We start from the raw sequence: 241,710 nt of genomic DNA on the forward strand, positions 1-241,710 counted from the left end.
GGGGGGGGGGGGGGTGGGAAGGCTTGGGAAAATAGTGCGACCACCTCTCCTTCGGCGTCCTTACATCCTGGAGATATTATACCTCAACATAACTGCTGAACATAAAGAGGAACTTATAATGTTGCCGAAGCACATACGAGAAAGAAAGCGTTTGCGTTCTTATTCAATATAATGTCGGTCTTATTATAATGGTATCTGGAAGGAGAGCTCCTCTGCAACAAACGACATTATGATTACAGCAGGTTTGAATTTTGTCAGGATTTCAGTCACGTAAATTCTTCCAGCGTGAGAGATCTGACCGGCGCCTTATAGTCATACATGCTAGACAGGGTCATAGACGACAGGTGTTAGCAGTGTTGCCAAGGATGATGTTCATTACTCCGAACGAATTCGTTAAACCGAAATGAAATAAGGTTGTATTTTTTTTTTATACCGAAGAATCATTATTTCGGAACACACAAATTCCACAAATCATTTTCTTGTGTTAGTACAAAAATGAACTAGTAATAGTGGTCATTATTCCGACATTAAATTTTGTGGCAATATTTCGCGAAGGTTCGTTTTTCCGAATGTTCGTCAATCCGAAAATGAAAAAAGGTGAGTACAACTAACGAACCTTCGGAACTACGAACCCTATTTCCTTTTTGGATTAACGAACCTTCGGAACAACGAGCCTTATGTTTGGACTAGAACTTTGGCATAAACCGTTGAACGTAACCGTTGCGAAAGGGGAGTTTCCATCTCATTGCCTGGTTGCGCTATTCTCCTCGTTACACTATTATAGTTTGCTCCGAGACACAAAATGACACGTCGTAATCGTGTCATTCGTGGCGCTTTCTGCAATAATACCTGAGCAACTGCATGACAGAAAAGAATATATTCGTATAAGAGGATATGTCATTTTGGATATAGATTAGTACTAGTACATAAAGAATAATCTTATAATAAAGATAATGTGAAAGGCGAATGTAAACATGGCTACATTTCGAACTTTTAAGGTCAAGTGAAGGGTAACCTTTTGTGTGCTAGTGATTTTGGGCTGTGTTTACAACGCTATGGCATTTTCTGTGTCAATCGGCACTCTATAGAACACAAAGGGTTAAACAAATCTACTACGGATCAACGAAAGGAGAACATCAATCATGCTAATGCAAGTGGCTGTACTTCTTGATCAAACTCGCGGTAAATGTGCGTATGGATTTCTTTGACTTAAAGAAATGACATTACCAGAGAGATGGAAAAAACTCTATAAGATATATTATCTTACTTCTGCGTATATAACAATGGTGTATATAATTACAGCCACTCAGCAATGTGATGGAGATGGAAAAATGAATGAATGAATGAATGAATGAATGAATGAATGAATAAATAAATAAAATTAATATGTGTGTCCTTAATACACCTACTCAGGCGTCCATCGCTCTGGGTACATTATGAAACGCACAAGTACTAGTCTATTCATCTACTATTTCATTTTCATCTTTCTATCCACATTAATTCTATCTAACAAGCTTTCTATTCATCAATTACTTTCCATTACAGCGATTCATTCATCTACTATCTATCTATCTATCTATCTATCTATCCATCCATCCATCTCTAGATCAGTCTATCTAATGCGCTTCCATCCATTTATCTATCAGCCTGTCTCTTTTTGTATCTGTATCTATATTTCTCTGAGGTATTCTTTTTGTCTGTCATTTCGTTAATCGATACTATCGCTTCATCAAATTCCGCATTCCATTCGCATCTCTCGTCGCCGCGGTAATTTCCTAATTCTCGTCTGTCTTCTCAGTTCTCACTTGCAGTCGCTATCATCAGGACCTGTCTCTTTCGCGGACATCGTTCGCTTCATCCAAGATCGATGGAGCCGGTAGCGCGAGGGTGAGGTTTATTGAGATACCCTTGGCGGGTTCTCGGAAATGCGAGGTGAATGCTGAAACAGGGGTTGTGCAAAAGACTGAAAAATAATAACAAATAAAAATATAAAAAGCGTTCGGCGCTGCATAAACAAGAAAAACCGTCGCATTCTTCGTTGTGTGAGAGAAAGGTCCTTTCTATTTGATTTGTATGTCGAATCTCTCGCTCAGATAAATTGGGTAAAAACAGAGAGGAGCAGACCTTCATAATAATATAACAAGATGCACGCTCTTCGCAAGTTCCGGAAATTATATGATATACATGTAATGAATTGATCGCTATGAGCAAGATAAGGTGTGCTGTTAATGGCGAGAGCGTTTCGAGTTCTTGCATGCGGTGTAGCTCTGTAATCACCTCAGAGTAGCGATTGTAACTATATGCCCAGAATGTAGAAGAGTATCAATAAACGATTGCCATAGCAACTGTCGGCTGATGGATGAAAGAGACAAACGTGATGAGGTGACACACGATAATTATGTGTAATAACAGCCGCTGCTGCTGCGCTGGCACGAACCCACGCCCTTGTTATACCCGGGATGAGCTAATGCTTTCTAATAGCAGAGAGAGATACAATGCGTCAACAAGATTGGGTGTGTGTTTGTGTGTGTGTGCGCGCGCGTGCGTGCGTGGCTTCGTGTGTGTCAACAACTTGTGATGATGATGATAATGATGATGATATGATGTTGATGTGAGTGTGTGTGTGTGTGTGTGTGTGTGTGTGTGGGGTGTGTGTTTTAGAGGTGGTCAAACTTTAACCGCGTTCTGTTTTGGTACAAAACCTAGATGAAATGCATTTCCTGTTTATTTGGTTTCAATAAATCAACAATCAGACTGAGAGGTTTCCTCAAAATAAAAAGGAATGAATAAATTAGGCCTATATGGAATTGGTTTACAGTTTCCACGAAGCAGTATAGCAGCCACATCATGCCAGTAAGTTTATAGATAATATCGCAGATGACGTCATAGTCTTAAAAGTCTCCCTTCGACCTGCAAATAATATTCTACTAATATTCCATATTTCATCACTTAGAGAAACTTGTATCATTTACACCAGATTTAATTATTTCGTGTGTTGAAACATATGATGGATTGTAGAGGAAAAACCCGTTGTACAATTAAAGTTAGATAATCGATGGCTGCATAACCGACAAAAATATGTTTTTGAAGATGTTTCCGAGCACAAAACATTGGGAGGTTTGTTGCTTGTTGACATCGTCACCTCATCGCGTGTGAAATTTTGCAAATTCCATGATTTGGAAGTCTGCTTGAGGATAGGTATTTATCGAAGGCAAATTGAGCGTGCATGGTATAGTGGGATTGCACCTAAGCGAAGATTTTCATCGATAATGTGGGCTGCACCATCAACTAATCATTTGCATATAGAGCATTTTGATGCCGGATGTAAAAACGTTTCCAACATGAGTCGGGCTTCAGGTTGTTGGACGAAAACATTCCTTACCCCTAACAATGATAAACAAGTATATATATGTATATATATATATATATATATATATATATATATATATATATATATATTCCTTCCCCTACACTTACCCCTCCCCCTTTCTCTCTCTCTCTCTCTCTCTCTCTTTTTCTGTTCTAATCTCTTCATACACCCTCTCTCTATACTTATTTTGGTATTCCCTCGAATACACCAAGTACCTTAGCTCGGAACTGACGAGTAGAATGCGGCAAACCCAATATTCAGTAGTAATTCAGCCTCGAGTTATAAAAATCAATATAACGTCGCTCTGCCTACGCGTCAATACTGTTTATACGATGGATCGGTTGAAAAGAAAAATCTCTACAGATATGTCCAATCGCCGGTAAGTGAAAATGTTTGGTTTCTCGAATTGTAGGCGCGTGGGAGGCGTATAACCTCATTGGTTGGCTGAGGAAAACACGGCCTTCATTGCCCCATAAATATCGAAGATAATTTGATTACGTAAAGCACGAAAAACCCAACCTTAGGGTAAAGACTACATGCATGTAAGCATGATATTTTTTTTCCAACAATTTTGTGCATTTTGAAGTGTTTTCGTTTTCCTATTCCATTTGCAGATGTCAAATGTCGATGTCGATTTGTGCCTTCCTTGTCAATCATCATCATAAGATTTACAGAAATTTCTTTGATTTGTCAGTTCAAGTGGGCGGACTGATGAATGATACAACAGTAACTGGACTTTTCCGGAAGGTTGATACAACTCAGGATAATCGCAGCCTCGTTCGAGTTTTATTTTTATTTTTTCAGGGGGTGCATTTAATTTGCGTGTCATCTTACAGGCCAACACTCACAGAACCAACGGCTTTACCAGCAATAACGCGCCTTGCCAAAGGGCACAACCGCTTCCCCATAACTGACTTGAACCCGGGACCGCGGGACTGCGAGTCTGTGGTCGTATCCACGAAACTACCAGCTCCTCGTTCCTTTCTTCTCGATGTCAACAAACTAAATGGCTCGCTATGATAATAATGATGAAGAAGCTAGAAAACAGACATTGAAGAGAAGGCAGAAGGATTACAGATTGTCGCTCACAGAATACGGTATAGCTATGAATGATATACCTTTATGTGAATATTCTATAGAGGCCTTGCCATTTCTCGCGCTTGAAAATGGATTCTTTTTTTTTTAATTCATGAGGGATTTCCCAAAACCTATAGTCAAACATCTCTCATCTGTAATTAAAGTAGATCCTAAAATGTATTATAGCAGTAAAGAATATCTCACCTCAACAAGACTAGGTTGGATTTTTAAAAAAGTCAGCCGTTGCAGCAGGTAAGTGGACGATTCCATTGAAATAAGGTAATGGCCAAAGAGACCGCACTTGATGAGGTTAAATTATCGTGACGTCACCAAATAAATTCTCATGGAGTTTTTGTTTTGTTTTGTTCTGTTCTGTTCTGTTTGAACCAATTCCTATTCGAGATGTTTGTTACATATTTGATATTATATTTCTGTACATATTCCATGCAAAGATAGACAGTATTAGACATCATGTTCGAAACAAGTGAGGTGAACATGGCCTCCAATAATAATTGCGCACAAGGCCGTCATATTCAAAAGAATTCATCTTTTTATGCAACACTGATATCAACTCTGTTAACGTTCTAATTTCTCTGAATTAGCTTTGAGTTTCATCAAAATACCACTTATATCATGACTGATTACATTCAAAACAACCCACACTTGGTTTCATTCATCCCAAATTCAGGCATATGACATTATAGGCCTATATTCATACGGATCAAAAACTTATCCTCTATTACAGTGATTGGCTGAGAGCTTTACACAATCTGTTTGTATTTTTAATTATTTCAGAATATTGGCCTGTTTGATACTCCATAGCAAACTATAGAAAATGACGTCACATTTTCCAAACTTTATACAGTACACTATTATTTGTGAAATGATGTCACAAAGCATCTGTGACATCGCGCTGTGCTTCGTATAAGTCACTGTAGAATCTCTCCACAAAGTCCCATTTGACCTATATATATATATATATATATATATATATATATATATATATATATATATATATATATAAAGAGCTTTCAACCAAAGGCGCTAAATCCATTTAAAAATGATGGATTTAGCGCCTTTTGGAAGCAAGCTCTTCATATATTATAATATACGCTGTCTAAATCTGGGTTTCTGGTTAAAACTATGGGCCTCGGTACTACCAGAAGTATATGTATATTCACGTCGCGGGGCTCCGCCCTCAGTGATACAAGTGTTTTGGAGTCACCTCTGCCCATAGTTTTAACCAGAAGCTCTATAGAGGCAAGGTATATTGTATTGTACTAAGTGTATTGTTAATGCATCTTTACAGGCGAGCTCCAAAATGAAAGAGTAATGGAGGGAGAATTTATTAATATAGGACAAGAAATATGGGATGTTTGCCATAATCAGTCCAAACTGAAAAGGTATCTGGTAGAATTTGCAGTTTTTTTATTTATTTGTTGATTTTGTTTTGTTTGCTTTGTTTTGTTGTTGTTTGTTTGATTGATTTGGGTGTTTGTTTGGATGTTTGTTTGTTTGTTTTTTTTGTTCAGAACACCCCGGTGTTTCCTCCAAGTAGCATAAAAATATATAAATCAGCTGCTGATATTTCACATCTATTGTACTTCATGTGGCCATGGGGAAAAAACAGATCTGTACGATAATGGTTTCCTATCGTATGGCTGCTGAGAGTAATCCGGAAGGTAAAAAGAGAAATTCATGATTACGAATAAATTTCGTTCCGTTAATGTCATGATAACCACGTGCTGACGTCAAACTCAAGGCAAGCAAAACTGAATGTTGTTGACAGCAATTTCTTAGAATGAGTATTAAAGGGATGATACAGCTTCTGTTGAGATGGGGTTTGAGGTTTTCAACGGTTTTTTTTTTTTTTTTTTTTTTTAGATGAGAAACCTCTTATGAAATATGAAAGAGAATATTATTCTAATTCTAATGTTTATATGATGAAAATTGGTTTTCAAATGGCTAGATATCCAAAACAAAGCAAGCAAAGGTGCGTCTCACCTTTAATTAGGATCACTTTGTTCTACTTTGTTTTTGGATATCTCAGCCATTTCAAAACCGATTTTCATCAAATAAACTTTGAATTCCTCATAGAATTGCATGTCTATTAATATTTCCTAAAGTGGTTTCTAAATATCTCGCGAAGAGTCAAAAGCTGAATTCTCACCTCAACCAATGCTATACTATCCCTTTAAAGCCAAATGTGAATGAAATCAGACCCCCCCCCCCCCTCACACACACACACACACTCAGACAAATAAGAATACACGTCATGCATAATTATATTCATTCACAGATACGGACAAACACATGGCCGGCGCGTGACGTTTTCAAAAGTTTTTTTTTTTTTTTGGGGGGGGGGGGGGGACGGGTCCATTTCAGACTTCTGGTGCCACTTCCGAGTTTCATCAGCTAACAAGCAAAAAAACAAACAAACAAACAAACAAACAATTAAAAAAGGTCTTCAGCGCAAAAACAAAGCCTTACCGCACTCACACTTGGTTTCTATCTATTTCTTTCTTTCTTTCTTTCTTTACGCACTTCCGGGGAAAAAAATAGGGGGGGGGGGCAAAGTGGTAGCACCTTATGTATTCCTTTGTATGGTGCAAAAAAAAAAAGTGGTGGTGGGTGGGGGGGGGGGGGTCACCCCCCCCCCCCCAACCCCCATCCCGTTCCACCGGCCTTGTTATAGTAATACACATGAACATTCACGCATTCCATAAGCACTCTCCTGTCCTTTAAAAAAAAAAAAATCTGATATCGATTTCATTCGTTGCTGATGTACATTCCATTTAAAACGTATAAATACATAAAATGACTATACAAAACATAATACCTAATTGATAATAAGAATTTCTTTTAATAACACAAAAAGCCCAAAACACAACTTCCCATAGCACACACAAATACACCTCTTCCTTATCATTAATTTCTTAAACACATCAGCGCGCAGACATATCGACACACACATGTACGCACGCACACACACACATTCCTTGTTTAGGCCTTTACGCTTATTGTTGTTAAGGACTACTCATAATTATTATTTGCTTTCTTTTGCTTTGCTTGATTTTATCTCTAATGGATATATTTCCTGTACATTTTCAAAGTACAATTGTAGATCATAAAAGCAACATTCAACATCATCCTGGTATAGAGCAGGGAGGTGCGGGAGGTGGGCAACTTTTAGAAAGATGGCTGTAGAGAAGTCCAAAAATCCCTGCGCGGAGTCCAATAGATGGCGCATTTCCAGTTTGATTCGTGAGGAAATGTTGATGCAGGATGAATGCAAGATGCAACCCCAAGCAATCAGGATGCATGCCCTACTTACAGTGTGCACATGTCATGTGTGATCTTCATTACGTGATTGTGAAATGTCGCAACTTCAGCATGTTTATCTGTTTATTTTTCGAAGTCCCATTGCGATGGACAAGGTATAGAAGAAGGTGAACGACAGTCTTTCCGATGTAATCCTTTCGTATACTATAACGAAATCTGGTTACTGCAGTATGTGTTTCTGAATTCAGCTCGTTCTATCGAATGAGATGTGCCACATAGCTAAAAACAGATAGACAAGTCAGCAAACAAACAATTTATCAGTCAAAAAACGTATACCGGGAAAAATCGCGCATTACTGAAAGATCGTTGTATCCGTGCCCGTTATACTAGAAACTGGTTTCACCTGAAAATGGGAAATGCACATGCACTACGTCCACTTGACCAAGATGTTAACTTTAGAGGTGAGGTGCTAATTGAATCCGAGGTAAAAAATCATCCCCTGGCATTGAAACAAATATGAATTACTATATCCGCATGCGCCCAAATTTGTTTATTTTTCACGGGACCATTGCTTCTGTTTCACTGCTAGCCTTCAAAATCCTTTTCGGATGATAGAGCATTATCCTCTGAGACCATTTAACTCATGTATAACAGCTGCATGTAAATAACAAAATAGGACGGACGGACAGCCAGAGACTCCCCCCCCCCCCCCCCCCCCGAAACCTTAGTGAGATGAATTTAAGGGAAATTTACCCAATATACAATATGTCACTATATATGCGGGAAAAATGAGCAAAGAGAACGGGATTCCATCCCAGTTTGATTCTATTCTCATTGTTCACTTACAGGGGCGGATCCAGGAATTCTGTAAAGGGTAAAGGGGGGCACAACTATTATTTCTTGTGCCACTTTCGGGTTTCATTTCATTTTTTTCCTTTTTATTTCTTTTGCTTTTATCGAAAAATAAAGGGGGGGGGGGGGGGCGTGCACCGGTTGCCCCCCCCCCCCCTCGATCCGCCACTGACTTATACAATGTATTATTGAATTACACTTTTGCTCATTTTCCCTTTGATTTTATTTCGAAGATCCCATTAGTACATTTGCCTTTATAAATAGTGAGTGCAGAAATATTAGCGGTACACATCAGCAATGTTCAAAAAAATATATATACATCTAATGATCCATTCAGAAGTTATGCATTTCTTAAGTTTTGCTTAAAACCATGTGCCGTCATCTGATATCGGGCTATAAAGAGCTACAAAAACTATCGTGGTTGCCACGGTAGGGAACGATATAAAGAAAATTTTAATATCAAGATAATTCCATGTACAATATATTTCTATTTCGTTTAGCATAATGACAGAGCTTCTGACTAAGCTTCAGAGGGTAGTGGGAATACAATGATCTCTAATAAATGTCAGTATCAGGTCGAAAAAATGATTTTCCCCCATGAATTTTGTGGAATTTCCTTCATATATTATTTATATCGTTCCACTACTGTGACATCACAAATTGATGAAGCTTTCGTATCCAGCGATGACGGCACGTGTATTTAAACAAAACTTTAAAAAAAAATACATTAAAAAAAATCATAATTTCTAAAACAGACTTTTGGCTTTTCCTCAAACTAGATTTTTGCACTTTTGTTGTTGTTGTTGTAAATCACATTATTCTCTTCTTGCTTTTTTTGTGATACACATATCTATATATATGTAAGTATAGAAATATATATATATATATTATATATAGTTCAACATATATATCTTCTCGCACTATATATATATATATATATATATATATATATATATATATATATATATATGATATACACACACACACGATTTACCACTGTAAACTGTTATTACACGTATTCCCATTGTTTTTAAATATTGTGAGTAGCAGCAACAGTGATAGTGGTGTGGTGTAAGTGATTGTAACCAGTGTAATCTAGTAGACTCACCATTGATTATAATTTTTGTCATCAACGATTATCATGTGATTTATATGGATGCCTATGGTTGGCTCTTGCAGTACATTTTGCACCGTGGTTTCCAGAGGGTTTTGCAGTGTATTATTTACCCTAGCACTGTCAAATACAGGCAACTCAAGTGACCAGGATCGGCAGTGTTCTTTCACTACATCAAAATTTCATTACAGCCGAACAAAAGAGCATATAAAGATATATACAGCTGTAGATGATAAATTTGAGACCTGAATTTTTACTTCAATGTATCCAAAATTGTGTTCGTTATAACGGGAGTGCACTGTACCAATTTTTCACCTTGATCAGGAAGGACATCTTGGCTAAAATTCATGCTCCAGATATGGAGTATGCAAGCTATAAGACAGAAACTCGGGACTTCCACTTAAGAGTCCATAGATAGCCTCATTCAAGATGCTACGGTGCTCAAAGCCTTGTACACACATTTATTTTTAAAATTACATAGGATTCACGATCGCCGAAACACAGATAGCTTAAATGAACACACCAAGAACAAGACAGCAACATTTGCCATGTCCTACTTTTGGCACAAAATGCTTTCTCGTGTGCAGCATACACACACACCTATATATATATACACACACACACACACACACACACACACACCTATACACTTTTTTTTTTTACACATGCACATACACAATACACTCACACACACACACACACATACACACACACACACCAAGATAACACTCCCTGAACTTCAGAGCCTCTCTCTGATGGTGAATGCGAAGAATAGGCAGAAAGAAATGGATCTGGCCGTAACTAGAGTCAAGCAATGCTATCAACATGTACTATCAAGAGTTTTGAAAACGAATGGAACTCTGGGAACCCTTATTTGGCTTGTGTGTAGAGCTACATTGCTGTCATTTTTTTCTTCTTCTTCTTCTTCCATGAGACAAGTCGATACAGTGCACTCCCGTTATAATAAACACGGTAATAATGAAATTCCGGTTACAACGAATTAAAAATTCAGGTCCAACAACACCTGCTTTATATCTTTTATTGTTTATTTGTTCAGTTATAACAAAATATAACAGAAACAAAAAACAAAATCAAAACTACCGGTACCAAGGAATTTGTTATAACGGGAATCGACTGCACAAGTTTGAATGGGGATTCTTTTGACCATTCTCGTTGGACATACAATCATGAACTACAAGTGTACTGAGTGCCAAACATAAAACAAATTTATGCACCATTTTTGCAGTACATCGTTTTCCTGTTAAAAAGGTAACACTGGACCAGATGCTACCTTCAAACAAATGAATGCAATGTGAAAGAGGATACTGTATTTCTTCTTTTTTTTTTAAAGGAAGATAATATCACTTAGGGAAGCAATTTGATCCACCAGGCAAGTAATATATTACCGAGTGCTTTGTAGGATACAAGCATTAAAACAAGTGTAGGAGTTGATAGAGGAGGAGAACCAGAATATAGCAATGCTCGCTCTACCATGGCATGCAGACTCTGCATCACTTACTCTTCCACCATCCGGCACGACAGGCAGACATCCATAACACAATAAACACAGCTGTGGGATTCTACGCATGCGAAGGTAAGATTGCTGATAACTTTATTCACATTTTGTCACAGTCAATCTGGCCCACGTCCTCCCCCCATCCCTGTGCTCCTGTCCGCTGCATCCGACAAGAATCACTGTGGCATGAGTGCCATTGTCCCCGAGTCCATAAAGTCTCTCTGCACAAGATGTCTTTATTCCGCGGGCTTGGGGTGGCGTTTGTTGTGCTTCTTGGCAAACCTCATGTTCTTCAGGTATTTGGCATCCATCTGAAATGATATGTGAGGGACAAGCATGCATTCAATTAAAATCTGCTGCTCCTTGGACAAATGCAGGCAGAGATTACAGTTCGTTGTGCAGATGTGTCATGTCGGCACAACTGTAAAAGTCCTAAAACACATTGTCAATTCCTGATACCGGTGTGCTGAGTTCTGCTGGAACTAAAGGAAAATGTTTTACCTGCCCAACATATGACTTACACAGTAACCAAGTCTATGTAGTACTTTTGCAAGCTCACCAAGAAATTTTCATTCTGTTCAGTAATGATTTACTGGAGGTTACCATACCCAAAGTGCAGTACATTGCATAGGAATGCCACTTGTCACTTTGTGAGCACATTTTGCAAACTGGGACTGTTCAGATGATTTCACAAGTTGCTAACTTTGCAACCCACAACCACAGTGACAGACCAAAAAAAGATAAGCACTTTCCCTTTTCAAGATGCGAAGTCAGCAGAGATTTCACACCCTGGAAATGATATACACTACATTTGTGTTAACAGTCATTTATAGCCATACCACTGCAGTGTAAATGACTCATTCAGTATACACAATTCACTACACGATGAACACTACACAATTCACAATAAGAGCCATCTCCTGAAAATTTGTGAAGTGTGAAAATTGTGACGTATGTAGTCATTGTGCTTTTCTCCACTTTAGACAGGTCATCCTCAAATGAATAATTTTTTTTTTTTTTTTAAAACTGAATACATGTGACTCCCAGTATAACAAAGTCCTTGGAACGGGCAGTTTTCTTTTGTTAAAATATTGAAATTTCATCATAGCCGAACAATAAAGTATACAAAGATATATAGATGATAATTCGGGGTCCTGTATTGTTACTTTGTTGTAATGAAAGTTTCGTGTTAACCATGTTCCGCTACAACTGGAGTGCAGAGTACGTCACGTCGTTTTCAGTTCAGGAAATAGCATTTAACTGTGATAATGCTGCCTTTTCCATAGAAAGCTCCTGCATCAATGCTTGATAATGGTCTCTATTTCTATATTCTAACTGACATAATGATTCAACCCCCCCCCCCCAAAAAAAATAAATAAATAAATAAATAAATAAATAAACTAGATATATCGCTACGGCTACTGATATGCCTCCGCCATAATGCATGGTTCTCCTAATAGGTCTATAGTACAATGTCTTGACAATGTGTGATGACAGTTTCACACAAGTGGCAAAATATTAAAATGACAGGTTTGACACAAATGTGCTGAATGTTCACTTTCCTAGAACTAGGTTCAATTGGATGAATGATTAAAATGTCAGAGTGCAGGTATTTGGGGAACTGATGATTTTTACTTGACTTTTGACCCTTTTATAAGTTTATGCATTGAGTAATTTTCAAGGTATTGAGAAAAAGTATAATTTCAGTATCAAATGGGAAAATAGCATTATCTAAACCTGGCCTTTGACCTTTGACCTCACAGTTCCAAAGAGAATCACTGTTAGGTTGAACATGCATAAATATGTAAGTTTCATGATGATACCTAGAGTTACTTTCGAGATATGGAGGAAAAAGTGCAATTTAGCACTTTCACTTGATCTTTTACCTTTTGACCTTTGACCTTTTGGCTTCCCCAAAAATATATATTGGGTAATACATGCCATACATCAAGTTAAAAAAAAAAAAACCCTTCAGGCATATTGCATTTTAAGGAAAGTAGTGATATTTTGAGGAGTTGACCTTGACCTTTGACCCCCCTGACCTTTGACCCATGACCCCCAACTTCCCTAGATAATCACTGCCCATCGGTACAAGCATATATACTAAGTTCCATGAAGATACCTTGAACCATTTGCGAGATATGGAGAAAAACATGAAATTTCAATTTTTTTTCACAAAATAACCTGTGACCTTTGACCTTTGACCCAGTGACCCTAAAATCCACACAAAGTATTATCCCCCAAGGATATACCCTCATACCAAGTTTGATGTAAAACCACCGCACGGTTCTTGAGATATCGACAAAAACAAAACGGGACGGACGGACGTACGGACGTACAGACGTACGGACGTACGGACGGACAGACGTACGGACGTACGGACGGACAGACGGACGGACGGACGGACGGACGACCCGAAAGCATAATGCCTCCGGCCACTTCGTTGCGGAGGCAAAAAATAGTGGAGCCTATCAGGTACATTCTATAAACGTATCTAACTTCTGAGGTGTTCACTCACAAAAAGTGTTCCAGAAAGCCAGAAATTTAACCTTTCTCAAAAGTGGGGCTATAAAACCATATTTCTGTGTGATAATAATACAAGCTACTATGCCCACGTAAGTTCAGCTGGGAACAAATTAATAAGTTCTTGTTTGAGGTACATTGCACTTAAGCTTATGTACAGTGAAACACAGGGCAGTCCGTGACTTGGGGATGTAGGTTTACTCCATTTTAATATTAATCTGTAAAATGCAGCAGTTTTTATAACAGTCATTTCTTTCATAAATCAGGTAATTAATCACAATCTTTTGGTGTAATTTGAACAGCTATGTTAATATGAAGTGGGGGGGGGGGAAGAAGGAAGAGCGCTTGGCAGCTAGGGAGAAAGGAGCAATATGAACATGAAAACTTACCCCCTTGAGAGATGTGTAGCGATATTTCTTAGGCTTTTTGATCCCATTGCGGTGGGCTTTGAAGCCTGTGAAGACAGACATGAAGACACACATAAAAAGGTGTATCAGGTGCATGGTTTGAGATTTACATCTTACAACGAACTCTTGATACAAAGAGAAGATCAGGACAATGTCACTCTCTTTCTTTCCTCCTTGTCATAGCTATAACAGTAAAAACAATTGTGCACAGAGGGATACATGTGGGAATTCATGTTACTGAACTTTGAGGAATACCTTGAAGTCACTGAAAAATATTTGTAATGTATTTCCGAGGTTAACTCGCTATATCAATTGACATACACATGCCTGATTGCAGTAGTATATTTCGAATGTACTGAGAAAACTTCTTGTAACAATGAAATCTTATTTGTTCTAACACAGTTTGCCTGTACATGTATTTCATTGTGGAATAAAAGAATAGACTGGGTTATATAAACAAAAACAGGTGTACGAAGTTTTTATCATTACGAGACATTTTTACCAGTACATTGAAATATGTCTATCAGGCATGTCTAATGGCACAAATAAATTGACATAGCGAGTTAAATTTGGAAATGCATGGCATAAATTTGTTAGTATGAGGGAATTTTACTGCCAAAACTGTCATTACATCCTAGGTTTGTTTTTGTAGATTCTCTTTGGCACTGGCAGTATCTCACTGTATCTGTTCTCATTGTACATATGAGTGCTAACTGCTATAAATGTGAAAAATTTCATACAAAACCATACCAATCTTATTTTATAAATCACTTTGGATACATCTGCCAGAACAGTTTCTAAAGTAAAAAAAACATATATTTCTTTCTTCAGCTTCTCTAACTTGAAATAAACAATTGTCCCCGGGACATGTAATTTTTTGTGATGTGTCTCATTTGTTTGTATAATGAAGAGAGAGAGAGAGAGAATATATGTACTCACTCTGATTGTGACTGGTGTGGTTCTTTGACTTGGCCATGACTGTCTCCGTTTGACTGCTGCTCAACTAGCACTGGAAGAACAAATGGGAGTTGTGGAAATAGTGCAGCTACATTGGCATGCATTACATACAAAATCTCACCCGTATCATTATACAGCTAGCATATTTATGGGTAAACTCGGCCCCTAGTGTTCTCATTACAAGTTGCCGAGTTTACACATAACCAAGGTATCTAATAAAAGTTGTCATTCATTCACTCAGTTCTTCAGTCTTTCGAACTTTTAACCCTTTTGCCAATACAAAGATACAGAATGATAACTCTTGCAGCGACTGTATGCCAATGGATGGTTGAGAGACTGACAACACACATTTGGGGCATAATATATAGTTGGACCTACTACTTATCGACCACTTTTTGATTAAATACCTTTTATCTTAGAAAATATCCCCCAGTTTCACCTTTATTTCATTCCACTCAAGGCAGAAAATACCGCAGATTCATATACCGGGCTCAGATTGTTGACTCGTACCGTACGCACAAAATTATCGGTAACAAACACAAGTGAAATTTTTTACTTTACACCGGTGCAAGCTCATTATTTTAATTGACCGCCCGTTTTCCCATTCAAAAGCACATAAATCCAGTGAATGGGCAAATATGTGTTAACAATGATTACGTGTATTACTAATGAGGATTTTCTTCATTTTTTTTTCCCCTCCTGTTTCCTTAGGTTATTTACCTGTATCCCCCTAATTTCTCCTGATTTGTATTCCTGTTCGAATGTTCCAGCATACTGCGCCCCGTCCCACGCATACTTTTGATTTTATATGTGAGAAAGTCATAGCGCGAGTGTAGTTGATCTAAAAATAGGTGGTCGATGAGTAGAAGACTTACTATACACCCTAACATACCGGTACACATAAAATTTGTATTATTAGATACACAAGCATTTCTGCGAATCAAGTACAACTAAAGGAGCAAATAGTTGTGTTTTTTTTTAAGAGAGAAGGGGGGAAAAAGACCGACTGACATGCACGCATGACCATCTATTCTCAATCAATCCATTCTCAATTCATCTATTCTCGATCAATTGCGTGCGTGCGCTCTTCGGTAGCAGCATGGTCGACAGCGTGACATTTAAAAGTGCATGCAGATCGCAGATGTACCGTTCGCACATGCTGCATAAATCTTCATTTTCGGTAAGTTGTGAAATGTGTATGTCAATATCGATAACCTAGATAATATGTAGTGTCATTAATGAAGATTACATTTGAGTTTGAGGTGACAAAAAATGATGTCAAGTATTAAAACTCAAAAGCGATCGTAAAGCGATCGCTGAGCTCTCTTTGTGTTGTGGGCCGTGCCGGTACAGCCCTGTCGCTATTTATACAGCGACTGGGCTGTGTATAGTTAGACTGTAGACAAAGTCTAGAGGTTCTAATACAGTTCAACCTCGATTATCCGGCCATGTCGGGACCGGCGCTTATCTGGATAAGCGAATTGGTCGGATATGGGAGACACAATGTTAATGTATATATCTGCCGTCCCAGTGCACTGGCAGTTAGGCAGGTAGCGTACCCCACAACGGTGGTGTAATCTATGCTAGCCTGCGCAAAATTGTAGTCTCTTCTTCACAAAAATAAAGTAGATCTTTCTGTGAAAATCATACATGTTTTACCTCATTAGATATTGAGAAACCTATCATGCACATCTTATGAAATTAGTGAAATAGATCCATGAAAAGATGTTAAAGTCACTGTTTTTTCTCAATTTTTGGATGAAAAAAAAAAGGTCCTTCACTGCGTGAACGCGTCCAGATAATAGAGACTTCCGGATAAAAGGAGGCCGGATAATTGAGGTCGAATTGTACTGTAAAACATGATATATTCACAGCACGAAATTTTCGCGAATTGGAACCGACGGCCTTTTTCGTGGCATGGAATTTTCCCAAATTGCCACTGGCGTTCAATGCATATAGTGTAGACAAGAAATTTATAATTTCGCGTGCATTTTAATTTCGCGAATCTTGGCACTCGCGAAATCATAATGCACGCGAACATTCCTCGTTTTACAGTATCTAGGCCTAGATCTACAAAAATATCAAATTAAAGAAAACCCTGCATCAAGGTTCGACCTCCCATGCCAAAATCCGACCGCGCACAAAAGCATCTAGACAATAAAACAATAGACCTAACAGTAACACTTTAAACACTGAACTGATCTTGCTCTCTATAATATTCTACAGAACAGTAACACTTATAGACCTAGACCATTTAGCCAGTGGTCAAATCAGATGGTATCATGGTTGAATTATGCCTATGGGCAGCTTGTTTTTATAGTTTAAGTTCGATCAAATGCACAACAGTTAGGGCTATCCCGAGTTTTAGGGGGGTAATCATTTCAGGCTTCTAAACTTCAGCACAGCCCCTAAACGTGCGCGTGCTAACCTAACATTTTACTAACCCTAAACTTTAAAGAGTGTGTACAGTTCTGGTCAAGGTGAAGATTTAGCTGTTAACATTTTGGGGTAATCATTTCAGGCTTCTAAACTTCAGCACAGCCCCTAAACGTGCGCGTGCTAACCTAACATTTTACTAACCCTAAACTTTAAACTAACCCTAAACTCAAGTTAACCCTACTAACCTTCACAAGCCACCTAACTGTTAACTGTAACAGTCAACACTAACAGTTCCATCTAATCATGCATATTGGAAATCTACTTTGATACATCACTTATTTTTGTTTTCAATACTACTACGGTAACGCAATAGTACTACTGTACTACTACTACTACAGAGCCTACATGTAACAGTTAGTACTAACGTTAGCAGGGGTAAATTACATTATTATGGCTGTGCTGAAGTTGGAAGCCTATATTCAGCCACCTAAAACGGCGTAAAACCCAAGAATGCAGGATTGCCCAATGACAATCTCGAACATCATCAGGGGGGCATTTCATGAAGGAACTTGTCGGATAAAATTATGTCCGACAAGTCAATTATATCCGACAAGTTCAGAGAAATCAGCCAATCAGACTAAAGAATTTCTCAAAACTTGTCAGATATTTTATCCTTCATGAAATGCCTCCCTGGCCTAACCGTGTCTTAAAGGGACTGTACAGTACTGGTTGAGGTAGGGATTCATGTTTTGAACATTCTTAAGTGAGATAATGAAAAGCCTCTTATGAAATATGAAAGAGCATGTAATTTTAAGAAGGATTCAACATTTATTTGATGAAAATTGGTTTTCAAATGGATGAGATATCCAAAAAAGTGTGGTAATCATGTAGAAATGCACACCATGCACACCTACCATTTCCTCGTCAATAGTTTGTCAATGAAAACTTCTTGTGGCTATCAGAAATGTCAAGATGGACCATATCTGACGGTTTCATGAAATTTCATAGCCAATTGATTCATTGACTCAAAAGTACGCCGATCGACGGCTGTGTCAGCGTAGCATGATGGATGATCGATTATGTGGAAGAGCGATAAAACGATGATAATCGATTATTGCAGTCTGTGATACAGCCGCTTGTTTGGTGTTTAATCACAAAAATTACGTCGGCTTGACAGTAAAAAGTGGAAGAAAGAAAGTGATCTTGATGCATCTGTTTTTTTATCAGTTTTAGTTAATTTTCTCCTTTGTGTGCATATGACTGTATATCTACCGCCATTTTTTGCTGACTAAATGATCGAAGGATAATATGTGTACAAAACAGTAAAAGATATATGAAAAAAAAAAAGAAAATGATATCTATCATTAATATTGCACAATAAAATGGACCTTTACTACAAAACAAAAGCAAATATTGGGGTTGCAGTTTTTGAATACATAATTAAAAAAATGAAATGGAAAAATGAATACAGTCTGTACTATCATAAAAACAATTATTTATACAATGTACTATAATTCGAACTTATAGATTAAAAACATATTGCCATGTCAATTTCAATATTCTGTTTCCACAGTGCCATGACTAGTATCTTTTTAGGTGAAATGAGCACTTTATAACTATGAAGTCCACTATATTACTACATGATTGTACACTATTTCCAACACTATTCTCATTAATTTATTATTATTGGGCCTATATGAAGACTACTAGAAACAAATCCCCTTTGAATTCAACTTCCTTCTCATCTTCTTTTCTCTCTCTTTCTCTCTCTCCCTCCTAATAGCCTTACCTTATTCTTCCACTTTTCCTTCAACTTCATTCTATTCCCTTCAACACTATTCAAATTATAAAATTATCAACTTTTGGCAAGATGAAATCAATACTTGCCACAATTTTTAAAGAAAGGATGTCCAAATCCTGATATGAATAATCTGTATCAATAATTTGAATAGTATTAGTATGAATAGTAATAGTGATAAGATCGTGAAGATTGTAGCAATGGAAACAATGAGAAAAAAATAAGAAAAAGAAAGTAGGCCCTACACATATTGCATGAATCGTGTTCGATATTGTAAATAGAATCTAGTAAACGGCTAATTAGAGACTACCAGAATCGATTATAATCGTTGACATCGTTCTCTGCGAAATCGATGCACTACTTACTACTTCGGAGATTATGTTCGCGATCATGTACTTTTCAGCTTCGATTTCTCATTTTTCTTCCATTTCAGCTTTCTATTATTCTAATTCCATGAAAATCTCAATATGGTTCAATTTAGCATCTCCAGTAGCTGCACAAAATTTGATTGACAAACGGCGAAGCGAACGGTAGGTGTGCATTTCTAACGTTACATGATTACCAAAAGTGCTAATAATAAAAGGCGACATGCCACAACTTTATTAGGATATTTTTGTTTCTCATTGTTTTTGGATATCTCAGTCCTTTCAAAACCGATTTTCATCGAATAAACTTTTGATACCCCTTAGAATTGCATGCTCTTTGACATCTCATAACGTTAGAGTAGTTTCTGAATATCTCGCAAAACGTTAAAAGCTAAATCTTCACCTCGACCAGAACTGTATGGTAGCCCTACTAGTACTACATATCGACCACCGTCTTTTAAACCGACCGTGCATAATTCGCGTACCGAACACTTAGTGCGCACTTCTCTGCGCTCAAAGCACATAAAAATGGATTGGCTTTGAATGGTAGATGAGGATGGTGTGGGAAAACGCGATAATTCACTGTTCATTAATGGTTTTAATCAAGGACAAAATTTCGAATGAATATTTTCACTGTATCGTAATAACAGCACAATGTAATGTCTATGGAAGTTTCTAAAAAAGCTTCGTAGACGTTTTCTACAATTCGGTGTTCAATACAACTTGGTTTGCGTGCATTGTCAATGCAAAAACAGTGGTAGATCCTAATAACGCGATTTACCACGGGGAGCTGAAACGAGGCCACGCAAGTTTGTCGGCGATATTTTTGCACTGAAACTTCGAATCGAAAAGGAACAACGGCATTTGATAGAGCTGGATTTTCTCAATCACGTAGGTCAAGTTTTTTACGTGAATTTCAGTGTCAAATATTCTTATCAAGCAAATAAACATTAGGCGGTCGACGAGTAGTAGGTCCAACCCTACACACCCTGTGCACCCTGTGTACCCGATTCTGTGCATAATTTACCGCATTATGGCACATATACACTGAATCCACACCGAGTTAGAATCTTAGACTTAGATCCAATGACGTGTAGTAAGTTTCTAGTTGTTCTTATCTAAACATTTAACGTTCAAGTCCACAATAAATGGGCATGTTTCCACGAACGAGAACACAGCCCTTCCCTATTCTCTGCCACACCATTTACTTAGGCCTAGAAATCTACAGCTATAGATAGACGTTCATCGACATGGACAGTGGCAAATACGACTAGAATCTACGTGCGTGCACGGATAACACTTCATTTGCACAGTACACTGTGTACAGTATTCCCAGCTGATTCCCATCCCGAAACATGAACGAACGAATGGGACTACACTTTTCCAGCGGAAGAATTGTATAGGTCTACTTAAAACTTTTAATATCTGTTGTATGGTGTATCCTAATATCCACCTGCACATTGTATATTTAACAAAAAATATCAACATACATAAACGTTACAACATATGACAAAATATTGCACAGAAGTGAAGATTGGGAAGGATTTTGGATTGACTTGACGTTTCACTCACACTGTATTGGCAAACGGATAATGAAAAAGATCGATCGAGAGAGGGCGTCAGAATAAAGAAATATTTCTGTAACTAAAATTAGAGGCTAAATTTTGCGTCAAGGGTTGTTGAGTGGGGTAGTGTTTGGTTGCACAGAGTCGCATCACCCAGGGGATGGTTGATGGTAGGCAACGTGGTGAAAGTCCGAGCAAGTTACTGCAAATCACTGCTGTTCAAAGGCAGTCCCTGAAGGGGTGTAAATACAAATTTCATCAACAGACTAAACAACAAAACACGATGTTATTTTTCTGTTGCAAGAACGGAAAGCAAGACTGCATACCCATTCATGTCACTGTAGCTTTTACCACTCGGCGTCTTGTTCATTGAAAATTGGAGTACAGTGAACTTGCCAGTACAGCGCACGCACTCAGACGCCGAAGTGCTCACTATTCAGACCTTTATACTTCATCCACCATACCATTTTCTTCTAGCGTGTTCAAGCAAGGATACACAGTGTTTACTAGAAGAAGAAAAAAAAACCAACCCACAAACAAATATGAGAATATTCAAGTTTGGGTGATGCATTTTTTTTCTTCGAAGAATGTTTATAATTTCTTACTTGGAAGAACTTAAGAGTGATATGTATTGGGTCAAGTTGATCAAGTTAGTTACTTCAATTCTATCATAGTTTCTCGGTTTCTTTTAGGCCGCTCACACAAATTTTATGTAACAAAGAAGCATTTTCTTATCCAGAAAGGTAGGGCCTACATAAATATTATGATTATGAGTAGTAGCTAGTAGTACCGTGTAGTAGTAGTAGCAGTAGCCAGCAGCAGTAGTGTAGTAGTAGTAGTACTGTGTAGTAGTAGTAGTAGTAGTAGTAGTAGTAGTAGTAGTAGTCAAGTAGTAGTAGTAGTATCATCATCATCATATCGTTTATTATTGTTATCATTATTAGTATTATTATTATTATTATTATCATTATCATCCTTCTCCGCATCAACAACAACAACAACAATATTAGGCGTCTATACTAGAGTGTTCCTGATATGATTTTTTTTTCTTTTTTTTTAGTTGTAGCCTCTTTGCATTTGGTTTATTTTTCATGAAGAACTTCGACATATCTTCAAAACGGTTTTCTGGACTTTGCTGTGTATTTCTTTCCCAATATCCACTTTCGTATTCATTCGTTCCACTAAAATTGTGCATTTTAAAATGAAATGCGAATGCGGGAACAGATGACAGATAAACTCATAACATCTTGTACTTGTATTATACTATTGTACTAGGAAGGAAGCAGCGCGTGGACGTATTGGTTATTTGATTCCTAGAGATACCATAGACATCATGCGGCCCAATAAGCTCTCTGAATTCAGCCTGTATTAGCATATGTGTACTGCTCTTTGGCGTCAGCACGCTGTCCGATATGTGCATTTGGCGCCATATGCATGCATTGTACTGAGTTGTACTGCCGTGCATTTATACTGCATGCACAAACGGACCTCACGTGCAGAAACTCCATAGAAAGCGTGTGCACATTATCTACACAGCGTCTCTTGCACTCAACACGTTGTGTTCATGTACACCGCATGAACTACCTACCTAGACACCCTCAAACACCCTCTTAAGTGGACTCAAATTGAACTTTAAAAGTACTACGATCGACTGGAAAGTCAGTGCTCTATTTCTTCGAGTAAGTAAACGCAATCTCGACAAAAATGGGAAAGAAGAGGGATGCCAACCGGCCCCGTGGTCGCATGTCTGCCTACGCTTACTTTGTGCAGGATAGGAGGAGCCAGTTAGATTCGAAACAGCAAGTGGTTTTCACCGAGTTTTCCAAGGATTGTGCCGAGAGATGGAGAAATATGAGCGAAAGTGATAAGCGGCCATTCAATGACAAGTCAGCTGCAGATAAGCTCCGATATGATCGTGAGATGGCAAGTTACGTCCCTCCAAAGGGTGACAAGAAGAAAGGCAGACGAAGGCAGAAGAAGGACCCAGATGCACCCAAGAGGAATCTCTCGGCCTTCTTTCTCTTCAGCCGAGACGAGAGGGCTGCCATCAAGAAGGCCAACCCAGATTTCTCTGTTGGGCAAGTGGCTCAACAGCTTGCTGGCATGTGGAAGGTCGTCACCCCAGCCACGAAGCAGCGGTATGAGGCTGAGGCTGCCCAGGAGAAGCAGCGCTACCTGCGAGAGATGGCCCAGTTCAAAGCATCAAAGCCCAAAGTGACGAAGAAGCAGCAGAGGAAAGAATCGTCCAGCTCCAGTTCTTCTGACGACTCCAGCTCTGACGACTCGAGTTCTGACTCCGACAGCGATGAGGAGTGAGGAGTGTTTCGGACTGCGCTGAGACCCTAATGCATCACCGTGAATGTCTGAGTGAAGAAAGGCAAACCAATGTCAATGGAAGTGATTGCCTATTTCTCAACCACTGCAAAAGCTTCGCAGGCAACAGAGCTCCAACAAGTTTAAGACTCTGATCAAACAATTCTGATTCACTGTAATTCTCTTTCTTTTTTTAATAGTGTGTAGAATCTATGTACTGATGTGATTGATGCTTGTCTTGTAGAGTTGACTTCAAGTATTTATTTGTTTGACGAACATCTGTATTGTGCTGCAGTGTACACCAACTTTGGTAAAATGAGACAAACTGTCTAACGTTAGTCACTTGCATTTCAAGTTAATGTCCAGAAGGATAAAAAAATGTGTTAAGTTAGGATAATGACTCTTGGACCAGTAATTGCAAGACAAAACTGCAAGGCAAAATTTTGGAGTTGCATTCTGGGTCTTGATTTCATTGCCTGCACACAAAAAAAGAAAAAAAAAACAACTTACAGGTCCATGGTTGTTGTTTTTGATCATTTGAAGTCACTTTGTATAGTTTTTCTCAATCCGCCAAAATGAAAAGTAAGTCCAGTGCTGGTGCAGAGAAGAAATGGTATACAAATTTGAACCCTAGCTCACATTTTGACCTATTAACTTTTTTTTTAATGTCTTTATTCAACTGATAAGTATGACTTGACAGTGAGAATATCAAACTGACAGTAGACCCTTGTTGCTGTTCTGGTGCTACGTACTGGTGTAGAATCTAGTCCCTTTTCCCTCATGACAGTTGGATTTATTGGTTGTATTGTAAATCTCACCATAGATATGATGCATTAGCGCCTTTTAAAATAATCTGTGAATGTTAACTACCATAGGTTGCATTCTGTATAAAGTATTCTGTAAATATTCCAGCTTTTTTTTTCCTTTTCTTGCAGCAGAAACCATGCATATTTACTTCTGTCAGGTGTTACAATTTAAGACTTTTCAAAGATGTGTTGTAATTGTTTCTCCTGGAATGTATGGCTCCAAGTAGAATGCAAATGTCATTTTAACTTTTTTTAAGTCACATGTATATTTTTTAGAGTAGTAGCCATGCTCTCTGTACAGATCTTCAAGTCAGATGTAACAATCAACATAAAAGAAATGCACTTTTTTGCTCAACACTGTTAGGATGATTGGCTTCTGTGTCTCTGGTATATGAGTACGGGTATCAGCATTTGAATCTGTCACCTCACTCGACAGTAAAAATTTAAAAATTGACAGAGTTTTTTTTTTTTAATACGCCAGCATGAATTGGATACAATGCAAATAATTACCCAGCTGCATTTGATGAATGGACACTTAGAAGAGTAATGTTGCTTCACATAGTGCTCGGTGAGCATTGTTATTTTGAACTGAATTTGCGTAGTCTTCCTGGCTTTTCATTTTATTCTGTGGTTTTCTGTGTAGTTATCTTGTAGTCTCTGTATCTATCTTTCTCACAGGTTTTGATGGAAAACAAAAGAAAACCATAAAACCTGTGCTTGTGAGAGTCAAGAATCATTTGTTGCATCACAGGCAGAAAGCTATTAATGTAGAAATGTCAGTACAGTGAACAGACAGATACCATCTTCCAAGTTCACATCTTTATTTATACCAGAAATTGTGCCTCATCTGTATGCTGGATGGACGACCATTGAGAAGAGCGTTGAAATATTCTGCAAAGATGTATATTTTGCTAACAGTTGAAGTGACTTGCATTCTATTGTGTTGGCTGGCTCGGTTATTTCGTCTGTAATCTTAGAAGAGAGATGTTCATGCATTGTTTCCATTCCACACAATTGATGACAAGTTCAATGAATTTGTAACAATTTCAAAAGACATATGTTCAGAGTTTTGTACAAACCATATTAAAGTGTTGACATTAACTTTGTTACTGTATATTGTATATGACTGTATCTAACTTTTTTTTTTAGTCTTGTGTAGTTTGACCATCCTCTTAATTTGTGTCTATGCACGCACTGTACATGTGAAGAGACATTTTAATCTAGCCCTTTCATTGTTGTGAGTTTGCAAAAGAAATGAATTCAATGTACATTTGTTCATCATCAGTCAATTTGTTTAGGGGCTTCACAAATAAACATTTTTAATTCAACTTGACATGCTCACCAGAATATTGCCTGTGTTTCTCCTATCCATAATGTATTTTCATCTGGGTCATTACTTCTTCATCTAGATACTCTAGTCCAGAAAGCTTCTGACATGATATCACTTTGGTTAAAAATGTTTGCAAAAATACTCGTACGCTGCATTCAGTGCACTAGTGATTTTCTGGGTGCCTGTGTTTAATGCAAGGCATTTTCCCTAGCTCCACACATTAAGAATGATGTGGTGTGTACAACTGCTTTGCCAGTAATGTTTCTAGGACTACAGGAAGTGTTTTTGTTTTTTATTTATCATTTATTTGGTCATTTTTATATTTCTCTTTGAATTCATTTATTCATTTTTTTTTAAAACTAGACATGTACTGAAAATATTTAAGAGACAATTTATCTTTTTTTGTAAATTGAGTTAGGCAATAATGATTTGCTACTTCATTACATTGTGTCCAGACAAAGCACCCTGTGTATGGTGTGTGTGTGTGTGTGTGTGTGTGTTATATTTTGTGGTAATGAGTGTTTGAACATGTGCTTGTGTGTGTGTGTGTGTGTGGGGGGGGGGGATTTATGAAGTGAGTGCATAGAAAAGGAGCATGTGTGTGTCTGTGTCTGCCTGTCTGTCTGTATACGTGTTCTCCTTTGTGCTCATGTGTAATGGCCTGTGTATCTTTTTTTAGTTACCAGTGGCAGAGACAGTTGTAATTTTGAATCATTCAAGTAATTAGATGTTGGAGACAGACATGTTGTAAATGCAGGAATACATGTGTAGGCCTATGCGGTAGTTAATTTTCTCCTCACAAATATTACTGGTACATGTAGTAGTAGTATCATACTGAGAACTAAAGACTATGGATAGTTACTAGTAAAAGGCAAGTTCAACCAAATATTGTATTTGTGGGTTAATTGAAAGTAGCAATTTTAGAGCACATCCAGGAAAGTTTGAGGGAAATCAGACTATTTGTTCAAAAGTTGTGAATTTCAGTGCCGCCATTCCTAGATGAGAAGACAACAGTTTGTGATGTCACAAATATATATAGGGCCTATATATATAATTCAGCATGTTTTCATATTTCTAGCAAAGTGATAAAGCACTCGCATAACTCTTTAGAAAGCAGAGGGAACAAACTTACCCTTTCCTGTAACATGAACAACTCGAGGGAATGTGTGCCTTTCATAAAAAAATAAAATTTTGAGGAATTCTCTGTTTTCTTTATATTGTCAACGAATGTCACAAGCTGTTGTAGTCTCCTTGCCCAGCAATAGCAGGAGAGAAATGTTTATAAATTCATAACTTTTGAAGGGATTGTAAGATTCGAACTTCACTGATATGTTCTACCAAGATCGCTAAACATATTGGCATTATTGCTGCATTCACTCAATCCACATACATTGTATATTTGGGTGAACTTTGTCTGTGAACAAGATACAGGTGCCATTGCCTACTTATCAAATGTGTTATGATTGCAGTTTTCATAAAGTAAAGTTGACTGTGTATGTAGGCCCTACTTGTTTTCAGTAATGCCATTTACTGAGCATACCACCGGTGGTGATAAGTTGCATATTTTAATGATCCCTTTATACTAAATATACAATGCAATTGTGTAGGCCCATATATAATACATACATACATATTGTACATACATACATATAACATACATACATACATACAGTGTACATACTTGTACATTCATACCTGTATTGTATAGCAATAGGCAATGTCTTATGAAAATTTGTACTGTACAAAGTATTTCCTTTTTTCCATGTGATCATTAGGAACAGTTAGCTTTCTATTCCATTTTGGCAATCTTGAACTAAAGTGAGAAATGTTTGAAGTACATGAACGTGCAAGTGGCATTTCAAGATCACTTATCATGCTCAACAAAGCCCAGTCAGTTGCTAGGGTCGTCTAGCCGATTTTCCCGCCATCTGCTGAGAATCGATGGCACCCCATTGTGTGTAAGCAAGCGTCGGTCTGCGCACACACTGCCAGCTCTCCACTCGCGTTCGTTGTTCGCGGGGTACGCTGTGTTACGTGTACGGCTCGTGCAATCGTGCTGTTTGCATTGTGCGCCAATGCGGCGAGATGGGTGACAAAATAGTGTCCGTATTGAAATAACGTCCCAGTGCCTAACCAACTGATAAAAAAGAAGGGTCATTTGTACCAATGTGCACGTGAATTCGCTTATTTTAAGTAGGGTGATGCAGAAATGCCGGGATAGGAAGTGGTTCTCTTTCCACCTCCCTGGAAATACTGGTGTAAAGGGAGAAATCTATACAAACGATCGCTCTGCCTCTGCGGCAAATTTTAACACCAAATTTTGATATTCGCAAACACCTGCAACATTATGCATAGCCTGCAAATGAGTTAGAGTAAAGGAACCTCGGAATGTAGAAATCTGAAATCCTTCCCAAATTTCGCTGATTTAGCTTGACATGAGTTTACTGGTACTAGTCAACAGCCCGGACTCTCATAACTGCCCTGCACAATATTGTGTACGACATCCCCCAGTTCCCTTTCTGGCTTTCAGGGTTACAAAGTTGACCTGAAAAAATGTGCCTGCCACCACAATAAGGAGGTTATTGTCCGTGACCAGCGGTGTAGCGTGTTTTGTCAAGCCAAGTTAGTCTTCCCTCCAGCTCGACGCTTTCACCTGTATCAGTTTATTCAAATATCATTTTTGAAAGCTAAAAGGAAGATGGAATCGTGTCGATATGTCATAGCGCCAAATGAAGATGGCTTTCAGTTGTTTTGGAAAGCATTTTTTAACGAGGTACCCCACTTGTATTAATTAGGTAAGGTTGTAAGTATTCTTGGCAAGGTTCAGAAGGTGTACTAAGTAGACTATCAGCGTGTACTCCAACCCTCTGTCCTTCCCTATCTCCTGTCCACCTCCCCCTCCTCTTTCTCTCCTTTCAAAAACCACCATGTATATCTATACATGAATGTACGTACATTGTATATGCATGTATGTATGTATATGTATGTATGTATGTATGTATGTATGTATGTATGTATGCATGTATGTATGTATGTAGGCCTATGTACGTACGTATGCGTGTAGACTGTATAACCTTACTTTTATGTAATGTATGTGTGTGTATGTATGTGTGTATGTATGTGTGTATGTACGTTTGTATATTGGCTATGAATGGATGGATAGATGGCTGGATGTGTGTATGTATGTGTGTATGTATGTCTTTCACCCATCCAGTCTCACCTCCATGCCACTACATTGTATCTGATGATTCAACCCTCTGTAATCTGGTACAAGCCATCTGCTTCACATCTTTACTTTGTGACCATGTATCTTATCAGGGACAAGGACGTGAAATTTGTGAGTTATATCACGTTTAGATATAATCATAGTGCTGATTGCTGTTAGAGTTCGTATTTTTGGAAAGAGATGGGTAGTGGGTTGTTTGCTGTAAAAACACTATATTTTCACTCCGGATGAGTCCGACATGAATGCAGACTACCTCCGGGGAAAAACAAAACCCGAAACGAAAACTGAACAAAACAAAACAAAAAGATTTCACCGGTGGTATGTGAAATGCCTGTGTCAACAAGATTTACTTGTCTAATAAGCCGGTATTTTAATGCTCTCGTTCTTCAACAGAACATGCCAATTTTGATGTCTATAAATGGCTTGACTTTTATGAATGACGTGAAATCACACAAATAATTGAGGTTTCATCAACAGTATTAAATCATTTGCAAGTCTCGGAATCTCGGAAGTTCAATAAGACAAGATCAAATGAAATAATAAAATGAAACAGGAGAAAGATATATATCATCAGTCGCACCAGATTGTTATCTATGGATTATTGATTATAAAACAGCATTAAATGAAGAGTTTAATCGCAAAACGAATTTACTCCATTCTTGTTAATTTGAGAAATTAACGTTTAAAGCTGCAAACCAAAGAAAATAAGAAAATACAATGAATGTGATTTTTTTCTTTAAATCATGACTTCAAGAATATTCCTTGATATGTAACAAGTGTGGTATCGCTGGTAAAGATTTATTTAGCTCTATATGATGTTTGACTTATGCCTTGAAATGTTTGAAACTGCATGGCTTTGCGATCAAGCTCTTTATATCCATGCCTCTTGAAGGGACGGGGCTGTATTTTCTAACAGTTAACCAAAAATAGGTGCCTCACAATATATGACTTCTATGATCAGTGGCGGATCCCGGGGGGGGGGGGGGGGGGGGGGACGTGCCGGGGTGCCCCCCTTTCTTTTATTTTTTTTTTCGTGTACTGAAAAGTATGCATGAAATTGCACGACGACCAACATAAATTAACAAAAATCTCCCTACCGTGGGAGGGGGACACCCCTTCCAACCCCCCCCCCCCCCGTGCTGCGCGCGCTGTGCACCCCGCCCCTTTATGGAATTCCGGGATCTGCCCCTGATGATTATTATTTTGCATGCTCAAAAAAGAAAAAAGAAGAAGAAAGGTTTGAGATGCGAGAGGATAATGGGTAATGATGTCACCCTGGATGTCACCTCATAGTTGAACACGTGGTTGCGGGGGATGTAAAGACACCCCAAGAGACATGATTTCACGTTACATTGATCTCATTTTATGTCTGGTTGTAATTCTATCTCCACTCTGAGTCCATTCTGATGTTCTTACAGTCAACTCGAACATGAAGTCACGTTTCCAGAATGGATTTAGTGTGCAGATTATATACATGTATTATATATATTTTATGTACAATCATCCAATATCAATAATGATTACTGTTTTGTTTTGTAGAGTTTTGCTTTTGTTTGCTTTGTTTGTTTTTCTTTCTTTCTTTTCTTTTTGGTTCACTGTGTCAACGAATGCGTGCGTATGTGTGTGCGTGGGGGTGGTGGGGGCTCATGATTGTTGCGCTTCAGACTGGGCCTCGACAGAACCATTGATCTCTATAGGGAATATCGATATTCCCTTCAGAGATCAGTGGACACAACAGAAGAAAAAAAAATAATGATTTGACCGTATGATTTGACTTTTGTACCGTAGAGGGCGAAATACAACTTTTGTCACTCAGACACACTGACGGCGCACTGCCAGCATTGATGTCGATTTTGTTCCCCCCTTAGAGTATAAAATAAATGTTAGGATATAAAACTTATCCTGTAGTGATTGGTTGAAAGAGCTTCACGTATAGGTATTTTCAGCTATGTCAGAATGTTGGCATGTTTGACACTCAATTGCGTACTATTTGCAAAATGACGTCACTTTTTATGACGACATTTTCCAAATTGTAGGCCTATGCTATTTGTGAAATGATGTAACCTTAAACAACGCAATTGTGTCACCATAAAGCAATTATGACATCGCGCACTGCTTCGTACCGTCACTGCACTTTTTAATGACTGTAACAATTTCTAACAAGACAATTGTGACATCACAAAGCAATTACTAGTATGACATCACGCATTACTTCGTACCGTCACTCTTTGAAATGTAACAATATACACATCACACACCAATTATGACATCGCGCACTGCTTCGTACCGTTATACGGTCACTCTTCGAAAACAATTTCTTTAAAAAAAAACAATTGTGACATCACAACACAATTATGACATCGCGCACTGCTTCGTACCAGTCCGTCACTCTGTGAAATGTAAAGATTACGAACAAAAAACAATTGTGACATCACAAAGAAATTCTGACATCGCGCGCTGCTTTGTGCTGTCAGTGTATAGGATCCTTCCACAACATCGCATCCACCACAAGACTTCTCGCCTCACATTTCCCAAATCTTTTGTTTACGTTTTTGATCCAAAATGTAAAAAAAAAAGACTCTGCCTAATTTCGAGTTTCTGGTTAAAACTATAGGCTTCGGTGTCACCTCCACCCATAATTTTAACCAGAAACTCTCAAGGCAAAAGGCAAAGTATATTTGTATACTATTATCAATTATGGAGGTACACGACTGTAGTTTTTTTTTCTTACCTTGTGTGATAGCAACCTCCATTGGCATACCAAAGTCGATGTAGCTAGCCAGAAATAGTTCGCTACATAGTCTGAAAAGAACAATTTGCTGTAGCATCTGAACCCTTGCTTTGCTTCTTTTTCTTGGGGGATATCTTTCTTTATAAATATCTGAAATATGGATTTGCTCTGGAAGTACTTTGAATGACTGCGTGCTATAAAAAGACTTTATGGAGGTAATGAAAAGGATATACTTACAGTTCTCCTCCTCCTTCTTCTTTTTTTTCCCGATTCCGATATGTTTTCAACTCTCTAATTAATGAATTTTGGTTTTGTTTTGAATTGCCCAGCTAAAAGCAAGAAGCCTTCAGAGCTCTTTCTTTTTCCTTCGTGATGCCACTCTAAAGCCAACTCAACACTGGAAGTTATCGCAGAAAACTTCGGTTTTTTTTTTCCAAAATCATCTGAAAATAATGTAGATCACAATCACTACTGAGTGCAGCATTGTACAATTATTGTGTGTTAGAACTTTTACTTCGATTACTATACGAGCTGTAGCCAAAGAGTATGGGTTCACTACCTTTATTGATGAGCTGCCCTGCAAAATTAGTTGCTACCTTTGATACTGCCTATTTCAATATAGACTCAATGGGTTTTCTGTGCTTCGTGATGATGATGCTTCCACGTTAATATAAGAAGTAAAAACAAAAACAAAAAACGGAGCATTGATAAGTATGATTGGTCGATTAATAGCAACAATACAGTTAAAGGTTTTGAATTATGAAATTTGTACTCGCAAAAGATTCTGCATTCTCTGTACTCGAACTCGTGGGCCTTGTTTACCTATAGTGTCTCTTCCCACCACCTGATTATTTGCCTAATGTCGAATTCCTTGGCTGTATGACTCGTGGGTTGTATGACTCATGGACCTTTATTCAATGTCGAATTCGTAGCCCGTATGACTCGTGGGTGTCGGTCTCGTGGGATGACCCCGCGCGTTGCGTCTCAATTGATCTAAACGTTTAAATTCTAAAAAATAGTGCTCCTCTCTTCTAGGGTACGTTGAAGTGGAATGTCCCCACCGAAGTTGGTCTAAAACTGCTTTCCGGGGGGGGGGGGGGGGGGGGGGGTGGGGGGGGGAGGGGGGATGCAGACAATCCCTTCAGAGGATGACCTTTCACTTCTACGTCCCAGAGATGGATGGAAGGTTGGTGATTTTGCCGCTATCACAAATCCTATCACTTGATTGGAGGAGAAGGAGATCGAGGAAGGTATGACGTTGATAGACCGGGGGCCCAGAAGATTTATTCAGCTGAAAAGGGTCACACTTTTTAATGGTCTCATCGTATAAGGGTGTGTTCAAGGGTCAATAAAATGAATTGCTGGCAAGTCACATCCTGTACCGTAAGCCTAGGGACCACAAAAAGGGACCCCCGAAAAATCGATTTATTCAGCCGAAGGGGGTCACGGACAAAAGTTGGTGGATATTGTTCCTTTGGGTGTACTTATCATGAAAACAGCAATGCCAGCTATTTTATCCTGTACGGGGCCCCAGACAGTAGCCCCAAAGGGCCCCACAAATATGGTGTTATTCAGCTGAAAAGGGTCACGGCTAATTTCTTTTGCAATGGAAGTAGTTCCCATCAGAGATATCCAAAACACCAATGCCAGCTATTTTATCCTGTACGGGGCCCCAGACAGTAGCCCCAAAGGGCCCCACCCTCCATAGGCCTACGTACAAACACACACAAACATTGATTTTATTCAGTTGAAAAGTGTCACGGCTAATTTCTTTTGCAATATTGAAGTAGTTCTCATCAGAGATATCCAAAACACCAATACCAGCTATTTTATCCTGTACGGGGCCCCAGACAGTAGCCCCAAAGTGCCCCACCCCCATAGGCCATACGTACAAACACACACAAACATTGATTTTATTCGTGCAGTTGAGAAGAGTCACGGCTAATTTCATTTACAATGGAAGGAGTACCCATCAGAGATATCAAAAACACCAAAGCCAGCTATCTTATCCAGTACGGGGCCCTGGACAGTAGCCCCAAAGGAGCTTCCCCCCCCCCTCCCCGGCACACACACACACGCAAACACACACACATTAGTTTCATTCAGCTAAAAAGGGTCACGGCTAATTTCTTTTGCAATGGAAGTAGTACCCGTCAGAGATATCCAACATACCAAAGCCAGCTATTCTATCCTGCACGGGGCCCCAGTCAGTAGCCCCAAATTGCTCCCTCCCCCCCCCCCCCCCCCCCCCCACGCACACACATTGATTTTATTCAGCTGAAAAGGGTCATGGCTACTTTCTTTTGCAATTGGAAGTAGTAGGCATACTCATCAGAGATATCCAAAACACTAAAGCCAGTTATTTTATCCTGTACGGGGTCCCAGACAGTAGTCCCAAAGTGCACCCCCCCCCCCCCCCCCACACACACACATTAGTTTCATTCAGCCAAAAAGGGTCACGGCTAATTTCTTGTGCAATGGAAGTATATACCCATCAGCAGGCGCGCCGGAAGCAGTTTTGGATTGGGGGGGCAAACATTGGAGGGGGGCTCAAGATTAGACCATGCATATGTTACACAATATACACATACACACACACACACACACACATACACACACACACACACACACACATCTATTATATATATATGTATATATGTATATATATATATATATATATATATATATATATATTTATATATATAATATATATATATATATATATATATATATATATATGTGTGTGTAAAGTGGCGTACGGTGGGTCGAAACATGGGGGGAACCATAAAGTAATTTTGACGGTCTATGCTTGTGCGTGTGTGCGTGAGCAATAATGGGACTACAATATACATTACGGAATGTGATACATTCAACAACGCAGTCATTGAGGAACATTGTAAGTTTTCCTTACATGCATGGATTATGGAATGACGGTGTGAAACGATCGACAAATTATATACTGTCAGCAACATAAGGTGAATGGCATAACAATAAAATGCGAGCGAGCGAAAATTTTGATATTCTACAGTTCCAAAACTGGAGTTTTAATTGTAGCTATATATTTCGCTTTGGAAATAAATGGGGGCGCATCGGGCGCAACTGCCGGCAATTATTGGCAGCAACATTAGAAGAATGGCATAACGATTCAATGCGAGCGAGCAAAGCGAGCGAGCTTGAGAATTTTGACATTTTACAGTCCAAAAACTCCCGTTTGTAGCTATATCTTTCGCTTTGGAAATTAAGGGGGGGGGGGGCATCGGGCGCAACTGCTGGCGATTACTGGCAGCAACATTAGGAGAGTGGCATAACGATTCAATGCGAGCGAGCGAAGCGAGCGAGCTTGAAAATTTTGACATTTTACAGTCCCAAAACTCCCGTTTGTAGCTATATTTATCTTTCGCTTTGGAAATTAAGGGGTGGGGACATCGGGCGCAACTACTGGCAATTGCTGTCAGCAACATTAGGAGAATGGCATAACGATTCAATGCGAGCGAGCGAAGCGAGCGAGCTTGAAAATTTTGACATTCTAGAGTCCAACAACTGCCGTCGTATAGCTATGTTTTTCGCTTTAGAAATTAAGGGGGAGACGCACCCGGCTCAACTGCTGGATGCGAGCAGGCGAGCTTGAAAATTTTGACATTTTACAGTCCAAAAGCTGCCGTTTGTAGCCATATTTTTCCCTTGTATTCATGTATTTATTTTATTTTCTTTGTTTATTCATTTATTTTTATTATTATTATTATTATTACTATTATGATTATGATTATATTTTTTTTTTTTTTGGGGGGGGGCTTTTTGGGGGGGCAAAAATGCGCTTTGCCCCCCCCACTTTTTGGATTGGGGGGGCGGCCGCCCCCCCTGCCCCCCCACTTCCGGCGCCTATGGCCCATCAGAGATATCCAAAGCACCAAAGCCAGTTATTTTATCCTGTACGGGGCCCTAGACAGTAGCCCCAAAGTGCCCCCCCCCTCTCCACATACACACACATACACACACACACACACACACACGCACGCACACACACACACAAACACACACACACACACACACACACACACACACACTAGTTTCATTCAGCTGAAAAGGGTCACGGCTAATTTCTTAAACGAATACGAAAACATGAAATGCTATGATGCTTACAAAACAATAACTACGATGAAAGAAAATAAGGAAAGAGGCCAAGTATGAACATATCTGTTTAATTGACTGCAGAACATGTTAAATTAGATGGCCAGAAATCAATTTGAATGAACGAGCGCAGCATGTAATCACGTGGCTATATCATTATGAATTTATGAATGAACGGATAGTGGAATGGTGCTTGTCTTAAAATTATGGATTTCAGTTGAAAAGTGTTATTTAGAATAAAGTTAGAGGTAATGTGAATGTTTCAAAATAAATTTGAATGAAGAGATTATGACATTGAACTACCATGTCATCTAGGCGAAATTGTTGCTAAATTTAATTCAACATTAAAGAATTCGATTAAAAGAGGTGCGAAATTGGCCCAGATGCAGGGCCCTTGACAAATATAGCCCCAAGGTATTCCCACCCCATATGAATTAAGTGTTTTTAGGTGAAAAGAGTCATGTATGCCTATTTTCCTTGGCAGTGTGGAATTAACAGCTGAGATACGTAAAACACAAGCCCATCCAGTTAAAGGGCCCCCAGCCAGTAGCTGGAAAGGGCTCCCGTATTATTTTATTCTAAGTGAAAAGAATCACTGCTATAATTTCTTTTGCAATTGAAGTAGTACTCAACGAGGTATCAAAAACACCGAAACCAGTTATATAGCTGTACGGAGCCCCAAGTGTCCCCACGTGTAATTCCACTATCAAAATCTGCATCCCGATCTATTAAATCTGTCAGATCGGGAGAGAGCGGCAAAAGTGTACGGGAACCGAGAGCATCGTAGCAGCAGCGTTTGGGTGATGGGGTTGGATCTGGCAATTTTACAGATCGGGAAGAAATTTTGAACTGGTTCAAAATTTCTTCCCCATCTCCCCATCAAGATTGACCTATTTTGAATCGTAGCTCAAACGGGGAGAGAGCAGTGACAGTGTAAATACCGCTTGATGAGCGTAACAATTCCAGGTTTTTCTGACCGTAGTAACAGCGGCACAAGAACGGGAAGTATAGTCTAAACTAGACACCGACGACATGGTCCCGCTGCTGCGCCGCTTTCTTGATCAAAGCACGACCTTCCCGCTTTAACGACGCTCTCACTATAAGTTCTCTATTCCCGTATAAAATCAAGGCCTGTTCCTACGACGCTTCATTCCTGCTTCGATAACGCTGTTGGCCGCTTTGGCTACGCTGTTCCTACGCTTTCCCAGACTCAATTATGCATGTCTTCCGCTCTCGCCGCTCTAAAATCGAACGTAGCCGATACGCTGGAAAATGTTTGCCAGAACAGCAAAACTGATGATGATGAGGAGGACGTTGTCGTTGTCGCGAAAATGAAGACGAAGGAGCGCATATTTAAGAAGAAGAAGAGATGCAAACAATAAAGAAAATAAAGCAAAACACTTTGGAGCTACTGTGTGGGGCCCCGTGCAGGATAAAATATCTGATTTTGGTGTTTTGATATCCGATGGATACTACTTCCATTGCAAAAGAAATTAGCCGTGACCCTTTTCGGCTGAATGAAACCAATATATGTGTTTGTATGTATGTATGTGTGTGTGTGTGTGTGTGTGTGTGTGTGTGTGTGTAGGGGGGACTTTGGGGCTACTGTCTGGGGCCCCGTACAGGATAAAATAACTGGTTTTAGTGCGTTGGATATCTCTGATGAGTACTACTTCCGATTGCAAAAGAAAGTAGCCGTGACCCTTTTCAGCTGAATAAAATCAATGTGTGTGTGTGTGTGTGGGGGGGGGGAGGGGGAGGGGGTAAGGGGGCAATTTGGGGCTACTGTCTGGGGCGTGCAGGATAAAATAACTGGCTTTGGTATTTTGGATTTCTCTGATAGGTACTAATTCCATCGCAAAAGAAATTAGCCGGGACCCTTTTCAGCTGAATGAAACTATTGTGTGAGTATGTGTGTGTGTGTGTGTGGGGGGGGGGGGGGGGTGGGGCCCTTTGGGGCTACTGTCCAGAGCCCCGTAATGGATAAGATAGCTGGATTTGGTGTTTTGGATATCTCAGATGAGTACTACTAAAATTGCAAAAGAAATTAGCCGTGACCCTTTTCATCTGAATGAAATCAATGTGTGTGTGTGTGGGGGGGGGGGGGAGGGGGAGGGGGCATTTTGGGCTACTGTCTGGGGCCCCGTGCAGGATAAAATAACTGGCTTTGGTATTTTGGATATCTCTGATGGGAACTACTTCAATTGCAAAAGAAATTAGCCGTGACTCTTTTCAACTGAATAAAATCAATGTTTGTGTGTGTTTGTACGTAGGCCTATGGAGGGTGGGGCCCTTTGGGGCTACTGTCTGGGGCCCCGTACAGGATAAAATAGCTGGCATTGGTGTTTTGGATATCTCTGATGGGAACTACTTCCATTGCAAAAGAAATTAGCCGTGACCCTTTTCAGCTGAATAACACCATATTTGTGGGGCCCTTTGGGGCTACTGTCTGGGGCCCCGTACAGGATAAAATAGCTGGCATTGCTGTTTTCATGATAAGTACACCCAAAGGAACAATATCCACCAACTTTTGTCCGTGACCCCCTTCGGCTGAATAAATCGATTTTTCGGGGTCCCTTTTTGTGGCCCCTAGGCTTACGGTACAGGATGTGACATGCCAGCAATTCATTTTATTGACCCTTGGCCACATCCTTATATGATGAGACCATCAAAAAGTGTGACCCTTTTCAGCTGAATAAATGCTCTGGGCCCCCGGTCTATGACGGCGCTATTTCACTCTGGACAATGATCCTTATCCACACAATGTTACGAGTGAAGTCTATTTCAGGGACATCCCCACTGATCTCTTTAGTATATTTATTATAGAAAGATACACATGATTCCTCCTGTACATATTCGCGATCGTCGTAGAATTGTGGGTACTGAATTACTGCACTCTCAAATAAGGAAATTATTTAGTGTATACGCTCTTAATCAATCTTCATGATGATCATTAATGGGATGGTACAGTATTGGTGGAGATGAGAAGGGCATTGAACTTTTTGCGAGATACCAAGAAAACACTTATGATATAGTACAGAGCATACCATTTTAAGAGGAGTTCAAAGTTTATTTGATGAAAATCGGGTTTGGAATGACCGAAACATCCAAAAACAAAGTAATACAAAGCGATCGTAATAAAGTGTGGGTCCCACACTTATTAGAATCGCTCTGTTTTAGATATCTCAGCCATTTCAAAACCAATTTTCATCAAATAAACGTTGAATTCCTCATGGAATTACATGCTCTTTCATACTTCATAAGAGGTTTCTCATTATCTCTCCAAAAAATGTTAGAAACCTGAAATTAGGTCTCAACCAAAACTACTAGTATACGATCCCTTTAAAGGACAAGTTCACCTTCATAATATGTAAGGATTGAGTGAATGCAGCAAAACACATCAGTGAAAGTTTGAGGAAAATTGGACAATCCGTTCAAAAGTTGTGAATTGTTAAAGTTTCTGCACTGTCACTGCTGTATGAGAAGACTGCTACAGTGTATGGTGTCACAATGTGTAGAACGATACAAGAAAAATACAAAGAGAATTCCACAAAATTTCATTTTTTGGAAAAAAAAGTGCATACAAGGGTAAAATCATTCTCCCTGCCTTCTGAAAGAGGCAAGTCAGGTGCTCTATAATTATGCTAGAAAATTGATTTTTTTTTCACACTTTCCTTGTATCGCTCGACGCTCGTGACATTGCCCGCTGTAGTAGTCTTCTCATCCATGATGGCGGCAATGAAACTTCAACAATTCATAACTTTTGAATGGATTGTCCAATTTTCCTCAAACTTTAACTGATGTGTTCTACTGATATTGCTGCATTCTCTCAATCCTTCTGTATATGAAGGCGGACTTGTTCTATAAACAGCAACTCTTTTGCTTTGTATACGTCGCTGGGGCTAGAGGAAGACAACCAACCATTTCATGATTGACATCACTATATAATTTCTCGATATGTTCAGTTTATTCTGTGTGTGTGTTTTTCTTTTTAACAAGCATTGTCATTCAAAGCTAAATCATTGACATGTCATCTTGTCCGATGATCCCGTCGTATTCCTTCGGGCCTAATCGACAGAGAAAGAGTTTATCATCTCAGCTAGAGTTTATAGTTGAGAACATCTCCGGCTATTGGTCCTCGAATAATGGTTTCGAGTATCGTATCATACTATAGTAGAGCAGATAAGCCGAAGAATTGTGCAAAATTTGACTAAGGCATGAAACTTTCACCATTGTTAGTACATGCTATAAGATTAATTTTAAGATCGGGAGGTAAGTCTGAATTGACCTCTGATGACCTCTAGAGGTCAATGACCTCAAAATCTAAGAAAATTGATATTTTGCGTCATTGGTTAATGATAAACACAGTAATGATGTACTAAAACTTAATTTTTGTCACAGTGAAATTGTCTTTATGTTCCACAGAGCCCTGACAGGTTTCTACCTTTGACCTCTGATGACCTCCAGAGGTCAATGACCTCAAAATGTCAGAAAATTGATATTTTGCATCATTGGTTAATGATAAAACACAGTAATGATGTACTAAAACTTGATTTTTGTCACAGTGAAATTGTCTTTATATTCCACAGAGCCCTGTCAGGTTTCTATCTTTGACCTCTGATGACCTCCAGAGGTCAATGACCTCAAAATGTCAGAAAATTGATATTTTAATGCGTCACTCATAACTGAAACACGATAATTATCTACTAAAAACTAATTTTTGTAAGAGGAATTGCCTCAATGTTCAACTGAGCCTTTCGAGTCAGATTTCTACCTTTGACCTCTGATGACCTCAGATGACCTATGATGAGGCCAATGACCTCAAAATGTCAGAACATTGATATTTGGTGCAATTGGTTGATGACAAACATGATTTAGATGTTATATTCATTTGTATTACAATTGAATTGTTTTCCTATTCCACAGAGCAAGAGAAATTACTCACGTGTCTCTACCTTTGACCTCTGAGGAAGGTGACAGGTCAATGACCTCAAAATATCAGAATATTGATATTCTATGTATAGTCAATGGTCAACTTTGTAATACCCGATGTACAATCATTTATGCTATAATAGAAGAATCTTGTCATTCCATGGAACATTGGTCATTAGCCTGTGCATTATATCCAACTTTGACCTCTCAGGACAATGAGAGGTCACTGAGGTCACATGTGTAGGCTTACCTGTATTGATGTTTGGCTTCATTGGTGTAATCGTAAATGCTTAATCATGTACAAATCACGCATTGACGTTTTGATCAAAGTATGTATGCATATTCCACAGAGCATTGGTTTATAGTAACAGGTCTCTGAAATGTGAGAGGTCAATTACTTCAGAAATAAAGCTTAAGTTTCTTGAGTGATGGCAGTGACCTCAAATATAACTGTTATGTTTGGGTTAGTTATGTAGACTAGCAAATATAGGCAAATATGGCCATTATCTCGACACTCGAGGAAAACAAGGCCCACGAGACTGATATACAGAGTGTTTAATCTATTCAGTGTAAGTCTCATAGATCTTTTCCCCCATTTGTCGGACTCATTATGGGACTGGTTTGCCTAAGTGTCAAGCTCATGGGCAATATTTGCATAGTTTCCAGCTGGTGGGCCTTTATTGGCCAGTGTAAAGCTGGTGGGTTGTTACAGTATGACTGCGATGAATGACTCATGGTCCTGGAGTATACAGTCCACAGCTGCGACATCATGGACCATCTTGAAAACTTCGACATACTGTGAGGCCCAACATGCATTCCACATGAAGCTATCCTGTGTATTGCAACTAGCTATTGCCATCCGAGACCTACCCAGGGAATGGATAAGCATTCATGGCAAACCATGGAGAAAGCGGATTGTGCAAAATATTTTGGAGTTCCAATATAGGAGGCTCAGCTGGAATCAAATCGCCACAGCAGTTTAAAAAGGTTATACTTCAACCAAAGACTCTCTCCAGACAAAGATACGAGTATCATAAAGTTCAGGTGTTTTGCTACTCCATGCCGCTCAGGACTGTCCTAGAATATGCATGCATCATCTGGGATCCATTCACCCAGGTGAAACATCATGAAGTTTGGAATGATCCAGAGAAGATATGCACTCTTTAGCTGCAATGACCATCATATGCAAAACAAGCAGTGTTACAGCCACACTTGAAAAACAAAACAAAGCAAACCAAAACAAAACTACAATGGCAATCCCTGTAAGAAAGTACAGCACAGGCAAATTCAGCGATAATGTTCTGCATCAAGAACCCCACAATATCCACTCCGCAGGAAGTTGTGGCTCTATTGCTGCATTCTTCAAAAAGGGCAAATGACCAAAAATGTCAGGCATCATTTGCAAGAACACAAAGTAGGCCTACTCCCAAAAAAGGTGACGGCTACTCTCGGCCACTGTCTCTTGTATCTCTTTGAAACACTTCAGGAGAGAGATACTCAATATTCAGCTCTGTTATTAAAGATACATATGTCTCTCTTTTTGTTTTTGCATTTGTTTGTTGTTTTTTGCTTCATATAGCTCTTTGGATACCTTCTTTAACCAATTAAGAAAAGGCTCCATGGCAGAATATTACAAGATTACACAGTATAATGAAGAAGAAGAAGAAGAAGAAGAAGAAGAAGAAGGAGAATAGGAAACGAGATCTGCTGTCAATGATGCAGAGCCAATACCAATCAGTTCCATGGCAGATCTTAGTCGGCACTGCAAAGGTTTGGATGTCTCTCTCTGTTGACAAAGGATATTCTAAAGCTCCAAGTAAGTCCATGGGGTGGTTTACATTGTCTGGGCATAGAGGGTTGTGTTGGGTATATGAGGATATGATGCTTTGTTATGACAATTAGGTCTGAGATATCTGTTTTTTATGTTTGTTTTGACCATCCCGCATGGATCTCCAACGAAAAGGAATGATAATGTGTTAGACCCAGCCGCCACCGTGTTTTTTCAATAGATTTTGATATTACAGTGTTGTTGAGAAAAAAGTAACCGCTCATTGTCCTAGATCGAAGTCAAAATTGAACTGTGTGTTGAATACTCTGCATACAATTTTGGACACACACACACACACTCACAAAATGCATTTTTTTTAAAATATAATTATTATTTCATAAGCAGCTGGCCATTACAAACCAATGAGACCAGACATCAATATTCTTACATTTTGATGCATATCTTTCAATATCCTCCAGAGGTCAGAGGATCATCGCTAATGTTCATGTGAAATGAGTACACACTACACGCCTTTTGAATTGCTCACTTTTATTGCTATAGAAATACACAATATGTGCATCATGTCAATCATTAAATATTGTATCAGTTTCATTTTCAGTCTTGGATTATTTTTTCTATGTACAAATAAAATCGTGGCAAAGTAAACAACTTTCACATCAAAATATAAACGAGAATACTAAAAAAGAAATAGATGTAATAACGTGCAAGGCAAATACCAGGACTACATCATCTTAAGGTATACAGGTGAAGGAAATCACCTTATTGATAAACAATTTACTTGACTGGGATAGCGACCACTGAACAATATTGTTTCTTAAAACTCTCTCTTCTTTTCAACAAATGGAATAAAACACATGCACATGCCGGGGCATCAGTTTGGAGGAGGGGTGGGGTGGTGGCAGGGATAGTTGACCCCCACCCCATTAAATTCTGAGATGTGGACTATGTTTTGTTGTTGTTTTTTGTGTGTTTTTTTTGTTGCTTTTTAGACAGAAAACTGCCCAAGTTTTTCACTTTAAGTGTGCATCGGATTGTTAAAATTTAATTCTGAAATGCAAAATCTCCCTTCTGTGAGAGGGGATATCTCCTTTCGATAGACTCCTTCCCCCTGCTTGGTTCCTTCTCCACAGATATAACATACTTTGGGGAATGATAATTTCCCTTATTCTATGAAAAATGTTTTTAAGATATATTTTTATTTGAATTCCAAAGATGAAAAGACTTTCCTATATATGCACGATTGTTCATTTTGGAGGGCAAGAGGCATTTGCCCCGCCTCCCGAGAAAATATGGGAGGGGGAATGGTGGGGACGTAAAACTTTGCCTCCAAGTATTTCCTGAGATGGAGATTTTTTTTCTTCACTTTTTTGACAGAAAATGAATTGTCACTGAACATTTTCCTCACAAGGCTTCTGAAGCTTTCCTCCAAGTTCTCTTTTTTTCATTTCACACTTTAGTTAACCAAAGGCTGTATTCCTCAGTTAAATATCTAAGTGCGTTATTCTGTTAATTTGTTATATATTTATTGTGTTATACATTCTAATCTATTATTGTATGCTTTGTATTTATGTATGTATGCATTGCATGTTTGTTTGTTTTTTATCGTAGAAATGAATAAACGAATTGAACTGAAAAAAAAAAATTCAGCTATAGTATGCACCAGATTAAAAGGCAGAATCTCCTTTGCATACCCTCTCCCCCACACTATCTTTGTTATGTCCCCTTCCATATACGCTCAGTGCTTTTGTCCCATTTTTGTTCTATATCATCACAAAGTATGTACTAGATCTTTAATTTCAGTTCCGACATATTAAAGAAAATCCCTCTTGTTGGAGGGGGTAGTGTATCTTTCAATTAACAATCCCTCCTCGGTTTCTACCCTTAGACCGTTAGATTTGGTACACTCCTTTTACTGATAATTTCCCAAATATTCCATCATAAATGTGTATACTAGATTTTTTTTTTTTTACATTTCTATTCTTACTGCAAAGGCTCCCTCGCATGGGAAGGATTGGGGGACAGCCCCTTTCATACCCTCCTCTCGCTGTATCAACCTCTCCTCCATGCATTGATTATGGCTACACATTTGGGTATGGACTTTTTTTTTTTCAAAATGGTAGTTCAACCAAGAGTGGCACGAGATCATTGAATTGCAAACAAAAGAATGCCAAAGCTCCATTATGTGGGAGGGGGATACCTCCACCCACATCCTTCTGTCGATTGGTCTCCCTCCATAAATGGCTGACTTACTACACCTTTTTGATACAAATTTCGAGGTATTCCTTCAAAAGTGCCTGTGTGCCAGGTCGTTGAATCTCATTTCTCAAAATACAAGAGCTCTCTCGAATGGGAGTGGAATACCCTACCCTCGCCAACGCTGCGCTTGCTGGGTTCCCATCCATATAGACTTGGTACACCTTGGTGATCCATAATTTTCCAAATATTCCCCAAAATGTATGCATCAGATTCTTAAAAAAAAAAAAAAACAAAAAAAACAAAAAACTTTGTCTTTGGGAGGAGGGTAGGTGAGATGCGCCCACACCCCATCAACTTCCGTATAAGTGATGACGCACACATTAAAGAGAGCTACACTGAATCACTGATTTCAGGTCTAAACCTGCAAAAATCCAATCCCCCACCCACATCCTCCCCCTCCCCCCTCCGCTTCATTCCTTTACACCATGAACTTATGCTTTTACATATTTTCCAAGTCCCCCCCCCCCCCACGTGAAAACAGATCGACACCCCTTGCTCTGTGCACATACCCGACTTAGATAATTACCTGAAAAGTTCTGCGGAATGAGTAGCCACTTTTTTGGTAACAGAAATGCATGGTTTGTAAGCCCTACATCATAAACAATTATTAACTATTAACTATTGCAATATCAATATTAACATCCTCACATTTCATTCGAGGTGTTTGACATTGTGTGATTTTCATAGGTGAACGGTAATGGCTCGTTAATAAACAGGGCCTACAAGTGCTCTCTAGAACATACAGGGCGGTGAGTTGGCTCAGTCGGTAGCGCGTCTGCCTCACGATCACGCGGCCCGGGTTCGAACCCGAGTCTGGACTGAGCAATGTTGTGTGTAAACATACCGTCCCCTCTAGCAAGAGGCAAAACACTCTGTCCCTCGGATAGGACATAAAATGGAGGTCCCGTGTATGAGAGAGTCACAGCTCATGCACGTAAAAGATCCCGCTTCATTCATTCATCGAAAAGAGCAGGGTGTCTAACCCGGTGAAGTGGTCCCACCCCACATCCAACTGGACCCCATGGAAGACCAGCTTAGTGTAGCTGAATATGGGCTATCCAGCCATCTTCACAGATGGAAATGAACAACAACAACAACATCATCATGTTTACCATTGATGATGCCAAACTATTCTGATACTTTGAGGTCATTGACCTCTCGAGATCATCAGAGGTCAAAGGCAGAAACTCGTCTGTGTGCCTTGGAATATAAAGACGATGTCATTGTACACAGATATGCTTGTTTTGTACATCTTTACCATGTTTGACCTTTCACCAATGATGTCATACTTCAATATTCTGATATTCTGAGGTCATTGACCTCTCAAGGTCATCAGAGGTCAAAGGTAGAAACCTGTCTGCTCTTTAGAATATGAAGACAATTTCATTGTAAGACAGATATGCTTGTTTTGTACATCTTAACAATGGTTACCATTAACCAATGACATGACAGATCAATATAATATTTTGAGGTCATTGACCTCCAAAGGTCATCGAGGTCAAAGATTAAACCTGTCAATGCTCTGTGGAATCAGAAAATGGTTTCCCTGAAGTATAGATGCATGTTTAGTGAATCTTAACCACATATATCATTCACAAATGTCTAAAAACATCGATATTTTGATATTTAAAGTTCATTGACCTCTGGAGGTCATCAGAGGTCAAAGGTAAAAACCTGTCAGTGCTCTGTTGAATCTGGAAATGATTTCTCTGTGGTATAAATGCATGTTTAGTGCAACATAACCACATATATCATTCGCAAATGTCTAAAAACATCGATTTTCTGATATCTAAAGTACATTGACCTCTGGAGGTCATCAGAGGTCAAATCAGACTTACCTCCCGATCTTAAAATAAATCTTATGGTATGTACTAACACTGGTGAAAGTTTCATGCTTTAGTCAAATTTTGCACAATTCACGTGATTTTGAGGGCTTATCTGCTCTACTACTACGTTTGTTTGTGAGTTTGTGAATGTGTAAGTGTGTGTGTGTGCGTGCGCGCGCGTGTGTGTTATCATCATGTGTGTGAGTGAATAGATTAGATCCACGAATGTAGTGCCTATAATGATCACACACCTATCCAAGCTACATTCTCGTAGCTCTATATTATTCTTGGTTTTCTTGAATAAGAGGTAGATTTCCCGTTGTGTACGATTGATGCTCAAACTTTACTTTACAGAATAACACTTAGTGCTTGACGACATGTAAATGTTCGGGTTTGATTGATAGAAACCCTACGCGATTACAATTTGTTTACTAGACTATACACCGAGAGACTATTTGTATTTCCGAACAGAGCATCGCACTTTGCTTGACATGACATCGACAACGCCCAGCTAGAGGTCAAAAGTCAATGACCCGAACACCGCTGCTGTTCTGATCGTGTCCTCCCATCTCGTATTTAGTCTGATATTCAGGTGGTATCAAATCGATGTAGTGCACTCAAACTGTCCATAAGATTTTTCTGAAACGCTAAAACTGTCAAAATGTTGTCCATCCTCATCGAACAACTACAGAAGGTTGAATCTTATCCCTCAAACCCCCCCCCCAAAAAAAAAAAGAAAAAAGAAAAAGACGATATACGATTCTTGTCATATTAGTATCGTCATCCTTGGGCTAAAAGTATAGGACTAAATATAGGGTCTCCATACCGTCAAGCCTTGGCTTATTTTGGAGACCCTTCTGTTTACGTTCCCTAAGCTGTTTGTACTTGTTTTGTTTTGTACTAAAAACTATGTGTCGATAAAGCGTTTGTCATAAATGACTTGTACACAATCATATCTGATGTAACGGATTTAAGCAGAAATAAATCAGATCAAATCAAATCAAGAGTACGTGAGCACTGAAAATTTCGAAAATAATAAAATGTCCTTGTGGTCGATTGTGTTGTGTTACGTGCATGTGTGGTTACGTTTTATACTGCGATGATTCTTTAAGTGCTGTATGACATGTATACAGATAAGATTTGAAGGCAAGATTGACTAAAACCAGAAAACCTGCCATCGATCTGCGACGTTTCCTTCTCTGAGCAAGGAAAAGGAGGAAACATGTGCCCTCTTTGGCATGTCGCCCTCATGTGGCAAACGGTGACCAAATTTTCCAAAGAATCGCAATGCGCTCATGCATGGTTATACACCACTCAACGAGGTCCAGACGTGGAAGAAGACAAAGTCTTTATAAGCAGCACAAATGAAGAGGAGGAGGAGGAGGAGGAGTAGGAGGAGGAGGTGGTGGAGGAAGAGTAGGAAGAGGAGGAGGAGGGGAGGGGAGGAAAAGGAGAAGGAGGAGGAGGAGGAGGAGGAGGAGGAGGAGGTGGAGGAGGAGTATAGGAAGAGGAGGAGGAGGGGGAGGGGAGGAGGAGGAGGAAGAGGAGGAGGGGAGGAGCTACGGGGACGGGAGGAAAATAATGGGAAGGAGGGTAAGGGAGGAGGAAGCAGCTAAAGCAACAAATATAACGTTATTGTTGTTTGTAATGTAAAACTATAAGGACAATTGTAATGGTGATGTATATATATATATAGTGTAAAATGAAGATAATCAGCTGATAATGTGACGCTGTTCTTGCTTCTTGGTCGGCGCTGATATCTCTATTGTTATCAAACATGACAGCCTGATTGTGGAAGGAAAACCAGTGTAACGCCCGACATGATGGACTGCCGGTTGTGCTGACCCCCATCAAGATGCCACCAGTGACCCAATTCGTTGTTGCCGGTTTTTTGTTCCTCCTCAAGTGGTTGGGCTATAAAATAGGGTGTGGTACATTCAAGACGAAGCCACGTTCGTGGAACATCATGTTTCTAAGGTCAGGTCGCACAATGGTTTGATGAAAATGGTGAGAGAGAATGTGACAGTTTGTAAAATGAGTCAAGTAACAAACGCACAAAAATGCATACACATAATTATACCAAGAGAGGCAAACAAACTATCCCATAAATATAGATATTGGCACCATTAATAATAATTAATATTTAGTAGTTGTATTTACTTATATGAGCTAACTCGTGGAGCCTGTATGAGCTCCTTTGCGGAGACGCCTCTTATGATCTCCCTCGTGGAGACGATATGAGCTCCCTTGTGGAAATATCATGATATATATTCTCGTTTAATATCTCTAAGATTTATTTGTTTTATATTAGTACTGCATGTCTGGGGCAAATTATTTGATGTATAAGGCCCCAATTTTTCTCTCTTTCTCTTCTTTCTTTAAAACAACAACAACATATAGGCACCAAAGAGGAAGCCTTTTTGGCTAAGTGACGTCACTTCGACTAATCTTTATTCTCAGTTTGTCGTCTGGTTCCTAACGGGTTTTTCATGAAAATTTCAGATTCTCTCTGACGAGACAGTAATAAGGGTTGTATTTGTCCTTCAAGACAAATGATATAGATCGATCTTCTTTCTCAAACTATTTAAAGAAATTGAAGACTCTGATACACTTGGTTTCTTCGTGTTTAGATAATATTAATACTGATCTAAAGAGACCTGACAAACCCATTAACTAACTAATCAAAGCAGTTGTTTGAAATGTCTGCAAGATGCCACAAACATCAACAGACTTTAATAATCTACAGATTTAGGAACATCTGAGGTTTTAGACTTAACGAATTAAAGTGTATCATCGTATCTCCTTGTTTCTTTATTCATACTAGCGAATTAAAGTGTATCATCGTATCTCCTTGTTTGTTTATTCATACTATGCCAATGTGCTACTTGTATATCATCGCCCACATGCGCAATAATGATTCACATAACCGATGCCAGCGCCCTCTGCATTGCATTATTACTATACCCTATAACAACAGGTAGCTGTATGTATACTCTTGCTATTTGATATCAATGATTCTAATCTATCAAGGGAGTGGGGTAGAAGGAGCACTCAGTCTGTAACTCTCGTGGTGTGACAAGACATGTCTGCTATGTAGAGCCTGGTCGTATTTTTCCATCCTTCTTCAACTATTCCACCAATTTCCTTCCCTCGCTCTCAGCGTCTTAGCTCTGGAATGCACCGAGTTCACCCCGTTTTACGACTGAGGTCAACACGGCTCAGTTGTCATGGCAATCCCAGTGTCTAGGCGCGAAGCGCACGGTCGACACAGACACGACTCTCTTGTTTCTGATGTCATGGTTCTTGGCTGTATGTGGCACATTAATGATTGGTCATCCAGTGAGAATGTGTGTAAGGGGATACAGGTTACCGTTGGTTATTCAGAAAGCATGTCTTGTTTCTTGCTCGTGCTCTGAGAGATAGGGTAGGCCTACATGACAACATGGTGGACACGAGACGGCTCCAGGTTGAAAAAAAAAATGACTGACTCGGTTGACTCTCCTACCTTTCTTTGTTTATTTACAAACAATAATGTTATTTTCCATAACGGCCAAAGTGGGTTATTCTGTCAATATAAAGTGTCATTGACATTAACGTCTTACATTATATCATGATATTCAACGTCTTGGATGTGTATTAAAAGGAAGATTGTTTCTGTTCACAACTTGACGTCATAAAGAACATGCTATAGGTCCAATCTATAATGGGTGATTTTAATTCATGTAGTATTCGATTTCTTTTGGCGAAAGAAGATCGAGAAGCACTACCCGAGAAGAGTACCAGCTGAGGGCTCTGAATATAGCCTTGGTTACCTTGAAGGCCACACCTCGCGTGTGTTAACGTGACATGTCTTTCTGTTCGGTGTCTAATAAAAGGCAAAATCAGGATGAATGTAGTCGGATAAAATGTAGGATAGATAGGATATTAGTGGAAAATTGAGCAAAGAAAATGGGATTCCAACGATGTTTTCTTTGCTGAATTTTCCACTAATATCCTATCTATCCTACATCTTATATAGGACGCATATTACATTCTTCATTCTTTCACCATTCTTTTAGCTTACATTTACAAACATGGAGATGGATCGTTCCCACCTCCCTCGTTGAAGTGTGGAGAGAGTAAGAAAGGATGAAATTGAGAAAGAAAGAAAGAAAAAGAAGGGCGGAAGGAAGGGGAGAATAGTACTACTTAATTCCTACATCAACGTGGACATTTTTATCTTTGTTTTGACTCCAAACTTACTCCCAAGCTCTCACTAAGGCGTAATCATGACGTGAACGACGTCGCGTTACACACCAAGCACTCTGGTAAGGTGTCAAGGTAATGTCACGCAATAGCTCGTAAATAGCCTCTGGGTCAAAGCAGAGGCCCTGGTTTCAGATGCCTGACATTTCCTGAGTGCAAGTCATCTCAATCGTGACTGGTTGCAGTCCTGATAATAAAAACTGCGACAAGCAACAAAACCGGATCAAACCAAACAAAACAAAATGAGGAAGGGGAAAAATCTCGCGCCTTTTTATCGTTAGTTTTCAAACTTTAGCACATGTAATTTTCGGAGCAAACACAGAGTTGGATTATAAGCTGCAAGGCGGCAGATTAACATCGACCCCAAACCACATGACTCCATTTGTTATCGAAGAACAACTTGACCGTGCTTGTATGAGGGCTCATTATACTCGGTGCAATTACAATATAAACGAATGATTTATGATAAACACTTTTCGTTTACCCACTGATATAGTTGACATAAACTGCGAGTATATAGGATATGTTCTGATGTAGTGAATGAATGCAAATTGAAAGGTTAAGAAACTGAGCAGCGATCGGATCACGGCGATATCGAAATTTGCGACAATATTTAATACCCATCCCGGAAGCGTGAACTGAAGGAGTGTAAACAAAGCAGTTAAGCTGCTTCAGCTCCAATTGTGTTTCTTCCACATGAGTAGATGGATTTTTTTTCTTCTCCAAAGCAGCATCTTTCCGTCAGTCGACAAGTTCCAGACTTCACTGCTCCCACCTCCTACGCATCCTGAAGACGACAGCCTGGTAAAATGGTGCGCATCCAGGACGACACACCCATCCGATCCCTTGAACCTTGGAGGTCATGACCTCGTTCGCCGCGTCATAAAAATGCCACCGTCCTGGATCTCCTGATTACAAATCGTCTTCGCCCAATGAAAGGTCGCAGGAGGTCAGGTCAACCCGACAGCAATTTATACAGTAACCATGTAACTTCTCGATGGGAACGTCTGCCGCAAATTTCGGCTAATTCTTGGCTGCATCTGCTGCACTTCTACATCTGGAGCTTTAGAGGTTGGACCAGGAGAAAGAAGTAACGAGGCTGATTGGAAGAGGATATTTTCAATATCTAACTTCAAATTGTAACCCGAACTTCAGCAAAGTCAAATCCAGCGTCTTTCATGGAACAGTTTTCGCGTGTATATGTCTCTTTTAGTTGTGCCTATTTTACTGGTGTTTATAGTTTTAGTGTCCTCTCAAAAGTTTTTCATCTGCAATCTCCTTGCCACTCCCTTTCTTAATGTACTGTACTGTTTATTTCAGTTGTTCATGAATCCTTCTTGCTTTCATTAATATCTTTCTCTTGCTTCCGCTCTTACTTCTCGTTATTTTTACCTATCATTTCCGTGATCATCATGATCATCATTGATGTAAATATCTTTATCTGAATTTTCTCTCGCGCTTATTTTAAATGCGTACAATTTTCACTCGTGGTCGTATTTGCTAATCACCTATCACAAGAAGAAGGAGTTGTAAAAGCATTTTGTTGAATTACAAATTTCAAAGGCATTAATATTATTCCAACGATTTGCTTTTTTCCCCTCTATGTTGCGAGTCAATTGAAGTTCGAAGTGACCCGAAACAGTAGCAAACTATTGCAATTCAATTCACTCCCAATACCCTTGAGAGAGCCACTGTCTTAAAAATTTGACCTTTGGCTACATTTCTTGGGGTTATGCCATGTTCCCTCTACTGATTTAGCACACCCACTTGTCCCCTATTGATTATCCAAATCCCCTGTCAAGACTGTACAACTGTTGCTATGGTTTCGCAAATACACCAATCCCACGCAGTGTGCGTAGGCACAACATGCCCTAATTCATTCTGGACAGCAAAATACAAACAGAAAAACAAAACTCGGTAAAATTTTCCACCAATCTATAACATACATGTACTTTTATTCTTCTATTTCGCGTGAGTATTTCATTCCTTTGGTTTATAAAGTTGCGTGTGTGTGTGTGTGTGTGTGTGTGTGTGTGTATGTGTGTTTGCTGTTCTAAATCGCTTGGTTCTTTTCATTATTCTAAAATACCACAGTCTGTGGAGTTATCTGAAATTCTGATGGAGTACAGTTACAGCCATGACCGAAACTAGAATAATATGCTGAAATCATATATAAACTTTAAAGGACAAGTTCACCTTCACAAACATAAGGATTGAGAAAATGCAACAATATTAGTAGAACACATCAGTGAAAGTTTGAGGAAAATTGGACAATCGATGCAAAAGTTATGAATTTTTTAAATTTTTGTGTTGGAACCGCTGGATGAGGAGACTACTACAGCTTGTGAGTCATATGCGTACAACAGTATAAAGAAAATGTAAAAGAAAATTCAACATATTTTCACTTTTTTCGCATAATAAAAGAGCACTTGACTTGCCTCTTTCTAAAGGAAGGGGGAATAATATTCCCCATAACATTTGTCGGTAACGAGTCAGGGGAATGGGTACTTTTTTCAAAAGATGGAATTTTGTGAAATTTTCTTTATATTTTCCTTGAATTGTTGTACGCATGTGACATCTAAGTTATTCATACACTGCAGTAGTCTTCTCATCCAGCGGGTACTGCACAAAAACTTCAAAAATTCAAAACTTTTGAACGGATTGTCTGATTTTCCTCAAACTTTCAATGATGTGTTCTACTAATATTGCTACATTCTCTCAATCCTTATGTTTATGAAGGTGAACTTGTCCTTTAACTCACTTGGGCAATCTGTCCTTGCCTTCTAACAGACACAAAATTATAAGTTGGGGGTGATTTTACTGAACGTCTTCCTGTGCATTGAGTGTGATGGAATAGAGCAGCAGTTATACCAGCAACACACAGCTTAGAGAAAATCTGTCAAAATGACCATTCTGTTATCATGAAATCTACACAGAGAAAATAATCAGAGAAAGTCTATAGTGCTATTTACATGTTGAGATATTATTTGAAAAAAAATATAAATAAAAATTTTCATTATATCTTTTTCTCTATCTATCTATCCATATATATATATATATATATATATATATATATATATATGTATGTATATATATATATATATATATATATATATACAGTATACATATATGTATGTATATATATATATATATATATATATATATATATATATATATATATATATATATATATATATATATATACATATACAGTATATAAGTGTGAAGAGTTTGTGAAGGATTCAGGAAAAAGTGCTCTATACTAATATATATAGCAGAGCATTATAGTCATGACTATATGTATGTATATCAGCTCTTCCCCCTTTTTTCTGCTTTAATGATGTCGGCCCGTTTAGGAATCTCAGGTGTTGCAGATTTGTATAATATGACGCCTGTGACATTAAGGAGGAATAAAACCGATTTATGGCATCAGTCGGCATGGAAGACACAAAGAAGACAATCATTCTCGCATGACAAGTTGTCTTGACGTTGGGATGAAACGATTCGTGTGATATAACCAGGACTGTGAGAAGTAATAACACTGGCCAAACGTGGAAAGGGCAAGACACTCGGTATAGTGGCGGATCTAGAGGGGGGCGCACCGGGCCCACTCCCCCTCTTTGTTGTTAAAACAAAAGAAATAAAAAGAAAAAAATGATATGAAACCTGGAAGTAGCACCAGAAACATTGTTTGCGTCCCCCCCCCCCCCTTACAGAATTCCTGGATCCTCCCCTGCTATGGTCTAGAAATACAGCTATATATTACATCTCATGCGCAAAGAGTGTTGTGCTATATTAATGTCATAAAGGGCCATTTCTCAAGCTCAGCACATCTCGTGGAACGATTACGAGGGCAGTCACATTCTACCTTCAAATATTGTATTTGGTCTTTGATCTATTTTGAGGTTACACAATGTATTTTTCACTAGCTACAACGTTATTACATTTGCGCATTATTGAAGTAAACAAATAGGACAATTGAAACACAATATATATTCTTGCCAATTACACCATGAATTTCACTGCAAGGAAGAGTTTCCCCCAAAACATCTATTAATCATAATTATGGGTACATGATATACATGTATCACCTTCCATCTTTGCAAAATGAAATAGTGTACATGAGTGACCTGTTACTCCTCTCTTCCTTTCTATCTATATATTTTTCTTATTCCATCAACATGATCTTTCTATGCCTCTGATTTCCTTTACACACATCTCTCCCTCTCTGTCTATATCCTATCTATTTATCTAGCTATCTATCTATCCATATATCTATCTACATTGTACATTGTATATATTTCTCTCATTCTATCAACATTATCCTTCTTCTCTGGTTTCCTTTAAACTCTCCTCTGTTGGTCTGTCCATCTGTCTGTCTACACCTCTCTTCCCCTCTCTCTTTATCCTTCCATCTATACATTTCTCTCAGTCTACCTAGTTTTCTCTCTCCCTCCCTATCTCTCTCTCTCTATCTATTTATATATTTCTCTAAGTCTATCTACTGTAAAACCCAAATTTTTGCGTTCATGTAACTTTCGAGAATTTCAAAAGGAACTGAGGTCGTGAAAGCAAAATGCATGCAAAAGTTTCATGCCCCGAAAAAGGCTTTCTGATGCGATTTGCGAAAGTTTCATGCCGCAAATGTTTCTGGTTTTACAGTATACAGTATATTATCTTTCTATTCCTCTGGTTTCCTTTAAACACAAGACAAGAAAAAAAGAAGATAAAGCAAGATAACATAAAAATCATATGACAAATTCTCACAATTATGCTAATTTTCATTTAATTAACGACTTAATACAAAAAATTGTACATGTAATAAAAATTGGCAAGTACTTCAGCTTTACTAGTACAAAGTTTGAGATATGCGACACACAATCTGGAACAAGTCATAGAATGAATGTGCAAAGATGTAACTTTGGCAACCTGCGATTTCAGCCAATTAAGAAGAAATGGTATAAAAACATGATGTGCACCCAAGAGTTGTTAACCAGTTTACATATCAACACCATTTTGTCTTCAAGATACAACCGTTTTTGTTACAATGAAATTTCTGATGGAACCAAAGAAATATCCTTTTCCTACAACAACAAATAAAGTCCTTTTCCAGAAATAGCTTAACAGGACATTATGTGCAAGCAAAGGCAAGATGTGTACATTTTCAACCATGGCATGGGGAAGCTGTTTTTTTTTTTCAATCACTTTTCATGTCTCACATATATACATCCATCCCATTCTATATGCAAGCTATTTCACAGGGAGTTTCACTGGGAATGCCATCATATCACATTTTATCATCATCTGCATCAAAATTGTCCCTCTTACACACACAAATTATGCTACACACACCTTGTTCCTAGGTCGGTAACCCTGCCATGATACTGCAAAATGGGGAATGATTGCATGCATTTTTAACCCGTTGAAGACGACTCGCGAGTATACTCGAACAAGTGTTGATGGGAAATGCATATTGTGGAAAAATCAGTCCATTCTCAACAGATTAATTTCTTGAATTTTGCAAGAGCTAAGATTCATGAAATCTAACTGCACACGAAAGTTTTTTCTACACTATATGCACTAATGTCAGTGGCAATTTGTGAAATTTTCATGCTGTGATATCTTGCTTTACAATACTGGTAAGTCACCTTCCTCACTAATTCCAGGCATCTGAAGGGTTTCTTTCCTGATCTAAAGGTATTTTACCAACTCTAAACCATCAGATCCTGATCCAAGAAATGCTATTGCCCTACTTAAAAAATCATCAAATCGCATGCAACCACCTTTACTTGTGTGTGTGTGAAAGTAAACGTATGCCAGTTCATACTACATTGTATCCTGTACATGCGTATCACCCTAATCTGCAAAGCAAATTCATGTAAGCAATCGCTTTGACCAAATTCATGGAAAATTGTGGGATTTTTACTGCTTCTTTCAGTGAGCAGAGTTTGACATTGTGAAAAACCTCTAGGCATTACTGTAAAACGAGGAATGTTCGTGTGCATTTTAATTTTGCTAATTTCGAGAGTGGCGACATTCACGAAATTAAAATGCATGCGAAAGTTCTTGCCTACACAATATGCACGGGATGTCAGTGGCAAGTCGCGAAAATTTCACGCTGCGAGAAAGGCCAACAGCTCCAATTCGCGAAATTTTCATGCCGCGAATATACTGTGTTTTACAGTAACCCCTTCTGTGCCAGGAACATTGGAAAGCGAGTAAAAGACTACAGGGATTTCTAAGCCAATAAGCACTCAAAGCACAAAAAGGGCTAATTGGTGAACTGTGCTCTAGTTGGTAACTATTGTGGTACAGTATTATAATGTGAAACCTTTGGTCTTGAACCTAAATACCAATCTCACATATCATACAGACACAGTCCATCTTTTGGCAAGGAAGCATTGGAGATAAGTCTGCCAGATATTACTCTGTCCAAAAAACAATGAAAAATGTCACAAAAATATATCTTTTCTTCTGTTCCCCTGTTATATCAATATCACCATATTGATCATCTTGAAGCCCTCACTGTTACCAAATATCTTGTGTTGGCAAGTAGCATTAATCTACACAAACCTACTTGCTGGAAGCTCAGATATTCTTTTCATGTTCACCGAAATAATCTGCAGTGTGCACATAACACTGATCTACAGCAAAAATTATAGGTCCAGGTCACGACTATTCACAATTACCTGTTGTACTCTATGACAAACAAACACATATAGCTGCCTACAATATTTTTTTTTCTGCTCCGTGACCACAAAGCTCTGCTTGAAAAAATATTCAAAATTCCCAATTTTCTAGTGCCTGGTGGCTGTGATACTGTGATACGAAATATCATACAACATACATTGTAGGTTACTTGTGTAATTAATCTCAAGCCATGCAACATAATAATGAAGAGTCTGTGTTAAACATGTTATATGACATTTACAAGAATTTGGCTCATTGTGTGTAAAGACACATAACTCAACCTCACAGCAAGAAGAGCATGTACAGTAAGCAGGGAGTGATATGAAGACTTAATATGTGTATTTCCCCATCACCATTTAGTTGTCTTCTTCTTTTTTTTTTTGGGGGGGGGGGGGGGGGTGGGGCTGGGATGTTACCAAACTGTGGGTGCAAACATCTTTGCTCACGATATAGTCATTACTACATCAAAGATAGCACCACTGAGAAAGATGAAAATTATCATTTCCTGGACTATTCACGATTTTTACTGATTGCCATTGCATGTATACATCACACCTACACTAGTGCAGGAAATTGGTATGCAAATCTGTTTGTATAATCTGGTGGGTCATATCAGTCAAAGGTATGGTTCAAACAATTCTGGTAAGCTATTGCTATGCGAAACATCAGTCTACACAAAAAAGTTCATGTCTTCAGTAGCAAGGATGACAAAATCTGCACTCCAACTTCACACATTTTTTTTTTTCCCGCCACGGACAGCTGTTATCCAATATGAAAGCGAAGTTCATTTAAAGCCAAACTCTTTGCAAAGGATTAGAAACACACATGGTAGATATTTATACTTTCCTTCATCACCTTGACTTCTATAATTCAATGTCTATTTCAGATGGCTAGATCATATCCAGCCAAAAAAATGTTATTAAGGAAGAGTAAATTATAGTGGCACACAGCTACCATTAAGATTAATACATCATTCTATTCAAATTCTACTCACAGCACATCATTTCATCACATTCCATAAGTTGACTCAGAACTTAAGAATTCCAGTGTGGTATACAATTTGTATTTCTATCTTAAAAAAAGAAGAAAAAAATGTTTGCACATCTCCAAACAGCTGGCAATTATACAAGCATCAAGAGAAAATGTTTTAGGAATACAAAAATAAATACATCAAAGATCAAAGGTATCCTCCCTCCTTTCAGAATACCTGTACAGGTAAAGACAAACATGCAGGCAAGGAACAAATGGTCTGTCCAAAGCTCCATAACTGATTTTTAGTTATGGACAACAATCCATTGTGGAGAGGTGGTCGAAAAACCATGGTTCTGCATTTTGTACTGAAGTCAAGTTAGTACTGGTATTCTATACTGGTATTCTAGAGATGATGGCTACACAAGGATAAGTATGAGGTTTTACAGCAAGGTGTGAAATTTCAAGGTTTGCACTCTATTTACCACATCACAATACAATACATTCCACACTTCTCAATTATGTTTGTTTTTGTTTTGTTTTGTTTTTTGCTTTTTGGGGCTAAGACAGGGAAAACTACTCAATAACATCCATTCTGCGTGAAGCACACAATATACGCAACAATTCCATTTTCCTTCATGGCTGTATAATATTAATAAAAGTAGAGGAGTGGTAGAATTTTCCCCCCTTAATACCTCACACATTCATAGAGAACCTAAGTACCAGGAAACTCGTTATAACGAGGTTGCCGGGAACGCCACCTTCACCTCATTATACAGGGTACCTCGATATAAAAATACATGTACTAAAAAAGAGACCAGCCCATATAGTCATGGAAAAGCGGGACTGCAGAATTCACCTCATTATTAGTGGTACCCTCATCGTCAGCGAGCTTGTTTTTCTGGGGTTTCTCTGTATACTAACAGACTGTAAGTACTCTTTCCGCTTGGCACTTGTTCCTTCAGCATTTCATTTCAACACACAAGACTCTTCTTGAAAAGTATCAACACACAAGACTCTTCTTGAAAAGTTTGAAATACTATGTACAGCATATTCACTGTAATGACAAAAATTGGCATAAACATTATTTGCATAACTATCAGCAGTTTACATGAAGCAATCCCTTTCATTCATCAACATACACATTCATTCTTCTGTAAACTCCTGGATATACTTGCACATGTTGTTCACATTAATGAGATGACCACTCAGTGGAAAAAGAAAATTACAATACCCTACACACTTCAGCAAATCAGTCCCAAGTATTCTATCTGTGAAAAGGTATTTGCAATTTTATCACGACAGGAGATATAAGGTGGAGATATATGATTAAAAAACAAATAAAATACTGACAAGATCAGGCACTTCTTGGTCTTTTGTTAGGAAAAAAAAGATAGGATCAATTCTATTTATTATGTTCGTTCAAAGTTGGAAGTAATTTAAAGCAAGTAGATATTATCGTGATAGATATAGCTTGTTCTACAACTCACGTTTACACTCCTATACTTGATACCTTTTTGCACTGCACTCACTGAAAATGTCCATATAAGCTCCTGAGGGGAGGAGAAATGGCAAGAATTTGTACATTCTGAGACATGCCAGATGTCAAGAGAACTATCCCATTCTCATATTCTAGTTTGAGTGAAAAGTACACATGCATACCAGATAAAATAGATGATAATCTCTCTTGTAAATTTGGTTTAAGTCAGAAAAAAAAAACTGGCATAAAGGCCACAATGATATAAATGATTAGACACTAAATGTCAATCAAATACTTGATTAAATAAAATATAATCCTTGTTACTAGTACATCACTTTCACTTCATTAATTATCAAAGTCTGATTCCCCCCCCCCCCATCTTTTTGTTGAACACTAATTCAAGGCTGTCAACATTCAACCATCAAAATCAAGGAGAGTCTGAAAAGCAATCAAATTTTTATATTCACTTAGCTAGAAATGAAGAGATTTTGAATTTTTCAGTAAATCTCCTGCAGAATCACTGAGACATAGTAGCTCTGCTAATGCAAAGTGTATGGTCATAGCTCATGTGTTCATATCATGCCAGCTTCTATAGCAAATGTCTCTAAAACTGGGAGAGTAACTTGGTCGATCAGAGCACGGGAGGTTATCATCAAACATTCGTGGGGAGTGCATAGTTGGTGGACACACCCCGTTCAATGGCTTCACTGCGATTCCCTACAAGCCACTCACCTCATTTCTTCCAAACAGGGAGGAATGTTTGGGGTGTGTTTACATTATCACTCTTCCTCAGCTTGTCACATGAAGGTCTCCTGTTTGATACCCTCCACTTGTGGGTGGTCAGTCCAGACCTCTTAAGGTCTGAAGGCCCAAGACAAGAGGAAGCAAACACCTACAAATTGACAACCAAAGACGTATCTTCCACTGGTCATTATAGCTCAGAGCTTAAACACCACGGAAGGGAAGAGTATGTAGGGCTCATACTTGCACATAGCACCATAGACCTGGCTAAAGTGATGTGCAGCAGTTAGATCTTGATAGCGCAAAGCTCTGTAGCTCAAGGCAGCTATCCCTTACGCAAACTGGGTCCCATGTGAAACAGAGATAAAAGACCTGTTTATCGAATTACAATGTTGTTACGGTGGCATAACAAGTAAACAACAGAATTATATGCCTATTTGATGCATCACCCTTTTAAGGGTCAGAGTACCCAACACACCTTTACCAATATAGAATCATTCCGCATGTTTGGAGTTGCTGTTTGCTGTTTTTTATATCAATTGTGCAAGGAAAGTGATTAGTTTGCATATAAAGATATCTAAGACCCAGCAAGAAATACCTTTAATTGCAAAATGAATACTATAACTTCTACAGATGGCTTTGATATCAACCTATATAAAAATCCATTTAGACAAACCTTCCAAATAAAGCCACGCTTAAATTTATGTTCACAAGGTATCTGCAATAGTGAACCTTAGACGATGAATATCAGTCACCATTTTCCCCCTTACTATTAGGCAATATTTGACTTGAATAAAACGTACAAAAACTTATTTTGGTTGAATTATTATATATCAGACAATGGGAACTTCTTGCAAAAAATCAGCCTCATCATTATCATTAACAGAAACCCTACAAACTAAGTGCCATTACCACTCACCTTCTCTGCATAATATTGTTGACTTCATCTGCCACATTGAAAATGAATACACATCAAAGAATATACGAGAACATGTCATAGCAGGATAAAATAGATGACTTGATCATACATATGAATAAATACAAACAAAGTGCAATGCTCATCAAAAAGGATCTTTAAAGGAATGCTACAGTGTCATAACATAGTAATGAATAATTGATTGATGAACTACAGCTAGATATTGAAACTACAGAAAATTCAAATATCTACATCTGATGAAAAGGCTAGTTATGCTTTTTTTTTTTGAAAGTGACAATATTGCCAACAACATTCAGTTAGCTTATTCGATGGTAATGACAATAATAACAAAAAGCTATCTGCCACTAGCCCGAACAAATCCAAGAGGACTACTCCGAGTTCTGACAGGTAACTTTTTTCAAAGAGTAAGTATGATTCTTTGATATATGACCAAAATATGCAACTACTTTTTAAAACAACCAACTTTATACAAGTGGTCCTAGTTCATACTACATACAGTTGTGTATTATATACAACAGCAATTCACTATGCTTACTCAACATGTTCCAGCAAAGAAAGCTTGGACCACACTGGTCCCTTATTATACATTTAAGTGAAATTAATTGCAACTTTTTCAAAAAAGCATTAGGCATCAAAAAGGTGGTAAATACTAATTTCACAATCAACTGCAACTCAATATATTACAAGGTGTAGGTTTGAGCTGTATGAATACCTGGAAAACAGCCCAATTGTAAGCATTTCTGCTCTACACAAACATCCCAATCAACAATGAATTATTGGAAAGTGAATACACATGGGAAGCAAGCATTGGAAGATTTAGCACAACAGAATTTTCAAAAGAATACAACCATTAAATACTGGAGTACCAGTTTGCCCTCTTGTATACTACAAATTGCATCAAATTCAAATGTGCATCTGTCCATCACAGGCATCATCAATGTCTTGTTTGGCAACAATTTCAGATGTTTGGGTAAGTCATCATGCTATGCTGGCTGTTGATATAACAAGCGCAATTTCAAGGTTTGAATTGTAATACCTACGATCAATATACTCTATACATCATTACCTCAACTTCCTTCCAATCCAAGTGAATACCAAGCAACACATTTGATGAAAGAAACAGAAAAAAAAGGAACAATTCCATCTACAAATGCGTATCTTCAACCTCATAGTTCATCAGTTCCTCTTGGGTAAAGTTGTCGTAGGGTACAATCATGTCCGAATCCAAGTCTGCTTTGACGCTGAGTAGATGCGCCCCGTTGCCGTTGGGAACGGCTTTATCGTTCTCTGCCATGACAGGGTTGTCGAAGCCCAACTCCAGGTCACTGTTTCGTGGGCTGTGGTTGGTGATGTACTCCCCACTGCGGCCTCGCCTCCTATCACACAGGAGGTAGATGAGGCCAACAATGATAATGATGATGCTGATGGTGGCAATGACAACCAGAGATATAAAGAGGCCAGGGTTGCTGAAGAAGTTAAAGACGTCCGGCTTGCGGGTCGTGGTGGTTGAAATTACGGCAGTTTCAGTATTGGTGGTTGCCACAACACTGGTGGTCATTTTTGGGGCGGCCATGCCGGTAGCTGCCCCGGTGGCTGCCACAGTGGTTGCCACATTGGTAGTTGCTGAGTTGGTAGTTGCCCTGTCGGTGGTTGCCCTCTTGGTGGTAACCACATTGATTGTTGCAGCATCGGTTGTTACCGCATCAGTAGTTGCCACATTGGTGGCTACCACATTGGTGGCTGCCATTTCTGTGGTTGTAATATCTATGCTCGCTACATTGGTGATACTCTCAGTGGTTGATTGCTCCAGCCCTGGTATCAGTTGCGCAATGGCACTGGGAAACCCATCAGTGACAGTTATCGATCTCCCATTTGACTGTAAGATAGAGGAGGGAAAGAGACACGAGGTTTATTTCTACAACCACCTTGTTTAATCATACCATGCAGGCAATGAATAGATGACAACGGTGCACATGAAAAATCTGCAGGTTGAAGTGAAGGGGAGGGAGAGGATGCTACCAAGGAAGGTTATCGAGCCAGGAAGACTTGCAATGAATGAATTCCTACCAGTCTTATCTGCCAGAGATTAAAGCATGCCTCATTATTCTTAAGCCAAGTGTATTCCGACACAGAAGGGTTCCATTACAGGCTTGTCCAATTTCAAACCTTGGCAAGGGTTGAACATGGGCTGCACCTCCATATAACAGTCTCTACAGATAAAATATTTGATATTTGATGATATTTTACCCTCAGGGTTAAAATCATGTAATTGGTTACAAATTCTTAGGACTAAAATATGTCCTCCATTATTTGAAAGAATCTATGGTAGATGTGAGACCCTAGCAGACAGAAGGAATCTGTGATAAGGCACACATTAAGTATCATGGTACTTGGATTTTCTTTCAGAATCAAATGTACGTAACATTTTCACAGTCTGCAGGAATGATTAACAAGAGGGTTTAGTTCAGAATAAAGTGCAAAGACAATGTTTCAACCGAGAGAAAAATCTTTAATGACCAATTCATTAGCAATCATTCAAATATGACCAACACAAATAAGATTATCTTACCAATGCTGTGAAATCGCCAAGGTTATCCTGTATGGCACTCTTTAATTTAGTTACTGCCACCAAGGATGAGTTTGCTGCAAAAGACAATTAAATATAAACAGAAGCTTTCATCAGGCCATATTCTCTACAAAGGAGGAGGAGTGTACTTGCTCAATAATGTGTCCATTTACACCTCAGTAAGATTTGATGATTTACTCCAACTTGTCCTACAAGTGTTCTTGGTTTATGTATTTCGATATTCACATGTACACTGCAGATGGCATTTTTGGTGACATAAAAATTTGGGAGAAGTCACCAGCAAGAGAAGGAATAGCATGCTAGTATTCATACAATGGAACTAAAATTAAGTACAACAAAGTAGATTACTTCGTAGAGACTGGAATTACTTCATTTTCTCATGTGATCACTACATCTGCAAGAAGTACGTACGTGGCTCTCCCATTATACGCTGATAGAATTCATTGATCATTTCACTCAACTACTGCATATGCCAATATTTTCGTGAATCACGGTATCGGTGGCATTTTCGTGTGTTGTTAAATTCGCGATTGATACTAGTAGTAGTAGGGTCTACTGCCAAGCCCGAGAAAGACGTTCAAACACTTGCCAACGTACTTGTAACGTTTTTCCATTTGCATTGTGACTTCCCAAACATGACAATAGAAAAGACACAGTAGAAGATTTATAAAATGAAACAATAATTACGGGAACTTGCAGTGAGACACTCACACACGGCATTCACAAGTACCTACCAAATGTTGCAACAAATAGATGTAGACTACAAAGTTGCAGAGCTGCGCTAGCGAAAGTTTTTACATGCATCAGGCCTCACCCGACCATGTCGAGCCGGTGTTCGTTCGCGTGGGGTAACGTAGCATGTGTGGAGATTGCACATTTTAATGCATGCTTATCATCGTACTGCACTTCCAGAATTGGTCGCACCGTAGCGTACTAGTAATAGTATGTGTACATACTGGCCGGTGTAACAGCCGTGTTTAACAGCCGCGTTCTGGTCTGGCCAGCGTTGGATACATTTTGTCATCAATTTGTACAAAATGTATGACAGGATAATATTTTCGCGTGTCTTTAATTTCGCGATCCGCCGAAAGCTCGCGAAATTCGCGAAAATAACAGTGTATACAGTACTTGTTTACTGACTTCTATCTGTTTTACCAGACAATATTACCATTAAACATTCATAGTAAAGGATATGACCAGAAAATGTTCTTAAAAACCACACTGCAGTGACCTGACCTCTGATCATGATGATAAACGTATTACCACTGTTATCTTCATGCAAGATACTGTCTTATCACTTCTACTCTTCCTGCCAAAGTACCAATGGATGAAGACTGGCAAGGACATTCTTTTTTCTTCTTTTTTTTTTGAGGGGCAAAAGTACAATGACCATTGACCGGTGATCGTGACTTTGACCATCACCAGTTATCACCACAAGTACCAAATTGCCTGTTTCTTTGTACCAATACTACTGTAAGGATATTACCATTAAATACTTGTAAATGAAACTGAGAAAAGTCATTTCCGGCCAAAATTCAGTGACCTTTGACTTCAAAAGATTTTGCCAAAAATCTTCAGTGTCAGCACATCTGTACCTCACATACAGCTAAAGTGCAACTGAGTCAGGCACAATGAAAATCCTCTTGCAGTTTATCGTAAATCACAATTAAGAAGATATGAAACAGACAGACAACTCAAAGGCATTGTGCCTCTTGCACCCTTCAGTGTGGTGGCATAAAAACTCGGAAAGTCAAAAAGTCAGAATCTTTACAGCACAAAAAATTCTTCCTGTTGTATTCTGTAATGTTATCAAATATGAAATTGTGCAAACTCTCAAGTGATGGAAAAAAAATTATAATTCCTATTAATGCATTATCAAATATATAGACAAATGTGAAGTCCTGTTGTTTAAATGTTATCATGGAGCTATCGTAGCATGGCAGAAGATCTCCCATAGCTTTTTATCTCATCAAATAAGTCAATTATCTTCAAGCATGTTGAAACATTTCATAATTTTAATTGACAGGTTGACATTACAAAGAGTTAAGCATGCACATGTAACAATAGTGCACTGCTCTTGATTAATAATTATACATTCTTGATATCAGGCCAGACAGCAATTGCTTTTCTTGTGGTAACATTGCTGCTTCACCCATCACAGAAAAGGACACTGCCTGCGCAATTCAAGACCCATTTCACATTATAATGTCATTTCAACATGAACGTTCCTCTTTGCTCTTTGAAATGTGCGTGTAAACCACTGTAGCATAAAGAACCTTGATTTGTTGTACTGTATACGCTGTTATTTCGGCTACAGATATTTTCGCGAATGACGAGGTCACAGACATTTTCGCGAGATGTTGTTTTCGCGAATTGACGCCAACGCTTTCATTAATGCTGTATCAACAAAGCACATGGAGGCATTTTCGTGTGTTGTTAAATTCACAATCCAACTGTGATTCGCGAAATTTACGAAAATTAAACCCTGGCAAAAATAACAGCTTATACAGTATGTCAAATGAAGTATTTTCTAGTTCTGAACTTGCTTCAGTGCATAAGAGCACTTCTCACACTTCATGGGTCTGAAAGCAGAGAGCCATTGCAAACTCATGTATGCTGACGTTTCATCATCTGTGATCCTGCTACAAACCTCGAGTACCTCACTAATGTGAATGGGTTCTGGTTCATCAGTGTCATTTTCAAAGGAGGGTCCTATCAATTCATGAGGTACAACTGCTCTACAGCAATGTGGAATGCACTGCTAAGATCAATGCCACTGGGAGAATGTTGTCTACCAAACACACTTCACATCAGCCACAACACACATCATTTGTGTCATCAACAGAGCCACTAGCAATATGGGAATGAGATCCATTCCCATCTGCAATCATCACATAATGATTACGATTGTTTACATCTGTCAGGATATATAAATTACTATTTTAAGTATATTTTTAATGGGGGGGGGGAGGGGGAGGGGGAAAGACCTCTTCTGTAATGAGACTTTCACATGTTCATGTGAAACCAAATATAATAGCATTAAAAAAAAAAAGTATCAAAACATCCTTCTGCAATTCTAGATTACTACAGATATGGGGTAAACGAGAGGGGCCAGGTTACCATGACACAAACTCTCTGTCTTTAAAGGGTGTGTACAGTTCTGGTTGAGGTGAGGATTTAGCTTTTAACGTTTTGCAAGATATTCAGAAACCACTCTATGAGATGACAAAGAGCATGCAATTCTAAGGGGTATCAAAAGTTTAATTGATGAAACAAGGTGAAACAAAGAGATCCTAATAAAAGCCGTGGCCTGTCGCCTTTTATTATTATCACTTTTTTGGATATCTCAGCCATTTGAAAACCAATTTTCATCAAATAAATGTTGAATCCTTCTTAAAATTACATGCTCTTTCATATTTCAGAAGTGGTTTCTCATTATCTCAGTTAGGAATGTTCAAAACATGAATCCCCACCTCACCCAGTACTGTACAGTCCCATTAAGGACAAGTTCACCTTCATGGACATGTGGATTGCGTGAATGCAGCAATACTGATAGAACACATCAGCAACAGTTTGAGGAAAATCGGACAATTCATTAAAAAAAGTTATGAATTTTTGACGTTTCTGCATAGTCACTTCTGGATGAGAAGACTACTACAGCTTGTGATGTCATATGTGTACCACCATTTAAAGAAAATATAAAGAAAATTCAAGATATTTTCACTTTTCTTGCATAATAAAAGGACACTTGACTTCCCTCTGTCAAAAGCCACGGGGGGGGGGGGGGGGGGAATGATATTACCCTCAACATACATCAGGGACGAGTCGAGGAAATGTGCACTTTTTTCAAAAAGTAACATTTTGTAAAATTCTCTTTATATTTTCCTTATATTGTTGTATGCATGTGACATCATACACTGCAGTAGTCTTCTCATTAAGTAGTGACTATGCAGATACGTTAAAAATTCATAACTTTTGACCGGAATGTCCGATTTTCCCCAAACTTTTACTGATGTGTTCTACTAATATTGCTGCATGCACTCAATCCACATGTATATGAAGGTGGACTTGTCTTTTGATATTTTGCTCACAACTTTTAGCTTGTTTAATAGCTGATTAAACAATCCAGTTGACACACCAGCTACCAAGGGATATTCAACACCATCCATTCCAACAATCAATCTTTTCATTTCTAGAACAATGAGCCCAGTTGACTTTTCCCTCAAAGTATCTTGGCTGTCCCTGGCTAAGTAGAAATATGCAATTTATGATTACACTTAACATCAAGATGTGTTAAAAGATGCTATCAGTTATCAGCTATTTTTCTATTTAATATTTGGTAATATCAGGAAGTACAAAATGCATTGCACAAACATATATGCCAATATGTGCAGGACTACCAGTGTAAATATATATTTATTATGATGTAAGTGCTGAAACTGCAGCGTTTCGGAGTAAAAATAATCTTAAATAAACAAATAAAATGCTGGATATTTTCATTTATGAAACAATTTCCCCCTCTTTGTTGTTTTTCTTGAATATAAGACTTTTCAAAATATGCAATGTTTCTCAGAGAGATGACCATATCATTATTCCTTCGGTTGGGTATGAACTGTACAAAGAAATGCACAAAGGTGTGCACAGTGAGCAGTTAGCATTGTCACAGTATTGCTGCAACTTTGGGCATACTAGGCACCACAGAATCACAGCTAATTCTGTGGTATGCATTGCACGGCAATAATCAATGCCTGAAGCAGTCCATGGTCTAACTTTGTATCTGGTCATGACATAGATCTTGACATGAGAGTTCAAGGAGTCATACATAGCATGCCATTGCATTGTACACAACACAAACAGGAATGTGAGCAAGGAGATAATGTGTTGAGCAGGTGGGCTCTTGGACATCTTCATCATTACAAGTAATACAGAGACAACACTAATAAGAAAATTGCTCTCGCCCACAAAGGTTCTATGAACTATGTTTTTCTTTGTTTGGAAGTTACTAGATTCAGCTAATTATTACAGTCGTTCTGTCTTAATTGAAATAATTCTAAGAACAGCAAAATGCATTCACTTGCATGGAAGGAAGAAAAAAAAATTAATTACACCCACTGCACAGTATATTGCCAGTATTCATTATATTGAGTTTTCCCAATACTAGTATAGCTATAATGCAATCAAATGAGTAGATATAAGTGACAGAAATGATGGGGGATTGGTTAAAACTCCTTTTAAGACAAGTTACAGTAATGCTCTGACAGTCAATCTGCCAAGCTTTGAAAAAAATGCAGTTTGCCTCCTGTGTGTCACCAAGTAAAAGTGATACTACAAAATCTCTACGTTGGTTTCCTTGTTCCTGGCCACAATCCTTTATTTTTAATAGTGCAAAAGCACAAGCGAAATCGCAAATGCATAAATAGTGCAATGACATGTGCATGCATAAAAAACATGATAAAATGTGAATGCATAATTGACCAAGTTCACATGGTTATCAACCAGTTGGAGCTAACAGTTTGAAAAAACAAGGCAAGTGCCAAATTGTGTCTTGCCCATTCACGTAGAAGAAATTAATGTTAATCTAATTCCCAGAAATTCATTGACCCGCCTATGACCTCTGACCTGGTGGTGACCTTCAACTCCCCAAGGGACATTTACCATCCAACTTTGGTCCCAAATAGACAAAGGGATAAAAAGTTAAGAGCCATAATTGAAATGCGCCGTAAAAACTTAACATTGGGCCCTAAAAGTTTGTTGACCCCTGTCTGTGACCTTTGAACTTGTGGTGACCTTCAACTCTCCAAGGGACATCTACCATTCAAGTTTGGTCACAAACGGACCTATGGATCAAAAGTTATGACCCATAATAGAAACGCGCCATAAGAACTTAACATTGGGATCTAAAAGTTTGTTGACCTCTGCTTGTGACCTTTGACCTTGTGGTGATCATCCACTCCCTACAGGACATCTACCATCCAAGTTTAGTCACAAACGGACCTATGGATCAAAAGTTATGACCCATAATAGAAACGCGCCATACAAACTTAACATTGGGCCCTAAAGTTCATTGACCCCTGCCTGTGAGCTTTGACCTTGAGGTGACCTTCACATATGGTAAAATGTGAAATATGTTTGTATGACCCCTCTTCCCTCAAAGTTTGATTGCAATTGAAGCTCAGAGTAAAGAGTTATTAAAGTTTTTGTAGCGTTACGGACAGACGACTGACGGACGCCACAGGCGATCCCTTAGTCTCCCCTCACCTCCGGTGGGCTTGACAAAAAATCCCAACTCTGACACATTCATCTGTTCTCATAATGAATATTGCGCAACATCTGGCACACATGAACTTCTACCACCATCAAAACTCTGCTGGTATAGCCATGTCACCGGTGCATGGCAAAAAACAAACAAACAAACATATTTTTCTGTGATGTGATGCAGAAAGAAATATTCCAGAGTGTTAGGCCAAAAAAAAAAAAATTGTTGCATTGGCGTAACCCGCCCGACCCTAAAAATTCCGCCGACCCCATGTTTTTTTATTATTTTTTTTTGCTATCGATATCAAATATCTTGTTGATTGCGATCGCGATCGCACAAACCCGGAAGTGGAAACGGCTCTGGGGATATCGGATGTACGAGGGAGAGATCTAGCGCCTCGCATAAGCCTTCCTTGATCAGTACGTCATCTGTTTCCAACACGGACACGTACTCTAACAAGATTTATTCAGTGTATACGTAGCATTCAGACTGCGATGTATTGTGCACAGTTTTGCCATAGGTTTCTTGTGTGGAGAACTTACACGAATCTGTATATGTGGGACTGTAATAGAGATCGCCGTGTGCGATGAAAAGATCGTACATATGGGTCAATTTGCATCTATCTTATCTAAGTCAAAATAGTAAAATATGAAGTGAAAACATTCAGGATAGGGATTTCAACATCTTTAAATTCTGTGAAGGGGTATAATTCCAGTAATATCGGCCTCATAAATGATTTGTAGAATAGATGAACACAGCACATTCGGTGCAGCAGTTGTAACTGTTTACTGAGCTGAGCACGAGTTTTACACGTAAAATGCAGGTAGCAAAAAAAAAAAAAAAAAAAAAAAAAAAAAATCCGCCCGACCGACCCTATTTGAAAATCTCATGTTACGCCAATGCAACAATTTTTTTTTTTGGCCTTATTTCCACTCTCAGAAAATGTATTGCTTCTACATCTACTTCATTCCATTTATTAATCATCATCATCATATGCATACACACACACGACCACACAAACTTACATATAAACATTCCAACATAACAAAATAGGCAAACCACCATCAATGACCTCATGACATAAGAATAACAGGCAATATAGCTTAAACGTGGCTCATTAAATATTGTCGGATTATGAATTCCACGTTTCATTAAACAAAACAACAACTGCAACAGCAATTCTTTACATACAATGACATTTTCTGGCAGTAATTTATTTTTCTCCCCTCAACCCCCCCCCCCCCCCCCCAATAAATCGTAAAAATTAGGAAAATACCTTGTAAATAATAATCCTGAAACCAAATCAGCCTATTTGGGTTAATGAGGTACTGCCTAGTAGACCCAGCTGACATCATCTCAGAGGATCAATCTCTAGTATCAATCACTTATCCTGCTCTAGTTTCTTTCCAGAAAGTATCCTGGCAAATCTACAGCTTCCAGTTTTCCTGCCTATACTAGCCTGAATGGAAACTTTAGTAGGGCTATGGTAATATGCAACAGATTCAATATCTGAGTGCATTGCAATTTTTTTTTAAAGAATTGTAAATAAAGTGCAAGTGATTTCGTTCCAATGTAAGACATTTATTATCTCTATGTGTGTTCCCCAGTGGTCAATTTTGAATAATCTCAGTGTGAGTGCGGAAACTACAAGTGTACTTCCCCCAAACCGAAACAGTAAAGTGAGGACTGCGCTGCACTCCTGCATGGCAACATAACCCCAACATACCATCTCCAGCAATCATTTTTTTTTCTTCCTTTCTTGGCCTGGCATAAGCACATCTCTCCAATATCAATTCGCAATCTGACGCACTGCGTTTATGAGCACCAGATGACCTTTCAGATATTCTTCATCTCTTGGCATGGTGCCAAGCAATCTCTTCTCATTTTTTTTTTCTCCCCACTTTCTACCTGAGAGCCTGTTATGTGTTTTCCTCAAGTTTATGTCTAGGGCTCCTACTGCTTCTCTTACCATATACTTTAGATTTTACCCCATTTTCCTGCTACCCCCCCCCCCTCTATCTACCTATCTATCTATCTATCTATCTATCTATCTATCTATCTATCTATCTATCTATCTATCTATCTCATCCTCTCTCTTACCTTCTCTCTCTTTCTTCCTGAGGCTCTCTCAGTCATATCACTTTCTTCACTCTCTAGTCTCAAATGACTTTTTGATGAACAACAAATTGAACTTTATCTTATGGACCTACATATCTCCAACTAGAAACGAGGACATCTCATTTCTTTTTTTTTTCTTTTTTTTTTTTGTTGTAGAGCCATTACATCTCCAGTAGTTCCTGACAAAAGTGAAATATAGTCTTACAAAAATGAAAACAAACATATCTTGACATAGTTTAGTTTCACCATAGGGCTCATCCACAACCATATCTCCCTCCTGAGAACCATGACATCTATTTCCAAAACACTCATTCTTTGTCACAGGAGAGATTGCCACACATACAGGACGCCGATGATAAATTCACAAATTGTTTGCAACTAATCAGCTCCCCTTTCTCAACTGTCGTCTGGCAGGTGAATGTTACAAGATAAAATGGCGAGCGTTAAACCTGCTGGTATGGGTTAAATAATCTTCTCCAAGGCACCAGATGACCCTAATGACTCTCTTTCTTTCCCAAAGCTTTATCAAATGCATTCCAACGATGTTCCTGGACATAAAAGGCAGCCTTCAAAGTGTGTCTAAGACAAGAGACATGTTCGTGTAAGAGAAAAACAACAACTGAAAGGGTCCTGTTAATGACTGTTTTCATTAATTGCTTGAATATTAAAATCATGCAATCATGACTACGTCTCAATGTGTTTCAACAAAGCACTGTCACATAAAGAGTAAAAACAAAACAAGTACTGTATGAGCTGAAATTTTCGTGGTGGTTTTATTTTCATGAATTTCGCGAATCGCCTTCAAACCGCGAAAATAACAACACACGAAAATAACAACGCGCGATTAACTAAGCTCAGTTAGACCCTCGTAACTGCGAAATTAACAACACGCGAAAATGTCCTCCAAGTAGCGATTCGCGAAAATATCTGTACGCGAAAATTTCAGCTCGTACAGTAATAATAACACACACGAAAAAACAAAACAAAAACAAAAACAAAAGAGGTGGAACAGTTGGGCAGACACACAATCGTATGTACAGGTGTAATGCTCACCAGCATTTTGGGAGGAAGGAGGTACCAGTGTATTGAAAAACTGGAGTAAGTGCATTTATCCTACAACGCTCAACAGCTGTTTTCTTCACACAACCTACACTGGTGACTCAAAAAGTATTACTAATAAAGCTTAATTGTGCACAAACAAAACTAGTAAGCAAAATCACCTCAAGGCCTTGTTCTAACATCCCCCCCCCCCCCCCCAATATATAAACTGAAAAATAGACACCAGTCTTGAAGGGTGTGTACAGTTCTGGTTGAGGTAAGAATGTAACTTTACGTTTTGCGAGATATTCAGAAACCACTCCATGAGATGTCAAAGAGCATGCGATTCTCAGGGGTATCAAAAGTTTATTTGATGAAAATCGGTTTTGAAATGGCTGAGATATCCAAAAACAAGGTGAAACAAAGAGATCCTAACAAAAGGCGTGGCCTGTCGCCTTTCATTATTATCACTTTTGTTGATATTTCAGCCATTTGAAAACCAATTTTCATCAAATAAACGTTGAATCCTTCTTACAATTACATGCTCTTTCATATTTCATGAGAGGTTTCTCATTATCTCACTACGGAATGTTCAAAACATGAATCCCCACCTCAACCAGTAACGCAGTACTGTACAATCCCTTTAACACTGCCCCATCAAAATGAAACTGTAACTCATATCACAAATTATTCTAATTTCGTAGAGTTAAACACATAAATAAAATGGTACTAATTTCAATGAAATTGCATGAGATAATCTTGTAATACAGTAGGCCTATATGGCATTTATTTTGTAAGGTTTTTATTTTTGCAAATTTCATGAAACAGGTGCTATTCACGTATTTTGCAGTATGCAAAAGTGTTAACTCTTACCCCAACATGAATGTGATGTGTGTGCCTACATTTCTCCATTCATTACTATATTCAATGATCGTGAATTCAAACACTCATGAAATTGTTGGGCAAACCCAACTTGAAAAAAAAAAAAAAAATTAGACTTGCTATGTATACGGCGTATACAGTATTTCAAATGCCTGCTTTATTTACCGTTTGCATATGAAACAAAACCCAGTTTTAGTGCTTCATGATAGTTCTAAAATGTGAATTAGGAACAAAAACAACTAATGTTAAAATTTGAATCATTATAATCAATATTTACATGTAGCATTGTTAATACAAAATGTGAATGATAGTTATTAAAGAAATGTTTCATGACTAAATTGTCTACAGTAATGAATTGGTTTATAATTGAGGGGAAAAAAGTGATACCTCCTTATATTTTAGGCTTTATTGCATTTTGTTTTTACATGGTAGGCTGTTTTGTGATACAACTAACCTACACATATGCATCAAATGTAATATCTTGAAAATTTTTTGATCACTATTACCAATGGTAAACAGTACCTTTAAGTATGACTGGTCATGATTTACATAAGTAATGTGAAGTAATTATATCGTCAGATCACTAGACTCCTATTGACCTGCATATAAATCTTGTTCTAGCCTACGCACATGGATTGTTCAAGCACAATGAAAATATACGGATCTCAAAGATCATTGTCTGTTTTATGTATATACATATACGTTTATTCTTTAACCGGACTACGAGATCTGTAAGATTGCTCCATTCATGCACAATAAAAGAAAATCTTCATGTACAGAAGTCTGCATTCCTCTGAAAACTTTTGTTTTGGTGTGTGCCTGGCTGGATGCAAAACCTGATGAAAATGAAATGCCAACCTTTGTTTTGGTCTGTGCTTGGCTGGATGAAAACCTGATAAAAACGAAATGCCATAGTAATCAATGATGCCAATCTTCCTCTCATTTCCCTCTCCAAGTTGTTGGAGCTGCAAACGTTACCAAGCTCTTGAGGAGCAGGCAGATCCGCCCCAGCTGGGAATCCACTTTCATCAATCAATCATCCCAAACCACCTTTGGCACATGAATTGGCCTCGGCTGCCCTGGTTGCTAGGAGACTACGTGGTTACCTCCAATTTTGCCATGTCTAGGGTAACTGATGCTCCAATGTCTAAAAGATTTATATCAGGCATATCAACAGAGAAGAGGCACTGACTATACCATGTTATGCAAGCACTGATATGACAATGTATCCTTCATTTTACACCATCTTACCACCAGTTTATCATTCTTACATTGTAATGTATAAATTTCAGAAGTGATCATTTGAGCTGCAAGCAACTTGCCAAACTTTTCCTCTAGGTGGTGGTTGCACATGCTTCTAGGAAATAAATCGCTGGAGTAGCAGGTGTATTCTGGTATCTTTCAAAGCCAGGCATCAAAGGGGTTGCAATTATATCATCAATAGCAACTAGATGCCTTCTGGTAATCAAGCTACGAAGATTAAAGGTCCTGTTTACCTTCGGGAGCATTGATTTTAAAAATGTTCACGGTATCACATTTGATGCATATGTGTAGGTCACTTGAAACACAAAACATCCTACCATATACAATTTTTGTATCAAGGCCTAAAATATAACGAGATATCACTGTTTTTCTCAATAAACAATAACTGTAGATAGTTTAGTCTGGAAACTTTTTTTTTTATAACTATTGTTCACATCTTGTTTATTAAACAATACTTAACATAGATTATACTAATTCAAATTTTTACATTGGTTGTTTGTATCCCTGACTCACATTTTAGAACTACAGTATTTTGAAGCACTAATGCTGGGTTTTTGTTTCATCTTCTTATGGTAAATTATGCCTCTAAAACTTACATTGGCATTTCTCTACCTGGAGAATCATGACATCACCTAAATGAACATCAGGAAGAAAGCATTTGCTATGATGACCTTGAATGTGGTTCATCTACTCAGCAGATTACAATGTAGGCCTACAGTGTAGGTCTTACATTTAGGCCTATAAGCCCACTGCTTTGTGCACATAAAAATATACATACATTTTTACATGAAATACATACAGACCTACAAAATGCATACAAACCAATACATATAGACATACATGTGTACATTCTGAGATGACATGAATACACACCCATATTGCTTACATCTATATGTAAGTACACATCAACACATACATTATATGTATAAAAGCCCATACACGCACAAAAACCCAATGCCCTTGCATATTTTTCAATTATGATTGCTGTTTGTCAAGCCGTTTAATAAGCAATTATTGCTCTGCATGGCAGGATCTCAGTGGGTCATTAAATTAAGGCACTGCAGGCCAATGAGGAAGGGACAGCAAAGACCTCTAATATATCATTACCAAATTCTTGAAATAGAAATTGCAAATGCCAAGGCTATTAAGCCAATTAATATTCAACATTAGGCTCCATTGTGGGTGTACTTCTACAGCAGTAGTGTAAAGAAATCACTTGATACTTTGAACAAAAGAGCTGCTGCCTGTGTTACCTGGGTATAAACTGGTGTAGTTAAGATGAAGTACATTGTAGGTGGGGCTACAACAGTATTTAGTTGTGTTTTCCTTGAAGGGACCAACAATACTCATACTTTTGTACACTTACAGATTTTTTCACAGAGATTTCTTTGATCATGCTTCATGCTGCAAAATATGTCAGCATATTTTCCTGGAAATTACAGGAAATATTCCTCAATCATGCATCTGTTTGGGACAATTCTGCCAACTGTATGATCACAGTGTGCACTTTACATTCCACAGGAAATGACTAGCTACAATGTATGCAGAATCTACCCTCTCAGAACTTTTAGTCAAAATTTTACTTAGGCCTCTGCACAAAATAAACCCACAAATCATTCAACACAGAATGTTTCATGTTTCCTTTGAATGTAAAAATTAGACTCTGCACATTTATTTTGATACAGCACAAGTCTACTGACTGCTAAACATTACTAACATCAATATTTTGTCAATTATTCACACAAAAAAAATAACACTTTTATAGATATTACAGGAAATATTAGACTCCAGCTAGTTCAGGCCCCTAAAACTTAACAAAATTAGCCCCTTAATTTGTCATACTTTTCTCGGGAAAGCAGTTTCAAAAATTTCATGAAATCTTACCTCTTGAGACTGTTCAAGATCAGCAGAATATAGTAACTATTGTTCTTTGAAATAATCAATTGAGAATACTGGAAATTTAATTTCATACAGCACCACAGTCATGTCACTGCAGAAGAAATTGTCAGGTGATCAAATGACACTGAAAGTTTTATAACTTCACTGAAGGTTGCTGAATCTGGCTCTTCCTTTCATTGCCTATAGATGAAGAAAATAACTTGTACTTGGAGTAAGGTCTCCACCTTTACGATGCTGCCAACTTCCCTACCAACAAAGGAACTTTACTGCACACTGCTAGGGAATTTTGGTGTGTGTGTGTGTGTGTGTGTGTGTGTGTGTGTGTGTAGACGATGTCTGACACCTGGTTGTGCATAAACCACATGAAGGATTTGGAACAAAGCATTGCTATCATGTTACAACCTCAACTGGGAGAAAACCTAAGAATGGAAGTCTGGGCCATGATTTTCTCTCTGTCTCTCCATTTTGTGTCTTGCTGCATTTTCTCCCTGAAAATCTCTCGTCCAGAAGTGCACTAAAAACTACACTGTACACACACACACACACACAGACACACACACAAACACACAAAGTAATTTGGTGAATCAGCAAGTGAAGATGGCCGGATTGATTTCTGTGGTGAATGACCGTTCCGTACTCTGCACGCTTTTTACTCTGATTGCTTCAAAATTGAGACAAAGAGAATATTCATGGGACAGAAGATGACGAGAGGCCCACAAACATCTCTGAGCACGAAAATATGAAGATATACCACTGATTTTCACTGTGTAAGAGAAGGGAAAATGTGTGAACAAATCATATTTGTACAGCCTTTGTTCACATGGAAAGATGTGATGTTCAGAAATCTCATCTGTCTGAAATTATACGCCTACCTGCAGAGAAAAATGTATGTTGACAAATATTTCTTCAAATTGTTCTGAACGATCAAATATGTAGTGACCATCTCATTTCATTGTCTTCCTTATAAATATTCTTGGTTAACAAATTTTCTTATCCTCTTTTATTGTAACAGAACAGCAATGGTAAGGCAGAGGTCTGATATAACACTGAAGACCATAAACCCTACAATCTATCCCGTAGTATATGCCTGGACATTTAGAGTAGGATACTGTCGGTATCTTTTTAATAATAGTGAGGTTCATTGATCACTCACATTTAGATACTCACACTCTTCTCTCTCTTTTTTTTTTTCTTTGTGACACTACATGTATCGATGATGAGACACTGATGGCATCTATATTTAGATGATCTTGTCGCAGCCTTATGTTAAAAGGGAGGGGAAAACTTTTGATTTTGAATAGTACCCAAAAACTATCTAAAAAGTCAGTTATCGGCTATTATGTATCTATAGACATAGGCCCTGCATGTATATAAACCGTACAAATAAAGCAATTTTGGACGGGGTCAGGATATTCAAGAGGGCTTGCTTTAAACATTTTTGTGATGTTTCTATTACTGTGAATAACCATCATATTAAAGTTGAAGGAGTTACTTTTGAATTTGCAAAAATTAAAGCCACCACAAGAAACAGTATGTATGTACACTAAATACTGCAGGGAACCAAAACCCACAGAGAAATGTGGAGTGAGTGAAAGCAGCAACATTAGTAGAACACATCAGTGAAAGTTAGAGGAAAATCGGACAATCGTCGCAAAAGTTATACTAATGTAATGCTACTAATGTTGCTGCTTTCACTCAATCCACATTTCTCTTCAAACATTCAAACATTGCATTGATTGTCCGATTTTCCTCAAACTTTCACTGATGGGTTCTACTAATGTTGCTGCTTTCACTCAATCTACAATTTCTCTTTAAAAATTCAAACATTGCATTGATTGTCTGATTTTCCTCAAACTTTCACTGATGTGTTCTATTAATGTTGCCGCTTTCACTCAATCCACATTTCTCTATGAGTTTTGGTTTCCTTTAAGAAGAGAAAGGGGAGGAACGGCATGCATGTCCATGAATTCGTGGAATTCTCCTCTATCAGAAAGTAGCCTTGTTCTTGCAGATAATCCAGTCACAAAGCAATGGGCAGACTCCACAGTGCCCTCAGCAAACCTACGCGGATGTTGTTCTACTCTTGGCAGACACTCTGCAGGTGGTGGGATGGTGGTGGCTAGCTGGAAGGGGGAGGATTCTAACCTCTGCTACTAGAAGCAAAGGTGACTAATGCCTAATGCATTTGACATTCACAATGACCTGGACTGTTCCTGTCATCACTTCGGTATGGGAAACACATAAGCACACACACACAAACACACACCCCTTCCTCTGAGGTCTTAAATTTGGCCTGAATATGTGCTATTCACCATCAATCACACTGATAAAACTGAATTATAGGCGCAGCATCTGGAAGAAAAAAAAAAGGCCACTGCAACTACATACCCTGTAGCTTGTACATAGCTACTGTAGATAGGGCCTACATTGTAAGTCACAGCAAGTGAAGCAGTAGCCCTTTCTCTTGGAAACATTCTGTTAGGGTCAGTTTACGATACATTAAATTGATTTAAATGTCAAATTTGGAAAACACACATTTTCTTATGGCAGTACAGATTCAGACCAAAATTTGCTGATGATAAAAAGTAAGTAACAGAGCAAAAAAGCAATGCATTGATGAAGTATGAAATGGTACAAGGGCTTATAAACGTGTCACATTTGTGTACTTCTCTCAAAATTATTTTCAAAGCACCAAAATTAATTACTAATATCTGGAGCTGTCATAAACAAACTTGAAACTATGGTCATCAATGTATTTACTCATAGCATAAACTCAACTCTATCACTTCTGGTTCTAGATAAGAAGATTTTCAAATACTTCTTAATTTGGGAGGTTTGGGGGCCCCCTTCCCTACCCCCCCCCCCCTTAATGACACTTTAAAAAACGCATGAACACTGGATGGTGGGTGATCACAATAGCTCAGATGAGCTAAAAACCAACAATCACCAGACACAATATGGACATCTCCAGTGGCAACATCACTCACTCTCTCTAGGCTTAGTTCAAAGACAAGAAACAATAATCTCTGTTAAAAGCAAGGAAAGCAAAACTCACATGACTGAGATGACTCAGCTGACCTGCGCTTTCTTGTAACATTCCTCGCGGCAAAATTCCTCTCGGCAATGAAGGAGATATAAAGCGATGTATCCTGCTGAAGAGGAGTCGGCCAGATGTACTTGATAATGATCTCAGAATGCAGAATTCTACTTAACAGCGACTGGAATTCGGCAGCCATGTAGGAATACCAGTCTCTTTCCTGCACCAGGCATAAAGCACATAAGTGAGAAAACTCATTGGGCAATGCAGCGTCACATGAACTGTCAAGTACTTTGGAAGCATAAATATGTGAGTCAAGGATTTTGTAGTGTTTACAAGTAGTTGTTTACAAAAACTACCATAGCACTGGGGTTTTTTTTAATGAGTTTCAGATTTGACCTGCTGTTTCTCAAAAAAAGTGAATAAGTAATATACATGTTCATAATATATTTTAATTCATACTGAACATTATCAATTTATACACACTGCTTTTAAAAATAAAGATAATAGTACTTCATGGTTTATCACAAAACAAATAATACAGCATACATATATGAGCAAAAAGTTTACAACAGAAAGGCAAAAAGGCAAAGTCCTGCACAATTACAGATATTTGTACATCCAACTTCTACAGCTGGAGGAGTCAGTTATTTCATTCATTCATTCAATATGGTTTATAGTGCAAGTATAACAAAAATAAAATAACAATCCAGCAGCTCGAAGGCTGATACGGTTGCTTTACATTAGAATCATTAAAAAAATAAAATGACATTGATAGGATAAGCATGCGTGAAATATGTAAAAAAAAAAGAAGACATAATACACATCAGACCGGGGCATGAGAAAATGGGATAGATGAGAGTATTGCACAACAGGTAAGGAGATACAGTATGTACTTGTATAGAGAATAACAAATACGGCAAGATGGAGACGAGCGGGCAAGGAAGTAAAATGTTAAAGTGGGTGAAAAATTTCAATGCACCGAAGCATGAGAACTACAAATAAAGATTGTGACATCGACACAACATCAAACGGAAATACATATTAGTTATCATACAAAATCCGTAAATTATTAAAAAGAAAAGGATAGAAAAGGGAAATATATTCAAATAGTGGAAAAAAGGAGACGAAATTTTGATATAAAATGGAAAAGGAAAACCTAAAAATTATTGCCGGTTGACATGTCAAAATTTCAATACCATTCAAAACGTGAGGATGTGTTTCCAATGGAATAATGAAAGGGGAAAATAACCCATTGAGGTGGCATAAAATATGACAGATGACATCACAAACGCATACAGAATCATACCATAAACAACAAAAAAGTAAAACAAACCAACAAATACTTCATATTATATCATATCACACATACAAATGTCTTCCCTTAACCACGTTGACTTTAGAAACATCCAAATTTGTCATTACTCTAGTATTTATGTATCATACATAGGTCACATTCTATTTGCTACATTCATCAGTGAAATGTCAGCATGACAAGTACATGTAGGTACAAAACCAAGGGAGATAACAGCAAAGTGAGAACATTACAGTTTGGGCAAAGAATTGGGGGGGGGGGGGGGGTTAGGGTTGGAAAGAAGATGGGCATGAAAGATAATCTTCCCCTAATAGCTGACTGTCCAGTTTTACTTTACAAGTGAAAATGGCCTTCCAGCTTTGATGAGACTGCCAGGAAAAGATATTTCTACTTAACCCTAACTGCACTGGGGGGGCCTCGGAGGCCCCCCCCCCCCTCAACATTTCGCACGATTACTCTGCAACACGCAATGCTCTCGCCGCGATGCTCCACGACTTTTTTCTTTTGAGTTTCCCGCACATTTTGACACCAAATTTGTGATGCCTGGGGGTACAGTTCTGAAGTTACATGACTTTTTGTACATGCACGTAAGGCCAAAAATGGCTAAAAAATGTGATTTTGTCTACAAAGTCAATGCAAATTGAGTTTTTTCACATGGTTCATATAATTATAAATATGCTTATTTTTACTCTCAATGGCTAAAATTAGTTTGTTTTAGGAGTATTATGCTTCAAAAAGTGTCTGTGACAAATTTTTTACAAAAACAACAAAAACAAAAGGTCGAAAAAACAAAGAAATACATAAGAAATTCATGAAACAATAAAATGAACAAGAAAATAATTTTGATACCGAATTTTTTCTCAAGTACATTTGCTAAGAATGCCAAAAAGAATTTTTATACCAAAAATGAGCACTTTTGGAGCCTGATTTACTGATTTAGATGAAAGATTCTGATTTCTTGCATAAATTATCATAATTAATCAAAATAAAATAAAAGAAGACTATTTTGGAAAATTTAAAAACACAATCTTGTAGATTACATCGCACACTACCATTGCGCAAAGTTCCGCGGCGATCGCGCGATCCACGGCCGAGATCTTAAGGGGGGGCCCTTGAGGCCCCCCCCCAGTCTTTCGAGCTACCAAAATAGCCCAGTCTTTTTAGGGTTAAGCAATCAGGGACAACATAATACTCATAACGAACAAATGTATAGGAACAAGAAAGGGAAAAATGAACAGAAAATACTTACGCTGACACCAGGAAAGCTTAGTGTCAAGATGTTGTCCTTCTCATCTTGTGTCAGATCACTCACATTGACTTGTTGGAGTCCTGTCTGCAAAGAATGTACATGGTGCAGAGGGGGCCATTTTGAGCATTAAAGAAAAATCACATTCAATGACATCTTTTTTTTTGGGGGGGGGGGGGGCTGTGGATGGGGGTATGAATGTACTGAGATCAACACGGCATCAAGCAAATGTGTGAGCTATCCAAACCAGAATTAAGAAAGGTATGATCTACTCAAATATTGGTAAGGCACCTGTTCTGGTGTTCAAATAAAAATCATAAAAGGAAGTGCCTCCATCATATGACACCATGTCTGCACTATAATAATTCCTTTTGGGCATGCTATATTATGAATTCACTATTTTCTACACATTTATACATATAAATCTAAACACATAAGACAACAAATATCACCTTGTCTATCATTGTTTTGACAGTCTCTTGGGAGATACTGAAACATAAAACTGAAATAAACAAAATTTGAAACCCTTTGGGACATACAGGATTTCATTCCACACAGCAATTTATGACTAAAGCTCCAAATTATCTGAATAAGCAGACAATATGAAACAAAAACACACAAACACATACACAAATGCTGTATTCCGTACATTTATACGTACACTTTGTTGTGTGTTGTAAACACAATGCCCTTTGGGGACTGTGGCATAAAAAGTGTTTTTCATAATTAATCAAATCTCCTGTTTTCAAGCAGACTATTTTTTAGACAAGTTGTACTCACTTCTGAGGTTACTGTAGATGTGACTGAAGATTCCGTTGTAATTTCATGCAGAGTTGTTGTTTTGCCTCTTGTCAGCACTTGAGATGAACTTGAACGCTGTGTTACTGAAGAGTCACCTCGGCCTCCTGATCGAGATTTTGGTGTTGACATCCTTCTTTGTGTTGTTTCAGACTCAGAAGTGGAGGGTGGAATACTTGTATCATGAGGGACTGTGCTAGGAATTGTACTTGTGGCATCACTTGTTGCTGCAACTTGTGTTGTGGTCAGTACATTGGTTGTCTCAAAACTGGCTGAGGTGAGAATTGTGGTTGCAATATCAGTAATTGTTCCAACTTGTGTTGTTTCTAACAGGTGTGTTGTCTCAGGTTCTAAAGTGGAAAATGCAGTATTGCTTTCTGAACTGGGAGAGCTCAGAATTGCAGTTGTGACATAACTAGTTGCTGCAACTTCTGTAGTTAGTAGGTGTGTTGTCTCAGGCTCTAAAGTGGATAACACAGTTTCACTTTCAAAACTGGCTGAGCTAGGAATAGGAGTTGTGACATTGCTAGTTGCTAGAACTTGTGGTGTCGTCCCAGGCTCTGACAGGGAAGCACGAGTTTTGCTTTCAGGAGAAGCCGTATCTGGAACCACAGCTGTGATGACAGAAGTTGCCTCAACTTGTGATGTAGTTCCTACTTGAGATGTCTCAAGCTCAGAAGGGACTGGTTGAGTTCCTGTTGTGGCATGGGCATCACTGGGAGTTGGTGTTGTGACAATGGCAGTTGCTGCAACCTCAGTTGTCATTCCCCGGTGTACAGTCCCAGACTCGGGGGTGGATGTTAAATCTTTGCTTTCAGGAAAAGTTGTATCTGGAACCACAGCCGTGACAATGGAAGTTCCGGCAATTTGAGTTGTCATCACTATGTTAGTTGTCTCCAGCTCTGAAGGGGAAGGCTGAGCTTCTGCTCTGGAGTGGGCTGTGCTGGAAGTTGCGGTTGTGACAACAGTAGATTCTGCAACTTGGGTTGTCCTCCCTTGGTGTATAGTCCTAGACTCTGGAGTGGATGCTAAGTCTATGCTCCCAGGAATAGTTGTATCTGGAACCACAGCTGTGATAACAGAAGTTGCTGCAACTTGTGTCGTCGTCCCTAGATGTCTTGTCTCAGCAGCTGAAGTAGAAGCTGGAGCATTGCTTTCAAGAGGAGGTGAATCTGAAATCACAGCTGTGACAAAATAAGTTGCTGTAACTTGTGGTGTACTCCCTGGGTGAGTTGTCTCACTTGCATTTATATAAGTTACTGCAGTATTCAATGAATCTATTGGTGGGCAATTCCATGGTAACTGACGTTACACGTAAGGATTTTCATGAAATTGTTTACCTTGTAGTTTTGTGAATGAAAGCACCTTGGGCTTGCAATTAGCATTGATGAATAAGTTCATGAGAATGAAGAAATAGGTGGAAAGTTTTTCTCTCAAACTGCATTTCTTATCACATAGCAAGTGAAAATGTGTCGGTAACTGACGTTACGGAAAAAGGACATGGGAAATTATGGTGTAGATGAAAATGGAAATATCTCATGTCCCTGACTTTTAGCCTTTATGTGTTTAATATGGCAATACACCTAGGTTCTTAGGAACAGGTGTGCAAAATAATGTGCACTTTAGATATTTCCTTTTAGCACCACGCCAATTTCAGTGAAGGCATAACGGTAACTGACGTTACGTAACTGACGTTACGCTTACATTTGCCATAGGGTTTACACATGCAAAATCATGATTGGGAATAGCTATGTGATATTTCATAATTCTGACCATTCAGAATGATTTGGTTGATATGGAGTCATACCTTGGTTTATCAGTCATAAATACACAATGAAATGAAACAGTAGTCCATTTTCTTTGTGTTCTATGAAAACTTAAAGGTAAACATGTCAGTAACTGACGTTACGTAACTGACGTTACACATACTTTGCTGTGGGGTTTACAGAGAACTAATTTATTTAACAGGTTATTATACTGCTGCAATGTACCAGTGACAATCCCAGGCAACTACAGCAACAAATTAAAACAAAATCTAAAGACACAAATAATATTGGGTGGGCCCTTATAGGGGGCACCCCCCCCCCCCCATGCCATAGCACAGTTGGGCAAAAATAATGTAAATGCACAAGAGGATATTTCTTGACATTTGTCTGAAGATTTAATTTTCATTCAACATTTATGATTACACAGAGCCATTAATAGATTAAGCAGTTCCAAGTATAAATATATTGACGTGGCTAAGGGCTTTTTTGTTTGTTTGTTTGTTTGTTTGTTTTTTTAATGAACAGGAAAGTTTTTATCTACAAATTGTACATAGAGTGCTCCACCCGTAATACCTTGTAGTACTACACAAAACATGGATATTTTTGTGCTTGAAAAAAATATCAAATTATCTTCCAGGTCATGGGGAAAAAAACATGTATCAACTCATAAATATGCATAAATATGTATGAAATCTATTGTGATATATTTCTCCTTCTTTTCTTTATTTTACTCCTGATGATCTCCATCATCAATTGATTTAAATGAAAAGTGTCGCACTTTTAATATTTCTCTGTGAAGAAGAAAAATAAATGCTTTTTTGGTCAAAAGAGCATGATTGTTTTATTCCTAGCTTGAAGTAATTTAACTGTTTTTCTTTTCCTTTTCACTGATATATCACGGCTTGCAAATAAATTCCAGATACCAAGAAATCGGACTTTGCAACGAAAGAATACTAAAATCGATATAAAAGACTCTTCCTGTTCATAATTATCATGTGTTGTATTACAAAATGTCCCTGCATGAATAGAATAAAGCAATCAACAAATACACACTGTATGAACAATATTTTTTAAACCCTATAGAATCCTCTCTCACTTTGAGCAACATCAGTGTTCAGTTTCAAACAATAATGAGTACATGCCTTATGTACCATAATACAAGATGAGCCATGTTAACTACACCACACATTTAAGTGCAAGAGAAGAAATATCTGTTTGTGCATTTGCCCTGAGGTAGAAACTTGACTAAGCTTCCTGAAAAAAAAAAAAGAAAAATGCCAGCAAAAGCAAAAATTGGTGGAGATTGTTAAACTGTTGCTATACAGCTGTGCAGAAGTTTGGGGGTTTTTTTTGTAGAAAATGTGGTTAACAGGGAATCATGTCACTGATTAGGCCTACAAACTTTGGTAGCTTTATCATCCCGTAGGACTGGGAATGTACTAATTTGAGTGCGTATACTGCATGTGGCAAACTAAACTTCCAGATGATTTAACCTTAAACTTGTGCTGAATCAAAAATCGAAAGCTCAAGCCCCCCCCCCCCCCAAAAAAAAAAGATAATCATGGTAAATGAATGAATAAATGAATTTAGAAATTTAAAAAAAAAAAAATTTCCATGGACATACCATGGTAATGACATCATTTCCTATGAAAGGGATTCCTGCTCTTTGTTGTAAGTTGACTTCCCAGATGTATTGAAATGGCCAAAAGTCAAAAAATTTGCCTCAGTTATAATTACTGTCATGGTAACTGACGTTACATACTCGTGTATGACGTTTCGGTAACTGACGTTACACATTTTGTAGTGTTCATTTTGACTCTCCAGTATGCCAAGTATCCTTATTTCTGGTATTAAAATAAAGGCATATGGGCATACATTAGAAATCCCAAGTTACATCATACAGCTCACTTCCTTTGATGAATGAACTTAAAAATTCCTTGTTTTTGGTAACTGACGTTACGTCCATCATTATCAAAGTAATTAACAGTTTTTATCAAATTGTTTAAAGCTACCAGCTTTTTTTTCTATCGTGTGGTAAAAGACTTCTCTGGTAACTGCATACATATGACAGATTGTTGTTTAGGGTACTAATAAAGTGGATATACAGAGAGTAAGTTATGCAACAATACACTCTTTTCACCATTGAGTTATAGGCATATTTTGGCAGCCATTTTGAAAATCAAAATGGCCGCTTTTATTGAAAAACATAATGATTCTTAAAACTTCAACTCAAGTACTTTCTGAAAATGTATGGTGTTTGAAACAAATATCATTTTGAATTTTTGGCACCTGTGTCCTAGTTACCGTGGAATTGCCCTGGTGTTTCAGAGGTTGAAGTTACTAATTGGGTTGACAAAGATGTTGAAATGGCAGATGTTGCATTACTGTGGGATGATGCATCTGATGTGGATGACTGAGGTGATGTGCTGTCAGTTGTAGGCTCTGATAAAGAACAAAACAAAACAACAACAAAAGTACATCATTACAAACACATGCCTTTAAGGGAAATGATACCCTCAGAAATACAAACGAGGATTGTGTGAATGTTGTATTAGTAGAAGACTGATCAGTGAAGTTCGAGGAAAATCAGACAATCTGTTGAAAAGTAAATGGAATTTTTAAGTTTCAGTGCTGTGACATCATTGCATGATGACATGAAAATGGGATATAAAGAGAAATCCACTAATTTCAATTTTATGTTACGTGCTCATTCCCTCTACTACTCAAGCCAGGCTCTACTTGATAATGACATGTTAAGGACCATGTCATTCCCCCCCCCCCCCCCTGCTTTGTGAAAGAGGAAAGTCAGGCACTCTATCACTATACTAGAGAAATGAACAGTTGAATTTTCTTTTTATCTTTAACAAACATTTTCCTGCCATGAATTGTTATTTAAACTTAAACTCTTTTCATCCAGCGATGGTGACACCAACACTTCACAATTTCATAACTTTTGAATTAATTGTTTGATTTTCCTCTAACTTCACTGATTGTTCTGCTTACATTATATATTGCTGCACTTACTTCATCTACATACAGCTGTATTTAGGTATCATTCCCCTTCAAAGCACTGTATCTGAAATATCTTTCTACATATTTCTTTTTCGTTACTCCAGCTTAAAAATAAATCATCACTTCCCAAATTCATTCATTTATCTATACAAGAAAACAAACATGATATCCTTCAACAAAAAAAAAAACCAGTACAAAACATGACTTTTCATTTATGGATAATAATCAAATTTAATCTTGACACCATCGAAAATGTCCAAAAATGTAAACACTGGCACTTTACAGCCATGTGTGAATGAATCCAAAATACTCAAAACTGAACGGCACTTCGTGTTTCATTTTCATGCATAGTTTTTCATCATTTTTAATTGCACAGCTAAAGTCAATAAGTCAAAATTTATACACTGGCTCTGACTAGATTTCATTGGGTATTCAATATTGTAGTATTCAAGAGTTTCACGAAAATCAACCAGTTCACCTGTAGCATAGTTGAACAAAGTAATTTCTGGTAGGTTTTTGGAGTTTAAGTATCTTTCTCTTTGTTTTCCTCTTCTGGTTGAATTCAACTCTCCATGCAGGAATAGGAGGGGGCGGGTTGGGGTGGGTCCACGAAGGAAAAGGGCATTTGAAATCCATATTTGGTCACCGAAACACATTTTACACACATTAAAATCAATGGAAGATTACAGAAATTGAAGTAACAAATAAAAATTAAAGCAATCCATGACTCAGGTATGTTAGCCTGTCATTTTCAATGTTTACCTAAGGCTAGCAAAATGGAAAACAGACCAAGAAAAATAGAAAGAGAGACTGACAGACAGATTATGACAGATATGGTGAGCATGTGAAGAAGTATTGTGCTCTTACCATTGGCCTGTGATTCCGTTGGCCTTTTCACATTATCTCCTCTACCAGTTACTGAAAATTGAAAACAAATCACAATTTTGATCACATTGTAGCATCTTTTATTTTACACCTGTTTGTGTACATCAGTATATATGATATCTGTACATCTTCTGTAAATGTGAACATGTTGTGTGGCCATGAGGAATTACCACTTTGAGGAGAAAATATAAAAAGCAAGATCATGCAAATGATAATTGCTCTCATTGCCAGAATGGATAGTGAACTGTGTAACTAATACATCTGGCATCTGTATACTGCAATTGATGATGGACATACTGTACATGTACATAGGGTTTCTAGAAGATTTTGTATGATTGCATAGTATATTTCAATGTCAATGAAGGAATGCATAATATGTGCCTTGTTATAGCATCTCTACACATGAATATCAGCTGCCACAGCAGTAAATTCATTCACTCTGCAACCACAGTTCTGTTGATATTTCCAGCAGAATGAAATTCTCTCACTAGGAGTACAGTTGTAGAAGGCATGTACTGGTATTGCATATTACCACACTGTTGTTAATGTTATGGTGTTAGTCTGACAGCTACCAACTCATTTCCTGCTGCTGGCAGTAATGTAATGTGTTAGGAAGAACTGTTCAAGATCGCTATCCGTTGCTACAGAAACTTCTAAACACACTAAGCAGTAGAAGCAATCATTTAGATTAGGCCTATGCCCATAAAACAGTATGTACATCCATGATCCACATGAAATTGTCTTGATAGTACCCAGGCAAATACAATACTTCAACAAATTTGGAACAATATCTCATTTGTGGCACTACTGGCATCACTGGCTTCTGTTTGGCAGGGGTGAAGAAAAACTGAGAGAGGTACCAAAAACTGCATCCACAGTCTTTTACCTAACTACCATGTCTACAAGGAGCAAACTCCAAGAGTATGGGTAGTTCGAACAGGTGCACTCGAAATACACAAGCAAGGGATACCCATCCTTTTACTAGTGACACCACCAATTTGTGACACCTAGTGACACCACCAAACATGTTTCACTGCCAAACCCTCTATTTTTTTTATTTTTTATTCGGTCTGCCTATGTGATTGTGAACATAAGGATGGGGTGTCTTTGCCTACCACTGCAACGTTTGCAAACTATGTGCATAATCTGTCTCCCTGTTGCATCTTGTGCAAGGGCAGGAGGCTATTTGAGAAAAAAACAACAACAGAAATGTGAAGTAAAAAACATTATCTTCCACAATAAAAATGTTCATATGTACCTTTCAGAGAGATATAATGGATGGTAAATTGTACAACTTTATAAAACCACATGGAGCATGGCAAGTGTGTACATATGCCTCCTGTACTACATGTATGTACAGTCTTAAACTTATATGGCACGATCCTGTATCAGCAAGCATACATGTACATAAAAAGATAGAAGAGACCAAGAACACTTGTTTAGATCCCACCCTGTGTCACCTCTTGGAACAGTGTGTGAACATTTAGAAGCATTGTCTTATCACATTGCTTGGTCTGCCCCACAAGTAGGATTTCTACCATGAGACAGAATACTTGTGACATGGAATGATCCAGATATAAATCATTTACTGTAAAACATGATATATTCGTGGCACGAAATTTTCGCGAATTGGAGCCGACGGCCTTTTTCGTGGCAAGAAATTTTCGCGAATTGCCTCTTGCGTTCAATGCATATAGTGTAGATAAGAAATTTCGCGTGCATTTTAATTTCGGGAATCTTGGCGCTCGCGAAAAATCGCGAAATTAAAATGCACGCGAACATTTCTCGTTCTACAGTATGTAGTTCCATGACATGTTTTGTTAACACACACACACACACACACACACACACACACACAAGGACACCAATACAACAAGTTCTACATAGGCCTTATTTCCTCTTCTTCTTCTTCCTTTTCTTCTAGCACTATTTCTACATTTCTTTTTTCTCTTTTTCAGTTGGTTTCATTTCATTCATATGAATATTAAATTCATTGTTTGGATACTAATATCATTTTCTGGACTCAATATAGGCCCTACCTCATTCAATGTATCTGCAACTTTAAAAATGTTTCCTTTAAAAGAAGTTAATTAATACACACAAGTATACTGTAAAGCGAGGAATGTTCGCATGCATTTTAATTTCGCAAATTTCACGAGTGGCAAGATTTGCAAAATTTAAATGCACGCAAAAGTTCGTGTCTACACTATGTGCACTGAATGACAGTGGCAGTTCGTGAAAATGTCATGCCGCAAAAGAGGCCGTCGGCTCCAATTCGTGAAAAATTCATGCCGCGAATATATCATGTTTTAAATTTTAGTTATTCTCTTGTATCATTTCATTCTTCTGACCTACTAAAATTGCAGTGTTATCTCCCTCTTGCCAATATTTTTTATTTTTTTGTGAAGTATGACAATGCTCTTGAGAGTATTAATATGACCATTAATATGACAGGATGATGTAAATCATCCCAAATCGAATCTGAATCCTTTAGGCATTTTTCCTATCTACTAGAAGTACATTGTAGTTCTGCAAGAAAGAAAAAAGAAATGAGAAACCCCCGCCCCAAAAATAAACACACACACACAAACAAACAAACAAACACATAAACTAAGAAAACTGTTCTCATCGGAGGCAATAGACTATAGAAGTTGATGTCATAGCCATTCATTGCCATGGAAGCTGCATGGTTTTAGACAACATCACCTCTTACACAGATTACAGGGGGACTGCACCTGGAGGCACCACCCTCATGATCATGTGAACCTTTCCTCACCACCTGACAAGGTCACAAAGGTCATTAGATTAGGGCAGAGAGCTGTGTCAAGTTGCAGGGCGGGGCATGCAAACAAAGGGGTCAGAAATAATGACCTCATAGGTCATAGCATGGACCTACAATGAATGTCGTCGGTCCATGGTTATAGGGAGGATTTTCTTGCTGTAATAAGAAACAAACATCCTACAAGACGATTGGTCCAAGATATGCAACACCAACTTATTTTATAATCATCTCATAAAAGTGCAACACAAGATGAAAGAAATTACCAGATAATATGTGATGTATCTTGTGCCCTATTAAATTTTGTTATGATTATACTGTATTAGCCTAATAATCCAATATGTTCAATTTCAGCAAGCATTGCAAACATTTGCACAAAAAAAAAAAAACAACACTTGGCTTTGACTACATACCTACATCATACACTTTCTTGCACACTCACTTTTGGTGAAGAAGAAATCTCTTTTTTGATAAATACTTAGGGCCTATATCTAAAGAGTTAATTCTGAAGGAACCGTTTTGCTGTATGACATTGCTGAATAGCCAGTTTTAATTATTTCATTTCTTTAAAAAATTCATTACTGAAACAGTCATACTACTAAGATGAAGTAAAGTGTTTTGCAGGCTAGGTGGACAATACACACGATAAATACAACAAATAACACACACACACACAAACACACACACACACACACATGAAGGAGCCAATAAAATTTTCTAAAGGGGCATAAAAGGGTCACAAGAACAAGGGCACGGCATTTCAGCAGCTACAATGTGCCTAGTTTGGAATTCCTGGAATGTTAACTCCTTCATTATGCCAATAAAAAGTAGGAAAATTATGGAACTGAGCAGGCCAGGACAGCTTAATCAAAATGACCTCTATAACATCACTCCTACACACTTTGGAGTTCAAAGAGAGCTTGACTGTATGAATATATGCTCTACTTCATTTTTCCATAAATTAACACATTCATTATCCAAGCCCTTCCTTGTCATTCTTCCTGAATGCCCCCCCCCCAAAAAAAAGAAAATGAAAGAGAGATATTTTTTGATGCCCCATCCATTTCCAGCCTATCAGCTAAAAATGGTTGTCTCCTGTGTTCAATTATCTCTCTCTCTCTCTCTCTCTCATTTATTGAAAAAAAAAAACAAGGAAAAGTAGAAATTAAGCTGTGCGTAACATATGTCCCCGCCGGAAGTAGCATTTAGTGGCAAAATGTACAATATAGGTAAAAAATCAAGGTCAAAGGTCAAAGAAGTCAAAGGTCAAAATTGTGTGTAGAAGTTTTGAAGCCCTCACCTAGTGCCATCACATAAAGCAAACGGAATCGAAATCGGGTTAGAAATGGCGAAGGAGTAGCATTTTGTAGCCAATGTACAATATAGGTCAAAAATCAAGGTCAAAGGTCAAAGAAGTCAAAGGTCAAAATGCTGTGTAGAAGTTTTGAAGCCTTCACCTAGTGCCATCCCATAAAGCAAACGGAATCGAAATCGGGTAAGAAATGGCGGAGTAGCATTTTGTAGCCAATGTACAATATAGGTAAAAAATCAAGGTCAAAGGTCAAAGAAGTCAAAGGTCAAAATTCTGTGTAGAGGTTTTGAAGCCCTCACCTAGTGCCATCACATAAAGCAAACGGAAGTGAAATTGGGCTAGAAGTGGCGAAGGAGTAGCATTTTGAAGCAAAATGTACAATATAGGTCAAAGGTCAAGGTCAAAGGTCACAACTGAAATTTTGTATAGAAGTTTCAAAGCTCCCATGTAGTGCTATCATATAAAGCAAACAGAATCAAAATTGGCTCATAAATGACAGAGAAGTAGCAAATTGAACATTTTGATCACACACAGACGCACAGACAGACAGACGGACGGACGGACAGACGGACACACGGACACACACACGTACAGAGCCCGTTTCATAGTCCCTGCTTGAACTCGTTTGGAGGGGACAAAAATATCTACAAGTACAACAATGTGAACAACTTTTCATTTACATGTTTCAAATGTTTTTACTACTATCATTGCTGTTGCTTATATTTTTCTACTTGTGTAATATTTTTGATGAGTATTATGACAATTGCATTTGTCATTGTTTGTATTTCTGGAACTGGAGTTTGAATTCATGCTTAAATGTACAAATAAACCAAACAAATCAAGAGAGGGGGGGGGGGGGGTAAGGCTTTCTTCACTGGCGGAACATATAGGCCTACTCAATATGACTGAGCTAGGTATTGTAGCTTTCCAAGAAGGGCAGGATTTTAAATCATGGACAAAAACATCAAATTGATTGTGGCTGGTAAAGTCTACAAAACTTACCATTATGAAAATGACATAATTCAAATAATTCACTTCAATGTCAACAATTTTCATTGCCTGTAACAATGCACAATACTTCCTACTTCAAATATAAACATTGAATTCATAGGGTTACATAATAAGATTTCCAGATTTTGCAACCCTATCATCAAAGTGTAACATTCTTATAAATTGTTAATCTTTTTCAAATAACAGGAATATTTTTTGGAATGTTTGAATTCCTGTCTGGAAATTCAATTGATGGGTATTGAGGGCTCAAAGTAATGCTCACATTTTATGTCATCTAAATATTTAATTCATTAGGAAGTTAAAGTGCTTGCATTCACCTCTCAGGTATTCATAATATCTTCAAATGCAATTGTGTTGAATAGAACCTTTTTCTAGGGATGCTTCAAAATCTCCTCTTCAGCACTTCCATATTTTCATCAATGAGTTTAAAGCAAAACTCTATTTCATGAAGTGTCACAATCGTATTGTTTAAAAAATAAATGTGATTGGCAGCAGCAAGTAACTACCAATCAACCATAAGTATAAATTGCTACTTGGGCAAAACAACAACAACAACAACAACAAGTGTTGTTATTAATAGTTAAAAAGCTGTTACTCATTAAAGAAACTTGCTCCAAATCTTCAACAATGGAGTACACTGACCTCTGTATACCTTTGACAAACAGAATGTTGCTGTTACAATTGAACCACAAACTAACCCATACAAATTAAGTTCTGACCGCTAGATTCACAGATATCCATGACAGTTCAAGTTTACTATAAGAGGTCTATTGTCCTACAATAGATGATTAGCCAAATTTAATACAAATCTCCACAACTCAAACACAACCCTTTCTCAGCCCACTTGACACAAAATGGTCCATGGTCATAGAGATCTCAATAAGCCAATCACAGATTCTTATCACTATTTACCTGGGCAAATAAATAACTTCCTTCATTACACAAGCTGAATAGAGAAACACAATAGGCACAGTGTGAGTAGGTAAATAAATCCCCCCATTGTGGAAACATGGAAAGTAAACATCCCTTCTGGCTAGCTCCCATGCATCACTTCTGGTTCCTAGAAAAGAGAGAGGTGGAGGAGAGACAGGGAGAGGGAACAAAAAACCCTTGCCATGCTTGCACAGTGCCTATCTTGGCTCAAAATCTAGTGCTGGCATTTCCACTATTCACGTAGTACACAAGTGCCTTCATTCAATGTGATGAACAAGAAATGTGCTAAAAAGAGATTCAAACACTGTGCAAATCTTTCAGACTTCTAACATTTGATGTACCCTCCAATATCAATGACACAGTCTACATATCGCTGTTGTGTTTGTTTTAGAAGCACGATAAAATGTATTAGTACACTCTGCAGTGGTATTTCACTAGATGGAAACAATTTACCTGCGATGGGTCTATATTCCTACAACACTTTAATCATCCTATCCTGGATTTCTAGCAATCACTTGTATCAGGTTCCAATACTATACTAGTAGAATCTTCACTAGGATGTGCTTTACAAATTAATGAAGAGTGTGCTTATGGTTTGACATTTAGTTTGAAAATGGATACCCATTGCATAGAAAAAGAAATGATTGGAAATGGAAGGGACTGCTAAAAAGCAGAGCTTGTAGTCTCCAGTCCCCTCATAAAATATCTCTTGTTACAAAACTCACAAAATGTACAGCTCATATTTTGTTTTTCATTGCATTGCTGTATCATTGTGTATTCAAATTTTGTAATCATATTTGTTGGAAATTAAATAAAATGATATGAAACAATGGATACTGTATTCTCCAGTTCTTTCATTCTCTCTTTTTCAAATTGGTTTGTGTTTTGCTTTGGTGTCTTGTTTCCCACACGACACAGACTTGTAAACCTTGCTCAGACACCTTTGAATTGTGGAATCAAGTATTTCTTTCAGTGTTAATATTCTTTATCATTGATGCTTAAATCGGAGTGATAGGCCCACTTCTAGTCCAAAACTGTCTAAGTGCTGAAATCTCAGTGATCCACTTAAAAGGTAGAGGATTCAGACCTTTTAGCTCCCCTCAAAGAAAATGGGGAAAAAAATCAAATATAATTTCATTCTCTCTTTTTCAAATTGGTTTGTGTTTTGCTTTGGTGTCTTGTTTCCCACACGACACAGACTTGTAAACCTTGCTCAGACACCTTTGAATTGTTGAACCAAGTATTTCTTTCAGTGTTAATATTCTAATATCATTGATGCTTAAATCTGAGTGACAGGCCCACTTCTAGTCCAAAACTGTCTAAGTGCTGAAATCTCAGTGATCCAAAAAGGTATAGGATTCAGACCTTTTGAGTGAGCTCCCCCTCAAAGAAAATGAAAAAAAAAATCAAATATAATTTGTTTTAGGTGATACAAAATTATTGCTTTCCTTGTGCCTTGACTGGAGTGAGAAGCATCTGAATCTTTCATATAGGAACTCTTGATGGTTGATGGCCTCTCATTCCAACAGAAAGAAATCATGTCTCATATGGGCATACATTAATATAACTTTCCATTTCTAACTTGGGGTAACCAGTTTGGGTATATAGATTTTAAAACTTCTGAGATTTGGAAGAAGAAAGAAATAACAAACACTGAGTTAGTGAATAAAGAAGCAGCTAGACACCTTTAGTACCTTCATTCCTTTTAGTAACTCTGATTGAAACAGCAACGTTCAACAGCTACTCCAAACTAGCCAGGGAGGTGGAAAGAGTCTTTCCACCTCTCTGTTCAAACCCAGTCATATAGTATCAGCAGGGTGGAAACAGCCACTAGCTAACAATAATGGACTGTAGTCTCCTATCTAGCTCTGTTCTGTGGAAGTTTAGGCCTATACATTTTCAACTAGAGTAGACAGTCTAAAACTGTCCAGATCTAGTCTCCATTCAAAAACACAAACATTCAGATTTATAGAAACAGGTCATAATGGAAGTTTTATCAACTGTATCACGTGTATGGCAATCAGAACAAGGTGATGTAATTAAAGTCAAACAGTAACTCAAGGAAGGATTGGAACCTCTGTGCATTATATTTCTAATCTGAGCTGTTTGATTCTTCGTCTTAGTCTGGTCTTAGAGCTAGATTTTTCTGGACCAGGAATATCTCCACCCTACTAGTAGTAGTAGCCTAACTGTTTAGTCTACTATTGTACTACTACTAAAAATAAAATTTAGTTCCCATTTTCAGCTTCACAACATGAAACCAATCATTCTCTTTTTAAGAGTCTTAATACATCAAATTAGAGCCACGAGAGAGAGTCTACATAAATATGGAAACTATTGTGAATGTGAATGATAAGGATTTCGCTTGTCAGAAGTTTAATCTGACCGAAAGAAATGTAACAGTTAGGCCTATAGTATAAGTTGTAGATCAGAAAGTTACCAATCTCTCGCGAAATGCTTTTCAGCAACAATCCCAACATCCACGCCACATCGTCTGCAGATAAACATACCGATAACTAAAATAAGTTAAAATTTCAAACGTTAGAGAGGTTTCTCACGGATGCTTTAACTCACCGACACGAACTGAGCAAGCAGCCACCAAAAGCAGAGCTGTGATCCAAGTATACTCCATGATCTATAGCTGACAATTCTGTTCTGTAAGTTTTTGAGCAGGCCTTTTCTCTCCAAGCAGCAATCTGTCCAGTTTAGCTCCCGATGCGAGTCTGCTGATGGGGCATCAAGTCCCCGTCTTTGTGGAGGTGCACTACACACACAACACACGCTGCTCTCGGATCGACAAAGTCCCAGCCAGCGGCGAATGCTCACATACGAATGATACAGCGACACTGGAAGACCCCTACGCGAAGACTCGCTCACTTTCTGCGCACGCACGTATTGAGAAGCAAAACACTGCTCCTCACAATGATGGATGCAAAAAGATGCGATCACTTGCGGATGGAGCTAACCCTTGAGTGCACTTCCATGACAAAGCAATCACGTGAATATGTTGATGAAATGACTGGTTTTATGTACTTTCTGTTCAGGCATGCATCGAACTGACCTTGGAGATCGTGAAACAACCACTATTTTCGAATTGTACCTAAGAGCTTACTATATATCAGTATAGGGCGCATGTCCACCGAGCAGTTCAACCACATGACGAATGTCACACAGTCAGCTTTTCGATCATCCAAACAGGTGTACACTGAGAAATTTTCTGCAGTCACGCTAGCGTGCACTGCAAGACTTTCATCCAAGGAGCCAACGAAGGGGGAAGCGTCAAGCAGCATTGGCAATGAACTCAGAATTTGACTCTTATTGTGAGATGCATTACGCACTCGAGGAGTTACTACTGTATGCATCTCCTTTGAGCCCGCCGAGGAGTTGCTACTCAATATGTTACGACATCCACATGACGTCATCTACCTAAATACCTCAATAAGCGAAGAAAGCTTATTTTTAAAGTTCACTTCTTTCACTTGCAATTGCAACACGAGACTTTTGTTTCAATTCGATTCAATTCAATTCAATTCAATTCAATAGTTTATTTATTTCCATCATCACAAAGAAAAGAAAAGAAAAAGTTGACATAATCCAAAGTGATACATTTTTTTTTTCATTTCTCTTACACTCGTCCGATAAAGGATTTTTTCAATACAATATAAAGTATATTATACACGAATGATGTCGTAAAAAAAAACAACAATGCACTTTGTCATGGCAACAAAAATAGTAAATAATCACAATGATGGAAAACAGTGTTCCACTAAAAAAGCCACGCTTGTAGAACGTGGAACACTGGAACAAAACAACAACAGCACCAATTTGTTATACCAATAAGACATATTCATTTTAAATTCTTCTATATACTATTGTACATTTTACTCATTGATATAATGATGTTGATACTATGAACAATACTTACTAGGATTTTAGGATGCAAACATATAAACTATATAACATATCACATTTGTGGCACAGACACTATGGGGCCAGGTGTGCCAGGAAACTTGAACGGAAAGGAAGATATGCAATCGGCCACAAAAAAACAGAACGACGACAACAACAACAACAATAACACAATACACAGAAATAACAGAGTTTGAGGAAATGCACTCAGACAGATACTGGACAACGAGGAAAAAGGAGCAGGGAAGAAAAGAGAAGGAAAAGGAGAGGGATGGAAAAGGTCTGTGGACACACTACAAAATCTCAAGGAAAAGTGAAACATGACGGGTTTTTTCATTGAACAGAATTAACTGGTATATTAGAAAACAAATATTTTTTGAGTTTATACTTAAATGTAATTAACTTCACAGATTCTTTTAGATCATTATCTAAGCTATTCCAAAATCTGGGTCCGGTATAAACAAATGTATTTTGAGTGTGTACAGTTCTAACTAAGGGAAGATGAAATTCTGTAGATTGTCTAGTGGGATAATTATGTACGTGGCTGTTACGGTGAAATAAAGAATAAAATATTTTAGGTAGATGATTGTAGTTGTAATTAAACATAAATTGACCAAGTTGAAACAAATACAACTCTTTTATTTACAGAATTTTGTGCTCAAGGAAAAGCTTGTCAGTATGTGCTCGGATATGAAGGTTAAAAACGATTCTGAGCGCCATCTTTTGCAGAAGAAAAAGGAATGTTTCAGGAATAATGTTTACTGCAATTGTGTGTGTGTGGGGGGGGGGTGGTGGAAGTTGTTGCTTTCTTAAAATTGCACAGGCTTGTTATTTTGGAACAGGCGTACAAAGTTTTTATGACATGCAACAGTCACAGCAAAATTGGAACGAAACTTATCAGAATTAACCTGCATGACATGCCATTCACAGTGGCGGATCCAGAGGGGGGCGCAACCGGCGCACGCCCCCCCCCCCCTTTATTTTTCGTAAAAAACAAAAGAAATAAAAAGAAAAAAATGGAAATGAAACCCGGAAGTGGCACCAGAAATATTAGTCACGCCCCCCCCCCCCCTTTACAGAAATCCTGGATCCGCCCCTGCATTCACGCATTGATAATTATCAAGTATAATGACAGAAAGATTTGACTTTTGGTTTGGTTCAAGTCATTTCGTAGTTTTCTTGTATGTATTTTACGTTCTGATCAATGGAGAATTATTCAAAGTCATTATGACGACATTATATCCGAATCGAAAGAGAGACCAATAAGCAAAGATAAGCAAAGTAGAAAATCAAGGGGTGAAATCCATCTGAGAATTGGGGGGGGGTATACTTAGTGTTAACTGCAGGAGATAAAGGTAGAAATCTATAACATGACAGTGTTTGCTGAACGAAATCTAAGTTACCCACCCAAAGGAAAACATTGATTCCCGTAATCAGGAACGAGTCAAATTTTATTGCGGGGAAAGTGAAACGTAAGAACAACATCAACTTGATCGTCTTAAAATACGTTTAAGACACTATGTTAAGATTTTTTGAAGTAATGATATATATAGGGCCTACTTGTAATTTCTTTATCGCATATTTATAGATATCATTCATGCTACCTGAATGGCAAAAGCTCATTAACTTTAATTGCGTAGTATATTGCAAATTTCCGACTCTTCATGATGTACACCGTAACTTCTTTCTGACATTTCGGGCTGACGTTTTTAACTTTCCTGCGTAGTATTGCAAGGAGTTGATAGAAGATAGCGCTAGCTTCTCTACTCATTGGTAGATTACATCTACCTGAAAGGCGAATAGGATTGTCGCCCTCTTTAGTTACATTCGTTAAAGGTTCCTTTAAACTTTGAAGGTAGAAAACCTATTATGTATGTATGTATGTATGTATGCATGCATGTATGTATATGTATTTATTTGTTATATGCAGAGGTGTCTGCATTGCAATTGTCTATTTATTGTCGTCGGTTTCAGGTTGTCTTTTTGAAATTAATTCTTTTTTTTTTTCTTTTGCATGCAATATCAAAGAAATTTTATCAAGGCGACAATTTCCGACTCTTCATGATGTACACAGTAACTACACTTTCTGACATTTCGGGCTGACGTTTTTAACTTTCCTGATATTTTCAGATTGTGTCTGGAGAAAATTGGCGATGTTGTTTAACTTTCGGTAAGAGTGGCTGGGAAAAGAATATGAAACAGACATTCCCATTTTAAGATATTGTTCGTTCTTATCATATTTTTTGTGATAGCCTTTTCTTTGTTGCAGCTATTATAAAACTTTGTTGTTGTTGTTATTTTAAAGATCGAAAGAAGAGAGAGAGAGAGAAAAATGGGGCCCTATACAAATAATTTGCCCCAGACAGCACTTATAACATAAAACAAACATTCATTATAGATCTTAAAGAGATATAAACAAGAATATTAAATGCATACAAGTCTCCTCGAGGGAGCTCATATCGTCTCCACGAGGGAGCTCATATTGTCTCCACAAAGGAGCTCATAAAGTCTCCACGAGGGAGCTCATATTGTCTCCATAAAGGAGCTCATTACGTCTCCACGAGGGAGCTCATAATAGGGATATTGATGAATACCTCATATTCTTCAGACAAACTCAAATAACTACACAATACACGCGCGCGTGTACCGCACACTAACTCATCCACGTGCACACACTCAACCACATACACACACCTCCAACCACGCACAGACACACCCATATCATGGTTCAACCCAAAATAATGTACAGTATTTAAATAGAGCACACACACAATGATATGTTTTTTACAAAATAGATAAAATTACTATAACTGTATCATTGTTTCGAAAGAAAGAAGAAGAAGAAAAAAAATATATATACAGTGTTTATATCAAGGAGCTCTAAGGCGTTGATACAGAAAAATATTTGCAGCAAACAACGGAGAAATATGATACAGATATAATCCTGGAATCAAAGACGTATGAGTATACCTGCGGGCTTCAAGCCCCCCCCCCCCCAAAAAAAAAGTATAATTTAGTGCCAGAAAGTGGGAGTCATAACAATCTTCAAAATAAATTCAAACCACAGATTTAAAGTATTAATTAGGTGCAGGCGACTCATACGAAAGGGGATTAACAAACATTTTAAGTTGTTCTCACCACAAAAATGATGAAAGGTGTATCATTTATTAAATTTATACACTATGTTCTTGCTAGGGAAACGCACGCAAGGAACGTAAGACAATATACATGTATATATTGTATATAATAGAGACAAACTATATAAAACATTGGTATTAAAAATAAACGAACGTTTTTTAACACATCTATAGCGGTGCGTAATATGTCATTCAACCATTTTCTGTTGCTTGTATACTGTGTTCAAGTATTTTCAAGGGCTTTCATCTTAGCAGCAAAAAATTACCCCCTCCAGAAGATTAGTTTCTACTGTAAAACATGAGCTTTGATCGGGAACGTACATGTTGCATATCACGTCGAATGGTCGTGTTTTATCAAAACAAAACAAAAATGACATTTACCACATTACTTTAAATCAATAGCAGTTATGATCAAATTAAAATCAAGCGACTGCTCAGTGGCTCCGTCCATCATACATCCCTTCCTTCGGTCTCTCTTCTCTCTCTATTATAACTGCCCTTTCCATTGTCTCTTGTTCTTTATCCTGCATGTCTACGTCTTCGTTTCTCCCGAGCGTTTCTGTGCCTACATAATAATATGTGTTCTCATATGCTTTTGTTGCTTTTATTTTTTTTATTGTATATTTTATGTTCAATTTACTGAGTTGCCCACATCTTTAAGATTGTCTTTTACGTGGGCCTCTCTTTTCCGATATTACAATTATTTTGAACACATAGTTTCGTTCATGTTTACATAATGTACAGTTGTAATATAACATTGTTTCTTTGTTTGTTTGTTTGTTTTCCTTGAAATTGTGTTGAAAATGATAATGTAGTATTGGAATCGTTAATGAAATTTGATTTGAATTTTCAAAATTAATGTCTTGTTGATACAGTCCCCGACCATGCCGACCTCTCTTTCTTCACACAAGGTACAGGTAATTAGTCTCTCTCTCCCTCCCTCCCACTCTCTCCTCCACCTCCTCCTCCTCGTCCTCCTCCTCCGCCTCCTTTTCTACTGCATGACAGTGACTTAGTGTAGGAGTTTGTCCAGGGTATTTTGTTCAGGGTTAGCTAGGTTTCTATGTCTTAAGCTTGTTTTGTATATAGGGTATCCGTTCTATGTATAACAGTAAAAAAAAAAATCAGATGATTTTGTTGAATTATATATCATATTATGAGCACTGGAATGCACCCTATACAAGCACTGCATTTTAGCACTCCTCCCATTTCTAATATATCGGTATACTCTGAATATTTTGCAAAATTATTTAATGTCGTTTATAGTACATTGTATTGTAATTTATTCCTGTTAATAGCTGTTGAAAATAGATAAATGAATGAACCAGCTTAATGAACGAACGAACGAACGAATGAATGTATGAATGAATGTATGAATGAATGAATAAATGAATGAATGAATGAATGAATGAATGAAATACTTCCACCATAAAAATGCTGTGACATCGGTTGGCGAATTGTTGCTCCGACTCTCCTAACCATATTTTGGTCATAAACCGCATCTGAAAGAGCAAAATAATCATTATCATCAAAGCTTCCACACATAACAAAAGGTGTCAAACTGTAGCTCTGGACTCGAGCTCGCTAACTAAAATGTCGTGGGCCTAGTATAATATACGGACAGGTTGAAATCACGTCTTTGGCTCAAGAGAGAAGACACGGTAACACATGAAATCATTGTCTTCGTCAGTGTCCGTGTCCGTGACATACATAGCGCCATCTATAGTGCTGTAGATCTATTCATGTGCAATAACGTGTTTTCCACACAGAACTCTGTTTTCCATTAGTGTGCGTTTCGCGAAGAGATTTTTCTCTTTCTCCTTCTTTGGCATTTCCTAAATTTTTTTGTCGAAAATTTTAGAATTCGGCATTGAGTAAGTGCAGCAATAGTGGTAGTGCACATCAATGAAAGTTTGACAAAACTCAGTCAATCCTTTCAAGAGAATGCATAAATATTCAATGTTTCGGTGCACCCATCCCTGGATATTACACACAGTTGATACTGTTGTCTTAAAACACAATGGTAAAAGAATGAAAGAATGAAGTATGATCCTTATTTGGCTCAAAAATATTTGATCAAAATCGGATAAAAATTAGAGAAGTAGGCGAAATTGTAAAGTTTCGTTAATTATTTCAAATTAATTCTCGAACAGTAAAATTGTTGATATGAAAATGCGAATGAATGCGCAGATGATGTCATCACCTCAAAATAGGTATACAAACAATCTAAGTTATTATAATGTTATTCCTGTGTGGGTGAATAACTTCAAAACAATGATCAGACAAATAATATAATATTACAATTTGAGACTGGGGAAATTTGTGTTTGAACAGAAAAACATGGACATTTCTAATTTGTGTGTATAAACCATGTGCAAGTTGTGGAGCGATGGCAACTTCGACTCACTCATTTGCATACAATATTTTCAATGAGTCTTTTCTATAAAAAAAAAAATAGCGAAACTTTACGATGTCATAACTTTCTTAACGTTGATCTGATTCTGATTAGATTTTCGCTGCTTATAAAGTTTTACTCTGATCTTAACAGACTAACTTTTGACTGCTGGCCCAGAATTCTCCTTTAACAAAATAATGATGTTTTCATGAAATATTATGACATTACAGGCCTATTAACTACAGTTCCGATCTCGTCATTGATATTGTGTGCCTAAAAAGAAACATTAACCCTTCCTTATTTTTATTAACTTTTCTCCTTATTTGATTTAAATCAGGAGTGCTCATCTAAATCGCAAGAGAAACAATATACAAATTGGCTTGTCGCAGACCAAGATCATTTAAGGCCTTTACTACAGTTCCATCTTTTTAAACAATTTTATATCACGAGAGAAAGTTATGAAAAATCTCCTCATTTTAATTATTATCTAATACGAACTGAAACAACTTATCATGAATGTCGCCGGAAATATTGCACTCTTATTTGGTGAGTATAGAACAAGGAAGGGGAGACAGATCATAATCCAAATTCCCGATCCTGTGTGCTTAAACTTACTTCATCCATTATAATCATGCATTATCTATTACAAACCTTGCAGGGTTTTGGGCGGGTGGCGGGGGACACTGGGAACCCCCCTATGTCGCCATCCCAAATTATAGCATTGTTTCACAACATTATTTTTCAAGTTTCCCGCATCCTTTGACACCAAATTTGCGACGCCTGAGCACGAAGTTACGCATAATAAATTTTGTATGCATGTCGGACCAAAAATTTCAATGCACATTTCATAAAAGCATGATTATCGTCATTTTTTCTTTTATTGATTAAAATCAATTATCAACACATTTTCATGCTCGGAACAGTGTCACCAACAAATTTCATCGGGCAACCCCCAAAATTAAAACTAATCAAAGAAATAGTAAAAAAAAAATCATCAGAATTTTTTCTTATTCTCTTTTTTTTTTTTGGATGGCACTATATTCTTTTCACTAACGTTTGCTAATAAGAACTCAGAAAGAATATAGGGCTTATCATATAATAGGGCCTTCACCAAAAATATACCTTTTTAGAGATTTATTCAGTGAGTTATAGCAAAGTATTGCCTGATTTCACACATGCATTTTATGAGCATAAACCAGGGGCGGATCTAAAGGAATTCCTTAAAAAGGGGGGGGGGGGGCGGCGTGGGGGGCGTATGCCCCCATTTTTCTTTTTCTTTCTTTTCTTTTAACAGAGAATATATAAAGGGGAGGGGCTGGTGCGCTCCCCCTGGATCGGCCGCTGTAAACTACTGTTAAATCAACTGTCACAGTTTTGTATAGATTTCGTCACAGGCGATGTGTGCGCCCATTTTCATCGCGATCGCGAGGTCGCAGCAGAGGTGGGGTGACCTGGGAGCCTCCCACCCCCCCCCCCCCGCTCTATATCCCAGCCTACTTGGCCACCAAGGTGGTCAGAAACAAAAATACATGAAGAACGGTTAAACAAGCACATGCACATAACCACACACACATAAACACACTCGCATTTTTTTCGTGTAATTTGTTTTCTTTTTATTTCTAATTCCATCTGAAACGTACACAATCACCCTTGATGATCATGTTGAAATAATAAAACAAAACGATTACACAAAATAACATTTATAAACAGATAAAACACATACACATGGAGATACAAAAAAAATGTGCACACCGCATGCACACACGAATGCATAAGAAATACAAGCCATGTATAACGATTTTTTAAAATGATGTTTGGATACTTTCACAAGAAGAAGGAAAATGAGAAGGAAGAGGTATCGGAGATGAGGTAGAAGAAGCAGAAGAGAAAAATCAATAGTCTTTAATAAAAAAGAGAAAATGTGACAGAGATGACCGTCTTGCAATGCTGACTTGAACCTCGAAGACAAGAACTGTAATTAGCAGCATGCGCACCAATGAGGACGGGAAGTCAACAGCTTTGTAAATCAATGGAAAACTTCGGAACGGAATAATTCATGCGAGAGTGAACCCTAAAACGATGGTTTGGAACCATCAGCACCAAACAACAGAGGTGATAGGTATATCTGCTCGCATCGGCGTGTATACCTTCTCTGTTGGTTGGAATTAGATGGTTACCATTATATTCCCTCGTCTGATGTCGTGATTCTGATCGGAACTGCGATTGTAAAATAGAAATGGTTTTATATAGGAAATAATATAAGGTTTAGGTGCTCTATAAATTGGAGTTCGATATTTTGTTTTGTTCTTCTTTTGGACACAATATTATTCTTTCATCCCCAAATACAAAAACTTCACCTCTAGCTCCTCCAGAAAGAAGAGATATCAACACTTGTAGTGATACATCGAAAATAACCGCACTTTTTCGTAAAAATTCAAAATGATGCCCGACGTTCGTTTTTTAACAGAGTTGTATTACTTATCATTTTCATATTGAATGATATGTTATTACGTTCTCGTCTAGACATGGAATTAACCAAAGTTTTGAATTATCTATTTTTAGATATAGACGCAGCTTATTAAAACAGCTAAAGCTGGGTATAAAATGTATATGATTTTTTTATTTTATTTGATTGATTCGATTTCTTTGTTATTTTATTTGAGGAAGGACTTTATTTCCGTGCTATAAGTAGAATATACATTAATTGATATTTCACAACATTAAACAACATGATTGTAGTTCAGTGGCAAATGCAGAAAGAGATAAGGTACAGATAAGGTACAGAAATTACAAACTGTAACTAAAAAAATGATAACGGACTGATCTTGCATTATTATGAGACCGAGAGGGGACATATAACAGCCACAGAAAGTGCAGAAGGTAAAATATATAAATCCGATTAAACTGCGACAAAATGTATTTCTTTCTCCCTCTGATAACGTAACCAGTAACTGTCAGTGCGGGAACCGATTATCCCGCACATGCTCGACCATGCATGACAGTGGTCCCGAGCAGTTACCTGCCGCACTTCACATGCAGCGGGTCGATGGCTGATCAATTTTCACTGAATGGACCCCGGCAAAGTTTAGTACCCTGTGTGTATACCAGCTACACAGATAATCCGCTGAATACAATGTGCTGTACACTGTGTGTGCATGTGTGAAGTGTGCGCTGCAAGAGTCCAAGTGAAGTGAAGACTGAAGTGGTAGGGGACAACCAATGTTGCCGGATGATAACTACATGTACTTTCTTCGAGAATGAGATTGACAATCTGCCCATCAACTTTCGTTGGGGTAACCGACAAGGACAAAATGTAGCCCATCGTCTACGACTCACAACAGTACAGCCACAGTTCACGTGAATCGCAGCAAAGTCAATCAAAGTAGCTATGACTGTGTCACTTTACTCCGTAAGTCAATAAGGACCCGCTGTCGCCCAGCAACGTAACGCTCCCCACTTGCTCAGCCGCCGGTCCGGCCAAGCACCAGGCTTTGCTGCGTAGGACCTCGCCATCCACGCGTCAGCCGCTGAGCTTCCGGATTGGTGTCATGCCATGCCCAAGAAGTTTTAGCTGTCAAATTCTTCACGAACGCGGATATGGGTTGGCGGTAGCTTTGAGTTGTGGATTTCATGTGGTGTTGGTGTTTCTGATGCCAAAATGACTTGAAAAGCTTGAAACTAGATGAACTCGTTGACACTCAAAACAAGAGAGGAATATTTGTGAAATGGCATCTGCACTAATGCCAAACGGGACATCCACGTGTGAAAATGAGGACATTTTTGAAGATCTTGATTTTTGAAGCTTATCATCCACAAAGCTCTGCAATCCTGCTAAAAGTATCTGCACAGGAAGAAAGAAAGGAATGTTCTAATGCAAGTTGAAGCCTTGGTCCTTCAAAAACAAAATAAAACAGGAGTGATGCCAGTTCTTGAACACGTGGAAAACTAACCACAGTTATAAGACTAAATCATGATGGGAAGCAAGATGAAAGAGGTAAAACAATTTCTGAAAATTTCTATTAGTATTAGGTGATGCAAATGAACCTCATGCTGGATGCTGCAAGTGCAGTTCTGTGCCATGTTCAGTTTGGGTTTGATTAAAAGAGTAAATAGAATTAGAGAAAAATCAGAACGGTAACAAGTTTGATTGATATAAAACTTTATCTTGCGCAAATAAAGCAAGCCGCCCATAATTTGACCGTAATGGCATCCAAAATATGATGGCTGACTGCATCATGTAAAACCTATACTTTTGCACTCAGTCAAATTTTAATATGGCACAGGATGTTGAACCTTGGTGCAGGGTTTTTTTTTTTTCAGTGGAATTATAGAAGTTTTATGTTTGTTCTACTAACATTAGTCGCTACTAACCTTTGTTTTAGTCAAAACTCTGTTATCAGTGTAGGAGTATTTAGAGGGAAAACTACTGAGTGACAAGTACTGCTTGTCTTTGTATGCTATTTGGAGGAGATACATTTCATTGTATGTCGTGATCTCACAAGTCCCCACAGACATGTGCCTATACCTTTTATAGACCACTATTGTCTACCAATAAGAATACAAAGTATCATACTCCATCAGCTCTCTTCAATACTCAGTGCCACAACAAACCATAATCCTATGAGGATTCTGGAGTACATGTATGTGTGTGTGTGTGCAGGACAATAATATAAGATGATATCTAAGGAGTTTGAAACTGCACTTAGTGCCGCAATACCCTGCCGATTACATGATGATTTTCCTTAGAAAGGAGGAAAAGACTTGTGATTTGTAATTTTCATGGAAAACATGAATTTTATGTTTCATATAAAATGTGTTTATATGAAACATGAGGAGAGTTGTGAATCGATGACATATCAGCATCTCTTCTAATGTACCCTACAAGGTTGCAACCAGTATTGATACCGAATGGACGTTACATGAAATTTCATTACTTTCTTTCATGTTAATAGTCTGAATAAGCTGAAACTTCAGTCCGTCAGTTTATCCAAAGCTACCAGTACTTTAAACACAGCCAGCTTTACTATGTTAACCGATGCAGTTTAATTCCTCTGGAGTAACAATTAAGCCTCAATATATTATGCAAACCAGAAATAGTCCATGACGTATATCGTTTATTAGGCAACAAGATACAACAATAATAAAATGGTACACCAACAATAATAAAATGGTACACCAAAATGCAGATACATGTATTTGTAAGGATGGAGAAAACAGCAAGGTGCTTCCATATTATCATACAAAGTATTGTAGGCCTGTACATGTACATGTACCTACACATTGTGTACTTCCTACATTGCTATTTAAAAACCTACCATCAGGAAACAAAAACAAACAAGATCGTCGTAGTAATCAACAACCTACATGTGGGTAATTCCGTGAAGTTGGGGCACTAAGTGTGACATTTTAGCATTAAAACTCAATACTAATTATGCTATACATATATTGTTTATAGGCTTTACATTTGGAATGAGACCATACATACAATTCCTGGAAATTTTGTGCCATTCAGACTCAATTTGATGAAGTTATTAAAATGATATGTAACGGTGTCCTGTAGCATCGTGACGTGTCCATGTAGCATCGTGAAAGTTAAAATCTGGTCCTAAAAGACAAATTAATGCAATTAGCTTGACCAAAATTTGATATAATATGCATAATTACTAGATTAGTCAGATAGCTACATATCTTAACTCTCCTTTCCACAGTTTTACTTTTACAAGAAAATTACACAATGTGTCACTATGCTACGCGGTGTCCACCAAATGTCACAAAAAAGGACAGCGCATAGCATCGTGATACATTTTGTAATTTTCTTATAAGATTAAAACTGTACAGGAAATTTGAGATATTTAGCTATCTCATTCATATCTTGTAAATATGCATATTGCATCAAATTTGGGTCAAGCTAATTGCCATAATTTGTCTCTAAGGACCAAATTTTAAAATATCACGATGCTACATGGACACGTCACGATGCTACAGGACACTGTTACATATTGTTTAATAACTTCATCAAAATTGAGTCTGAATGGCACAAAATTTCCAGGAAAATGTGTGGCCTCAATGCAAATGTAAAGCCTGCAAACAATAAATGTATAGCATTATTAATATTGAGTTATGCTGAAATGTTTTTTTTTTAAATATCACGATGCTACATGGACACTGCCCCAACTTCATGGAATTACCCATGTACTTCCTACTTTCTTTGTTTTTTAAAAAATCCTCTCCCATAAGGACAAAACAAAACAAGCCTTCATGGAAAAAAACAAACACCCCAATATACATGTAGATCTAAGCAGTCTGCAACATTACAGTGTAATAGCTTGAAAATGAAAGTTGAAACAAATACTTCTGTATAGGGCACAAGTCTCACTTTGTGAGCTACATATGGCAATCTTTTGAAAGTTCTGCTGCCCACAGAACTGCAATAATTGAGTCTTGTGTACTAACTGTCTCTTTAAGAGGGCCTGTCCCTAGAAGTACTATTATGTGTATTAGTTTCTTAACTCTGTCACTAATCTCTACTGGCCATTCATGTTCAAGTGAATAGTCCATTCACTGTTAAGTGCCCCCTGTAGACTGGGTTGATCAAACTCACCCATTGTCTGTGCATGAATACCAAACAACAAAATCATAACAAACAGACAGGAGCTGTTTTTAGAACAACACAATGAAGCTTATCTATTCTCAAGCACTATGTAAGAAGGAGAGCCATTTAGTTTGCTCATTCCTGTTGGTAAGCTGCTGGTTTACGATGCCAATGGCATTCGAAATGATGGTCCAGAAAGAGGTAACCCATGGTTAAGGGAGTGCTCGGCAAACTAAATTCACAGTCTAATCTTAACTACATGGGTGGTTAATTTGAACAAGATATCAAGAAAAAAGTCAACAAAATGTTGTCGTATTTATCACTGTAAATGAGGTGATTTGTGGGGTTCATGTACCACATTGATCTCCACAGTTATTAGATAATTACCATATTAACTGTTATTTTCTTGAGGTAACTTTTGCAAATTTTGCATATCACTATTGGACTGCAAATTTAACAACATGTGAAAATGTTGCCATATTCCAGGCTAATAATTCATTTACATACAAGGTTTGATAGCCTTGGTGTCAAATCACAAGAACAACATCTCAGTAAGACGAAAATGTCCGTAACCCCATTCGCGACATTATTTGTACGCGAAAATAACAGCTTATACGTAGAATAGTGTGTACTGTACATTGTATGTGTACTTCAGCGTGGGTACCTCAATGTAAGTGAATGAAAACAGTGCTCAGACTTCTGTACATAAAATGCACAGTCTGCTTTGATGATGTACACTGTATTTTCTTTAATGATAGTAATCATTTTTACTTGCCATCATCCAGATTTTGTAAATACACCCATCTTCATACTCAGCCAGTGTTGATTGTTTAAATGTTAGGAAGGAATTTATACGATGACCAACACTAAAGTCATGCAATTGCATCAAATGGTTCATCCATGTGACTTAAAGGAACAGTTATGTCTGCAAAAGTTCTTTTAATTTGTACACCCTCATACCAGTGGGCCAATCAAAATTAGACCTACTCTTTAGATGCGTGAAACATTTGTTTTGAAAGAGCCGTCCTAATATCATGGTTGCACAGCAAAAGCCAAAATGGTACATACAGCTGTACACTGTATGGAATTCAGCTACCCTGCAGGACAGTGTTATTTATCTAACTGTTCCTGACATATTTTTCTTTATTTTTCTTAACGATGCTTGTGAAATCCGACCCTCTCTACAGGAGGTGACCCGTCCCACTTTGCCAAGATTTTGTTCTCAGCACTCCCAAGAGATGACGCAGACCTCGGTCTCCTCTTGAATCTTATTTGCGCTCAGATCGAGAGGGTCAGTCTCCCTGAAATTTCAGTGTCAAGAAAATCACTGAAATGTGGCATTCTTTCATGCATACTGACAGTGACTGGCGAGTTTGATAGCACATAACTTCTGATCAGATTTGGTGCCATACTGCACTGTTCTTGAGGTCAGAACAGGAATGGATGACTAAAGTTTCCCTCAAAATCTTTATTTTTGTGTCTGTTACTCCTTTGTGACCGAGGAGCAGATAGGAACTCTGACAATACTGTCACTGAGTGTCAGCATACACTGTAGGTTGCTATCATCTTCATACAATGTTGTATATATTCAACAAGTATGGTACAATGTAGCTCTACTACATGTCGACCACCCTTTTTTAAACTGACCGCGTAGTTTTTCCACACAGAATGCTTAGTACGCACTGCACTGTGCGCAGAGCACATGAAAATGTGTTGGCTTTGACCATTGATGAGGATGTGTGGGAAAATGCGAAAATTCACTGTTCATTAATGGTTTTAATCAAGGACAAAAATTCGAATGAATATTTTAACTGAATCATAATGTAATGTCAATGCATTTTCTAAAAAGCTTCGTGCAACACGGTGTTCAGTACAACTCGGTTTGTGTGCATTGTCAATGCAAAAACAGCGGTCGATCTAAAAAAGGAGCGGCACCGCGGGGAGCTGAAACAAGGCCACGCAAGTTTGACGGCGATATTTTTGCACTGAAACTTCGAATTGAAAAGGGAACAACGGCATTTGATAGTGCTGGATTTTCTCAATCACGTAGGTCAAGTTTTTACGTGAATTTCAGTGTTAAATATTCTTATCAAGCAAATAAAGATTAGGCGGTCGATGTGTAGTAGGTCCAACCATACATCAAAGGTCAATATGATTGATCAATGTCACAAATGTACTATAAGAAAATGGCTTCTGGCATGAAGAGGGTTGCAGACAAGAGCACATCTGTGCTTTTGCACAAAAGTCTGTTGTAAGCAGCTGAATTTAGCATCTGAACCTCCATTTGGGCTTTGGAAGTTCACCACAGACACTTTTGTAATCTGATCCAGCTTTTCGAAATGTATTACAGCCAGTTAAACCAGTTTTGTGGTTGTATAGTGCTACATGTCATAACATATGATATTGATAATACCATGGTCTGCCCGTTAACCAAGGCTTTTCAGAGTTTTTTTTAATTTTTATGTTTTTCCCATTATTATTTAGTGTTGTTCAAGAGAGCTCTGTCATTATCATCATACATTTACCAGCATTGCCAGGTACTCAGTGCACCAATGCACCAGAAATTATAAAGAGGGATGTATTATAAGCGAAATTTCTTGTCCAAGTATGAATGCACTGAGAAGATTTGAACCGTATACAGATTGTACATTCTGGTTACAAATCTCGATCCTTATCCCGCTAAATCACATTGCTTTCATATCTCACTTACCTGCCTGATGAGATGGAAAAATGTTCTGCAATTTGTTACAAAGTCATTTTTAGCAAGGGCATTTGGAATCATAATGCATAAAATGTACAAAATTGTTCTCCATTTTATTAAACTAAAATCTATAAGCTTACTCATTCAGCACTAGGAAAATCAATATCTTCTGAATTTGAAAAAGAAAATGAAAAAAGAATGTCTTCCCGTGCATCTTTTAATCATCTTTTGAGTGGAAAGTTTATGTCAAATTCATTGTCTGTCGTCTGACGTCATTCGTCGACCATTGATTGATTGATGTAAAGACTACTATACTGTCATCCTTTCAAGCTACACAAGCTGCAAAGAATCTGCCCAACAACCCCAACATTGTTGTTTGACCCTGGGCAATGTTTATAGGGGTATTGAGGACTACTACTCTTTTAAAGGGAAAAGTACACATCTACTACCTTATTAAAGGGAAACATGGAATCAAGATGAAATGGGCATTGTTCCCACACCCTGTGCTGTCTTTTGTCTTGGTTTTTAAATCTTTGGTTACTCATCTTCACACTGTGTGTCGTGCAAAACATGTCAAGACTATAGACTTGTGGATCAATGTCAACCATTGATAAGTCATTCAACAAATTACTGTTACAGGAATTGCTCTTATGCATGAAGAAACAGAAAGGCACAATATGATACTTAGAGCACCAGGATATGACATTCATAAGTGCTCTTATAATGACTGCAATGTGTCTTCTTCCTAGGCCTGAGGGGCTTGGGATCAATACCTGTGGCAATTGTTGGCGTGGATGAATGCACCAGGCCAATGAGACTTCGATTGGTCTGCGCACCAACCGCACGTTGATTCGAACGGGGGCCCTATTTTATAGGCATATAATCGCGTATTGATTTGCAGCCTGCCCAAAAAGGAAAGAGGAGAAGACCGGGAGATGAAAGCCGGCTACGGTTTTTTTTTTGTTGAGATGTATGTCACAGACGTCAGCGTACAAGGCTTTTATCGACGTCTGGAGGAGGGGAGCAACCTTGGATGCTGCACTATGAATAGGGAGAATACCACAACAAGTGTATCTGTGCAGGCAAGATTGCCCACAGAGGCTGGCCTGATTGAGAATCATACAAACGATTGAATCACGGTGATGTGAAGAATAGAATTTTGATTGTAAACTCATTTCCATATTTCCAAATAATAACAAAACAACTCACCAAATTATGATTAAAAAATCTATACACTTGTTTGAAGTTTGAAGTTTGAAGTTTGAAGTTTGAAGTTTTATTAGCAACAACATTTGAACATGTACATTTTCAATCATTATACAATTGTATTTACATACATATATGAAAAAAATACTTATCTATTACTCCTTTACAACAACCTGATTAAATGAAGACATTTGAGTTTTAAATGTGATACATGTAGCATATAATTCTACAAAGTTGTTGTTAACAAGGAAACCAAAAGTTAGCACACGTGCTAGTCGAGATTGGTCACCTTGATCTTCATACTAAAAGCTAAACACAAACGAAAAATTATTACATGGTTGGTTGAAATGGCTGTTAATATTTAAATACAACGTACATCATATATATATCATATATCTGTACTTGTGTACAGATATATAGCTTATATGCTGCACATGAATACATACAGCTATAAAAAGAGTATATATCTACAACATATACGTTTCTTACCATTTCTCAACCAGATTTCCCCATCCTTCATTTTCTTTCCAACTTTCCCATAGATCATGCACCTCACAAAAAACAACAAAAACAAGCTAAAATGATGGTGCTACTGTGCTACTGTAGTCATATAGACCAACAACTCTACTGATCTAATGATTTCAGTCCAAGTGGTGTTTAGCAGTTGTTTAGTACACCACTATGATTTCAAAGATTAGATATTTGATTTTATCTTTCTAATCTGCACATATGTAAATCTGCATAATTGGCTGTTATAATTTTCCCCCTATTAAATCATTGTTTGCTTCATTGTAATGGATTGTTGAATATGCCATATTTTTTTCTCTCTATGTCTGCTTATAATAGATGTCTGTGAGGCACCTCCCAGCTCAGCCCAATGAGTTTGAGGTTCAATACCGGCCCAGTGTGATGTCACATCTTCCTCCCCTCAGCGCCCATCAAGTAAGTATCACTAGATACAGGGTGCTACAACACTTTTTGTTTTTAATCAGTCGGGCAAGCAGATTTTCAGATTGTTGCAGAACATTTGCCAAAATATTGATTTTACTTGCCTTTAAAAAAAATTCTGAAAATACAAGAAAATTACGAACAAAATTTCTTGTAAGTCAAAGGCTGTAAATAAAATGCTATCAACTGAATAAACAGCACACATTTTCATTGATTTATGCATTTCTATTGCTGAAATTAAAGTGTTTTGCAATGAAAACAGTCATCATCTTTTGGTTTCTGAATGGTTGACTTTGTAGGTTTGACGGCGAAAAAGTGAAAAAAAAAGGTGGCTGCAAAACTTTTTGCCTGCCCAGTTTGGGTAAACACTTACTCGACTTCGATTTTCACTTTTCCCGAGCAGTCAGGCAACCATTTATGTAGCACCTTGCTAAATGGATTTTGTAACTTTATCCACTGATTGCATTTTATATGCTTAACTTTGTCAGGTCCACCATCCAGAAATATCAGTGATTGGCGACATACTGTAAAACCAGAAACATTTGCAGTATCAACTTTTGTGAATTTGAGCCAACAGCATTTTTTTTTTACTGCTAAAACAAATTGCCACTGACAGTCAAAGTTTCATGCACACAAAAATAATGGTAGATACAGTAGATTAACTGTGGTGATGAGAGACTGTAGAACACCTGAGAAATTATTGTTTCATGGAGAAATCAATTGGGGTCATAAGACTTATTTGAGGTATGAAGTCATGATTCTGTTGGCATGTTGTGCAGTCTATTTCTGTACATGAATCACAAAGGTCCACTGTGACTCCCTCTTGTTCTGTGTGTGTGAGTGTGTGTGTGTGTGTGTGTGTGTCTGTGTAGTTAAGTGGGATAATGTATGTTTGCATGTTTGTGACATCAAATATATTCATCGGAATGGAGTATAAAGTCTCGTGAATTTGATGTGTGCGTATTCGTGGCAGGGGAGTCATGTACCATACTGTAAGCAGGGCTCGACACTAACGGTGGCCCGGTGGCCCGGGGCCACCAAAAATGAAAGTCGGGCCACCAAATTTCAGAAAAGGGCAAATTTGGTGGCCCACCTCGGGCCACCAAAATTTTTTGAAAAGTGTGTCAATAAATTCGTAACTTTTTGCGCCGGAAATGCATAAATGCATGCAATGAGTGTGCGACTTACATGTGTATAATAAAAAAAAATGGACTTTTATCAATGTTTTTTTTTTTTGGGGGGGGGGGGGGGGCCACCAAATTTTTCTCTCGGGCCACCAAAATTTTGAAATTGATGATTTTGGTTACCGAAAAATGAAGTTAGTGTCGAGCCCTGCTGTAAGTCAACAACACTGTTCTGTGCAGTGCATGATTCTGGTCATACTGCTGTGGTTAGACTAAAAGTTCTTAAGTCTCCTTTGATCATGTCAGGATTTTCCATCTCATACTGTACGACCTGAAATTTTCGCATACAGATATTTTTGCAAATTGCTACTTGGAGGACATTTTGCATGTTGATAATTCCGTGGTTGCGAGAGTCTAACTGAGCTTAGTTATTTGCGCGTTGTTATTTTTGCGGTATCAAAGGCATTCACGAAATTCGTGAAAATAAAACCACCGCGAAAATTTCAGCTCATACAGTATAAGACCGCATTGATTTGTATTTCCTTCATGTTTCTGCTGTTGCTTTGTCAACAGTCTATTTTATTAAGCCTTCAGTAAATAAAAGTACCTGAGGAGTCATCTTTATCTGAGCATTTGTTTTACAAACATATTAAACTGAATTTATTTTTACTTTATCTGTAATATTAATCTAAAGAGAATAAAGCCACGTTAATGCAAATTACAGATATTGAGATTATTATAGTGTCTAACTGAAGATAACAGGTGGGGAAATTCATATTACTTTTTTTTTATCCGATGTTTGTCGAAGTGTTAGGGCTGATGCAATTGAATGATTATCAAATATGCTCTCAGCCGCTCAAGCATGCACTTACAGGAGCAGTAATACTGGAACCATTGTGAAAGTCCATTGATCTGGTTTTGTAGAACTTGTCGTACCACTGAACTCGCCTAATGAACCTTGAAGTGACTTCATAATGTCAATTGCAGATTGATTTGAAAAACATAATGTATGCTTGTGAACCAACTGTGCCAGGGGCATTCAGACTTTCAGCTCGTCTGCCTCGCCGTAATTTGTCATCTTTAATGCAAAGGCTGACCAAAAAAAGAGAAGAAAATAAAAGAAATAGTGCACAAAAATTACACCAAATTTGTTATACAGATAAAAGATGATGGGGCCTTTGAATTATCACAGGTTTGGGAACAATCAGTAGAATGGTTTTCAGAGTTTTACTGATCATATTTCATGATGTCACTCTTTTTCTGATAATTGAAATACCTTTTTGTTTTCTTTCTCATGATAAAATTTACTGTTTCATTGGTTTCATCCAAACTTTAAGTATGGAATATGACTGGTAGTGCCCTGAGGGTGCTCAAAATCTGTTGTAAGCTTAGTATCAAGGATCAATGTCAAATTTTACTGTTTTCCACAGTAACTTAAAAAATAATTTATCATGTATTCCAACAATGCACTTGTACTGCATATAGACGCACAGGGGGAATTTTCTTTGTGTATTTTTGAGACGAAATATTTAAAAAATCAATCCATGAGATCAAGATCACATTCTTCATGTTCTCAATCACCAAAAAAATTAATGTAAGACAATTCTTTTCAACTACTGGCATACATAAAGTCATTGTACATGTTGTATGTTGCTAGTCACACAATTACAGATAATTCACAGATGAGTTTTAGTGTAAAAACTACTGATAGTAGAGTTCAAAGGTCAACTTCTTAAATTCAGTGTTCGTGTGATCAACTGAAAAGTGTTTGGATTCATTGGGTCGATGCTGATCAGTATTACATTTTCTCCTTCAATGGTAGCAATATATTCTGCTGAGTAGCGTGTCCTGAAGGTTGGCGTGGTATATCTCTGAAAACACCTGCTATTCAACGAAAGAGTTTGGATAGGTTGATAACCAAGGTAGCTTATAGATGAGCTACTTGAAAGTACACCTTACATGCACAGTATTTTTCATAAATTACTTTTTATATCTATAGGAATATGTTACCATAATCATATTAGCCAAGACAAGCCATGAGAATGTGCTTTTTACCCTATAAAATGTACTTCTATAGCTTGAATCATGGATTGTGGAAATGCAAACAAGACAATGTTTTATGAACTGATGAATACATTTTTTAAAGAGATATTTGTGATTGATTTTCATATTGTTTGTAATTGGCTGTCTCTCTTTGGTGTAAGCACAAAATATACATGTGTTATGATGGATCTATCAATGATTTTATACAAACTTGGAAATGTCCAGGACTCGCTGAATCTTTGACAGTCCCATGGAAAAGAAATATTGACAAAGACTTTTGTGCAATCATTGAAGAGCAAACGACTGTATGCCACATATTTTGAAAGTATACTCTGTAATATTTTGTGAAGTGGGATTTGAATAGACAATTTTGCAAGTCACAACTGGTACATTCATACTGGAGAAGTAAAGTGATGGAATTAGACATTTATACAATGTATATTAACCATCTTTAAGAGAAAAGTGAGTGATTTCACTCTTGCAGGTGATATGCTGCTTTCGTTAAAGGGATGGGTAAAATTAGGGGTTTATTTCGTAGATATCAGTGGACTTGCGAAATTTGCAAAAAATAAAAGTCTCCAACTGTACGATGCATACAGTAACTTGTGATGCAGCTTTCTTTTCTACTGCTCCAAAACTATGGAACAGATTCCCTTCTTGTTTGAAATCTTCACTTAGATATAATTCAAACACAGTTTGAAGGCATCCTATTCTGTCTAAAAGCCATACCCTCATTGAAGTAGTTTATTTTGACTCCCAGTTCTGACCCAGGGATGACATTTTAAAGTTCTTTCTTTCCAGTGGAAAAGGAGCTTATGAATTATATCAAGTTACTTCAGTAGGACCCTATTATCATGATTAATGATAATATTAATGATGATAATGATGATGATGATGATGATGATGATGATGATGATGATAATAATGATAATAATAATAATAACACACACGTACACATCGCACAATATACACAGATATCACTATTGGTAATTTTTTTTTGATAATTTCAATGTGCGTCCATGTGCATTGTGTGTGCCAGACATGCTGTAATGTGTGTACACACCATAGATTAAAGTATTATCATCTTACCAAGATTTACACTGCAAACTCACGTGTGATACTGTGGGATTTCACAGTCCAAAGTTTGGCTAGTTTATATAAAATTGGGATATAGTAATGCTATCAATTCTACGATTATCACCTGAACCATGAGTTCTTAAGATTATTTTCAAGAGCAATGTCTCAATTAATTACATAGTGCATGCATGATAGCAAGGTTTGACTGGAGATTGGTTCATTACATGGGGCCAACAGAGGGTCTATCATTGAAATTGTCTTAAACCAGACCTCTCTTTGTTTACAGTCATTTCTTTTGGAAGTTGGGCCAATTAACATATTTTGTGAAAAAAAAGAAAGTCTGAAAAACAATCCTGGAATCATACAACATGTTGTAATGAGAGTGTTTTGTTGCCTGTACAGGCATTGCTATATTTGCAGCAGATTGATGCAAGTTGTGAATATAAATTTCTGTAGCAACTTGCTCTAGAAGATTGTATTTTGGCTGAAGTGAAGATAATGCTTGTAGAATGATACTTGTTTTTTTTTAGCATTTAAAACAATTGTAATTACATCATTTGCAGCATAATATATGACATTAAATGACATTTGAGGCAGGTTGGATAATAATTGAACATAAATACAGTATAGATGTAGAATTTGTTGACTAAATTGTTTCATTGAGGAAAACAACCAAGAAATAGATTTTATTGTATCATCTGACATTTGATGACATGTGCAGAATTCATCATAATTACAAGCTATTTTTATTTTGAAGGTGAAAAATAACATAGTTATTGATGGTATATTTTTTCCAACCTGTGACAGTAAATTGTGTATGAATCAAATATCAAGTGTTATAAATAGGTCAATTAAGTTGCTGTACTCTGAAGGAAGAAGTAACCTTTGAAATCATACTAGCAGTGCACCTTTCAACTTCAACAGAATCACCAACTGCATGTATCAACATACATTTGTTAGTGTTACAGAATGTGAGTCTGCATAGATTCAAAGGTTACCCCCATGCCGTGGTCGTGCCGCAGGCTGTCATTCTGTCTGTCGTCCTGGTGGTGGTTTACTCTGTTCCCATAGCAACCAATGAATTACCCAGCCTTATCAAAATTTTATGAGTCATCGGCTCCTAGACATGCTCCATAGATTCTTGAAACTTAAAAAAAGAATAAACGTTGAATAACCATATTGACGCTGAATGAGACTATCAGTATATGATTAAAGAAATTGCATGCTCCTTTCAATAAGTATTTTGTACATGTCTATTGAAATGGATTGGAATGGAATACAAACAGAAGTCCTGGAAAAATGTAAGAGCTACTTCCTGTTTCATTTTTGTTGAATTTTATCTTTTCTTCTCATGCCCTCTGTCTTACTTTGTCTGCTGTTCTCTCTTTTTTTGTAATCTCTTCCTTTCAAATTCTTTAAACAACTTGTGCCATGAGCTCCAATGGATTTTGAGCTTGCCAAAAGTTCTATCTATACCTTCTGTAATGTGCAGTGGGTCATTTGAGGTGACTCCTTTGCTGGTGGGAATTAGTTAAAGGGATGGTATAGTATTGGCAGAGATGACGATTGGGCTTTTACCTTTTTGCAAGATACCAAGAAACCACTTATGAAATAATACAGAACATACCATGTTAAGAGGAATTTAAAGTTTATTAGATGAAAATTGGTTTTGGAATAGCTGAGACATCCAATAACAAAGTAAAACAAAGTGATCTTACTAAAAGATGGGCCCCACCTTTTATTAGGATTGCTCTATTTTGGATATTTCAGCCATTTTTAGACCAATTTTCTACAAATATTGAATCCCTCATGGAATTACATGCTCCTTCATATTTCATAAAAGGTTTTTCATCATTTCACCAAAAAAAATGTTAGAAACATGAAGATAGGTCTTAACCAAAACTATGCAATCCCTTTAAATTGAGGATGTGTTGCTTGGAGTCACTGAATCCTCCAGAATGTACAATGTATGGCAGTGACTTGAGAGGGGAGGGCTCAAGAAAATGAAAATTGTTAAACAAATGCATGATATGAAGAGAAAGGAGTGAATATATGGTTAAATTCAAATAATGTTGATGATACATTGTTATATGCTTTTTTTGGTGTGGTATAAATTCACTTTTAAAAAGGTGAAAAGAGTGAAATGCTACAAAAAGGTAATATTGACCATGTATTGTGTTTTGACTCTGAATGTAGCCGGCATTCAGCGAGAAACCAAAGATTGTGCAACCTGGAGCCTTCACCAAAGCCGCTCCTACCAAGGAGGTGAAACACAGCCGGCGGGTGAGCGACGCCATCGCCAACAACTACACCCCGTCGGCTCGCAACCTGACGACGTCATACATCTACGAGATTGCACGGAGACACGGTAAATGATTAATGAGGCATTTGCACTCTCGTTAATGCATGCCTGTGTGCATCTTAATTAAAAGGAGATGGAGTTTGGTGCAACAGGTGGTGTTTATGGGTGTTGATTGAATAGACGACACCTGTCTTTGAATGCTCAGGGCTGTGTCTTATTAAAGACTGGGACTCCTACATGGTAGTGAAAGCCTCGACTTTTTCATCTCATCAGCAACACTTTGAATATATGATTGTGTTGAAGCCAGAGTGTAGTTTTGATAACGGCATTGTCTTCGAAGAAAAGCTGCGCAAACATTGTTCTGTGTGATATATTGGATGATGCAAATCCTCAAAATCAAATTGGAAAACCAGTTAACAAAACAGAAGGAAAAATAAAAACCTCATGTACTTTTAAAAGCACTAGTATGAATGTGAGCATGTTGGATGACTTGATATAAAAGTGCAAATATTCTGCACTTGGGAATATATCTACTTTATTTACAAATACACGTAATATCCCATACATCATATGATTATTTATAATGTTATCATTATCATTGGCATTTTCATAATCACCATTAACATTAATACTTGATGAATTGTAGTGAGCATTAGAACTGTCAACATCAGCACTATCAATGCCATTTATACAATGATTATACATTTTTAAACCTGTATCCATTATGTGAAAGGGAAACTTTACATGGGCAAAGTTTTTTTTTTTTTTTTTTTCCCAGCTGTGTATAGGGTAAGTAAGCAAGCGGAAAAGTTATATTTGTACAATGCACATTTTTTTCTAAGCTCAAAGAAATGTGAAATGATTATCTATTTCTTATTTGATTATGGATAATAATGTGCAGAAAAAAATCTCAATGATTGTGCAACCAAAGCATATTTTTCAATGCACAATGATTTGTTGCCATTTGATTAGAGAAGGGAGTTTTATTGTTGGATACAATGTAGGTTTCTCTGTTGGTCATAATAAGCAGTTTTATGATCTTCATATCACTGTTAATGATGTCTGCTTTTGATGCAAGATACTAAAAACTGTTTGCAATTTGCCTGATGTTTTGATATCAGATCGACCACACATAAGAAATGGAAGGAGATCCCCATCACCGAACCACAGGATTTCATCCCCTACCCGCAGCAAAGCACACTTATCGCACCATGTCACTAGTGACCGCATGTCGCCCGACAAGTTCACCAGTCGTACCACGCCGTCCCCGAGGAAAAGGTCAGTGATGCTCAATTATCAGATCTGAATGACTCCAGAGATGCATGAAATAAATCTTTTATAGGGCCATTTACCTTGGCAGTGAAAAAAAAAATGCAGTAGAAATGATGTAATATAAGCCGCCCAGAGCATTGCCAGAAAAAAATAATTGCATACCAGAGTGTGATTGTCTTAACTTGGCTTGATGTTTGCTGGATTTACTTGCACAGAACATGCTCACCACTGAAAAATCAAATCATTTGTCTCATGACTTCAACTTGATGTTTGGATTCTGCCCTGTGGCAACACAAAATGTGCAGTGACCCAGCCAAGCTAATGTTACTATAGGGCTTTTTACACTTGTAAATTTTTGCTTAGTCCCGTACCAACGGTGGGGCTAAGGGGGGGGGGGGGGGGCCTTAGCCCCACCGTTGGTACGGGACTATCCTTAGCCCACTTTCTGTTTACACTCGTTTTTGCCAAAGTGGGCTAGCCCCACCGATAGTCCGGTACTATCTGGCCCTGCAAAATAGCAGGGTTAGCACCGCAATTGCGGTGCCAAGCAAGTGAGGGTAAACAGAACGAAAAAATAATCCGGGGCTAAGCGACGGAGACGAAGTCTGACCCCCACTGACCATTCAGAAACGAGGTAATCAAGTGCTGCCGGTGCATGCGTGTACGTGTACTGTGCACAGCGTAATCATGAATATTCATGTGGTTTGGAAAGTCTGGGGCTAAGAAATATGAGTGTAAAAAGGTCAGTTTTCTCCTTAGCCCCGGACAAGAGATAGTACAGGACTAATTGGCCAGTGTAAAAAGGGCTTATGTCATTTGCATTGGTACAGCAGACGGCCAAGCCAAGTGTGCGTGCACAGTATTGAAACAAAAAATTTGATACTTGAATTTCATTTCCATAACCTAACAAGTTTTTGTAGCAGTGTGAGGAAAGGAAAAGTATATATTGCTATCTTTACTGTTGAGATATTTCCCCAAATGAGAGTGGCCCTCATAATGGTGGTGACAAGCTCTCATTGAAAGATAAGCAGTATGAAGAATTTCTTTGAAGTTAAATGCCTAATGTAATTGTGTTCCTTTTTGTTTTGTTTTTGTTTTTTGTGTTTGAATCAGTTTCCTCCTGACAAAGTGTAGTGTGAATGTGTTTGCTAAACAGTGTCAAATGCTGTTGTGGAAAGGCTTCACTCTACAGGGGATACCAAATTTGAGAATGACATTGCTTGAGTGACATTTGACTGATGAGACAGTGTTTGGTATTAAATCATCACTTCAAGCCAATACTGCCCTCTCGATTGCAAGTACTAGGAGTTATGAGATATATAGAGGAGGTAATCAGCCCAATTCAGTATGATTATTGAGTGCGATATCTAAGTCAACATACTGCGTTTGCTAGCCACAAATATAATTGTTACCCTTACAGACCTTGTACCCCCTTCGTCTACCCCCCATCCACGACGTCCGGGTTCATATAGCTTTTCTCAATTTGAAGCAAGTGATCGCTATTGTATTGAGCACAATCAGTGATGCTTGCTCCATGTCTTTTATGGGGCTTGGAAGCACTGGCTGCCTTCTTGCCTGGTTGCTAAATAGTTACGGCAAATATTGTGCTGTGAGGGCCCATTGTGATGGACGCTGGGGTCCACCGAAACCTTCAGAATACAGCACACTGCAGCTGCATTATCCTGGAAGCGTGAAAATAGGGTATAGTCAGGTGTACAGTCAGTGTAGCATACAACCACAATGTTTTCTGATGTAATTTATACCTCATAGACCTCAAAAGTGCATAGTGTAGTAGTAGGATGTAATTCATTAGAGTGCAGTCTTCACAATGTAAGCTTCATCCTAGCTGCACTGAGGATGTAAGGTTTGCTTTTTTTCCCCTCTCTCTCTTTTTCTAATGTTTCCCAATTGATTTTTGTACTCTGTGCGGGAAGAAAGAGATATGTATCTGTCCGTTGTGATTTCTGTGATACCGTAAATCAATTATTTCTCTGTGCGCCGGCCTTTAGATATTGTGACTCAGGTCGCATGTTGATGACATGTCTTTGTTTGTAGATAACTCTGAGCTGCAAAATTTTATGATTGTTTCATGATAAGAAGTCATTCAGATTTTTTGTGTGTGTGTTGGGGAGGGGGTGGGGTGGGATATTGTCAAGAAGTTGCACGTTAGCTTGTTATCTGTGATGATATACTGTAGATAGCTCAGGGCTGCCAAATTTTGTGATTCTTATATGATATGAAAAAGAGTTTTGCTTATTACTATCATAGAACAAGAGATCAGTGTACAGATTTTGTGTCATTAGATTTGCAGTGATCCTTAGAGATATAAAAAGCATACAAAAAAACAAAAATGACAACAACCACCCAAAATTGATAGTAGAGGATTAATCAGCAATTTCCATCAATCCTGGAACAAGAGAGCTCTAAAGTTTTCTTGTATCATAAACTGTAATGAATTATTTTGTTTTTGTCGAGAACTGGAAAAGAATAATGTCTTTTGTATTATTATGTTCTGATTAACTTTTGATATCATTGTAGTGCTTTCTCTTGGCTACTTTAAACTATCAGTCACATTGTGAAATAGTGTTCGTAATGTCGCCAGTGTGCAGACGGACAAAAGTATGGAAGGAGCAAGTATCTAACAAAAAAAAGAAGAAAAAAAAAAACAGAATCTATTTGACGCGACACTTGTGACTGAATACTATGGTGAAGGTACCTATAGGTGAAGTGAATTGATTGGGTGAAGATAACAGTGATTTTCCCCTTTTTTTTGACATGGCAAGGGCGTGATTTTCACCTTTTTTTTGTTGACATGGCAAGGGTTTTATGGTGAATGAAGGAGAATTTGTGATCAACCAGGTTGTAGCTGCATTGTCATCTTTTCAGAAAAGGAAATTTCCAGTATTCCAATGAGAAGTTTTTCTTTAAATTGACAATTATTATCCAAAGTGGTAGCAAATTACTTGCTGTAAAATGTCAAAATGGTTTAGTTAAACTTGTACAGAGTGAGTTGTTTTCTCTACTGCACAATCTACTCATATTTTTTTTTTGACACACATTGTACAGCACTCCTAGTGTGTATTTTGCGCTTCTGAGGCTGCCTGTAAACCAACACTGACCAAGAGTCAAGAATACGCTGCCACTTGTGTCTTGATATCAATTAACGAGGAATTAAGTGGGCCATAGAGCATCGAGTGGTCAGGGCAAAGTGGACTTCTCGGCAGTCCTGACAGCTCATTTGCGTGTCAAAATGAGATTCCCAACGAGTCTTTAAGTATTGACGTAGTATGCAGGATTTTATCCTTCAGCCCTCCCTGTCTTCCAGCTGTGTTGATTAATGATTAATATTCAGTTCCATTCATGTTTGGGGACAGGATGATAGCCAAGGTCCAATAATGACTTGAGCAAACAACATCACCAGCAGTGCTGGCAAAAAAGTACCGTACTGCGAATATTGATGATGGTGACAATGCCATGGGTATCATATTGTGATGGCAGGGCTGCAACTGCCTGATTCGTTTAGAAGGTTGTGATAATTTCCAGCCAATTACTTGTAAATTTCTGAGGAGACCCTGAACACTGTCTTGTCTTTGAAATATGAACTTGGGGGCCTCTGCTGAGATGATGATCATGTAAATCAAATGCCGTCTGGTCATGAAATAGGGTAATTAAAGGCTCTCAAGCCTTGTTACCATGAAAACAAATTAGTTTCACGTGGGCTTTGTATAATGAGCAGAGAAAATGAAGCAAGATGTTAGGAGTGTTTTGTGATAGAAACAGTACTGGCTGCTGTCAATGATGAATCTTGTTTAGGATGAATATCATCTTTCTGACTTACAAATATAATAATTTTCTATTTTTTATCAATTTCAAATTATTTTCATAACTTCTTTAAGAATATCATACAATGCAACACAACTATCAAGTAAATGTGTAATACCAGGTGATATTCAAATGATCAAAAAATTGCACACAAATAATTAGACTAGCTGAAGTTTATCCATTAACAACTTTTCTTGTAATACAAATAATGGCCAAACTTCTGTTGAGTTGATGATCAACACAAAACATCAAAAGTAAGGAACAAGTAGAATTGAAAGAAATCTAGTGGACGCATTAAACATTGATATATTACACTTGTAACTGGAAGAATCTTACGTCTTCCTCTAGATTTGTAAAAACACCACTTTGGTAGAAAAGTAGATGTTTTCCAGCTCATTTCTAGATTTTGTAAATCATCACTTGCCCAAGCCCTATTGATATGAATATCTTGTAGAGAAAGTCCCCATTGAAGTTTTGGCACAATTATGTGCATTGATGATTTGTTGTGCTTCGTGCTGGTGGTGACCCATTATCCAGGAACCTACATCTATTGTTGTCCCACTAATTCCCTCTGGTAAAAGTGGAGAAGTTGCAGAGCGAGGCAACCCTCTCTGGTCCAGCATCATGTTGTTGAATATATACATGTATCTGCGGAGGGTCAAGATGTTTTCGATTCACCATCATTTGGATACTGACTTCAGATGAGGATGTTTTGAGCATCTTACAGGCCTCACTTTGCTCACAGTTAGGAGCCATGCCCAGGGAGGTCAGTGGAGGATTGTTAGGTAGAGTCTGAGTGGGGTCCAATATTTGCTCAACCCCACCGACGCCCATTGAGAGAAAATCTTCCCCTCGAGCTCTCCGTCTCCAAAAATAGAAATAAAAAAAAGCTTGTGCTATTTGCCCTCTTCCTTATCCTAAACAGGTTCTTAGACATTTGACGGCCAGCCAGAGTTAACCCTTCTTCATCCTCACAAGTCCTCTCCCATTGTTGGCATGGGCTAAGCAACCTGATGGGATCTAGGAGTGTTCGTTATGGATTGAACTGCTGTAGTCTTGATAATTCAGACACAGAGCTACTGAAAATCCCATATCATCCATCATGCTCTCAATGTTATTCTCTCTCCACTTTGTATTGATGCTTAAAAGTTCTAAACTCAAAAGTTAAAGATTTTTTTTTTCTCTCTTGAAATGAAATGTGTGCAATTTGTGACTCATTAAATTGGCCAGTGCTTGAAGTAAGACAAGCACAGCATTTTGAAGTCAAGAAGTGTCTCCAGACTATGATCTAGGCCTTAACCTTTTCATCACCATGATGTCAAAATGCCATTGGGGTTTGTGTGCAAACAAGCTGTCAGCAGTACTCACTGAGTTAACCAGATTTGTTTGTTAATCATGAAAACACAGCACTCACATGACAGAAAGTGACTGGAGAAAGACAGTGCAGCTGATGAGAAAGAAAGTGAGAAGATAAGGCCCAAGATGAGCTTCTGAGATGTATAAATCCACAAGACTTACTTCAGAATAATCATTCATCTGTAGGCCTATACTTTTGGTACCATTTTTGTGCAGTGGTCATTTTTATCCAAGTCAAAATCCGATCTCTGACAAGTTACCCTAGACAACAAAATAGGTGATTGTAATCTTATTTCAGGATTTTGGTATTCTGAAAGGACCAAGGATTATGTGCTAGAATGTGCTTTGTGAATTTTAAGCCATTGAATCATCCAAAAATTGTTGCCCATTTTTTGGCAGACAAATGCATGTAAGTGCAGAAGTGAAGATAGGTAAATCCAAAAGAATTACAAAGTCTGTGCATCTTGAAGGTTTAATTTACCAGGAATTTTATGCGGACTTTAGACATTTCACATTTTATCTCAACTACCGCGAATATGTAATGAATGAAAACTGTGTTTGCACATCAGTGGTTGATCGAAATTGCATTTTGCATTGTGGCCTTGTCACTGCATTGCAAACTATAGACTTCATACCGTACTGCATGGTCCATTTCTATGACGGGAGAAAACTCGAATGAGAGAATTTGGTCACAGCGAAGGGACATAATGTACCCATCAGTCTACTTGGTAAATACATTTTACGATGTAAGGTCGTAGTTTGACAAAGGGGTATTTGCCTTCATGTTTACGCTCCTCATGACGACCACTATCAAACATGAACTATCAACAGCTACCGAAGGGCGAATCAGCACGATAAGGTGGCCTGTGCAAACCCAGTGCCCTTGCTGAAATGGCATGTAATGGCTGTTGTAAAACATAGATCTTGTCCATTTGATTAGGGTTCATGATCTAACAACACAACAGGCAAACATACCATTGATTACCAGACCAGTGTGTACAAGTAGCAGCACCAAGCTGCAAAGTGTGTTGTCCACAAGTTTACTGGCATCTCCCAAAACAGCCACACGATCAGTTTTAAAGCTGAAATGTTTTATTGAAGATCAATTTCTATCACCGTAGTTATTTTTCTCCCACAAGGCAATGAGAAAGTATCACAGAGATTCATCTGGGCATTTCCGTGAGTTGTGCGACATGACCACCAAAATTTTACCCACATATTTCAGGACAACTGATAATCTTACTTTGTTAGCCATAGTTTGAAGTGTGTGAAACCAACTTTACCTTTAAGAAAAGTTCCCTTTTGTGCATTTTTATACCTTTTGAAACCAGAAAGCATTTTTTGACCTAAAAATCCCTAAAGATGCATTTTTGTTGCTCTTTGTGATTATTTTTTATATTTGAAGCTCAAATCAAACTTTGTTTGGTTTTACAAATCAAAAATATATTAATCTAGCAGTAAATAAAGTGGAGACCTCGATATAAGATATGTACTTCGGACACCAGCATGCTCTTACATAGCTCGAGAAGCTGCTGTAACGTGAGTTACCGAAACATGAACTTTTTAACCTAGCAATTTTACTATGCCCAACTGAGACATGGTATTTTGGATTATCAAATAACTATGCAGCACACATCCAAGAAATATGATGGGACTTATAGTCTTTGCTTCAAATTCTCACAACAGAGGTCTTAAAATTGTAACGTGAGTTACCATGTAACGTGAGTTACCAAAATGTAACGTGAGTTACCGACATGATTTTTCTTTAATACCAAGAAATGATATGAAGGTTGTGATTGTAAGTAACCAATGAGTACATGATTACTGAACTCTTGTATTAAGATTCTATTTCCAGTAGATTGTCATTCTCTTGGTCTCTCTCTATCACCAAACCAACTGGTCTACATGTACAATGTATTAATTACACATGTTCATCACATGTGCTTCAACAGGTTCCATATATTTACTTTTTAATATTACAGTGCATGTATACTGATCTGTTACGAAAGTTGTTAAAAGACATTTCTTATAAAGCTGCATGGACCTTGTTCCAGCAAATTTTCAAAATTTTGTGATAACTATTAATAGCCTCCTGATTGGGATAACCACTGCATGATTACTCTTGAAAAGTTCTTGTTTTTGTAATTCAAGTGATTACTATTTGACATTTCATAGTTTATTACCTACCTGTATAGACCAAAGCCATTGTTTATGAGGCTGAAACATTTACATGTATGAACAGAATTTTAAGATTGGAGCTCGCTTCCTGCTGTTTTTTCTGAGATTTTTGAGAACTGAACATTGTGAATTTGACACGCTTATGTGTTTTATACTATTCTACTCTGAGGTTTTAGCTATATTGTTGCAAAATCCTACGATGAAACTTTTCCATGTTTACTATATAATTTACTTTACATGCTGATCTATTACCAAAAACTTGTTGAATGTGAACCTCATTATCAGACATTTTCTTTAAGAGCTGGACAGTCATGTACCTTAAAGCAAACTATCAACATTTTGTGATATTAATAGTTACCCTCCTGATCACAAAATATTTACTATTCATGTTTTTCATTGGGATTTACTGCTTCAGTCTGCTTGATTACTCTAGAAAATACTGGTATACTTTTTACATGTATGTACAATTTAAATAATGGCTACTTGACATTTCATAGACCAAAGCCATTGTTTTTTAAGGCTTAAACATTTATGAACATGTTTTATTAAACTGATCAATACTGGTAGCAGATAACTAAAATTTATCTGCAGTTTCTGTAATTCAAGTCTAATTTCTGTACCAGTTTAGTATAAGAATGTGTAAACAAATCAAACATACAAACAATTGATTATTGAGTAATTCAAACAATTATCAAATAATTGGAATATAAATTGCATTGTTTAAAAGTTAAAAGATTTATTGAAATATTCATTTCTGAACCTTTAAACTCTCCACAGACTACATGTACAGATGTCTAGTCTCGTGACTCAGTGTATTAAATGGAATAGTTTATGGATGACTTGTTTTATCTACATTGTAGATAGCCTGAAATCCATCTAAATCTAGTAAAATAAAAAAACAATCAAATCAAATTCTCAATTAAATCCTCAATTTCTGATGCATTTGTTAACTGGAAAAGAGTGTAATTTAATGAAATAGACTCTGTTTCACATCATTTTGTTGAATACAATTTTTGTCTCAGTACAAATGAAAACTTGGAAAACGACTCAATCAAAAATGAAATTTATCTTCAAGTTGGTATTCTAAAAGTAAAGTTTCCTGCCTTTTGGTAATCTCAGGGATAAAATGTGATTAATTACTGTCAGATCAATGTTCAAATCAATTTAGATTCTTTATTCATGGAGTTTGTTTGTGAAAAAAAGTTGTCTTGGTAAGTTTTCTTTGGATTATTAAGACAAAAAATTGTCTTGTGATCATGTGGACAAACTGTAACGTGAGTTACCGTAACGTGAGTTACCGCTTCACATGACGATACCTGGAGAATGTAAGACAATTTGAATTTTTACCATACTCGGTGATGTATGTTGTTAGTCCATGACTTTGACACAATGACTTTAAAGTCTCTCTGTTTCTTGTTTGAGGAAACTTTTGAATATAAGACATGCCAAATTTTTGCATGTCCAAATTATGTAACGTGAGTTACCGACATTTGCAGTGTTTTTTCTCATAGTTCTCATAAGAGTCTGTGGATGTAATGTTGCTGTGAGGTAGGATGGAGGTGCATGATACTCATTCACATATAGTAACTCATATCAATAATTAGGTTTTAAGGATATTGATCTCAACGACCTAATTTTGAGTTCAAAATGTAACATGAGTTACCGTGGAAATGCCCATCTAATGTGTTTTAACACAGAATATCTATATGTGTTTAATGTAACTGAGAGGTATCATATCAACTGTACTTTTGTTAATGTCAACAAATATTAGTCCCTTTGGAAGTGCATGGAAATGATGTGAAAACTATTCAGCTAGATTCAGTTTTTTTTTAAAGTATTTTACTGATATGTGTATGTTTGATACTTATTGCTTCTAAACTGTCTTATCCACTGCTGGATGCACACATGCACTTATATGTACAACATATATAGTGGGTATAGACTGGCTATATTATTAGACATGCATAAAGGTGCTAGCAATCAATTGCTCTATGATACATCCATTGCACTGAGCAGTGTATTATTTTTTTTTTATACAAAGCATCAACATGGCGAAAGATTGCACAAATATTGTCCCTTTTATGGAGTTATTGAGAATTTTGTAGACAAAAATGGATGTAATATACATATGTTTGTTTTTGTTTTTTAATAAGTGGTACATAATCCAACATGGTGACATGGCATTTGCTCCTGCAACAAGTGCTCAGGTCTGGTTTTCATTAAGGTCCTAGGGTTAGGGTTGTGATAGAATTTTAGGTTTAGTTCGATGTGAGGATTAGCATTAGGGTCTAGGGTTATTCATGTTTGTGGGTAGAATTCGTGTTTGGCTTGGCGTGCAGAAATTTCATGGGAGCAATTGTCGCAGGAGCAAATGTCATGGACCCTGACATCATTGTACATGCCAAGAGCAAAGTTTTTTTTTCTGCATAGGTACTCTTTATAAACCCCTCTCACGTTCAAAGCTCCAAAACGTCATTGACATTGTATGCAAAGTTGTCAATGATAATGAGAAAGTTAAGACTGAGAGCTGGGAATGACACCACCACCACTCTAACGGGGGTGGGGGGGGGGGGGCTGGAGAGGACATGGAGAGTCAAATGGAGGGTGCTGCTGTTAGTTATGAATGATGAAAACAAGAGGATGGGACCAGGGTGTTGGGCTAAGATGTCTCAAGCGTTGTCTCTGTTTGCTAGCTATTTAGTTCTGGCCTCCGTTCTGACCTAAGGGGGTGCCAAAAACTTGTTAAGGTGCCCCCCTCTTAAGATGCCCTCCCAAGATGATGCCATGTTATTTGCATTCTACTTTTAGCTCAGACAGTGCCCTTGGCAAAAGTGAAAAAAAAAACAAAACAGTGACCCAGTTTACGATAACACCATCATCAATCACTTTTACATATATTGCAAAGGAGATTTTCTTTGTCGTTGTTACATTAATGCTGACCAAGTACATATCTTTTATTGGTCATGTTGTTGTCTTCTAAATGATTAATTCATTTTAATTCAATTTTTCAATTCGATTCAATTTGGTTTTATTGCAAACCAAAAGAAAGCATAACAGTAAATCCGCTGATTACATCAATAATAGTGCCATGTGTACAGAGTAAAAGTACATGTATGATTACAGAACATTCACAGTTAAAGGACAAGTTCACCTTCAAAGACATGTGGGTTGAGTGAATGCAGCAATATTAGTAGAACACATCAGTGAGAGTTTGAGCAAAATCGGACAATCCGTTAAAAAGTTATGAATTTTTGAAGTTTCTGCTCAGACATGGCTGGATGAAAAGACTACTATAGCTTGTGATGTCACATGAGTACAACGATATAAAGAAAGAATAAAGAAAATTCAACATATTTCGATTTTTCTCGCATAACAAAAGAACACTCGACTTCTCTCTTTCAGAAGGCAGGGGGAATAATATTACCCTTGACATACGTCAGTAGCAAGTCGAAGAAATTTGCACTTTATTCAAAAAGTAAAGTTTCGTGAAATTCTCTTATTATTTTGCTTATATAGTTGTACGCATGTGACATCATACACCGTAGTAGTCTTCTCTTCCAGCAGTGACTGCGCAGATACTTAAAATATTCGTTACTTTTGAACGGATTGTCCAATTTTCCTCAAACATTCACTGATGTGTTCTACTAATATTGCTGCATTCTCTCAATCTTTATGTATATGAAGGTGGACTTGTCCTTTAATGAGAGAAACAGAGGGAAATAGTGGCTGCTGATCTAAATATGCAGGTTCTGATGATGATGATGATGTGATCATCATCATTATTATCATTCAGGTAGTTCTTATTTTCATACTTTAAGAACTTGTGTGGAAATTTTACATGTCACCCTTTTTTTCAATCAATTCAAATATCTTTGCTGTATTAATCAAAGAAAATAATAGGGCACATCTTCATGTACATTGAGAGAGCACATAATATTGGAGTATATATAGGCAACTAGGATGTAAGCATTAGTTTTGGAGTATAGTGTACTCAGTGTTAAGGGTTTCTATATAATTATTTGAGTGGAACTAGAAACCTCAAAAGATTTTCAATTAGGAATCTCCAGACAAGTTATGAGTTTAAAGCACCTTGAAGAAGTCATGATAATGATGCGGCATCATAGAATGCAATTAGGTGGAACCTTTTAACGATCCCCTCCCTAGATCATACCCCGAAGATATGATGCCCTTTAAGTACAACTTGCCTGTTTGCCTTTGAAGGTGGCAGGTTGTAGTTTGAAGTGATTGTTCGTTGTCTCCACGATTAATCCTTTGTGTGCCTTGAGTGCTCATTAGCACGTAAAACTCCATAGCGTTCACACTGTCTAAAGTCCCTGGCACAGAAAGGGTTTAAAAAATCTTCAGTACAGATTCATGTGTATTTAAGAGAAATGCATTAAAGCTCAATTTACTACAAGCATGCAGTGTGTGTGTGCATGCATGTGTGTGTGAATTCAAATCATTATTCGTCTCTGAAAGGTGTTTACATTTCCTCCCCTTGTTGCCGACATATGCAACCAATTAGTGAAGTATTTCGCAAGCATTGTATTAGTTATCATTGTTATGCGGATGATATACAACTATATAATAATAAGGTCTTATTTACCCAGGGTAGCCTCTTCAGTGTTGCCACTGCTCTACCAGAGGGCCCTGCTATTATTATTACCCTAGCGTTGCCAGGTACCCATTTATACACCTGGGTCGAGAGGGACATTGTGGGTAAAAACACCTTGTCCAAGGATGTAAGCACTGGGCGGGATTCGAACTCACGGTCCTCCGTTCGGGAGTCGGGAGTCTTATCCACTATGCCACAGCGCCCCCTATATTTGTCTTTTAAACCCACTGTGTCTTCATTGTCATCCGCCATTGCAAAACTCGAAGCATGTTTGCAAGATCTGAAAATCTGGCTTACATCCAATGGCCTTAAACTAAATGATGATAAATCTGAGTTTCTGTTATTGGGATCAAAGCATATGTTAAGCAAAGTTGATTATCAGTCATGTCATGTCAACATCGATAGCACTTGCATTACTCCGTCGAAAACAGCCCGTAATTTAGGTGTCATATTTGATCAGGAAATGTCATTTCGAAGTCATGTAACTCATATTCAGCGGAATGTTCGATATCAGTTGCGTAATTTAAGTTTCGTAAGGAAATATTTGTCTAAATCTGCAGCTGAGATACTTATTCATGCTTTGATTTCTTCTCGGTTGGATTTTTCGAATTCATTGTTGTGTAATCTTTCAAAAAAAGATGTCACAAAACTTCAACGGTTGCAAAATTCTGCTGCCCGTTTGTTAACTTTTACTAATAAGTTTGATTCCATGTCACCAGTTCTCCGTTCCTTACATTGGTTACCTGTAGAAAAAAGGATTATTTTCAAGATTCTGTTATTAGTACATCATTCAGTTCATTCTTTTTCCCCAATATACATAAGTAATTCTGTTCAAAAATACAATCCGACACGAAGGCTACGTTCATCATCAGATGCATTCTTACTCCAAACACCCAGAGTAAAACATGGGTATGGTGATCGTGCTTTTTCCGTTATGGGACCAAAATTGTGGAATCAGTTGCCTCTTCAGTTAAGGGAACTGTCATCGACAGAGTCATTCAAATCCAAACTTAAAACTTATCTGTTCCTTTCATACTGAGGACTGTAATTGCTGTATGTCATTAATATTGAATCAATATTGTATTTTTAATTGGTATATGTTGTATTCTTTATTTGGTATATATTTGTTTTTGTTTATCATTTTCTTATTTGTTAAAGTGTTTGAATATGTATATGCATGTAAATATATGATACCTTTTCATTTTTGAAGCGCCATGAGCACTGAAAAGTGGACCTGTGCGCTATACAAGTAGCCACTATTATTATTATTATTATTATTATATTTAAAGGCTAATATTATTCCTGAAGGGGGTAATTGAATGCTCTTTTATCATGCTAAATATATGTAGATCTGTGGGATTCTATGTTTTCTTCCAGATATCATTCTGCCACTGTGACATCACAGATTGTTGAAGCCTTCTTGGCCAACGATGATAAAACTGTGCTCATTGTGTTCTGCTGATATCTCTGCATTCATTGAATCCACATACATTGTATGTATTGGGATTAACTCTCCCCTTTTAAACTTAACTACATGTACATGAAGTTAGAAAGAAAATCATTAAAGAAACTACATTTTTCTTGTGAACTGAATTACTAATACCTGTTTACTCAGATCAAATTTCACTTTAGTCTTCCCCGATTCGGATATATGATGGTATTTTGCAGTATACCTGCATTTAAGGAATTTTGAATTTTTTTTTTGTAAATGAATTTGGGCAGTTTACACAAGTAAGGATTTAGAAGCATATGACTTTATAAATCTACTACTTTTTTAAAGTGACAATAAATGTACTCATCTGGTTTTTCTCAAAGTGAATTTTGTTCCCCAAAGTGCGAATGTGCTGCATTTATCATGTTGGACTGATGAAGTTATGGGTAGAACGCACAAAGTTGAACTGAATGAGTCTGTAGGACAAATTGATGCAGTTGATTTAATGTGCTTCTTTTCTTTGGATATGTGTTTTCTTGCCTTGTAGCCCAAGATCAAGAACAGTACCTCCTAGCCACAGTGACCTGAGAAGAAGCCCTAGTCAGATGTCTAGTCACAGCAATAGCACAACTATCGTACCCCCAGTTTCCCAGCAGTCCCACTCAAACAGTCCCTCCAGTAGAAACAACCCACTCCCCCCTATCAAGACCCCTCCAGAGAGCCCCAGGGCCCACACAGAACAGGCAGTCAATGGGCACGAACGGACCAGACCACTCACCTCCAGGGATGGGCGGCACGGGATGAGAGCGACTTTGAATGGCAGTGCAGGCAGTGACGGCGTCATGGCCGACAGCGGCCATGGGTCGTTGAACGCGGTTCAGTCATCGCCGATTCTGGTTAATGGGGTGCCGAAACTTGATCTGAGATCGGCAACCACCACAAGTTCAGAGAACAGTTTCGGTAAGCACTGCTTAATGGATTCAAGGAGAAACATTATCTGTTTTTAATCAATCCCCAGTCTGGGAGAGTGATGCTGAAAGATTTTTTTTTTTTTTTTTTTTGATTATCGACACCTTCAATGTACAAAGAACCTTGTTGTCATGATTGCCACACATACAGCAACGTTTACAAAATGTAAATGCCAGTGACAGCCTGTCTAATTTTAGCAGAAGGAAAGTATGAAAGTAATGCAACTTTAATAAGATTACATTAGCTGTCAAAAATGTAACATAAGTTGATGCCAGTTGCATGCTCCCAAGAACCCAGAGATAGTTAAAGGATCTACTGCTATTCTTTTTTGTGTGTGTTAAATGTAAAATGTGTAAACTTTGAGCACATGCATTTGTTTCTGAAAATTAGTCTTGATAATTGAGTATTCTCTATCGAAGTTATGCCTCAAGAATTTGCTGTTGTCACAAATGAGTTAAAAGGTGATATCGACAATGATAACATTCAGGTGACAAGTTAAAAGGATTATTCAAAGAAGATTAGTTTGGACAATTTATTTCATTGCTTTCATAGACTCTGCATAAATATATTCTAGTTCTAAAAATGCTTCCTCAGCACTTCGCATGATCAGATATCAGTATTCACCATATTTGGCAGCCATACTAACATTCATCAGTTCTTGGATCATGCATAAGCTCTTCTCTGGGTCAAACTTGTCAGAAAAAGTGACCGAGTTCCTTGAAATGTGTGTACCCCACAACAGATGATGTTGACCTGCCACCGTGCATGCGAATGCATGACTTGGAGACAGAGGCGGTTCTCAGTGTTGAGTTTCCATCGTACACTTTCTCCACACATGGCCTATCAAGGCCTCCCACGCCGGAGGAACAAGATAAAACGAGGTGCGTTCACATGTTTAGTTCCCTGTAATTGACCAAGTGACAGACCAAAACTTAATAGATGATATTCTATCCTGATATATTTGTTTGTCTGAAAAATCAGAGAAGTGGATCAGTGAAAAAAATTGGAAATGATATCAGACACACACAAAAAAGTTATGAACTTTAAAAATATACAGAGTATTAAATTCAAATTGGCAACTCTGTGTGATGTAGATGTTGAGTAGCTCTCTATTTATTCTGTACACACAATTTCACTTAGTTTCATATTTCTTAGATATTTGAGCACCGACAGAACTTATCCATAAAGGACACACAAACACATATCACTTTCAATATATGCAAGAACAGATTTGAAGATTTTTATTTTTCTCAAGAAAATGTTCTTTTTTCTTCTGTTTTACCAACTGAATGGAGAGGTGCTCAATGCCTACACCACACAGAGTTGCCCATTTTCCTCACTCTCTAAACCCTTAAAGCACCTTTATAACTTTTTTTTTGTTTGTCTCAGCTTTTTTCCTCAAATTTGCACTAATCTACTTCTCTGACATTAAATAGCCATTTTAAGGTATTCTTTACGATTATGGGATGACTGATAATTGATATAGAATGAATGAGTATACCCAAGCTTTTGGCATAAATGTGTACAGAATAAATATACAAAATCTACAGAATTGATTGCTTATTTTTGTGGATATTCACTGAATTAAGAATATTTTATGGTAATAGAAAAGGACAAATTCCAAGTTGGGCATTGATTTTCCATGTACTGTAAGCAATTTAGACTGGGAAGTAAAATGGCTATTCTGTCTTGATTTTGGTGGCAGGTTCTACGGCCTTATAGAGCATTCGATATCAGATGCGGCCGTGGCGCCCCTGAGCAAGGAGTGGCTGAAAGAAGTCTACAACTTCATCCCGAGCAGACTGAAAGCTGACCATCTCAAGAAGTGCATTATGGAGGTCACTGAGGTAGGCTGACCATCTCATTCAATGGTCCAGCACTGGTCATCTCTTCTTGGGCCATCTCATGCCCCTGTCTGTATGGTGATCCCTTAAATCCATCCTGCCAATCTTTCATCTGTCCTTTTCATTCAACCTTGTGCTATCATGGAGCTCTAGTGTTGGGAGGTCTGTTTGCAAAGCAGGCTTGTTCAGATGCAAGATTGCCATCTTTCTTAAAGGACAAGTTCACTTTCATAGACATGTGGGTTGAGTGAATGCAGCAACATTAGTAGAACACATCAGTGAGAGTTTGAGCAAAATCGGACAATCCGTTAAAAAGTTATGAATTTTTTAAGTTTCTGCACAGTCACGGCTGGATGAAAAGACTACTATAGCTTGTGATGTCACATGAGTACAACGATATAAAGAAAGAATAAAGAAAATTCAACATATTTCAATTTTTCTCCCATAACAAAAGAACACTCGACTTCTCTCTTTCAGAAGGCAGGGGGAATAATATTACCCTTAACATACGTCAGTAGCAAGTCGAAGAACTGTGCACTTTATTCAAGAAGTAAAGTTTTGTGAAATTCTCTTTTTATTTTCCTTATATAGTTGTACGCATGTGACATCATATACTGTAGCAGTCTTCTCTTCCAGCAGTGACTGCACAGATACTTAAGATATTCGTAACTTTTGAACGGATTGTCCAATTTTCCTCAAACTTTCACTGATGTGTTCTACTTATATTGCTGCATTCTCTCAATCCTTATGTATATGAAGGTGGACTTGTCCTTTAACAATTTTTTTTTAATGAAGGAAGCAGATAACACTATTCTAATGTAATTTAAAGTAATCTCAAACTTTTTTGAAACAAATATTCATTTGAGTCTGATCTTAGTATTTTGATCCCTCCTTCCTCCCTTCCTTTCAATATTGTCTTATCTTTCTCTTTTTCCCCTTACTCTTTGTATTTCTTTTCTTCTCCTTCTTCATCTGCTTCTTCAGCTCTTTATTGATCTCCTCCTCCTTCTTTTTTCTTCTCCTTCTTCCTCTTTTCTCATCTTCTGTATCTTCTCCTTTCTACTCCCTTTTCTCTAAGCCTGTACCACCCATGAGTGGTGATGCTGCTGTATAGAGACATCTACTCTTTCTCACACACCAATCTTGGGAACCCTTCTTCTGTAGCTCCATCTACTGTCATATCTTCTTTAAGTCAGTCTTTCTACTCAAGTCCAGTGATTTCTGTCATTATACCCCCGCCAAACGAAGTTTGAAGGGGGTATATAGGAATCAGCGGACGGTCGGGCGGTCGGGCGGTCGGGCGGTCGGGCGGTCGGGCGGTCGGTCGGTCGGGCGGTCGGGCAGTCGGGCGGTCGGTCCGTTGCAAATCTTGCGTCGCGAACTACTTCCTCAATTTTCAACCGATTCCCATAAAACTTGGCACAGATGTGTGCCTTGGGTTGTAGATGTGCAAGACGTATTTTTTGACAGTACCCAAAAGTACGTTGCCATGGTAACGGCATATTATGGGCAAAAATGGGTACAAATCTTGCCTCGCGAACTCCTCCCACAGTTTTTGATCAATTTTTAGGAAATTAGGTACAGATGTTCATCTGAATATGTTAATGTGCAAGACACATATTTCCGCAGTGGCAAAAAGTGCGTTGCCATGGTAACGGCATGTTATTGGTAAAATATAGGGCAAAATGCTTCATGGCAAAACTGCTTCATCAGTGTTCTTCCAATTCTCATGGAATTCATATTGAATGTTTGTCTTAGGATATAGGTCAGCATGACACATTTTTTGACAGTGACAAAAAGTATGTTGCCATGGTAACAGCTCACATATTATGAGCCAAAATGATGGAAAATTTTGTGTTGCAAACTACTTTCTCAGTTTTTGCCCAATTTCCATGAAACTTGGTACAGATGTGTGCCTTTGGTTGTAGATGTGCAAGACGCATTTTTTGACAGTACCCGAAAGTACGTTGCCATGGTAACGGCATATTAATGGCAGAAGATCAAGGAAAGATCTTGCGGATTTAACTACTTCCTCAGTTTTTTGACCAAAGCTTATGAAATGTGGCACACACCTTGATCTTGGTGGGAAGATGTGGAAGACATATTTCTCGGACGTGTCGGAAGCTGTGTTGCCATGGTAACGGCATATAAATGGCAGAAGATCAAGGAAAGATCGTGCGGATTGAACTACTTCCTCTGTATTCGACTGAAGCTCATGAAATGTGGCACACACATTGGTCTTGGTGGGAAGATGTGCAAGACATATTTTTTGGACGTGTCGGAAGCTGCGTTGCCATGTTAACGGCATATTAATGGCGGAAGATCAAGGAAAGATCTTGTGGATTGAACTACTTCCTCAGTTTTTGACAAAAGCTTATGAAATGTGGCACACACAATAGTCTTGGTGGGAAGATGTGCAAGACATATTTTTCGGACGTGTCGGAAGCTGCGTTGCCATGGTAACGGCATTTAAATGGCAGAAGATCAAGGAAAGATCATTCCTTGGGTAAGACTGTCGTCACGGGGCGGGGGTATTAATCACCTTCAGTGATATTTTTTTATTACTGATAATCATCATCTGTCAAAAATGAAACACCAAAGTCAGCTTATAGTGCACATACAACAGTTTGGACCAAGTGATAATGCTCTTACAGATTTGTGTTCATTCATTTAATTCGTTTATTCATTTTTTTTTTTGGGGTGGGGTATGTGTAAAATGGGGTGGAAGCATTTTTATATGTGGACTTCCTTGTGCTGCCCTAAAGTCAAGCAGTGGAAAGAAATGAGAGCAAGTGACAGCTTCAATGTGTTTATACAAGTGTAAGATGCCTCATTTGGTCCATGTTATGGCCTTGTCATGAACAATGCAGCAATTTAATGCTCCAGAGCTTGTTTGTGTCATTTTCTACTTGCTTAGAGGCAACTTCACTGGCATAGATATAGTAGTGTAGGAGGTAAAGTAACCCCTATGGATGACTCATTTATTCGTTCACAGTGCCATGTGCTCCACAGTTGTGTTCAGTGTGATTTAGTCATAAAAGAGAAAATCCATTGTAGCCACAGATAGCTTTTCTAGGACATTAGATTGATTTTCAACTTATTTTCTTGATTCCAAAAGAGTTGTTGTACCATGATTCCCACTTTCTTTAAGTTTGTTTACTTTAAATTAGTCTGCCAAAAATGGCTCACACATACCCACACCTCTTTACCAATAGAGGTTGTCTGTAGACCGTTTAGATTGGATTCAAACAAATTTAGTTACAAACTCTTTCAGTCAATTACTGTCCTCATTCATTCCAGAAATGGCAGGGGAGAATCTGGAATCCCCGGGAGTGATGGCTCAAATTCCTTTACAGTTGTGCTCCCCTTTTAACTGAGCGATTAGGGCACATGTATGGTTTCAGGAGGGTTCCCTTCTGTGCGGGGACAAAAAGAGAGAAAACCCACAAGATCACAGAGCTATGAATACACCTGAATATCTCCCGACTCCGTCTTGCAATTTAGGATCGTGCTTTTACTTTTTCTTTTGTTTTGTTCTTGTTTCTTTTTTTTTAAATTCTCACTTCAGTATAGTAAGAGATGCTCACCAGCTCTGATATATCTGTATCTGCTATCTCTACCCACACATGGTAATCAGATCGTGGACCAGTATGGGGTAAACCCCCGTTTATTTCATGTCTAGTTTTGGCTAGGCAGTGACAAATGAGATTGTGGGTGGAGCAGTTAAATGATAGATTTTGTATGGTTGTGTGTTTGTGGGTTTACCTCTCTTGCTTTGCTAATTTGCTTTGACCCATTCTGAGTAACCATTCACAACATCTTGTATCTTTTTTCAATAGTCATTGAAAGTATCAATTGTTACCCAGAAATCTGAAATGGTATACAAAGTTGACCCTGGCTGGCCATTCATTTTTGGCTATAAATTGGATTCATTACTACCTGTATCAGTAATGACAAAGTTTTACATATAGAGTATGTCAGGACATTGCCAACACATTGATACTTTGATCAAGGTCATTTGATAGATAATGCAAATCATGAACATAATGCAAAGTACCCTATATTTACTGCAAGAAATGATTCTGATAATGCTTACAAATTTAGTGATTTACCAAGATACGAAATGCATGAGTTTTTATAAGCGCACAAAATGAGAAAGTGGAAATGATTCCAAACATGAACTATGCAGAACTTGATTTGACTAACTGTCACAGTGAATCTTACAGTCTTCGATTTAGTCTGAAGTGAATACTTTCCAAAGTAGAAAAGCACTAGGAGGGCACAGACCTCTGCCAAGCAGCTCATTTCCACCTGTACTCTCATGAAAATTGCCCAATATCCCAACATAGAAGCCTTTTGTATATAAATCATCAGCTTCCAGCTAGGCAGCGCCTTGCTCGGGCAGAGCAAGCGTGTATGCAAACCCCAATTACCCAAATACTCCAAAGTTCATTGACCATATATGCCAAAAGATTAAAAAATCCTTGAAAATCCATAAAAAGTCCCAGATTATTACCAAGATTTTAATCATCTATTCCTCGTGTCATGATCAACTTTTCCTGCAAGTTTTATTCAAATCCATTCACAACTTTCTGAGTTATTTTGCAAACAAGACAAACCAACACCGATGATCTCTTAACCTTCTTCCTTGGCTGAGGCTAACAAACAAATCTTAAGAGAGACAGACAAATAAACACAGATGAACTTACTAACCAACAGACAAATGAGCAAAAGAGGAACCAAACTTGTCGCTAGCTTCCCCCTCATTATCTCTGATCCATTCCAATGTCCGTCCTCCAGGAGGCGAGGAGCGCATACATGCAGAGCGTCAAGAAAGGTATCATGGATTACATCCTCAAGGATGCTGTAGAGCAGGAGCGGCTGGGCATCCCCATGCCGGTCAAGCTGTCCAACGCAGCCGGCCGGGAGTGGTATCCTTGGAGCGAGACCGTGGACGCCAGCCGAGAGTTCATGGAGAACGAGCTCTTCGTCACCCACTCCATCATGACCACCATCCTATACCGGTGGGAGACAAGGTGAGGATATACCCTTTAATGAGATGCTATTAATGGTGATGATGGCAACTATTCTTTTCTTTTTTAGTAGGTAGGTGTACTTATGCACTCAGAGTTATCCATATTTATTCATAGGAGGACCTAGTAACAAGCTAGGTAATTTTACCTGCTCATATGAATTACATTTTCATACTGGGAATCCTGTTTGCATGTACACTGTATTAGTTGCTGCTATGCATAAAATATAAGTATGTTTGTATGGTCATACTGTAAAACTGGAAATTTTTGCCTGCATGAAACTTTTGCGAATTTCATGAGGAGCCTAGATTTGTGAAAGTAATATGAACGCAAAAGTGGTTTTTTTTCCACAATGCATTGTATGCCAGTGGCAATTCACGAAAAATTTCATGCTGAGGAAATAAGAATCTCTTTGCTCTATCCAATTTATGAAAGTTTCATGCCACAGATATTTCTGGTTTTACAGTATCTGAGTGTATGACTGAGTGCAATTGAGTAGATAGATAAACTTTGACATCCAGACACCACACATGTGTCCCCTCCTCATCTACTCCTCTGGAGTACATTCCTTGGTAGCTGCTGTGTAACAAGAGTCTCCACAAACACCAGTAATGGGCTAATTCTTGAGGATGCTCCCTGCTATCAAGCCTTAATCCTCCGTCTCTAGGAAACCATATCTTTCTCTACTACCACAAGTCATTATTTCTCCCTCCTACATATACACACATTGTATATGAAGGGATGATATGGATGACATGCTTTCAGTGTTTTTGGCATTCATGATTTCAATACTTCTTGGATGTCAAAAGTTTGTCAATATTTAACTGGTAAGAACATTGTTAATTTGAGTATTTGATGATTTTCTCCCTTCCGTACAATGTCTCTCCTCTCCTGGCATGTGACATGACAGCTTTGTATTTATGCATAGAAGGCTGCCATTGGATGAAGTGTGCAGACGATCCACATACGTGAACTAATAGTTGTAGTGTTTACCGACTGTCAAAATAATGCTAATTCTTTTGAGTGGAGTTTTGCCAGAATATGAAAAAAAAAGAGATTAAAAAAAGAAGAAATATACTAGAAATGTGACACACACAAACAAAAATAAAGGATGGGGAAAGGGTGTCTAAGATGTGAACAATAGAGAAAACATTCAGTGCCATTGTTGCCATGAGTGTGTTGCCTAGCACAGGTACTTATCGGACTCTCCAAAATAATCCCCTATGACCTTTCTGTGAGATGGAGAGACTTAAGAATATCCTTGGTGTAGTATCAAAGGCTTTGCAGATGCACCTGCACCTATGTTTTCCACGAGAATGACAAAACTTGTATTCTTCATTCGTGTCATGCGTGCATGTGCAGGGCTATTTTTAGACAAAGATAGTTTTGGGGCCCCATCCGTATCCTAACTCATTCCACAATGGGATGCTTAGGAGATAATTGCTAAGAATCTCTCAATGTCCTTAACCCCAATACAGTCTTGGTAAACCATGAAAGGAGAGCTAATGATGCAAAGTGTTGCTTTTTATTTTGTAATTACATGAATTTAAAAAAACCCACCCAAAACACTATTATACACAATTACAACCACAGAGTGAACATCACACGATTGTTCCATTCGTATTTCAGATGGAAACATGATGTTAGGCAGAAAGTTTGCAAATTGACACTGCAGTCACTTTTTATAGCTGAATGTTTGTAGGCATTGTAATGATAAGTCACATATTCCAGTCTCCATACTGGCAGCTTTTAATGATGATAGGCCTCATCTGGTTTTGTGATTTTGTTGCATTTAACTTGAGCTTATCAACTGTACATGTAATCCAGAATGTAAAGGACATCATTGAATTTCATAAATTATTGTGAAGTGCAACTTGCTCATCATGTACAGCACAGGAAAATCACATCATTCTTACCGTCACATAAAAAATTGATACCCTGATTTAAGTTGTCTAGTGAAATAACTTAAAGAACAGTTTATTACATATGTCTAACAGTGTTTCACTTAAAATTGTTGGATTATCAACTTTCCACTATGGTTTTCATTCCAGATTCTATTCATAGAAACAATGTAACATTAGCATAGAAAATTGACCTCTGTATTGTCACCAACTGGAATTAAAGAAGGCTAGTAATTGAATGAGCAGATACATCATGGACTTTGACTAAAGTGTAATGCAGCTCGAGTCATGTGCTGAATGCCACGTAAAGATGAAATTGAATTGACATAGATCAGTTTTGCAAGGGAGGGCTACATCACCTGAAACTGTTAGTTTTTGCCAGACATTACTTTACAACTTGATTATATTTCTTGATACTCCAAGGTACTCCCACCTGAGGATGCTTGACCGAGCACACATGGTGGACGTCGTCCCTCTGACCCCTCAGGCATTCCTGGATGAGGTCAAGCGGGTGACGTCGCAGACCAGGGCAGTATTGGTCAATGAGTGGTTGGAGGAGTGTGTCGCCCTCATTGACAACGAGAGGGATCACATCGAAGTGTGGATGCCACATAATCAGGTGGGCATTTTTCATTAACGTGAGAGGTTTAAGATGGCTGATATTCAAAACCGACATATTGTTTTCCCAAGAATATGACATTTGAACTAGAAGTAAAAATGCAAAGTGAGGACTACAGTGAAACTCATTTTTATGTTTGACGTAACTGGGGTAGATTAATGTCCAACCAAACAAACACACACACACACACACAACTTTTTTATTTAGTTAAAGTTGATAAAAAAAAGAGTAACACAGTTGTGGAATTTCAGATTTTCTCATGTTTTCACAAAAAATTTTACAAACACTGATACAAACTAGATGAAGCAGTGATGTCATGACCTCTAAATTCTCCTTGTTTCTGACAAACTGTCTTTACTCTTTTTTTCAGAGGTTAAATCAGACAATTACAATGTATATCATTGTAGAGTATTGATAGGATGACATACATGTAAGAATTATGAATTCTTATGAATGTGAATTTTTGTCTGTATGAGTTTGTTCTATTGCTTTACATGAATCTGAACATAGAACAGAGTAATCTTTAAGATGAATATAAATGCTTTGTTTGCAAAAAACATATTCCCTAGTTTTGTATTATTCCCTTCAACATTTTGCAAATCATATTTTGAATATGCCAACCACGCTGCATTTACTATATACCAAGTGGGTCCATCAAGTGCCATTCAAGATATATGTGCTGAAATGTCGCCCTCTTTTATTGACTCTCTGCTCCGGCAGGATGGAAGGATGACTCAGATGGAGCACTTTTTCAACTCCGTGGCAACCCTGATGTCCCTCTGCCTCCGCAGCTGCGTGGAGAAGTCCATCCACGACCTGGTCAGCTGGTTTGAGATGTACGAGGCTGGTAACTACTACGACTGCGACTATGGCCAGACCGAACTCAGCCTGCCTGTCATGCCTCAGCCCATCACCATCTCCATGGTAACCAGGACCAAGATGATTCTAATTTTTGTTGTCTACATCGTATGTGACTATCATATTTTCCAACACGAACTTAATGTATCACAAGAAGATTGCCATCACATATTCCCTTGTAAGTTTCACACAGAATCACACACACTGACACAAGTGTTATGACAGACAGATTAGCACATGCATACTGTATTAGAGGATCGAATGTTAGGTTTATGCCATCATTGACAGTAAAATGTCATTGCAAACACGTAGAGACTGTACAAATTACATCTCCAGTGAAGATTAATTTAAGAATATAATACACTGTTTCATTCTGGAGGTGAGAGTCTTAAAGAAAAAAACAAACACACACATGCACAAAACCCCCCCCCCCAACATTCCTGGATACCACTTGCCATGTTTACAGTCAGTTGAAATCAGACTGTGCCATCTGCTTCTATCGTTTACAGCTCCCTTGTCCAGATCAAGCCAGAGTAAGTCAAGAATTAAAAATGTCAGACCACCTCTTTTTTGGTCTTTCCACATTCCTGCTTCCTTTTACTTTCATCTCAAATACTCTTCTGATGTCTTCATTCATCCCTCTCTTGGTGGCATACATTGTACATGACCATACCATTCTAGCCTACACTTTCCCATGAGATCTTTGATGGGCATCACTTTAGCCTCATTTGTTGCATTTACATTGCTCCTGTGCTCTTCTAGACTCATTCCCATGCAATATTTTAGCATTGTACATCTTAGAGGCACTCACCTTGTCGGTTAATGCTTCTGTGGCAGGCTGAGTCTCATTGCCGCATAGCAGTGATGGGCTTATTGCTGTTTTGTCAATGGGTACCTAGAGATGGGATGTCATCTTCCTATCATAGAGCTCTCTACTCAGTTCTTGCTATTTGTCCATGCCTTAGGGATCCTAAGTTCAACCTCCTTGCAACAGCCCCTATCTTGGTTAATGGTCGTACCAAGTTATTTGAACTGTGAGCAGTTCTGAAGCAGGTATGCCATCTGATACTGCCTACAGCTGGGAGCAGAACCCTATCCTTTTATTCCTCACTCCAGCCCTTCTGTAGTGCGTAAGCAGACAAGATGTTTTATATCTGCTGGGGAGTCACCAGTTTCATGCCGATGATCCTGTCTGATTTCCTGGTCACATCAATCACTTGATCTTGCTGCTGTTCTTGCAGACAGATCACAACCCCGTTCCTTGGTCTCTTGCCTCCACTGTAATACAGCTTGATGCCATCTGCGATGTCTTTCGCTTTCCCCTCTAGATTTTTCACCTGTTCATCTTGTCTCTTGCAGGCAGAGGATTCAGTTAGTTTGGAGCTAGTTCTGGCCTGGGAATTTTGGGAAAATGGATGCCGTGGAATTAAAAGCGAGTCACCATTTAATAAAACAAATACTGCACATTATTTGTTCGGGAATTTAGTAAAATTATCCACCCTCTGTAACTTTAGAACTTTAAAACCTTTGAGGCAAAGCCAAGTGTGTTTCAGATCATTTCAGAGTTACAATCTGGTGGATAAATCTTACTGATGCCTTATGTAATGGACATTATTTGTATGTTAATATGCAAGGTGTATCATTTTTGGTCACTTCTCCAGGGCCCTGACATGGAGAGAGTATCCTGCAAGTTCACCCCCGATGTGGATGGGGTAGTGGACATCATCTTCCAGTGCGTTCAGGTCATGGTCAATGGGGCCAAGGAGCTGGTGCGGGTGGAGAACCAGCTCTTCCACCGGGTTGAGGCCCTGGGCGTGACCCACATCGCCACGGTGAGGGAGGAGGAGGTGGTGGTGGAGACGGCAAAGGTGAAGCTGAGGGACATCATCTACCACAACTATCACGGCCCTGTCAGGTACTGGTGTCTGTAACCCTTTCTGTGTCAATGAATGAGATGTGATCAAATTTCACACAAATACCTATGGGCAGGAAATTACTGTGGCATGCCGAGGGTTAAGGGAGATATGTTTGTTTTTTTTCAGTGTGTGATTGCTTTACAAGTATGTTACACGTTTTGGTTATGGAAATGAAAGAGCACACAATATTTAACTGTGTGAATGTTGGCAGGAAAATGCTATGTGTGACACCTGGCGTGTGGTTGAAGTCTACGTGGCGTTGAGAAAAGAATGCAAACGAGTAATTATGGTTGATCGAGAATCAATAGAGTTTAGAACAAGCCTTGAAAATACCTGTCATGAGAAAACATTTTATCAAAAATGCCATAGGGTGGCATCTCATTGAGTAATCAAAGCAGTTGTCTTTCATATAGAGCAGTTCCATCATTTTCACAATGTTCCACCATTTCTCCAGTATTAAAAATCCTGTACAGCTTCTTGTTACTATTGTCATTTAAAACGCACCCGCTCTTATAATGTCCTCCATTCACTTCTTTGATAGCTTTTCAACCGATCCGTCACTTTTCCAGCCCACTCCTGCTAAATCTAACTGCATTAACATTCAGTTTCCCTCCAGACACCCATTCATACCACTGGCCAGAGGACTATCATCGATGGGAATGTCTTGTTCTAGGACACAAGCTGGGCTTGAACCCTAGACCTGCTTTAAAAAAGTGTAGTGTACAATCCACTAAACATCAACATTGTATATAGCACGCATTCACATTGTCTTTCTGTTTGTTCCTCCACCCTAGGTACAAGACGGTGTATGCCCCCTATGCCTACCTCCTCAAGGCCTCCTCGGATGCGCAGGTGGAGAAGTTCGTCAACAAGGAGCAGCACTTGAGGGACTACATCCGGGAAATCGAGAAGCTGAAGACGATGGCGGCCGAGGTGGCGCTCCTCCCCCTCACCGTTCCCATGCACCTGTTTCAGCTGGACTGTAATAACATCAACAGCGTGAGTGCGGGATCCCTTGATGCAGCACATGTCATGGGTTGGGGGATAAATGAGGAGTTTCATCACAAAACGGCTTAACTCCATTCTTGCCAATTTGAGATATTTGCGATTAAACTTCCTCCAAAAAAGAGAGAAAATAATCGGAAAATAGGGTATATTTGTAATCACACCTTTAAGAATATTTCTTGCTATGCAACAAGGGAGGTATGATTTGAAAGGTTTTATTTTTCATATCCAATGATACACATATTTTAAAATGTTTTAAAATGATGGTTTGCCTGTTATGTGATCAAATACTTCCCTGAATAGATTCCTGTTCAGACGTTGCACTGTGCTGCTAAGTTTGAGATCACAAAATTTTGCAGGTCACAGAAGGCAGGACACTAAATGGATCTAGAAGAGGTGAAACTTGGGTAGGATAGTAAAATGCCTATTTGTTGTGAGAATATCACTATGCATGCATACCATGCATTGATTAAGGCTCTCAATTTCCTTTGCCAGATTTTTCTGGTGTTCAACCTGTAATAATATTGGAAAAAATGATATACCTTAGCTTTAACCTTGACAAATTGTATGGATTATTAGTAAATCCTTTTGTCATTGCATTATTCAAATAATTCAGTAAATGGACTACTTTCTGAACTGTTTAAAAATTTTGTGTGTTGTTTGAAAATTTGCATGGTAATGTAAATGAGGAAGGGCAGTTTTGTGGTATCATCGTGTGTGTATAGTCCTTGAAAGAACTGTTGTTTGGTAAAAGAAGACCCTTGTAAAAGAAGAATGTCACTTTTTGCCTTCCTTACACTTCCCTATGTTGCATTCCTCCATCTTTTGAGGGTCTTCTTTTGCCAAATAGCAGTCCTTTCAAGGACTACATACACACACGGTGTTACTGAGACTGCAAACCTCTCTTCCTCAACCAGTTTATTGTCTGGTTGTGCAATGTGTATTGCATAGTACTTTATTAGACATTGATTATGATAGTATGCACAAGTCATGCTTTGTTCCATCTTGGTGATTCATATATCATTGGCTGAGAATCAGGAGGGCTTAATCACATTTTTTTTTTTTTTTTTTGGGGGGGGGGGGTATTGTGTTATTGCTTTCATGTTTTAGAGCTCAATCTCCTCTACATTATGGTGTCAATTTGAAATTATTTTCATTTTCAGTAACAAATTTCAGTTACAAATTAAAACCACAAGGACACTTTTTGTAATCTTTATTCGGAATAATGCTAATAAATCTGCCCATTTTTGATTAGACAAACTCTTTATTTCATGGAAGGTGATGGTTGTGTGTTTATTTACACTCAAATCTAAGAATACGATAGTGCCCTTCTTGTTTTCAGCTGACGTTATGTCCTTGTATACTTTTGTTTCCATGGTACTTGCATAACCTACATTCTCTCTTTTTTTAATCCCCTTCAGTGGCTGATTCTGAGGTCAAGAGATTTAGCCGACATCATGATCACGAAGATCACCAACACGAGTCGCGTCTTCAACCGTGCAATCTGTGGTCAGTACGACGCCATCGTCCGCAAGATCACGACCCACTCGGAGACCACCCACCAGCTGGTCAAGTTGCAGGAATACGTGGATAGGCTGACAACAGGGGAGCTGTTGCAACTCAAGGTGAGCACAAAACAAATGTGACCGTGCACCTCAAAACGAACATAAAGTCGCAAACACTAATTTTGCATGAGGACTGAAAATATGTGAAATGGGTCAACCTAGCCGAACTTGACTTTTTCATATTTTCTGAAAGAGCGGGTCTTCTTTTACATTATGCTAAAATTTGGTATCATAAAATGGGCAGGAAATTGTGTTTATCTCGAACATTTTTGGTAGAATAGTGTGATTAGGTGTGTCTTTTTTCACTTCTGAAAAACCTTGTCCACACTCTTCACTTTCAACTCTAATAACTTTTGAAAGGATAGTGCTACTGCTTTGAGAGTTGGCATTAATTATGGACAGAATGTGTTAATGAGGCATGCTTAATTTCAGTTTAATCTGATAATCCCTTCATTGTTGTTACTCTGGTGGTTTACTTCCTGTTTTATGTCCCATTCATCGCACAGCCAGCACCGCTTGGTAAAGATTAAGCGCTCGAATAGACACTGTACTTCAGAGCCTCTTTTCTCTGTTCACACTTTTTCTGAGTTTGTGCTTTCTTTCCAATATTTAGATAGGTTAGGAGAGTCCATTTGATTTGAGTTATACATCATTTTAAAGCTTAAAGTCTGCTCTTTCAGAATATGGTCTTAACTAAAATTCATATTTGGCGACTTTTTGTTTGTTTTAAGGTGCAGGGTCACAAATGTAATCCAACATGATTGAATATTGTTCTGATCCTATTTTTTGAAATGTGGTTTACCTTGATACTGCTTTCATATTTCAATTTGCTTCTTTTTTATGCTGAATTTAAATTGACTTGTGACTTTCAGTGTACAAACTTTGCCTGAAATGCTGAATATTATTTAACTGATGATAATTGTGGACTGAACTACAGTTTGAAATAATAGAGCTACCTAGCAGACCAATGAAGAGAGAGTGACATAATCCCATTACATTCTGCATTAACAAAGTATAAATTTAACATCCCATACCCTTCTCCAATGGAATTGTACAGCATTTTTGTTCCATTTTGCAATGTGTGGGCTTTTGTGAAAGGAGATACATTGTAGATAATGACACTTTAGAAATAATTATTCAGATCTGATTCCATGTTAATGCCATCGATAGCTGCCCTATGTTGCATGCATACAATGATTAAGTCATTGTGTAACATCCATATTCATATCAGTCATTGTAATGTTGTACCACCTGTACAAGACAAATTGTTGGTAGATTTTCTAGAGATTGTCATGACCAAGCTGATGTTTGCTCTTATCATTGGTTCGTTCATGCAGAAAAAACTGGAGGTGGCGGCGGGTAACCTGATGTTCCTAATGGACTATGCCTACCTCATCAAGGATGACATCATGCTGAATGACCAGACATTCACCTGGCCGGACAGAATCATGCCAATCATCAGGAATAGGTATGGTCCACAGGGGATGATTTAGGGCGATGTGGTGGAGCACCAGTACTGAATGTGAATTGTCTACTGTGGCACAGTAGACGGACAATGTATTATTTATACATACAAAGATTATTTTTGCAGAATAAAAAATTCAGAATTATGCAGTTGATCAATTAAAAAAAAATAGACTTGATCAAAATCAGACAAGTCAACGGACCATGGTATCTGTTGGATATTGACGTAAATCCTTTACATATCTTTTCTGCTTCATTTCACTGCTTTCATTGAAAATTAATTTCTTGAGATAGTATTTTAGTCTGAAGATATAGTCTACTGTCATCTTGGATTGCTTTTTTTTTTAGATCAGTCCAAGTTGTTATTCAATTAGTGCTGATGGTTGTGTTCCAAATCTGTTGCTTCATTTCAAAATTTTTTTAAAATATTTTTAGAATGATGATGCTCCACATCATCTAATTCTGCTGTCTCGTTATTGTACTTTTCATGTTGTTGTTGTTATGATGTGTAGGCATATAGTTTTGATCCATGTAGGTTTAGCACTTTGATCAATATGCCTTCTGTTTGTCTGTCCATATCTCCATCTCGTGCTGTCTAATTGAGTCAATATGTCTCCCTGCCCTCAATTTCGCCCCACCCTGCAGTGAGATGAAGCTGCAGAAGGAGCATGACATGGCCGTGTCCAAGCTGAGGGACTGGCAGAAGAAGTTTGCCGCCCGCATCAAGGAGGTCATGGACCAGGTCAAGACCTTCCGCACCAAGGACCGCATGTCGGAGGCCCAGGACTACCTCAACAAGCTCATCGACATCCAACTCAAGCTGGATGACTTCTATGCCGAAGTGAGTCCTCATTAAGTAAACCAAGTGATGTCAAGATTATCTGCAGTTGAAAGCCAGAAGGATGTAAATTCTGTGCAAAGCCTTAGGAGTGAACAGCCTCATCCAGAAGTGATGATTCATCATTCTTTCACTCTCAGTGACTTCTGTGTGATGCCTAGAAGTAATAAAACTGATGGTAGTCTAAAAAGTGATACAGAAAATGGTATCTCCCTGTTTAGCTCTTCTTATATCTATGTCTGTTAGGTTATCACTAGTGTTGTAAAATCACTTGTTTTCATGGCATATCATTAGGTAGACAAATGATTCCTGTGGAATTTGAGTAAAATAACAGTGAATATCAAGGGTCGGGGAATAAAGCTGTTCTTGAAATGTAGGTCATGGTAGGTTACATGGGTATCCTCTTGCTGGTACCTAAAATGTTTGAGAGTAACAAAAGGGACATACTCTTTCAGGTTGGAAGACTTGTGCTCTGACCTCAGATTTCTTAGAAATTAAGTGGTCACATGAGCCAGGATGTTGTTATGTTATAAAGGTGTATATCATTCAGTTATGAATATTTAGGCCTTATAATGAGTGTACATGAGTTTTTTAACTCATGTGTAGCTTTGTTTCAAATCCTGCCTGCCTTCTCATCTCCTCCTGTACCCAAAGTCATATGAGGTCTTGTTCAAGTCCTATTTTCTCACTTCCTACTGCACCCATAGAAAGCTGATGTGAACCGGGAACAGAAGCTGCTGGACGTAGGTCACATCAGCCCCTACCCAGAGCTGGAGGTCATCAAGGAGAAGAAGGAACCCTACGACAAGCTCTGGAGCGCCGCCGTCAAGTTCCACGACATGTACGACAGGTGGATGAACGGACCACTGCTGGAAGTCAATGCCGAAGTGGTGGAGGAGGAGGTGAGTGATAATACATTGTATCAGAGTAATTTCCAAATGATTCGGCACGCTGTACACTGGGGTATCGTCATAACCTGGGATAAGGCGTTGTGTAGCGCCATCTTGTGTCCATTATCATACAGTTGTACAATGTTGTCATGGTGACTATTTTCTTATCATCAGCGCCAGCATGAATCGGGGCAGCAATAATGATCCCATTGCCGATTTTACTTCCATGTCTACTCTTAAACAGTGAAGAATAATACAATGGAACATGGAACATACTCAATCAAATCCTCTCATAAGAAGGACGGGCAGACAGTCACATACACTCAAAATCAGCCTTGAAGAGCATCATTTTTGTGCTGCTTGAAGGTTTATTAAAGTTTTGTGTTGCTGGAAGCATCATTTTCAAAATAATAGATATACTACGACTGTGAAGATTTTTTTCTTTCATATACCACTTCTTGTAAGTGTGCACAAACTCATCATGTTCGTTCATGTTCATTTATGTTGCCTACAGGTTCAGAACCTGTGGCGGACCAGCTACAAACTGACCAAGACGTTTGCCCACCCGGACATGATGGGCCCCATGAGGGCAGCAACCACCATCAAGGCCAAACTGGAGAAATTTAAGATCAACATGCCTCTCATCAATGCCCTCTGCAATCCTGGCATCAAGCGGCGACACTGGGACATGATGAGTGAGAAGGTAAGAATGAAACATAGAATAATTTCTCAGAGAGAGTACCATTGATGACCGATCTGTGTTTGTTTTTGTTTGTTTGTTTGTGTGTTTGTTTGTTGCTGTGCCGGATATTACTTTTGTGGAATATTTTCACATGGAACTGTGTATTATGGGGTAATGCAAATGTCAAGCAAGGATCAGACATTCTACAAACATGTTTTTGAAAGAGAGCTTGTACTAAAAGCCATGAAAGTATTTACAGTAGATACTGTATCTTAAAGATCCTACTATTAAACTTTCACAACAGTAACAGAGAGAGTGTAGTTTAGCATGCTTACTTGGAGACAAGGCCAAGTGGCAGACAGACTTTGAATAACCCTCCTTAAACACGTTTTCACTTGCTCTGCTGTTGCCATCAGGTGGGGTTCAACATGACCCCCCAAGAGGACACGCCCCTGGTGGAGATGCTACAGATGGGGTTGGAGAAGTACCTAGAGGACCTCAGTGAGATCAGCTCCCAGGCCAGCAAGGAGTATGCTATGGAGAAGGTGAGATGACTCCCTCCCTGCCCTTCTTCTTCCAGTTTGTCCTGAAGTCATCCATCCAAATATCGAATTATGTAATGATGATGATATATGTTTTAATTTTACCAAGAGTAGCTCTTTGATATGAGCACTGCTCTACAAGAAGACCATGCTGTTATCATTACCCCAGCAGTGCAAAATGTCCATTTCCACTCCATGGTTAAAAGGGGCATTGTGGGAAAAGAAAAACACCAACAAAACAACAACAACTACAAAATGAACAACAACAATCTATTTGATGATTGTGGTGTTGCTTTTCCTTTTGTTCATCTTCGTATGGGTGACGACATTTGCTCCTGCGACAGTTGCTCTGGTCTCATTTTCCTTAAAGGACAAGTTCACCTTCATAAACATAAGGATTGAGAGAATGTAGCAATATTAGTAGAACACATCATTGAAAGTTTGAGGAAAATCAGACAATCCGTTCAAAAGTTATGAATTTTTGAAGTTTTTGTGCAGTACCCGCTGGATGAGAAGACTACTGCAGTGTATGAATAACTTAGATGTCACATGCGTACAACAATATAAGGAAAATATAAAGAGAATTTCACAAAATCCCATCTTTTGAAAAAAGTACACATTCCCCTGACTCGTTACCGACAAATGTTATGGGTAATATTATTCCCCCTGCCTTTAGAAAGAGGCAAGTCGAGAGCTCTTTTATTATGCGAAAAAAGTGAAAATATGTTGAATTTTCTTTTACATTTTCTTTATACTGTTGTACGCATATGACTCACAAGCTGTAGTAGTCTCCTCATCCAGCGGTTCCAACACAAAAATTTTAAAAATTCATAACTTTTGCATCGATTGTCCAATTTTCCTCAAACTTTCACTGATGTGTGCTACTAATATTGTTGCATTCTCTCAATCCTTATGTTTATGAAGGTGAACTTGTCCTTTAAGGACTTAGGATTAGGGTTAAGGTTGTGATAGGGTTTTATGTTTAGTTTAATGTGAGGATTAGGATAGGGGTTAAGGTTGTGTTTGTGGGTAATATTTATGTTTGGCTTAGCATGCACATATTTCATGGGAGCAATTGTCGCAGGAGCAAATGTCATGGAACCCTTCTTACAGTCATTATTGATAATTGTATTTGCTTATGTCATTGTTGTCAATACTTGTTATCCGTGATAGAGAAGGAAAGAAATAGAAATAGACAGGAATTGGATGAGCCATCAATGGTCTAACAGCTGCCCTCTTTGGTCACTTTCACAGGCACTGACTAAGATGAAAAGTGACTGGCAGTCTGTTCACTTCACCTTCACCGAGTACAAGGACACTGGCCTGGCCATTTTGGCCTCGCCGGACGATGTCCAGGTGCTATTGGAAGACCACGTGGTAAAGACAGCGACGATGAGGGGCTCGCCTTTCATCGCCCCCTTCGAAGCCGAGCTCAAAGAATGGGAGACAAGACTGGTGAGTTTAGTTGTTACAGGAATTTGGGGAGGGGCAGAATGTCGATTGTGTCTTGTATTATTGTATTTGATTTCCTAATACTTCACAGATTATGAATATGTTTTTACCATTTCTTGTCTGTTGATTTAAGGTGTGATTTCTTTGCTTAGCTGTACATGTAATTGAAGCATTTATGTCTCTGTAAGATTGCTGTATGTTACTTGACGGAGTTTGCAACTTTAAATCACAATGACCTGAATGAAATTCAGGTGTTTCTTTGGATTTTGGCATAACAACTGTTGGTATTACAGGTTGGCAGGTCATTCTAGCACAGCTCACTTTTCTTTTGTGTATGATTAAATGTAAATGCAATGTATATGCTCTGTAATCATAGTAGAGGGACACCGATTACACAGTTGAGCTCTGCTGATGTTGAGTAACACCATCATTTTGTGTCTGCTTTCCTTGAATTCCAGCATCGGATCAAGAACATCCTTGACTCCTGGCTGAAGGTCCAGGCAGCATGGCTGTACCTCGAGCCTATCTTTGGCTCGGAGGACATCAGGCGGCAGATTCCCGTAGAGGGCGCTATGTTCACGACCGTTGATGGACACTGGTAAGTTATGCCATCCGTAATAAGTCCATCATGTCTAAAGTGGCCAGTTAATGAGGCACAGAGAAGTGAAGGGATTATGGAAGCAATTGTTCGTAAAACCTCTAAGGGTTAAAAGTTAGGTGTCATATTCTATGAAATCATGTAGTCCAACAGATAGCAGTCAATCATCCTTGATATGTGTGCATTATGGTAATTCACATCAAATATCTCTATTTTAACAGAATCTTAAAAAGAACCAAAATGCTAAATGAACCAAGGACAGTATGTTTTGTACATCCTCTGAGTTACAACAGGAAGTTAATTCCTTCAAATGAGTAAAAAAAAAAAAAAAAAAACACCACACAAACAAACAGAATTGTATGTGCACAATCATGTTGCCACAATTACCAAATGTACAAGCTTGTACATATACAAAGCTGTAACTGGATATTTAGTGACAGTATTCTTCACAAGTTTTCATTTGACTTCACTCCAAATGTCACCAATCTCTTGTGTTTGTGATCTGCTCATTCGTCTAACATACATTGCAGCTCTTTATAGGTGATCAGTTTTCCCAGTAATCACCTGTTTTTCAACTTTTTTGTCTTTTTTTACCCCCATCCCATTAGGAAAGAGATCATGCAGACATCAGTAAAGAACACCAAGGCTCTGGTGGTGACATCACAGAAAGACATGTTGGAGAACCTACAGCATTCTGAGGGCCTCCTGGACACCATCCAGAAGGGTCTCAATGACTACCTGGAGAAGAAGAGACTCTTCTTCCCAAGGTCTGTCCTAGTCCACCAAAGTTTTATTTCTGTCTTGGTGCTCTTTAAGGGGAAAGTCAAATCTACGTTTAAATTTACTCTCATTATAAGAGGAAAATTAAGCATGATAGTAAAACATTAATCCAAATACAACTATGTAATAAAAAAGAATGATGTCAATGTGACATTTAAGTGAAGTATTCATCATTGTCACAAGTTCATTAAGTAATTTGTGGTGAGGAAATGATTACTCTTTGTCTTACTTAGCTTTATATGGAAGGTCAGATTAAATTGCAACCAGAATAGCTATAAGCTTTCTTTATAGGGAAAACTATCATGTGTAGATTTGTGAGTCTGTGTGTAGTAGTTACTGAGTTGATACTGTTGAAAAAATATTGCAAATTGCAGGCATTGAAAAAGCTTCAGGATTCGAGTCATCACCCACATCAAGTGGCGGAAATCCTTTGGTTGTCATCCTCTATCACAATCCTATACATTGGTTTAATTTCTCTATGTTGTACAAATATCACAATATCTATGTTTGTGTCTTTTTGTTGCGTAGATTCTTCTTCCTGTCCAATGATGAGTTGCTTGAGATCCTGTCCGAGACCAAGGACCCTCTGCGAGTCCAGCCCCACCTCAAGAAGTGCTTCGAGGGCATCGCTCAGCTGACCTTCACTCCAGAGAAGGAGATTGTTGCTATGGAGTCTGCGGAGAATGAGAAGGTTGACCTCTGCTCCCGCATCATTCCGGCTGATGCCCATGGGCTGGTGGAGATGTGGCTCATACAGGTTTGTTTCCAATGCATATCAACACTGTGTCAGACTATTGCTATAGATAGCATGGATGTATTGAAAAGTTGTCAGATTTCACCTAATACACTGGTTATATTAAAAATAAATCAACTTGGTGTCAGAATATCTTCAACATGAATCTGAGATGTATTGACACAGTTTCTGAATACCTTTGCATGTAGTTTACATTGCAGCATTCATCATGAAAGTAGATCAGGGATACCACACCCAATCCTCAATAGGTATTTTCAGTGACTCTAACTCTGTAGCAAATGTATAATCACTGTCTGCATGTGACTTGGCAATCCCCTTTGTGTTGTCTTTCAAGCATTTATTGAAATTTGGTAAAGTAAGGAATAAAACAGCTTGATTCAGAGAGCTTCATATAGTATTTTTCAGCAAGGGCTTTATATGATGTCATCTACTGTGATTCATTCCTGTCATTCTTCTAAGTAAGACCCAAACGTCACTCTGAATCCATGAATTCCCTACAAATTTGTGTTCTTATTATTATCACAAACCTCCATATTTACTTATCAACTTTTTGTGTGTAGGTGGAAGACCTGATGAAGAAAAGTTTGAGGCAGGTGAATGCCAAGGCAGTGGTGGCCTACCCCGAGACACCCCGCAAGGCCTGGGTGCTGAACTGGCCTGGCCAGATAGTCATTGCTGCCAGCTCCATCTACTGGACGGCTGAAGTTACCAAGGTAATGAGAGCTGTATAGTGATGATGTAATGTTGCCATGGAGACAAACTTGATGCGGATGATGTGAAGTCTGGAGGTTCCATTTTATCAGAGTTTTGTGATAGTGATGGAAAGTTACTGTGGTAACAGGGTTTCAGAATAGAGCTATGAAGTCACAATCTCTGGGCACCAAAGATGTTGCTATCAGGACTTAAATTCATGTTGAATGTCATTATACCACCACTGTGATGAAATCATATGATGCCCAAGACTGTAAAGTCTCGGGTGTCATTTCAGGCAATCATTATTTGTTTGTGTGTGTTTTTGTCCCCTTTTCATTCATTTGTATTCTATAACTATGATTAAAGACAAAGAAGAGGAACATGGATTGAAATATTCTTTGTACAAGTGAAGAAACACAGGCTTTGCATGTTTATTCAACGACAAATTTGTCTGTGCATGACACGCATGTGAAAGATTAAGGATGTTGTACCGACTGGAAATTTCTAATATTATCAGGCAATTTTGGAGAAAGACGGACTAAAGAAGTACCTGCAGACGTGCAACCGTCAAATTGATGAGATCGTTGAGCTGGTCCGAGGAAAGTTGACCAAGATGGCTCGCATCACCCTCGGGGCTTTGACAGTCGTTGATGTTCATGGTGAGTGCACTTTGATATCCAGTATTAATTGTAAGAGCATCAATATGCCACACCAGTGTTATTTCATATCGCACGGTAGGTCACTATGCAATTCCCCTTTGTTACAAGTATGAATTAGTTCATGTGATGTCAAGAAAATGGCAAATGATGTTGTAGCAACATCAAGCATTTGATGTCCAAAAATGTGAATATGTTATGAGTATTTTTTATAATTGCCATCAGGTGTTATATTTTGTTTGAGTGGAGAAAACTGAAAACTTTTGTTAGCTAGAAATAGCGTGAAAGTGGTATTCAGTCACTCTAGTTTGCAAAGGAATGCTGCCATTTCATACTTTCTTTTGCAGTGTAGAGACCAAATAGATGCACTGTACATTATGAACTTGGGACTCTTAAAAACTTCCTTCTGTAAGTTGACCTTGCTCCCTCTCTCTCTGACCTCTTCTTCACCCCCTCAGCGAGAGATGTGGTGTCAAGCCTCTTCAACGAGAACATCAGCGACCCCCTCAACTTCCAGTGGATCAGCCAGCTGCGATACTACTTTGAGGAAGGAAGCTCCATGGTAAGGATGATCACCACCACTGTGCCCTATGGCTATGAGTATCTCGGCAACACAGGGCGGCTCGTCATCACGCCCCTCACCGACAGGTGTTACAGGTGAGAAGATCCAGATTAACCCGTTTAGGATGAGTCCCGAGTTTACTTGAGCAAGTGTTTAAGGTAAATACATGTTGTAGCAAAATCAGCCCATCCTCAAAGGGTTAAAAACAGGACTGGTAGAAGTTTGTTTAATCATTCCAGTGTACAGCGCTAACCTGATAATCGGGAACCACTTCAGTGGGAACCGCCTTAGTGGGAACGCCATGTAAGTGCTACAGATTTAATGGGACAAACACTTTTGTGTTATTTTCACCACTTGATTTGAATCTCAAACTGATTTATCTACTGTCTGCTATAGGAGCACCACTTAATTGGGAGAAAAACTCATAATAACCCAACCCCTCCCATGTTAGTGGGGCCACTGTATTTTTTGTTCTGTCCAACAACATATATTTAGGTATATGGTGGATGATAGAACATGATATGTGTAGAAATGCTGTGTCATGTATTCAAGACATTTTGATTCTGTACTACCCTCTACCCCTCTGTACACTCTACTTCATACCCTATCTTCCCTCCTTGCATATTACCTGTGTGAATGTGTGAATCATTACTGTGTTAGCTTCTCCTTTGTGGCTTTGCTGTAACTGTCTATGAGTAATGATTTGTATGTCACTAAATTGAAACTGTTCTCCTCTGTATTTTACCCTCACCTGTGTTTGCCTCAATGTCCACTCTGTGGGTAACTCTATGCCATCATTTACTCCTCTCAGGACCCTTATGGGGGCTCTGCTTCTCAACCTTGGGGGTGCCCCAGAGGGACCCGCCGGTACCGGGAAGACAGAGACCTGTAAGGACCTGGCCAAGGCTGTAGCGAAACAGGTTGGTATCCCAACAGGACACTTCCCTGCCACTTAACCACAGGAGCTGGACTTGAGAATAAAGCTTCAAGTCAGACCATTGGTTACTTTTAGTGCACATGAAAGCAAACCATAGCAGGAAGTTGTCAATTATATAATTATATCAAGACTGGCAAAAGGGCAGTAACACAAAATTCATCTGAAATAGTAGTCATGATTTACAGGTAATGCTGCAATTGATTATTTTCAAAATGTTGTCTATGTGATGTGGTTTAACATTATGCAAAACAATGTTGGTAGAGACTCTATATACCATTGCTTTAGGACCGCACCATTGAAACCATTGAATATGAGTAATTGAGTTGAGAAATTGTGATTATTACCTCTGTCCTTTCTGGTTTATTTGATTACCATGGTATTCCTGCATTCCTTGTGAGGTCCATGTTTGAAAGGACTACTTTGGTACAAAAGTGAAATCATGTAATCCAGTAACAATCATCACACCTAAGTTTTATCTGTCTTTGTCTGTGCTCAGTGTGTGGTCTTGTGTGAAGTCACCACATACAATTGTATGTCCATAAAGTAGAGTGATGTAACACAAAAGCACAACTTAAAATATGATTTTATGTGCTCCTGTGTCTTATGTTTAAACCACTTGGCTGCCTCAAAAGAGCCATGTATTACGATGGCACTAAATACATCTTGTTTCTTGTTTTTTTTTTGTTCTCATATCCAGTGTGTGGTGTTCAACTGTTCTGATGGTTTGGACTACAAAGCCATGGGCAAATTCTTCAAGGGTTTGGCCCAGTCTGGGGCGTGGGCCTGCTTCGATGAGTTCAACAGAATTGAGCTTGAGGTATTTAAGACTACAATAGCCATTGATCTCATGGGCAATCTCAACAGTATTCAAATGTCGCAGGCAAAGGCATCAGGGGTCTTGCTTGTACTCTACATGTATATACAGTATTGCATAGATTTACATGGTTCTATAAGGTTACTACCTTCCCATTACAAATTGATGTGAGAGAAAGCCCCTGTTATGTTTGTACGTGTTATGTAAGAACAGTACAAAATGATAAATCTGTTTTGCCTTATGTCATCTGTAGGTAGTAAAATTCAGAGTTGAATGATTTTAAATTTTCCAGTAGATGGTAAAGTCAATCATAGATGGAACGGTACATGTACATGCCTGTAATATAGAGCACAGAGCAATGTTGATATAGCTTATTTGGTTTGCATTGCAGCATACGAGTGAAGGAAATCCTTTATGAAGGGTGCCTTCAATCTAATGGCATTATGCCAATTGTGAGGAGCTTCTGTGGCTGAGTAGATAAAACCTCAGACCATTGATAATAAGGTTCCTGGTTCGAGTTCCCTGGCTGCAGCTATTGTACCCCTAGGCAACACACTATATTCTCATTGCCTAATCTATTGAAGGAGATTTGGAGCTGCCATTCACATGGCTGTGCTCTAACAAGCAATCAGTGCATTCTAAGTGGCCACAGAAGACAAATGATGATTCAAGTCCATTTGTGTTTCCATGGAAACCAGGTGCTGTCCGTGGTGGCCCAGCAGATCCAGAGCATCCAGCGAGCCGTGGCCGAGCAACTGAAGACGTTCGTCTTTGAGGGGACGGAGATCTCGCTGGACCCCTCCTGCACCATGTTCATCACCATGAATCCTGGCTACGCTGGCAGGGCGGAGCTCCCTGACAATCTCAAGGTACCCAGATAGAGGGTGTCTTGATGAATACGACCCAACATTGTAGATTTTGATGTGAATTATGCTCTTTGTTGGTAACCTTAGTGAGACACTTGCTTACAATGTACATGGAGGAGCAGTCTCACCACAAACGTGACAAAAGGTTACAAACTAGAAATATATCAGCATTTAGTCAGCAGTCAAAGAATGTTATCTTCCCAACTTTCTGCATGCTCAGCTTCTGTTAGTGTATGTAATTGATATATTCTTTCCACCAAACAAGTCGGGTATTGTCGTGAAGAAATCCACATTTGAATGATGATAATCATAGATGGAAGCAATACAGTTGAACCTCTCTTATCCGGCCTCCCTTTATCCGGATCTCTCTATTATACGGACGCAATCTTGCCGTGATTTTTAAAAAAAAATAATTACGGGAGGAAAGGGGGATTCCCAACTCCTTGAGAACTCCTACACAAACACACATGAATGACATATTACTTCCAACATGATTAACATACATTGCATCAAATTACCTTCCAAATTGCTTACCTTCAGACATTTTAACATCCCCAAATCATCGCAAGAACATGGACAGATTATGCGCTCGAGTCCTCTCATATCACATTGCCACATACACGTCCATACACAGCCGTCGATATGACTATTACAGACATGCATTGTTTCGAGTCATTGGCTGAGCAACGAATGATATTGAACATTCAAAAATTGTTCACACACAGTACACACACAAAGAGAGAGAGGGAGACCATCTAACAATGGCGATCGAGCTACAGTCGACTTTGCCGAGCCGTGATGATCGAATTTTGAAGCGTAGTTTCGTCGACTCGTACTGTTTATTTTCAAGATCTACTTGATACATTTTCTTAATAATCATTTAGGTAAATCCTCCCAAGAATTCATAAAAGAAAATGATTTCATTCTTGCAAACACGAACCTCTATTTGGGGGTCTGTTACTGAGTGTAACAATGAAAAGGTTGCAGTATACACATTACTACATGTGGTACTTCATGGGCTACATCAGTACATGTGTATGTATATGTACATGTATAAAGCATTGAGTCTCCTGTATCCGGCCAAATCCCTTATCCGGATGAGCCCCGGTCCCGACTTGTCTGGATACGAGAGGTTCAACTGTATATCTCTTTAGATTTCATTGAGAGAAAGAAACTGGTGCATATTTGTCATTTTCGCAATGGCTCTGGATATTTTAAATTCCACCAAGTTAACATTTTTTTAATCCCTCTCCCTCATTTCAGGTCTTGTTTCGCACAGTGGCCATGATGGTGCCGGATTACGCCCTCATTGCTGAAATCAGTCTTTACTCCATGGGGTTCGTGAATGCGCGGTCGCTCTCCACAAAGATTGTGGCTACATACAAACTCTGCTCAGAACAGGTGAACCAACTTTTCTTTTCTTTACAATGCAGAACATTTCAGTCAGCACCACTAGTGCAAGACCACCCTTTCTCATGATTGAACTGTTACTGTAATTGTGAGCCATGTTTCTGATATTTTATGGACTACTCCTAGAGTGTATGTTGTATGGTGTCAAGGGAGAAAGTGTGTCACAGCAAAATCAAATCATCTTCAAACGGTTACTTGATTATCTGATAAAGAACTAGATGTGTACAGCTTATCCTTTTTATGAGGTTTGATCATCGTCTGATTAATATCTTGTCATTTGTTGTTTTTTTTTTAAAGATAAATGTTTGGAAGGATTTTACCCTTGCTAGAATTTCCATAGAATTCTTCCTTGGGCATGCATGTTGACAGTTAAAGACAAGAGTTTCTTATACTAGGAAATGCCAATTTGTTGAATGCATCGTCAGTGAGCCCATGGATCTAGCTTAGATGTGAAATGATTGGATCTTTCTTTCTCTTGGTACAATGTACATTGAAAAAACATCATCACTGTGAGTGAATTCATTACATTGCAGTATTTTATTGTGGTTTTTTCACAAAGAAAGTGTTTAAAACAACAAACATTTAGTAGCTTTAGTACAAAGATCAGAGTATGGGAAGGGTGTATGCCACTAAAAGTTAATGAAAGTCTTCCTGTTATCCATCCATAGCTGTCATCCCAGCATCACTACGACTATGGCATGAGAGCTGTCAAGTCGGTCCTCACTGCTGCAGGAAACTTGAAGCTGAAGTTCCCAGACCAGGCTGAGGATATTCTCGTTCTGAGATCCATCAAGGATGTCAACCTGCCAAAGGTAAGCATACACAACACTGAGTGCATGAGTCTGGGTAAAATTCCACCATGCTTGTTCTTAATATCCATTTCAAGGATTTATATTGTTTTGCACATGTACAAGTTTTAGGCACCACCCATTAAACCGAATTTATGTCATTGCAGTGTGAGCTATGTATGAACTGTTTTGAAATATCTATAAGTGATTTGTGAACTCAAATATTTTGTGTTAGTGAAGGGTTGGTGCTCTCATAAAGAGCTGTTAGGTTTCAGAAGCCAGGAAGGTTATGCAGTTCCATATGTTGTGATAACAGACTGCAAACACAGGGGTACATGTACACAACCCAGATTATGATTGGTGGAGGGACTTCTGAAATGAATGTCAAACAGGGCCAACTGATATTGTGCTTAGGCAGTATTCACTGTACATGTAGAAGTTTCAAGAACTGTGCATTTCTGCTTGTCTGTAGATCTGGCAAATACTGTATATGCCAAATATTTTGCAAGGTTTTTACTATCACAAATTTCATGATTCGGGTGCTATCCAGGAATTAAAAAACACACGAAAATATTAACTTGCATCCCGACGTGAATGTGATGTGTACGCATGCATATCTCTGTTTGGTACAGTACTTCACAATCGCGAATTTAACCACTCGCGAAATTGTTGGGAAGTCCTCATTTGCAAAAATTTAGACTCACTAAATATATGGTGTATACTGTAATCTAACCAAGTGGTAACCATTGCTCTTTCCTTGCTGCAGTTTTTGTCTCATGACATCCCACTCTTTGAGGGCATCATCTCAGACCTGTTTCCGGGTGTGGCCCTGCCACGCCCCGACTACAGCGTGCTGGAGGAGGCTCTTAGGATCAACATAGCTAGGCGCAAGCTGCAGGCCGTTCCATGGTTCATTGACAAGATCATCCAGGTATATGAGACTAAAATATGTCCCTTTCCAGGATCCCACTCAATTTCTAATATGCTAGATATGTTCAACATTCATATATTGATGTCAATAACACATCAAAGTCAGTATATTCAGTGGTGAGAAATAGAGTAACCATTCATTGCCAAATTTTCCATATAACTCCTTACGTATCGCAAAACAAAAACTCACAGATATATAGGCTGCCCAATGTGAAAAGACATCATTATATCAACTGCTCTTACTCAGTGGAGTCCACACAATGGTGCCTTATTTTTCCCACTCATATTCACAGAGCTGATGTAAAGAAGTTCTTGCACCTTAGATATGGCCAAGAAAGATTTAAAACAGCCCAGGTATGCTAGCATTGTACATAACGATATTTCATGCATATTTTTTTTCGGGAGCATAGTACGAGTATGTCAAGATTTCACAGGTATTATACATTTGTCACCAGAATAGACTTATGTGACGTTTGACTCTCAAAATTGGTGTTGTCCTTTTATCAAGAGTGCCATGACTCATCCCCATCGGTATCTTTCCTCTCCCAGATCTATGAGATGATACTGGTCCGGCACGGCCTCATGATAGTGGGAGACACCATAGGAGGGAAGACCAGTGCCTTTAAGGTGCTAGCCGACGCCCTGGGAGACCTCCACAAGGCCAAGCTGATGGATGAGAACAGGGTGAGAGGCAAAAATCCCCTGTCAATGTCTTGACCCTATTCTAACTGGGCTATTTGAGGCTAAGTTTTTACTGGGGGGGGGGGGGGGCAGTTTGACCCCCCCTTCGATCTCAGCCACCGATGGCGCGATTGCTGCAAAATTTTGCGCGAACAATAGCCGCATATCAACCACAAGATTACATGGTCATACAATAGATAAATATTGATTTTCTATTTTTAGTAAATTAATTATTCAAATTTATCCATGAAATCATATTGCTCTTTCATTGTACTAGAAATGTGCCGAAGATAAAGCATAAAACAAAAAAGGTGTGTTTTTTTTTAGGTATACAACTTGTAGCGTTAAAATGTGCTTTGCAATTTGTATCTGTGAATTATACTGTTTGTAACAGAATGAGAATGGTGTGCTATTGGAATTACCGAATGGGCTTTTGAATGCATGTGAGAATACATGTACCAAAGATTTGAAGTTGTAGAATTCAAGGAAATTTGCATTTTAATACCACAAACTTGATATTTTGGCTGCCTGATCAGATTAATGACATTATTGTTACTAGGCCTCTGGGAAACTGCTGGATTTGACCCCTTGTGAGGTACAATGTATGTTAACCATTTTTCACTATCATTGACTTGGTCAATGGTAAAGATTTGAGATTAACTGAATCTATTTGGTTTTAAGGTTTAAGAAATAATTTGATTGTATACATCTGTAGTTGTTTGCTGAAAAATTGAAAGTAGACAAACTGGTAGTTCATGCTTGAGATAGTAAAGTTTGATGACCTGTGCAATATGGTGAGTCAAGTACATTGTATGCTGTCAACAAACAACAGTTTTCCAACTTGATGGTTGATTTCATGTTATTGAAACCAAACAAAAGAATTGAGAAATCAATATTTCATTATTTCGTGACAATAGACAACATGCAATGTGCACACAACACCTGCTTTTTGAAGCATACTGTAAGATTGTTGTTGTCTGGCTCAGTTGATGTGAAATTTACTCAGGTGCACCTGATGCAAAAATGCTATTGATCATTGATGGTGTTTATTTGTCAGCCAATCAGGTCTTTTGCTTGTAAACACCTGTTAAAAGCTACAAAGAATTTGCAAAGATGGTGGTGCAAAATAAACTGTTAAAAGCTAAAGAAAAGGGGTTGATGTGAATATCACTTAGATGCACCTGACACAGGAATGCTATTGATGATGTTTACTTGTCAGACAATCAGGTCATTTACTTGTAAATACATACACTAGTTAAAAGCTACAAAGATCTGTGAAGATGGTGGGCCATAATAAACTGTTAAAAGCTACAGAAAAGGGGTTGACAATGTGACATACTTCATGGTAGCTTTCAACTGAATGACTGCAGATAAACAAGCACATATTTATGGCTTATAACAAAATGGTAATGAGAGTGTTTTCAGATCACATTCATACAGCACTTCCCCACTCATGAATTTGCACTCCTTTAGATTTTTGTCACTGCTATGAAGAAGGAAAATTTAGCCTGGAAAGCTTCCCAGGGAATAGCACTGGCTATTTACTTTGTATAAACAAGAGAAATATAATTTTTGCCTCCTTTAAAACCATTTCAGAGGAGGGTCAGTTGTCAAAGACTGTTGATAGTGGAGTTTTCTTCATTGAATAGAAAGTGGCTTGCAGTGTAAAGAAAATGGAGGAAACTTTTTTCTTTTTTTTTAACTCTTGCAGTATTGCAATTATACAAGGTTCCTGTAGCATTAACAATATATATAAGAACAGTATACCAGGATCCAAAAAATGAGTGTCTGCATTCATTGCCTAAATTCATGTTTGTTTCTTTTTGTTATGCCGAACAGAAAAATGACTTTGATTGAAAGATTTCTTCTGTCATTATTTGTTCTTTTTCTGTATCAAAATGGCATATATTTTTGCCTAATTTACCTTTTTCAACATAGAGGTGCGCTTGATTTGCTATAAAGCTCGTATGAAGACGTATGTAGCAATTGAGGCTGAGCTCAGTAAATTTTGACTCTCACTGACCCCATTTGAGTGTCCTGATAGTGTATAACAAAAGAGTTTGTGAGCCCATCAGCGCATGCTACGTATCTGAAATCTCATATCTGATCAATATTTCCCATTGTTTGATGGTACATGCAGTTGACTGTGAAAAGGGGATACTGAGTACATGTACTACTTCACTGCTTTCACAAAGGCAGATTATCAACCTGTCCAAAAAGAATCTTGTTTCAGGGTATTGAAGATTCTTGGAGAATTGCAGAAGGGACAGGTTAAAGTCTACACCTTGACTTTTCTTTCCAAGGGATAATAACATAGGTGTCACTTGTAGCAATTCACAACTCTTCTATTCGAGATTCCACTGACAATCAATTTTGCAAACTTCTTCTTAGGATTTGTAAGTCCCATGATGTCACACCAAATTCTTTTGCAGTCCCTTTATGTTGTTGTAACACATTTGCTACTGGACTTCCTATTCAATATTTTCTTTCACTGAAGGTGGAACATCGAATCATCAACCCCAAGGCCATCACCATGGGTCAGCTCTATGGCAGGTTTGACCCCATCTCTCACGAGTGGTCGGATGGCGTGCTGGCCAACACGTTCAGGGAGCATGCTTCCAGTACATCGGACGCCAGGAAGTGGTGCATATTTGACGGACCGGTGGATGCAGTCTGGATTGAAAACATGAACACTGTCCTGGATGACAACAAGAAGGTAGACTCCTTGACCAGTCTTTTAGAGCTTTGTTCTTTCACATCAAAAGCTTCTTCATCACATGTGTTGGTGAAATTTGGGTTATGGTCTTGGAATCATGTCCATGATTATTTCAGAGATGGTGTGACATTGTCAGCACCTTCATTCATTTTGGTTAGTGAACATATTCTAGAATTATATTCCATTTCTGTGGGAGAGATGCTAGACTCTTAAATGTATTTTGTATTTCACCTGTTTGCAACAAAATGTTGATGATAGAATGGAGTATTATGGAGTATACAGAAAAATATAGAGAACATCTTCCCATATTCAAGAAGAATGTGGTGATATATTATATTGGGAAAGGTTATTAAAATTTTGTGTTAAGAACTCTTGTGCTATGAAGCACAGTGATTTAAAAATGTTGGCCATAGACAAAACTGAACCGAACTGAGAAAGATGGTAATATATTGTATGATCCCTCTTCACTCTTGGCACTTTAGGATGCATATGTCTGCTTCATATATTTGTATGTTTCATCTCTCGCATTATGTTTCCTCCTGACAGCTGTGTCTAATGAGCGGTGAAATCATACAGATGAACAACAAGCAGAACATGATCTTTGAACCCAAAGACTTGGAGCAGGCTTCCCCAGCTACTGTCAGCAGGTAGGGAGCCTAGTCTTGTCTCCAGCCTCAACACTTCTTGTGTATAAGACTCAGTGCCATGCTGTTTGTAGTCATGATAGAAAGCAGATGACGACTTTTTATTCTATTTCCCAGCTTACAAAAAGCAGATAGTTATGCAAGTTGTTGTGACACGACAATTCCTTTATTGATATTTAATGAGAAAATGAGGTTATGAATGAGAATTTATGACTGCACCATGTGAAAAAAAAAAGTTGATTTAGTGTGCAAAATGCTACACATACCAGAAGTCAAACTACTATTACAATTCATCTTATTTCCACACCATACTTTTGCTTCTGGAAAGACTTTGATAAACTCAGGAAGCGTTTTTCAGACTGAAGATGATATGAGTTTGCACAAGAAATCTGAATAACAGTCTCTCTTCATGCTGTAATGTTTTAAATGAGTTGTTGAAATATTGATGAACTACAGAAGTAATGATTGACTCTGGATGAAGCGAATCTGAATAGGAGACTAAATATAGAAGTAGGGTAACACTGTCTGCAATGTATAAGCTCCTTTTTCATGTTTTGACTCCCTGCCCTACTCTACCCTGCCCCATCCTGCCCCACCCTGTCCCACACTGCTCCATCTTGACCCGCTCTGACCCACCCTGTCTTGCCCCTCCCCTAGGTGTGGAATGATCTACATGGAGCCTTCTCAGCTAGGCTGGCAGCCACTCGTGGCATCATGGCTGGAGCATGAGTGTCCAGACTTCATCACCAAAGCCCAAAAGGACACCATGCAGGTATGTGACAGGGCGGTATTCATACTTCCATTCCCAGGCCCCATTGCCTGAAAAACAGAAAAACAAAACACAAACAGCAATAATGATAACATTAATAACTACAACAACAACAACAACAACAACAAAAGCAGCAGCAGCAGCAGCAAAACCCACAAAAAATAATTCTAGTATATAATCTAATAAGCCACAAGGCAATCAAGTTATCTAATTAAATTTGCACATTGCTCATGTTTCTAGTCATAATAACATGAAAATGTGTTACTTTAGTACAAAAATCTGTTGGCGGTTTTGAATTTGTTTATTGCTGTATTTGACTCACATTTGAGTTATTCAGATAGAACCAAAGTAAAAAATGTTAGTGGTTATAGGTCAGTGTCAGTATTCTGTGAATTGGATTGTTGCTGTGTTTCAAAAAATGCAAAAAAGCAACAACACACACACACAAAAAAAGAGCAACAAACCAAAAAATCCCTGACTAGAATTATAATTGGTACACATACACATTTGAATGCAAAGTTTCCACAGTGTGTCCTGTTCTGTATCCATGTTTGAAATTATTTTCAATGTTAGGTGAAGTATAAAGATGTTATATGTTGTTTGAGGCATGATGTGAACACCAAAAAAGCTCACCCGGCACAGCAGTAAAAAGATGCGTTGAATTTTGTGTGTGCTGTATGTATATTGGCTATATCGCCTTTGAGATAGACTAATATGCATTATCACCTGTAAGATTTTTGAAAATTTGAATGTATTCAAATTCAGTCTGGATGAAAGTACATAGCTTGCAGGGACAATGAGAGACTAAGGAAAAGAGAAAGAGCCACAGCACTTCGTGTATCTCAAATTTGTCAAAATTTCTTGCACTGTACACCTCAGAGAATTTTCACAAATATCCATGATTGTATTCTTTATGAGGTAGTGAATGTGTCAAACACACTAGATATTAGAGTGAGACAGTATGTCAGAAGTACATCATGTGCACAGAATGCACTTTGCCAAATGAACACGCATATATATAGCAGAAGGGCCAGAAATGTGATAAACTGTGCCTTTATGTAAAACGCCTTCAATGATTCACCATAATTCATATGGAGGGCCTTGAAATGATTGTGAATAGATTTTGGAGCACTAGCATTCTCTATGATAAGTAGAAATAGCAGATTATCACTATTGAAGTTATTTTCCATGTTTTATATGTCAGTTGTCATCAGTTGATAGTATACAAATAATGAATGTTTATGAGTGCAATGGACAGAATATTTCATGAGTTGAAAGATGAAATGATCCAATCAACGAGGCACAGCTGAGTTGAATGGATCAATAATTTCATCTTTTACCGAATGAAATATTCTGTCCATTGCACGAACGAAAAACATTTATTATTTGTTTAATATAATACCTAAATTAGATCCTTGTCATTTGATGTTTTATTAATTTAGAAAAACAAGAGTCTGAGATCGCGAGAGTGCTCACTGAGCGCTTTACGCTAGCCCGCTGTCGCATACACACACTGCAAAAGCAAGCGTTTTACACGCGTAGTGTGCCGGGCTCTCAGCGAGCGTACAATGGAGCAAATCTTATGGATCCAAAATTGCACGGTAAATGGAGCCACAATTGCGCGGATGATGACGTCATAGTGAAATGGGCCGAATGATCAATGTCAAACAACCAATCAAATGACAAGGATCTCTTCAGGCATTATATAATTCCCTTTTGTGTGATCTGTATGAGGGTGATTTTGTCAACCACTTTTGGCAATTTTGTGGTGTGGGTCCAGACTGCACTCTTCATCCATTGATACATATTGGTGAGGAGACAGCTGGAAAAAAACAGAAAAGGAAAGGAATTTGTGTTTAGAAATGTATTCATGGACACTCTGTGTAAAAGTTCGTTGATTGTGCATATTCTGTGACTGTGATGTGTAGCTGGTGTGGGTGTTACAACACCTCACTCACAGAGGTTTTTTTTTTTTATCATGTACTATGTACTCTTGTGTCCGATTCTTGTTGCAACCTGTGTGCCATTCTGACTTGCAGTTGTTGTTTGAGTGGTTGCTGCCACCTTGCTTGCACCACGCCAGCCGGGTCTGTCGTCAGCTCGTGCCCATGTCACCAATGCACATGACTATGTCCATGTTGAAGCTGTACAAATGTCTCTTGGCAGATGTCGGGTAAGGCCCCTATTTTTCATGCTGTCCTTCTCACTTTTTGATGCTTACATTGCCTAACTTGCCAAACGTTGTCATCAGCAGTCAGTAATTCCCTGCAAACTTTAACCTCATTGTGAATTGAAAGAGCAAGCCCACACTCAGGTGCAGCAGTATGCCTCAGTCTAACAAGATGGCCAAGGTGACACACTGGGGATCAGGGGGATAAGATAATCTGTTCTCATATTATTAGTCTCCAGACATCTGTGCTGATCTGTGAAGAAAGCACTCCAGCTTCCGTGCCAATCGGCAAGTGAAGCACTGTAAGGGTTAGCATGAGTTCAGCTTCATGCTTCCAGAACTAACCATGTGAAACAACTGGATGAGTGATGTTCTGTAGGAAACCAAAGCAATTCTACCCCTACGCACATTCCCTGTCAGTGTTCTTTGGCATTCCAAAGTTGGTACTGCTGGTGATTATATCGAAGATTGGATTTGAAAGACATGTAATTCTTCTTCCATTATCTGTTGTTTGTACAGTACATCTCTCATCTTGCAGTTTTTATATTAAAAGTATTTACCAGTATATTGGGGGAAGGGGGTGAGAGGGGAAGATGGATATTGACCAATCGTAACTTGAAGTGATGCCCAATACCTTCAGGGTAAATGAAACGGAATAGGAATGAAATAATGCTTTCATTTCTAAGCACCAGGCCACTTCAGATTTACTCATTTAAACTGTGACAAAGTTATTCCAATACCAAAACGTACTGTATCTTCAAACAAAATGTCTACCACTCGAAATGCTTGTATTGAATTTCTGATTGAAAAGGAAAAGGGCATATTCTGCATAGAAGTTTTGCAGGGAAAACACATCTCTCTGCCTCAACTTAATGTGCATTGTGCTCTTAATTTTCAGAGCATGGTAGGCACTTAAGTGTGTAGCTTACTTGGAGTGGAGGCTTTTCTGATGATATTGTTTCAGATAAAACTGGGCTTACTGAAATGGGCTTAATGAACTGATTATAGAATCATTGATAGACAATTTTGTGGAACATGTGAAATTTGTGTGAGTTGTGCCAAGATTTTCTAATATGTGTGTGATTTCACCCGATAATAAATTCAACTAAAGTGTCACTGTACACATTGTGATAAGAGTGTGAATTCTTAGATGTGTTTAATGTTTAACATGATTGTACCTGTTGAAGTCTAATGTAGCAACTGCACACACTAAGTTACTTATGTTAGCGCAACAAAAATTGTCACTTTACACAGTGTGATAGGAGTGTGAATTTTTGAATGCGTTTTGATGTCACTAAATGATTGTACTTGTCAAAGTCTAATGTAGCATATGTGCACACTAAATTCATTCAGTGAATCCAACAAAAGTGTCATTGTACACATTGTGATAGGAGTGTGAATTTTTTTTTAAATGTGTTTAATGTTTAACATGACTGTTTGTGTTGAAATCTAATATAGCACTTGCACACACTAAATTGCTGCAAAGATATATTCACATACAATGTATATATCGATGTATGTATATAATGTATTTTTTTATCAATACATGGTGAAAGGCCTATAGGCATACCACGAGTTGATTGTTCCCTAATTGTTGTTGGAGGTTGCCACACATATGCTATGTGTGATCATCTGAGTCCTCCTTCAAGCAAGCAATTTCATTGGCTGCCCAAAATTTGCTAACTTTTGATGATTAGATACTTTCTGTTCCATTCAAAACAAATATTAAACCAGATTATTTTTAATGAGTAATGATCTGAGCATATATACTATTATTACCCGTATCAGGCATCTGAGCTGTGGTTTTACGAAATTGTATTTCCCTCTTATTACGCACGGGATTGCGCGCCAGCAGGGAGAAGAGGGGTAAATTTCTCATATTCCCCTCTTTGGCAAACGCCTATGAGAAAAATGAGGGGAATGTAGCATCCAGGCACTTGAGCTCCCAGTCAGGAAAATTTGCTGTTGATGACAGTTTCTCGCGGAGAGGTTTTGCGATGAAGGGCAAATTCCCATAGGTCAACACGTAAAACTAAAAGATCGCTGTTACTGTGTGAGCTGGCTGTTTCTATGCACGCTGCATACCTGAGTTCGCGACAAAGGGCAAATTCCCATTGATTAACACGTAAAAATAGAGGACAATCCGTGCGCCTGTGTGAGTTGGCTGTTATCCGCGCGCCGCGTACCGTAAGCTAGCTAGCCTGTGTACTCTAGTATATAGGGATGTAGTGCACAATGTGGTGTCGAATTCTAGCTGGCGCCGAGTGGAAAATTGTTGCCGTGAATTGGGAAGTTGTACAAAGTTGACATTATAATGATTTATCTTACTGCTCAAGATGCCTGAAATGGGTAATAATAATTATATGGACTGTCTACTTTCGGGGGATACGACATTAATTGCCCTCACTAGAATTGTATTTTTTCTAGTTCTAGTTCTAGTTCAGGCAATAAATGTCTTATCCCCCTCAAGGCCAGTCCATATCATACTAATGTTTCTTCTCTTTTGCAATGGTGATTTTGCTGCATGACACTTGACCCCTTCCTGCACATTGACCTTTAACCTCCCTTTGTTGCTGGTGAACCAACCCTTCTAACCCAGGGCCATAAAGCAAAGGTATGGTGTGAACGAAGCTTTGTGCATTTATGCCCACTAATTGCAATGTCACAGCTCAAAGTTGCATTAATCCTCTACCAAGCAGTAACCTCTACACATAGAACATGTTGAATGCCACCCCACAGTGAATATTATTGTTGAAACTTAAACCCACAAATTCTGAATAGCTTGGGACACCATATGAAAAGTTTTTATATTATATGTAGATAACAAATTCTGTCGGATGTTAGTATTTATTTTTTATATAAATTCTTTGCAGAATCAAATATCTATCAACCTTCCTGTAGTACATGAAAAGATATTGATGCTGCAGTGCAAATGTATTGCCATTTTGATTGTCTAGCTGTTTTGGCACTGTAAACTGTTTTTGAATGTCATGGTGAAAAGTTCTATACTCCTTTCCTTCATATATCAGCTCAATATAAAATGGGTGGCATGTGAGCTTTTGCCCTTGCACTACATCTGAAATCATGTTGGACATTTGTGTCTTGATTAGCTAACAGAATTTATTAAACAGTGCACAGTTGTATATGTCCCATGCCTATGCTGTAATGTCGTAGATTATGTATGCTAAGCAGTTTCTTCTCTCTGAACTGCTCTATATGCCAGTAGGAAAAAAGCAAAGGGCTGCAATCACTAAATTTGTCTGAATTTAGATGTCTGTTTTTACCACTGATGAAAATTTTGGTTGAGACTGCGGTTACAATCTGAACCCTTTCGAACCTCAATTGCCCGCGGCCGCTCCCTTTCTTCTGTGTTTATGTGTAGGGTGTAGGTGTGTGAAATTGTGTATGTCTTCTCTGCCAGTTTGATATTATTCCTGCAGCATATTTCTCAGCAAGCTAATCTCTCTAAAAGCAGGGTCAATTTTTCCAAACCTGTGTCTGGCAAAATAGCTTGAAACCTATTGCTTCTTTTGGTGAGTAGAGAATAATGACATTGCAAAAAACAAAACAAGAACAAACAAACTAAACTGTAGGTGTTCAAGGGTTAACATCTAAGGCGATCTTTTACTTAGTCCAATGAATGCAATGTCATGAAAGTGATTTGCATGAAAGCCATGAACTGAACTAAATTTTACATCAGAGTCCTGCTTTAAATGTAAACTGCAGTTATAATCCTAGTAAAAAGCACAAAATAACAAGTTTCATAGTGGAAGATGGTACCTTATCTCAACACCGGTGTGATGACTTTAATTTGGGGCGGAGCAGGAGGGATGCAGACAGCGACGTGGAGGATGAGGAGGATGAGGAGACGGATGACACGTCCCTCTCAGACCAGAAGGTTCTGGAGGAGAGGACCAACATGATGCTGTGTTACTTCCTCTTCTCTCTGGTCTGGTCTGTGGGCGTGTCCGTGGATGGAGCCTCCAGGGACAAGTAAGATTTCTTGCCTGAAACTGTGCTATCATGTCATGTCATCTTTGCTAATTTTAATCACTAAAGCAGCCAAAGTTGAATTGCAAGTGATTTAACAAAGGAGCTTTTGTCTTACGAATGTGTTTATGAAATAAACTGTTGGGATGATGATCTAGGATAGGCTTCCTGTATTGCAGAGCAAAGATGTCAGTTCAATCAATCAAGAAAATATGTTCAAGAACTAAAATTCCTTGGGCCTCTGTTTGATTCTCTTGATACTTTCTCTTGAAGGTAGAGAATTAAGTAGTGCTTAATTCTCTCTTTACTGTTCTCTTGCTCTCTTATCTGCTTTATGTCCTTCATAAAGAATACACTACCTCAGGTACTGTACCTGCTGCAACTCTTTGATGTAGCTTTCTCCCTTTTCCTCATATTTTGGTCATTGCCAGAAGTGATTCAATTTGATGATGAGAAGAATTTCCAGTGGCTGCAATTGATTGACAAATTGCCATTCATTGCCATGAATAAACACCAATTATTCAGTGTTCGAGTATTGAAAGAGCCATGATTACAATCATTGGCATACATTCTCGGGTATGACGAGAACCCATGACCTCCTGATTGCTAGACAGGCATCATATCCACAAGACTACCAAGCTTCTGCCCAATAGCCAGTGATGGTTCTGATCTCTTATTGCGGCTGGTACTACAACTGTACATATATCATTCAAATTAACTCAATGTATGCGCATGATTTTTGTCATGATTTTTACTCAAACTCTGAATAATTGGCTTTTGTTTATGTAAATGAAGGACAATTTGCCAATCAGTTGCAATGAAAATAGCTCAAAGCAAGAATCATTGATTTGAAATTAGTGTAAATATCAAGGCATCCCACTTTGTCTATTCAGTTTCAGTGAGTTCTTTAAGCAGCTTTGTGACATGGACAGCTCTGGGAAACATCCCCGCCCCAAGGACCTCAAGTTTGCTCGCAGTCTCCTCATCCCAAAGAGGGGCTCGGTCTTCGACTACGTCTACACCAGGAAGACCTTTGGTGCCTGGAACCGGTGGGAGACGCTGGTCACACCCACCGAGATCGCAGAGAGTACACAGGTAAAACGAGAGTTTGCATGTATTCCATATCAGTATGGTTAAACGACCCTGTATTTATAGACTTTTCAGTGGTAATTTTACCGTCATGACAGATTAATGTTGTATGTCTTGGGCAGAAATATATTCTTAATGATCTTAGCTGATCACTGATGAGGCAAACTTATAACTACACTTTTTAAAATGGTAACTGCAGTCAAACCTGTCTATAGTGGCCCCCAAGGGAGACGAAAAAGGTGTCTGCTATAGACAGGGTCTTTGAGGAGGTTTTTCTCTCGGAGGGAATTTTTTTCGTGGCTGTAGACGACAGGTAGCTGCTATAGACAGGTGGCCGCTATAGACAGGAGGCCGCTAAGGCAGGTTTGACTGTTATTCATAACAAATTCACCCCTGTTTTGGACTATCTCATCTCAATTCAACACTAGAGATAAATCAAGCTTTCAAGGGAAGTGCAGAAATATTGAATTGTTTCATTCTCTGGCGATCAAACAATTGTTAGTATCAGTCGAAATTTGACATGATCTGTTCTCGTACAAAGTACAGTGTATCATCTTAAGGAGAAAATTTGATGGAGATTTTGAGATGGTGCAGAAGAGGAGACTACATGTCAGATAAATGCTGTTAACATTGTGGTGATATCTCCTTATATTTTAGGCATTGTAACAAAATTGTTATATGGTAGAAGGTTTTGTGATACAAAATCACTGCTCCCAATGGTAAACAGTACCTTTAAACACTTATGCATCATTGCTGATTGCACATATTAGATCATCGACTGTAAACGCATATCACCAATCCGGCTCATTTCATATCATTTCTTCCTGAATGATTAAAATCAGTACATTGTTGAAGCCACTAGTTGAATCATCCTTGTAGATTTGAATAATGCACTGATGAAATGATTTGAAATCATAGGATTATACATGATGAAAGAAAACTTCATATTAAATCTTACTTCATAATCTATGGACTAATCAACACTACATCATGGCACACCTGAATGAACTGATGCTTCATTTCAGCCAGTACAAGAGATGTGACACCATGTGACAGTCAATCAGTCATGTGACAGTCAATCAAATATCACTTATCATTTCCTTAACCTGTCCCCATATTCCTCTTAAACATTAATTACAGAGCTATCTAGTCTCGCCTTTGTTCTACTTTCCATTTTGAGTTCTGCTTCGCCATCATTTCTGAACTGATTTGCATGAAATTTCATGGATCATTTTATGACTTCCTTTTTACCCTTTCATACCCTGTCTTTTTGCATGCTTCATGACGCTATCTCTCACCCACACTTCATACCAATCTTGTCGATTGATGTAGATGATGGTAAGAATAATAAAAAAAAAATACTCAAAGTTTCTTCCTCATACATCCATTACTTCCAGAGTGTTTGAATATTTCAGAGTTCATTCCATCACATGCGGAGACTATATCCACCTGTAGGCTGAATTTCAACATATGAAGCAAAAGACAGTGGAAATTCAGAGCGGAATCCATAATTCTCTGGGAAGACTTAATACAGCAGTGCCAGAATCTGCTTTCGATGATTTAAAAATTGAGAAACAGTTTGCATTTTGTATTGTCTGTTTTGTTTGCATTTGTATGTATAATCTTTCTGTGTCCTGATGTGTTATCCAATGCAACACCTGCTAATCTATGAACAGCTTGAGGATAATTCTTTAAAATTGTCTTCACAAGTTAGAGGCACTGATTATCATTTTGTTCGTTTGTGGATGCATTGTTAAGAAAGATATTAGAATAACTGGAAATAGATGGGTTCCATGTGGTATAATCTAGTGCAGAATTTCATTATGAATGACCCCCCCCCCCCAAAAAAAAAAAAAAAAAAAAAAAAAAAAAAATGAAGTGTCCCTGAAGTGTTCCTCATAATTTTAGGGCATTGTCATCCTGTTTTATCTTTCTTGGTCTATGATAATATTTAGTTGCTATGCTGTATGCAGTATATGAAGAAGCATGGCATGGCACTTTGTGTTCCATCATGCACATAGATGATTACTGACCCATGAAAATTGGTCTGTACAGAAAGGGCCAAATGTTGCAATCATCTATTAACTGCATATGGAAAAAAAAGTTTTTTTCATTTAAAATGAATGGACTACATATGAAAATTGAATACTAGCTGCCAGATATTGGATGAAGGCATGGAAAGACTGTACACAACCCTTTTAATGCAGTGCACAGACATGACCATGGATGATTGGGATGTGACAATTCTTATAAACAGTGATAAATAGTCTTTTTCATCTGATCATATTTTAGATAATCTAACCCCTATATCACAAATGGTTTCTGCCTTTCCAGGTCAACGAACTAATAATCAAAACGGTGGACACAGAGCGACAGCTTTTCTTCCTGCGCAAACTGCTGCTTCAGGAGCAGCCGGTGCTGTTTGTTGGACCGACGGGGACGGGCAAGTCGGCAATCACCAACGCCTTCCTCCTTGAGCTGGCCAAGGGGGATTTTATCCCAAACAACATTAACTTCTCGGCTCAGACCTCGGCCAATCAGACGCAAGACATCATTCTCTCAAAACTTGACCGGTCAGTATTGCTAATATCACAAATTGTCTTTTCTAAAACTTTATTCATTCAATATTGGTGGTTTATTATTTGAGCAGAGAACAGCCTTGTTGTTGGTACTGTGTTTGATCGGAATCTTTCAGGTCAGTATGTAGATATCACCACTTGATGAGTGAAAAACAAAGGATGTGCCATAATGGAGTTTGCAGTGGCATTCCCTTGTAATGAATTAGAAACTTGGCGCAATCTTCACTTGTATCATTTTTTTCGTTTACCCTGAAGATAAAGCCTAAAAGTAATCAACCCTTATTGCTTTAATAATGACAAAAGTATTGGTCACATTCATGTTACTTCACTAGAGATATGTGTTGCACAGACTTGTTCAATGTCGTTGTTCATCAACATTTAGGAAGAGATCAGCAGGCTTAAAAACGTCTGTTGAGAATGAGAAGGGCGTTAAGTTGTCTTGATCACTATGGGTTTTGTGGCAACTTAACGCCCTTATCATTCTCAACAGACGAAAAGAAGCATGAATATGATTATTTGATGATATGATTTAATTTGTACCTTTATCTTTCATATAAAGGAGGAAAAAGGGAGTCTATGGTCCCACCCCTGGAAAGAAGTTGGTTGTGTTTGTTGATGATCTAAACATGCCAGCTAAGGAGAAGTATGGTGCTCAACCTCCTATTGAACTACTGAGACACTGGGTGGACCATGGATACTGGTTTGACAGGTGAGTCACTGAAGATCCTGTCTTTTCCCTCCTCCTCCTCTCTGTTCATTCATTTGTATGTCAGTTTGTGTACCAAATACTCTCTTGTCTGTCTATCTATCTATCTATCTATCTATCTATCTATCTATCTATCTATCCATTTACCTATCTATCTATCTATCTATCTATCTATCTATCTATCTATCTATCTATCTATCTATCTATCTATCTGTTTGTCTGTCTCTCTACTCATCTAATTACCTGTATCCATTTATATGCCTACCAATCTTTTTTTTAAATCTGTTTTCCCTCTTCAATTTTTTATATGTTTCTCATTTTAATCATCTGTCAGTTGAATATGTCATTTTCATCTTTGGGATATTAATAGTAATTATTAATTTTTTGTTGAAATTATACCCAAAGTAAGAAAGAGGAAAACAAATCTGTTGGCTACACGTACATCTTGAAATTTCATTTACCCCTTTGTCTCAACTTATGATATGTGACAATCTAATTTGATATTTGTAGCCTTATTGTTTTCAATTTGAATTTTGTGCAGAAAAAACAAGCAATTCCACTTTTTCTGTTATTTGATGCTTTTGTGTTTCTTCACTTCAGGAAAGACACAAGTTTGCAATATCTGGAAGACATCATGCTGGTGTCAGCTATGGGTCCACCGGGCGGTGGCCGTAACACCGTCACGCCCCGCTTCCTCCGCCACTTCAACCTCATCACCATCGACACGTTCACAGAGGAGACAATGAAGCACATCTTCACTCCGCTCCTGGACTGGCACTTCAACCGCGGCTTTGAGACGGCGCACAGACGCTACTCCAGGGTGAGGGAGACTGTTTCCTGTCTGTCCGTCTGTCTGTTTGTCTGTCATGTGATCAGTATAATTCTGCCCCATTTACGACCCACACTTTTATGACTCACCATCTGTAGTATCAATTCACATTATGATGGTGTTAGGAAAGGAAAGACAGTATCATGTTTTACAGATTGAAATGCATACATGTGTACCTCTGTGTATTCTTTTTTTTCTTTATCAGAGTAAATATCGACTCATACACAGTCCAGCTTACACAGTCCCTCTCACAGTTTTATTGAGAGCGTATGGTATCTTTGCTGTATGCATTCTAATATTTGGGTGAATTTGAATTGAAATTGTGTTTGATATTTCACAACAAGATATGATACATATCAGTGGACCAAACAATATCAAAATTATCAAAGAACAGTTTGAAACGTATAAACTGATAACAAAAGTAGATGCAATGATGCATGAGCAGATACCAGTAGATAACACCTGGTTTGCATTAAGTAACGGAACCAAAGCTTTACATCCATGAACGATAAGAGTGTGAAATGTGTCGGAACAAACTAAAAGCAGTTCTCGTTGAAAGTACTTGTCTGTTCCTTCTTTTGAGCACATCTTTAGCTTATGTAATAGAGAACAAAATTCTTGAAACATAGATTATTCATAAGGCTAAAGATATTCATATAGCTTATGTTATCAATAATAAACATCAAAATGGCAGCAAGAGAGAAAAAAAAAAGATAGAGTAGAAAATACTATGTTTACTTTACTCTAGTAAGCACCTCTTTAATTCTTGTGAGTCATGTATTCCTATGTCTCTCCCAGATCATGGTATTCTCCATAGATTATCCATAAGGATAAAAATATTCAATTTTAGCTTATGGTATTAATGATAAATATCAAAATGGCAGCAAGAGAAAAAGAGATAAAGTATGTTTACTTTACTGTAGTAAGCACCTTTTTAAATTCTTATGAGTCATATATCCCTGTATCTCTCCCAGATCATGGTTTTCTCCACCACTGAGGTCTACACCCAGGCTATCTCCAGCTTCCTCCCCACCCCATCCAAGTCCCACTATGTCTTCAACCTCAGAGACTTCGCCCGTGTGGTTCAGGGCATCCTGCTCATCAAGCCAGCCTGCATTCCTGCCGGCATCGACGGCTCCAAGAAGCTCATCCGGCTGTGGGTCCACGAAGTCTACCGCGTCTTCTACGATCGCCTGGTCGACGATGAGGACAGGCAGACTTTCTTCGCTATGGTCAAAGTGAGTTCTCTCTCTTTCTCTTTTATTTATTTAACTCTTTATGCACCATGGTGTAAACCCCTTGTATGCCACATTATTCTGAGACTGCAATGTAGGCACGCTTTAGGTAAACATTCCGTGTTTCAAATCTATGAAAGTTTTTATAGATTTTTGTTATGCTGGACATGCAATAAGCAAAATTGTAGAGAAAATGCAAAGCTTTGCTTTGATGTAAATTTTTATCACAAATCTATGACTATTTTTCATTCAAATGATCAGGAGCTACATTTGCACATCATTGTCCAGGCATGACTTTTGCCCTGGCCCCACAAAACAGTGTCAGAAACTTAAAATTTACTCGCAAACCCACTAGGTAATGCTTGATATTTAATCACAAAATTATGCAAACTACATTGTACACATGTGACAGGAATATAGTGACGCTTTCATTTTACTGTATCATTTGGCGATTTATCGATCGATCAGTGTGTGTTTGAGCAAAATACGCAAACTTGGCACCCGTTGACTGAGTGGGGTGTGCAAACGTGGCACATACCAAAAGAATTAAGTACTGGGTAGCGTGGGAATTCATGAGTAGCCTGATTGAATCCATTTTCATTCGCTACTCTCCGGGGTACATTTGAAAACCATGAATGGCACCCATCAGCAAATTTGTGCATCAAAGCGTATGCTTAGCGATAACTATCGACTCAAGTTGAGATTCTTTAGCTGTGTGTATGTACATAGAGATCTGTGATAAAGCTTTTGGTTACGGTAATTCTCGAATATATCCAATCTGGGCCAACCTTCCCACTCCATGGTATCCCCACGCTACCGAGTCTTTAAAGGGCCCCTGAAATCCAAATGCATGTTGATTTGTGTTGATTTATGATACCCTCATCATGACTTTTGCGGTGATAGAAATATCTAGAAACATTCCATGTTCCCTCGCCATGTCTTTTGTTAGTCACATTAATATCACAGAAACATGCAAGTTATGCTGAGTTGAGGGGAAGGTGTATTCCATTGTCTTTTGTTAAACATTTCAGTACTTTAGCAATGATTGACAGATGATGTCATCTCAAGAATATTGGTTTGGACGGATTTTTTGTGGGCGTTACCAAGTAATCTGAAGAAAAATAGAAGAAAAAAATCATTAAAAATATATGGAATGTTTCTAGATATTCGTTTTAGTGATGTTGAGGGTATCATAAATCAACACAAATCAACATGCATTTGGATTTCAGGGCCCCTTTAAGAATGAACAAGACAGGATATTCACATCTACAGTAGATGGGATGTTTTCATCCAGTTCTTGAATCTTGAATCTCTTGAATCTTGTTCATTAGAATTTTTCTCCCAAGGGTGCCAGTGCTCCTTTGAAATGGAATGATGAATCCCCTTAAGAAAAAACAACAAAACAAAACAACAAAATATGTATGGTGTACAAATGACATGAACTCAGAGGAAGAGTTCATATATTTCAATTGAGATAATAATGTGATAATGTAAGTTACAGATCCCAGGGTATAGTCTTAAGATATTACCCAGTAAACATATGTAAATCACAAAAATATAGTCCCTGAGGTCTTTGCTTATGATTTCAGATCTTTGTTATTTCATTAGAAATATACAATGTACAACTGATAAGTAATAAGTGATTCATATGAGAGAATTTATGTGAAGCAGTTTGTAGATTACAGATTACAAGCAGGAAAAATATGGTTATTTGTTGGCATATACTTACATAGTCGAGGAATATTAAACACTGAGACAGAAGATGAATAAACATGTGATAAATCAACTAAAATGCCTGCATCTTAAAAGATACAAGAGACATTCTGTTGTGCAGTCAGTACTTTGTAGAATTATGACATACACAAGTAAGTTGTCGGCTGGAGCAAAGCATTCCATGATGAAGGCTAAGGGTTAAATTCCTGTCATCCAAAGGAAAATTACATGGATGCACACATGTGCATGCAGATTTTCATATCGACCAAACTGTTCCTTTCTGAACTTCTTTACATGAATCCAGACGGTGGTACAGAGTCAATTCAAGGAGAAAATGAACAATGTGTTCTCTCACTTATCAACGGGCAGGGAAGTCACCGACACAAACATCAGGAGGTATGTATGGAATGCTTTCCCCTTCCTGCTGTTGCTAGGTAACCAGAGGAGCATAGTAGTAAATGTCCTGGTGTGGTGTAGTTTGATGTCAAGCAAAATCTTGTATTGTAGACTGCTATATGTTTGGTATATACGAGGTGCATCAACTTGTGCTGCATTGAGATGTAGAAAAAAAAAAAGTAAATGTGTATTGTGAATGAGTAATTGGCTGTAGAATTGATCTGCTGGAGACATGCCAACCTATGTGCTTAAAACTATTTAAATTCTGTATTTGGATGTGCCAATTCATTTGGAAGTTCATGGTGTACACTGTGCTTGGGTTTGTGATGTGACTTTCAAGGTAATGAAACAGGAGAACATGTATGCTGGGAATATCTTTGCAAAGATTTGTCAAATTAGCATTGAAATATCAAGGATTTGATTTGTTAGATTAGAACATTGAGAGCTGTAGGTATTCCGCACACAATCATCAGTATTTAGTCATCCATGTCACGTTAGATTTCTTGTCCTCAGTTTTATATATGCATCATCTTCTCATTGTAAACACACATACATGCACTATCATTCGTTGTAACAAAAGTGTGTACATTTTGTGAAGACGATCAGGTCTTGGCAATTTCCCAAAATCGCAAAACCAAATCGGTTAAGCAATGATCAATGCATAAGAAATAATCAGTATGATTTCTCTATAACTTTATCAAAATGATGTAAAGTGTGATAGATATTTTTCGTTTGGATTACATGTTCAGAATTTGACCTTGACATATTGACTCCTTGACCTCATCAAACTCCTTCAAAATTTACTAAGCAAATTGTCAGAAATAATGAACTTCCAGATCATAGGACATTTCATTTTGGCATTTAGATGTATTTCATGAATGATGCCATAATACGTATTTGACCATCATAGTTTTAGAATCCCATATACAGCTACTAAGCATTAAAATAGTATGTCTAAACATAATCTATGCTTGTTCTCACAATAGACCACTTTCAAAGGCTTCCAAAATGTCTGTAATGTTGCACAGACCCTGAAGTTCATGATGTCAACCTTGTAACATTCATTTAAGTTGAACCTTCAAGATTGGCACAAAGTTGTAAGCATTATAAAATAAATAAAGTCAACAAAGAAATGAAGATAATATTGAAAATCGATTTTTGCACTTTTGGAGCAATTAGCTGTATGGTAATATGTTAATTGATTATCTTTTAATCACTTGAATTTCTTGTATACAATAGTGTATTGAGATTTTTTTGTTTAACACATAAAAAGAATTGTCTTCGTGAATGGCAACCTGCAGAATGTAAAATAATTCAGACTCAGTTTGAAAAAAGAGTTGTACAAAAACTACAGAGCAAGTGAAGAAATGGCATATTATATGTAAAAAAAGAACCAAACAAAAATAAATTTCTGAAGTGCAGTGCATATGTCATTCAACCTGAGGTACCCTAGAGAATTGAGTGCCTGGTACCTTGTACCCTACTTGCCATTTCTGATGTGATGGAAGTGGTCTATTTGTAGTGGAATCTAGTGACTTGTATACCATAGTAGGTAGATAGAAGTGTCTATCCCCTGCTAAAGCCCTGCTTGTAAAGCAGCTGTGTTTGTTGATTATGTACATGTTGTAACGCAAACAAAAATTTTGCATCCTCCCTCCCCGCAATTCCCACAATGCAGCAGTAGTGCTCATCCTGAAATACGTGATGAACATTTACGAAGGTAGAACCCTTGCGCTTATCCCCCTTGCACCTGTTGCTTTGCTTGTCATTCTGCCTTTGATTTAATCTCTGTTCTTCCACTGTCTTCTTCACATCACTTTTCCCAAATCCTTGAAATACTGCACTTTTATTCTCAACTTTTGATTCTGTCGTGTTTTTAATGCACCATCAGCATGCAGAGTGATCTGTGATGCACAACTTTAACTTTGGTTGTGCCAGGTGGCTTTATTTTCACTTTGAAAAACCTTGGAAATATTTGATTACACCCTCTGTCATTGAAGGCTGTTGAGAGTGCACAATTTAATTTAACTTGGTCATTGTTAGTGCCACAAAATGTAAGGGTAATGGTGGGTAGAATCTCTCTGCCTTTGGTCAACTATGGTTGCATTTATGAATGAATATATTATTATTTTTTAATGCAGGATTGCTGTGAGCATTGAAAAATAATCATTACCATGGTTTGGGCATTGCACTTTACTTTTTTTAAAGTTTATATTTGATTATTTTTGCTCAGCTTATATAAACAGTAATATCTGTGTCAAAGCATAATCAAGGATTGTAAGAGGGATGCATGCAAAGTCAACTCTTTCTGTGCTAGGGACTTTTGACTGTGTGTACAACGCTATGGAGTTTTCTCTGCCAATTTGCACTTGAAGCACACAAATGGTACATGGTGAACTACAAAAAAATAAATAAATGCCCAGTCATTGACATTGAATGTCACATTGCTGTTGGAGAGTGTGCACATTTCTCTTGATTCATTACTTTTTTCCTTCACATTGCTTTCTTTCTTTCTTTTTTTTTTTTAAAATCATCATACTACGATAACTTCATTCTTTGTATTTGCATCCTTGCATGCAAGAAGCACAATATCCTCTCTGTTAGATCGTAGCTCTCTGTACTCAATTCTAACATAGATGTAGCAGCTGTTTTTTGGTCTCGCTTGCATGCTGCATGAGGAATCGATGCTCACAAAGTTTATGCTCAGCATGCATGACCCAGACATTGCATTGTAGATTAGATGTGCATGCAGTCATTATGTGGTTCATGTGCCTCCATATTTTGAAGCCATCAGAGCCTGCTATCAAGGAGATGTGTTTTTGCTTTCATGTAAGAGTCCCCTAGAATGGAGTGAGTTAAATCCATTTCTCCCATGGTACAAACAAAGGAAGACTATAACTCCTGATGGATAAATGCATGTCAACACCACGACCATGTGTAGAAGCAGCAATGAAGAATTGGTCCTGGTGTGAGAGATTTTCTATTTTGCCTTTTGTAAACCAGAAAGACATTTGCATGATGCACCATCCATGAATTAGATTCCCTTCTGACATCTTTAAAGGATAAATAACAAAATCCTGAAATTCACTGACAAAATAAAAAAGATAGGACAAATAAATTGAGAAAAGAGACATTGATTTTGAACTGATGTCTAGTCAATGACTAGTGATATTATATTTGGAGTCTTTTCAATCAATTTTCTAAAATGCATCTTCATTCTTCAGTTTTAGTTCAATTCACTTATATTTGGATTCATCATTCTGATTTGATGCCTTTCATTACAAACTTGTTAAAAAAATAGATGATGATTTATTTGAATTCAACTTCCATGTAACCAACAAATATAAATTGAAACATTGATTGGTGGTTCAGCACAGGTTCAAGTGCAGACCACTTGACAATAGACTTTCATGAAGGAAAGGTAAGTATTGTTTTAATATGACAAAGTACAATATGTACATACAGCATCATTTTCAATTTCCATTTGCAATTCTTGTATAATGTGTTGTAAATTGAATTATTCTTACTTGCCTATTGTAGAAAGGCAGATGTAGATATCATAAACATTGTTTAAATGATAAAGAAAAGGAGATTTATAGATTACAAAAATAGAAATCAGTAATTCTCATATCATTTGATATGTGGTTTCAAATTTTGTACGTGTGCCAAGATATCCACATAAAGCCAAATGAATATTAACCGTTACTCAAGTAAACACTTGACTGCTGAAAATAGCTTTGAGAGGTGTAGGTACGTGTATGAATGAATCCTGATGTTTTTACTGGATGTATGTACTCCTGCGATTGCACAGCTTGTTCTTCGGAGACTACATGCAGGTGAAGGAGGAGGAGAAGATTTATGATGAGATCACCAACATGGAGCAGCTGAGAGAGGTGAGTGGGTGATATATCAATCTTTTATACAAATAGTACATGATCTTTAACCCGTTAAAGACAAATCCCGAGTATACTTGGCAGATGTCTGTGGGAAATGCGTGTTGTAGTAAAATCAACCTGTCCTCAATGGGTTAATGCACTATACTAGATTATGTGCACAATAAATGCATAATAAGGCCAAGTGCAGTTTTATTTCACGTAGGCCATAGACTGAGGTGAAATAGAAATGGATTAGGGCTGATTATGCATTCTGAGTGTATATTGGCTGGAATAATGCATGGAAGTGCATGTACCATTTGATACAGTAAATCGTCGGGTGCCCGTGCATTGGCCGCTAATGCAATACAATTTGTATTGCGTTAGCGGCCAATGCACGGGCACCCGACGAAATTAAGTGTATTTATACATCAATTTGTGTATATTGGCTTGGGGGATTCCCCATGCAAGAATCAAATGTGTTGTTCATGACTATGAACCATTACAAAATCAATGTATGTCATGTGGCACTGATTCGAACAAGCACAAATCTTGTCATAAATACACTGTCATTTTACTTTATTACAACTGAATGACAAATTGCCCTTCATTGACTGTAAATGAGTACCGATTGTTCAGTGATTTAGTCGTAAGCAGTGATAAAAAATCATGGGCATACATACTTAGGTTGGATTTGAACCAACGATCTCCTGATTACCGGACGAGCATTGCATTGAATAGACTACCAAGCTTCCGCCCGACAACTAGTGCTAGTTCTTATTCTTATAGCATGCAGCAGGCACTACATATCTATTCAAATCTATGAATTCTTGTGTGGAGTTGTTTTTATTGCAATTGATCATCAAATTGCTCTTCACCAACATAAAGAAGCACTGATTATTCAGAGTTTTAATAGTATCCATGATAAGAAATCATGGGCATACATACTCGGGTTGGATTCAAACAAACGATCTCCATCGCTTTGATGAAAATTTCATGGTAGAGCTACATTGTAGGCTATTTTTCATGTTAATGGCCAGTATTTAAAACATAATCCTAGAAAAAAGAATGCAAAATTGTGCTCTTGGTTGTGATTGCTCATACTTTCACACTTAAAGTTAATGACTGACCCAGAGACTCTGCTAAATGAAAGTGCTTGATTTATTGTCTTCCTCTTTTCCTTCCAGACTGTGGAGAAGTATCTTGAGGAGTACAACATGATGACCAAGGCCCCAATGGACCTTGTCATGTTCCGCTTCGCCATTGAACACATCTCTAGGATCAGCAGGGTGCTCAAGCAACCCAATGGACACGCCCTCCTTGTCGGTAAGTTTCCTCATCCATCAAAGTTGGTCAGTTATCGTCTTTATTATAAAAATAAAACTAAATCTCTTATGGCCATGCCTTGTTAGAAGACAGTATATCCTTTTCTGCACAAATGTCATTATCATCTAAGAAGGGCTCTTCCACCATCTTAAGGTCTGAACATCATAGGTGGACACACCCTACTGTTCTTGTTTTTATTTGTGTGTGTGTGTTTTGCAGAAAGTACCAGCTTTAGATGATGCCCTCAATAGTCTATCTGGGAAGATCTTACTGTCTTGAGTGAACACACCCTCTTTCTGTCATGTTGCACAGGTTTTTGTTTGTAGATGGTACCATCAGTGTTGGGCAGACTCCTCTCCATGTGTGTTTCCATCATTTAAATCATCATTTCCATCATTTTAAGATCAACCCAGCTTATTTTGACTCAATCTCACTTTGTTGTATATGGTTGGTACCATCTCAAGGTGACACACTTTTTGTTTAGTCTTCCTCTGTGGAGGCCACACCCTTCTTGATTGATTTTACTACCTTTGATAGATGCATATACCTCTTTCTGACTAAATAAGATGCTATCATTCTGTTACAAAACTGAACCCAGTGATTTCTCATTCTGGCTCTAAGCTGCATTGCTCTGCTACACATCTGAACTAGGAGATGCCTCTCTTTGGCTTTGAGCTGCCTATCATTCTGTTACAAATCTGAACCCAAGAATTTTTTTTCTCACTCTCCGATTACATCGCTCTGGTTAATGGATATAATGTGATCATACATCAAAGAATCTCTTTGTCTGCCGATAAACTCAAAATGTGCACCATCACTCTGAAAACCAAAGGTATCGGAGGCAGCGGTAGAGCCAGCGCTGCTAGGCTAGCTGCCTTCATGGCGATGTACGAACTCTTCAACATCGAGATCACCAAGAACTACACCCAGGCTGACTGGAGGGACGACATCAGGCAGCTGATGAGGAAGGCTGGAGATGAGGGCCTCTCGACCGTCTTCCTCTTTGGAGACCACCAAATCAAGGTTGGTGTTGGAATGTTAAATTGGATGATATGGGGGAGGACGAGGGGAAGGGGTTAGAGAATGAAGAACCAGGGCCCCGTTTCATAAATCTTATTATCAATTACAAGTTACAATAGTTTGTTACAAGCTACTGAAATCCTTGCATCTGATTGGCTTTGAGCAAATTTGTCATAGAAACGTGGTAGTTGTTACTGATAGCAAGTTTTATGAAACAGGACCCAGATGACACTTTCGCCATGTTGAATTGAATCTGAATTGAATTGGATTCATTTCCACATCAGGTATGAAAAACAACAACAACATTGGTCATACAAACAACAAACATACAAATGATAGGGGAGGAAGCACAAAAGGCACACAAAAAAAGGTTGGTTTAACTCTGATGAAAAAGATTTTACATTTTGCATTGAGATGAATGAGGGATGAAGTATATTCTTTCACAAGCAAGTCACATTGGCATGACTGTAAGGTGATATGTAGCGATGCATGTCAGAGGTATTACCTCAAACAGATGGGGGGAAGTTGCTATTTAAAGATGGTGTGAAATGATGGGCAGATGATTATTGCAGACATCTAAAGTCTCTTTGTCTGTCTGCACCTAATCCACCCTGCAGGAGGAATCATTTCTTGAGGACATCAACATGATCCTGAACACCGGCGACATCCCCAACCTCTTCGAGAACGAGGAGCGACTGGAGATCATCGAAAAGGTGAGCGATATCAGTTTGCTTCCAAATCGGTGATCTGTTTCATCTTTCCGTTGATGCTGTCTGTCATCATTCCTGTGCCAAGGACTCTGGACAGTGTGTACAATACTGTGGAGTTTTCTGTGCCAATCAGCACTCAAAGCACACAAAGGGTTCAAATAAAAAGTACTCTTTGACATTTTATTACAACTCTAGAATAATTAGACGCAGAGTATGTTGATTCTACTTCTTTCACATCCATTTCAAGAAAGGAAATAATGAAGATTTTGTTTAACCCTTTGAAGACTAGTCCCAAGTATTCTCGGGCTGGGGTACATGGGAAATGTGTGCTATAGAAATATCAGTCTGTCTTCAACGGGTTAAGGGAATGGAAAACTCATGAGGTGATGACTTCAGCTAACTTTACTTACGTTAGTAAATGTGACTCAGATCACCACTTCTTGTAAACATTGATAACTTTGAAATCCTACAATTTATAGCCTGTTTCTTATCATGTTTTTTGATCCTCAACTGTTTTGCTTGCTCAACTTTACACCATTGATGAAAGTCTACTAGGATAGGAAATGGTGTTTCCTGTAGCTTTGACAGGATCAAAGTATATGAACAATATTCACAATCCTATAAGGCTTGACTCATTCTCCATAATAACGTGCACCATCATCCCCCAGATGCAGCAAGTGTGTGTGGCGGAGAATTCCCAACTTGAGATGACTCCGCTCAACATGTACAACAAGTTCATCGAGCGCATCCGCCGCAACCTGCACGTTGTGCTAACCTTCAGCCCCATAGGGGACGCTTTCCGTAACCGGCTCCGGATGTTTCCGTCCCTCATCAACTGCTGCACCATAGACTGGTTCAAGGTGATTGGGGCATCACATACTTTATATGGTGTATATCATTGTCGTGCCAAGTAAAATACCCCTCATGATGTTTTGAATAAGTAATTCTTGCAGGAGATGGGAGAAAGCAGCAAAATAATACTTTCCTGAAATATAGTAAGGAATTCAGTTAAACTGATGTCAGATTAAAGTGCATCTAATCCACAACACTAACATGTAGTGGTGAATGTCAAAAACCGACTTTGTGAAATAGGACTGAAAAAATATCAGCCTTTTTCTAAAGGAAAAACATTAAACGATGCTGTGTATGTCTAACAACAGACCCTTTTTCAACGTATTTTTGAGGTGCAGGTTTGTAGCAAGTCACAGGGGAGAGTAACCCCTCTGTGTTCTGCTGCCGTTGTCTCATTCCCTCTCATCTTTTTGATCTACGATCTCCTCCATGCACAGGCATGGCCGGAGGATGCTCTGGAGAGGGTGGCTCACAAGTTCCTTGACGACGTGGAGATGTCTGACGAAATACGGGCGGAGACGGTGGTCATGTGCAAGCACTTTCACGAGAGTGTGAGAGCAATGTCAGACAGGTAAGGTGACATTTGGCATAAACTTTGGTGAACTGTGAACTATGGTAGGAGTTGCATAAACCGTTATCAGTGATAGCTAGCAAATAGTCCAGATAAGTGAAAGATCATTTTATCTGCTTTCCAGGAATGCCTCCGTCTGTACATGTCATATACACGCATTGATGAATTTTGATTTCTAATGAAAAAGTAAGTTCATTTTGGTGAAAGTGTTTGAAGTGTACCCTAATGATAGAGAAATGGCCAATGCAAACATTGATACTTGACAGAAATGTGCTCTAAATTGTATAAATACTAACACCCTCTTTGTGTGCATGGTGCATTATATATATGACATTGATCCTAATGTATGTAGTTGTGTTCATTGACATCAATTTACTGGTTCAATGGTTACATCCTTACCTGGCCACAGGAATTCTCCAGGAAGTTGAGATATATGCTCAGTTGCTAGTGCTAAATATCTCTTTCAGATGCAGAGTATCTGTATAAATACCAAGTCTAGTTTTCATTTACTGTTCACTTTAAAGTTCTGCAGAGAATATTTCATTTTTGTACCATTCTTTCCACCTCTTCCAGGTTTTACAGCATCCTGCGGAGGGCCAACTATGTGACTCCGACATCCTACCTAGAGCTGATTAAGACCTTTAAGACGCTCCTCAACAGGAAGAGGATGGAAATCTTGACCCTCAAGAACCGCTACATGGTTGGGCTAGAGAAACTGGACTTTGCTGCTTCCCAGGTATCCATTAAATCATCCTCACTTTCATGTAAAAAAAACCCCACAAAAATTCATGATCCATTATACACCACTACTAAGATTTGTTGCTGTGCTAATACATTTGCCTTTGATCCCTTCCCATGCATAGAAATGTGCAAGAAAAATATTTAGAGAATGCAGTACATTGTGTAAGAATAAGGCAAAAAATACATGATAACAAAATATGACCAAGAGGCTAGTGTGTCAATCCAAATTGTAGCTATCATATTTCTAAATTGTGCCTTTGATTGCTGCAATATATTGAGTCACATTCTAGGTCTGATGTTGCATACTACCATTTGCATATGTTCAGTGAACCCCCTCCCCACCCCCCCCACCCCCCAAAAAAAAGAAAGAAAGAAAAGAAAAGAGATTCAAAAGTGATGAAAATAATGGAAAACATTTTATTTTCTAGGCTATATTGTCTTTATTGTCTGTTACGCAACTGGTTCATAATTTGAGGTATCAAGAGTGCCTAATATTCATTGGAAGTTTGAAGTGAATCATAAAGTGACAAAAGCAAACTGACAAGTTGCTCTTATGAGAAAATCTCTGTTTGTAAAATGGTCTCCTGAAACTTGAAAACTTGATGATCTGTCCATGTTTAATATTTAGGCTATTTTGTCTTCATTGTCTAAATGTTACACAAATTGGTACATAATTTGAGGGTGCATAATGCTCATTAGGAATGAAAAGGTAATACATTGGGTGGCACTAACATATTGTCAAGTCGCTTAGAATGAGAAAGCTCTGTTCTTGAATGGTTTCTTGAAGCTTGAAACGTCTTGATTCTCCTTCCTCCGCAACCTTCAGATCTCCGTGATGCAGGAAGAGCTGACCGCCCTGCAGCCCAAGCTGATAGAGAACAGCAAGGAGACGGACAAACTCATCGAGATCGTCCAGAAGGAGACGCTGGAGGTGGACGCCAAGCGACAGATCGTGGCCGCGGACGAGGCGGAGGCCAATGCCGCGGCCAAAGAGGCTCAGGCCATCAAGGTTGGTGGTTCAGATCCCTTCCTGTTCGACTCCTACAAGGACAGACAGAACTTTGTTAAGGACAGAACTTCTTTCAACTCTTCTCCTGTCAGCCTCTCTCCACACCCTGCAGCTCCATCTGTCATTTGTCTAATGTCAATTCCATCTCCATGGCTTGTTTGATTCTTCCTTCCATTGCAAGGAACATATCACCAACTGGAATCTACATGTTGTACACTACCTAGTATTATTGATGAATTCACACTGTTACATCTTCTCAAGGCTTTCCTCTTTTCCCCCTTTAATCCTATTCTCTGATTAGTAGCTGTCAAAGTTGTGATTCAGTGTGAAACTTTTGGGGCATATTTTGCTCCTTGTTTTGCTGCTGTCAATCCTTTTGCCTGTGCTCCTACTTTGAGTAAATGTATATTTTAAAACTCTTTAAAGTTATGTAAAATATAGTCTCAGTTCCTATTCAGTGTGATGTCATTTGGTATTGCGTGCCTGGTCTTAAAACTTGCAGGAAGACTGTGAGGCCAACCTTGCCGTTGCCATGCCAGCACTAGATGCAGCGGTCAGGGCTCTGGACACCTTGAAGCAGCAGGACATCACCATCGTCAAGACAATGACCAATCCTCCTGCAGGTGTCCGGCTGGTCATGGAAGCCATCTGCATCATGAAGGTCAGCTTACTGAGATAGATACATGTAGTAACACTGTCTTGATGATGTGAATTCATACAGTTGATGGTGTGAAGATGATGGTATAAAGATGATATAAGGTATAAGGGTGATAGTATACATTTGATTGTATTAAGACTACGGTATTAAGATGATGGCATGCAAATAATGGTGTAAAGGTGGTGGTGTAAAGATTGTGGTATAAAAATGATGGTATCAAGATGATTATTGTAACATTATGGTATATTGATGGTACTATCAAGATGATTACATAGAAATGATGGTAAGAATATGATTGTGTGTAGATAATGATATACCAGAAGACTGTCTCAAATGAATATGTATGCTATTGTGATGAAAATGTGCAAGAAACTGTGAGGTCATGAAATAAATACTTTGATAATTTATACAGATCTTGTGTTGAAGAATCTCTGGAGTTTGCAAATGCCAATGGACAGAATGTATTATGTAGTTTGTGTTGGAGTGCTTTCTGGACTTTTCTCTTTCTGTAATGACAATGTACTGAATGCATATGATTTGTGAGGAAAAATGCTTAAAAAAACCCCCCAAACAAACCCAAAAACAGAAAAAACCCAAAAAACTGTGTCTGTATTTTCATCTGTGTGCACAGGGAATAAAAGGTGACAGGAAGACCAACGACCAGGGAAAGCCGTTTGATGACTTCTGGCCAGCTGCTAAGAGGGTAAGTGTTCAGACCAGAGACGTTTATGTCTCTCTTATTGAAGCATGTGTTCTGTGGTGACAGTTATCAAGTTGAAGACCTCAGTGCCTGCTCTATATCTCTTGAGTGTCAGGCTCTTAACCCTAACTAGGCCGGGGGGAGGCCCCCCCTCGACGTTTCGCGCTATGTATCGCTATCGCGAGAAGCTATCGCCGCGACGTTTCATGACTTTTTTCTTTCGAGTCTCCCGCATCTTTTGACACCAAATTTGCGATACCCAGGCGCGCGGTTCCGAAGTTGCGCATAAATATGCACGTGCATGTCAGACCAAAAATTGCTCAAAAACGTGAATTCGTGTACAATTTCAATGCAAACTGTGTTTACAGGCAAATTTCATAAAAGCATGATTATTTGGGGGTTTTATTGATTAAAATCAATTAATAACATATTTTCTTGCTCGGAACAATGTCGCGGACAAATTTCATCGAAAAAACAATGAAAAACATAAAGTCGAAAAAACAGAAATACATAAGAAATTCAAAAAAGTAAAACAATAAAATACTTAGGAAATTTTTTCTGATTGCGCAATTTTTTTCTCTTACATTTGCTAAGGACACTAAAAAGAATATTTACACAAAAATTTGCCTGTTTTGAGCCTTATTTAGTGATTTATACCAATTTGTCTGATTTCATGCATCATTATGCATAAATTAGCATAATTTAGTGAAAATGGTAATTTTTGCAAAAATTAACTTCATGGTACTTTAGATTACATCATAGGCAATGTGTGTGCCAATTTTCGTCGCGATAGCGCGGTCGACGGCCGAGATCTGGAGGGGGGCCTGGGAGGCCCCCCCCGGCTCTATCATCTACCTAAATAGCCCGAGCCAGAAGAGTATGTGTCATTGTATTCTTGTTTTTAGTAGCAATGCAAACATATCGTCTCCACCATTGTTAAAACACACAAACACACACACACACACACACACACACACACACACACACACACACACACAAAATAACCTTAGTACTACTTTCAGTAATGCGTTTTCAGAAAGAAGTAAATATGTTTTCTAAACTGATTTTGGAATGGGATGCATTCCAGGTGGAAATTTTAGATTGCCGTCTCAAAAAAAATAACTTTTGAGGTGCAAACTGTACCTTCATCACAAAAGTCAAAACATGCTCATTTTTAGGATGTATTTGTTTACATACTACAAAAGAATATGACTCTTGTCTGTGCTACCCACATAAGAATTTTTGTGAACAGTAGTTGTCATTATGAGCCAAGTTTTACCGGAAAAAAAAGGTTGTTTGTGTATTAAAACGATGAGTATCAATATGGGGTAATTATTATCCACACCATGATTCAAATCTTCAGATGTTGGGGGACCTGAAGTTCCTGGAATCTCTCAAGGAATACGACAAAGACAACATCCCGGCACCCACCATCAAGAAGATCCGGGACGGCTACATCAACAACCCAGACTTCAACCCAGAGGTGGTGAAGAAGGTATCTTCAGCCTGTGAGGGTCTGTGTAGCTGGGTGAGAGCCGTTGAGGTCTACGACAGAGTGGCCAAGGTACTGAAAACTGTACTGCCCCTACTGGTGTGTTCACACGTTTTGTCCACTTTTGTTATAAATTTTCTTTCTTGGTATGAACAGCTCTGCATCGTCGGTCTCTATTGTAAGTTTTCACAAGATCTGTTATGATGCCAAATGAAAACAAAATGAGTCTTTCTGATATGTAATCCTTCTGAAATTTGAAATTTTGAAAACAATTGTTCCTGTTGTTGTGTCTGAATGCTTGTATCAACTGAACTTGAGTGCTTATTTTGTGTCATGCATCTTTATAGATCGTCTCTCCTTCAATCCCCATCTTACTGTGGAGAGTTCATGTAGGTAATAAGATGTGCATGATGAAGCGAACAATATCCTTAATCTACTGTATACGCCGAATATTTCGCGAGGTGTTTATTTTCGCGAATTTCGCGAGTCAGGTGCTATTCGCGAAAATAAAGACACGCGAAAATATTGACTCTGATCCTGATGTGGATGTGACGTACGCATGTACGTTTTCCCGTTCAGTACAGGACTCCACTATCACGAATTTAACCACTCACGAAATCGTTGGGAATTCCCGATTCGCGAAAATTTAGACTCGCGAAATATATGGTGTATACAGTATCTAAAACAGAAGAACTCTGTCTCTCAGAATTTGTAGTTGAGGCTATTCTGTCATCACAGTTTTGAGAATGACCTGTTGATGACAGAGGTATGTGCTCAAGAAAATAACAATGGGAGAGAGATACTAGGTCTATCTTCATTACCACCATCAACTCAATTGGATGTTCAGATAAAATTCCAAGGCACTGACGTATGTTTTTGGAATGTGCTCCTCCTTGTCACAGGTTGTTGCCCCCAAGAGGGCCCGTCTCCAGGATGCTGAGTCGCGACTGGCGGAGCAGCAGGCTCATCTGAACGAGAAGCGGGGAGTGCTGAAGGAGATCATGGGCAAGCTGCAGGCACTCAACGACCAGCTGGCCAGGAAAGAAGGAGAGAAGAAGGTAACAAGGGCAGAAAAGTTGGAGGATGGGAGAATGCAAGGGAAACCATAGATAGGGAGAATTCAGTATGAAGACAGCATTAAACTCAAGACAGAAGAGAGGCATGTCTTGCAGTTGTATGAAGGAATTGCTTTCACTGTAGTGGGGGATCCAAATAAGATGATGCCCATTACTTGTCTCTTGCAAAGCCATGAAGGAAATTTTAGACAGTAAAGAAAGATTTCAGTGGTATTACACACCTAGCAGGATCATCAGCAAAGTCATATTTCCAAAACCAAGACCACATTGATAACTGCTCATAGGATGTAAGGCACATGGTATTAATTTTACCACTTATGTCCATTATTCTGTTACCTTCGAGAACTGCTTCACAATCTTGCTCCTGATGGACTGTTTTGAACAGTTTAGAGAGATTGTTTATAGGATGTTGAAATAGAGAGAGAGAGACTATTTCTGATGTGTTGAATATCTACCAGTCTTGCCGATACTACAGAAGCAAGAGAAGTACATGTATACTGACTTGAATTCTAATGCAGTACGAGGGGAGACAGAATATGGTTTCGAAACAGAGTGATCTTCATAACTAATTAGATGTAACTGGTTTCATAAATCATTTTGTGGCATTCTCAACAGGAACTGGAAGACAACATTGAGCTGACAAAGCTGAAGCTGATCAGAGCAGAGAAGCTGATCGCCGGTCTGGGCGGCGAGAAGGAGAGATGGATGCAGCTGACGGAGGAGCTGAGTGAGACCTACATCAACATCGTGGGAGATGTGCTCCTGTCGGCGGGTGTGGTCGCCTACCTAGGACCTTTCACCGTCTCCTTCAGACAGGTGAGACAGGCTTTGCGGTGGGATTCTTGGAAACGTATTAAAGGTCAATAAATCAAATGATCAGTAGATCAATCGATCAATCAATCAGTTGATCAAATTTGTCAATCAACCATCACCAAGACTGTAGGTTCTTGTATAGCAAATTCAAGGGGACTTCCCCAGATGTTTAGCAGGTATTCCATCTGGCCCTACGATGTATATCTCACTTCTAGTGACTAATCAAATAGTTGTCACGGATATCTGTGAAGTTGAAGCTTTGTGATTGAAGAATTTCAAACAAACTGTCAATTGTCCTTTGCATTCTCACCCTCAGGAATGTCTCAAGGAGTGGTATGACATGTGTGAGGAGAGGGACATCCCAGTGTCCAGTGTCTTCTCCCTCTCGGCGACCCTAGGTGACCCGGTCAAGATTAGGGACTGGCAGCTGGCTGGACTTCCAGTGGATAAGTGAGTTGTCATCTTTGAGCCCTTATAAGACAAGAGCACGCATTGCAGAAAAGAAGACAAGAGGTTTTTTGTCCCCGCCGAACGAGTTCGAGCAGGGGACTATGAAACGGGCTCCGTACGTGTGTGTGTCCGTGTGTCCGTGTGTCCGTGTGTCCGTCCGTCCGTCCGTCCGTCCGTGTGTCCGTCCGTGTGTGCGTCCGTGTGTGATCAAAACGTTCAAAATGCTACTCCTTCGTCATTTCTAACCCAATTTTGATTCTGTTTGCTTTATATGATAGCACTACATGGGAGCTTTGAAACTTCTATACAGAATTTCAATTGTGACCTTTGACCTTGACCTTTGACCTATATTGTACATTTTGCTTCAAAATGCTACTCCTTCGCCATTTCTAACCCGATTTTGATTCCGTTTGCTTTATATGATGGCACTAGGTGAGGGCTTCAAAACTTCTACACAGAATTTTGACCTTTGACTTCTTTGACCTTTGACCTTGATTTTTGACCTATATTGTACATTTTGCTACAAAATGCTACTCCTTTGCCATTTGTAACCCGATTTCAATTCCGTTTGCTTTAAGTGATGGCACTAGGTGAGGGCTTCAAAACTTCTACACAGAATTTTGACCTTTGACTTCTTTGACCTTTGACCTTGATTTTTGACCTATATTGCACATTGCCTACAAAATGCTACTCCTTCGCCATTTCTAACCCGATTTTGATTCCGTTTGCTTTATGTGATGGCACTAGGTGAGGGCTTCAAAACTTCTACACAGAATTTTGACCTTTGACTTCTTTGACCTTTGACCTTGATTTTTGACCTATATTGTACATTTTGCTACAAAATGCTACTCCTTTGCCATTTGTAACCCGATTTCAATTCCGTTTGCTTTAAGTGATGGCACTAGGTGAGGGCTTCAAAACTTCTACACAGAATTTTGACCTTTGACTTCTTTGACCTTTGACCTTGATTTTTGACCTATATTGCACATTGCCTACAAAATGCTACTCCTTCGCCATTTCTAACCCGATTTCGATTCCGTTTGCTTTATGTGATGGCACTAGGTGAGGGCTTCAAAACTTCTACATAGAATTTTGACCTTTGACTTCTTTGACCTTTGACCTTCATCTTTTTACCTATATTGTGCATTTTGCTACTAAATGCTACTTCCGGCGGGGACATATATTACGCACCGCGTAATTTCTACTTTTCCTTGTTTTGTATGTTTTGAATTCATGCTCACTACAAGAAGCGCATTTCATTGTTGGTCTATTTTCCTCCATCATTTTTTGTTACTTTCTCTCCAGCTTCTCAACTGACAATGCCTTGATAGTGACCAATGCCAATCGCTGGCCACTGATGATTGACCCTCAGGGCCAGGCCAACAAGTGGGTCAAGAACATGGAGAAGCCAAACAAGCTTCAGGTCATCAAACTCTCGGACCCGACCTACACCAGGACCCTGGAGAACTGTATGCAGGTCAGTGACCCCTGCTTAGCTTAGGCTCATTGCTGCCTCAAACAGTAGTTCTTCTAGATTTTTGTATTTCTCTTTCACATGTACATGTGTTGTTGTCTTCCACCTCCAGTCAAATCGGCTTTTTATAGGTGTAAAAGTGTTCTTTTATTTTTGTATACTAGCTCTCCATAATGAGGGCTGGATTTACTTTATCTGTTTATGAGATGTTGAAAAACTGGTCAGTCACTGAAAGAAAGATAAAATGCATTTTGGTGTGAAATATAGGTGTTCATTCATTTTCTTCAACATGGGGAAAAAGTATGCTATGGCTGATCTTGTATTTGAAGTCAAGATGTTTCTAGTGTGACTGTTCACTTGCCTTTAAATGTCCATAATTTGAATCAGAAGTGCTGTGACTTAAAATTGTATACTCTTTCATCCTTCACTGTGCTTTAGCTGCAACATTCATGCATTTGTGTGTGATTGAAGAATATTCTATGCCACAATCATATTCTATTCTCTGACATCACAAAGTCATTTAATTCCACTTTTCATGATCTTTCATGTAGTTTGGTCAGCCATGTTTGCTTGAAAATGTTGGAGAAGAACTGGATCCAGTCCTGGAACCACTTCTTCTGAAGCAGACATTTAAGCAGGTAAGCCATGTACACATATAGTTGATGTCACTGCATGTTTGCTATCATGCTCAGTACATCATGTTTCCTTTTGTTCTTGCTTTTTTCTTGGGTGGGTGGGAGGGGGGAATTGCTGTTACCATCTTTTAAAGGTACAGACCTCTAGTTGATTGTGCACTATTTGGTGGTTTTGGGCACTATTTGATGGTGCGATGATCACAGTCATTTTCATTACAGAGATTGATGATGTAAAGCCAATTAACTGTTGGTCAAAGCAGATTACTTGTGCATATGAAAAACAGAATTGTCTGGCTGTCTTTCTGTCTTAATGTGTCTAATGTTAATGCTAAGTCAGAAATGTCACTGGTATCGCAATGAATTTAAAATTTCATTCCATGCTATGATTAGATAATGTACCAAAGTTTGGTATTAACCAAATACAGTGGAAGGACACAATAAATGAATGCAACTGCAAAAGCAATTTCTGTCTTCTTCTAGGAAGGTGATACAACATATACAGGTTGATTATAGGATGTTATGTCATTGATTTGATGTTAGTGAATTTTTGAGAATATCAACAAGTATGAACATCAATTATGACATCAGTATTGATGAATATGTAATTTTTTTCAATTATGTAACAGTTTATCTATGTCTGCCTCTCTCTTTCAGAATGGGCTGGACTACATACGACTTGGTGACAATGTTGTGGAGTTCAGCCGTGACTTCAAGTTCTACGTCACCACAAGGCTCCGTAACCCACATTACCTCCCTGAAGTCTCGGTCAAGGTTCGTTGGTCCACTAGTGACAGGCCGGATTAGTTTGAAATAACAAACTTTATATGTTCTCGATCTGCTTTTGCCATCCTCCATATTTCATGAGGGATGGACTTGAAGTGTGAAATTTCAGTATTTTCAATAAATTTCAGAGTTTGAGTGCTCCTCTGGCACAGGTACCATATGGTTCGGTTCACTTTAGGAGAGTGCTAGAATGCACCCTGATGGTTATATGTTGAAAACTCTTCAACAAATTCTGATATTAATCAAGCTGGCAATTCTACACACATATTTACCAGCCCTGTTTATGCCAAATTGGTTGGAGTTTATGCATTGGCTATTAAGTGATTTACATTGTAGTTTTGGAATGTTACTGCAAAGTCATTTAGATATCAGTAATATGGTTTGATCAAATTCTATCAGATTGTTTGCTAACAACACTTTGCAATGCAAAGTAATTATGAAAATATATTTCAATGTGTAAAGTTATCACTGTCAATGTATATGTTTGGTACACGTGTTGCACCAGAGCATAACTGAGTCATGTAAAATATGTTTTTTGTTGTGCAAATAGAGCAAAGTAACAATGCTATTTGGATGTTGTATCATTGCAGACCATTTTTCCCCATTTTAAACATTTTATTTCTCTCTCTCTTTTTTTCTTTTGTGCAATTACTCAGGTCACTCTTCTGAACTTCATGATCACTCCTTTGGGCTTGGAAGACCAGCTGTTAGGCTTGGTAGCAGCCAAAGAGAAGCCAGACCTGGAAGAAAAGAAGAACCAGCTGATCCTTGAGAGTGCCAAGAACAAGAAGCAACTCAAAGAGATTGAGGACAAGATCCTTGAAGTAGGTTCCAGACTTATCTTGCCTGAAATGTGATTATATATACATGTCAAGTGTTAGTACACAAGGGTGTATATTTTGGGTTCATTGTATACAATGTACCACCTGCATACCAAATATAGCTTGGCAGGACAGGTGCTAGTGGTGAGTATTTTGTTTTTGTTTATTAGTTGTTTACCAAACAGAGAATGGCATGACAGGTGCTATTACACGTGGGGCATTCCATAAAGTGTTTTTGTTCAGTGGCTTTTACTGACCGATTTGCTCTCAGCCAATCAGATGCAAGGATTTCAGTAGCTTAAAACAGTTGTCAGTGACTGAAAAGTTTCATGAAAGGCTGCCCTGGCATGTACCCTTTTTTTGTTGTTTGCCACCAGTGTACACTGTACCAAATAAGGATTGACATGACAGGTGATAGTACACCTGCGGTGTATTTTGTTTTAATTGTTTACCACCAGTGTGCCAAATATAGATTGGTATGACAGGTGCTAGCACACTAGTGTTTATTTTGTTTTTGTTGTTTATTACCACTGAACCAAATATAGATTGATATGACAGGTGCTAGCACACTGGTGGTATTTTGTTTTTGTCATCTATTACCAGTATACCAAAATAGATTGGCATGACAGGTGCTAGCACTTGTACCACTGGGTGTGGAATTTTTGCTATTGTTTACCAGCTGTATACCAAATAGTTTCGACACAGTCAATCAATAATCTCTTTGTTCTTTTGTTCACTTCATTGTTGTCTTCATGTGACTAGAGTTGGTCAGATCTTCCAGCTTTTTGCCCCTCCTTATTTTCATGTAATCATGGTTGATGATATTGATAACATCTACAGTATCATGTTTTCCTCTGCATGTATACCATTGTGCACAGTATTGATGCACATAACATAAAATAAACTTGGAAAGCACAGCTGTAATCCAAAATATATTCTGCCATGCTGTGCTGTCAAGAAAGAAATGGTGTAGATGCAGTGTATATCCAGCTTTACAAACGATTACGAATGAAATAGCCAGCTAAGTAAAGAAAGTCCTGTATGCCGTGATAATGAATTCATGAGAATTTAGGAATGGGGCATTACCCTCTGAAGTTTCAGTGAAGCATTTCTTTTTTCTTTCTTCAACCTTTAAGTCAGACCAGTTGTGTGACCTTCCTAATAAGTAGCGGCCTCAAATTTACCTTCCACACGATATACTTCCTGTATTCCATGGTCAATTAACCTTTGAATGAAACACATACATATACTATTAAAGTGAAGCCTCCAAACAATACTGATCATTTTGTGGCCCTCATTTTTCCATCCCACCAAGGTGTTGTCATCATCACAAGGGAACATCCTGGAGGATGAGACAGCCATTGAGATCCTCTCCTCCTCCAAGGTCCTGTCCAAGGAGATCTCAGAGAAGCAGGAGGTCGCCAGCAAGACGGAGAAGGAGATTGATGAGACGAGAGATGGATACAAACCAGTGAGTTCTTACTTTTTTTTTCTCATCTTTTTGCTTCACCATAATGATATATTGTGTATGTATTATCTTATATGTTGATTGTACCACTGTTTTCTGTACATCATATGGACTTGCTGAAAAACAGCCTAACGGCTGAGTGCAAGTATTTTAACCTATGTGTAAATAAAACAAACAAACAAACAAACAAACAGACAAACCAAAATGAGCCTCAGGATATCTTATTGAGATGTGGAATGAATATTTTGTACCAGGGAGCCCTCTTGGGATCAACTGTTGGAATTTTGCCTGTTTCCATGGCAAAAAGCAATAGAGAGCATGTCAATTCTTTTTCCAGATGTGCCTTTCGTGTCATATGGTGTATTTGTAAACTAATAATTGTGGGTACACTCAGTGGCAATCCAATCTACATTGTATTCGTTTTGTCTTGTTTCGTGTAAGAGCTTTCAATGTGGATACTTTTGGATTTGAGCTTGATATTGGAACTGATAGACCGTGTGGAATTGTTGTGAATTCTGACCAGGAGTGCATTATCACGTGAACTCCCTTCATGAAATTCATATGGACTCTTGACTTTTCCTTTTTCCAGGTGGCTAAGCACTCATCCATTCTGTTCTTCACCATCTCTGACTTGGCAAACATAGAGCCCATGTACCAGTACTCCCTAGCCTGGTTTATAAATCTCTATCTACAGGTAAGGCCAGATTTTATGTTTCTGCTTTATATAGAAAAAAACAAAAACAAAACAAAACAAAACAAACTAAAATAGTTTGTAGCAATTAAACACATATATGAATATGAAGAACCTTCAGGAACTTTTGTTAGCAAACAGAAGTGTTAACAGCTTAAAATTTTATGCAGTTGCAGTTCACCAGTCTGGTCTTTTGCTTCAGGGCTATTATGTCACACATGGGATAGAGTGACAGAGTCACACACTCATTCGTAGTTTAAATCAAATGTTTGCATTTCATGAGGAGATGTGAAAAGAAATACCATCTAGTGATATCAAAACACCATGTTTTCTTTTGAAGCAATTTATATTCATTTATTTATCATATTTTGTACTGTTGTCGTAGAGCGATTTTTTTGGAAAAACTTTACATCAGCTCCACAACAGCTTTGGATCATTCTGACTAAGTGATATAAGTCATTTGTTGAAACACCCTTCACTGTGTGTGTATGTTAGTATATTTTCAACTGTAATTCACAGGAATATAGCCTACTAATGATGTAGAAATTAAGTTGTCATATGTTAGTCTGAAATGGCGGATCGTCCTTGACGATACCAGGTGTTAGTTGTTGTTCTTATAGCATTCTTCCACCATATCTTGATTCTCAATGCATTTTTCATCATACTGGTCATAGTGACATTGTGAATGAAATGTTGATGTTATTTGATTTCCTGGAACCGCTTCACAGTCTGTGTTTGACACAAAGGAAATGACCCCTGAAATGTTGGCAGAGATTCCAGTAAGTCTTTTTTTTTTTCTTGTGCTGTGCATTTTGGTGAAGGATTTTTTTTTTTCAAAACAAGCAGAAGTTTTTCCAGCAATGCCATCAGCACCTGAGCACTCATGAAGCCATGTTGATGTTGTAATGGTGGTCTCACTAATATTCTTTGAAGGTTTCTCCCTTTGTCTGTGTGTTTGCATCTATGTATGTGTGTGTTTCGTTTGTTTGTTTAATAAAAGTAATCACTTTTTGTACATATGTTTTAAAATAGCTGTGAAGTTTTAAAACTTCTGTTGGTTTAGGTGCCAATTTATGAGTAAATCAGAAATTTAGCAGCAAATTACTGTACACATTGTGTCATGGTCCCTGTAGACAGTGACCAGAATTCATCAAGGCAGTTTAGAATCAAATGTAGCCTGTGGATTAAGCAAATATTGACTGCATTAATGCATGAAACTTTACATACACCAACAGACAACCAATAATGACAAGAGGCTAACACACGCATGCATAGGATACATGTATGTATGTTTTTCACTTATTTCAAGTTCATGGACCAAATTTTAGACATGGATTTGACTTTGATAAGTACCTTTGTGAATTGGAGCAAATAACTTAATTGACTTTTGAACTGTCCATAATCGTATCAGATGCCCTGATTGTGTCTATTGCATTTAACGTGTGGTGTATTATCAAAATAGTATTTCCTCTGTAATATAGTTTGAAAAATCACTGCATAGTGCATTAAGTACATGTATATTATAAGATTTTCACATGGAGAGAGGAAATTTTATTGACTGCACAAATACACATGCACTGCAGACGTAATGAAATGTATTTCATCTATGTTGATATGTCAAAGTCAGATATAGCTTTCTCTCTGTGATTTGATGTCCGGCTTCAGAAATAAGTGCAATGTGGTTGCTTCATCACGTGTTGTTTCCATCATGTGGGCATTCGGGGTTATTGTATGTTCCATTGACCTTGCAAAATATTTTGTGCATTTCTGCTTAGTTAAACAAGCAATCATTTTTATCATTCCCGTAAGACAAATTAAATTGTCAGATCGATTTTACTATGAAACAGTTTGTTGTGGTGGTGGATATATGTATAGCTGGAACATGGAGGACTAATATAATCCATTAAAAGTTTTTGCAGATATTGTAACTCCTCATGAAAGTAGAGAAGAAAATAATGTGTAAAATGCTAGACAAAACCTATTTGAACCAAGTCACTTTCTGGAATAATGGCACTATGTGAACTCTTGTTTGGAGGCTTTCCATAATAGATATAACCATTTTGTGGTTAAAGAATGTGTATGTAGCACTGTTGCTTTGGTGAGTTTATTGAAATGAAATTAACAGAACTTATATATTGTGTTGTTGATGACTTTATTTCATGACACTAACAGTTTTCTTTGAAATCAATAATAATGTAAGGAATATTTGAAGATGATACAAGTCAGATATGATTTCTATTCCAGTGAATTCATAGTTTAAAGCTAGTAAAAGCTATCTGTATGCCATCTTACAAATAGACCAGCTGACTTTTCCTTTGTGAATTGATTTGAAAATCATCCATTTATTCTTTGGTTCTTTGGTGTGGCATTGGTCAATTTTTATGGAATTTGGTGATTTTTTTTTCTTGTTAAAGGTATTTAGCAGTAGGCCTAAATAATTTCAGCTGTGTTGCGCTGCAGTTATGTTGTCTTTCTGCACTTGCATTAAGTTCTCTGTATTTGCAGAGATTGTCTTTTATATTTTTATTTTGCATGGTGAAAAGTGGCACTTTCTTGTCTTTGGTTTTGTGTTGAACAGAGCAACTTGAGAACTGTGAAGATGTCTTTGCTCTTCCATTGTTTTAATCTGTGTTTACTGCGCTTAAATTCATTTACACTTTGTAATTATACCCTACCCCTAAACTATGAATAAACAACAACCCTGAAAGCAAAAGATAAAAGCCCATCAGTTTTGACAAGACAAAGCATGGAAAGACAGAGAGACCTGTTTCTGGCAACATGCAAGTAAAGGAAAAAAAGTGTCGTCTTGTGAATGTTGTAATGTATGATGAAGTGAGTGATGTCTATCTTCTTTGACTTAAGCTTTCGATATGAAATTGACAAATCAAATGACCCAGTGCTTCTTACAATTTCTTCCCCCTTTGTCAGAGATATTTTAGGGAAATTATTAACTTGCATTACATTTATAGTTATCAAAAGGTAGCTCTAAGTCAGGTCACATTCAGTCATTCGTAGACCTGAAAGAAATCTTTGCGGTTACCCTGCAGAAACCATGGATGATAGGAATATCTCAAGAGTCTCTTAACCCGTTAAGGACGAGTCTCAAGTATACTCGGGCAGATTTCTGTGGGAAATGTGTGTTGTAGAAAAATCAGCCCGTCCTCAACGGCTTAACCTGTTCAACCCCTGTGACACATTGTTGCTAAAATCAATGTCTGCAATAGACTTTGCACTTGCACTTGAGAGTTCTTTCCATTCAAGCAATCCCATGTCTGTCAAATTTGATTATCAATCATTGTTACATTCCATATATGTGGTATCATTGGTGTAAAATGACCTCAACCTTTTGTCCCCTGCCCCCTTTCCATTTTTGACATGTGTAGTCCAGTTCCAGTGTATCAGTTATAAATTCTTTCCACTTTGGATTCATTCCCTCTGTGAAGTCTGCAAGGGAGCCCATATTCATAATTCACCTATTAATCTTCTTTTTTGTTTTTAATTAATACTGCATCGAGTGTTTAAACCTCACAACTTTCTTTCTGCAGACTTGACCTAATCCTAGCAACAGGCAGCTTTCATACGATTCTGAAAAGTTCTGCTTTTAAAGGCTTTCATTAGAATTGACCCTTACCCGCAGTGGTCTGCAAGGGCATCATGCAGCTTTGTAGTTATCAGCGATTCACATTTTAGATATGATATGAATGTACTGTACATGAAAACAAAATTTACATGTTTTAATTGTTACTGCACAATCTGAGGTGGTGTATTGTCACCAAACGTAAGTGATGAGAATGCAAAAGAAGCTTACATAATGAAGGAACTTTACTCCAACTGTTGATGATGCTATGATTTTGATTTATGCGACTTTCACTTCTACAATCCCCCAGTCCATCACCCAGAGTGAGCCCTCTACGGACCTGGAGCGTCGCATCAAGAGCCTGAACGATCACTTCACCTACAGCATCTACCAGAACGTCTGTCGATCTCTCTTTGAGAAGGACAAACTCCTTTTCTCCTTTATTCTCTGTATTGGGATTGCCAAGGGAAGGTAAGAATCTAATTTTGTTCTTATAGAAGAGTTTACTAGCTTATTCAAATTCCATGCATGCCATGCTTTGAGTTAAAAAGTTCTTCGGGGACATCTCAGTAACCAATACATAATATTCCCATTGGAATAATGACTGAATCATTGTCAATTCTCCTTGATGATAAGTTTTGCAAAATCCTTTTTGTTATCTTGATTAACCCAGGGGTGACATTGATGATCGTGAGTGGAGGTTCCTGTTGACGGGAGGCGTGGCTCTGGAGAACCCCTTTCCAAACCCCGCCCCCAACTGGCTGACCGACAAATCATGGGCGGAAGTAGTCAGAGTGTCTCAACTGGATGCCTTTGATGGTTTCATGCTAAATTTCAGAACCTATGTGAGTAGGAACATTAATTTTTCGTACAATTTTTATGTTAATAAAAGAATCATACTCTTACCACCATAACTACATATACTGAGATCAAGTCAATTTGAGCAGTATATTGAAAAGATTTATATTTGATCAAGTGTTCGATACAAATATTGCAAAGAGGAAATAACAGATACAGTTTCTTGTTTCAATCAAAGTGCAGCATGAAGTCCAAAATTTTGTATCAAGTCCTGAATACTTGTTTAGTTTTAGTTTGAATGGTTAACTTTATTCCTGTATTAAAAAGTAACATGTCATAAGACAGTTCACCTTGAAAGTCCTATGAATGGCACAATTTTACAAAATATACAAGCATATAAATCAAGACTGCTTGTGCTGAGTTGATGTTTCTTTGTGAACCAGAGGAACAGGTATCACTTGTGATAAATTTTTTCCTCTGATGCATGTAATTCCCAGATATCAGATTGGAAGAAGCTTTATGACTCACACACACCCCACACGGACAAAATACCAGAGCCTTGGGAACTCTGTCTCAATGACATTGAGAAACTTATCATTCTCAGGATCATCAGACCAGACAAGGTAAGTAATCTGGTTCCATATGCTCCTGTGACAATTTCTCCCATGAAATATCTGCAAGCTAAACATAAATTCTACCCACAAATATAACCCTAACCCTAATCCTAATCCTCACATCAAACTAAACCTAAAACCCTTTCACAACCCTAACCCTAACCCTAAGTCCTTGGAGAAAATAAGACTGGAAACATTGTCACAGAAGCAAATGTCGTGTCACCAAGTAATCTTATCTCTTTTTTTTAATAATCCCACGGGTATCTGGGAATATTCCGGGTGTGTGTACCTTGCATAAGGTTGTGGGAGTGCCATAGTATGTAATGGGGCTGGTCCAGGACCTAAACACAAGGATCCAGAATTCAAATCCTGACGTACAGTTGTAGATGACATTCATCTTTTCAGAGTTTTAATTGAATGTCAAAAGTGATTTCTTGCCACATTTTAGATGACATTGACAAAGGCATTTCATAATCATTCAAGTGCTGCTGTTCATGCACCTCTGTAACTCTGAGCCTATCAATTTTAAAGGTGAACTTCAAACATCAATGCATCTCATCATATGTTTGTTTGTTTGTTTGTTTTTTGTCTACAGTGCACTAGCAGAAATATTGACAGATGAAAGTTATGATTATACACTCACAAGAATAAAAGTATAATCATACTCATACTATTTTATCACAATCGTGGCCAAATATATGTGAAGACATCTCATGTAAACAGAAAGACGTGATTCAGCATTATAACTTGACCTATTTGGTGCTGTGGTACATCTCATGAAATTTCATGCAGATTGTTCCAGCCGTCCAGAACTTCATCATTAAGGCCATGGGTCAGGCATACATTGAGCCGCCGACCTTTGACCTCGCCAAGAGCTATGGAGACTCCTCGTATTTCACCCCCCTCATCTTCGTGCTGTCGCCGGGGGCCGACCCCATGAATGTCCTCATGAAGTTTGCTGTGGAAAAAGGTGAGGTCTTCTTTGACCACAGAATAAGTAGTGTCTGTTTTTAAGGTTGATATGCCTGGTTGAGTGTACAATAGCAAAGAAAAAATACTGATAAGACAGTTTACTAACTGGATTAGGAGGGATATTTATTGGGATCATTGAAAGAATAATGATTGATATTAAATTTTACATTCATACTGGTGGCATGACATTCATACAATTGTACATTACCTTTGTTATACAGCATAGTGTTTCTAGTAAAAATGGTGCTCTTAATTTTTTTTTGATACACAGAAATATGTTTTTGAAGCACATTGCTTTTGTACTGATGCCAGAAATTAAGCAGTTACTTATATGGTAATTGTTATGTCACAATTTGAAGTTAATTTTCAAAGTTTTCATGCCCAGCACATACCACGATGTGTTTGTGAAATTTTGTGTATGATGTGTGAAACTAATGCTCACACACTTTGCAGTGCTGAAAATTTACATGGCAAAGTCACTTCTATTGATTATCTTGTTGTGAGATGCACTCTGTGAGTTTTAGCTAGAAATGTTAGAAAGTACACATGCTTTGAGTACTGTGTTTTAAGCAAGAATTTTCAGAATGTTTTGTCACTAGTTGAAACAGGAACATGCTATCACTCATTAATTGTGTGTATTCACTATCAGCTCAGAAGCACAGGGTCGTAAACACTTTTAAAACTGTGAATTTAACACCTTTTTGTTTCACCTCTGAAGATAACGTGGTTTATATGAATAGCTGTAACATATTTGAACATGCATTAAAATGATCTTCAACATGTCAAGCTAGCATACAGTGTATCTCCATACAGTGGCAATTGCAACCAAGACATTATGTTTAAGAATCTGTGGGGAAGACTCAGATATTGCTTTCCATAATCAATTTTAATCAAGTATGCGTGGAAAAAAAAGTGCTTGTATGGCATGGGAGGAATATGGTAGGATGCTTTGAACCTCACTTAACCAAGTTAAGCATGATACTGTATTTTTGCTGAAAGTGCGAGTGCTATTACTCTTACTGCACTTTGCACAAATAACATCCCATGAAACACAACTAGATGGGTGCACGGACTAACAGTAGACAATCTGTTAACCAGTTACTGAAGATAACATGTGAATTGTGTATGAGGGTGATGTCGCTGGAGGATTACACATTGCATGGTTGTTGTAGAAGTAGAATCCCCCTCTAACGAGTGTAAACCCCACCCCCTTTTTGTGCATTTACTTGTCCTTTACTGATGTATGTAGCTGGTGCATGTGTGGGATAATTGTCTTGTGAATCCTTCCCAGCATGCCTAAATTACCCTTGAAGTATCTTTGGCATGAATTCCCTGTTGCTGAGCGCACTAATCATATTCTCATTCCAGTCTTGTGAAGGATTCTTGATGTTTGTTTCCCCCCCCCCCCCCCCCCCACCCCCAATGTTTGGTCAAATTTATTAGGAGGGCTTAATACATGATGAGTGCATACCACTTCTGGGTGTGCCTGGACAAAAACTTTTTTCTCTCTAAAAGTGACCAGTTAGATAAACCTACCATTTGTGTGTAAATTAGAATTTATCTGTCAAAAAAAGAGAAAAAATTGAAAGGGGTGATGTACACATACATTGGTTCACAGTCACCATGCATGATGTATGTTCTCTATGTGCACATGTGACACAAGATAAACCACAACAGATCTTAAAGATGGGATTGTTTGCGCCGATGTAATGCTGGCAGTTTTTGTTGATAATCCAACTGATATGGAGATTGGTCAGCTTGTATGTGAGAGAGAGAGAGAGAGAGAGGTACCGTAGGTTGAGCATGTCACATGACTTGAATTCATGTCATGTGATTCCTCTGCCACCATGTATAATTTCTGTCTTCCCTAAATAAATGCATGTATTCATGAAATAAAAATGATGACAGGTTTTCTCAAGCCACCGAAGCAAGAGACGCTGACCCTCAAGTCTGGTCTGAGCCAGTCGCCGACCACTGCTGGGGTGGGCAGTGCAAGGAGCGCGGCCGAGAGGAGGCCAAAACTATTAACAAGAGACTCCACAGTCTTGCTGGAGGAGATGTGTGCAGGTGATGATAGTGGTGGTGATGGGCATGGTGGTAGTGGTGATGCAGACGAGGAGGAGATTGGCTCTGCCCGCACGCTTCCTAGCACAGCACAGCAGCTCACCAGCAGTAGTGATAGCGGCTCACTATCGCCGAGCCCCACCCAGCCAACGTTCAATGTCAGCACTAACCCCCTTTGGGTCCGGGTGGAGTCGGGCAACTCCCCCGGACTGGTAGGCATGCATGCGGACTCCCAGTTTGAGCTTGTCGCTGAAGACTTAGTAGACATCTACCCAACTGCACGCTCTCTTTCTGTCATTCCGGAGGCAGAGAGCTCTGCCGAGACGGACCGAGAACCCACTCCCGACACCCAATATAATGCTCCCAATCCATGCTTGCATCCTCATGCCCCATTCACCCTCTGGCTGTCCTGCCCAAAGCTGCCCTGCCCAAAGCTGCCTCCCCTATCTCTCCATCTCCATCTCCCTCTCTGTCTCCACATGAGAATGAGAATGGTCCTGGGAGCCACGCCCCAAAACCTCCACTGAGGAGAATCCAGACGACCCCCCGCAGCAAATTCCCCAGACTGATGGGGAGGCTCCATCGACGCCCCTTGACCCCGTTGAGGCGGCTGGTCTGGAATACCTTGGAGATGCTAGTCGCCATCGTCGCAGGTCAACTGTCTATCGCCCTCCGGTGACCAGATCCCTCAGCAGTATGTCCCGCAAAACCCTAGAGAGAGTGAAAACTCTTGAATTGATGCCTCTTTTTTTCCTTTTGTTCATCTATTTATTTCTTTCAAATATATTCATATATACCATCATCTTCTTTTGCAGATATTATACCCTTCTTTTCCTCTGTTGCAGTTTATTCCATCCATTCTATTTTTTTTCTGTTTGTCTTTGAATTGTATCATATATTAAGTGTACTTCTGATTATTATTCTAAGAGTTTATTGCTGGATTATGATTGTCAAATACTTAAGATTGGGGTTCATCCTTTCAATCTTTTTTTAATTGTACTGATGGAGTTTTGTGTTCAACCGGTTTAAGCAGGGGGTCGATTCGTAGAGATATGTGATCATGATGCAGCATGTAGATATAGACAGCTGGGTTGTCATGTTTATAACCATGCCAAAAAAGTGCAGATATTGTACTCGTGACTGCAGATCATCCACTAATCCTGAGTTTGAACTTTAGAACCATGAACCATACAGTAATAAAACAATATTTTCATAATCATATTCCAGTTTTTTAGCTCACCTGAGCCGAAGGCTCAAGTGAGCTATTGCGATCGCTCTTCGTCCGTCGTGCGTCGTGCGTCAACTTTTTACATTTTCATCTTCTTCTTGAGAACCCCATGACCGATTTTCCACCAAACTTGGCAGGTAGCATCCCTAGGGGGATAGGATCTCAATTTGTTCAAATGGGCACCATGGCCCACCTGGGGGTCCCAGGGGGGGCCCAAACCCCCTAAAATTAAGGAATCTTTAAAAATCTTCTTCTCTAAAACCAGAAGTGATAGGGCTTAGTTAATACTATAAGTTAGTACATTGATGACTGTAGTTTCAAGTTTGTTCATGGGGGAATCAGGGGTGCCCCCCTTGGGACCCAGGGGAGGGGGGTTTGGAGGGGTCCTAATGGGGCCTAAATTGTACATTTCATCTTCACTTTGAGATCCCCATGTCTGATTTTCACCAAACTTGGTAGGTAGCATCTCTAGGGGATAGGATGTTAATTACTTCAAATGGGCACCATGGCCCACCTGGGGGGCCCCCAGGGGCCCCAAACCCCCTAAAATTAAGGAATCTTTAAAAATCTTCTCTAGAACCAGAAGTGATAGGGCTTAGATAATACTATGAGTTAGTACATTGATGACTGTAGGTTCAAGTTTGTCCATGGGATTGGTGGAATCAGGGGTACCCCCCCCCCCCCCCCCCCCCCTTGGGACCCAGGAGAGGGGAGTGGGAGGGGTCCTAATGGGCCCTATATTGTACATTTTCATCTTCACTTTGAGATCCCCATGTCTTATTTTCACCAAACTTGGTAGGTAGCATCCCTAGGGGATAGGATCTCAATTACTTTAAATGGGCACCATGGCCCACCTGGGAGGCCCCCAGGGGGCCCCAAACCCCCTAAAATTAAGGAATCTTTAAAAATCTTCTCTAGAACCAGAAGTGATAGGGCTTAGATAATACTATGAGTTAGTACATTGATGACTGTAGTTTCAAGTTTGTTCATGGGATTGGTGGAATCAGGGGTACCCCCCCCCCCCTTGGGACCCAGGAGAGGGGAGTGGGAGGGGTCCTAATGGGGCCTAAATTGTACATTTCATCTTCACTTTGAGATCCCCATGTCTTATTTTCAGCAAACTTAGCAGGTAGCATCCCTAGGGGATAGGATCTCAATTACTTCAAATGGGCACCATGTCCCTCTTAGGGGCCCCTAGAGGCCCCCCCCCCCCCCCCCCCCCCCCCGCACACACACACACATTAAGGAATGTTTAAAATCTTCTACTCTAGAACAAGAAATGATAAAGCAAAGTTAATAACATGAGTTTGTACATTGATGACTTTAGTTCCAAGTTTGTTCATTGCAGATCCAGGGCTGCCTGCCTCCCCCCCCCCCCCCACACTCCCTGGAGTTGAGGGGGGGGGGGGTCCATATGCAGACCTAAGTTTTCAATGTTCTCAGGTAAAAATGTGCAAGAATGCATGGAAGGTGAAATTGCGATACTCAGGTGAGCGCGTGACCCCGGGTCTCTTGTTTTTTTTTAATTCCTTGAATGCTATTTTGTTTGTGTCACTCTGAATGCCAATTGACTATTGGTACCAAATCAAATTTAAGCTCACATTGTTTATACATGTGAAAAAGCAGGATTTAACAGATTTTTAATTTGTCCAAAAAGCCATGAATCCCCAAATAGAGAAACTGTATTCGTTTATGAAATATGCCAGTATTTCAGAGTAACAAAGGATCAGTAAAGATTATTTATGCAGTGTAGTATATAGATTAGTATCTTCTGAAGCCCAGTTTAGTGCAATAACACCTGTATGCCAAAAAGGAAGAAGGAAAAAAAAAAAGAACAACCCAAAAACAAACCAACCATGAAGAAGCTCTACAGTTTTGGAAGTAATAACATGGCAGAACATAGGGTCTTCTGTCAAATTGTTATTTTATTTTTTTCTTTTTAGCTCACTTTCACTTGCATCCAAACATGATGAAAGCATTGTTTTGCATTAACAAAAGGAAAGCACTATTTTTCTTTTAGCTGTCTTGCCAAAGCTGCAATGGGGGCTTCAGACTCAGATGCATCCTCTACTTTTTAAAGTTCTTCATTTAAAAGTCATATTTATATGGTCAAACAGTGTTCATACGCTCTACTGCATCATATGGAAAGATAAATCAATCTATCAGAAAAATTATGAAAAATGAGAGTTTACTGCATTCATTCAAGCAGGTCTTCAATTTAATTTGATCGTTCTGTATTTTGTATCTTGAAATGACCCGTACATCTCACTTTTGTTTTTCTGGAAAACATGTATTTCTTTCCAAGCACCTCGCATTCTCCTCTTCAGGTCATATATTATGATTGCATGTGCATGGCATGTTGGGAATGTGCTAACCAAAGATTCATTCCTAATGTTATATTTCATTTTAGTAAGACCTTTTTTTTCCCCCCAGCTACGCATAACCATAAAAAATATCTGGTTATAACACTCTGCACATTCATGAAAACAAACCACAAAATCAGTCATGTTTGTATGATTTTGGAATACATGCAAGTTTAAATTGAAAAAAAAAATGCTAAAGAAAATTGTTTTGACTTTGATATCAGTCTTGCATTCTCAGTTTTAATCTTTTGATGTGATGAATATTTTCCTCCCATAAAAGTAGATTGAAAAAAAAATGGGAGAAAAATTGAAATAATTCATACATACTTTACACAAATAGGACCTATATTTTATATGACTGATTTTGTGGATAATAGCTATTGGTTCACTAATTTATGATATTGCATGAAGTTTTTTTTCAGTTGATATTCTGTTGGTATGATGTGTTAGATTTAACACTAACAGCATGCTTCACACAATGCACCTGTACACGATTATCTAATCCTATATGGTTGTGTGCTAATGACTGTTGTGCTAACAAATGATATTGATCAATTTCAGATGTTATTCATTGGAGTGGTGATTCATAACAAAAATATTGCCCTGTAATCATTATGTCATGCACAGGTATTTCCAATAAAAAAAAATTGTATCTATTGAATTCAGCTTATGGTTTAACTGCTTACTGAATTTCTAACCTGGGTTATGTTTCAAAGTTAGCATTTTTTTATGACTACATTCATATCATTCTCTTTTTTTTTTCTCATGTGTTCTTGTCGTGTCTTTTTTTTTTTTTTTTAATGCAGTAAAGAGATCTCAATGTTGATTTACCCTCCTTTGCAGTCTACCATTTTAAAAGTCTGATTTGGAACAAACCAGAACCAGTTATTACACAAATACCTGCAATATTTCTAGACATGATTTCCTCTTATTAATTGACAAAAACTTTGAGACATGCTATAAATATCAGATTTGCTATACTGCCATATGTTAATATAAAAGATGGAATTCATTGAAAAAGAGTGTTTGAAGAAGAAACAATGAAGACAAATTCACCACCAAAATTCTGGTTAAATCTTTATTTGTGCTGGTATTGTAGCTGATGAGATATGATATGGTGTCCTCTCTTTTTGTTTTTTGTTTTTTTGTTGGGGAGGGGGAGAAGGGAATTAGGAATATTAAATATGTCGTTATATTTGTTATTGTGAATTTCATTTTAGTTCTATTCAGTGCTTTAGCAATCATATCCATGATGAAAATAACACTGAAATTAAAAAAAGAAAAGAATAGGTGCAGCATGCATTCCATTCATTAAGACTGCAGGTCACATAAATGCATGGATAAAGCACGTATTTAGCATCAATCCATGCAAAGATATAATTATACATAGGCATGCAACAAAATACATGTATATGATTATACATAACTCCTCCTTCACGATTCAACTCGATCTTATTCAATAATGCTGCTTGACCAAAGAAATGCATATCACATCCAAAGAAAGACTTAATGCAAATACATGCAACAAAGTAATACGGTATATAAACTTGTATGTCATTATTTAACTTGATTTAATAACATTTTTTTTTCATATATCATATGTAAACACACTATAATATATGCATTGTACGTGGGAAGGAATATTTCATTAACACTTCACTACACACTCTTCTATTCTAGGCATGGGTGGTCCTGGACTACAGACTGTGTCTCTTGGACAGGGACAGGGACCAATTGCATCCAAGCTGATTGATGACGTGAGATTTGTTCAATTATATTTCAACTACACAAACGAACACATTTCCTGCAGAAATTCATCAAAAACATTTTTTTTTTTTGTGAATAAAAAAGAATAGGTACAGCATGCATTCCATTCATTAAATGGTTACATGAAGTGGTGCAGGAATGACTACTGCAGAGTACAGATTTGTGTGAACATGTAGCATTGATGCCCATGGTTATACGTACCATACACTGTATGTAGTATTTCAGTTGTAGAATGCATATAAGCACTCTATGTATTTATTACAGATGGTCAAGGCTGTTATTTAGAATGGGACATTGGTGTATGACACATAATTGCCATCTGGTTCCCAGTATATACCAACTTTTTTGTTGTTTCCTTTCTGTCTTTCATGTCTGTCTGTCTGTTTTATCTGTCTTTGTCACTGTCATTATATTTATATCTATCGATCTTCAAAAGTCTACAAGTATGCTTATATCTAGCTAGGCACCTTGTTTACTGGTCACTGCAGAATGGGGCATCAGCAGTCCTGCTGAAGTGCCATTTTCCTCTCTTGCCCTTGCATATCTACAGATTTATTTTCTTCCATCAGTTCATGTCAGTCTTGGCTTTCCAAATGTATGTTTATGTTGTCAATCAGTGCTCTAAGTCTGTCTTTTGGTTGTTGTTTGCTGCCCTCTATAGGCGGTTGAGAATGGGACGTGGGTAGTCTTACAGAACTGCCACCTGGCTCTCTCCTGGTTGCCCACCCTGGAGAAAATCTGCGAGGAGCTCATCACCGATGCCGAGCGGACACGCCCATCCTTCCGCCTCTGGCTGACCAGCTACCCCACGCCCACTTTCCCCGTCTCCATCCTCCAGAACGGAATCAAGATGACCAACGAGCCCCCCAAGGGCCTCCGTGCCAACCTACTTCGCTCCTACCTCAATGATCCCATCTCGGATCCTGACTTCTTCAATGGCTGCACTAAGCCTGATGTAAGTTCCCTTTTAGCTGTTCTCATTCATCGTATGAGCGGATTGAGTTCTCAGGAACTGATTATACCACATCCAGACAACTTCCTCAGAACAAGTATGTCCTTAATAAGTGCAATTTTTAAGAGTCACTTTCAAGTTTATTGCAACCCCAGAATTTACTCCCAGGCACTGCCAGGGCAGTTATTGACCAAGACAAATATTCCCAGGATGCCAGGAACATCATCCTCATGGTAATTATGGTAGCGTGTGATTATCACAGATGGTACTGATCCCTGGAAATGATGGTTTATAAGGATTGTTGTCCAGGAATAATCACCATAAGACTTGATCATATGAACAGAACATATGTCTTTGTTACCTAATAACAATGTGCCTTGTTACACCCCATTTTCTGCTCCCGATGTGTATTGCTGCCATTGAAATGATGGTTGAATCCACTAACATAATGTATTGCATCCATCTATAAGTAGAAATATGGAATGCCTTTAATAGGAGAGTTTATGCAAATCAATTACGAATTCATCCATTAGCTGTATCCTGATTTTCATGGCACAGTTGAGTTGAGGTAGAAGATTGGTTGATGCTTTAAATCAGTATGGGAATTTCTCTCATCATTAGTCAAGAATTTTGCTTTTGCTTTGTGTGTGATTGAGTTCCATACATTGCTTGTACTCAAGTAGTATAAAGGACTCATGAAGTGCTTTCCACATTCATGATAAAGTAGAGTGAGTGTGATTCTTAAAAGTCAAATTGGAGATGTGTAATTTTTAAAAATCAAATTGGTTGAGGTTTGTCTGATTTCTGTGTAGCTGTGGAGGAAACTGCTCTTCAGTCTTTGCTTCTTCCACGCCTTGGTCCAAGAGAGGCGCCAGTTTGGACCCCTAGGTTGGAACACGCCCTACGAGTTCAACGAGTCGGACCTCAGGATCAGCGTCAGACAGCAGCAGGTAACATACTCTCATTTTCACTCTCTCTGCCTTTCCTCTGTGTTTGCTCCACATTTCTAATTTGCCAATGCTTCCATAAAGTAGGTAGTAAGGATACCAGTTATTTCATCCCAATTAGAGATGATTCCATACATTCTATAGAGAAATGAATGAACTGAAATGGATGGACACAAGCTCGTCACATTTCATGAATTATTCATATATTTGTGTTGTGCATACAAGATGTCTCTTTAGCGTGACATACAGCCAACAACCTGGCTTTATTTGCATTTCACATGACTTGTGAAAGAAGTGGAAAAGTATTGATATGTACAGTCACTGTAGCAGATTGTATGCTTTCACAATATGCTTGAGTAATAATTCTACGTTGGTATGATGATGGTTAAGAGATGACAAAAGAAGACATCTATGAGTTGAACATACTGAATATAAAAAAAAAGCTTAACCTTAAACATCATACTTTATGGATGTGATGAGATACATTTATATTGAGGTTCCTATGGCAACACCTCCTTTTCTTTGTTTGTATTCTGGAACCATCCCAGCATGTATCTCCAAAGCAGAATGTAGCAATGGTAAGTAAACAAATGCCTGTAGCTAAAGACCTACATACTGTAGTACTAATTCCTGGACAGGGATGTGTAATCAAAGTAGGAATGACATTTAAAGTTGCATCTTCCACTGTTGAAAGAAGCATTTGTGTTACCATGGAACCGCCCCATCCTCTTCCCCCAGATGTTCCTGAATGACTATGATGTGATCCCCCTGGAGGCCCTGACATACCTGACGGGGGAGTGTAACTACGGTGGCAGGGTGACGGACTACCACGACCGCTGCCTTCTCAACAGCCTCCTGGCCATCTTCTACAATGAGGAGATCATCGCTGAGGAGGGCTACAGCTTCTCCGAGAGCGGCAACTACCGCTGTCCTCCCTCCGGCCCCCACGAGAGCTATACAGAGTACATCAAGAGCCTCCCACTCATACCTCACCCAGAGGTATGTATGTATTTAATTTGACACCCCACATCATTATGCCGCTCCAAATAGTTTAGATCTCAGCCATCACCACCTCATCATCGTGACTTTGATAATGTCACTCTACGTTCTGGGCCCCATTTCATAAAAAGTTGATATGATAGCAAGTCTGTGCTGGAATGGCAATTGTCATGATAATAGCAAGAATCCTGCTTCATGACTGGCTGTTGCTATGGGAAGTTGCCATTCCAGCATGATGTGCTATCCTAACAATGAAATTGGGTCCTTGACAGCCATTGCTGGGGGATTGTCATCCAGAGTTTGGGGAAAGATGTTTCATTTTTTGAAAGAGAGTCTCTAACTTTCAAACTTTACTGTTGCACCTTAATAAAATAAAAATGGGTGAGTTAAGCAGCCTCTGTGGGGACTGCAACATATTTTGATGTTGCACTTTTTCAATACTTCTGTCATTTTGAGCACTGGTTGGAGCATGGTATTTTGGATACCATAGCAAGTAAACAAATTAACTTTATTGGGTGTTTTATTTCTCTGCAAAATCTGCTGTTTCTACTACTCAATTGAAGATTTTTCAACCTTATGATGTGTTGTTGAAGACAGGAACTCTACAAAATTGCGAATGGAGTTAATCAAATATCATGTTTGAAGCTTTTGAAGATTTTCTTTCAGTAACATGATATTATTGGTTCCCATATAATTTCAATGCCCTCCAAAGCCTTGTAAATGATTAATATATCATTATTTAGTAGTAGAAAAGGTAGAGAACCAATAAAGAGGCAATTGTTTTCTCCCTCCTTCATCCAGGTATTTGGTCTCCATGAGAATGCTGACATCACCAAGGACCAGAAGGAGACACAGCAGCTGTTTGATGGCATCTTACTCACCCTGCCACGTCAGGTAAGCCATCCTCTCAGTGCGCTAACACGCCTCCAACCTCCTTGTATTACCCATAATGCATTGCTGACTGAGTGTTATTGATTAGTTGAATTTCTGCCACCTGAATTGAATACAGTCATTGTAAAGATGAGGCATTTTCTATTAGTCCAACATGCTTCTGAAATATCCACTGTCTTTATTCAATTTTGAATTAACTACAAATATATTTAATCACTTCTTTATTTGTGTCAAGTAATGAAATGCTAATTCCTTATTTCCCATGTTCGTGTCAATGTCATAATGTGATGTTCATGATGAATATCGGACTGAATATGGTGAATGAAGTACATTGTAATATTGCCATGAATATGGTGATTGAAGTGAAATTTCAGCTATGAAAGTTGTTGAAATCTTACTGTTTGGCAAGCAATGGAATTGAAATGATATTAACTTGAGTAGCTAATATTTCAATCAGATCCATGAGATTGAAGCAGCTGAAATATCCAGGAAAGTTTTTGGCCTTATTTTACTTTTTTCAGCTGCAGTTTTAGCCCAAAATGTGTGGTTTTTGACCCTCTAAATAATACTGTCGAAATGATCATACTGTGTTATCTGAAGAAAAAGTAGTACATCTTCTGTTTCTTGCCATTTTCAATTTGCAATCATGAAAAGAAAAATAAACAATAGCAAAATACTCAGGCATGTTCATGCACTCCTCATATCATAAACATACTGTTAAATAGGAATTGGACACATCTTTGAAGACAAAAGCTTGCATCATGGGCTGTTGTCTTGTACTTTCGGATAATGATGTAGCAGTACATGCATTTGTTGTCTTTTTTTAAATTCTAACATGGAAATTTTTGTTACTTGGAGAAATGCTGTCAGAGGTGTTAATTCCAAACAAATATTTTTCTGTTTGCTTTGCTTCATATTATATATGACTTCAGTCGGGAGAGGTATATCTCTACAATTTACTGATTTTCTCTCACTTTACTGACTGAGAATGCTGCAACCTTCAACTACACTTACTGCCTGCTTATTGCACCCTTTAATTCTTAACTCCTTTCCAAGAATGGTGGCTTATTTGAAATTAAGTACTAAATTATATGATGTAAAAGAATGTGAGATGCATATTTCACATTCAACATCTTTTTACCAGTTTTCATCTGTCAAAATCTCTCGACGTAAAAATATATGCCAGACATGAACCCATATTTTTTAAACCTCAAATAAGCTACCAGAATTGTAACATTTTAGCATGATGATTTGTTTGCAGTGATTTGGTAATTTAATTTTGCTTTGTAACATAACAGAAGAAAAAAGGTTTTATTTCTAGTGTGCTTTATTCCTTGCACAGTTTTTTACTATCTGCCAGATGATGCAATTCTGCACCTTGTATGAAACCCTCTGCTTTTAATAGAAAAAAATGATCGTACTGCATATGAAAATAGCTTGATACACAATCTTAGTAGGAAAGAAAATGAGTTATCATGTGCACCATTTCAACAGTAGTATGCTGCCTTTCCACATATGATCCTTTGAATAAAAAGTCAGAATATTCCAGAATATTTCATGGTAATTTGTATATGTCTGTCATGCAAATTAGGATGCAGCAAATTAGAAGAAATAACAAAGCATCCAAAATCAGTTATGTGTCCTCCAAATATTCATTCATTGCAAAATCGCACAGTTTAGTGAAACAGTAAATTCAAGCACGACAAAATAGGTGGCATTAGGAATGGTTCATCAAATGATTATGCAATAAACCAGCTGGAAAAAGAAATGAGTTAAATATTGCTGAAGTTCTTTAAGTAGCAAGACTACAAGGCCTATATGTGCTTTTATACATGTACATAGATCAGATCAAGTATTGTTGTTGAATTACGCAAAGTGCTTGTGTAAAAGTGTAGAAAAATGGAACAGAAGTGCCTTATGTTGACATTTCAGTTTTATAAACTGAAAAACCAGTGACATACAATGTATTCGTAGTGATCGATAAAAATTATTTGTGTCATCTCATACATGCCAGGTGACACATGCTTTTCCATTATGCACTAGCTTTGAGTGTTGATGACCATAGGCCTACCTATTGAAATTATTTTTGGTGTTGTTAAGTTTCTGCTTATGGGCTGAGTGAAAAATCCTTGACACAATTTTTGATAATGTATCTAAAATTTTAAAACAAAGTGCAGTCTTAAGCAAACACCAATAATGAATTTGATGCATGGGAAAAAAATCACTCTATTACAATGTTACACACAATGTGATGTTTCGATATAAATCATTGCGTATGTAACCTTTGTGATGTTAGATATGCCAGCATGAGCTAGTATTAAAGTGTTGTTAGAAACATCAATGCAAGAAGTCGTGCTCATAATACAGGTTCCTATTCAGCGAATGGGAAAGCAGCAATCCAAAAAAAGAGTGAGTTACACCATGTACGGTCATGTAATTCCATGTCTTGACGATGGGACATCTATCTGATGTTTGTCATCTTTATCTCATCTTTCATCATACATGTATATGACCAGTATATTTTAGCTAAGCTGTTTTCATGCCATACCCAGTTATAAAGCATCATTCAGTATATTTCAGAAATATGCATTATATATATACACACACACATATTCCTCCCTTTCCATAGTCTGCATGTACTTGTCTTTAGTAGCACATTCTACGTAATCTTAAAAAGTTCTACCTTTTCTAACCACACTAAATATATTATACAAATATACTTGGCCTTGAGAGTTTCTTGTTAAAACTATGGGCAGAGGTGACTCCAAACTAGTACTATTCACTGAGGGACGCAGCCCCGAAGTGAATAGTACTAGTTTGGAGTCACCGAGGCCCATAGTTTTAACATGAAACTCGAAGCTAGGCAAAGTATATTTGTTTTATATTTTGGATCAAAAATTTGAATAAAAAGTGAAAATCATTATAGGCTTAGCCTAACCCCGGGACGCTCCGTGTACACAGTTACACTGCAACACTGCGTGTTGGGGTTGGTCGCAGTTAGGCTTAGCCGCACTGCGGCGGCAGCGCAGCGCCTGCAATACGCAACAGTGCGAGGCATGTATGCAAGCGCTCGTATGGCCGCTGCAAACCTGAACACTAGAATTCGGGACCGGACGTGGACGGACCACGTACACTTGATTGTAAAGAAGGGTGATTGTGACATCATTTTGCAAATAGTATATACTATTTGCAAAATGTCGTCATAAAAGTGACGTCATTTTGCAAATAGTACTTCATGGAGTGTCAAACACACCAACACTCTAAAATAGTTCAAAATACCTATAATCACTTGAAGCTCTTTTAACCAATCAATGGAAGACAAATTTTTGATCCAAAATATAATAAGCACTATATTTGATATCAATATTTGTCTTATGAATAGCACATATAACATTTGAATTGGCTCCTTAGCACAGAACTTTTGTCATACGGATCTGCAGTGTACATGATGGATTGATTCATATTTTGAGACTTCACAGATTCTAAACATTTTATAATCAGAGTAAAGAGCATCAGAACTTTTATTCTAAATTCCCTTACTTTTTATTCAAAAGCGTAGCACTCTTGTGGAATAGAAACATAGAAAATAGTGACTGATATCTGTGCTTGACCGCAAAGCATCCCAATATAACAGATTTACAGCAAAGAAGAGATTTGATTGCTTGAGACAATACTCGCATATACATTATATGCACACATGTAAACTGCATGTTGATGCTATGAAGATCAAAAGGACTGGATTACTGAGTCGACAGTCATTTGAAACACAGACCTGAATCCTTGGCTACTGTCAATTAATCGCTTTTAGAGTGTTGAGATATCAAACAGTGACTGTGCAGGTGCCATACATTTTTTTTCCTTTTTTTTTGTTTTGACATGAATATCTCATTCCGATCTACAATGTATGTGTCAGAAATTTTAACTGATTAGTATGCATGTATAATTGATTAGATTAGATTAGATTAGATTAGATTAGTTTAGTTTAGATTAGAAATTAGACATATGTCATCTGCATTGTACATGGTGTGTAGTGCATGTAGTACATTGTACATGTAGTAACCTCACAATAATGTATTGTGTTCACCACTGTATTATATAGAAGTGTAGACCATTGATTTGTGTCTGCTACCAAAGATAATTGTTGTATTGAATGTGTGATGGTTGACAATGGAGCCATCGTTGAGTCATGTTCACATCAACAAAGTTTCATCAGCTTCAAAATGTACAGCATGTATGCAGTAAGGTGTTATTTCATCACATTTTGCTAACAGTGTAAATTACATATAAGTGACTTACATTGTAGATTGACTGTATTGCATCATCTGTGTAGTTTCATGCTATTCCATGCCCAGGATGTGGGTGAGATATTGTCCTTAATGTCATAAATGCTCACATATTATGTGTTTGCTTAATAGTCGTATGTATACAATATTCATGTACACTTGTATGTCACATTTTCGTGTCATCTTAAACATGTTAAAAGGTGTATGGCATAAATCTAGCTACTTTGATGCAACATTCTTTTTTTTTTTTTTGTATGATTTATTTATAGTTTCCCTTGCACAGTTTTTCAGGCAGTCCATAAATGTTATTCCTGTGATACTACCCTGATCATACTCTTGCTTTTGAGGCATGGTAATTTCCCACAGTCCACTTCCTTTAAGAAAGGAAATAAAAATTGAATATCACTAAAAAGGATATGATTTAGCTTGACCTTTTGCATGGAAGGTAGCCATTTTTTTATAGTCTTCAAGGAAAAGTTCTCTTAGCTGTTATACATAATGGTACAGAGGCATTCTTACGCAGGTATGTGGAAAGGTAAGTCGGTACTTCAGTCATGTTTACTTGTCGTTCATACTTTGCCCATCAAAAAGAAAGACAGTAGCAGTCATTGATCACCAGTAAAAATTGTTCAAATTGAACTTATAAAAATCCTTCAATATCTCACACTCCAGTATTCTATGCTTTAATGAACTCAAATATGAAATCACTGCAGTGTTACATTATGCCATTGCCCTCAGAAATCTGTACAGGAATCAGATTTCACTAAAATGTCTTTGTATCTTCAGGCTGCGGGAGGAGGTAAATCTTCCCAGCAAGTAATCGAGGACCTCGCCTCGGACATCCTGTCCAAGATTCCACCAAATTACAACCTGGAAGAGGTGCAGGTAGGTTGTTGGGTTTTCATCTTTCTCGTCACAACTCAAACATGTCACAGTTCAAGTGTCATACTATTAAAGGTCCTGTTTACCTTTGGGAACAGTGGTTTTAAAAATTTTTCAAGATATATGACATTCAATGCATATGTGTAGGTCTGTTGTACCACAAAATATCCTATCATACAAAATTTCATGATAAAGCCGACAATATATGGAGATATCTATATTTTTCTCATTAAACCGTAACTGTAGACGGTTTAGTCTGGAAGCATTTTTATTATAACTATTGTTCACATTTTGTATATTTAACAATACTTAACATCAATTTTACCGATTCAATTTTTTACTGTGGTTGTTTCTATCCGTAACTCACATTTTAGAACTATTTTAAAGCAATAATGCTGGGTTTTTGTTTCATCTGCAAATGGTAAATTATGCCTTTAAACCTTCAATTGTTCCAGTTTTCATGTTGCTTGTCTCAACTCAAGCATGTTGTAACTACCAGGTAACCTTCAGTTGCAAAATATTGTAGGCCAGTGAAAATGAATACACTCTCTCAATGTGATACATTTTTTTTTCCTTCCTTTTGTTTCTCATGTCCTCTTTGTTGACAGCATGATTGATGTGCAAATTCAAGGTGACAGCAATAGCCAACTATAATTCTGATACTATCTTTTCTGCATAGGAAGTCCAAAAATGCCCTTTGAGAAGTAAAATGGGGAACAGTTAGTCGTTACGTCAGTGAATTTTTCTGACTGCGGTAGAATACAGTCTGCAGTAGAAAGATGGATACATCCCGACTGGATTTTATATAGATATGATTTCCTTGTTTTCTAGAATAAATGTCTCCCTCATGTGACATTTTCTGCCAATGAACATTTTTCTCCTTGTCACACATGTACACAGGCCAAGTACCCTGTGAGCTACGAGGAATCCATGAACACAGTGCTGGTGCAGGAGCTCATCCGTTTCAACCGCCTGATTGAGGTGGTCCGGGTCAGTCTGCAGGACATTCGCAAGGCCATGAAGGGTCTGGTCGTCATGTCGGCCGAGCTGGAGGACGTCTTCGACAGCATGATGGTCGGCAAGGTGAGGACAAGGAGATGCAGTTGTAGCCATAGCAATGGGTCAACTCCAACTGTTAATTGACAGTTGCTGTCAGAATGTATGCACCATTTGATGAAGTGATGATTAAGTTATGTGGTTTGATAAAAGAAACAGCAATTTGGATGTGGGCACTTTAGACATTAACAGAACATATTCACACAGTATGTGACTCTTAGTGAGCACTGTGGTGCAGTGGTTGAAGGTTTCTGAGCTTGTTAACACGATATCCAGGGCTCAAATCCTCTCACATGCATGAATGCTCAGACAAGATGTATATGAATTCACCAGGTCTCCCTTGACCAAGGTGTCTATTTGGGTCCCTGGGAATGTTTTGACACTAATACAAGGGCAGGGCTGGTGACAGTGCTCTCACAGAAGCAGCTGTCCTGAGTAGATTTAGTGGTATTTTTTTACTCATTATTGGTTTTTATTTCTAGGTTCCCGGAATGTGGGCAGCCAAGTCGTACCCATCCCTGAAACCTCTTGGTAGCTACATCACCGACCTCCTGGCCAGACTCCAGTTCTTCAAGGTGAGATTATTTCAGATAAGGTCTCAGTTTGTTTGAGATATTACATGTTTAGAGAAAATTTTGTGCCTTCTGATTGACAGTGATCATCTTTGGCTGGAAATTTTAATTGTATGTTTTGTTATGATCAGCTACTTTTCATTTAGAATGTGTGTGTCTGGACTTTTTACATTGGGTGTGTATTAGATGACTTCTATTTGACTAGCCTATCTTGTCATATGTGATATGAATCAACAAAGTGAGAGCTACCACTTACCAGTATCACAGTCATATTATAATTGCAAGGCATCCATTCATTCAATATGACCCTGAATGTTATGCATGTTTAGTTTTGCTCACATTGCTATCATAGGAATTAAAGTTTTCCATTTGAATCGATCTTCCCATCAAGCACATATTCATATTCGCTGTGGGCCTTGTGGGAAAAGCGCATTTAAATAATAGTAATAGTAGTAGTAGTAGTAGTAGTAGTAGTAGTAGTAGTAGTAGTAGTAGTAGTAGTAGTAGTAGTAATAATAATAATAATAATAATAATAATAATAATAATAATAATAATAATAATAATACTAATAATACTAATACTACTACTACTACTACTACTACTACTAATAATAATAATAACAATAATAATAATAATAATAATAATAATAACAATAATAATAATAAGAATAAGAATAATAATAGTAATAAGAATAATAATAATAATAATAACAATAATAATAACAATAATAATAATGATGATAATAATAATAATAATAATAATAACAATAATAGTAATGAATACGTTTTATTCCATTGAGGACTATCAGAGTTTGCTATAACACTCATTTTCCACAGACTCCTGCCCGAGTATACGTGGGACTAGTCTTTCAACAGTTTAATAGCAAGTTCCCTTTAATATTGCCACACAACAAAGGTTACTTAACTTATTTCTAAGGCTTTCATAATATTTAAAGAGAAATGATGGTTATGATACTGCACACGTGAAAAGAGATGCTGATTTTAATGAATATTAAACATGCTTTTTTTTTAAATTTTAGGAGTGGATCAGAGATGGAGTGCCAACAGTTTTCTGGTTGTCAGGGTTCTACTTCACTCACTCCTTCCTGACGGGAACCATGCAGAACTTTGCCCGCCGCTACAAGATCCCCATCGACCAGCTGGTACTAGACTTTGAAGTCATGAAGAAGGAGACCAACATGGCGTCCAAGCCGGTGGGTAGAGATCAATTCTTGATATCGCCAGTAATATCCCAGAACTCTTCATTTCCCACTGTTTGTTTGTTTATGATGTTGGGAACTGTGATGATTGGCTCACACTGTTTGGAAAAGGTTGATTTGGTGTATGAGCTGATTAGGACAGTAGATAACATTCATCACACCAAGCCTTCCGATAGCACGAATTTGCTGTGGGCAAACTTTCATAGTTTATACATGTGGGTCCATTAATTTTTGCCAGGATTATTGATTTTTTTTTTTTTTTAAATTCATGCACAGTTATTTTGTAGTTTAGAAATGAAGATATTTTTTCAATTTTTGTAAACCTTAGATAAATATGTTTGTGTATGTGCATTAAAATACTGACACATATGTACCTGCCAACACCCATATGTGCATTGGCTTGTACATCCATGATATTTCACACATGTCTCAATTTGCTGGTTCCAGAGTGATGGTGTGTATGTGAAGGGCCTGTTCATCGAAGGAGCAAGATGGGATCGGCCAACTCACCTCCTGGCTGAATCGCTGCCCAAGATTCTCTACGATACGTTGCCAGTTGTATCCTTTCTGGAAAATATTCTGTGTGGATGGCTTTAGTTATTTGTGACACATGTAGAGGATTGCACATGGATTTTCTGTGATGCTGGTTTATTTATTGCGAAGTCTGTGAAGGTAGTCAATGGTACACGTAATTACCATATTAGAATGATTGCCAATTATGGGCAGAAAGAGATTTTTAAAGAAAAATTTCTTTATCACCTTGCTATAGAAGATATAGCGTGAGCAGTGATGTATTTGACACTGAATATGTCATCATTCATTGGGACACAGATGCACCAAACAAAAATGAGAAGAGTTAGTACGAATTGTCATGTACATTGTACAAATTATCATTTGTAGTCCCAAAATGAATGATGATGTAAGAAAAGATTACTGTGATGTTGATAGTGATAGAAGTGATGGTCATGACTCTTAAAAGAGCTTCTGTCTCTTCCTATACAAGTTCCATAGTTTGGAATTAGACATCAACGATGCATACTCAAATCTGTTTAACAATTAACGAATTACTATCAAATTCTGATTGTATACTCACAGTGCTTTATTTGTAAGCTGTCAGTTATGACAATACTGTAGTTAAGCTGGGTTGTCAATAAAGTTTGCTTTGTCCTCAGATGTCCAAACTGACTTATGTTATGCCGCAGAGATCTGACAATTTCCTTGACCATCATCATCACCTCTGACCATCAGATCTGGGTGAAGCCAACAGAGAAGTCCAACTTGCAGACCAGACAGTCATATTCATGTCCAGGTAAGTATGATTTATGTACATGTATTAACAACCCGTAGTACAATATGCCTTGTGATAACATCAAATACAGTAATCTCTGAACATGTAATGGATGATTACTATTGTTAATTACATTTCCATTTTAATACATCAGATAGTCTCTTTTTTCTAGTGTGTATAAAAATGTAATGGTGTATAAAGTGAACTTGTATACAATCCTTCAGAGGCTTTGTCTTTCCAGTTTCAAGAATTCAAAAGAGACACAGCAGTACTTGTATCAGGTGCCAAAATGATGCATGGTTACATTTTGCTGTCATGCAAATTAAAAAGCTGTCATGCAGTCACCAGTGGTAATCATGCGTGTAGATTGTGTGCCAATGTCTGGCAGGAATTCATGGAAAGACTCATTCAGCAGAGACGCACATGAAGTGTTCTCTCTATGTTGCTTGGATTTTGCAGTGTACAAGACTAGTGTGAGGCGGGGTACTTTGTCTACCACCGGCCACTCTACCAACTTTGTCCTGGAGATGCAGTTGCCGTCGTCACGGAAACCGAACCACTGGATCAACAGGGGTGTGGCCATGCTGTGTCAACTAGACAACTGAAAACAGACGAGGGCAGCATACCCTCTTTTTCTTTTCAAGCCGAGCTGCTGAGGTAGAAGGGAACTGTACCCAGCACTGGTATGAGGTTATTTCAATGTTGCTGCCATCTACGGGCACCCATGGCTTATCTCTACACCCAAGGGTGACTCCAGACAAAAATGGGTTTGTGGTTATATTCGTTAGACTGCAATTTCAAGCCATCTATCGACTACAGAACTAAAAGAACTCCTGATCTGTGGGTGATGTAAAATCTCCCCGTAGACCACTCATCTCAGTGCCAGTATTGGATACGTGTGTTGCATGATATCATTAGTATCTAAAGGTATCTGTATGACACGTAAGTTTCATACTCCCTTCATTGTGTCTGAATTATTGCAGCCTACTAAAATGTACCCTGTGGAGTCTTAATGGGTGCATAAAGAAAGTTAGCCCCCAAGAGGTGCTGTGCTTTCCTTCTATGGTCAAAAGATCAAGTTGTGTAATCCTCAAAAGCCTGATGGGATTTGGTGAGGCTAATGATATGAGGTAAAGAGTGTTCACCAATGATGTGCTTTGGGTTAGAAGAGCTTTTGAAATACATGTAGTAACAGATTGCATTGATGTAATGTGAAGGTGTTTTTCATTTCGGATCAACCATTTCCTCATACAACTGGGGCCATATCTTTAGCTCTTTGCATTTTTTTGTGTGGATAATTTCAATGCCATATTTCCTGAAGAGTGCATTGAAACACAGTTTTTTTTTCTTTCACAAAAGCAGATCACCTTGCTATCTATCATAAGAAAGAGGAAAGAATTCTTTAAATCATAAAATGGTGACATGGATCCGAATCAAATGAGTGGCTGAGAGCTATCACATGGCCAGTCTATTCTTTTGCCAGAAGGCCCAGATTTGAGAGTTCACTGGGCATTAGTATACTAATGACCGGTACTAACGACTGTTTGTCTGCTCTCAGCTGCATTGCAATAGTTTGTGTGTGCGATTAAGTGAACTTGCAGCTGCACGGTGCTGGCGGCCCTGGGCATCTTGCAAAAATTGCTGCTGCAGAATTTAAATCATGTCACCAATCCATAAAACAAATAATGCACATTATTTGGTCGGGCAATAGTAAAATTATCCTACTATCCAAATATACTCTCGGATGAATAATTCTTACTAATGTCCTGTGTAATGTGTATTATTTGTATCCTTATTTACCATTCCTTGACACTACTAAGATGCCATGTATGGCAGATCAGACTACAGACTTCATGTTGTAGCTGTAGAGCTTCAGATTAGCTAGAGTTCTTGTGCAAAGTGTTTTGCCAAGGCATCAGCAGTAAACTTGTATTTCGTGAATTTATGCTTGTCAAGGTCTAGATGTAAAATGTTTCTTGTGTGGGACATTATTGAAAGCCTTTCCTTTGCTTGATCATGAAAGCTTCACATGTGAGCAAAGTAAAGAAATCATTAAAGAAGAATAAAAACAAAAATTATGTCTTTCAGAAATTATCGCACCTTTGCTTGGAGATTGCAAGGAAATTTGCGAATGATTGAATTCTCACTTTGCCTTGTGAACTCTGGCCTCGTTGAATATTGTGTGATTATACTTTAAATCATATGAAAATTTTATGAGTCAGGAACAATGCTGGATGTAACTATTTTTCTCAGCTTCTAACTGAGGAGTACAGTATGATTAATATGAATAGATATGAATTTGACAGTGTACCCAACAAGTAGACATTCTAACAGGGCCGCCCAAAACTTTGCCTCGATAGTCATGGCAAATTAATATGTGAACAGACAGTGCATTTTGTTGTAGTGATTAGTATTGGTTGTAGAGATATAATGATTGCATCATGTCATGTGTATTTCACAGGTCTGCAATTCAGAGTGAATTGTTGAATTCTGCTTGGATCAGAGAGAGAGAAAAAAATCCTTTGTAATCAATCCTGTGAGCCAATGTAAATTTCAAACTCATCAGATTACTAAATCATGCTACTTTTGTAAATTTGACATGCCAAGATTTTTTTTTAATTCCCTTTTCTACTATTTTCATGGATTCTGCTGCATTCATTTTTCCTGGCGAAAATCATGCTTGAAAACCTGCGAATTGGCAACTCATACTCAACTTTGATAATTTTGTAGATACAAGTATAGGTTAGGTGTGTTTCGGGAAAGGAAAGTTGAATAATAATAATACTCAGCTGTATATCAATTATGATCTCATTAATGTCACAATCAGGGTTAAGTGGGTGCACTGTCAGCATGGTAAAATTTTTTTTGAATGTTCTCATGCCTTTAATACTCATTTGAATGTATAGATACATTGTATGTTTACAACCTGCACAAGGAAATATCTCTGTCAGATATTGGGTATATGCATTTATTACCTGCACATTGAAACAATCACCCAGTGAGCATAAATTTTGTTAGATAGAAATCAGTGTGTGCTTCAACTTATTAAATACTGATTACTGTCTTGCAGTAATGTCTTTAGGTGAACAAAGTTTTCACAGAATGATGGCACTGTGTCCTCTTGCACGATTACTTATTTTCTTTGGAAAGCGTGAGACCAGTTTGGCCTAGTATGGAATCATTCCAGTCACGCAATATGGAACTCATTTTTGTTGGACTAATTTTACCTTATGATAAATGTGTTGAGTAAGCAACCCTTTCTTCTTCAGCCTCTTGATCAATAAGAAACCATCTTTGTCGATTCTTTTTCCATTGGCATGGAAAAAAGGGGAGGTATATATCGCATGCATTTTGATAGAGCTTTCAGTCATTTTGCACTTTCATTTGTGTGGAAGGATTTCCAAGGAAAACAGGGTTATTTTTCACATTCATGTTGCTTGTAGAATTTGGAGCATATGACATGCAGACAATTTTCATGGGGAAATTGAATTTGCATACTCTGTGGATTTGGATTGACAGCATGAGAAAGGCAGATAAATGAACTCGTATTGATTTTTAGCAGTCTCTCATATTTATGAATACACGTACCGGGTACAAGTAACTATTTTGAAAGTGGCCGTAGGCTTATCAAAACATAAAAATATCTCACACCAAATTAAATTAAGGCAATATGTTCCCTATTCTTTAATGCTAGCTTCACTTTGTGAAACTGGATAATAGATCTGCAAAAGTCTTGTAATGAGTGAGTAGGTTTATCACCACTCTTGCCAACTGCATAGGACTTTTGCAGAGCTCTGGCTTAAAGATGTAGACACCATGTAGTGCCAAATATATGTCAGATATATGTTGTGGTTGGTTACATCTTCTCAAACGGAGGGGCGTGGTAGGGTAGGGAAAATGAGTATTGATATGTTTCTGCCACAAGTTACCTGTATTTATATATCTGTCATTTTATGCTTTGACCACTAAATGTGCTAATCACTGTGTATAATTCATTACACATATCTAGCATGAGCTACATTTGTTGCAATTACTGTGCTGTTTATATACATACCCTTGATTATATCAACCACATTTCTGCAACATTCCTACAATCTTATATCTACTTGAAAACTTGTGTGCCATTTTTCTGTTTAATGCAGCCTTTCTTAATTACTTGAGATGAATGATTTTCAGTTTGATGTAAAGTTTACTATTTTGACAGTCTGTGTACATTCTTTAGCATTCCATTTTTTGCCCAGTTGTCTATACAGTGTACTCGACACGCACCTTGTTGATTGAGAAAGATTTTAAGGCAATGTTCATCTGTAGTTGTACAGTGCCCAAATTATTTCTACTATTTTTTTTTTGTTATATAGTATAAATTATGAACATATAAATTTGTATGTTGTACATACTATATCAGCAGAATGTTTGGTTGCTTTAGTTTTTCCTCAATCATGCAATGTGTATATAGCTGCCTTTTATCAACTCTATGCACCATTTATGCTGCTTCCATGAATTGGACAAATTTCTAACATTTCGCAAATTTATTGATGATAGTATAAAGGAGAAACATGCTTCTCCTTCAGAGTCCCATTACATGCATGAATGGAATGTGTGACCTGGATGGATAAAAAGTAATAACCAAAAATTCAGTGATACTTGTGATAATTGTAATGATTGTAAGGCTTTGTTGAAAAATGTTTCTGATGCACTTTTGTTTCTCATGAGAGAAAGACTGTAATATAAATGAAATACTTTTTATGTTGAAGGAATATTTGATTCTATTCATACAAACACACATGCACACACACAGACACATGCACACATACATTTATAGACACTGAACACATTACACTCTATTTCATTTGTTGTGTTTTCTCAGTTTTCTTTTCCATCTTTCATTTTTCACTACACCATTTGATGTGTGTAGCTCTCTATGCAGGAAACCCAAGTCCAAATATCCTCTGCACAATAAATGGGTTATATTGAGTCCGTCCTTTTTATAAAGGTCACTGCCAGCCATTGTAACTATCATACAAACTTCCCCCAACAATGTCACTTTGGTGTATTCTACATTATCTTGCATTCAACAAGATTGCAAATGCAAAGTAGAAGCTACACTGTATACTCCAGTGTATATGTCAGATGTGGGTGTGATCAACACTAGAAGATATTCCTTAAATTGCAGTGTCTCTGCATCGTGTCATACTGTACTTTCTCTACATTCAGTACTCACTACTGTTCAGTGGTAGCAAAGTTGTAACTGTTTCTGCGTGTGTTTGTTTTGTGCTTATTCACAGACATTATCGTGTAACTTTTGTTATTCTGTTACCATATGCTCGTGTGTTGTTCACCTA

The 241,710-nt window shown here is 38.2% G+C and overlaps 3 protein-coding genes, 1 long non-coding RNA gene and 1 pseudogene across 6 annotated transcripts; 2 read left to right on the plus strand and 3 right to left on the minus strand.

Moving 5' to 3' along the window:
• Positions 1-11,290: 11,290 nt before the first annotated feature.
• Positions 11,291-21,241, minus strand: LOC139718626 (uncharacterized). The gene is made up of 4 exons (XR_011710042.1): positions 21,213-21,241; positions 15,081-15,150; positions 14,124-14,188; positions 11,291-11,522 (listed from the first exon to the last, which is right to left on the minus strand). It is a non-coding gene; the product is annotated as an uncharacterized lncRNA (long non-coding RNA).
• A 1,462-nt stretch (positions 21,242-22,703) lies between these two features.
• On the plus strand, positions 22,704-24,170 carry LOC139718685 (high mobility group protein 1 homolog pseudogene; annotated as a pseudogene).
• A 33,728-nt stretch (positions 24,171-57,898) lies between these two features.
• On the minus strand, positions 57,899-63,614 carry LOC139718629 (uncharacterized). Its single transcript, XM_071630087.1, has one exon. The coding sequence runs from the start codon at positions 63,349-63,351 to the stop codon at positions 62,749-62,751; it is 603 nt and encodes a 200-aa protein (XP_071486188.1). The 5' UTR covers positions 63,352-63,614; the 3' UTR covers positions 57,899-62,748.
• A 17,025-nt stretch (positions 63,615-80,639) lies between these two features.
• LOC139718630 (uncharacterized) lies at positions 80,640-98,559 on the minus strand. 3 transcript variants are annotated; one of them, XM_071630090.1, is made up of 6 exons: positions 98,316-98,559; positions 89,689-89,739; positions 88,195-88,251; positions 84,026-85,215; positions 83,249-83,332; positions 80,640-80,904 (listed from the first exon to the last, which is right to left on the minus strand). In XM_071630090.1, exons 1-6 carry the CDS (start codon positions 98,371-98,373, stop codon positions 80,677-80,679), a joined length of 1,668 nt encoding a protein of 555 aa, XP_071486191.1. In that variant the 5' UTR covers positions 98,374-98,559; the 3' UTR covers positions 80,640-80,676. The 3 variants fall into 3 exon arrangements, with proteins under 3 accessions (XP_071486191.1, XP_071486190.1, XP_071486189.1); XM_071630089.1 differs by having other exon boundaries at positions 84,026-85,227; XM_071630088.1 differs by having other exon boundaries at positions 84,026-85,227; positions 88,114-88,251.
• Positions 98,560-108,465: 9,906 nt separating this feature from the next.
• LOC139718686 (dynein axonemal heavy chain 3-like) lies at positions 108,466-237,011 on the plus strand. Its single transcript, XM_071630143.1, has 83 exons — positions 108,466-109,176; positions 116,528-116,623; positions 123,070-123,241; positions 124,297-124,453; positions 138,398-138,810; positions 139,562-139,700; positions 140,525-140,666; positions 145,464-145,699; positions 148,021-148,216; positions 148,937-149,140; positions 150,736-150,989; positions 151,785-151,989; positions 153,417-153,620; positions 154,898-155,028; positions 155,670-155,865; positions 156,570-156,764; positions 157,267-157,455; positions 157,851-157,979; positions 159,231-159,431; positions 159,887-160,026; positions 160,635-160,793; positions 161,335-161,563; positions 162,121-162,273; positions 162,771-162,912; positions 163,368-163,566; positions 164,283-164,391; positions 165,106-165,225; positions 165,921-166,091; positions 167,352-167,489; positions 168,167-168,310; positions 169,053-169,217; positions 169,766-169,900; positions 172,395-172,613; positions 173,160-173,260; positions 173,915-174,029; positions 176,066-176,199; positions 178,796-178,810; positions 180,022-180,189; positions 181,080-181,281; positions 182,608-182,613; positions 183,610-183,848; positions 184,414-184,563; positions 185,161-185,380; positions 186,364-186,627; positions 188,642-188,733; positions 190,412-190,453; positions 192,545-192,626; positions 193,793-193,931; positions 194,764-194,954; positions 195,569-195,664; positions 196,330-196,521; positions 196,951-197,084; positions 197,658-197,820; positions 198,652-198,834; positions 199,337-199,495; positions 200,124-200,195; positions 201,556-201,756; positions 202,587-202,742; positions 203,376-203,576; positions 203,890-204,023; positions 205,329-205,500; positions 206,049-206,135; positions 206,787-206,903; positions 207,572-207,739; positions 209,052-209,207; positions 209,794-209,898; positions 210,624-210,674; positions 213,783-213,943; positions 214,146-214,317; positions 214,768-214,893; positions 215,677-215,854; positions 223,192-223,268; positions 223,940-224,233; positions 225,043-225,180; positions 225,916-226,176; positions 226,978-227,070; positions 232,137-232,235; positions 233,133-233,315; positions 233,771-233,863; positions 234,901-235,074; positions 235,528-235,638; positions 236,329-236,389; positions 236,828-237,011. Exons 1-83 carry the CDS (start codon positions 109,153-109,155, stop codon positions 236,971-236,973), a joined length of 12,780 nt encoding a protein of 4,259 aa, XP_071486244.1. The 5' UTR covers positions 108,466-109,152; the 3' UTR covers positions 236,974-237,011.
• The last annotated feature ends 4,699 nt before the right edge of the window (positions 237,012-241,710 follow it).

Source organism: Diadema antillarum, unplaced genomic scaffold, assembly GCF_040938485.1.
Source record: "Diadema antillarum isolate AM-2024a unplaced genomic scaffold, OU_Dant_1.0 scf00000098, whole genome shotgun sequence".
Classification (NCBI taxonomy): Eukaryota; Metazoa; Echinodermata; class Echinoidea; order Diadematoida; family Diadematidae; genus Diadema; species Diadema antillarum.

Coding starts and splice junctions, on each gene's coding strand:
- LOC139718629 (XM_071630087.1), bottom strand. CDS start 63,351: ATGGCAGCCACCAATGTGGTAGCCACCAATGTGGCAACTACTGATGCG.
- LOC139718686 (XM_071630143.1), top strand. CDS start 109,153: ATGATGGGAAGCAAGATGAAAGAG. Junction 184,564..185,160: donor CATGGATACTGGTTTGACAG/GTGAGTCACTGA, acceptor TCTTCACTTCAG/GAAAGACACAAGTTTGCAAT. Junction 235,075..235,527: donor CCAACATGGCGTCCAAGCCG/GTGGGTAGAGAT, acceptor TGCTGGTTCCAG/AGTGATGGTGTGTATGTGAA.
- LOC139718630 (XM_071630088.1), bottom strand. CDS start 98,373: ATGGAGTATACTTGGATCACAGCTCTGCTTTTGGTGGCTGCTTGCTCA. Junction 88,252..89,688: donor AACGGAATCACAGGCCAATG/GTAAGAGCACAA, acceptor GTTCTTTATCAG/AGCCTACAACTGACAGCACA. Junction 83,333..84,025: donor CATCTACAGTAACCTCAGAA/GTGAGTACAACT, acceptor CATTCTTTGCAG/ACAGGACTCCAACAAGTCAA.